Source organism: Carassius auratus, chromosome 8, assembly GCF_003368295.1.
Source record: "Carassius auratus strain Wakin chromosome 8, ASM336829v1, whole genome shotgun sequence".
Classification (NCBI taxonomy): Eukaryota; Metazoa; Chordata; class Actinopteri; order Cypriniformes; family Cyprinidae; genus Carassius; species Carassius auratus.
The window spans coordinates 7,786,196-8,074,553 of NC_039250.1; the positions used below are offsets into that span (position 1 = coordinate 7,786,196).

At 35.8% G+C, this 288,358-nt stretch overlaps 8 protein-coding genes, 2 long non-coding RNA genes and 1 pseudogene across 22 annotated transcripts in view; 5 read left to right on the forward strand and 6 right to left on the reverse strand.

Annotated features, from left to right (window-relative positions):
• LOC113107158 (tight junction protein ZO-2-like) overlaps positions 1-22,207 on the forward strand; it is a 296,039-nt gene extending 273,832 nt beyond the window's left edge. For all 8 annotated transcript variants that reach the window (XM_026269460.1, XM_026269459.1, XM_026269462.1 and 5 more), the window contains exons 8-23: positions 3,053-3,164; positions 3,441-3,559; positions 5,359-5,422; positions 6,789-6,939; positions 7,321-7,429; positions 10,078-10,297; positions 10,512-10,693; positions 12,506-12,601; positions 13,311-13,390; positions 13,506-13,716; positions 14,142-14,242; positions 15,665-15,886; positions 17,322-17,438; positions 19,049-19,396; positions 19,930-20,015; positions 21,076-22,207. In XM_026269460.1, the coding sequence (XP_026125245.1) occupies positions 3,053-3,164; positions 3,441-3,559; positions 5,359-5,422; positions 6,789-6,939; positions 7,321-7,429; positions 10,078-10,297; positions 10,512-10,693; positions 12,506-12,601; positions 13,311-13,390; positions 13,506-13,716; positions 14,142-14,242; positions 15,665-15,886; positions 17,322-17,438; positions 19,049-19,396; positions 19,930-20,015; positions 21,076-21,247 (2,390 nt within the window). In that variant the 3' untranslated portion in view covers positions 21,248-22,207. The remainder of the gene's footprint in view (positions 1-3,052; positions 3,165-3,440; positions 3,560-5,358; positions 5,423-6,788; positions 6,940-7,320; positions 7,430-10,077; positions 10,298-10,511; positions 10,694-12,505; positions 12,602-13,310; positions 13,391-13,505; positions 13,717-14,141; positions 14,243-15,664; positions 15,887-17,321; positions 17,439-19,048; positions 19,397-19,929; positions 20,016-21,075) is intronic.
• A 4,582-nt stretch (positions 22,208-26,789) lies between these two features.
• On the reverse strand, positions 26,790-28,233 carry LOC113107166 (uncharacterized). The gene is made up of 3 exons (XR_003292620.1): positions 28,089-28,233; positions 27,428-27,516; positions 26,790-27,070 (listed from the first exon to the last, which is right to left on the reverse strand). It is a non-coding gene; the product is annotated as an uncharacterized LOC113107166 (long non-coding RNA).
• An 11,733-nt stretch (positions 28,234-39,966) lies between these two features.
• On the reverse strand, positions 39,967-66,777 carry LOC113107168 (formin-binding protein 1-like; annotated as a pseudogene).
• Positions 66,778-67,488: 711 nt separating this feature from the next.
• LOC113107167 (intraflagellar transport protein 81 homolog) lies at positions 67,489-83,880 on the forward strand. 2 transcript variants are annotated; one of them, XM_026269475.1, is made up of 18 exons: positions 67,493-68,042; positions 68,329-68,432; positions 68,652-68,832; positions 69,722-69,811; positions 69,894-69,959; positions 70,387-70,497; positions 70,633-70,717; positions 71,151-71,314; positions 71,740-71,835; positions 72,925-73,071; positions 76,772-76,921; positions 78,722-78,850; positions 79,959-80,048; positions 80,189-80,275; positions 80,789-80,860; positions 80,947-81,032; positions 82,004-82,049; positions 82,526-83,880. In XM_026269475.1, the coding sequence occupies exons 1-18, from the start codon at positions 67,899-67,901 to the stop codon at positions 82,706-82,708; spliced, it is 2,031 nt and encodes a 676-aa protein (XP_026125260.1). In that variant the 5' UTR covers positions 67,493-67,898; the 3' UTR covers positions 82,709-83,880. The 2 variants fall into 2 exon arrangements, with proteins under 2 accessions (XP_026125261.1, XP_026125260.1); XM_026269476.1 differs by lacking the exons at positions 82,004-82,049; positions 82,526-83,880 and adding an exon at positions 81,231-81,985 and having other exon boundaries at positions 67,489-68,042.
• A 3,103-nt stretch (positions 83,881-86,983) lies between these two features.
• LOC113107928 (sarcoplasmic/endoplasmic reticulum calcium ATPase 2-like) lies at positions 86,984-108,823 on the forward strand. Its single transcript, XM_026270763.1, has 19 exons — positions 86,984-87,223; positions 87,329-87,483; positions 90,467-90,484; positions 90,569-90,651; positions 92,270-92,374; positions 92,574-92,712; positions 100,465-100,545; positions 100,633-100,718; positions 100,803-101,267; positions 103,131-103,219; positions 103,348-103,450; positions 104,731-104,862; positions 105,095-105,214; positions 105,300-105,518; positions 106,481-106,816; positions 107,505-107,725; positions 107,799-108,001; positions 108,165-108,250; positions 108,803-108,823. The coding sequence occupies exons 2-19, from the start codon at positions 87,366-87,368 to the stop codon at positions 108,821-108,823; spliced, it is 2,625 nt and encodes an 874-aa protein (XP_026126548.1). The 5' UTR covers positions 86,984-87,223; positions 87,329-87,365.
• Positions 108,824-113,226: 4,403 nt separating this feature from the next.
• On the reverse strand, positions 113,227-119,729 carry LOC113107169 (anaphase-promoting complex subunit 7-like). 2 transcript variants are annotated; one of them, XM_026269478.1, is made up of 11 exons: positions 119,497-119,729; positions 118,963-119,104; positions 117,902-118,021; positions 117,692-117,803; positions 117,454-117,607; positions 116,341-116,483; positions 116,133-116,250; positions 115,858-116,054; positions 115,034-115,258; positions 114,171-114,321; positions 113,227-113,485 (listed from the first exon to the last, which is right to left on the reverse strand). In XM_026269478.1, exons 1-11 carry the CDS (start codon positions 119,595-119,597, stop codon positions 113,296-113,298), a joined length of 1,653 nt encoding a protein of 550 aa, XP_026125263.1. In that variant the 5' UTR covers positions 119,598-119,729; the 3' UTR covers positions 113,227-113,295. The 2 variants fall into 2 exon arrangements, with proteins under 2 accessions (XP_026125263.1, XP_026125262.1); XM_026269477.1 differs by having other exon boundaries at positions 118,915-119,104; positions 119,497-119,728.
• Positions 119,730-121,001: 1,272 nt separating this feature from the next.
• On the reverse strand, positions 121,002-147,518 carry LOC113107170 (rap guanine nucleotide exchange factor 1-like). Of its 4 annotated transcripts, XM_026269479.1 has the most exons (26): positions 147,326-147,518; positions 143,568-143,713; positions 143,253-143,431; positions 142,983-143,139; positions 142,746-142,834; positions 142,409-142,561; positions 139,174-139,294; positions 135,978-136,158; positions 135,467-135,850; positions 133,913-134,109; positions 132,094-132,258; positions 129,086-129,178; positions 127,407-127,483; positions 127,285-127,301; positions 127,015-127,103; positions 126,393-126,468; positions 125,994-126,078; positions 125,801-125,893; positions 125,459-125,644; positions 125,295-125,379; positions 125,124-125,218; positions 124,143-124,221; positions 123,953-124,054; positions 123,319-123,416; positions 123,088-123,216; positions 121,002-122,859 (listed from the first exon to the last, which is right to left on the reverse strand). In XM_026269479.1, exons 1-26 carry the CDS (start codon positions 147,351-147,353, stop codon positions 122,709-122,711), a joined length of 3,255 nt encoding a protein of 1,084 aa, XP_026125264.1. In that variant the 5' UTR covers positions 147,354-147,518; the 3' UTR covers positions 121,002-122,708. The 4 variants fall into 4 exon arrangements, with proteins under 4 accessions (XP_026125264.1, XP_026125265.1, XP_026125266.1 ...); XM_026269480.1 differs by lacking the exon at positions 129,086-129,178; XM_026269481.1 differs by lacking the exon at positions 132,094-132,258 and having other exon boundaries at positions 147,326-147,517.
• A 21,251-nt stretch (positions 147,519-168,769) lies between these two features.
• LOC113107172 (mediator of RNA polymerase II transcription subunit 27-like) lies at positions 168,770-222,126 on the reverse strand. The gene is made up of 8 exons (XM_026269483.1): positions 221,901-222,126; positions 221,394-221,538; positions 206,078-206,208; positions 195,401-195,494; positions 177,805-177,912; positions 172,882-172,923; positions 170,505-170,582; positions 168,770-169,258 (listed from the first exon to the last, which is right to left on the reverse strand). Exons 1-8 carry the CDS (start codon positions 222,101-222,103, stop codon positions 169,124-169,126), a joined length of 936 nt encoding a protein of 311 aa, XP_026125268.1. The 5' UTR covers positions 222,104-222,126; the 3' UTR covers positions 168,770-169,123.
• Positions 222,127-223,084: 958 nt separating this feature from the next.
• On the forward strand, positions 223,085-284,918 carry ntng2a (netrin g2a). Its single transcript, XM_026269484.1, has 8 exons — positions 223,085-223,726; positions 224,835-225,441; positions 240,417-241,060; positions 262,229-262,401; positions 262,753-262,776; positions 280,359-280,526; positions 282,587-282,721; positions 284,242-284,918. The coding sequence occupies exons 2-8, from the start codon at positions 225,205-225,207 to the stop codon at positions 284,457-284,459; spliced, it is 1,599 nt and encodes a 532-aa protein (XP_026125269.1). The 5' UTR covers positions 223,085-223,726; positions 224,835-225,204; the 3' UTR covers positions 284,460-284,918.
• A 2,123-nt stretch (positions 284,919-287,041) lies between these two features.
• endog (endonuclease G) overlaps positions 287,042-288,358 on the forward strand; it is a 2,859-nt gene continuing 1,542 nt past the window's right edge. Inside the window, exon 1 of the mRNA XM_026269485.1 lies at positions 287,042-287,747. Coding sequence (XP_026125270.1) covers positions 287,202-287,747 — 546 coding nt within the window. The 5' untranslated portion in view covers positions 287,042-287,201. The remainder of the gene's footprint in view (positions 287,748-288,358) is intronic.
• Positions 287,696-288,358, reverse strand: part of LOC113107175 (uncharacterized) — a 1,747-nt gene continuing 1,084 nt past the window's right edge. Inside the window, exon 3 of the long non-coding RNA XR_003292621.1 lies at positions 287,696-287,782. This is a non-coding gene — a long non-coding RNA (uncharacterized LOC113107175). The remainder of the gene's footprint in view (positions 287,783-288,358) is intronic.

Consider the following 288,358-nt stretch of genomic DNA (forward strand, 5'->3'; position numbering starts at 1 on the left):
TTGTTCATTGTATTCAAGAAGCTGTGACTTTGCTAGTGTACGTGCTTGGATAGGTTGAAGGCTTACTGTTGGAAATCAGCGCTGTCCCTTGTGTCTTTATCCTCATTTATTTGGCATTCACTCCAGTTAGTTTATGTCTTTCACAGTTCTATGGAAATTCAGGTGATTGTGTCTAAAGACCGCATGCGCTCACAACACATTTAACTTCCGTAATGCACCACATTTTTATGTAAAACCGTATATTCAATGAGAAATGAATGTAGGGTGGTTGTGTGTTGTTTGATTTGATTCGACTGCTATGAAGTATGCTATGCTATATAAGTAATAAAAATGTGATTTCTTTTAAGGATATTAAATAAGACCAGGGAAATGTGTTATAGAAATTAATTCAACACACTGTGTGTGGTAAAGTTAAATAATACCGAAATAATATCAAAGCAAAATAAGAATTATTCACAATATATATCAATATTATTATAAAAGTAAATTTTTTTTAAATAATGCTTTTAATAACTAATAATATTTGACTTGATGAAATTTTTTTTTAGATTTTCTATATATTTTATATATTAAATATAATATAATAAAGTATTTCGTAAGTATAACATTATCTTAGTATTTATGTATGTGGTGAATTTAATTTTATATTTATGTAATGTTAAAATATTATGTAACTGTTTTATTGTGTGTGTACATTTTCTACAAAAATATTTTTCATAAAACATTCATTTTATGTATTTTTTTTTCTTTTAATGTTATTTCTCTGGGGAGAAAGGTTAAAATTAAACCAAATACACAAATATTGAGATAGCAGATGATCTTTATATATATATATATATATATATATAATAAATTTCATCTGTGTTTGTGTGTGTGTTGCACTCTCTGTCAATCTCTTCGTTATGCTGCTTGTGTGTGTGTTGTCACAGTAGCTCTGTGAACTACATCAGTGATGGTGGTTGTATAGCTGAAGCAGAGGTGCTGGCCATGCTGTTTTGGGTTGTATTCAGGGAATGTACACACAGCTGTCTCTTCTCTGTGGTTTGTCTCTCCCCCTCTTAAGAGACAGACTGTAATTTCATCCCCACCCAACAGATGGAAACACACCTCTCTCCCCCACAGCCTGAAAAACACCAGCTCCCTGCTCCTCCCTGATACTCCTCAGACACTACATGTACATGCACCCTAATAATCCATAAATAATCTGAATGATAGCCTAATTCAAATGAAATGCCGTTAAGTAAACCGTTAGAGAAAAAGATCAAATTTCGTCATCTGAATAAATCATTAATATACTGTATATTGGGATGCTGCTTTTGATTTTTCTTTTAAATGAATTTAGCAACGAGAAAAATCTTTCTTTGGATCATTTTAGAAAAGCAAACATTCCAGTTACACACTGAAGTGATGATGAATCTTCTTTACAGGACTTACGAGCTTCTTGCTATTAGGATATCAAGACACTTAATGCCACTGTTTCATGACATGCTCAGAAATATATGTGTGACAAAACCAGCCTTAAGTAGCATTGATATATTTGTAGCAATAGCCAAAAACACATGGTATGGGTTAAAATTATACATTTTTCTATTATGCCAAAAATCATGAAGATATTTTTTTATAAATGTCCTACTTTACAATATATAATAACTTAGTTTTTGATTAGTAATATGCATTGCTAAGAACTAAATTTGGACATCTTTAAACCAATTTTGTGAACTAAATTTAGTTTATCTGCAGACAGTGCTGTGAGCATAGTTGTCTGTGTACTCTGTTAGCTCTGAGCATTAAGCCCCCCAAGCTCTGAAGCAGGTGGGCGGCAGTGTTCTTTTGCTCTGTTATGGTTGGAGTGTGTTGTAGATTTGGAGGACAGTCGTGGGGTTCCGCCCACCAGCAGCCATGCACTGGACATGCACTTAGGTCACCAGCAGACCACACAGTAACTCTTTTTTTTTTTCCTTCCCGGCCGTCACTACTTCTGTCCTGCTTACTCTTTCAGGGAGATACTTCATTTTCCTTGCTCTGCTTCTTGTTGGTTTTACTTGTAATCAAATAATTCCCAACTATCCTGGATAAAGTAGAGCTCTAGAATGGGAAATTAAAGGAATAGTTTGCCCTCATGTTATTACAAAACCTGTGATACTCTCTTTTGTGTAGCAAAAATTGTATGCAGACATAGGATATGATACAAAAGCATAATAAAAGTAGTAAACGTAGATGAGCTGCTAACTCAAGAAATGCTGAAATTGAGTCATTGATTCACTGAATTGAACTTGAGAATGTCTGTTTCAAGAGTAAGTCATTCTTTTGAACCAATTCGTTTAAAATGAAGAGTTTAAAAATCCGACTGCATGATTTGTTCACAAATCAGACCGATTAGGTTCTCAGCTGTTTGACTGACTCTAATGATTTTTGGTTTAAGAATTAATCGGTAAAGTCTTCAGATCCATCCAGTTTTATGTTTCACTGAAGAAAAAAGTCAGGTTTGGAATGACATGAGGCTAATGGTGAACTATTCCTTTAAGTATCAGTATAGTGTCGATGTAATCAAGCATTAGCTGCTTTTGCACACATCTCTGCTTTCCAAGACAGTTTCTATAGATGTTACTTCTGTCTGTCCTTTTTCTCTGCCTCTCTCAGGGTGTTCTGTTCCTAAAGATTAATCACAGCTGTCCGACACACCTTCTGCCTCTGTATAACGCTGCTATTAGTCTCTCCACGACAGCTTTATGAAATTCTGGGCATTTGAGTCACATAGGCATTGCAAATCTCCATGATTTGTGTTGTGTGTTTGGTAAAAAAAAAAAAAAAAAAAAGGCATGGATATGCTGTGGACAAATAAACCCATAGTATATACAGTATAAGAAGAAGTGAGTAAGTTATAACGGGGCAGATCTTGGCCAATTAACACCAAGTCGACAGTAACACGGTGGTCTGTTTTCTGTGGTTGTGGGTCCATTTAATTCTGTCTCTCCTGGGCCTCGTCTCTTTCTTGTCCTAGGAGTTGAAGGAAAGTCCATTGCTTCTCATCGTAGACTTTTGTTTCTTTCAGATATTTCTGAGCTGGAGTCGTACCATTCCTACTCGCCTCAAGATGACCAAAGGTCACGCCAGTCTGACCTCTCCTCACACTCTTCCAATGATGTAGCACGAGAGAACGCCAGGTGAGGACCGCATGAAGATCAGCTCCTGATATGTTTGACACATAATAATAGTAATACAATGTATCCAAAAAGTCTTTGGACATTTAAATGGTTAGTTCACCAAAAATAATAATTCAGTTGTCTACCCAAAAGTGTGTTTTGTCCGTGTAATGAAAGTTAGTTTGGTCCAGTGTCTGGAAACCAATGATTTGTATAGATATCAAGCATTTTCTGGTTTTCAAATGTATATTCTCAGTTAGAAACTGTGTTAGAAGTACAATGTTGTTGTATTTTCAGGGAGGATCCTCAAAGTAGATCGGCAAAGACCGCGGTTTCATCCTCTCCTTACAAAACTCCAGAGGAGCCACTTCCAGCCCAGGAGGAGAGAGTAGAACCACAGGAAGAAGAACCACCACGTAAGAACAAAATTCTGTATACCATTTAGTTTGATATTAGATAAAGACCCAAACCTCTGGTTTATTGATAAAGCAGCAGAGGATTGGCAATGGCAATGCAATGTCAAGCACAAAATGAGAGTAAAAAGCTTTGCTGACTAATTCAAACAGAAAGAAGTTGATTTCATTTATTTGATGTCACATTCAGTGTCACATGATCCTTCAGAACTCATTTTCTGCCCAGAAAACATTTATTTTTATCAATGTTAAAAACAGTTGTGCTGCTAATCTTTTTATTTTATTTTATTTTTGTTGAAACTGATACATTTTCTTTTGTCACATAAATGTTATTTACTGTTGCTTTTGATCAATTTAATGCATCCTTGCTGAATAAAACAATGTATATATAATTATTTTTTTATTTTATTTTTTGGCATATTTGCCTTTTATTATTATAGGACAGTGTAGAGATGACAGGAAGGGATTTGAACTCAGGTCGCCCGTGGCACAACAGCACTATATGTCAGCAGTAGGGCTGTGCGTTATGGGGAAAATATGTAATTGTCATTTTTTTTTTTTTTTTTTTTTTTTACAGATATTGCGATTGCAATTTTATTTATGGTTTTAAATGGTTTGCAAAGTCATGCTTCAGCTCAATATTGTCAATAATGTGCAGTACAGTATGAGTATTATTACCCTGCTTGGAAAAATAAATAAATTACAGTTTTCATTAAACCATTACAAAATTCCTTCTTTTTTTTGGCATTTGTCCAATAGTAATTACTGTTGTTCTTTGGTTGCCATCTGCCATATTACATCCCACCAATAGAATCCATCAAATAGACACCATTATAGTTTACATTAAAACCAGTACAATTCCCATTATAACCCTGAAATTATTTTTTCAGCAGAAAAGATTATAATGGTATAACTACTTTTACAGAATTAACTTAATTTCTGAATTTCACTGGAAATATTTATTTTTTATATAAATAAAAATGTATTTATTTCTTTAGTCAGTTATTAAAGTATTACATATGTTCCATTGTATTTGGGATTTTAAGAACAAGTGGAAAATGTGCTGAATGTTTCATTTCATCCAAGTGAAATTAACAAGCAGTTAGACTGAATTTACATTTGTTTTAAACCAGGAGCCAGGTGCGTGCGTCAAGCCTCGTCCATACTGTCAGATGTGCTCGTGGAGATTTGCGGTGCAGGGTCAAGCGAGAATATAACCGAGTGCTATGAAACAGGCTGCGTGAGTGCGGCAAGTGTGAACTGCTCGTCCGTGATGCGGGTTTCGTGCCGCTTGGGGAAGAGAGGAGCGAGTATGAGAAGCATTCAGACACAGGCTGTGTGTGCGGTCTTCTGAATTGGGAATAGCGAACATGCAATAAGGGATGCTCTTGATATGCATTGTGACACAGCACCTGCAGTTACATAACGTTCTTCTTTAGTTTTAATTTGCCTAACTATTGATAGACCCTTTAGACGCCATAATCCCACTCTGTCTTTCACTCGTTTTTTAATGGTGGGCGTTTATACAGTTGGCTAGACCAGAGCTGATTGGAGAGAACGGAGGTGCCCTCACTCTATTGGTTAGTAATAGAACAGAGTAATATCACGTCCACATCGCAGTCTTTTGCGATTAACAAATTGCAACGTCTCAAATCGTGATTTTGATTTCGATTGATTGCACAGCCCTAGTCAGCAAGCTGTCCACAAGGCAGAATTTCTTTAAAAAATTACTAAATGTAATTATACTTTCAGTTGTTTCAGAATGAAACTAATGTCAGATAATGTTTTTATTCAATATGCAGCAGCAGTAAAGACAACGCCTAAAATCCTGCTCCGACCGAGCCCAGAGGACGAGGCCATTTATGGGTGAGTGGATGCTGTTAATATCCTGCAGGTTCAGCCCTCCTCACACATGATCTTATTCACTAACTAAACCTGAGGACTCACTGAGGGCTGAATTACAATCTGGAGACAGAGCTCATTACACACAGTTTTTTTTAAACAAATAGTTTACCTAAAAAATAATTATTTGCTGACCCTCATGTTTCAGTGGTTGATCTGTTCCGAACAAAACTTGGTGGTGAACTGTCTGTTTAAACTCTCTCACTAAAGGATGAGTGCACAGGAAATGAAATAGACATAGAGGAAGAGAGGCGGAGGGTCATCTGCATCACAGCCTCACAGACGGGCTGGATACCTCTGCAATCCCACTCTTTCTCTCTCTCTCTTAATCATCCTCTCCGTCAGCTCCTCCATATTCATGAGGTAGAAGCAGTCTGCTGCTGCTCGTATCCACTGGGAGAGGTTATTTTTGTGTCCTGCTCTTGCTTACAGAGCCGCTTTGCTTAAAGACCAGAGCTCCAGTGTGTTTTTACCTGAGCACAGGAGGAGAGAGCTGCTTTCAGCAGGAGAGCAGGGAAACCCTGCTGAAAAATCACAAGCCATGACCATGCATTTGGCTTTTGGAGCATCTGGAAAGGATAAATAGAAATGGGATGGAAAAAAAATCTGTTTTTTAAGTCTGTTTTTCTCCAAATATATTATATGGGAATCATTTTTTAAGTGGGTTTGTTGCATTTTGGAAAATAATATTTTCTGAAATTAACCTTTTTATTAGACAAAATTATCAGCAATTGAAGTATGACTTAATTGTTAATAATTAGCACTGTATCATCCAGGATTATTATAGTAAAAATAAACTGAAACTATATATTACTATATATAAACTGAAATATTAAAATAAATAAGTTAAAACTAATAAATCAAAGATATACTTAAGAAATAATCATTTAAAAAGCACAAAAACACATGGCAAAAAAAAAAAAAAAAAAAAAAATTTAAAACTTGAAACTGTGAAAATATATTCTAATTCAAAATACCATTTCAAGCTAAGCTAATAAAAAATAATATTTTGAGTCTGATAAATTCACTTATCAAAATTCACAGATAAATTATCCTATTTAAATGAATTTATTTGAATTCAATATTTAATTTCAAATGTATTCTATATTTATATGCACACAATAAGCAATGGTATATATATATATATATATATATATATATATATATATATATATATATATATATATATATATATATATATACATATATATATATATTTTTTTTTAAGACCTATAATGTCATTTTCATGATTGGTGTTGTCATGAAGTGATGTCACAGTTTTACAGATAAGATGTTAGCAAATACCTAACTCTCTGCCTCTCTTTTTAAGGCCCAGCACCGTGATGGTGAGCTTTCAGAAAGGAGAGAGTGTTGGCTTGAGGTTGGCTGGAGGGAATGATGTGGGAATATTCATAGCAGGAGTTCAGGATGGCAGTCCGGCTGAAGAAGAAGGTCTCCGTGTCGGGGATCAGATTGTGAAGGTACAAAAATATCAGCTCTGTTGACTTTAGCTGAATGATTTCATAATGTTCTTGTTCTGATCATGTTGGGTCACTTGTTTTTGACTTTATAATAATAAACAAGCTGTTTTTGTTACTGTATCTTTAAATCTTCTGTATGTAAATGACCACTCTTACCATTATGTAACCTTATTATGCTTATTATGTAGTCTTCATAGTTTTCAGAAATAGCATGGGTGGACTGGAGAGGGAGGGAGCTTTAAGTCAACATTACGTCAACATATAAGTACAGTTTTCCATGTAATGGCCCCTTTATGAGGAGAGAAAATGCTTTGAATTTGATTTGCATTTGCCACATTTCCTTTTCAACTGTATTTGTTTGTTATCTTTCTTTCCCTAAAGGTGAATAATGTTGACTTTCGGGGAATTGTGCGAGAGGAGGCCGTACTGTTCCTGCTGGAGATCCCTCGGGGTGAGGTCGTGACCATTTTGGCACAGAATAAAACTGAGGGTGAGGGCAAGAGAACACGAGCCAAACTCCCCACACATTAAACACACAAAACTGCCCCTCGCTTCACTTCAGGACACACAAAAACACTGAATTATTTATTTATTTGTTTGTTTGTTTATACTATGTTATTTACAACATCTTTTGTTTTCATTATAATTAATTTTTTTATTATTATCCTTGTATTACTTATCTATTTATTTATTTTTTACAACACCTTTTGTTTTATTATATTGCATAATCATTTATTTATAATTTTTTTTAATCCGTGTATTTTTACAATACCTGTTGTTTTTATTATAATGACCTTTTTATTTATTTATTTTCTATCAATTGATTTTTATCGATTTATTTGTTTACAACATCTTTTTTTATTATAAATACATATTAATTTATTATGTGTCTGTTCATTTTTAGCTATTTAATTTGTATTTGTTTACAATATATTGTTTTGTATTTTGTTATTTATTTAATATATTTATTTACAACACCTTTTGTTTTCATTATAATTGCATATTTTATTTATTGTATTATATATCCATTTATTACTTTTTATCTATTTATTGTTTATTTGTATACAACAAATAACAAATACATTTGTTTTTATTATATTACATAATAATGTTTTTATATAATTATTTATTTATATACTTGCTAAATTTGTGTATCTTTTTATTATAATTACATATTACTTTTATTGATTTTATCTATTTATTTACTGTTCATTTGTTTACAACACATTTTAATTATAATAACAGATTAATTTATTTACTATTTATGTATTTGTTCTTTTTTTTCTATAAAATTTTTTATTTGTTTACAATATATTGCTTTGTATTATTTATACTTTATTTATTTGTTTTTGTTTATAATTACATAATGTTTTAAACTATTTATTTCTTAATTTTTCATTTAGGAACCTTTTTTATTATTATTAATAATAATAATAATAATAATACGACTAATAATAATAATAATGATTTTAGTACAATCTACATTGACAATTTTAAACAAGTGGTCATATCCCACTATGATTTCTCACACAGTATAAATGAGTCTCAAAATATATATCTGGTTCCTATTTGTAAAGGCCTACATTATAGCATCCAGTGGGAGAGCTAGCGACCAATACTACATCCGTGTATGTGTGAATGGGCCCGGAAGCGCTGTGTCTTCGCTCTTCCCTTCCCCCTGTACACACAGAGCCTGTCGAGAGGCCTAGGCTTCTTCTCATCACTACAAAACCAGTCGTAGCCAGTCTTGGCTGTTCCAGGAACTGCCGTGTCAAGCGTGGTCATGTGCTCACATGCGCAAACATGCTAAAATCCAGTTTTCATGTTCGTGAGCTTTGCTTTCTCTTGCCTGTTATGTGCAGAACTAAATGCCTCACATGAAAACCCCATGCTGATGTTAACTGGTTAAATCCTGATAAGTCGAAGTCTATTGGATTTGGAGTCCAGAAACCAAAAACAAGTTCCTAACCCCAGCACAAGACGGCGGGACGTCAGCACTGACACGACTCTCTCTGTTCTATCCCTCTTTTCTGCTGTAAATGCCATCCCTCTATCACTCTCTCTCTCCCTGTCTTTATCTCTATTTCTCGGTGTGGGTGTCTCGTGGGAAAGAGAGGTCTGGCGCTGTCAGGGGTTGAAGCTCATTTGGTCTGAGCCGAGACAGATGTGGTGTCAGAGCTTTAATCACGAGGGTGACGGCACCGCTGCAGGAAATCTGACCGCTGAAACTTTTATCCTTGACACTGTGAATCCTAAGTCAAATAGGACGGAAGTTGTCTATTCATTGAAAGTTTTAGCACTTCGCAAATGATCAAATAAAAGCAACCATGGAAAACGTGCATCATATTATTGAATTCGAGTAATGAATTACATTTTTATGTCTCCTATTTAAAATTGACATCTAAAATACATAATAAAGTAATACAACTATTTAAAAGTTTAATAGATGGAAAATCACTTGCAGCAATTAATCAATATTATATATAAATATTTGTACAAATATATTTATTATGTTTCTTTTTATTTGGTTTTTATAATCTTTTGAAGATTTGACATATTTTTTTATTATAATGTATTTTTAATTGTAATTATGTATTTTATTTATTGGTATATTTATGTTATTTTAACTATTTATTTGATTATGTTTATTTTGATCTATTTTTGCATTTACAAAAACCTTTTGAGTTTTATTATATTTAATATATTTATTTTTATATATGTTTTATTCTTGTCTACCTATTTTTTATTTCATCTGTTTATTTGTATTATATTACTTCTTTTTTTAATTATTATTACTTTACAGTCCCTTTAGATTATTTCATTGTAATTATGCATTTTATTTATTTGTATTTTATATTTATTTTATGATTTTATTTATTTACCTGTTATTTTATTATTGTTTTTTTTATTCTTATTTAAAGCATTATTTAATTTTTAATTTTTTTTATTATAATAGCACTATTAATTTTTGTCTTGTTTCACATCTCAGTCTCAGCCTTCTGAGATGCATATTGCACACAAAAGTGAAATGCATTTTGAGTTGACCACATTGACAAAACACTGGCATTGCTTGCATCGTGCTCTCCCATTTAAGCCCGAGACATGTTTGGGAGCTTATGTTTCTGTTATGTGTCCTAGTTTATGAAGACATCTTGGTGTCCGGTCGAGGGGACTCATTTTTCATCCGAACTCATTTCGAGTATGAGAAGGAGCTGCCTCACTGTCTCGCCTTCTCCCGGGGAGAGATCTTCAAGGTGGTGGACACCTTATACGACGGCAAGCTGGGAAACTGGCTGGCCATCCGCATGGGCAAAGACAACAAGCTGCTGGAGAAGGGCATCATTCCCAGTAAGAGCAGGTGAGAACAGAGAGGGGGCGGACAATTTTTGCATGAGATCAAAAGATAAACAGTATTTAAGCCTTTAATTCAGAAACAGCGCAAACATCAAATAGAATATGAATTAGTGTTTATATTGGAGAGCAAGCGGACTCTGCGTCTATGCTCTATAATGATCTATCGCTTTCTTTGCTTAACCCTGCTGCTGCATGACCCCTGCTCCTGTGCTGATCAGAGCTGAGCAGATGGCAAACGTCCAGAACACACATAAGGGCTCAGGGAGTGACAGGGCCGACTTCTGGAGGCTACGTGGTCAGAGGGCGGCCAAGAAGAAAGATGTGCGGAAGAGCCGAGAGGAAAGTTCTGCGGCCGTCTCCACCCGCTTCCCTGCCTATGAGAGGGTGGTGCTGAGAGAAGGTGGGTGCTACAAAACTAATCGAAAGTATGATACACATTACAGACTACTTTAAAGGTTATTCAGCAGTTACGTGTGGTTTTCTCATTATAGGCAGCATCAATCAAGATTATGAACAGTTACGAAGCGCAAAAAAAGATACTGTGAATTAACCGAATGGTGTTAAACATTAGTCATTTATTATTACATTTTAGGGGAGTTGAGTTTAACATATCACACATTTGTTCTTTTAAATACACAAAAATTATGTATTTTTCTATATTAAATCAGATCAGATGTTTGTAAAAATGAAGATGATTTTGAAAGTCTTTTATGCTAACAATAGCATTTATTTGATAAAAAAATGAATACTGTGAAACATTACGGTTTAAAGTAATTTTTTTATTTGAATATATTTTATAATGTATAGTTTATAATTATGGCAAAGCTGAATTTTCAGCATCATTACTCCAGTCTTCAGTGTCACATGATGCTGCAGAAATCATTTTAATATGATGATTTAGAGCTTATTATTGGCACACAGTTATTAGTCATGGCTCTAATTATTATCAATGTTGAAAATGTTTTTGCTGCTTAATAATATTTTTTTGTGGAAATCGTGTTTTTCAGGATTCTTTGATGAACGAAAAATTATAAAGAACATTTTATTTAAAAAATAAATGCCTTCACTGTCTCCTATGATCCATCTAAATTAAGTGTCCTTGCTCAAATACAGTTTGTAAAGCTTACTGCAAACTTTTGAAAGGTTATGGACCACAATTTAAATATTATAGCTAAAACAGCTTTCAATTATAATAATAAGAAAATAATTTGATAATAAAATAACAAGATAATAAATTTGACAACATTAAAAAGTCTTTATTATTCCAAACCTTTGACTGGTAGTGTGTGTGTGTGTGTGTGTGTGTGTGTCTCTGTGTGTGTGTGTGTGTGTGTGTGTGTGTGTCTGTGTGTCTGTCTGTGTGTGTCTGTGTGTGTGTCTGTGTGTGTGTGTGTGTGTGTTTGCGCGCACTGGTTTGGGTGGTTCATGGAGACATATATTTGTATAATGACATGGGTATGACAGAGGTATTACAATATGAAGGTGTTTATAAGGACATTGCATGTGTCCCCGTAATTCAAAAGGCTTTAAAAAACCATAGTAAATTATGTGTTGTGTGGGGGTTATCTAAAAGTGCACAGAGTGTTCTGTAAAGGGTAGGTTTATGTGTAGGATTGGTGTAGCGCGGTATAAAATGCACCACCAATAAACCACCAATACCAACATGTGTGTGTGTGTGTGTGTAATCAGAAAGCAACCAGAAAAATAATCTATAAGGTTTATACATCCCAAACTGATGCAATAGATGGCAAACTTTGTAATTTACTTATCATGGTATCTGTATCATTTACACAATAAACAGTTTTAATAATGCGATGGCTGCTTGCACACAACATTAGTCACATCTCTGAGCAGACAGGCCTAATACTGCTAGCAAGAGTCTCTGCATACCCAAACAAAGAGCTGAAAAATTTTTCATACGTTTGAAAAATGGGCTCATCATCACAGAGAGAGATTGCTCCCTTCACACTGTTCAAGAAAAAAATTGCTAATAAAATCATCATGATTTATGTGACACAAACCACAGTCAGGAATTTGAAAAAGGCTGTTTTGAATCATTATTCAGGACTCCTCTGACTCTTCTTTAAACCCTTTTTACATAGCTAAAAGAGCATTTATTACCGTTAATATAAACCATTTTGTAATTTAGTCAGGCTTAAACAGATTACCTCTGCTGTGAAATCCTGATTGTAAGCCTTGTCTTCTCTCATAGCGGGATTCCGAAGGCCGGTTGTGCTGTTTGGACCAATCGCTGATGCTGCCAGTGAAAAACTGGCCATGGAGCTTCCAGACGAGTTTGTAATTGCCAGTGAGTTGATGCTGCTGTCTCTGCCATATCACCAATAAAGGCTGAAGGGATGCTCACACTCTGTAATTAATCTAAGACAATATAATGTCATGCTATTCATTTTATAAAAATATTAAAAAACAAATTTTACATGAATAATTTAGAAGTATATAATGTAACCATATATTAATTATAGTTTGCATATTTTAAACTCGTAGTCATGTGAATGAGAGTTTCAGACAGCCAAGTTAATGTTTTTGCCGTACAAAAAAGGTCTGCTAAATAAATACATTTAAATATAAAACATCAAGTAGAGATGGGGCACATTTTTTACATTTTCAAAATTATTCTAATAATAATAATAATTAATCCTAAAAATGCATTTATATTAAAAAAATTATATAAAAGGTATTTTATAAAATTCTATTTATACATTTATATGGAGGATTTTTGTTTTTGAGGGGGGTCAATCGTTATGAATAATTCTATAATTTATAATGTAAAAAATAGCTGATATTATATATAAAAATATATTTTCGAAATACAAAAAAATAATAATAATTTAATTTAATGCATATTCTTGCATACCTGCTTTTCCATGTTCAAAAATGAATGCATATCAATAGAGGCATAAAAAACATTTGTGTTTTGTATTGCATTGTACATGTTTAGTAAGTATTCTTATTATTGGTTTGATTATACTTACTGTTTCTGTTCAATGGCACATCAGAAACAGAACCCAAAGATGCGGGATCAGAGAAATCCTCCGGGGTGGTTCGTCTCAACACTATTAGACAGATCATTGAACAGGTAATTGTGTGTGCACACAAATTAATAATCAAAATGCATTGCATTCTTTTGTTTGACATAAATGTTTGTACATTTTACCAGTATTAAACAGTGACCAATTCTGTAATTGATACAGGACAAGCATGCTCTCCTGGACGTCACCCCTAAAGCAGTGGACACCCTAAACTACACGCAGTGGTACCCCATAGTCATCCTCTTCAGCCCGGACAGCAAACATGGGGTGAAGGCGATGAGACAGAGGATCATCCCCAGCTCTAACCGCAGTGCCCGCAAACTCTATGACCAGGCTCTGAAGCTCAGGAAAACCTGCTCACACCTGTTTACCGGTCAGTCCTGGGGGTCCAGACACCTCTTGAACAAATCAGTCACTATCTTCTCAACCCTATATTGTTCTGGATCATTAAAGTCTAAATTCACATTATTTGATCGTTCGCTCATTCTAATTAAAGATCCTAGCATTACAGAAGCATGTTTTGCTTGGGAAGATTAAAAAAATATTATAAAATGATTCTGTTCATTGAAATGCTTATAAACTGAATTGTTTAAATGGGGAAGTGCAGTAAAGGGAAGCTATCGTATATCGTAATTGACACGTATCAATATAAACTGACTTTGACACAGATTCCAATTCGAAAATCTCTGAGTGATTACAGCAGCTGATGGAAACCCTGTGAGATAAATAGGTCAAATTGAACCTAGAGAACAGTTGACCCAAATCTCTCTCTCTGTCCCTCCCCCATCGATCTGATAGCTGTTATTGATCTGAACTCGGCTAATGATGCCTGGTACGGCAGTTTGAAGGAGACCATTCGAGACCAGCAGACCCAAGCTGTGTGGGTCTCAGAGGGGAAGGTAAAAACAACGGACGATATAGTTCTCCACCACCTTCTATTCACTCTGTTAAAGTCAACATGAAACACTGTTTACAAACCGTTTTACTTCTGGCATCTAATGTTTTTCTGAACCAAACCGAATCTAAAATGAGGAAAAATGAAAGCTGGTCGCTGTATACCCCAATTCAATTAAATTCAAGTTTATTTGTATAGCGCATTTTACAATACAAATCGTTACAAAGCAACTCTACAGAAAATTATGTTTCTACAATATTTAGTAGTAGCTTATGGTGGTGACTGTCGGTTTGTGCACGTTTGACAGGATTTTTAGAAAGAATTAATACAAGACGTAATTGTATGTCACACTGGATAAAAGATTGAGATGCAGCATTGTTTTACATTTTCAAGATTTTGAAAACGGATATATTAAAATATATATTAAAATACAGCTTATAGTCATAATAATAAATACATGAATAATACACAAATATTATAATATTATGTATTTACATATTAACATTACATAATAGTGTCAATATATGATAAAATAGAGGAAGTTTTTTGGAAATGGAAAAATGGAATGGAAAAATCTAGAAATTATAGCTTAGAGTAGTAGTACCGTATTTTCTGGACGATAAATCACACTTTTTTTCATAGTTTGGCTGGTCCTGCGACTTATAGTCAGGTGCGACTTATTTATCAAAATCAATTTGACATGAACCAAGAGAAATGAACTAATAGAAAACATTACCGTCTCCAGCCGTGAGAGGGCGCTCTATGCTGCTCAGTGCTCCTGAAGCCTACATTGAGAACATAGAGCGCCCTCTTGCGGCTGTAAACGGTAATGTTTTCTCTTGGTTCTTGGTTCTAAATAAATGCGACTTATAGTCCAGTGTGACTTATATGTTTTTTGCCTCATCATGATGTATTTTTGGACTGATGCAGCTTATACTCAGGTGTGACTTATAGTCTGAGAAATACGGTAGTAGTAGTAGTAGTAAAAAAAAAAAACAACCTTTGTTTTCATCTTATATGAATAAGAAATATTAAATGACAGTATAAACAAATTTATCTACAACATCAACGTGATGAATCATGTACAGTACGTTAGTATCGGGCATGTGCATTAAAAAAAATCAATTTTGAGTTCATGTTGACTTTAATGCAACATTTTACAACATCTCTTTACTTTAAGACTCCTTCATTCACATTTTCCCACTTTATCTTTCCCAGTATTCCTGAATTTTTTTCTTTACAGTTAAACCTACTAATGCATGCTTTCCTTTTCTACAAGTCATGATAGTCATTCCTCCTGGTTTTCTGTGCTTTTACTGTTCATCATTCTTCGGTGGTGCTCTACAGCTTTCGTTCTGTTTTGTTTTTGTGTTTTGTTTGTTTTCACTCCTCTCTGTACACAAGATCCATCATGTGTCTCTTTTAGCTGGAGGGGACGGAGGGGGACCTTGACGTTCATGACGATCGCATGTCATATCTCTCAGCCATGAGCGCTGACTATCTCAGCATGGACAGCCGGCTGACCAGCGACTACGACGACACGGCGGACGAGGCCGGGACTTACACAGATAATGAAGCGGACGAGCCGCTCGATCGCCAGCCGGTGTCGGCCATTAGCCGCTCCTCTGAGCCAGTCATGCCAGAGGAGGTTAGAGCACACATGCATTCGTTTATCATTTCTACAGGGTTATCAGATTCACACACATGCATGCATGCTCAGTCCAAAACATTTGTTATGCCTGAAGACGGGCATGGATAATACATCTTTGACAGTGATGGGTGAACTGCTTGCACATGCATTGACATCTACACACTTAAACATGCTTGCAGCGATGGCATCGCTCACAGTTGCCTAGATCAGCACAACGTCAGCTCAAGGAAAGACAGCAGAGGTCGAGCCAGCAGGGAAATACATTTTCACACTGAGAACAAGACATTAGCACACGCTTGTCATGCACGCATTACATGCTGTAAATCCAGGAAGTGCATGGTAATGAGTTTAGATAGCAATGCTTTTCAAAAACAGATAAACGTTAAGTGCATCTGTAAATGCAAAAAGCAGTCACTTCTGCCCCCTTCTGTTAGATGTTGGATCTACAACATTCTTGATCATAAAAAATGTATCGAATAGAGTAACATAAATGATGGTTATTCTTGCAAATAACAGGGTTTCAATGGTTATGGTAAACTTGGAAATAACAGCGAATCAGTGTTGTGATCGTTAAAACTAAAATGTTTTTTGTTAAATGAAATGTTATAAATGTAATAAAAAGCTGTGTATATCAATATATAACATTATATATAAGATAAAGACTTGAAAAACCTAATAAAACATTTGAATTGTTGCCTTGGCAACTATTTGAAAAAAAAGTTTTTAAAATTACTAAAACAAAAAAATAAAGCTAAATAGAAATATTTTTTTCAAAAATGATAAAAAAAAATTTTTTCATTGTAATAAACATTTAATAAAAATGACAAATGCACATAACAAAATTACTAAAATTACTATGAACTATGAAGATGAAGAGATAAATAATTTAAATTAAAACAAATTAAACTAAATAGAAATATTAAAAATAATACAAATTACAAAAGCACATAATGACTAACTAAAATGAAAATGTGAAAATATAAAAAAATAAAGGTTAATTCAAAATGAGCTTTAAGAGTAATAAATATTATAATCAATGCTAGAACAAAACATAGATACTAAAACAGTATATAAATAATCCTAAAAGTTAGTATACTATTAGGAAAATTGTGATTTTGAAAGGCCTGATAGGTATAATTAATCAATTGTTAAAAATTGTAAGAAATAATAATTAATAATAAAAAAAAAAACAGTTAAAAAAAAAAAACTAGTAATCATAAAGAGCTGAAAAAGTAAAGAAAATGAATTGGTCAAAACAAAAGTGGATGGATAAATGGATGGATGTTAAAGTTAAATCGCATACTAGGCATGGCCCAAGACGAACACATTCCTGACTGCATGTTTTCTGTAGTGTGTGTATGCTTAAAGGCATTCCCCTGCCTAGACATCTTTCCGTGTTATCTATCTCTTTCTTGCTTTCTTTCTGCCCCAGATCCTCAGGAAGTCCAGCCCAGAGATTCGAGGTCGCATCCGGCGGATGGGCAGCAGAGAGATGCTGACAGAGGCTAGTCCCCCCTTAATGTCCACCTTCCTGCCTGACCCCGCAAAGGTGAGCTTGTCACGCTCCCCAAAAGCATTGGTATTGGAATTGTATTATGTGACATGAATCCATTTTTACGTTTACAAATACTCTTTGTACTAAAGACTGTTAAACTGACTAACACGACTCTTCTCCTGACCGCACCCGCATTCATGCAGAAGAACGGCCTGATTTGGCGCAACCATTTTTCCAGCAGCTCAGAATCCTCTCGCAGCAGCATCAGTGACACATTTTGGTACGCTGTAGAGCCGTGTTCACAGTTGTGCCAAACTGGCTAAATAACTAGTATAGTGTACTTCAAGGCCACTGACAGTATCTACATGATTTTGAATTATTGTACCAGTCACATACACTGTGACCATGTTAAAAAAAATATTATTATTATTATTTATTTTTTTAAATGTCGTTAAATGGAGGTGGTTAAGCTTTTACAAAGTAAATAGTTAATTGAACATTTATTTTTGAGGTTTTATATATTTATTTTTTAATCTAGTGTAAATTTATTCTATAGGCCTATTGTATATTTATTATATTATTATCAATTCATATATTTTCAAAATACATTAAAGCCCTGTACACACCAAGAAGGATAACTTTAAACATAACTATAAAGGTAACCATATTAGGGTTCACATCTGTTGTTTGTTTATTCTAAGCGCATGCTCGTCTGCCGCTTTAAATCCTCGAGCTCGTTATAGCAGGATGGAATCTTGGTTGGGTGTCAAAAATCATTCTGAAAGCGATTCCAACTAAATAGTTTCATTGTTCCTTTATCGTTATAGTTTTGAGTGTTGAGTGGACTCTGCTATACTTAAATATTGAGAACGATTTTTATAACCAAATAGTTATCGTCCTTGGTGTGAACGGGCTGTATCTCCTGATTTAACTTCAGATATGTTAAAAATCTATTAATATATGTAGAAATTAATAGCATAGATAACCTAGATAAATACTATTAATATAGTTTCATGTTAAATATAAGGATATTCAGTATTATTTACATATTAATGTGATATTTATAAAATTTGTAATTAGCTTTTATTTTTAATTAAACTTAATTTTGATTTTACTTTAAATTCTACTTGTATGCTTTTGTTATTTTAGTTCTTTTTTGTTTGTTGTTTTTTTTTAAGTTTAAGTCATTTTAGTTAATTCAGTTTATTTATCCTTTTATTTTACTTAGTGGCCAAGGCAACATTTTAAAATTATAAAAAAAAAAAAAACATTTTGTTTTTTCAAGTAATATTTATCTTTTATTTTATTTCTGCTTTTTTGCAATATTAAGTTTGGCAATTATTGGTTTTAGTTAACTATAACTGTTTCCTTATTCCTATTTCATTAATTAATGTCAAAATATTTGCACCTTAATAATTAAGTGTTTTGTAGTAGTTTTTAGTATTTTGGCAGTGTTCATAGAAAACTGGAGCGATTAGTTAGTGTATGAGATTTAACTAGTAGGTTGTGTTGTGTGTGGAATCATGGAGCTCAGTGTAAAAATGCAGTGGTGACGATATTATCCAGTTCTGGCCTTAAACTGTGGTTTAGGAAAGAATTGTAGCAGGAAAGCCTGCAATTCAATTTGTTAATGCTGTTCTCCTTCATATTAATTTGTCTTTCAGGTAAAAATGCTGTCTCAAGTGGAGACGTCGCGGGGGCAGTACGACCCCTCTCGAAACTACGACTCTCGTTCAAGCAGTCCCGCGAGCAGCGAGCACCCACGCAGCCAGGACTCTCCTGCAAAAACCAAACCCCTGCCTCCCCCCAAAGCTCTCAAACCTACCTGCGTGTCCCGCAGCTCCAGAGGCCTCGCAAACAGCCCCCCGGTACGGGACAGCAAACCTCTGGAGGACAGCCCTGACGATCCCTCTCAGAGGACTTTCCTGGGCAAAGTGAAGGCCTTTGAGCAGATGGATCACTTGGCCCGAACACAGAGAGTCCTGGAGATCCAAGAGGCCCAGAACGCCCGGGTGAGTGTTCACCAACTTTAGACTTTGCATGAACAATGACACAACAAAATGACAACCAGTATCTTGGTACATATCTGAAATGCTAGTTCCACAAACTTGACCTACATGTTTTCTAATTGGTCAGAAATAAATTTTACCTACATTTACTGCAAATGTTTGAGTATTTTTTTTTCTTTTATCTTCAATATTTTCCTGTTGTCTGTAGATGCTTTGGAACAATATATTTATGTACTGCACAGTATACATACTGAAATAAATGGAATGGAATTTCAATTTTAAATATGAAAATTTATTTAAATTTAATAAGTCGTTTTATTTGCTATTGGAATTTTGATTTACATGCTTCAATATGTACAGTAGGTTGACAACAAAACAGGTTTAGTGAATATTTATACTATTTCTCTTCTTGAAAAATTCAAACAAAAATATTTTCTAATAAAAATGCCTCCTTTCAAATCTCATTTTCTAGTCCTAATCCTAACCCTAAATAGTTATGTTAGTAATTCTACTATGTTTGATTTGTCTGTTTACAGTTTGAGATTGCACAGAAACATCCAGACATTTATGCCGTCCCCATTAAATCTCAGAAACTGGACCACAGCAGGCCACAACCTATCGGGTAAGAGTCTGGATTTGATCTGAAGGTGTGCTCACATAAACAACATTTCGCAAGCAAAAAGGTATTTTTTCAAAAATGTAGTGATTTATTAAGAACAGCTCACACAGAAGTTACTTCAAACAAAGCATCTTTTCCCAACTCAGACTTGTGAAATCTTTCAGCATGTCCTAATTATGTGCCACAACAAGATTCCAGCGACAAGCAATTTGGGTGTCAACACCAGACACGACGGGACACTGCAACGGAATCAATCAAATATCACAGCCAATCAGAAGCATGTGTGGGCGTGCTCTCTGTAGAAGGACACTGCTCTTGCAATGAAATGGATATGTTTATAATCTAATTCATAAATATGAAACCTTTTTAACATCATTAAATGTACATGTTGAGTGACCAATAACATATTTGTCATTGAATACACTCATTGATTCGCAGTTGAATCCACAGGTTTAACAGTCATCTTTGCTTTATTTTCAAGATCTGAGGTGAACTATCTCTTGTTGCTTTCAGTATGGCTATAAGGTTTTACAAAATAAAGGAAAAAGTCCCAAGAAGTCATCATTTACAGTTAATTTATAACAGCTAAGGGGCGTTGTTTGTCTAGACACGAAGCCCCTTAGCCCCTAAAGTCCCCTTAGCTGTTATAAATTCACTGCAGATCACGGCTTCACATGGCTTATTGCTTTTATAAAACGGTTATTCCATATACGTACTGAGGTTTCACAGAATAAAAGAGAGCAAATAAAGAGTAATGGTCTAAATATAAACCGTATTCTTCCACCAAACAATGTAGTTCTTTCAGAAACATTTGTTGTTCCAACAAACTGGTTGCCGAGCAACACACAGAAGTAAACAAAGGTGTATGTTTGTCGAGGAATTTAAAGCGGTTTAGAACACGGCTCAACCAATCAAAATCAAGAACCGGAACTTGTTTAACTTTGAATAAAGCACATAATCACCTGAGGTTATCTACTGTCATATAGTTGTATGTTGCAAAAATTAGCAGGATAAATGTTCACACAATCTTTCCCTGATCTTGCTACGTTTGCTTTGAGTCCAGCTCCAGTGCGCGACCAGAGCCTCAGACGCCTCCTTGCAAGCTGCCATACTCAGAGAGCCGCCCGGTCGGCCTCGGCGAGGAGCACGGAGAGGAGTTTCGACATCAGCTGGCAGAGCAGACCAAGCGCGGCTATTACAACACCACACAAAAGTATCAGGACACTGAGCTGTAGAGTTCCTCTGCTTCGGCTCGCCGCACAGCTTCACCATTCCACCGGGGCGCCGCCCTGCACCAAAACTGCTGCTGACTTGGAAGTCCCGTTTGCTTTTAAGTTTCCCATGCATATATTTGTCTTTTTCACTTCAGAGAAGTTGAACTTTCTGTCCATGAGGATAGAATCTTATATTTGCATTAGTTGTTTCCCTTCTTGTGATCCGAGAATCATGTTTCCTTGCCTATGCAATTTTTTTAAGTTTCTGCAACGCAACAGAAACGTCTCGTCACGAGTCTCTATCTTCGCTCCATGAAAAGCTTATACCTGTCATGTGCTATACAGACCTTTTTGTTACTTTCTTTTTATAAGCCTGATGAAGCAAAACTGTTTTGAAATGTCACTCTCTTCAAGGTTTATACTATCTTTGCATTCCTTCATTTCTGATCATGTGTGTCTATGATGTGAGATAATACACTGGATTTTGTTACAATGTTTTAAAGTGCCTTTTACTTTCCGAATAACGTTGGAGGTTTGTGGACTTGACAATCCAGCCCTCTGGACAATATTTTTGCTGCTTACAGCTCCAAGGAAAAACAGGGAAAAGTCAACACCAAAACCCTTAATACTGTCCGCCCGTATCCTCAGTGTAGCGACGGCAACGACTGACGAGTTTCCAAAGGGACGCTTCACCAGTCAGGTTGATGCTGATTGGTTCGAGTGACTGAAATTGCTGTGGTCACGGTTTGTCTTATTTCAACCCCACCGCATTACGTTTTTAACACGCTTGATTGTACGTTGGTCCGCTTTACCTCCACATAATTGGTTCAAAGTGCTTCTAAAACTTGTGGATTATATTTTGATGGCTTCCACTGTGTGTGAGGGTCACAAACCCAGAGAATATTCCCTGGACATTTACGTCCAGGTCTACTGTGGAATTTCACTCTACTACACCAAATAAAATAAACTATATTGACATTACTGACTTAGTCGTGTGCTTTTATTAATCCAACATTAAACTATCAATGTCATTATAAAGACAGCTGGGAACCAAACAACATTGGAGCACAATGGCTTTGTATGGACAATGGTCAAAAGGCATAGACATTTGGGTTAAACAACATGAGGGTTAAGTAACTATCCTTGTAAACAACCCAATAACAAGGCCCTGACAATCAAAACTTTATTAGCATTAGCTTGACTGGTACCGTATATTTCGAACTATAAGTCGCACCGGAGTATAAGTCGCATCAGTCCAAAATTACGTCGGGATGAGGAAAAAAACATATATATGTCGCATCGGACTATAAGTCACATTTATTTAGAACCAAGAACCAAGAGAAACCATTATCGTCTACAGCCGCGAGAGGGCACTCTATGTTTTCAGTGTAGACTACAAGAGCACTGAGTAGCATTAGAGCGCCCTCTGGTGGCTGGAGACGGTAATGTTTTCTCTTGGTTCATTTGTTCATTTTCAAGTTTATAAGAGACATGTCACTTCCTCAATCCTCAATACAACTATATAAGGAAAACCCGTAACGGCAAAGATGGCGTTGCGTGCACATGTCCCGCCCATCCCGCTGGAAATATAATCTGGTTCCACTGATGTATGCGCACAGTTGAGGAACCCTTGCGCATACGTAGTAAAGGTATAACCTGTGGGGAAAAAGGCGTTTTAAACCTTATTTTGGGGCAAAGTCATCAAAATATTTCAGCGATTTTTATCATATTTCACTGCTGTTTCTAAACATGCTGTTTTTATGTTCCGGTGACCAGTGAAAGTGCAGTTCTGACTCTCTGCCCATTCATTTAGATAGGAGCTGGTCTTGTTATTCTGAAATAGCTGCCCGGAGGCATTGCCAAGATGGCGGCCGAGTGGCACGACTTGCCTGAAAGGATTTTGTGTTAGTTCATTTCTCTTGGTTAATGTCAAATTAATTTTGATAAGTCGCACCTGACTATAAGTCGCAGGACCACCCAAACTATGAAGACTTATAGTCCGGAAAATACGGTACATGCACTGATCTATATATATGTAACTGGATCGCTCATCGCGTTCTAAACTGCCAACAGGCAGTGAAGCCACCGGAAGTGTTCGATTCACCATCTTACTAATCCCTACCAGCAGAGAGCACCATTGAGTTACATTCAAACCACTGTCCTAAAATAACTAGATTTGAAGCTGATCAGTCAAACGGGACTCGTTTTTATGTTATGTGTAATAAAGTAATGTTTACTTCAGATGTTATCTGCAGTGTTTACGGTCTTTTGGGACAGGATAAGCGATATATTTAAATCGTGCAGGTGGGTGTGTCTGCTGCGCACTGACGACACAGGTAACTGATCAAACACAAAAATAGCTTATTTCTTTATGAACAAAGTTATTAAGGAATTATTAAACGAACGTATTAGTATCAGAAATGTATTTTAATATATTACAATGAATTATACAATTATGTTGTTAGTATTTCTCTATAATGAAATAAAAAATAATAATTTACAATAAAGAAATAAAGCTTTGTATTTATTTCTTAAATCCGTACTGTATATAGTCAGTTATTTCTCTGAATAAATTCAGATTTCAGAACGAACACTTTGTAGTTTGTTATATGTGTTGAAGTCGTGTCTGTCTGATGTTTATCATGTTCATGATGCTCACTGCTGTAATGAACATAGCTTTTTAATAAGTAGGGTAAATTCCCGACATTTAAAAAAATAACCGTTTACATGCCTAGGGTGTTCGCATTGTAATAATGTACTGTGATACTTCATATTTATAAACACTGACTTGTTAGGTGATGTTTTCTCATTAAAGTTGATCAATTTTGGCTGGAAAGCATAATTAGGCTTCTTATGTCTAATATAGGAAGATGGATTAACAACGTATAATTTATAAAAATTGTATAGTTTCAGCCAGGGGCGGATCTACAAAAATATTGATGGGAGAAGGTGGTGAGAAGGGGGCAGGAATTTTTGAGGGGTGGCAATATGGCAGACGTATATGTACTGAATTTAGTCACAGTTATCACAGATTGATGATAAATATATGTGCACACTACAAAAGGACACAGGCTATCAGGGGCGGATCTACCAGGGTGGCATAGGGTGGCAAATGCCACCCTAAAAGAAAGCTTTGCCCCCCGCTGCCACCCCAGTTGGCAACGAATTAAAGGTTATGGCCAATTTGAAAATTTATGAGCGCGAATCTTTCGTGATTCGTGATCCCGCTCCGAACTCCCGAACTGATTCAAATGATTTGCGATTCCCAAACTGACTCAAATGATTCGCGAACCCGCTTTGAACTCCCAAACTGACTCAAATGATTCGCACCCGCTACGAACTCCCGAACTGATTCAAATGATTTGCGATCCCCAAACTGACTCAAATGATTCGCGAACCCGCTCCGAACTCTCGAATGGATTCAAATGATCCGCGAAGCCGCTCCGAACTCTCGAACTGATTCAAATGCTCCGCGAAGCCGCTCCGAACTCTCGAACTGACTTAAATGATCCGCGAAGCCGCTCCGAACTCTCGAACTGATTCAAATGATCCGCGAAGCCGCTCCGAACTCTCGAACTGACTTAAATGATTCGCGATCCTGCTCCGAACTCCCAATCTGACTCAAATGATTCGCGATCCCCATAACTGACCCAAATACTTCGAGATTCCGCTACGAACTCCCGAACTGATTCAAATGATTCGCGATCCCCAAACTGACTCAAATGATTCGCGAACCCGCTTTGAACTCACGAACTGACTCAAATGATTCGCGAACCCGCTCCGAACTCCCGAACTGATTCAAATGTTTTGCGATCCCCAAACTGACTCAAATGATTCGCGAACCCACTTTGAACTTCCAAACTGACTCAAATGATTCGCGATCCCGCTCCGAACTCCCGAACTGACTCAAATGATTCGCGATCCCGCTCCGAACTCCCAAACTGACTCAAATGATTCGCGATCCCCATAACTGACAGAAATGATTCGCGAATCCGCTTTGAACTCCCGAACTGACTCAAATAGGCATAATACAACATAACATCTACATAATAGGCAAATACAAAATAAACTATTTATACATGTTATTACAAATGCCATGTGATTGCTGATGTTACACTTACAGGACAATCAAATCCTTGTTTAGGCTTCTGACCAAACATTTCATTCAAATATTCACTTAATCTTTCATTTTTGGCCACCTTTTTGCTATAGATGACACAGGCTTTATAATTTCTTCAACAAAAAACGTGCATATCACAACCCTTACAAAAATAAACCATGGTTTTATCATAGTAAAACTGCTTAATTTCCTTTTGCATGATTTCTGAATCCTTGAGACTATAAAATAAATTTTTATGGTGCTTATGGGGTATGGTCACTTATTCCTTAACTGTTTCAAATGCAAGACATTTATTGCATGAGATTAAGTTTGTAAATGATAGCCTTGAGATGCTGCGGCTGAGTGACTCATCTCACCAGCATCCTCTGAAAAACTATGGATTATTAAAGCAAGCTGGTACATTTTTATCCACTTTGTACGCATCTATACATATCTATGCATACATGCACATACATATAGCCTATCTATGATGCACACGGTCAAGTCAACGGCTCGGACCGTTCCAAAAATGGCGGACGGCTTACCTATCGTGGCCCATAAAAACAGTCGCGAATCCACTATCCCTTAAAGCAGTACTGTCATTAGTTTAATCAAAACACATGGCATCTTACCGTTTCATAAAAAAATATAACAAATCCAATACCTGAACTACATTATTTTCTAGTAAATGACAACAAAAACACACATTTAAACATGATTTACGCTTTAAAAGGTGATAATTTAAAGTATTGTGTAACTCCATAAAAAGTAAGTAGTCAGTGTTAGCTATTTAGTCTACTTTATATGGAAAGTAATATGTAAAGTTATTTTTCTTTTCTGGGCTGGGCTTGTTTTTTAATGCACAAATTAAATTTTTATGGCAAATTCATGTCTGTACAGTACTGTAGATAAAAAAATAAATGCATTTTAAAAAAAATTAAACGCATTGTTTATCTAGTCATCTCTGCTTAGAATAGTTGAATTGGATCATCAAAGGTCCATTGCAAAAACACTGGTTTATAAAATGAGCCTCTACATATTTGTGTTATTTAACACCTATTGCAAGTTTGTGTCATAGTCTGAGTTTGCATTTCACTGTTTTTATTAATTTTGAGGAATAGTGAATCTGTTTTTGTGCAAGTGAGATAAGTTAATGTTCACATTCAGTTTAGAATATAGAAACATCATGTTTACATGGGAACAGTGGACTTACTCCTGAATTCTCTCAACCTGGCAACACGAGAGTGGTCAGTCAAAAGCATAAACGGGAAAAACTGGCATACTTATTCGAAAAAGTAACTGATATTTTATTGTAAATTAAAATGTATTGCACTGATGAAATTTGTTTTATTACAAAAGCAAATAGATTTCAATGCACACTGAAGTTTGAGCATGTTTGTCAGACGTCCACCATAGACACCAAAAGAACAACCGATTCAACCATTTTTGCTTCTTCACAAAATAAATTATTCTTAGATGTATTTATTTATTAGTAGGCATATACACCATGCAACCACTTCTATAAGAACTTTAACACATTTTGTACATTTGCATTACACCAAGCAGTTGTCTTATACATAGAAAATAATAGTAAACCCCAGATTTACATCCAGGCAAACTCTTAATTTCAGCTGGAATTGATTTTCCAACCACTTGACTGATTTAAATGCTGCATACAGAAATGTAATGAACAGTAATCATCCAGAATTTCCACTCCTTGGAATGCAGTTTACATCATTTCAAACCTAAAATGAAAACAATACAGATGTCAGATCAGAGGATCAAAGTTTTTATGCAAGTGTAAAGTGTGCATTTATGCAAGTGAATCATAATGAAATGTTTCCTATTCAATAATTTGCTTCCAAACCAGTTTTGAGTTTCTCCACGCTGATAAACACACTGCCACAGTGCATTATTACTCACGGTACGAGTTTGAGTCTGGCCTAGCGCGTACCAAAAGTAATAATGGACTGTGAAGCAGTTAAAAAGGGCTCCTTTCTTCTCATCAAGGCAGTTTGTGAAAATTATGGTGAGTATATGGTTTTAAGAAACCTGCAGAATGTAAACATATTTATGATTTGCTAAAATTTTGCTTACTTTACCTTCTGCAGACTTAAGAAGTCTTCACTTTTCTTCATTAGTGGCCCTCAGAGGTGCCTGATTAATCATGAAAGGTTAAATCCGTCCATTGCTGCAGTGATGGAGTAGAAAAACATGATGTAATATTTCTCAGAAATGACATTAAAAAGTTCCAGTCTAACAAGTTCACAAAACGATTATAAACATGCAGTACACAAACCATTCTATACGAAGATAAATACATGCAGAAAACAAATCATTTAACAGTTCAACGCCCTGCTTAATATTACAATTTGCCAACAGAGGGCGCAGTTTTATATTGCGTGCTCAGATGAGGTAGTGTGATTAAAACAACATGTTTCTAAAATGAAAAAAAAATCAGTTGATCGAAAGAATAAGAGAAAAGTCTCTCACATAATGATAGCATTATAATGCCGACGATGGAGTAAAGCCAATGGCCAACTGAAACAATACCACAATATTTATCATTGCAGTGTCTGTATGCCTATATTGCATATTAAATATTACTATAATGAACTAAAATATTGCCAATAACTTGGTGTAAATAAAGCAGCTCCAAAACGCAGTAACATATTGTTCATTAGATTTCCAAAGTAGCATGTAATGTAAAGTGTGACCCAAAATCCTTGAAAAAAAAAAGTTCTGTAGTTCTATAAACTTTACCTGAATTTTATGGATCTGTTTCTGAATATGTGCTGGTCCAGCTGGAGAGCCTGAGACATGAGGAGGTCCATAGACGAAGGTTTGAGCTCCAAGAACTGGACTTCAGTGATGTGGTTATTGTAGCCTATACAGCTCTGTCCCTAGGAGTGAGGAATGAAATGCTTTTGTCATGTTAGAGGTTCTTTTTATTGAACCTTCCTGTGGAAGTGAGGAATCAGGATGGCCATTCCCCAAACCGGAATTCCTGTGTGTGTTTGGAGCTGATAAAACTGCTGTAAAGAATAAACTTCATCCTTCTAGAACTGCTGGAGTCTGTCAGTGAACTCTGAGAAGAATTTAGCATGCTTTTGAAGTGGACAATTAGACACACTTAAAGGGATAGTTCATCCAAAAATTTAAAATGTGAGGTTTATTTTCTTATCCCTAGGGCATCCAAGATGTAGGTGACTTTGTTTCTTCAGTAGAACACATACTGAGATTTTTAACTCAAACTGTTTGTGCAGTCTATCAGTTTTATAATGTAAGTGGATGGGAATTACAGCTAAAACATACAAAGAAAAAATTTAACCGTACAGCTCGTGACGATACATTGATGTGTAAAGACCATAGACTGTAAAAAAATATGGACATAGTGTCTGTGAGGTCACCCATAGACTCCTCAATAGCGGTTTTGAAAGCCTAAAGTGTGCAGAGCGAGCCGTCGCCATCTTGGCAGCGCGTCACCGTGCGACTCCAGTGTTGCCAACTTCTTTCAATGGAAAGTAGCTAAACCCTGCCTGAAAAGTCGCTAAATGTCGCTAGATGACGTAATATGCTAATTAGCATATTCATGACGTAAGTGCGTCATATTATCTTGCCCTTTCTGTGCTCATGTACTGCATTTTAAGGCAGCCAAAATTCTCAATAAAGTTTTATTATTATTATTTATTATTTGAATGTTTATTATTTGAATGTTTCTGTTGTCCAACAACTGAATTAATATTATAATGACTGAAACGCGCCTATTAAGAATACATAACCAGCTCTCAAAGATGTTAATCTCTGCACTAAAATCCTATTTACGACATTTTCTAATGAAATCACATACACATAAGATTAAGATAATGATTGTACTGTGATTTCAGCTATACTTGTATGTAAAATAGAGTTAGAAGCAACAGAATATATTTTTTTAACTGAAAGTGCTGCTCCTCTCTGCTCGTTGAACATAGCAGATGCAGAGAGAGTGAGGCGTGTGCGTACGCTGGGAGAAATAGAGAGAGAGAGAGCTCGTGCGGCAGTACCGGAGAGTCTCAGAGACTAAATAAGGTCTGTCAAAAAAAGTCGCTAGATTTGTCGCTAGTCGCTTTTTTGGAAAAAAGTCGCTATGGGGGTCTGAAAAGTCGCTAAATCTAGCGACAAAGTCGCTAAGTTGGCAACACTGTGCGACTCTCCCGGATAAACGAAAATGGGCAAAAAGGCGGGAGCTGATTGCTGAAGCCACGGCCACCTAGCGCGACGGCATTGTCAGCAGCGGCCAATCCACCTTTCACTCACGTGGCCACACCCTTAATTATGCAGAACTTTAAGGCTTAATATAATTTAAACGGATGAGTTACAAAAAAAAATTCACCACCCTCACAGTTGTCATGAAGGACAAAATTAGCAATATAGACCAAAATCATTTTTTGAACCAGGCTGTAAACATGTTTTTTTCTGCTGTAAAGTTGGACATTTTAACATGGGGAGTCTATGGGACTGACTCTCTTCTGCAGCCAACCTCAAGCGGCCAGTCGACGAATTGCAGTTTTAGTCACTTCCTTATTGGCTTCACGAGAGAGAGCGTGAGGTTGCCGCTCGGTAAAGACACAAAATGTTTGGTCTTGGTCTGTGCAAGAAACTGAACAGTATCTTTTTTTTTTTTTTTTTTTTTACCTTTGAGTCACGTAATGTTCAAACCGTTAGAACACTTCTGAGCTGGCCAGTTGTGTGTGTTCTCAGCAGCAGGCGAGTGAGGCATTGCCTTCTTCTTGCTTTATGGTGGATTGCAGACTTATAAATGCATTACTGCAACCTATCTCTCAAGAGGACCATTGACACTCTATCTACAATCTCAATTAGGAGTGTCAATTGTCTACTTGAGAGATAGATAGCACTTATAAGTCTGCGATCTGCCATAAAGCAAGAAGAAGAAGCGTCTTCACTCACCTGCTGCTGAAAACTTGCTCAGGAGAGTTCTAACAGTTCAGACATTGCATTTCTTGCACAGAACGATCGTTTTGTGTCATTACACATCGATGTATCGTCACAAGCCACAGGGTTTAATTTAGTCTTGTTTGTGTATTATTATATACAGTATTGTTCAAAATAATAGCAGTACAATGTGACTAACCAGAATAATCAAGGTTTTTAGTATATTTTTTATTGCTACGTGGCAAACAAGTTACCAGTAGGTTCAGTAGATTGTCAGAAAACAAACAAGACCCAGCATTCATGATATGCACGCTCTTAAGGCTGTGCAATTGGGCAATTAGTTGAAAGGGGTGTGTTCAAAAAAATAGCAGTGTCTACCTTTGACTGTACAAACATTTTTTTTTTCTGGGATTTAGCAATCCTGTGAATCACTAAACTAATATTTAGTTGTATGACCACAGTTTTTTAAAACTGCTTGACATCTGTGTGGCATGGAGTCAACCAACTTGTGGCACCTCTCAGCTGTTATTCCACTCCATGATTCTTTAACAACATTCCACAATTCATTCACATTTCTTGGTTTTGCTTCAGAAACAGCATTTTTGATATCACCCCACAAGTTCTCAATTGGATTAAGGTCTGGAGATTGGGCTGGCCACTCCATAACATTAATTTTGTTGGTTTGGAACCAAGACTTTGCCCGTTTACTAGTGTGTTTTGGGTCATTGTCTTGTTGAAACAACCATTTCAAGGGCATGTCCTCTTCAGCATAGGGCAACATGACCTCTTCAAGTATTTTAACATATGCAAACTGATCCATGATCCCTGGTATGCGATAAATAGGCCCAACACCATAGTAGGAGAAACATGCCCATATCATGATGCTTGCACCTCCATGCTTCACTGTCTTCACTGTGTACTGTGGCTTGAATTCAGAGTTTGGGGGTCGTCTCACAAACTGCCTGTGGCCCTTGGACCCAAAAAGAACAATTTTACTCTCATCAGTCCACAAAATGTTCCTCCATTTCTCTTTAGGCCAGTTGATGTGTTCTTTGGCAAATTGTAACCTCTTCTGCACATGCCTTTTTTTTAACAGAGGGACTTTGCGGGGGATTCTTGAAAATAGATTAGCTTCACACAGACGTCTTCTAACTGTCACAGTACTTACAGGTAACTCCAGACTGTCTTTGATCATCCTGGAGGTGATCATTGGCTGAGCCTTTGCCATTCTGGTTATTCTTCTATCCATTTTGATGGTTGTCTTCCGTTTTCTTCCACGTCTCTCTGGTTTTGCTCTCCATTTTAAGGCATTGGAGATCATTTTAGCTGAACAGCCTATCATTTTTTGCACCTCTTTATAGGTTTTCCCCTCTCTAATCAACTTTTTAATCAAAGTACGCTGTTCTTCTGAACAATGTCTTGAACGACCCATTTTCCTCAGCTTTCAAATGCATGTTCAACAAGTGTTGGCTTCATCCTTAAATAGGGGCCACCTGATTCACACCTGTTTCTTCACAAAATTGATGACCTCAGTGATTGAATGCCACACTGCTATTTTTTTGAACACACCCCTTTCAACTAATTCAACTAATTGCCCAATTGCACAGCCTTAAGAGCGTGCATATCATGAATGCTGGGTCTCATTTGTTTTCTGAGAATCTACTGAACCTACTGGTAACTTGTTTGCCACGTAGCAATAAAAAAATATACGAAAAACCTTGATTATTCTGGTTAGTCACATTGTACTGCTATTATTTTGAACAATACTGTATTTATTTTTTCGTTTTATGTTTTAGCCGTGATTCTCATCTAGTTACATTACAAGACTGATAGACTGCAACAGTTTGAGTTAAAAATCTCAGTTTGTGTTCTACTGAAGAAACAAAGTCACCTACGTCTTGCATGCCCTGAGGGTAAGCAGATAAACATAACATTTTAATTTTTGGGTGAACTGTCCCTTTAAGAAAAAAAAATCTATGAATTTTACAAAGTACATTTTATGTATTTCTGCTTGGGTCTGTTCAAATATGGAAAACAAAAAACTGTCCTCCAAAAACAATGCACATTACAGTATTTATACAAAACTTTAAATGCCTTTTATTTTTATATTTTCAATGTTCATTTTAAATTTGGTTGAATTATTTCAATTTCTTTTAATTTCTAATTTCTATTTAGCTTTATTTTTATATGCAGTTTTAAATCAGAAGTCAGGATGGTATATATCCATTTAATAAAATATCATAAAATATGAACACAAAGAAACCCATTGTAAATAAAGTAAAAACAAGAGGCCAAAGGGTTCTAATTTATGCCTGAAGGTTAACATGAGGAGGGGGAGAGATGCAGCATTTCCAGTGTCGGAGGAAACAGGAAGCTGCTGGTGGATGAAGATAGCAGGGTCTGCTTCATCCGAACAATAAAAATCTCACCCGCTCAGGAAAAGGATCTGCGTCAGCAGTGAGTGACAGATTTTAGAAAGACCAAATGGTGCCAAATCCAAAGTGGCGGGAGAAAAATCAGTGTTTCACTTAAAGATCTCAAAAGCACAATGGCGTGTTCCTCACATTTCATCGAAAGTAGATTTCCACGTTGCTCTGGAATGGCTGTTCTGAAACACTTCCGTGGGCAGTGTCCTATATTATTTCACAAATACAAACCATTTCCTTAAAACTTTTACCACACTAAATAGGCGCCCAAAGTATGTGGACTCTTAAATTAGGCTTAAAATAGACTTCGCTGCAATAGATAACAGAATATCAAACTATTTTTATAGTGATTTGTTTGTTTTTATCAACAATACTGTTCACAATGAGGACAATTTGACAATATTTGAACACTTTATAGTTGTCGGTCAGCACATGTGAACCTGCTGATTAAACATTATAAAAGGACACGAAAAAAAAGAAAAGTTAGTTCTGAGAAAAGATTGTTTAATCTAATACATTAATTTATAAAGCACTTAAAACTAGACCCAAAGTACTCAAATAAAAAGGACACAAACAGCAGCTAAAACAACAAGCAGCAACACTAAAGAGCACAGACACTGAAAAGGAAGAAAACAAATAATAATAAAAAAAACTATTCTGACTTGTCATTTCGGTTGGAACATCCATCAGTTATTATTTTATCTATGGAATAGCATACTGCCATACTTATCACAGAAGCCTATAGAATTGGTATAATGTGTATACTCTGCAAATGTTTTGTGTGCAGATTACCTATAACAAAAAAAAAGAGCACACTGTGATGGGGACCATATCCCACAATGCATTGATCTCAGTATTTCATTTCTATTCTGATAAATGAATCATAAGTAGTATAATTCATGATTTTCAACATCCTTTACCATTTTTTGAATTATTCAGTCAGACTGACAAGAGGTAAGATGAAATTGGATTCAAAATGTAAAATAACCTTTTTTATATCAAATATGACATTCATGAAATTAAATATGCATGTAATGGAAAGAATAAAGCACATTACTGTTTGGAATGTTCATTGTTCCGTCCACATCAGTTTTTTATTTTATTTATTTAAACAGTTCTTGACACAAAACACACTGTTTTAAATTAGCTTTACAGAAAATCATATTAATGTTTATAATATCTTCATGCCTTATAGTCATTCAGCCGGTTTGAGCTGATACTCAATGATGATACATCAAGCAGCTGAAATATGCTATATACTGTACTATATAAAGCTGGATACACTTACATTAGTTAATTTATTGTTAGTTAATAATTCTTTAATTTATGAGTTATTTGTTACCTGGTGATACTGAGAATAATGAAATCATTGTTATTTTTATTTATTTACTATTGTATTAATATTTTTAATCCACTTTTATTTTTATGTTTTCATTTTAGTTTAAATATTTCTATTTAGGTTATTTATTTCAGTTTCAATGTTAGTAATTAAATTTAAACGTTTTCAGTTATAGAATAAAATAGAATTATTACATTCAGTTATTCAGGAATCGTTTTTCATATACAGTTTTAATCAACAAAACACTTTTTTAGAAGTTTTAATTGATAATCTTTAACTAACAACACTCTTTCACATAGTATTTTTTCGATTAAATTTTTTAAAAAAATGATAGTATTTCATTACAAAATAGTATTCTTTCCTCCCTAACAGCAGGGGGCGCTAAGTATCTAAATATTTATCCTGAATATGGCTATTATAAGTTTGGATTTGGCCACTTGGAAGTGCCATTTCCTGTTACCCACCCCACCTCTTTACAGCAGATGTGAAACAATCCCACAACAGGCACTTTAGCAAAAACAAACATTTAGTTCGTACCATCGGTATGGTTCCAGCACTTCACTGACAAACAATCTGCTACAGATTTGTTCAAATGAAGAGGGCTTTCAGGGAAGGAAGTCAGATCTTGGACACTGAAGGATGTGTTTTGTGGAAAGGCCTTTGTGATATTTGGGTGGGGTGGTCAAAGTCGCTTTAAAAAGAAGACTCTATTCAAACTTAATGAACTTGTTTTGAATTCCTTGCCTCCTGAATGGCAAAGCATTCCATCGCCTAGAAATAGAGAGAAGAACAAACAGCGGAAGTGATGTAAGAAAATCTGTTCTTTATCTGGCATTCCCAGCCCTCACCTGCTGAACCAATCACACCCCCTCTTCCCCCTGAAGCCCCTCAACTTTGCGCTTTGACCACCGGCCGAGTACGTTTTTAGGAGCGAGAGGAAGCCATTAATTTGAAGCTCTGTGTTTCTGTCAGAGCACGCAGGCAAAACACTGCTTAGCAAGCTTTGTTCCCGCGCCGGAGGATTGAGGATATGACCTGTTTGTTACACAATGTACAAGAGGCTGACATCTCCTGAGATTTTATGTTATGTGTTTTGCAACCAATCAAATGTATGCTTGTTATATCACACAAACCGAGTCAATAAGAGACTTCTTGCACTCACTTTAAGTTGTTCTTCCATCTTCAAGAAATACTGGATAAAATGCATACTTTTTTTTAAACCTTACATTGGACCATCAGAACAGACCCTTAAAAAACCCTAAAAAATGGGCAAACCCAGTGTGATGACGCGAACAGTCAGAATAAAGCAAAATAAGCAAATAAATAGGTATAAAAGCTTAAAATAAAAATAAAAACTGTCTAAAACTAGAACTGCAAGTACTAAAAACAGTACCAGCTTCCCTCTACAACGTTGAGGCTGGAGTTTCCCTTGCTAGACAGCACAACAATCTTGTCCAAGCTCTCTATCTGTTCACCCAACTTCTAGTGGCGGCCATCTTAAATCCACATTTTTTTCTGCTATTTCCAAATTGGAACGTACCATTTTTTTAAAAATAAAAACTCTTTGATTTTTACTCTTATGATATACACAAGATCTAAAAACGAGTTTAAGTAAATAAATACAATTAATAAGACATTTATAAAGAAAACAAACAAGATTTACAGTGAAACCCGTGATAGTAGACATTTTCAAAGTCTCTCCATCACACCCAGCGATTGGGTTGTTTCCAACCAACAGCTGGGTTAAATGTTTAACCCATAAATACCTAGACGCCTCATTGGCCGCTTTGAGCCGTTGCCGCGATACGTCAATGCGTCCGCCATGTTAGTGAGGGCAAGACTGCCTTAAAACCATAGACAGTAAAAGAAATGGACACAGCGACCCCATTGGAACTCAATTGAGACAAATGAAGCCCAGTTTTAGCGTTTTTTAGCACTTCCGTTTCTGACGCGCAGACTCAAACGAAGCTTGACGACGTCAGCAACCTGTCTGCCAGATGTAAATCTTCTAGTAGCTGTGCGTGCAAACTGTCATCGTTAATCTTGCAGAGACGGCAAGCTTGAGCGAGGAGTTCTTTGTCGTGAGTGAGCAGGAGTAAGTATTCTGATTAATTATTTTGTATAGTATTTTAAAATGTAACGCCACTACGCCATGTTAAGTTAATTGCCTGCGAGCTTCTCCACCTGTCTGTACGGTAATGCGACAGAGAGCCGAGTGGTTATGACGCAATCGTTAGCTTATTTTTTACAAAAACTGTTTATACGGGGCCATATGGTAACATAGAAGGTAATGGAGCCCTTTATACATTGTCGTGTATCTTTAGAAATAAATAATGGACAAACAGAGTCTTTTAACGCCTCAGATGTAAAGTTATTCGCTGTCAAAGTGACGCCAAAATGAATGGGAGTCAATGGGAATGCTAACGCAAGTGAAGTTCTGCTAAAAGATGGCAGCCCCCACCCGACTTCAACTTCCGGTCGAGTTCCTTGCCCCTTGCTTAAAACAAATGAAAGTAGGGAGCTGCGGTTTGTACTGAATAAAAACACCATAACGTTCTCACTTACCAATCAATTTCAGAGGTTAAAAAACAGTAAAAAAAAAAAAAACTTTGCCTCCAGTTGTTTAGTAAGGTTTGGAAAATTATTAATTGAAAGCTCACATTTGTCTCACTTGATGATTTCGTTGATATTTTCGGTTTACAAATCTGTTAATTTAGTATAACTGTGACATATTCTTGTAATGTAATTTGAATGTACATTACATGATATGTAGTTGTTTTATTTCTTTCTCTGTGTTCAATCGCAACATTTTTGTTTCTTTTTTTCTCTCTCTTTCTTGTGTCTCAGGTCAGAGTACAGCCCATTCCCTTTGAAGTACTGGGATAAAACCTAAATAATACATCTTTTAACACTAATAATTTACTATCGTTGAGAAAATTTAATAAAACAAGTAAATACAAATCACACACTTGAAGTCTGCTTTTCATTTTGATGGCACTTTAGCCTACAGCAGAATACAACAAATAATAACACATGTAACTGATGAGGCTATGGATCCAGTGAAAATGAAAATATGCACTGATACAGTGCACAGTAGAAACATAGTAAAAGTGATATGTTATATTAAAAAGTATATGTAGTACAACTTAAATTAAAGTGAATAATATGAAAAGCGAGTACAATGGTACAATAACATGAGATATAATAGATTTATTAAATTCTATGTAGAATAATACCATAATAAATAACTGAACAACAATAGGTTAATAATAGCAAGAAGAATATGTAATATAAAGGGTGGAATAATACAGAATAGATAAAAATGAAGAATAAATTAATAGTAAAATAAAAAGTAAAATAAAAAAAATCAAAATGTAATTTTAAAATACTAATTATTAATCAAATTAAGACACAACTAATGACACAACACAAAAATATTGTGGACATGAGTTCCAAATTGTGTTTAATTAATGAGCTCCTTAAGTATAATATATACATGTACTCACACACACACACACACACATATATAAAATAGAAAATCCTCTGAATCAATCTCAGCTCAAGAAACACATTTTATTTAAGTTTTCAGTTCTGTCTTTCCCTGGGAATAGAGTGGTTTATTTGTGAAGAAAAAACCTGACTTAAAGCACTATTCGGACGGGACTAGTTTTCTAAACTACGTTTGAGTTTCGATTCTTACCACCTGACGTCTGTGATTTTCATGTACCAATTCGGACTGGACTAGTATCTCCGTGTTTACAGAGGTGGGAGGGTCTGATTTGTGCATCTGGGCGTCACAGAGATCACACGCTCTGTATGCGTGCATTGCATTCATTCAAAATGATTGCCATTAGTATTATTACACAATAAATACTAAATGGCTAGTATAGCAAACCTTGTTAATGTGTGGTTCCTTTTAGTTTAACTTGTTTTCCTTTTTTTTTTTTTTTTAAATGTAACTGAGTACATAAATGAACGTGAGTAATCTTACCTGATGCTGATATTACAATAGCCGCTATTAACAGTTTACGCGATCTTGCTCTTGATTTTATTATTTGATTTTTTATTATTATTAGGCTATTTATTTGCCGCTAAGCAAATATATCAAACATCCCTGTGGTAAGAGCATCTACGGTAATTCACGTTGGCCAAAACACACATGGAAACGCGTTGTGAAATAAAATATCACCGGCAATCACAGACATTCGCATTCGGACGGGATTAGTTTTCTCAGAGGATCACTGAGTTTGCTGAAAAACGGTAGGTAATTTGCTCTGGAATTATCACAGAGGTTGTGTGAGAAAAACACAGACGTGGCAGATTCGGACGGGATTAAAATCACTAAGTAATTACGTCTGTGAAACGCAGATTTCTCTAACGACCCCCTGTAAAACTAGTCCCGTCCGAATAGGGCTTAATAAACATTAATTCCCCGCCGCTTCCCTCAAGATTTTCTATTTTATTCAATTAATGAGTCAAATAATGTAAAATACTTGACGATGCTTGACATTTTGTTCTATAATGCACATTAAACACACTCATGCAGAAAACACATTTTGAAACAGTGTTTTGGTTTCCCATGTATGTTGGGCGGCACTTCGGAGCCTGTTCGCGACTCGGTTGATTCAGATCGGGACTTCGGAGCCTGTTCGCGACTCGGTTGATTCAGATCGGCACTTCGGAGCCTGTTCGCGACTCTGTTGATTCAGATCGGCACTTCGGAGCCTGTTCGCGACTCTGTTGATTCAGATCGGGACTTCGGAGCCTGTTCGCGACTCTGTTGATTCAGATTGGGACCTAGGAGCCTGTTCGCGACTCGGTTGATTCAGATCGGCACTTCGGAGCCTGTTCGCGACTCTGTTGATTCAGATCGGCACTTCGGAGCCTGTTCGCGACTCTGTTGATTCAGATCGGCACTTCGGAGCCTGTTCGCGACTCTGTTGATTCAGATCGGCACTTCGTAGTCTGTTCGCGACTCGGTTGATTCAGATCGGCACTTCGGAGCCTGTTCGCGACTCTATTGATTCAGATCGGCACTTCGGAGCCTGTTCGCGTCTCGGTTGATTCAGATCGGCACTTCGGAGCCTGTTCGCGACTCGGTTGATTCAGATCGGCACTTCGGAGCCTGTTCGCTACTCGGTTGATTCAGATCGGCACTTCGGAGTCTTTTCGCGACTCGGTTGATTCAGATCGGCACTTCGGAGCCTGTTCGCGACTCTGTTGATTCAGATCGGCACTTCGGACTCGGTTGATTCAGATCGGCACTTCGGAGCCTGTTCGCGACTCCAATCTGTCGATGAGGCAGGTATGTTTTCTTCTGTCCTGATGTGAGAGTTATGAGAGTTTCCCGCTCCAATATGGCGGCGACGTTGACGTGCGGTCGAGCATCTAGTTATATGTCTATGGTTTAACCCACCCTTCAGGGCAGTAACCCAACCGCTGGGTCAAAACAACCCAATCGCTGGTTTGTCTGTATTTTTTAATTTAATTTTATTTATATAGAATCATCTACTCTACATATCATCTACTCGTCTATTATCTCTGTTCTTGCTTATATGGAACGTATTGTGACATTTGTCATGTTATAGCATTCATTATTTGTACGTTTAGGGAATGATCAAACTTGATTTGGAATCTGACGCCCTCTTGTGGTCACATTTGTCTTAAGCAGTTCTAAACTGGTGGGTCATGACCTGAAAATGAGTGTATATATATATACAATGTTTAATGGCTTTTATATATAGTTTTAATATTCAAATATTTTGTGATAGTTTTAGTTAACAATAACACCACTGGCTAATAAAATTATAAAATGCATAAAACATCTAAGATGGCAAAATAAATAAAAGGAAAAAACTCTGTTCGCAGAGTGAATCAAACTGTGATTTACAGAAGCAGAAGTACATAAACAGGTTAAGGAACATAAACAAGGACAAATAGAACCATTTTAAAATGACCTTTAATTTGTTAAACTTCTACATAAAAATTGCCCAGTTTGACAGACATACAATTTTGACTTTTACAATATGAATGATTGGAATTGAACTGAAATAAAACTCATCTCAATGTCTATTATACTGGTTAGCATTTGCAAGAAAGTCACAAGCCTTTCACACTTGATTTGGCAGTTTTATGTTAATGAGGTCTTCGAAGGAAGGGATCCAGCAAGTTCAAATATATCACAATATACAGAAAAACAAAGACATTTCAGCTCTGCGGTAGTGTTTCTTCATGAACCCATATGACGAGATTCGTCACATTCAGAACCTATTATTGAAGAGCAGCCCAAATTTATCCTGAATGAGGTAAATACTTGTGTTTAACATCAAAAATGAAATCAGAATGATATTGACAGGGTCCAAAATTAACAACTCAAAGATTTTACTTGTCTTATTTGCTAACATACTCTATTTTACAATATTTTTATTCACAATACATTTTCGTTCTTATGACAATGCAGTTATTAAGCTGTTTTCTTCCCCATTTTATATTGACAGAAAGGGCAGATCATTGTAAAAACTACAACAATGAACACTTGTGATTTGGTTTCTTATATTTTGGTGCAAGATATATAAAACAGTACTAGAAGAAAAGAGAAATCTTAGTAATATGGGTTACAAAATCAAGCATTTATCAGTCTTTGAATCACAAATAAATAACTTAAAACCAGCACATTTTAGAAACTTAACCCATTAAACACCAGCCAACAGGCGAATAACATTTTATTTAATCCCCAAAGCCATGGATGTGGGCTTTGTGATTGTTAATCTTGGACCCTGGATAGCAATCATTCAGAGAATCAACAAAAGAATCTAAAACTGTGTGAACGATTTAAAAGAATAGCTTAGGGGGGATGTGTAGACACAAGACCATGCATATATTTTCCAAAAGAAATAAAACACTTAAGAAGATAAAAGTGGAGAGAGAGAAAAAATAAAAACAGGCACAAACACAATTTAAAAAGCTTAAGTTCAACCATCAGAAACCGAAGGCTTGAACTTTATGGAGAGTTGGACCCCCTAAGACTGGCACACACACAGAGACAGGGCAAGCATGCATGCGTCCAAACACAGCACCAGCTGAGGACCACCATCAACATCTACTGGACCACTACAGCTACACCACACACAGCCACAGAGAGAGAGAGAGAGACAGAACGAAAGGAAAAGAGAGAGTTTGTTGTTAGGATGAAGAAAAAAATCAGCAGTCTAATATCAAATCAAAGCAGGCAGGCTTTACTTTCACAGATGCTGAATGAGAATTACAGTGTGACGCTTCAGTTTTATGGGTGAAAGAGTGCGAGTTAACTAAGCAGCTAAAGATGTAAGTAGCTAAATATTTCATATCTTGACAGTTTTAATGTTTTATGATAGAAATGTAAAACAAACAGCAGTAATATCCTGTGATGCAAATGACTGGACTTTCAAATTTGACTGTGTTTTGGAAGAAACCTTTAAATGATTCATGAAACTTATAGCTGAATGTGGCGAGACAAGAAACATTTTGCCATTCTGTGTTCAACATATTATGCACACATTCACTACTATTTTCAGAGTACACCATAAAAAAATCAATTATTTCAGTCGTTCTTCTTTAAAAAAAAAAATCCCATACAATTCAATTGCCATTTCTTAGTATTTTCTAAGTGCAAATAAATCCCACATAATTTTAGTTTGCAGTGAAAGTGTGTGGCCTTTTATTTTCTTTTATGGTTTTTCATGCATGCATCAACTATTAAACATTTGAATCAGCTTTCACACTGTTTAGCTGTTTAGATTAGATTTACCAAATTAGATTAAAAAAAATTGTTTTTTTTTTATTGGATTTTGTTTTTTATTCAGATGTGATTAAATTAATCTGTGAAACGCTCATTTCAGCCCGTCAAAACAGGGCAGATCCAGAAAAACAGGAGAAAGAGAAAATATGCCTGAGAGAGAAGAGGCAAAAAGAGAGAGTTTGAGACCGCGATGGTAAGAGAAACAGAAGAGGAGGTGAGAAAGAGAGCAGCTGTGGCGTGTGTGTACATCGCAGGAAGAAAGTGTGAATGAGTGAGTGAGGTAAGAGAACCAGAAAAGATGCTTACCGTTTCACCTGCCATAGAGAACTATTCATCTACAACAGCACCTCACACAAAATGTAGGGGATGATTATGCATTCATCGTCATGTTAATAATAATGATGGAAATACCAGCGCTTGCAAGGCAGCAAAAGTGTTAAGGTAAAATTATAGCTTGATAAGAAATAATTCAGTATGCAAATAATATAAATCACATTCGCTGTCTATTTATAATTTTTTTTAAACATTCTATTGTCAGTTAGGGTTTGTATGATTTTTTTTTTTTAGTGATTTGAAAAAAGTCTATACGCTTTCAAAGCCTGGATTATTTGATTAAAAAAAAACAGTAATATTGTGAAATATTATTACAATTTTTAAGACTTTTTTTGTGTTTGTGTGTGTGTGTGTGTATGTGTATTTTAAAATGTAATTTATTCCTACGATGCAAAACTGATTTTTCAGCATCCTTACAGTTTTCAGTCCCCCATGATCTTTCGGGAATCATTCTAATATGCTGATCTTCTGCTTGAGAAACATTTAATATTATATTAAATTATTATTAATAATTTTTTTGTGTAAACCATGGTATATTTTTACACTCAGGATTCTTTAAATTACAAAAGCACAACATTTATTTGAGATTTTTTAAAAACATTTCAATTTCATCTTTACTGTCACCTATCATCAATTCAAAGCATTGCTTTTAATGCTTGCTGAATAAATTATTACTTTTTTTTTTTTTTCAATCTTACCGACCCAAATCTTTTGAACAATAGCATACCTAATTGCAAAAAGACAAGCCTTTTGGTATGTCCATCCCTGACTTAAACATAATCATAATCATAGCAAAAAAAAATGCTTATTTTACATTTCAATAAACTAATCTATGTGAAAAAAAGAAGAATAAAAGCAGGATTTAAATACACTGCCGCCTCGCAAACACTGTAATAATAACTGAAAAAAAAAGAAAAAAAAACTGAATAGCCTATGATGTATAAAATGAGTCCCATTTTTCACATAACTGAACAGTCTGCACTGACAAATATTCATTAAGTCTAATGTCTTCATGAGAAACTCCTCTTGGCTCTGAAGCAAGCCAGGCAATAACAAGACATGTACATGGCACTTACTCTGTGCCTCAGCAAACAAACCTAAGGGCTCGGCTCTGACGGCAAGCAGCTACGGCACAAGGCTAAATACTCTAGGTCCATACGAGAAGCAAGCTTTTGCAAATAATCAACACGCTAGTCATGAAAAAGATCAGTTTGCATTCTTATGGCAGACGAGAGGGTTCAGTGTAAGTGGTTGCATTAAAAATGGAATATCCTTTCAGTTAGTCCCCCATTTAGAGTTACAAGAGGAGGACGTTTCACGCAAGGACGCTTGCCCTGCCACTCCTGTGCCAGCCAAACACTTTTAGGGATCTGCAAAGAAAGGAACAGAAACAAAAAACAAAAAAGAATAAAAAAATAAAAAAAATCACACAAGACATGTTAGAGATGTTGCACAAGAACTCCTGTACAATCGTTGATTCACAGACAGTAATGGGTTAAAAACGTTCAGTAAACCAGGGAAGCTCAATGTCAGAGCGCAGCCCCACTATGAAGTGAGAATTAAAGACAGGGACAGTATAAAACCATACAAAATTCTTCATATATCTAGCTCGCGACACTATCAAGCATATTTAACAGCTGCTGGTAAAGCTATGGACAAATGATGAATCTGATAAGCAGCAAATAAATAGCCTGTCTGGTTTTATAGCATGCATATAGAGCGGTATTCCTGCTGTAAGCTTTTCTAATACACACTGCGATGACCACCTGGACATTTTTTTTATTTAACTTCACGTTAACTGTTAGTTTTCCATGCTGGTCAGTGTGTGAATAACATGCATCTTTTGAATTATTGCTTCAGTGCTCACTACACTGAAAGGCATCGCGTTAACTATGGGTTTTTTACTTCTAAAGTTGTTCTTTTTTTTCCTTTTTTTTTTTTACAGCAGTTAATGCAAAGCTAGCAGAAGTCTCAAAGATGCATGCATTAATTACTTAATCTCTTCACATTTAATGATATGCATTGCAATTAAATGTGGGGAAAGAAAACAAATCCTGTTTATTAAGGATTTGTTGAGGTTCAAGGATGTAGACCAAAGTAAACATACCTGAGAAAATATTCTATTCCATCTCTCAAAAGCAAAAGATTTTTAAAGTCTTAAAAAATTATTATAATTTAAAAACACATTTGACTATATTTAAAATGCAGGATTGCTACTTATTCTGTAGCTTTAAGGTCAAAAATGTTAGTAAGAGATAAATTTTTATTGCCAGAAGGTTTTAGAATATTTGCTTTTGACATTTTCTAATCATTTCATTCTTAATCTAAAAGTATCTGATTGTTTGTAGATCATTAAAAACATGAACATGAGTATCTACATATCTTGGTTATTGCAGAAAACCTCCATAAAGCTAACCAAGCTATAATGATAAATATGAACATGATATGTTGGTAAAACATCCATTTCCATCATATATATCAAAATGACACAGCACCTTGTCTTTATTGCCTAATTCACTTGTATCATTAAGGAAGCGGAACTTGTTTAACCCTGATAAGGTCTTAGGGAGCAATAATGAAAAAACGTAAATAAGGACCAAAAGAGAGAAATGACACATGGCATCTTGATCTTGTAAAAACAGGAAGAGCGCTACTGTCTGCTTCCTCTGTTAACGTTTTCATGATGCTCTACTGTATGTACAGTTAAACAGCGTTCTGGGTGTTTAGTGTTGTGGGATTATATGTATGTCTTAGCACCTTTGGCATTCATGTCCAAAAAGAGTTTGATGTAGGATGTGGGCACGTATCCTTCCTCGTCCTCGTTTCTGCGGACTCGGGTCCAACCGTCACCCTTATCCTCCTCAATTACGTATAACATCTCACTCTCAGCCATGGATATGGTACCTTCGTTCTGACCTACAGACACAAAAACTGGCAATGTGGGTTTTAAAAAATTATTATTATTTTTATTATAACTTTTATTATTATATCAAGGCTGTCAAAATGGCTGAAAATCTAAATTGGGGGGGGGGGGGGGGGGGCTTTTAGCTTCTCTCTTGAGGCCACAAGAGGGCCTTCTTGCATGTTCCTTTCGTGCATGTTTAATAATGTTTATAAATCATATATAATTAAGTTGCTTCAACAATTAGAAACATAACAGCATCATGTATGTATGTATAGTATAACACAAAGGACCGAAAACCAATCACAAATAGTACTTCATTTCAAAACACGAGATGCAGTGGGATAGAGAAAAACTGCCATAAAGTCTCGAGACATGTTTTTTCTCTAAGTTGAACTTGCTTTAATTTTACATGTTTTTTCTAAACATGCGTGTCTCTTGTGCGAGATGCGAGTGCAACGGTGATAGATGTCCCTCTAGAAAATGTGATAAATATGCGTTCCGTGTGAATGGCTTGGTTTCGGTTTTTATTGCTTACATCATTTTCTATGTATTGAAGTTCTCTTTATCCGCAATATTTTGAATGATCAACGTAGCAGCTTCACATCTAGTGGGTTAAACTGGATAGGTTAACAAATAAAAACATTAAATTGCAATGGCAACTTCATCATCATCGTGTGTGCCGCTGATAATGAAGCTGTCTGATGCACACCTAAAATTTAAATGCAACATTTTTGCATTCGAAGGTGGATTTATATTTGAAATTCAACGAATATTCTAAATTAAATTTTTTTGACAGCCCTACAGCCTTGTCTAAAACCAAATCTGACTTTGTTTTTTAGGTAATGTTGAGTACATTTATTAATTTAGTACTTACTTTTATCCTAAACGACTTACAAAAAGTAAATAATAATACACAATTTGTTTTTTACTCATTTGTAGGTATTTCTGTTTAAAAAAAAAAATTATTTAATTTTTAGTTGAATTGTTTACAATTTTAATTTGTTTATATTTTTTTTCATTCATTTATTTTCAGCTTTTCATTTTTCATTTAATTTTATTTTTGCCATTTATCCATAATACATTTTCTTCATAAATTTAGCACCAGTCAAAAGCCTAAAGACACTTAATACGTCAAATTAGATTTGTAATTTTAAAAAGTAAAAAAAAAAAAAATCTGTTTTAGTAGATCGAAAACGTATCATTTAAACGAATTATCCCAAGAATTGCAAATATGCTACAGAGCCATTTAACTTTCATAAATTCCTGACATATTTTTTTTTAACAAATTTTCTTTCTGGAACAAGATCCAATTCATGTTTTCTGTTACCTTCAAATGGATAAAGTGCTTTGCATGTTCCAATGGTGGGTAAAGGCTCCTCGTCGTCAAATTCGTCATCGAACTCAGTACTGCGAGATTTGAACTGCATGGTGGTCTCTGTGCTGGGGTCTTCCGTGTAGCTGCCATCCGGACTATGTGCAGAAGACATGCAATACGTAAAACAGACTAAATTAACTTTGACGTTATAGTCAGATTATACAGTTAATGTTAGACCCTCTCATATGAGGTTATCAAAATAAGATTATGTATTAATAGCATTAAACACGAGTTTGTTTTTTTGACAAAGTCCACTGCTAATGTTAGTAATGTAAGTTTTGCTAATGTTAAAAAGTTCAGAGATGCATCCACAGTCGTTTTGAACATGAGCCCTTTAAAGACCTGTAACAGTGTCAGTCATATTAAGCACATCATGTTTGGTAGCCCTGCTATCTAGGGACTGAAGTACCTCTCTCGGTTTTGACCGTAGTTGTTTGTAAGAGGCGTGTTGCCCTGCGAGTCAAAATGACCGCTCTGTCTTCTCTGAGACTCGGATCCCTTTTCAAGTAACTTCCTCTCCACCTCCGTCAACCAGCCCTGAAAAGAGATATCCAACAGATCCTTCTGTTAACTTGTAATCATTAATGATCAAATAGCATACTTCACTTTCATTACTAATCCATATTTTAAACCAACTTTTGAAGGTATCTGAAGACTGAATTTGTGGGGGCCTCACCTCAAATTTATGTGCCTCAAGCTGCATTTTTTCCAAGCTTTGTGTGATTTCTTCTAACCGTGGATCTATACTGTCTGGATCCCCCAAGTGAGGATTCTTAATGTAAACATCTTTCATTTTAGTCAGGGCATCCCTGCAACCAATTTACAAGAAGAAGAGTTAGTGAAAACAAGAGGCATATGCATATGAACTGCATTAACTGTCACTTTGGATCAATTTAAGTTATCCTTGCTAAATAAAGGTATTAATTTCTTTAAAAAAAATGATTACTCCAAACTAGGGCTGGGACAACGCGTCGAGGTCATCGAAAATACGTAGACGCAAAATATGCGCATCGATTCGTCGACCTGTTTTTATTTCTCTAAAAATTGTTTGCAAAATGTTTACCTTATGTGCGCTGAATGATTGCTCTCACTCTTATGTTGCTCTCGCTCTCTCTCTCTCTCTCTCTCTCTCTCTCTCTCTCTCCCTCGTGCATTTTAACCAAAATCATTAGACACGATAGAAAAAGGGTGGAACGCTTCCAATGAGCGCTCTCTGTATTAGCTTAAAGCCCTCAAGTTTACATTGGTTACTGTATTCTTTCAATTACTCTAAACAAGTATTTTGGGTGCCTTTTTTATTGAATGCCAGCCATCAAATTGTTGTTATTTTCATCTTTTTTCAGTAAGCTAGGCCCTATGTGTTCAGTAAGCTTGTTTCAGTAAGCTATGTGTTTTAAAGGCTTCAAGGTTTTATTGAATGCTATCTCTATACAAGTGCAAAGTAATGCATTCTTAGTCAGTCTTTTATTTTGTAATTTTAAGAGCAATAAACATATATTGCAATGTTAATTGTTTTTCATTCAGATATGTAAATCAACATGTATAAATTGTTAGCAGTCAATTAATGGGGAGATTATCGAAATCGAATCGGCCTGAAAAAATTAATTGTTAGATTAATCGATGCATCGAAAAAATAAACGCTAGATTAATCGTTTAAAAAATAATCGTTTATCCCAGCCCTACTCCAAACCTTTGAGCTGTAGTATGTGGTATTAACAGTTTGGTGCAAGTATTTGGCAGAAACAAAGGTTGATACTATTAGCAGCATGGCAGCTGCTGGATGATTTACCTCTGATCCATCTCTTTCTGGATGTCCTTGTTTATGTCATTGAGCTTGGCTTGTAGTTTCTTCCTCCTCTGCTCAGGGGGCAGATGACTGTAGTCCTCCTGGCCTGTTCCCTGCAGACAGACAGAAATATGAGAGTCAAAAAGAACAAATCAAACACAGACAGAATCTAATATTGCATTAAAAACATTCAATAAATAAAATATAACCTATTAGATAGACATATTAGATTCAAAAATGGTAAATTGGCTTCATTGCCAATTAATTCCCTTATTTACTTATATTTAAAATGTATTTTTCTACAAGCATTGAAACTGGAAAAATTGTCAAATTAAAATAAAATAAAATGTCTTTAATATTTATTATGGAAATAGTTAAAGGCAAAGTCGTGTGGATTTTATAGCAAGTCAGACTTACCAGCTTTAGAGAAAGCTGTGAATGTTAAGAGAAGAAAGACGTGTTAGGGGAAACTGTTAATACACACAGTTATATAGCTGTTAAGACAGATCTGTTTAGGATGGTGTGGATAAAAAGCATGAAAACAAGAAATGTTACACATCCACACATCACTTTAGAACCAAACTGAGCTGATAGCGCTTTATCCTTTCGAGTCGTCCAGTCAGATCCACATGAAAGACAGCAAGGTGACGCGGTGGCTCGTGAACTCACCCCACGTTTCAGGCTTCGCAGGCAGTGCATTTTTGTGTTTGGTGCCCATGAAGTCGTTGAGGCGCTGGCTGAGCGGCTCCTTGTGTTGTTGTGGGGACTGGGGGCCGTTGAGGAGGCCGTCCGGGGACGGGGATGTGGGGGGAGGGGGAGGGGGCTGGCGGGGCGATGCTAACAAAGACATAAGCTACAGATGAAGGTGTGATGGAGCACATTGAGAAATGGAATGGAGGAAGACAGAAAGAGAGAAGATGAGGAGAGACAAAACTTCAAGGGCAATGAAAATGTTCAGAAATCCTTGCATTACAACAAACTCATTGCAAACTTTATTAAAGGGAATGCATGTTAGTTTTTTTGAAAAATTACTTCCAATCTTAGTATTTCCAAGTTTAAAAACTGGTGCTATCACAACAATCACTAACATATAAAACAGATTATTAATCTTCATAATCATCAGAATAACACGACTCCATTACAAGCTGCATGAAACTGCCATTGTAAACACTCCTTAATAGCAATAAAAGTACTTGAATATAAATAACATGATTTATATTTGGACATTAAATCTACATGACTGCATCGCAATGAGCTATGAATGAGCAACATCGTTTTCTCTTCTTTTATGTGCTTATTTGTGATGGTGTTCACAATCCACAGACCCGTCCTATACATGCAATTTCCTATCCCGTCTTAATATTTAAAAGCGTAAATACAGTTGACTATTAAAACAACTGCTTTCCTAATGCAGATAATAAATTATATCATCAAAACTACAAGATTCCATAACAAGCTGCATGAAACTTGTTGCATAAAACAGCCACTGCAAACACTCTGTAAAAGTAATAAAACTACTTGACTATAAATAGCATGGATAAAAATAAAGTGTCGATTTTTTCTTTTATTTGCTTATTTGTGACCTAAGCAGGTGATCCGTCTGATCCCGTACCTTATTTCTCTTGAGTAAAGGCCACAGTTTGCTCCTGCTCCGGCGTCTGCTCTCTCCGCGTGCGTTCAGGAAGCTGGATTCTGACACCGCCCTCTTCATCGACACGCTGTAGTCCTCAAACTCCACATCACCCGGCGGCTCAAAGCCCGACTTGTATGATTCTACAACTTGCTTACTGTCCTGAGATTAAAAACAGTAATAAAAAAGGTCAATCTTTTTAGGATGAAACCTCAACCCAAATTAGTTAACTCTATTTACTGACACAAACCGTTGTATGTAAGATAGATGTCACTTAGCACATTCTGTTCATTGTAATGTACATCTTTTACAAGATACATTTGAATAAGATATAATTATTTTTTATTTTATATTATATTTATATATATTAAATTTTTTCTATAATTATAATTAAGTGCAGCGCAAAATGCCTCCTCCCCATGTTTCCATCAAATAAAACAGAAGACATAACAACTTGCTAATGTAAACAAAAGCTTGCCCTGCCTCCGGGTATTCTGATTGGTCCACTCTTTCTGAACTGACATTGATAAGCGGTGCTGCGTGTAGAAGTTGAAATTTTTTTTTAAACTTGACATGGCGAACCCCTGTAATATATATAATATCCCCCTATATATTTTGTGTTGAACAGGTTTTTTTGTAAGTCGGTGTTTGAAATATTATACTGATTCATTGATTTTTATTGATGACTGCAGTGTTAATATTTTAATTGTAGGCCTATAATCATTGTAAAATAGACCTGTATTAAAATTTAATTTAGGAGTAAATATATAGCCTAATCATTTGTTATCCTCGCAGCACTTCAGTAATTTGGTAATTACTGCTGGGCAAATTAATTGTCATTTTAATTTAACAGGCCTAATAAAAGTAACTTCACTGTAATAATAATAATAGGCCTAATAAAAATAAGAATGTAACAGGCCTACATTAACTGGAAATGCCAAATAACGTAATATCGCCAACAGTTTATGTTTTTGACCATATCTCTGGCTATCGTCAATATAAGACCATTTTTTTTCGACACACCCCAGCAAGGGAAAGTTATGGCGGAACAGACATCATGTATTTGGGCTGCCTTGTTGAGCGCAGTGGCACTGAGAACATCATATTTCACAAACTTTAAGCTCTTTTATTTTCCAAATGTAATAGGATTAGTCCAACGAATCGTTCGTAATTTGTAATGCACAAAAAAACGAAAGCCTCGTACCGAACAGTTCAAAAATGATTTAATTAATAATATTACTATATTCTAAATATTTATAAAAAATACAAATTTTATTTGACTAGTTAAAAGCACTTAATTTAGTGAGGAAATTCAGACCGCACCAACAAACTGACATCATAATCGCAGCAATCATGAACTACAGACAATAAAATGCACATCCACTATAGAAATAAGATTGCTGCAAATCCCCTCCATCTAATCCCACTGCTGCTGTTCAGGTCAGAACAAGAAACTATTTTTAGAATATATATATATATATATACACACACACACACACACACACACATATATATATATATATATATATATGTGTGTGTGTGTATATGGCATCCATAACCCTACTATGAAAACAAATGCTTTTCTACAGTTGAATGTTTTTCACCTCACCTCACCTCATATGGCCAGCACACTATCTCTGAAAGCACACACACACACAAACAAGCACACACACACAGTCCAGAAGCCACAGAGAGGCTTAAGTCTTTGTTGCTAAGCCACTTCAAATCTGCTGCAAAACCCAGCTCGTATGAGTCAATTAGTGCTGCGGTGGAAATTAGACTCCCCATCTGCCATATTTGGACAGGATGGCGATGGCCACATGAGCGCTGGATCAGGATTTAGCAGATGAGATAAACAACACGCACATCCGCCCCGTTGGCTGCCAGAGATCCCCTGCAGCTGTAAATCATTGATGGTAACCTGGACGACATCGCTCCATGACGGTCACCACTCAGTCAGCATTTTGAACTGGTATATTATTCATCTGCTGGTTTCATTTGGAAAAGTTAATTGAGCTGGAAAACTCTAAAAATCATAGCCCTATCTGTGACGCAGTACATCAGCAAAACATTACATTGAATTTGTATTATTTTCCCACTTATTTCCTCTTCCTTTTTTAATTTTCACTTTTTCAAAAATTAAGTATACTACAGTTCAAAAGATTTTTATTTATTTTATTTTTTATCACAGAAAGGATGCATTAAAATGATCATAAATGATCGTAAAGACATTTATAACGTTACAAAAGATTTGTTTAAAATAAACTTCCTACACATCAAAGAATCCTGAATAAAATATATCATGGTTTCCAGAAAAATATTAAGCAGCACAACAGATGATAATAAGAATTCTTCTTGAGCACCAAATCATCATATTAGAATGATTTCTGAAGCATCATGTGACACTGAAGACTGGAGTATTGATGCTGAAAATTCAACTTTGCATCACTGGAATAAATTACATTTTAATATATATTAAAAACAGAAAAGTTATTTTAAATTGTAGTAATATTTTGCATTATTACTGTACTTTTGATCAAGCAAATGCAGTTTGGTGAGTATAAAATTATTTAAAAAAAACAAAAATATTTACTAACCCAACATTTTGAACGGAAGTGTGTAAAAAGGACTTGGACAAACCAAATAAATTATTACAGCTTTTAAAGAACTGCTGATTTTTATGGAGAGGAGGGATTAATAGCACAGATATTACACTTCAGATTTAAGTAGTAATCTGAGTCTAAGACTGATTTACATGCCTTTTTGACGGATTCCTTAAAGTCCAACTGAAATCACAATTGACCTTATTTACTTTGTTTGCCTAAATTGATCATTTTGTGGTGAACAATTCATCCATGCAAGTCAATCCACAAACAAATTTTTTTTTAATCAAAATCTGAAAATGCCCCTCCCCTCTGCATTGGAGGACCTTCCCCGATGACATAGGTTTGACGGTTTGGGTGTCTTCTTAGCATCCGTAACCACGCCCCCTTCAACTGACAGTAGACAGGCTGCCTGTGTGTTTGTGAGCATTGACAGCGCGTGTAAGGAGATGGCGAGGAGGTGCATTTTTGGTTGTGGCACTCATGAAACACTTTTCCCATTTCCTAAAATTCCCTCGATCGTTACGGTCCAGATGGCTCGAATTCTTACATTTTGAGGAAGGAGGGATAACAGAGAGGTCACGGATGTGCTAGAAGCACTTCACCCGCGAATGCTTCAAAAATTGGACAGAACACGAAATTGGGTTTGTGAGATATCTGTCATTAACTACTTTTCAGGTGCTAGTTGGAAAATAAAGTCACGCCCACTATTTTTTCTCATTTAGTATTAAGTTTCTCTCTGAAATACATCACAACACTGGAGAAAAGTCATTTGCAACTTCCGGTTCACGCGGACTTTAACTCAAAAGTGTCATTAGTTGATGAGCTCAGATGATCACTGACTGTGGACTGAATATGTGTGTGTGTTTTTTTTTACATTATTTTTAACAAGAACCTTGATTCTCATCCACGCTGAAAAAAAAACAAAAAACGTATTTTATGGCTTTATAAAATATTTTCACAGAATAGGATTTCCAGCAGTAGGCTGATCAACAGATGGCTATGTAATCCAGAACCATAGTGCATTTTCAGCACAAAGGAGTCAGCACTTAACGTACCATTTTAGGCTCGATGGATTCAGCTGCCTTGGTCATGCCGTCCAGACACTTGCTGACGATGGGCAATACTTTACGCTCGACCTCGGTGTACACCCGCATGCTCTCCCTCACCCTGCCCACCCGCCTCTCCTCCATCTCCTGTATCCTCTGCAAAGACACATTTTGACCACATTATGAACACTCAGTATGGTCCATCTGGTATAGAAAGGAACATATTTGTCATTTATCAAGATTAGAATATTTTACTATGATCGAGAGAGACTCTCACCTGAAAGATATGTGGTATAAGTGTGTAGTAGTGCTCATGTTGGTCCTTGTTGAACTTCTGCAGGTAGGTCAGGTACTCGTTTTTACTGTCCTCTGCTATCTGATGCCTCATGTGAGCTTGCTGTTTCGCCTAGATAAACAGAATTCACAAGACACAGACAAGGCAAAAGACATCAAGATCATTTCAGAACGTAAAGGGGAAGGACTGACAAATAAAACGATCACCTTTTTGACACGACACAAGTGAACAAACACTGAGAGTCAATTAGCAGATTACAGAAAGATATAAGCGTAGCCTGGTGTCAACTTCAGATCGATACGGTCAGTGATCTACACACTCTGTGCAAGAGTCAGAGAGAACAAACAACGCAAACATCACAAACCAAACACTGAAATATAATCAAATGATGTACTCAGGGAAAAGAACACAACTGAACCAATGTTTTTCAGTAATTTATTAAGCAGATTTGTGAGTCATAGTATCTTATATAATTTATCTGATATGTGAATGGTTTTCAGCAGACAATTTCATTCAGATATGAGTATAAGATATAAATAATAGACTTTATACAATGTTTAGTAAGTGTCCACTCAACAATACATGGAAACAGAAAATGTGCCTTATCCAGCAGGTCGTCGGTTATTTTACTGCTGAACTGATATATGGTGGTATTAGTACATTTATTTATATACTGTAAGCAGAAGAAATTGTCAAATGAGGCTTTAATCACAAAATTGTGATGTACTGTATTGTCTATGACTAACCTGACTAGATACGACTATTACTGTCTAGCTATGAGGCAGTTACATAAATATTTACGCTTATAAATATGCATTTATAATGTAAAAAAAAAAAAACAAGCAGAAAAATAACATCAACTTTTGATGTTGGAAAAATTAAGTAGTAGTAATTTAGTAATTGTATATTTTTCATATATATACACACATGGGGTGTAACGTTCTCGGTAGGGCTGCACTATTTGAATTTCTAATCGCGATTACAATTATGGATGCCAAAATTACGAAATCGTTCAAAGAGGCAATTAACTTGTGTTAACTCGTGAGTCTACTTATGTTATTCTGTGTGCTTAAGATGCATTTTGTTATCTTAAAGGTTTTCCCCATTATTTTAGTTTTAGTATAACGTTATAATACCATTCATATTTTTATTTTTTTTTTATTTAAAGAAGAAACCAATCGGATGTATAGTTGACATTTGAAGCTTCAGCTTGTTTTCAGAGTGTTTTCAGCTTGTTCATTTTCATAAAATACGGCATGCAGTTGCATCAAACAAAGGTATAAATCATTGAATGTAAATTGTGATGATCGTTATTAATAATCGCGATTAAAATTTCAAGGGAATAATCGACAATTATGACAATTTTGTTCACAATCGTGCAGCCCTAGTTCTCTGTAAAAAATCGAACCGTACCATGCATGCACTTGCACCGCGGTTCAACTAATATCTGACAAGGCATCTGTAATATGGTTTGTTAAAAAAAAAAGTGACTATCTTAAATTCGTTCCCATGTTTTAGTAAACCGTAGACATGTTGTGCTATTTACGTTTAATTAAATCAAAGCGAGAAAACAAAGAGCAATGATTTACTAAAATGACATCACAATAAATATTTTTTTGTCCATTCATGTGCAGGCTCTGTAGAAATGGAAGGTAAAGTTGAATGCATTGCATTGTGGGATAGCTCACTTATTGTGCTCTGATTGTATATGGCACACTATATATGGTAATGTAGGTTGGGTACTCTATTACATAAAAACAAATATTATGAGTAGTATGGTAGTGTGTATCGATGAAGAAGACTTTGACAAGAGAAACATGGTAGTGTACCAACAGTGTGTGAGAAAACAAACACCCATACACACACACAAAAATGACAATGAATGTTCAACATTGTTCCAAAACAAAAGACAAAATGATCCAAATTAATTGCACCAGACATCCATTCATCATGCATACTAACTAAACACAAACAACAGACCAAAAAATCATTTGGACACTTAAGTGAACCGCATATATTTGTGAACATCATTGCATTAAACACAAAATAAAAATTCAATTTGCATAGGCAAAATAATTAAGACCTTTTCTCAGGACTAACATTACTTACTAAACCATTTTTGGTGCTTTTTTAAACAAATTTAAAGTTCTCCTGAAGTAGCCATAGACATGGTTCAACACATTAATTATGAACATGCTCCAGTAAAATTATACATTTATATATTATTAATTGTGAACAACCTATCTATAATTAATTATTTAAAACTCAATTAACTGAAATCTTTGCTTGAAAAGTGTGCTTTTGCCACTTAATTTAATCCAATGAAATTCATTGATTTTTAAGTGTCAAAATGCTTTTTGGGGCCACCTTACAGAAACAACTGCATGTACATGAACCAGACAGTGTGCACAGACTCTCAGACTCAGGACTTTTTGTGGTTGACAGTAAATTGTGCGGTAATAGCTATTGATTTTGTGAAATCAGTCTCCGCTGTAACCCTTACAACGTAGCCCATTTTCGCAATCGTAATGCATTTTAACGTTTTCCATGACAAGTCTTATTCTGTACATTTGTACATGGTGAATACAGGAAAGATTCGCTGCAAGCAAAGACGTGAACGTAACAGAAGCTAACAACGAAAAACAACCAAAATTACGACAAACACTCTTTGCTGATATGGGTAATACACCGAACAAGTTAACAAACTCCCCACCGACAAAGACGACTCTTGGATCAAACCTACCTTGAGAGAACACCGCTTTAAGACATGTTAAAAAACAAAGACAGAGTCGATTAGTGTCACAGACACACTAATAACAGAAGGTACTTAAGAAAACATCTACACATGGGCAAAACCAAATCCAAATCTGTTCATTTGGCCTTAGATTCAAAACAAATGGCTGCTGCCATATTAGTTGTCTTTGTTTCCTATTGTCAAAGCTACCTTTGTTTTTGCCGTGTATGAGCTTATTACTTTCATTAATGAACATTTAAATATTAATTACCATTAATTATGATTCAGAAATTGTATTTTTAGATTTTTTAAGTATTGAATTTTTAGATGGCTTAATAAATTGTAAGTAATAATAATAATTCATTAGATTTATATAGCGCTTATCTAGGCACTCAAAGTGCTTTACATTAATCTCAATATTCTCAAATGTTGCGTATTTTATTAATTAAACTCAGCCCTGATGTTCCTACTAAAGCTCCAGTTTATAATTTTGTTTACATATTTCAATAGAAACGATGGTATACTGTTTACATTTTAAAAATCTGGAATTGAACTGGAAATCATTTGGTTTGTTTGAATAAAAAATCTATGATATATGATCTGTTTTAAATATCTGCCTAATCACCCCAATGGCAAAAATAAAATAAAAAAATCAACATTAGCGGGTACCAATGTAATCACAGATATTAGGGGGGCTTACTGTCCCACTTCCATTTGAATAATTAAAAAAAAGCTACTTTTCTGCAATACTGGGAAGGTACTGCACAGTAGGAGCAGGTGAGGTATAAGGTATGAGGAAAGTTGAACTCGACATTGGTTATCAGCATCAGTCACCTCCGCCCCTTTCCAAAGAGGTATCATCCACACAGACTCACAGAAAAGGATGAAAGCAGTCATGGAGAGTGAAGGGTTTGTGAAAGGATCTGTCTCTTTCATGCACACGCGTGATCCATACCTTTTCCACATCTGCTTTAGTCACGTTAATGTCAGCATCCATCTTATCAAAGTAATGCTGAGCACGATCTGCTTCCTTACAGTCTCGCTCAAATCTTCTCTTACTCTGAAAGAGACAAAAACAAAAATGTATGTATTAAAACCTATAACAGTCACTTGTCTTTTACAGGCACCTGTAACTCATTACACACAAGTGTTTATTGTACAAGGCTGCCCAGTTCTAGCTCATATATCTTTTCATATATCATATCTTTTGACAGGTGACCAAAGAGAGGCCAGTATCATACTGTATGTTCTGTTCAGTTGAACTGACTCACCGATTCCAGCTGCTTCCAGGAATTCTCAATGTATTGTTGCGCTCTGCGGCCATCATGGAAATGCTTGAGGAAAGTAAAGACAAAAAATAGATCTAAAATTTAGAACACTACTGTTGGAAAAGTTCGGTATTTCTCTTAAATCTCTTTTGCTCACCAAGCACGCATTTATATGATGCAAATATAATGATACTGTAAAATTTTTATATATTTTACAATTTATTTTATTCCTGTGATGCAAATCAGAATTTTTAACATCATTCCTCGAGTCTTCAATGTCACATGATCCTTTAGAAATCATTCTTATAATACGGATTTGCTGCTTTTTTCTTACTATTATTGATGTTCAAAATAGCTGTACTGCTTAATATTTTTGTGGAACTAGTTTATATATTTTAGAAAGTAAAAAAAAAAGTTTGGAATATTTAAACCATTAAAAAACTGCATTTCTTGGTGGTAAAAGAGATTCATGTATTTATTATTAATATTTAAAAATACTTTTCAACATTGCTGTTAAATATTTGCCTGTTTATACTGGAAACAAACCAAGAGAGACTATTTTTAACCATTAAGGCACTCCATTTCGGATGAAGAAACTCTATTTTGGTTCTTGCAGAGTCATGTCAATAATCACAGTTTGACTTCTTATTGTGTTACTGACATGTCCTTTTAAAATATTACTCTGAAAAGACATTTAATTGAAATCTTAGCTGATTAAATGAAATGTGAGACAATCAAGCCAGACAGCAGCTGCTAGAAAAATTCTATTCCAGAGCTATTGCTGAATCCAAATCCCTCGTTATTCCATAAAGAATTCAATTTACGGAAGCAAAGACGTACTCATGTACAATAAATGTTAATTAGCTGCAGAGTTCCTCACTGGAACACAAATCATTTATTTAGGGGTTCTCATTAGCTTACACGTCACTGACATCCCAGCACAGGAGGCGTTCGCTTGTGTCTACCCACTCACGGCTAGGGTGACCACCTGGCTATTGCTCTGTTGCAGGTCAGCAGACCTGATTTTGCGGGACAATGCGGGACACGAGGCAGAGAAATTACTATTATTATACTAGGTGAATAAATATTGATTTTTTTTATTAGATATCTCTTTTTGCAGTGATGTTAACATGTTTTAAATTGCTAAAAGGGTTTATAAAAATGTTAATGACGGTGCTGACCGGCGCTGTGAACGTCACTAATAATATTTAATAGTAATATCAGTAAAATAAATATCAACATAAATAGCACGTTAACAGCACGTTAACAGAACGTGTGTATTCAATGCAAATAATTAAGTGAAAATAATAATCCAATCGCTACAAAGCACATTTCCAAATAAGCATATAAATTCCATTAGGAAAGACTAGAAAGATTAAATGCGTTCTTACCAGATTCAGTGCATCTTGAATTTATATTTTTTGTCTGATCTGGCAGCTTAGAGTAGGGCCTTCTCATTCATTATGTGTCATTAGAACTCCTGGCAGGTGTAGCTGTAGTTCACTTTCACCAGGAGTGGTTTTTTTTTTCTCGGTGTTTATTTTCCTGCTCTGGCTAGCCGCTAGAACCAATAATAACGGCTGCGCTGCGCATGTTCAGTACGTGTTTTCTTATTAACATTTTTTTATTGTAGAAATGTAATTTAAAGGACGATTAAATAAAATGACGAAGACGAAATTAAAATGCGGGACACTGCTTATGACTTGCGGGACGCGGGACAAAGCTTCAAATTTCGGGACTGTCCCGCAAAATGCGGGACAGGTGGTCACCCTACTCACGGCATACCACAACTCTCTTTATGAAAAATACATAAAGAGCACTTTCTCTCGGCATGACATTTGAACACAAAAGACAGACGAAATGCATCAACGGAGGTCGGAGGCGAAAGAAGCCTCCCTCAGCTCGAGCGTGGTGGTGTTTTACTCCACTGTCATATTACTTCCAGCCAGCAGCTTCAGACAGAGGCCTCCTGAACCCGCCGGCCGAGAACCTTTAGACAATAGAGGCCGAGAGCGGGGGAGGGCGACCTTCTCAAACTCCTATGACCTGAATATACATGACCCACATTGGTTCTGGCTTCATTCCATGGAGCTGGGAGAACTCATAAACAAAATAATACCATATTCCTATAAGATTAACCCTGGATTTGTAACAGGTGAGCATTGTGCTGGAGAGCAGAGTAGGTATTCTTTTTGTGGTTTCACACGCGTCTTTAACGTGCGATTTTACGTTATCAAGGGATTTGATCCTTTTTTGGGAAGATAATGTCTTTTAAAGGATCTCTAGAAAGCTGAGAGCTGGAGTTTTTGGTTATCGTCATGATAGTGAATGTGTGGAAAAGACATGTTCGTACCGATTTCCGTTCAGCCTTCAGTTCTTGAGTGTAGCGGCTCAATTCTGCAATTATCTGAGTGGACAGGTTTTCGGCGATGACCTCGTGTTGACCCGCGTAGTCGTTCAGCTCATTTAAAGTCATAAGAAACGCTCTACATGTGGAGTACCTGATGGCAAATGTGAAAATGTTAATACATGACAAAAAAGCAAGATGAGACATTATAGATGTGGAAAAAAGGAGTTTAGAAAAATGTTTGCTTAGAAATAAATGCTTGCTTAGAAAAATAAAAATAAATTCAAAAGCAAAATCAACACAATAGTGGTCAGGTTTTTCAATGGCTGATACTGGTGTTGATATCAGTACTGGCCGATATAATGACAAATTACATAAATATGAACATTTTGGTACTTTAAAGGGACAGTTCACCCAAAAATATTTTTTATGAAATCCGAGAGCTCTTTGACCCTCCCATAGACAGCACAGGTACTACCACGATCAAGGTCCAGAAAAGTGGCAAAGACATCAGTAAAATAATCCATGTGACATCCGTGTTCAACCATAATTTTTAGAAGCAACAAGAATACTTTCTGTGTGCAAAGAAAACAAAAATAAATAACTTTATTCAACAATTCTTCTCCTCCTCATCCAGTCCGAGGTCATGATACGTGGAGAGTATCATGACGTATTTACACTTCTGCTTCGTGTAACTAATGCATACACTGACGCATGTCCTCGTTGATGTAAACAGCAGCGCAATGCACATGCGTTGTTTACATGAAGTGGAAGTTTGCACACAATACAAAAAGTATTCTCCTAGCTTCATAAAATTAAAGTTGAACTACTGATGTCACATGGACTATTTTACTGATGTCCTTACTACGTTTATGGACCTTGATCGTGGTAGTACCCTTGCTGTCTATTGAAGGGTCAAAGAGCTCTCGGATTTCATTAAAATATCTTAATTTGTGTTCCAAAGATGAAGGTAGGTCTTATGGGTTTGGAACAACTTGAGGGTGAGTAATTAATGACAGTATTTTAATTTTTTGGCGAACTATCCCTTTAAGTTACGTTCAAAATTAGGGGTGCTCCGATCACGATCGACCGATCGTTATGCGCATCTCGTCAGTAAAGCCGGTTTTCTAATCAGCGGTTAATTCCATCAGGTGCGTGATTTCTCATAGAGCAGCTGTTACTACACAGAGCCGTTGTTAATAGAGAAGAAGCGCAAATCACGTTAATTTTCAGCGTTTATTGGCCCATCTTCTCAGTTAACAACGGCTTTGTGTAGTAACAGCTGCTCTATGTGAAATCACGCACCTGATGGAATTAACAGCTGATTAGAGAACCGGCTTCACTGACGAGATGCGCATAACGATCGGCCGATCGTGATCGGAGCACCCCTATTCAAAATGTCTGAATGACACTTTAACCCAACTAGTGCCAACTCATAACATCAACAGTTTCAATTTGGGAAATATTTATCTGAAAAGTGTTATTTTTAAGTTTGATATTTTTCATTCAAGTAAGCCTGGCTTAAGTGTCTAAATACTTTTTGGGCAACTGAATAATGAAGTTTTATGACAGCAAAAAAAGTTTCTTACAATAGATCCTTAAAATTAACTTAATTAAATCAAATATATATAATATATAATATAAATGACATGCATATAAATATATACATGTAAAAAAATAAAAATAATAATAATAATAATATAAATATATATATATATATATATATATATATATATATACTGTATGTGTGTGTATTTATATATACATAAACAGTACACACATATAATATGTTAACCAAAACTTTTGGATGTGATTAATCATTTGCTAGCACTAGTATATACACTACCAGTCAAAAGATTGGGTTAGAAATTAATATTAATATACTGTTAATATCAACAACACGGATGATGATAATAATGAGAAATGTTTCTCGTGCAGTACATCAGCATATTAGAATAATTTCTGAAGAATTGTGTGACACTAGAGACTGAAGTAATGCTCCTGAAAATTTGGTTTTGCATCACAAAAAGAAATTATTTTATATGTTAATATATTTTAAAATGTACTTTAAATTGTAGCAATATTTCATGTTCTACTGCATTTTCGATCAAATAAATGTAACCTTGTTGAACAGTAGTAAGACAAACTGTTTTGTGTAGGTAAATTTGAAACATCATTAGTAAACGGCTACATTAAGAAATCAAAATATATGCCAAATTGTTCTCACTCACTTGAATTCCTCCTCCTCTTTAGAGTTCTTCTTGAGCTGGTACTTCTTGGACAGATTCCTAAAGGAAGAAAGATAAGACACTTTGTTAAAATGTTAAAACACTTTATTCTATAAAGCAACTATAAACAAGTAATATGTCAATTTTATGTTCGACTGAACCAGCACAACATTGGTTAAACCAATGGTGTGAGTTTTATTGTTTGTTCAAACAACGGCAGATAAAGAGAGTATTTTTGCAATTACGTTTGCTAAGTAGTGGTGCATAAATTGCACATTTAAATAGGAATTATTAAATAGTTACTCTAACATAAAAAAACAGCAATTTAGCAAGCATTTCTCCCAACAAAAAAAAACCAAACCAAACCAAAGGTGTATATGTTTCCCAATAATTCAAATGAGACAAATAAGATCCAATGGTGCAGTGCAAACAAAAGCTAATATTGTCACCATTAGAATAATCGTATCGTCCCACTGAACAAGGCGTCCGGTTCATGAGGCTGATCTTTGTCAATCAGAATAGAAAACTGAGTACAGGAAGACGATAACTGATACAGCGAAACTGAGAAAACCATTGCTTTATACATGAATATCATGTGATTAATTTCAAGAGGGCCTATAAATGGCTTAAAATCAATTACGATGGTGAGAGCGCATGCTGATGGTGCCGCCCCCTCGATGCTTTTTCCTGCAGCTTTCCTTCACTCTATCTCTCCCTCTCTCCGCACACACCCAACGGTACCTCCCAGGAGTCTGACGTGTTGCTAGGCAGATCACCATCTTGCAGTTTCTTGACAAGACCACACCAATGCAGTTGCTTTATTGTTTGCTAGTTTCCCTGCGATCAGCCTAAATGGGCCGCCCTATGCGTCAATACGCAACGGCAAATAGGAAAAAGGTTGATAAAGTCATAAATAAATCCTCATTAGAATAACCCAACCCAGGGGTTTTTAAAGGACTATTATTCTCTGGTCAGACAGATCCATGTCGATGCCGTTTATCTGCTAACATGTGCTTAGCACTTAATAAATCTTTCACCCACGGCTGCGATCGGAACAACAACAACAACAAAAAGCCTCTGGGAGATGTTGTGAATTAAAGACTCTTTCTTGAGAGCAAAATACAGTCTGACACAGTTCTTAAAAATAACAACAATGCACGGATTGAGCAAACGGCTCGGAAAAGAGGATTTTCTCTTATGTGATCAGAAAATACAAACAGAAAGGGCCTGTTTGTTGAGCTCCAGCTGTGGGGTTTATTATAAACGCTGAGGTTTCTTTTGAGCGGGATGATGCTGGTAAGCCATCCAGTGTCCTCAGGGTCAACATCTCCAGAGGAAACCGCTGCTTAATAAACTTCCAAAATGCAGCAAGCAAGAAATATTACAGAATCAGTGGTAGATAACAGAATGTGGGTCAGAGCCATGGAAACCCAGTATCCATGGTAATACACGCCGGACATGTGACCCGTTTTATGTTTGTTCTCAATGACATAATACCTTGCCCTCATAAAACAGTCATTTTGAATATTTGGATGCTTTTTATACATTAAACTGATACATTACTGACAGTTAAGTACTCGGCGATACAGTGATACACAAATCTGTGAGGATGAAAAATAGTACAGCATTTAATTCACTGGATTATCCAAAAATAGCAATTACCACAAGGTTCATTCATTTTTTTTTTTTCACCCAAAAATTATTATAATATATACAATTACTGTGGTTACACCTCTACGAAATTCTATTATTTATTAAGATTTTATTACATTCAGAAAATATTATTGATTATATTACAACAAAAAACTTGAACTGAATCGAGCTGGATAAAAACACTATTGTTTTCTGAAGCTGTTTCATAATTAATTCAACATTCACAGTCAATGAACTGAAGTGAATCAACACTGAATCTGAATTGAGGTAAATAATGACACTTTTGTCAAATTGAAGCTGTTTCAGAACTGATGCCTTTTGAAACATTAACATTACCTTTCTGTTTATTACTGTGAAGCTGCTTTTAAAACAGTCTGTGCCGCATAAAGCACTAGTATTTATGTAGTTTATGTAGTATTATAATAGACAACTTCAACTGACATCAAAAACTGGCATCTAATTCATGATAACATTACCTTATCATTTTAAAAACCATGAATCTGTCTTTATCTTACCTGATCTGTTTAGCATAGCTCAGTTCAATTTCTGACCGTTCCTTCACAAACTTGGTGTAGCGTTCCAAAAACTCAATGCCCCACTGAGTGTGTTTCTCTAAATTATCAAACTGATCCTGCAAAAGACAGAAAAAAATCAGACCGAAAGTTAACGTATGAACGAATAACCATTTAGAGCTTCTCACGTTCATATAACATTGACAAAATATGAAATTGCAATGAAGGTAGAGTGCCAACAGAACACTTTAGGAGATAAAAATTATAGATTTTGCCTTGATGGATTTGATATAACTGTGAAAGAGGGCCCAAAGGAGAGATATCAAAATACCCTCAGAATCAAAGCCATCCCATATAATTTCACGAGTCTGCAGTATTGTCGGAGATTGGCAACGTGTCAGATCCATTATTCAGCACCGCTGGCCCTCCAGCCGAAACATGCCTAATGCTTATCGCTATATACACAGTACAAACTTCATCCATCACAGAGCATTTAACTTGTTTTGAAACCTATTAACCACTAGGTTACTGTTAGAAAACATATTGATCTGAATCTCCTGTTGCATCCATAATATAGCTTTTAGAGCATTTGACCATTTAAATAGTCTTTTTCAATAATGATCAGTCTATTACTTATTATTGGTCATTTAACATTGTATCCGCAGTCAGCAACATTTTCAATGTCTGTAACTTTGTCTTAAACTTTAATACAGTTAAGATGTCAAATAAAAGTATTTTAAAAATCAACTTTTCATTAAACTTAAATTATTGTCAACTACAAGAAGCATTGTTAGCATAACCGCTAATGAATGAATGCTGTAATTTAGTGTGGTTGTTCAAATAGCGTTTATACCATACCATACCAATCATGATATATATATATATATGATGACGGAAGGCTTTTAATTTAATTAAACGAAGACTTGCTGATTCAGATGATACAAGTTCTGTCACTAAACATCCATTAACATGACCACAAATCATATTATAAACTTGGTTTTATACCTATAAATCCTTGTAAAATATTACCCTAATAATATTTTACAAAGGCTCACAAGCTTCTACTGTCACCTGACGAGGGAGGTGGCCATGTAAGATGATTTCCCCCATAACTTATTTCTTATTGGTTAAACTGCTGATCTTACATTTTACCCCATGTTATCACTTCCCTGGTCACTTCTACACATATTACAGCAAATTAAGATTAAGAAGAAGCTTGCAAGGTCTAAACTTTTTGTATACCAGCCCATATGTTTAACCATAGGCTACATAACCTTAAATATTTTATCCTACATTATGTTGCTGTTACTAGGTTAAGGTTGCATGATGTTACAGCCAACAATGGACAGTCTTGAAACTATTAAATATTTAAAATCTTATTAGAAGTGCAGTGCAACAGTATTACACTATTACATGACTACATACACATTGCAACCTCAAAGCTGAAAAAAGGACATGCATGGGAAAACCTGTGCACCTGCTCCAGCCCCATTCACTCGCATGTGGTTAAGGACAGCATTAGCCCAGGATTATTGCCATCCAGGGTATTTAGTCAATGCTGACGGCTAATAATTGCTTAAACGAGCTTTAGAGACCATGCATTTGCTTGCATTCACATATTTGGACGTGCATGCAAAAGATTTGGTGCTAAATTAAAGATTTCCGTAACAGTAGTCGGAATTTGCGGTCTGCATCACTGTAAAATGGGTGGTGATGTGGGCTATGCATCTGTCATAATGGGCATATGCATGTTACTAATCGAGATCCTAAATATTTCGTGCACTATATTGCTTGATATCTTGCAGATGCATTCGCCTCAGTGTCTCGCGGCTGTACTCACCCACAGCTCCGTCCCCCAACTGCAGCTCATGGTTTCGAGGCAGTTCCTCCGCGATAATCCTCTGTTTGAATGCATGAGTGATTCTCGCCCAGGAACAGCTTTCAGATGAGAAAAATAATACTAACTGGTGTAATACCAGCATATAAGCGTCAAGGATCTGTGCCTCGATCGGCGAGACCGTCCGTTTTCACCTCCGCATTCTGTATATTGCCGATGAAACTGAACTGAAGATAATGCCTATGTACTCGTGCATTCACGCGCCTCAGACTGAGGAGCTCGGCCACGCGCAGAGCAGCACGCAGCACCAAATCCACCTCACAATACCAGTTACCCACAGATAAACTGCTAAAACGTTTATTAGTGGATTCATGCGACACATTCGAACACATTAACGGGAAAATATATATTTTTAACAGTTTTTTTTAATTTATTTAATTTCTTCCTTTGTCCCATTCCAGCTGTAAAATACCTAAATTATATATTGCTATCTGTTTTCTAGTTCTAGTTTATCTAGTGCGTCTAAAGTGTAAAAATTTGTTCTTGTAAAATAAAGAAAATCAAAGGTTCAAGAAAAAATTCCAGAAAAGATACTTATAAAGATTAGCACTTATAGGTTCTGGACTGAAAACTATTTTAACATAGTTTTATAATAATGTGTAACTTATAAAAAGTTAATAGTAGTTATAATAATAATAATAATAGTAGTACTTAGTATTATTATCATTATTACATAAATACATTAATAATGATGATGCTTATGATTATGATGACAATACAAATTGGGACAACGAATAAAAATAGCTTTCCACTATAATATAATAGACCCAGCTTTTTATTAAAAACACTAAACATTTTAACATTATATTATGCTTATCAGATCGGTATGTAGTGTTCACTTGAATTATACATATATATCTTCTCCTTGGACCGCCTGTAGTTGAACCCCCTGGTTCTAAATTTTTTTTTTTAATAAATAATACTTATAAGTTAAGTCTTATTAAGTCCAAGTTAAGTAAGTATATATAAGTTCAGTCTGTTTATTTAGCAATCAGTGAATATTTGGAACTAATTAAAAATAACTAAAAATTCCTGTCATTCACAGAGATTGATATTACATATCACCTTGCCCTATAATTGTTTTGCTTATATATTATGATCTTTCATGATGCTTTCTTTCAAACAAGTACTAAACCTTTTTTGTCTTTAGTGCAGAAACCATTAAAAGGCTTTTAAAAGACTTTTATTTTAAAAAACAAGAACGCTCAGATGACCAACTTCCTGTTAGCAACCAGGCCTTGTGTGACAACGGTTCCTAAGCAGGATTTGTTGACGTGCTAGCGGTACACAGATACACAGCATATACCAATATTGATCATTTTCATTTTCCTTAAGTCATATAAAAAACGACGTTCTGTCACAGCGCTCGGAGAAAAAAAAATCGATAATTAGCTCGACAATTAGCTACCGTTAGTTCAATAGAAGTCTAAACATCGCATTCAAGTGTTGTTTTTAAGTTTAAAAGCCTCAAACTCTCCAAGATGAGCGAACAGCTCAAACTGATCGTCGAACAGCTGAACAGGGAACCTTTTAAGAAAAACTTCAATCTCATTACATTCGATTCTCTGGAGCCGATGCAGTTACTGCAGACTTTAAATGATGTTCTGGCTGAAATTGATCCAAAGGTGAGTGAAGAAATGATCTTTTAATACAAATTACATCTTTATTAAGCAAAGCAAAGTAAAATGCGTAACCTTATATAAATATAATAAAGTACAGTACAGAACAGTGTTATTTCTGTCCCTGTCATTTTATTTATTATTATATTATATCATATTATATTAGATATGTATTTCATAAACTGGTGTATTATACAGACTCTATCTGTCAGGTTTATTTTTATGTTGTGTGTTCCCTCTAATCGTCTGTTTACAATTTATCTTGTCTCGATCCATTTATTTTTTCTTTCAGCAAGCCATTGATATACGTGAGGAAATGCCTGAGCAGACAGCTAAGAGGATGTTTACTCTTCTTGGGATGCTGAAATACAAACCTCCCGGAGGAATGTCTGAAGTGTAAGTTATGAATAGTGAAAAACTGTACAGAATGTGTCAAATAGTGGTCCTAGGACACATAGGTATCATACAGTAGCTTAGATGGGTGCTAGCTAGCTTTGTTGTTTGGAGAAAGAAACAGAAACATTAGGATGAAATGGATTTCAAATTTTTATTTTTGCTCTGGTGCTTCTTAAGTTATGAATAATAATCATCTTTGAAATCTGTATACCTTGACAGAAGCAGTTTTCGTCAGGGTTTGGTGATAGGCAGTAAGCCTGTGGTGCACCCCATCTTGCACTGGCTGTTACAAAGGATTCCCGAGCTGAAGAAGAGAGCGTACCTGGCCAGGTTCCTCGTCAAACTAGAGATCCCTGCTGAGTTTCTCCAAGATGATATCATTGCTGAGACCTTCCACCAGGTATTACTATACTGAACATATATGGCTTAAAGGAATAGCTCACCCAAAAATGTATCTGTTCACCCTCAGGCATTCCAAGATTCAGATGCATTTGTTTCTTCATCAGAACAGATTTGGAGAAATTTAGAATTGCATCACTTGCTCACCAATGGATCCTCTGCAGTGAATGGGTGCCGTCATAATCCAAACAGTGGATAAAAACATCACAATAATCCACAACACCACTACAGACTATCAGTAAATTGCTAGTGAATTGAAAAGTTGTTCAAACTATCATTCTGACGGCACCCATTTAAAGTGATGTACCTTAAATGCTTAATTTCTCCAACTTTGCTCTCATGAAGAAACAAACTCATCCTACATTTCACATGGCCTGAGGATAAGTAAAATATTTAGCAAATTAAATTTTTTGAGTGAACTATTCTTTTAAGCCTTAAAAAACCATTGTTTTTTTTAGATTCTGTTCTATTTTCTTTCGTTTTGTTTTCTATAACATGCATTCTGGTACTTTACACAAGTAGAGTGCCGACTGGTGTCCTTTATAAGTTTACATATATATCCTTATATTTTGTTTTAAATGTTTATTGCTATTTAATTTGAATGTTTATTGCTGTTAAATAATACAATTATTAGTTAAAAGAGCTCATATAATATTTAGAGGGAAATGAATAAAGTTGTATTTTTAAATGATACATTGTGTGCACATAATCAGGGTTGCTCACTTTTTTCTTTAAAAAAACCTTTCATCACTTGTTGTGAACTTTAACGCCTTTTTTTTTTAGCCCCGTTTGTGTACCTACTATAGATTCTGTTTGTGCATCATTTTAGATTAATTGATGTTTATTTTTTTGCGCTTTATTGTAATGTTTTCTTTCTATTGTTTTCATAGTATGAGGAGCTGGTGGGGGGATTCAAGACCATCCACAAAGAGTGTGAGCAGATGAAGAGCTCAGGTTTCTCCACCTCTGAGATTCGACGGGTAAGAAAGCCAGAGTTGCTGAAGTCCCATCTGGTCATGTAAAGTTTGGCATTATATACAAAATAACAATGTGTTGCTGCAGGACATTGTTGCAATGGAGGAGGAGAAGGATCAACTCATAAAAAGGGTGGAGCGGCTTAAAAAGAGGGTAAGAAAGACAGAATCCTATAGAATCTGCTAACTAAATAAAATGATGGAATCGCACCTGCAAATACACACATTTGCAGAGAACTATCAAAGTGAACTGCTGAGGTCACATTTTAAAAGGCATAAATGGAATAATTAATGCATTTAAATCCACACAAAATAAAGGACTACCAAGGCATGTGAAATAAAAACAAAATAGGTTTAGGTTAATGAATTATTTAACGATTATAAAATAATTACAAATGTTCTGAAGCTTAAATTGGATCTGAATATTCCATATACGCACATGATTGTAACTCCTTGCAATTCACAGTTTTTTACCATATTCAAATCCACTCCACAAAATTAACTTATTTAGCATATTAAATGTGAAACAACTATACTTATTTTGGTTTCGTGGTTTTTGTGATACAATTTTTCTCCACTAGGTGGAGGCAGTGTCAAACCATCAACGCATGCTGGAACTGGCCAGACAGCTACGAGTGGAAAAAGAAAGAGAAGAATCTCTCGCTCATCAGAAACAAGAGCAGAAGAACCAGGTAGAGACCCTCTGTATACCTGCACAATGACATCATGTCTCAAGAACCTCACTGGAGCTCCATGACCAGTTATTGAATCAGTTATTGTCTCCTGGACATTCTGATGGCTTAGGCTGTGTTTCGTCTCTGGTGTAGCTCTTCCAGGCAGAGCAGAGACTGCAGAGATGTCAGATCCAGCTTAGAGACTTGCAGCAGGCAGCCGCAGATGAAAAGCCAGAGAGTAAGTTGCTATACTTAAAGACAGCTGTCCCAGAATCACTCAGAATTTAAGCATGGGTCATGAGTTCGAATCCCAGTGCACACCAATACTAAAAATAAATGTATGTAAGTGATTCATTTAGTAAAATTATTTTTAACAACAAAATGTATATTTCAACTATATATTATGTATACATAATGGCTTTTTTTAAAAACCTTTATTCACTCAAACCTTGTTTTGTGACCTCTTTGCACCTTTTACTCATCTTTCAAGGGATTATTCATATTGCATTTATTTCTTGCAAGTTTCAGAACTCCACAACAGTTTCTTTATGATGTCCACTGAATGTCTTTATGCTCTTACTGCAGTAGACAGATGTTGTGGCACAGAGCAAGATCACTTTAGTACTTTTATTTGTAAAGATAACATGCGTTACATCTGATCCTAATCACAGGCCTTATGAAGAGACTCGAGGAGGACATTAAGTTCAACTCCTACATGGTGTCTGAGAAGCTGCCCAGAGAGCTGGAGAATACAAGAAAGGTGGTGCAGTACTTGCAGAAGGTGGCGTCTGAGCCTGCTTTGGGCCAAGCAGAACTGAGGGAGCTGGAGGACAAGGTCAGTCAGTGTACATGGATGGGACTCTTAGTGTAAAAACTAAGAACAGTAGAAAAACATGTAAACGTGACCCTTCAGAAATGATTTTAATATGCTGATCCTTTGCTTAAGAAACATTTCTTATTATTATCAGTGTTGAAAACAGTTGTGCTGTTTAAAGAAAATGTAAATACAGCTATACAGCTTTTTTTCCGGATTCTTTGATGAAATGAACAGCATTTATTTAGAATAGAAAATTTTTGGATCTGGATTATTACACTTAACGGCAAAATGAAGGTTTGGATATGTAAACTGATATTTCTTACTGACACACTACAGCAAAAGATAGAAATAACTAACGTCAAACTATATTTAGCTGGTGAAAATACTAGAGTTATAATAATTTTAGCCACCGCTGTAGTGATGAACTGTCTTTTGTTCATTAGATCAGAGAAATCAACACCGAGATCAATCATCTGATTGAGAAGAGGATGATGCGTAACGACCCAATGGATGATAAACTCTCTTTGTTCAGACAACAGGTAAAGTGTCATGACTTCATCACTTACTGTACTTGACTTTGCTTTAACAGGTGTTGTTCTTTTCACCTGAGAGGTCAGGTTTATTTTGGGCAGGGAGATTTCTGCCCAAACTTTGTTTTGCAGGCAATCTTTATTCATGCAGGGTTGAGTACTGTGTGATTTAGCCCTTTGAACCCCAGTATAGAGTATAGGTGTCCGTCTGGCCTTGGTACTCGTGTGGAGATGTTGTTCTTGTCCTGCATATCTTTTGAACTTGAAAGAATGTTTGATGTTCTCTGATTTGCTAATATAATAGTGTGTATTTTTTTATATGTAGTTGCCAGATTTCCATTATCATAGCCTATTAAACTGCTCTCTTGATTCTGATTGGTCAGCGGCAGCATTCTGATGTCAAATATTTTTGTATAACAAGAAGACTGTATAATTGACATTTGTCCCAGGCAGCTGATCTTCCTAATTCAGACAGTGGTTTCCAAAAGTCTATGGGGCCATTGACAGTTTTTGCATTTAATAATGTGAAATGTTGGGGAGTGGAATGAAAAAAAAAAAAGAGTTTTTAACATTTTTAACATGAGTCCTCTGTCTTCAAATGCCTAGACAAACAAGCTGTCTAGCACGTTTGCATAGAAAAACATTGATAAAGCAGGTCAGTAGAACACAAAAATTCTTCTGTTTTGCATCATTTTCTTATTCAACACATTTTTTTTCATGGCAAATTGCATTTGTTTATCAGCATGGCAATTTGGGTGAAACGTTTTATTTAAATAAAAAATATATGTGAATTTCAGAATGTCTTGATGAGTTTGTCCCACTTTTGCTTGAATGTGCTCCAGCATGATATTTTATTTTCCACATAGCATCTTGTGTGCATCTTCAATAAAAGAAAGTGAAGAATCTCTCTTTAAAAAAAAAAAGAAAAGTATAGTTTCATATTTTTGAATATATACATACATACATACATAAATACATATGAACGTTCAATTTATATCCTAGATAAAATTTGAATTAAGAAAATTTGGTTGTCGATAAAGCAGAAAAAAGTTATAAAAAAATAAATACATTGGTTAAAATGTACATTTGTGTGTTTAGGCTGCTATTATAGTCCGTAAGAAGGAAACCAAGCTGGAGGAGTTACAGGAGGCCCGTGAGGAGTTGGCGGCTGTGGAGAGAGAACTGAACATGAAGAGCAGTCAGGCACGAGAGCGGGGTGGAGCAGAGCTGATCCGTGGAGATGAGGTCCTGAAAACACTCTGTCACGATCCACAACACATAGAAACACAGCTGCAAGTGCTTCAGGGTTCGCTCACAAATTCATCCTGTTCTATTCAGAAATAGTACAACATTTGTTGTGTTAAAAATACTATAATAACAAGTTTGATCACTTTACTTTATGTAATGTATTCCTAAATTATCAGAATTTACTTGATGTTTTTTTGTGTATCCTAGAAAACCAACTATGAAGGCATAAAAACATCCAGTATGTAAACTTAAATGCTGATTTTCAACCAGCTTTGTATTGTTTGAATGTATATGTAAATGAACAGTGTGTACTCCTTTATTTGTTATTTGTAGCATTTATTCGTCAGGAAAGGTCTGCCAGATGCATGTTTTGCACCATCAGGTGGACAGCTCCAGGTCTTTTATTGTAAAAATATTGCTCAAACTTCTGCAATTTGTATATTCCTATATGGATGGGCAGAAAAATGGCACCAAAATCAAAAGTTTTTGTCAAAAGTTTTTTCTGGTTATGTTTGATATTGTATTCTTTTTTAAACCATCGTTCAGGTTTCTATTGCTTAGACAGTTACGTTTTTATTAAAAGCCCATCTTGCCAGCGGTGAATTAGCCCTTTAAGCAGCACTGCTCCAGAAGGGCAGGTGACAGTTATGTCATCTGGCACAAACTTTCTCACACTGGCCCCGGAGCCAGAGCTGTAATGTTTTTTTCCCCAGGAGATTTCCGGAAGTAACTGTCAGTGATTAACGGGCCTATGTCTGCTTCTGAGACCTGTGAACTTTCCTGTCCTCACTTTTTGCTGTCTGTCTGCATTTTTTTTTTAACAAGCAGACATTGCATTCCCTGGCTGGCCTTGGGCAGAGATATTGGCAGGCCGAGCAGATAGAGTGGCACCCTGGCTAAAATAGCCACCATTCCTCTCCCAAATCTGGACTTCCTGCGATTTTATCAGCCTCTCCATGATAACATTCACTTCTGTCCATGGCTCATCCAACTGTGAACAGCAGCAGCCAAGTGATGGATAGCTGAAACTATAGAGAGAGTGTATGTCTATAGATGTAATAGGGATGTGCAATTCTGAAATAGACAATAACCAAGTATGGTCAACTTGTGGCACAATGTAGAAGGAAACAGAAGGGCTTTTGGTGCAGTCAGAGACACGGATATGACATAAAATTTACTTAAACAAAGATAATGGGAATCAGGGAACAGAGTTCCGTGTTCCTAGGGTTAGGATTTCTAAATGTGTTTTCTAACTTTTTCTGCTGATTTATAAAATTAATAAAAAATAAAATAAAAGGAATTAGGAGTTAATAAACATTTTTAAAGTTATTCAGAATATGCTTTTTTTAGTACAATATTTGAAAGCAACAGAGTTCGATAAGTTGGAGGCAGTTCAGTACAAATTCAGCTCAGTTGACAGCACTTATTCGTGATTAATCGCCTCCAAATTAAACGTTTTTGTTTGCAAAATATATGTGTGTGTTTTGTGTATATTTATTATGCATATACTGTATAAACACACACACATACATCATAAGATGTTGCAATGTCAAAATAGTCTAATGTGACTGCTGCTTAAAAACTCTAAAATGACTCAGTCTAAGCTGATTAAAGGGGGGGTGAAATGCTCGTTTTCACTCAATATCCTGTAAGTACCTATAGAGTAGTACTGCATTTTCATGGATTTATGAAGGATGCAGTTTTCTTTAGTTTTATTATATTCATAAGAGAAAGATAGTCTGTACCGATTTTTCCCGGAAAAACACGACCGGCTGGAGGCGTGACGTGTGGGCGGAGCTAAAGAATCACGAGCGTAAGTAGGCTTTTGCGTTGAGAGTGTTTGGAAGCTGTGACTTTACCGTGAGGAAAAACAAACCATGGCTAACAGTCAGATTCAGCGTATATTTATGATCCAGAATCAGATCCAGAGGCTGAAATTTAACAAGAGCAGCATCAGCAACAACGTCTCTATGTGGTATGTACTGAAACTGTATATATTTGCTTAGTGGTTTTGGAAAATGACTAAGTTCCACTTTGTCGTCTTTTTTTTTTTTTTTTAAGCTGTACATGTGGAAAGTGCAGTTTGATGACAACATCGCATGTTGTTTACTTGTTGTGCTTACGCGCCGATAGCTAAGTTAACAACACAGAGATATTTGAAGCAGTTTTACTCACCGCATGCGGTTCCAACACACGATCGTGACCCTTTTTCGTTGGGACTGCATTATCTTTAAGAAATAAACAATGTGCAAATCCGGCGTCAAACTGGGCCTTGTTTGTAAAACTCCGCTCCATCTAACGTCACACAGAGCCATACTCGAAAAAAACTTTCCGATACTTGTGACAAACCGGAAGAGGTATTTTTGGAACAGAAATACTCCTTCAAACGTACAACTTAATTTTTGAAACTTTGTCCATGTTTGGCATGGGAATCCAACTCTTTAACAGTGTAAAAAACTCAGTATGCATGAAATAGCATTTCACCCCCCCTTTAATAAATATAAGAGAAAAAGTTACATTATTAGTAGGTTAATCAGCATTATGCAACAAATGCTGTCTGTTGAGCTTCACATAGATTGAACCTATAAGAATGCATTTAAATGCTCATGTGTTTCAATCGTTTGCAGTGAAAGAACTCGAGAACACAGCGAGGCATTATTGCTGCTCCCCTCCCAAGCCGCACCAACCTTGTCTGCCCTTTGCTGTCCCAAAATACACAAAGCATAAACTCTCGCACAATCTCTGCGTGCCCCAAGTGACATACGCCACATTGTGTGATTTCTAGGTTTGCTCTTCGGTGCTGCTCAACGTTTATAGCCATTGGCATTAACTGACAGAAGAATAGCCTGAGCAAATGAGCTGCCAGATGAAGATGTTTTTGTCCATGGCTACATGCCTGCGGTCTCAGGTCTCTTTTGTTGAGATCCACTGAGATGTCCCAGCGGCACACTGGTTTGCCCCTTCTTCCTACCATTCATTCCTTAGAGCTGTATTCTCCTAGAGACTCTCACCTTACCAGAGATGAAGCCAAGGCCACAATGTTCCCCTGACTTTGTCTCATTGCATCCCTTATCCCTATACATGTACGTGCAGTGCAGGTGGTGTTTGTATGTCAGTACCATTTTCCTATTTGAGACAGTGGTTTGGCTTTTTTTGTAGTCATTAGTGAGACACAGTCACTCAGCCAGGGCTCATTGTGTGTTGTGATCTGTTTATCCCTTCTGAAATATCCTATGTCACATTTTCTCATTGCACGGCAGATTTGTATAGAATTGAGGTTCCTTTTTCACTTATTGTGTGTCCATGTTATTGTCTACGTATTCACTGTCCATAATTTCTAAGTACTTATTGTTAATTAAGTGTTTATGTTTTTGTTTTTTTTATATTTAATGAGTAGTTGATTTTTTGGTAATGTCCTGCTGTGTGACATGCTGTACTTCCAACATACTTCAAGATGAGTCCTCCGCACAACCTAGAATTAAACAGCTGGTCTCGTCTGGCCAGAGGAGAACGACACACTATTTCACTACACTATAATGTAGAAACTTCAATTTTATGTATTTTATGCTTTTTTCTTTCTCTTTTTTTGTTTTTACTTTATTGTAATTTTCAGTGTATTATTGTTGGGTTTTCTTTTCAGTTTTTATTGTACTTTTTCATGTCTTTAAGATTTTTTGTTTTTTATCCTGCTTTTTAGTTTAAGCGTTATGTGGCCAAGATGCGTGGCAAGAGCAGCACTTATAAGAAAAAACGGCAGGAGATCGCTGAGCTGAAGGTGGAGTATGGTGTCCTGCAGAGGACTCAAGAGATCCTGAGAGAGCGACACACAGCTGGACAACAGCAGCTGGTAAACACACATTTATCCATCATTCTGTAGTTCTCTCTGTCCGCAAGGTCTATTAAAGTTAATATGTTGTTCAAATGGTTTTTGAAACTTTCAAATGTGTTTTTCCAAGCCAAACTTTACAACTTGCTTCATTCTCAAATGTTTTTGTTTATTTACATTTATTTGAATTCCACCTCCTTGCATTCAAATCCAATTCTGTTTATTTCACCAATTCAAATTTCATTCAAATTCAAGAATTGAAATTGAAATACTGCCCTGCTTAACGCCCACCTTTGTTCTTCAAACATCACTGGTGTTTTAGCTTGTGTCTATCAGCGTATCATTTCACCATGTTATACACACTGGGAAATAATCTACCTTCCCTGCATTAACGCTGAAGTAACAGCACCTTCCTGGAAATGACTTCACACCTCTGAACCCTCCCTGTCTCTGACTTGCTGATAGCCCATCTGACGCAGAAAGGCTGAGCTTGGGCTATTTATGATCCTGGCATTTGCTCCCTGTCTGGGTCCTATGCTGTTATTTTTTGAGTAGGGGAATTTTCCTCCTCTATTTTGTGGTTGGTTGCACGAGCCTGGGCCACCCCTCATTTTGGCACCCAATCTTCTCAAACGGCCTGGGCATCAGTCAAACCCCTGCCAGCGCACTCATGTTGTCTCATGTGCAAAGTGCATCAGTATCAAGAGCATTACAAATGCATCAGCTTATAAAATATGTCCTCACGTCTTGTACCCAATAGAAATGAAGGATTAACATGATATAGGTAGAATTACATTCTTCAATTACAGTGATAAAAAAAATTATCAGTATTAGTAATTTACTGTGCACCTTCAATAGTGACATACCTAGTATTTACCAAACTAAACTGAAACTGACCACAGAGTCGAAGCAAATTAAATTGTGAAAGGGTTGTACCACTACAACCTTACCCAAAATATTTGCAACGTTCTTCTTTTTCCCTGACTAGTCCAAAATGTCTAGATGAAGCTAAGTTGAGTTGAGCCGTACTCAAAGTGTGATTAGTCATGTAATATCCCCAGAAATAATGCTCAGCACATTTTTGTCCTATTATATAACCCATAGCCATGAGTTTCAGCCTGACCTGTGAAGTTCCTTCTGTACAAAGAAAATAAAGTGCTTTGCACTGCGATTTACGGCTTTGAATTCTGTTTGAACATTACACTGTCACTGCAGACACATCCCATGGAAGTTTGTTTACACCATTGGATAAAGAATTCTAGGTTTATATCTCATAATTTGGACGAAATGCAGAAAAAAACAATTATTTAATATTTTAGAAAATCTAAATACAATCATTACTTTCCAATGCAATAATATGAATATTTATTGGCATATAATGTAAAACAGTACTTGTTTTATCGTATTGATCGTATTGGCCGGTTACAGTATATCATTGCTTAATTTAATTTGAGTCAAAAAAGCAGACAAGAAAAGTCATTCAAGAGGAAGACACCATTATGACATGTTGATGAAATATAATGAAAATAATCTATTTTGGAACATCATGTTCTGATAAATCATGCATATTGACCAGGGACATTTATTATGGAAGTAAATGGGGTCAGTTTTGATTTCATTATAAGATTGTCGCTACAAACATTGGCTAATATGGTTCAGATCTTGTTTGATTTGTGAGCTAAAATCATGCATCTAACAATTTTTCAGTAACATTGTTTACTGTATGCAAATAACCAAACATTTCAGTAAGCAATCTAATCAAATTGACAAGGCGAATAAACAGTTGTTCTATTTAAGCTTTGCTTGTGTTCTGGCGTTCAGGAGTCTCTGGAGGCTCAGCGGGGGATCTCGGGCTACAGCGATACTCAGGAAGAGCTGGAGAGAGTCTCCGCTATCAAGAGCGAGCTGGACGAGATGAAGGGACGAACGCTGGACGATATGTCTGAAATGGTGAGCTGGGCCAGGCTGAATGATGCACTTTCTCTGATCTCGAAATGTGTTGCTTTCTCAAAATGTTCTGTGCTGTGTTTTTGGGAGACTGTCAATATGCAAAAGACTAGGGAACGTTAATGAGGTAATAAACTTTCTAGAGGAGTTTGTTCTGCCACAGGAGTGCACAGTTTGTCTGATACAACTCTGTATTGACACTCAAGATAATCAGAGATAAACGGAATGTCAGTAGAAGTTATTTGGGGAAAAGCTAATTAGAGGTACAGCAGTTGTAATCATTACTTTACTATGAGATACACTGTCATTCACAACCGTTTTTAACATTCATAATAACAATAATAAGAAATGTTTCTTAATCACCAGATCAATGTATTAGAATGATTTCTGAAGGATCATGTGACACTGAAGACTGGAGAAAAACAGCTTTGCTTCACAGGAATAAATCTAAATAAATCTACAAAAACATTTATTTTAATGTGTAATAATATTTCACTATATTACTGTTTTTACTGTTCTTTTTGATCAAATTATTATAACCTTGGTTAGCACGAGAAACTGTTTTCAAAATCGTACTGACTCCAAACTTTTGAATGACAGTGTTTGAGGTTAAAATGTGTTTATGTATTGTTCAGTAGTTTACGAAGCGCCATTCTTGTAAAGAAAAAAAGTGCTAATTAAGTGTTCAGCTGTTTTTGATAGATAATAATGGTCATTTTACCATTAAGACTTATAGGGAGTAGGGGCCTATTCCCACTATTAACATATTGGCTGTTTAATATTATTATGCATGTCCATATTGTACATCCCTAATCCTACCCAGTAGCTAAACTTAACATCTACAATTCTAACTATTAATAAGCAGCAAATTAGGTGTTTATTGATCCAAATGTCATAGTTAACGGTTTGTTAATGGAACAAATTTGACCTTAATAAAAATAAACAGTGACCTTTTTTCCTAAACATGCCTTTTTATTAAAATACGGTAACATATATCAACAAAATACTAAAACTCTGTTGTGGATACGTTTCTTTAACTCACTTATTTGTATGCATTTGGTTGATTCTCTCTCGGGTCATCATCTGTCATGAAGATTTGTGTTTATTTCAGGTTAAGAAGCTGAATTCGGTGATAGCAGAGAAGAAGTCTGCTTTGTCTCCGCTGATAAAGGACCTGAGAGCTCTGAGACAGGAACACGCGGTGAGTCAAGCGACATATTGAAGATACAAAGCCATTTGTTTCTCTCCACCACACTGAGAATCACTATCAACCACAAAGAGCCAATCAGCATATCAGATCTGTCAGAAGTGCATTCTCTTTTGTTTTGCTTGTTAAAACAGGAACTCGCTCCAGAGTTTGAGCAAAAGAAGGCTCAGTATGACACCTGTGCTGCAGGACTGGAGAGCAATAGGTCCAAGCTGGAACAGGTATTATGGGGCTCTACCAGGGTCTTATAACATTGATACTGAATTGACAGTTTCTTTAAATTAATATAGTCATATATTATATTATAAATAAATGTAAAATATAAACGTATGTAAAAAAAATTATTATTATTAAAAATGAAAAAAATTGAGCCAACTACATTAAAGCATAAAATTATATTTAATTAATAAATAAAATTACATTATGAATGAATAAATAAATAACAAAACCAGACATAAATATATTGAAAATTTTAATGTATAGTCCTTTGTGATTTTTGTATATGGATATCCAAACAACATTAAGCAGACTTATGACTCAGAAGTCTAATTTGTTGAATTTATGTGAACCTCAGTTATTGTTCAGATTCAATTTGAGCTTTCTGTGGATGTTCAAATTCTAGCTCAAATTCAAAGACAATCAACCTTGGTCTCAACTTGAATGTTTTAGCATCTTATGAAATACTATTTAATATACAAGAGCGGGCAATGATTTAATGTCCTGATGTTATACAGGAAGTGAGGGTACTTAGGGAAGAGACGGCACAGGAAGAAAGCCGATATCATCACATTAACTGCATGAGAGAGGTAAAAACCTTCCTTCTCTTAGACATCAGAGATCTCTAGTACTGTGGTTTTCTTTCACTCTCTCCTCCCTGGCCTCTCTTTCACAGATTACTGAGAGTCAAATAGAGAGGGCGGCAGATCAGAGTAAGATTTATCAGTCAATGGATTTACAGGTGCGGAGGACGGCTCTCAGGTAAGAAACTGAAGATCTATCTGCTATAGATAAACCTAAAAACTCAAGTGAAAAGACAGACGTGTACACAGCACATGAATTCATGCTCCATCACTAACAAACAAATGATTCCCGAGAGACTCTTTTGAGCTGGCAGCTCTCAGCACGTCTGCCTGCCTACTGCTCAGACTGGTTGTTTTGTCATGTCTTTTGTTTCAGTTATTCTTCAAGTATCTATTCACCCATTCCTGATCCATGCAGCCTACGCATTCGAAAAGTTTAGCAGAATTTCTGCTAAATGTGGAGGCGGGGGATAGCCTTGTGGTTAAGGATTTAAGCTGTTAACACAAAGGTTGCAGGTTCAGTTCTAAGTAGGAGTGACTCAGGAATCGCAGAACTGCTATGATCATAAGTCAAAAGTTCTTTTACTAAAAATATTTTTTTAAAAACTAATTAAAAATATTTATAATTACTAAGGACATAATTATATTTATGCTGCTGTTCAGAAGTCATATTCAGAATGTGTATGCTGCTATTTTGCATGCAATGAAAGCATAGAATGAACAGGGCCCCTACTCTTCAAAAAGTACAACAAAACATATTAAAGTTGTCAGTATGACTTATGCACTATATTAACTCTTTAGAAATCAAACAATAGTTTTGTGTGAGGAACAGACTAAAAATAAGTTGTTATTCACTGATTGATTTAATTTGCTGCTATAAATATTTATTTCATATGCACATTCAATAAGGCTTTGAAAGACTTGAGAAATAATGCACAAGGCATGTGGACTTTTTATGGTATTTTTTGTTTTATTATAAATTTTGTTTAGAGCTTGACTATATGGCTTTACTGTATGACAAGTAGCCACTGTATGGTTTTAGTGAATAGAAAAGAGCAGCTTGGAAATAAAAACTGAAACAGGTTTGAAAAAAACACGAGAAAGAAAACATATTTTCTTTTAAGGAATCATTGTATCCTTCTCTTACAGAGAGAAGTACATCGCCAACACGGCAGAGCAGGAGTCCTTGGGCAAGGTGAGGAGACCGTATCTGACCATCTGTCAAACCTCTCTGACTCATGACTTCATTTCATCAGGTCGTTTACTTGTCTGTCGGGGTCAACTTAGTGTTAGTTAAGAGCGGGGGTCTGGCCTCCGATATTTTTGCCAAACCGTGCAGAGCATGCGAACAGTGTCACGTCACATCGTGCAAGTGTTAGAACAAAGCTTGTGTAATCATTGGCATGCCAAACTCTCCCAAAACTGCATTTACAAGCTTTCTGAATTCAAGAATTATGGCAAAATGGACTGCCGGCATATGGGTACAATACATTTAATGGCTCAGCAAGAATTTGAAAAATCAGATCAGATATCATGTGTCAGTTTTTTTTCCACCAGCCATGCTTTGAATATATGTAAATAATTGCTTTTATCTCCAATTAGCATGGGAACATTGGAGCACTAGGCGTGTTTTTCAAAGGCAATGAACATTGTGTCTCTGTGGGCTTGCAGGTTCTACGTCAGCAGGTGAAGCAGGTGCGAGAGAACCAGGAGCCCAATATGAGACAGATGAAGATGTGGAAGGACCTGGAGACTCTGTTGGAGTGCAAGAAGCAGTGCTACCTCAAGGCTCAGAGCCAGGCCCCTATTGGGCATGTCATCCAGGATGTTGGCAAGGATATGCTGGTTCTGTAATGCCATTTCCCTTCTAAAAGTTGTTTTTCTGGTCATTACTATATGAATTATATAAATACATGTATACACTGTTTAATATGTAAAGTAGTGTTTACGTTAATTTGTATATTAAGGAATAGTTCACCCAAAAATAAAAATTTGAAGAAAAATAACTTACCCTCAGGCCATCTAAGATGAAGATGAGTTCTTCACCTGAACAGATTTGGAGAAAATTAGCATTACATCTCCTGCTCACCAATGGATACTGCAGTGAATGGGTACCATCAGAATGAGAATCGAATCAGCTGATAAAAAGATCATGATGATCCAAAACTGTGCAAAATACAAGTCCATAATAACATTTCCTGTGCGAAAATAAAAAGCCTATTGTCCTCTCACATCAAAATCCATCAACCTATTTGTTTAAGGCATGTAAACAGTTCTTTATTTGTGTATATGTCTCTCCTGATTCAGACAAGATGACTCTTTCACTTTAAAAAGCAATATTATTGGTAAAGCACTAGTATTTTAATCAGAAACAATGGTTTAAGGTAAAAACAATTCTTAATGTTGATTTTGTTTCTAACAAGCATATTTTTGCTTCAACAAGAATTAATGGAATTGAGTTGTGTCAATAATCCAGTTATGTTTTTATCAGCTTTTTGGACTCTCATTCTGTCGGCACCTATTCATTGCACATCCAAATTTTCAATTCTGGGTGCACAGGCCTTTTAAAACCGTATATTAGTGCATGTAAATGCACTCTGAAGTGAAAAAACTTCAGTGAAAGAATCCTAAGGGTTGTCTACTAACGTTCAACAAGCCCCTAGTCTCGGGTTTGACGCATCTTTAAGAACAGGGCTCCAGTCTATGTGTCCAAAGATAATGCCCTACAAAGTGCTACACTTAAGAAGTGTCTGCACTCCAGGTTATTTTGGGAAACAACAGCCATGACCTTGGGCAGAATAGTTGTCCAATTTAGGAATTCAGTTGGATCTCCTTTTGTTGCTCTGTTGGGGTAGTGCCACAGTAGTAAACAGACTGACTTGTCCAATTATCATGCGTGAGTAGCTTATTTACCAAATGTTTATTTTCTTCTTCTTTTACACTGTATGGACAAGTGAAGACTGCTAGGAAACTTTTCAAAATGTTTCATATTCATATACCTTGTAAATTAAAGATTTAAACCGTTACATAGTTATTGTATTGCTTTTAAACATTGTGGAATATTTAGCATTTCAGATCCTGTATTGATCCTGCAGCTACAGGTGCTATATTTTATATATCCAGTAGAACTTTTTTTCTCTTTCTTTCTCTGCCTGGCGCATCCACTCATCCAGAATGTTTGGATGAGAATCATTATCACCACAGCATACACATAAGGACATATAAATGGATCCTTTCTATAAAAATGGAAATGCTAGAGCTCCAGGGTGGTAATTCATTCTTTTATTCATATATTAATAATATGATAATATGCATAGGTCAGCCTGAGTAGGTGTACGCACTGCATCCTGGCGTACTGTTGCGTAGCAGTGTGTCTGCAGTATAAAGGACATCTGGCAGCCTAAATGATTTAATACTGAGTCAGTCTCATTCAACATGGTCTCATCATATTCACAATTAGATTTTCTTTTATTGACAATTAGAACAGAATTGCTAAAGTTTTATTAGTTTTATAATCCAATAGTATTTATCATGTGATTAAAAACAATATCTTTAAAATCTAGTTTTTTTTTATTTTAAAGGAGGAAGTTCTTTGTAACACATTTCATACACAATGGAGTGCAAAGTGCTTTTCATAAAAATAATAAAAATAATCATTATATATATATATATATATATATATATATATATATATATATATATATATATATATATATATATAATCACGACAACATAAACAAAGAATTTAAAAACGTTACATTATTGAACATTTTATTTAAAATAAATTAAAACAGTTAAGAACCAAAAAATGATTATACATAAAATACAGTACAGTCAGTTTGGATGTCGCACAATGCTCATTTAGTAAATGCACAGCTAAACAGATTAGTTATGGGTCTAAATGTGGCGAATGTTTTCGCACATCTGATCTCTTTTGGAAGCTGATTCCAACTGCGGGCAGCATAATAACTAAAGTGGATTCCCCTTGTTTTGTGTGAATCCTTGGTATTCCTAACTCACACGATCCTAATTATGTGAGTGGTTGGGTTAATATTCAATGAACATACAGTATCTGCAATGATTTTAGGTTCTAAGCCATTAAATGATTTATAAACATAATAGTGCTTTAAAATCAATCCTAAATGTACCTGGAAGCCAGTGTAATGACCTGAGGACTGGTGTGATATGCTCAGATTTTCTGGTTCTAGTCGGATTCCTGGCAGCAGTGTTCTGGATGAGCTGCAGCTGTCTAATGGTGCGTTCACACCAGACACGAATAAAGCATCTGGCGCGAGTGATTTCAATGTTAAGTCAATGCAAAGACACGACAACCTGCGGCGCGAATGACATTTCATTGTTACGCTGATGATACGCAGGTATATTTGCCCATGAGTGAGCTAAACACAAATTCACTTGACACTTTATTAGCATGCTTACACAATGTTAAGGATTGGATGGTTACAAATTTTTCAAAGCTTAATGAAAATAAAACAGATGTCATTGTGTTTGGCCATAGCATGTGCTTCGGTGCTTGAATGCAACTTCTTGACTGGTTTTGTTAAATCCAATGTAAAAAAAAAAAAAAGGGATTTGTTCTGGATAGTGATTTAAAGTTGGACAGACAAATGAACACTGGTGAGATCTTGTTTTTTAATCTACGTCTGTTAGCTAAAATTAAACAATTTCTGTCTTGTTCAGATTTTGAGAGAGCAATTACGTCCATTGTCTTTTCTTGAATGGATTATTGTAATTCCCTTTATTATGGAGTTGATGTTAGAGTACTCCAAAAATCCAAAGTGAATCAAGTCGGCAAAGAAATATGAATCTATGACTCCATTATTAATTTAATTAAAGTGGCTGCCAGTATGACTTAGAATTAAGTAGCCTACTTGTCTTTAAGGCCTTGCACAATCTCCTGTGTTTGTCCGGTTTGGTGGCAATCTAAACCCCCTCTAGATCCTTGAGATCAGAAAATCAGAATCTGCTTTGCTCTACCAGGACAAAAATATAATAGAGCTTTTTCTCGAGCAGGCCCTTAATTGTGGAATGACTTCCCTCAATCTATTCGATCTGCCAAATCCTTACCCATGTTCAAAGCTGTGTTAAAACATCATCTTTTAAATTCAAATAGAGAGCCTCTTTAAATGGGTTAATGTTTATGTGTGTTTTATGTGAGGTGTATATGTCTATCTGTCATTTGCTTGTTTTTTTTTTTTTTTTTTCTAGCTGTGACTATGAAGCACTTTGGGCAAGGAGTTGTATTCAATTGTGCTATATAAATAAATAAACAGACAAACAAACAATAGTCCACCCTGCTGGTGATAAATACATGAACAAGTTTCTCCAAGTCTTGACTGAAACAAAACATCTAATTCTTGCAATGTTTTTGAGATGATAGTATGCTTATTTAGTTAGTGATTTGACATGACTACTGAAACTAAGGTCTGTCTCCAGAATCACACCAAGATTTTTTGATCTTTAGTTGTTTGACTTCTAGAGTCAAGGTATGCATTTATCTTGAGAATTTTATATTTGTTTCCAAATGAAATGACCAGTTTTTTCCTTGTTTAACTGAAGAAAGTTTTGACACATCCTGTTAACTTCATCATTGCACTAGCAGAATGAATCAACATGGCTATAGTAATTTTATTAAAGTACTTATGATTAAAAAGTACTAAAGTTTAATACGTGATTGAACATTAATCATTATTTTAAAGGTTTATAAAAATGTATTAATATTTAAATGCAAAAATAAATTTATATTTCTGAATGATGCATTTTAAAAAATATTTGATATTTTTAATGACAGTGCTGAAAGACTAAGGGAATATTTTTAAAGCTTTAAAACCTATCCTAAAACGTATATATATGTATATGTACAGTCATTTCGCTTAAATACACGTGCTTACCAAGGACACCGTTTACCTGTGGGTTCAAGCGTCTACCTGCTTTGAGGATTGAAGAGGCGGGGCAAAAGTTATCGCAGCTGCATTGAATGACAGTCTATTATACCAACTAGCAAACCGCTGTTCAATCTTCGTCAGCGCTGTTCCGAGGCCAAGACGATTGATTGGATGTCGATGTCCTCCCTGGACACGCTCTGCCCAATCAGCGTCATCCACATGAGGTAGAGAGGCAGTAGTAAGTCTCCAGCGATAAAACAGGAGTAAACGCCGCTTCCATCACCATTAAACGGGAGAGAAGGACGGCGAAAAGGGTCGACCGTCACATTTCCAGGCAGCAGAGGCTTGGACGGGGGGTGAATGTGATGTACTAAGCAAAGATCTTTTCTTTTGGCTTCCACTGACTCCCAGTTCTTTGGGGAACAAGAAGATACAAGAACTTCTGTTTGGATAAGACTCCTGGAAGGTGCATCTGTCCGTTTCAACTTTCTACTTATGTTCCTCATTGGATGTCAATGCATGTGTCGCTCATAAGCATATTCGTATCTATTTTTTATTTTTTTTGACCAAGGCAGATTTCTTGAGAGGGATTCTTTTCCCATCTAACCATGGAGAACGCTCACACCAAGAGTGTGGAAGAAGTTTATAGTTATTTGAGCGTCAACGAGAGCACGGGACTGACTTTAGACCAGGTGAAACGGCAGAGAGAGAAATGGGGTCTCAACGGTACGTCTGATACTTTGTGTTCTTCACTGCCAGCGACGCGCGACAGACGCTTTGAAGTTGATATGAGATTGTTACATTTGTTGCAGTCAGCCGGCTGGAACGTTCGAAATAGCTGACGTCATCAAACATGTTTTTATGGCAAGCTGCTGTAACATTCATTTTTGTAAATCAAACTAGTGTCGGTTTTACGCTACTAGTATTTATTTAAATCGCTTGTAAACAATCCATTAGTGACTAGTATATTTTTCACTTCTGTACAGGTACTAGTACTTATTTTTGGTTACTTTTATTTTCCTTACAGTTTTCCTAAATTAATAGACACTAGTTGTGAATTCCAGCAGTTACTTTTAGTGTTTGTAAGTATATTGATAAAGATAGTTAATTGTTGTCATTCTGACTAGTCATTGACAAGTAGCAATTGCAGTTAGTGAGATAAACTTTAGAAATGATGCCAGTGACAACTGGGACTTATTATATATTACAGTCTAATAAATATGTACTAGTAAAATCTTGAATATGCCTAGAAGCAACTACTGGGATAGAAAAAAGTATTAGTAGCTAATAGAATAGTAGTGGTTCAGTGGATCACAAATTGGATAGTTTTTTGGATCAGCAGGAAAAGAGAAATATTTCAATTTAGCTTGCTTTCCATTTATTACTTAAAGCGAAGTACTTCTTTGATACCACAGAAAATACTACTAGATTAAATAAGAAAGTTTAAACATGATTAAAGAGACAAGAGAACAGATATGTTACAAATAAAATAATCTTGGTAGTATTCAAAAACAGAAATGTAATAATTAGGGAAAATAACAATGCTGAATGTTCACTGTATAATTTAAATATAGATTTTTATCCCAGTTGTTTTTTTTGTTGTTCTTTGATGACCATCAATGACAGCAACAGTATTTATTGGCTGCTGTCCCTTTAAAGGTTGATTTATACTTCTGCCTCAGACCTACACACATAGACGTACACCTTTACACCATAGGCTGAAGTGCACCTCTCCAAAAATCTAAATCGCGTCAATTCTACTTGGACTGCAAGCACTGTGATTGGTCTGCTAGAACCCCTCCCTCCGTGTGTACTTGAGTTTTGTTGTGTGTTTATGTGCACTTTATGAATGAATGAATGAATGAATGAATGATGCATTTATATAGCGCTTCATTGTGTATTGTTGTACACCCAAAATGCTTTACAGTCATGTGTGGGGGGTCTCTCCTCAACCAACACTATTTTAATATATTTTAACGTTACACCTTCTTATATAAAATAAAGCAAAGAAAAAGTGTCTTATCATTTATTATACTACATTGCATTATACATAATACTTGTCTGCGACAAACAATGTTGATCTGCTGTGGTACAAGTCCTTGTGGAGATTGAAGGAATGCCATCTTCTCCTGTTCCGTTCTTTTCATCTTTTGAAGTTTTAAATAATGATTTGATATTTATTTGCCGCTGTCATGGCTATAATGCTTCTCCGATGAGCCGCTTCATCTTTTCGGCTTTTGCTGTGGTACTGTGTGTTTCACAAGAGACATGCCCATGGACACTGCAGACTAGTGGTTTGTGTTCTCCACATCGATGCAGACAATTACGCAGAAATATAAATGGAAACTGACGCATAGCTTATAGCATAAAGGCTACAGTCAGTGTAGGTCCGACGCAGAAGTATAAATCAGCCTTAAGACCTGATGCACGGATCCCATATAATAATACTCATCACATCTGATTTCTTTCTCCGCTGTTTTCATTCACTTGAGACATAACTGACTGCGTTTACCTGAATGATTGTCAAGATGGGTATTTTGTTATCATTTTATGTGAATGTGTCTGTTCAGAGGATTCAGAAAAGAATTTAGTTCTTCCTGTCCGCTTAAATAACAGTGCATGAGTAACGAATTGAGTTCACCTTTTCTCTCTGGAATTGTTTTGCTTGTGTAAATGCAAACAAATGAGATATAATAAATTGAGAAATAATAAAACTGAGTTTCAGCAATAACTCAATCTGCGCACCTCTGATTGGTCATTGAATTCCTTAGCTCAACAAAAATTTTGTGTGACTGCTTACAAATGTCCAACACTGTAAAAACGCTTAAAAAAAATGGTGCAACATAAGCAGATCTTAATTTAATGTTGCAATTGACACTTTCCATTCATTTACATTTTTTCGCAAACGACATAAACTATTTTATTTTTGCATGGGCATTTTTGTTCAATTTAGTGACCTTTTTTCTCCAAGTCCCCGTGGCCAGGGGGAGGCTAAGCCTTCACAAACTTTACACATGCTCCGCCTATGATGCTACTCACAGATGGAGTAGTACGTTTCAAAACCATAAAAATGGATGCTTCTTAGTTTTAAGCGTAAAATGTTAATACAGCTTGCCATACTCATTTTCATAAGACTTTGACAAGGTGGAAGACAGGCACACACAGGCCAGAAATAAGCTGAAAGGGATGCTTCCATCCCTTCCGCTTTATTATGTTGTTGGAGAATCAAAGCGAGCATAGCTAAGTGTTATCTCCAGTTTTCCTCTTTCTTCAGCTATCCAGAATCATGTTTTCATAAAGACAAGAGGAAAACATTCCTGTCAGCACTCTGCTCAGAAACAGCTTGTAAATGTTTCACAGCATGTACTCAAAGCAGGGGCCAAATATTCAGTAGTTTTAATTAAAACCAAATATTCATTCACATTTTTAGTTTTCCGCTCAGAGTGGGTGGTGCTTGGACATGAAAATAGTTTTTAGCTTAAAATCTGCTGAAATTTTATATGGCATCTGAAGAGTAACATTATGCATTGTTTTGTTTTAAGACAAATCTAGTATTTGTGTTTCTTACGAAGTCACAGCTCTTAATGTTATGAATTGGGTTTTAATCCATGTCAATTTATCAAATACATTTCCGCTTGGGAATGTATTCACAAAGCATTTTTGTAACTTTATACTTTTTCTTTTTCATATACTTCAATAAACAACACAGAGTTGCCTGCTGAGGAAGGTAATATAACATTTTAAACTATAACATGATTTTATCATTGTACTCCTCGTATGATTTTGATAATTACATTTTGATGATTGACAGGAAAATCTATATGGGAACTTGTCTTCGAGCAGTTTGAAGATTTACTTGTGCGAATTCTTCTTCTGGCAGCTTGTATATCTTTTGTAAGTACATTCTGGTAACATGTTCTAGCAGGTTTCTACTGATATTGTTATTGTGCAATTATTCCTTGAGTGCAAATAGGGTAAGTATAGGCATTTCTTAGACCTGATTCAGCACAGATTTATGTCGGGTGTTAATTGCTTTACGCTACAAACAAATCATCGCGATATATGCACTGAAATAAACACTGACTGCTATCCGGAAGGGCTGTGAAAGTGAAGATGTCTTGTTAGCGCCTCTAGTCTTGCATGCTTCATCTTGGGTTACTCGTGGATCAGAAGGGCTGAACAGCTGAGGAAGCGGGAACTCTTTAGGAATGGTGACAACAGCATTCAGTGAGATTGAGTGTCTGTCACTAGCTGCCAAACAAGATGTCTTAGTAGTGCACTGCTGTTTTACAGTTGTGATTTAAGGACCTCTAGATTAATTAGCCTAGTTAGTTTACCACTGAATAAAAAGACACATGACTGTGTGCTTGGAGACTTGGAGGGTTGTGTAGTTAGGCTGTCAATCACATTTATGTATAGGATCAGTGCTTATTATAGTGGTGGTTTAGCTTAGCAAGTACAGGTTGTTGGTACAGATGGCACATGGGTTAATTTATGAAATATACTTTTGTCTGTATAGTAATTAATATCCTATATGAAAGATAGAAGATATTAAATATTGATTCAATTATGTATTCATTTAATATATAATTAAATTACCATTAATTTGTCAAACATATTTAAATGAAACATCATTTTTTCATGATTTGGATTTGTTTTTAAAAAGTAAGGATCTTTTATGCTTTGGCTGTCCAAAATCATTAGTTACAATACATCTACATGGCTGATGAGATTGAACTGGCTGGTCGGGTGGAAGGAAGAGAGGCATGTCAGCATTGCCCAGCGGAGTGATACTGAGGTGTTGGAGTCTGTGGTTTGACAGCTGTCTAGTAGTTGGCGGTGTTTCGAGAGCATCTCTGCAGGCCAAATTGGGCCTCTGACCTTTATTTGCAGGCTTCTCATTACCACAGACAGACCAGTAACTCCACTGTCTCGTGAGAACTCCACCAAGATGTTGATTGGAGGGCTTCAGTCTCTGCATTTGACCTTCAAGCAGTGCATCTAAGGACTTTGTGTCTGAGAATGATCATGCAACTCAATTTTTAAAGGTGCAAACCAAAACTGTTCACTAAGTTGATAAGAAAATGTATGCTTAGTGATGTGTTGCTGGTGCTTATATTAGGAGGAGTTCATATGTAATAATGCGTCTAAATGAGGGAAATAACAGCTGTCGTGCGGCGGCTGCAGTGAACTGTTGGAGTTTTATTTCCTGTCATTAAAACTTACTGCTGCGTTTGGCTTTTGTCATGCAGTTTGTTCAGTTTTCCTGGGTTTAAACTTCTAGTTTAAAATCACGCAGATTATGCAATCCAAACAGAATCTCATTTGTAAACAGGCTGTGTTGAATCCGTTATGAGAATGCAAATGTCACTGGCGTGTCTCATCTAGAATCTTGATCTACTGGTCTTGAAATATCCACAGGGTGTTTTGAATGTGAAATGCTTGATTAGATCTTACGGGATGTGTTGTGACTTGACTTGTTTTTTTATGTGTTTTTTTTGTATTATTGCAGGTATTAGCATGGTTTGAGGAGGGAGAAGAAACAATCACTGCCTTCGTGGAGCCTTTTGTAATCTTACTGATTCTTATAGCTAACGCCATCGTAGGTGTTTGGCAGGTCAGTAGAGCTTGAAGAGTTATGAATTTTTAATAATTACTGGAGAAGTGTGTAATTTCTGCACAATTTGAGAAAATGATTACTGTTATCAAACAGGTTTCTCACATCTGTCTAACAGATAGTCCCTTCCCAATCTCAAATGCTGAATTTGCAAGTGAATAAAATCTACTTTATTCACATTTGATTCTCTCCATCTTAGGAACGTAATGCAGAAAATGCCATTGAAGCCCTTAAGGAGTACGAGCCAGAGATGGGCAAGGTGTACCGTCAGGACAGGAAGTCCGTACAGAGGATCAAAGCCAAAGACATTGTGCCTGGAGACATTGTGGAGGTCGCTGGTAAGTGCAGCCTTTATATAATTTAAGACTCACTTTTTTTCTCTGAATGCAGTTATTTGTGTGGTAACTGTACTTATGTTGTTATGAGGTAATTACAGCCTCTGATCTCTCCGGTCCCTGTATGGACCCCGTACAGCTCCGCTATAGGAGCGTAGGTATTTTTGGTTGCACCTGTTGATTCTCAATGGACTGTGTGCGTCAGTCCTTATCACATTGGTCAGTTCTCATGCTCTACCTAGAAGCATAGCTATATCCATTCCATTTTTGGCTCTTTTTGTTTGATAATCAGAAAAAATGTAACTTGCATGTAAAAAAAAAAAAAAACCCTGCAGGTTCATTGTGCTTGTAGGGCTGCATAATTTGTGATAATATATCACAATATAAATGTTGTAATTATATATCAATATATAACTATAAAAAAAAAATAATAACAGCAACAATATTAATAATTATAATAGTACTAGTGGTAGTAGTTGTGGTGGTAAATAAAAAAAATATTAAACATAAGAAATATTACTATAATAATATTTCACTGTAAAATAAAGGAGCATTTAAGAAAGCGAATCAATTTAACAGAACTGTAAAATGACAGTACTGATGAATATGGCTTAATTTCCAAACAATGAACCATCAAGCTTAACGTCACAATGAAATCAGACACTTGACAATTCTTGTTTTAATGGGATATTGCAATGTTTATTGTAAATGATTTATCTGTGCACATCTTTTTTTATTTAATGAAAATACAGCCTTCACGATTTATCATAGCACTAAGTCTCATCGCACTTTTAGTTTCGTTTAAAAAAAAAAAAAAAAAGAGTCATGCAGTCCTGCCTTTGACAAAAAATTGTCATGTTTAGGATCAAATCTAATCATATGCTTGTTTTATAGATGAGGCCCCTGGTTTCTAGTATTAATAAGTGTTTTTGAAGACTGAGTCTGTGATGTTAAAGCGTGAAAGCATCTCCATGTAGATATCATCAACTTTTGGGATGGATGTGGTCATTTGATGCATGAAAGAACTGACAGAATGTTTGAACCTTTAACTCTTTGCAGTAGAACCACTGCTGTATGTTTTGTGCATAGTGGTAGATGTTATATTTAGCACTGAAAGGCTGTTCAAATTATGGAATGGTTTAATTATAGCTCACATTGACAATGGTGCAGATGACAGGTGTCGGCACCAGACCCACCGCCCACCCCTTCCGCAGCGACCCACAGAATTGCAGCCCGTGACGTCAGAAATGATCCAGACAGACTTCAATGTCACCTTGACAAGGTCATTTGTGGAATAGTGCTGTTTTGGGGTTGGTGCTTGGGACTGAACGTGGGTAAACTGTCCATTAATGAATTTGTTTTGTAGTGCTTTAATTTTGCACAATGTCTCAGTGCATTCTTGCACATAGGGATGTGATATCATTTGCCCGACCGACACTGTATGCAATAAATTTAGGAAGAGCGGGTCACTTGGAGCTTTTTGGCTGAATCTGGAAAGCATTTCATTGTGTGACATCTGCGGCGATCGTTTAAAGTGCTTTCCTGTGGTCTTTCTCTCTGCCTCTGAATCTCTGTCTCTGCTCCTGCTGTGGGTTGTGAGCATGACGCAGTCCGAGCCTCGGCTCAGCACACTCGCTGCAGTGGACTCTGGGACTGTTACCGGTTTAGTCATGAACAGAATTACAAATGCTGCCAGCGGCACCCTGACAGACTATCAGTTCTGAGCAGGGCCGAGCTCAGCATGTGGGCCACCTCACAGTCCTCTCAGTGCACATCTGATGCTTTAATTTGCATAATTTACAATGCTCTTTGATATTCCAAATCAAGGTGCTTTGGTGTAGAAGACAACCTCAGGTGTAATCTTTGAGGAATGCCTGTTGTAAGGATTTGGTATTCTGGCATTTTAAATACAATGTTATCCAATGATAAATGCAGCAATTTCATCAGCCTTGCAAGAATCTCCTGTAAGACGCTAAGAAATCTTAAAGTTTTTAATTAATCCATGTCTTTTATAGCTTTAAGGCCATCCACATGCTATTGTGTACTTCTAAAGTTGGATGTGGCTGTGCTCTTTCCATTCAAAATTAGAGGCAACCACTGCATTTTAATCATTATCCAAACAAAGATGAGGCATACATGCAACACGAGAAGATTTTCATATAAATTAGATTGTATAATTTCGAAATTTTAAGCAAAAACAATGTTTTGACTTCAGTTTTGTGAAACTATACATAAAAATATCCGCATGAAACAGTGGATGAGCTATGAGATTCACTCTCTGCGTTTCCTTGGTTTCTGCTGTAAACAAAAGAGAGTTGCACTTATGAACGTTAATATGTATTATACAGAGGCAAGATGAAAAGGAAAAAATACCATCTAAACTTTTCTAAATATAGCAAGTTCCCCTCAGACATGCATTCATATAAACTCCTACCCCTAAACGAATCGCGATCTGTTAAGCATCTCAACCGATTTGAATCGGCACTTACTTGAATCGATTTTCAACTGGCTTGCAGTTAACCGTTACATCCCTATTGTTTTGAGGTTTTATTGATTATTGTATCCTGCCCAATCACCCATCAAGCCACTTGATTACATTGTCTTTAACAACATCAAACAGAAAGTCCTTGTCTAGCCAAACATGTTTTTTTCTTTTACATTGTTCCACTCATCAAAAATCAGTCATTTTTATGTATTGCTGATTGTCTGAGGAAACCAGTGCAATTAGTTTGAAGTGTGGATGGTGCAGCCGTATTGTCAAGTGGAAGGGGCCAGCTGTTCCTATTGTTCACTCAGAGAGATGACCTTATAGGGAAGTGCCCATGGTGTCCCACCCCTCTTCCTCCTCATGCAGCCACTTTCACATTGGACTTACCCATCAGCACAATGCATGCTTTGGGAATTCAAGTACCCAGGGTGGCACGAAACATTCTGCTGGACCTGGTAACCATCGCCTATCACCGAGGAGCCTTGCAGCAAGTGGCAGGGCCCTGGAAGGTGTTTGATGCCCCTAGCCTGTCAGCAAGGATACACGAATACTGGGTTTTTGACCGCCGATGCCGATCTCTTAGAGACCAGGGTGCCTGATGGCAGATACAAAGATGATATATTTTCTTTTCTTCTTTTCTTTATTTATAAAGCATTGTATAAATACAACTAAGCCTTTGCATTTCCTTTTTTGATCAGCATTTATATTTGAGTGATGTCGGCATAGGAATAGAAGGATATACCATGTTTCTCAAGGATAACTCATAATGGGAGCATTTATAAAGAGAATAAGTTTGGAGCTTAAATGGATCCCTGCGAAACTCCACAAGCGAGGTGCACTGTAGAAGAAATGAAATTAGCAATATTAACGGAGAAAGATTGGTTAGTCAAATAAGATATAAACCATTTTAGAACATTTCCCTGTAGACTGAAATGTTCCAAGCAGGAAATAAGAATAGTGTGATTAATAATATCAAACACTGCTGTTAAATCAAGAAGTACTAGAGCCAGGTAAAGATAGATGTCATTTAGTACTTTAAGAAGAGCTGTTTCGGTACTGTGCTGGACTTTATTCTCAATACATTTCAGTAAGGCTTTAAAGTTCATACTCAAAATCATGTAATTGTATAGCAACCACTTTAAAAAAAAAATTGTAATGAAAGGCAGATTTGAGGTGGGTGTAAAGTTAGACAATATAGATGCATCTAGGTTCACTTTTTTCATTCGAGGTCTGACTTATTGTATGTATTAACTGATCTGGTACAGTTCCAGTGCAGAGACATTTATTTATAACTAGGTCCCAGCATATTTAAAATCTGTTTTAAAAAAAGAGGATTGGAGGGATTGTGTCATGCGAGATAGCAGAAGACTTTTAGTGATGGTCACTGCAGTCATCCGGATCCTGTACATATCCAGCCCAGATGGTGGATCAGCACCTAGAAAGGACCTCTACATCCCTGAATGTCAGCGAAGACCAGGACACCTAGATGAGCTCCAGAGACAGATACCCAGTGAAGACCTTGTCTCCTTGATGGCCACTGGGACAAGACCACAGGAAACAGATGAGTCCTCTGCACAATGTTACTTTGCTGCGGCCTGGAATTGAACTGCTAGTTTTGTCTGACCCGAGGAGAACCGGCCCCCCGTCTGAGCCTGGTTTCTCCCAAGGTTTTTTCTCCATTCGGTCACCGATTGAGTATCAGTTCTTTGCCACTATCACTTCTGGATGCTTAGTTGGAAACACTTAATATCCAGTGATATAACTGACAGATATATAGCACCGATACTATTCAAACTGAACTGAGCTGGATGATGACATCACTGAATTCAATGAGGAACTGCCTTTAACTGAAAATTTAGTTTGTACTATTGTTATTTTGCATTATTGATACACTATTTTCCTATTTAATACTGTAAAGTGCTTTGACACAATCTGTATTGTTAAAAGCGCTGTATAAATAAAGATGATTTGACTTGATCTATAATTTTGTTGAGTGAAACAAGGGCAGTAGGCTCAAACTCACTCCGGGTAGTTCAACAAACATGTAGTTTAATAAAAATGTAAGCCGGAGGTGAAATGTCTTTGATAAGTCTGCTATTTTTGTAACAAAATAACGAAGTAATTTTTCACATAGGTCAGGACATCTCTGTAGAGATTTGATTTGGAGGGTTGATAGTAGCAAAAAGAACAGCAGGTTTATGCTGGATTTTGGCAGCGACATTAGAAAAATATTTATTCCTAGCTACTCTTACAGTTTTCTGATAGTTGGCCAGTGAATCTTTAAGAGCTTGTAAGAGATCTAAAGCTCGTCCTTTTTCTATTTTCTTTCTGCCCTCCTGCAGATCTAATGAAGAGCTTGAATGTTCTATTATTAATCCATGGATGAGGGTTTGATGAGTTAGATATCAATGAAGCAACTGAGTCCATAACATCTGAACAAATATTACTAAATATTATATATATTAAATCGGCCTTTTCAATATATCGGTCGTCCACTAGTCATTTTTAAGTTTGATCCAATAAGCTTGAGACCCTTTTTCATGCCAATCTGATGGCTATACTATGATGACATGGCAAGTAAAGAGCAGGCATGTCTGTTTGACCCCTGCGTCCTGCGTCGCAGGAATGAGGAATGAAAGCTGGGACTGATGTAAGCATAAACTTTTAAAGGAAGCTATCTTACCCTGCTGATTGATGCATGCTAAAGTTATTTTAAGATACTAGTGCTTTTTGATATGACTGCTGAAATACATGTATATGCTGTATATGTGTTCTTTCTTGGACTTGGAATGTTCTGTTAGTAGTTCAGTACTGATCTGAACATGTGGTGAGATCTTGTGTGGGTGTTGTGTAGGGCTTTTTTGCTGGGTTTGTTCTGGGCTCTCCATGCTCTTCGATGGCCGATGAGGAGGTGGAGCGCATACAGTGGGTGGAAAGAGAACTCCAACAACTCAGAGGTTTGGAGGTCACTCTTCTACCTGGAGGCCAGATACGCCTGAAATAGCTCATCGCTGGGGCTTTTTGTATATGCCCACTGATAAATGCTGCTATGTTCTGGAAAGCGTTGACGCACTTGTGAATTGTGCCATCGGGCCTCTCTTAAGTCATGAATCAGCTCTCAGCTAGAGCGAAATTGAATAGACCCGTCATTCTCACCTTTTGGTGCGCAGTCAGCAGCACAATTAAGCATCTCAATGAAACGTTTTGATGTAATTTGAAGTATGGACCTTTTAATAAAAATAAAAAAAGCTTAAGCTCCTACCCATCTAATCCACAGTTTCATTCAGGGGTGTCCATTGTGAAGTGTTCAAAACTGCATCAAAAAGCCTTTTATATTATATGTTTTAATTCCTGAATTTGTATTGAATTTGAGTTGAGGTAATAAACGAGATCAAGATGGCTCCAATTTGAGAAGCAAGTAAAATTAACTGAGAATCATTTAACTGTCTTTTTTTTTTATTAGAAAAGCCAAGTTTGTCAAGGAAAACTTGCTTTTATAAGTGCTTATTTGAAAGTTTTGAAAAAGATTAAAAAATATTTATATAAAAAAAAAGGTTTATAAGTTGTGGATGGAGGCTTGTAATGCAAGTTTGTTTATTTATTTAAATGTATATTAAAATAATTACATATGCACAGATTACATAAATGCATATATTTATGTCCATTGTATATTTATTTCATTATAAAAATATAAAAATAAATAAAAATATATTACAAAAAAACAGTGCTGGGTGACCTTCTGGGGGCTGGACTTAATTGTTTACATTTGTTCCTGATTTAGGTGGCTAAAAGTTGCAACTGAGCCCCATTAAGTCTTTCTGAGAAAAGCCGTCACTGTCTTGTGTGTGTGTGTGTGTGTGTGTGTGTGTGTGACTTTGTCGCTGTAGCTCATCACAGATCGTGGTGAAAGCATAGCTTGTTAATCCACAGTGCAGAGATTCTGTTGCACACACATGTGATGATCTGTGCCAAAGCCAACAGCATCCATTGTTATCAAGCTGCCACACTCCACATGCTGGCCAAGCAGATTCCCAGGACATTCACTGATGGATATGTTAATGTTTAACATGGACAGATGAGCTAATAGACACTTTATGCTGCTAAGTGCTGCCTAAGAAAGATTCTCAAACGTGCTCCTTAGAGCTGCTCTTGAATGCCATCGTTATGAGTGTAACACCTCCCAGGTGATCACCCTCTCTCTTTCTCTTGCTGGTTCTCTTGAAGTCCTTTAATTCATTTTTATCACTGTACAAAAGGGACTAGTAGATTTGATTAAAGATCCTAATTTGATTTGAGTATGCCATGGTTCATCTTGCATAGCATATTCATCAGTCAGGAAAAGATTTCAGAAGACATTTAGGAATATTCTTTCTGAATGTTGTGTTCTCTGCAATATGTGTGGATATATAACACATTATAATATTCAAGCCAAAAAAAGCAACAAAATAAACTACTATACACAGTTTTGAGGTTAAAGTATGATCATAGAAGATAAACTTTATTTTTTAAACAAAATATTATTTCTGCACTGACATTGCAAGTTTAATGCTGCATCGTGGAACTCGAGTATCTTCATAACTCATAAGCCAGACTGTCTTGCAAAGAGGGTTGTTTTTAACCTATGTGTTTATGTAAAGGGATAGATCACCCAACATTGAAAATGTATCATTCACTCACCCTTGTGTCAGTCAAAACATTTTTGACACTTTTTGTTTTTTGCAAAATGTAAATGATAATAATTTGAAGAATATTTCAATTGTTTAAATATTTTTTAAATGGTGATTGTGGTTCAAAACAACATTGGACCTCTGAAAACTGATTTGCATAGTTTTTTGTAGAGTTATTATTATTTTATTTTGTTATGAAGCTGAGGCTTTGAGGATATTTTGGCTACAGGTTTAAAATGCTGATTTTTTTCAAATTGTTAATTATGAAAACACAGGATCATGTGTAAATAAACAGCTTTGCTCTGAAACGTGCTGCAAATATAACAAAAGCTGATTTAATCTGGTAAAAGCGATATCATAATATCAATTTCATTTATTTTATTAAAGCTCATTTAAAAATTGCATGTCACTAGAAACTTTTTTATTGTTTTTGGTAGTCATTATTGGCAGTCATTATTGTTTGAAACAGCATTGGACCCTACTGATTTGCATATATTTTGTGTTGCAGTACATTTTTTGTTTTTATGCATTAATTTTAACTGTGTTATGAAACTGAGGATTTGACTTATTTGTACCTACTTTTTTTTGTTCTCCTTCTAGTGGGTGACAAGGTACCAGCCGATATCCGTATCTGTGCCATTAGGTCCACCACGCTCAGAGTGGACCAGTCTATTCTGACAGGTAACGAAGCATTAGGTTCAGTTGTATGTGTTTTTTAAGTGTCAAGTATCTTAGCTGTGTTTTATTATAAATTCTGTTGTGTTGCAGGCGAGTCTGTCTCTGTCATTAAGCACACCGACCCCGTGCCAGATCCCCGTGCTGTCAATCAGGACAAGAAGAACATGTTATTCTCAGTAAGAAAATTTGACTTCAGCTGAACTTTAATTCACAAATCTTATTGGTGCAAACGACTGTACATTTAAATGTGTGCATTTCAGGGAACCAACATAGCTGCGGGAAAAGCTATAGGTGTGGTGGTGGCCACAGGTGTGAACACAGAGATCGGTAAAATCCGTGACGAGATGGCGTCCACCGAGCAGGAGAGGACGCCCCTGCAGCAGAAGCTGGATGAGTTCGGTGAGCAGCTCTCCAAAGTCATCTCTCTCATCTGCATCGCCGTGTGGATCATCAACATCGGCCACTTCAACGACCCCGTCCACGGAGGCTCCTGGATCCGTGGAGCCATTTACTATTTCAAGATTGCCGTCGCTCTGGCCGTGGCCGCCATCCCTGAAGGTCTTCCTGCTGTCATCACCACCTGCTTGGCTCTCGGGACCCGCCGTATGGCCAAGAAAAACGCCATCGTCCGCTCTCTGCCCTCTGTGGAGACACTGGGTTGCACTTCCGTCATCTGCTCTGACAAAACCGGCACCCTCACCACCAACCAGATGTCTGTCTGCAGGGTGAGCCCTTTCTTTAGCAGTTTAGGCTTCCTAGGCTTTCTACAGACGGTTAAGTGCATTTAATAACTCCATGAAACATGCAAAGATTTGCACACAACCCTGTTGTACGTAAACCCTACAAAGTGTGTTAGCCTGAAAGAAAAAATACTGAATCAATTTAATAGCATATATGAGGTATGTAATCAACCTTTATCAACTTTTAGGAGTACCTAGCACAAGGATGACCTCAAAATGAATAAACATGAACTAAATGCCACATAAAATCAAATTTACATTTCATTGGGGAATTTAAGTAGGTGAGGGTATTTGTATATAGTACTGTATATGTGACCCTGGAAAACAAAACCATATGGGTCATTTTTTGAAATTGAGATTTATACGTCTGCTGAAAGCTGAATAAATAAGCTTTCTATTGGTGTTTGGTTTTTTAGGATAGGACAGTATTTGGTTTAGATGCAACTATTTGAAAATCTGTAATCTGAGGGTGCAAAAAAATCTAAATATTGAGAAAATCACATTTAAAGTTGTCCAAATAAAGTTCTTATCCATGCATATTATTCATCAACAATTAATTTTGAATATATTTACAGTAGGAAATTTACAAACTATCTTAATGGAACATGATCTTTACTTAATATCCTAATGACTTTTGGCATAAAAGAAAAATCAATAATTTTTTATTTTTGGCTATTGCTACAAATATACCCGTGCTACATAAGACTGGTTTTGTGGTACATGGTCACATATAATCTGTTGTGTAAATGTAATCATGTAATCCATAAAGTTACTGTAGTCTGATTACAATTATTTTAGAATGCAATTTAATCTAATTACAAGTACTTAATTTTCGGAATCTGATTACCTAAACCAGATAACATGTAATCAACTATTACCCAGCTCTGGATTTTATTACAATAAATATAATAATACTGTTATATTGTTATAGTAAGGCTATGGAAACCTGTAGGAAGCCCTTAAGCTTCTCATCTGTTGGCAACAGGTTTAAAAACGCTTCATTTTTTTAAATTGTTGACCCTGAAAACACTGGAAAAATTTGCTCTGAAATGTGTTGCACATATACTTATTTAATTAAATTGCAGCCCGATATGATTTAATAAAAGCAATATCACAATATCAATTTCAACTAAACATTGAACCCTTTATTAAAGCTCAGTGTGGACGGAAAAGGTGCTTGTCACTGGAAACTTCGAATACATTGGTAAACACATGCTGATTGCACTCAGTCTTTGTCCTCCTGCATATTTCCCACAGTACTCAGTCAGGAGATCTGTTTATTCTGAGGGTTTTTTTTGGTCAGTTAAAAATCCTCTGTCATTCTGTGGAAATGAAGTGTTTTGGTGCAGCTTCCTGAACTTCACTGATAAAGATCTCTGTCATCGGACTGGGCTGCTCGCTCTGCAGAAATGCAGGAATGAGTTCAGTGATGGATGGCTGTATTTTCAGAATTATGATTTTTTTTTTCTCTCCATCGGATGTTAGAGTATTTTGAACTTTAAAAGTCTGCGACACAAAGGCAGAACAAGCAGTGTTTCATCTCTCCATCTCTGTGTGCTTTCAGCCCCCTCCCACTTGCTGTTCTGCCAGTTTCTGTATTTACTTAAACACAATAACACACAGGACAGAATTACAGCACCCTGAGTCATTGCACACATATAATCTTCTTAGGCTAATACATGCTTATGCTGCCATCTTCTGTCAGTTAACTTTCCAACAAACTCCTTCAAGACGGACAGAATGCTGATGCATATAGTTAATGACTGGTTTCTTAAAGGAACAGTTCACCCAAAATTCTGTTACTATTTCTGCCAAAACTATTTCTTTAACATTGTGTCTGTGTTTCAGATGTTCATCATAGACAAGGCTGAGGGAGATAAGTGCTCACTGACTGAATTCACCATCTCTGGATCTACATACGCTCCTGAAGGAGATGTGTGAGTGTTCTGTCTCTACTCTCATATGTACTGGTAGTACAGCAGTCAAACGGATGCCTATGATTTCACATGTTTGTCAGCTTCTGTTTTAGTAGGTGGTTTATTGATCATTGTTTTTGTTTGCTCAGTTTTCTTGATAACAGAGTAGTGAAAAGCTCGCAGTATGACGGGTTGGTGGAGCTGGCGACTATCTGTGCCTTGTGTAACGATTCCTCCCTGGATTTTAATGAGGTATGTTTACTAATTGTCCTTTCTTAGTCTGGATGATATAAGAAATAATGTCCATTACTTTAAATTGAGAAAATGTTAAATATTTAAGAAACTTCTATCTATCTATCTATCTATCTATCTATCTATCTATCTATCTATCTATCTATCTATCTATCTATCTATCTATCTATCTATCTATCTATCTATCTATCTATCTATCTATCTATCTATCTATCTATCTATCTATCTATCTATCTATCTATCTATCTATCTATCATTGTGCTGCTTAATATCTTAATGGAAAACTTAAACAGCATTAATTTAAAATATAGTTTTGTTGTGACTATTCTGACTTTTGCTCAATTTAATGTATCTGTGCTACATAAAAGATATTTAGTTCCTTTAAAAAAATAATAAAATAATATATGAAAGTTTTTAGTTTTTTTTTTTTGGACACTAGCGTGAGATGTTGTCATCGTGAATGTCTCTGGCCAGTGTCATGTTTTAATGTAGTTTAATATGAATATGATAATCATTCTTTAATATGATAATCATTCTTGGAATAATAATCTTAATTTGTTTACTATATATACTGTGTGTGACGCTTGCAGTAATTTCAGCAGCTGCCGTCTCAATGAGGACATAAATACAAAAACTACATCACCAGTACTGTTCTGAGTCACTTCACAAGCTTTTTACCGTTTCAACTGAGTAAAACCAGTATCAATTTAAGGGTATTTTATGGTAACCTGTCAAAATAAAGGTTCATTTGTACATAAAGGCATTGTGCTAGAAATATTACTATTATTTAGTAGAATGTATGTGATACTGCTACTACTATAAAAAAAATATATTTCCATGTTTTAATTTTAATAGCAAATCCCCTTTATTTACCAAAAAATTAAATTGTGCTTAAATTTCATTAATTAAGACAAATTAAATTTGGGTGAAACTTGTTTACTGTTTTTCGTAATTATATTACTTGTATAAAACTTGTATAAAAACTTTAAACAATTGTAAACACGTTTAAAGAATGGCATTGGTTTTATTTTTAGTGATACGTTTTTTTTTTTTTTTTTTTATTTGCATATTTTTGTATTTTGCTTTGGTACCGAAATTGGTACAGAGAACTGTGGATTTTCACTGGTATCGGTACCGTATACTGAAATTTTGGTACCATGACAATAGTATCTCTAACCATGTTGCCTGGCAGTAGAACCATCATGATGAAAAGCTTTAATAGAAGTTCAGTTCCACGCATGAAGCATGAACCTAAATGATAACTTCCAACTCTCTTTCAGTCTAAAGGCGTTTATGAGAAGGTTGGAGAGGCCACGGAGACAGCTCTGACCTGCCTGGTGGAAAAGATGAACGTTTTTGACACTGACGTCAGGAGCTTGTCAAAGATCGAGAGAGCCAACGCCTGCAACTCCGTAAATAATTATACAATTAACCGGTTAACTGTCACTCACATTTTTGAACATAGACTTAAAAGTGTATGATCCAAACCTACATTTTTATAATGCATGACTGAAAAATTTTTGTAACAATAATTTCATGGTAATGCAATGTTTGAATTTAATGATGACAGTTAACAGGTTTTTAATAAAGAATTATGCAAGCGCTTATTTAAACATGATTTAATAACTCAATATGTATGTGTAGGTGATCAAGCATCTGATGAAAAAGGAGTTCACCCTGGAGTTTTCCAGAGACAGGAAGTCCATGTCTGTGTACTGTTCCCCCAACAAAGCCAGATCTTCTTCTGCTAAGATGTTTGTCAAGGTGCTAACCGGAAACTGGTTTGTTGTTTACGGAGTTGTTATATTGGCAAATGTTTCAGATTGATAAGTTGGGCTGTCTTCTACAGGGAGCTCCAGAGGGAGTGATTGAGAGGTGCACATATGTGCGTGTGGGTGGATCCAGGGTTCCCCTGACTCAGGGCATCAAGGATAAGATCATGTCTGTGATCAAAGAGTACGGCACTGGCCGTGATACCCTGCGCTGCCTGGCACTAGCCACCCGTGATAGCCCACTGAAGAAAGAGGAGATGATCCTGTCAGACACGGCCAGCTTCGCACAGTATGAGGTGACTGTCTAATATTTAACAATCTAAAAGGTTTATTTCCATCTTGGTGGATTACTGTCCATTAAACTGTTCATCTAGCTGTTTAACATCTAGCTGTATAGTAATGTATCTAGCCATCTCCAAAAACATATACAAATAGTTTTTGTCTCACTAGCTGCCCATTTAATAGACTATCAAACTAGTTAGCTGTCTAATGAAGTGTTTATTCATCTAGCTAGTTGGCAGTCTAATTACTAGCTAGCTTGTAAGCTATCTAATAACACATCAAGCTATATAATATCTTTGTCCCACTAGCTTTTTGCTGTCTTGTAACCGATTTATTCATATAGCTAGTTAGCGCTCGAATAAAGTATTTTTATTTTTTTATGTAGCTTGCCATCTAATAAACTATTAGATTATATAAGTTGATTAGATAAGTTGTTGGTAGATTGATGGTTTTAATCCATTTAGTTAGCTGATTGTTTATTAAACAATTCACCCTTACAAAAATGAACCATGGTTTTACTACAAATAAAACCATATTGATTGATACATTTTCAGACTGATGGTAAACACAAACTAACCGTAGTTTAACCACGGTATTGGTAGTAAAACTGTGTTTATAAAAATGGATATCAGTACGCCAAAAAAGTAACGTTACACTTGTCTAATAAAATAGTTTTTTATCCTGCAAACGTTAGTTAGCTGTCTGATAAAGTATTTAATTAGGTAATTTCATCCAGCATCTAATATAATTTTTGTGTGTCTGACTAGCTTTCTAACTAGTTAGCTATCTAGTGAAGTATTTAACTATCTAGAAATGTATTTATCCACTTTATCTAATAAACCATCTTTGTGTCTAGCTAGCTGTCTCCATCTAGCCAGTTAGCATCTAGCTAACGGTTATCCATTGTGGAATTGAACGCACTAAAGTTTTTAATTAATTTTTTTCCCTTCACTTCCCTCTCCTCCCCATCTGTCAGTCGGATCTGACCTTTGTGGGTTGTGTGGGCATGCTGGATCCTCCTCGTACGGAAGTAGCCGCTTCCATCAAGCTCTGCCGCCACGCCGGCATCCGGGTCATCATGATCACCGGCGACAACAAAGGCACGGCTGTGGCCATCTGCAGACGCATCGGCATCTTCTCAGAGGACGATGACGTCAACCAAATGGCCTTCACTGGCCGTGAATTCGACGACCTTTCACCTCACGACCAGCGCAAAGCTGTCATGGCTGCCCGCTGCTTTGCACGCGTCGAGCCTTCGCACAAGTCCAAGATTGTGGAGTTCCTGCAGGGCTTTGATGAGATCACTGCCATGGTATGCAGCCATATGGTGTTAAAGGGATAGTTGCCCCAAAACTAAAAATAGTCAGTACAGTATCCATGTCTTTTCAAACCCGTAAGACCTTCGTTCATCTTCAGAAGACAAATGAAGATATTTTTGATGAAATCCGAGAGTTTTCTGACCCTGCATAGACAGCAACAAAACTACAACGTTCAAGGCCCAGAAAGGTAGTAAAGACATCGTTAAAATAGTCCACGTGACATCAGTGGTTCAACCTTCATTTTTATGAAGCTATGAGAAAGAATAAAAAATAATGACTTTATTCAACAATATGTGTCTAAGACTGACATAGAAGAGAAGAAATTGTTAAATGAAGTCGTTATTTTTGTTTTCTTTGCCCACAAATTTTTTTTGTAGCTTCATTAATTTAACTGTTGAACCACTGATGTCACATGGACCTTTTTACAGATGTCCTTACTACCTTTCTGGCCCTGAACGTGGCAGTTCTGTTGCTGTCTATGCAGGGTCAGAAAACTCTTGGATTTTATCGAAAATATCTTAATTTGTGTTCTGAAGAATAAACCAAGGTCTTATGGCTTTGGATCTATATGAGAGTGAGTAATCAATGACAGAATTTTCATTTTTGGATGAATTATCCCTAACGGACGCAGCACAACTGTGTTTGATTGTTCTGATTGGCTGAGCGGTTGTGTCTCTGTAGACAGGAGATGGCGTGAACGATGCCCCTGCCCTGAAGAAGGCAGAGATTGGCATCGCCATGGGCTCTGGCACTGCTGTGGCCAAGACAGCCTCGGAAATGGTCCTCGCTGATGACAACTTTTCCACCATTGTGGCTGCCGTTGAGGAAGGCAGAGCTATCTACAACAACATGAAGCAGTTCATCCGCTACCTCATCTCCTCCAACGTGGGCGAGGTCGTCTGGTCAGTGCAGTCATGGTTTTCAGATCCGTTCATTTGTTTTTGTCTGTTACTGATATATTGATCTCCTCTGCAGTATCTTCCTCACCGCTGCGTTGGGTTTCCCTGAGGCCCTGATCCCCGTCCAGCTGCTGTGGGTGAACCTGGTGACTGATGGTCTTCCTGCCACCGCTCTGGGCTTCAACCCTCCTGACCTGGACATCATGAACAAGCCCCCTCGCAACGCCAAAGAGCCCCTCATCTCTGGATGGCTCTTTTTCAGATACTTGGCCATCGGCTGTGAGTCACAAACATGATTAATGTAGCCTAATGGCTGTGATTTATAAAAAATGTAAAAAAAAACTTACTTATGTAAATTTTTCTAGCTTGTCGTCTATTAATGTATCCAGTCTTGCTGGTCTGATAAGTGTTGTGTTTCTCTCACGTGTGTTGTGTTTCTCAGGTTATGTGGGTGCTGCGACTGTAGGAGCTGCAGCCTGGTGGTTTATTTCTGCTGATGACGGTCCAATGATCACATTTTACCAGCTGGTATGTATCTCTGTTTTTAAATAAATGTCATGTGTGTGACTACATCTTATAGACCTAGTCTGATGCAATAGCATATAAATGCTCAATTCTCTCATCAAAACAATTTAACTACTGACCTATCTTTGAAATATTGCAGCTTCTGCTTTTCTGGAATAGAAAAAAGAGAGTTCTAAAAGAACAACATTTATTTCTAATATATTTCTTTGATTGTAACAATGTAAAAGTCTTAAAAGTCAATGTAACTGGCATTTAAGACTTTAGCGCGTGTGTATTATTTTCTTGTCGCTCTCTTGCAATCCATTAAAACCATTTCTTATCGTTTTCTCGCAAAAGATAAAAAGAGGTGCGAGTCAAATGAGTGTGGAAAAGGGTACAGCGCACAGCGTACATCTTTTCATATCAAAGCACAAATGAAACTACATGCTTGCAATGGCGCGGTCGGTTAAGTCATGAAGTTACCAGAAAGGCAATTAAAGCTGCCTTAAAACTGTGCATGCATTTAATATATTATATATGAGTTACATAAGAACATGTCTCTGAAATGGTTTTCAGAATTGTCCTGGAGCATCCTAGCACTGTGTTCCTCATCTAAAACACCCGATTAGACTCGGCAGTTCATTAGTAGAGACTTTAAGACTTGAAGTGGGGTCAGAAAAGGCAACCTAAAAACAACCTAATAATCAGCTGTTGTGGATAGTTGTTGTTAATCAAAGAAAAATAAAAAAGAGGAAATACATTTATAGCTTTAAGGATTCTCTATATTTAATTTAGAATTTATTGTTTGATGACTTAAACTATAGTTTCTGTATTTCTGATGAAGGGCACAGGTAAATATGGCATTCATTATAATGTCTAATAAGTCTTATAATTGTTAAAATTGATAGCTCTCAGTACTGTAATGTTGAATGGCTACAGTTAATGGTTAAATGTTAGGTGGGAAATTATTGTAATCAGTGATACTGGCCTTTCAGTCAAAAAAAGATGCCATTTAACAAATATTCAAAATACTGTCTTTGTTGTTTCTACATTAATTTTTAAAAAATTATTGCAATATAAAAGTATATTTAATTTTTTTTAATGTTAGGTGGGATTAATCACAATTATTTTCAGAAAATGTGCGATTAATTAGTTAATAAAATAATTAAATCGATTTGACAGCACTAATAATTTTAATGTATTTTATAATAATTTTTATTTATTGTTTTGTATATGGTATAATTTAATGTATATGGGCACATAAGTGTGTGTGTGTATATATAGTTGTTGTTAAGTGTAATGTATTCACATAATTATGCAAGTCATATTTATTTTAAATAGTATTATTTTGTTGTTGTAGCAGAGTTAGTAGTAGTAACTAAGCGTGTATTCTCTCTTTGTCCTCTCAGAGTCATTCCTGCAGTGTTCTCCTGATAATCTGACTTCCCAGGATCTGGAGTGCCATGTGTTCGAGTCTCCCGTACCCCATGACCATGGCCCTGTCTGTGCTGTCACCATCGAGATGTGTAACGCCCTCAACAGGTCAGCCATCGTCCACCTCACATCCAGACTCACGCATGGCACTGATTAAAAACTGAACCCAAGTAAACCTGATTTGATTTTTTCTATCCTGCAGTCTGTCAGAGAACCAGTCTCTGCTGCGCATGCCTCCCTGGGAGAACGTCTGGCTGCTGGGAGCCATCTGCCTCTCCATGTCTCTGCATTTCCTCATCCTCTATGTAAGACCCGCTGCCGGTACAGCACCCTAAACACTACAGATCATTAAGTGCTCAATGGAGATGAGGATCTCAAAAATACATTTTGGGGCCCAGAAAAGAATTCTAGCTGTAATGGAACATTTATTTCTCCACTACTGCTCCACACAAACTCTGCACTCTGCATCTACGAGTTCTAATTCAATTCTAAATGGTTCAATTACCAGTTTTCTGGACAGTTGACAAACTTTCTATTGATTTGAAAACTATTGTCAAGTACACATTACGTATTTTAATATGTGTGTGTGTGTTTATACTGTATAACAATGATACAGTTATAAGAATAAATATTAAGTAACTGACAGACATTAATTTCTGATACTACTACTATAACTACTTTGGGTATTTTTGAGTATTATATATTTTTCAATTATAGTTTTGTTTTTTGTTTTTCTAAGTGGAAAAGTATTGTAGGCATACACTTATTTTATTATACACACACACACATATATATATAGATATAGATAGATATAGATAGATATATAGATAGATAGATATAGATAGATATATAGATAGATAGATATAGATATAGATATATAGATATATATAAATACTTTTTAACTAAGGATTTTTTTTTTTTTTTTTTTATTATAGTTCTTTCAAAGTAGTAATGGTATAAAAAAAAAAAATGATAATACTCTTAGTAGTAGTATCATAGAAAGTAATGTTGTTTTTAAAATGAGTGATTAATCATGTCTGTTACTCATTTAATATATATTTTTTATAATGAATAAAAAATGATTTCTTAATGTAAGTATTTAGGATTTTCACCTTAAAAAAAAATATAATAATAATAATTATTATACATATTTATTACTTATTATTATTATTGTCGTGAGAAAATAGTATGTTCCTTGTTTTTAATCATTCCATTTAAAGTACTTTTTTTATTATTATTAAAGTTGTATATTTTTCTCAGTCCCCTTATGGCCTTTTTTAGAAGCTTAAAGTAGGAGATGCAATATTTATCAGATTGCTTTGGATTTTTTTGGCTCAAAGCTCTGAGATGTCTTTATAGCCTTTTGAATCCACTGGGCCAAAAAGAGCGAACATGCTTTGGGTTATATTTAGATGTTTTCCACTCTAACGTCAGCTTGTCGTTTCGGTTTCTTTCCTCCCTTGAAGCAAAATGATTTCCTCTCTGCGTTAAGTAGATTGCAGCTACCTCAGTTCCGTCGGTTGCTTTTTAGTATCTGTTTCCTGACTTAAATTTGTTCTTCTTTGCTCCATAGATGATAGCCAAATGCACTAGTTCCCTCGTACAAAAACCTTAGTGGTTCGCAGTTTTATTTTATTAATGCTTAAGTAAAAAAACATGAAACTGACAGTGTGTTTAGGATTTGCTTTGTGCAAATTCTCTGAAGATGTTTCCTTTTTCATGTCATAGATGTATTTATCGGGGCAGCGTAGTGATTCTACTATTATAGATGAATTATTTTTTACTGTAATGTGTATATGTACATACTAGATTATGAGTAAATGAACTGAGCACAAATGATCCCTTTTTTGTATTATAATATCTTTTGGGATTAAAACTCTGACATTAATACACATGACTGCTTTGAATCTATAAATGGCACATTTTATTCTTTTGGGGGTTTTTTTCTCTCTTCTCTCTTTTTTTTTTTTTTTTTTTTTTTTAGTCTTATTTCAGGTGACCAACAGACATGCATGATTCGATGTGCTGTATTGAAACTAATTTTGTCCTGTGCATCAGCGAGTGAGTACCACTCACATAATACAGCATCACAACCTCGTGTTTGTTTGACTGATGTAATGCACACAATTATGTGCATTTGCTTTTACAGGAACTATATTTAACTCTCTAAAGACGCTTTTAATCATGTCTAACCACCGTTGCATGATGTCACACATCTCTGTATGTATACAGTATCTTTTCTGTTTCTTTATTTGTTTGATCAAACGTGTCTTTATTTTCTCTTTCTCTCTCCAGCTCGGGATGATTAAGCCGATCCGCTCTCTGTTCTCCTTGCAGAAGCTGTGAGGGTTTTGTGACTTTAGTGCATGTGTTGTTTTCAGCAGCTCCACATCTTTCTAGGCCTGCATGTCAACTGTGCTAAAACCGAAGCATTTGCGTCATTAGTTTAGAAGTAGAAAAAAAAAAAAAAAAATTAAGACCTGATAGCTCAGGTCAAACCCAGTGAAATTTGAAAATACTCTTAAAATGTAACATTACAGCAGTTTTCATGGTGCATGACCCCTTAAGTTAGAAACTTCTGTATAGCACGGCAATAGTAAAAAAAAAAACGAACAAATGTCATTAGTGGGAAAAAAAATCAAAATTTTCTCAAGATCTTTTTTTGAGATCTGTAAATGAACCAAAACTGATTGTTCTTGTTGCTTTGCACAGGGATGTGTGATATGTTTCAAAGCAGAGGCTCATTTCAGGTGTTCGGTGTGTACTGTATGTGTGACATTGACAGACAGGCGGTCTTCTAAAGCAGTTCCCATGACAACGGAGGGCAGTGCTGCTGAATCAGTGTTGTAATTATCACAATGACTTGTGGTTAATAAAATGATATTACATGGTTGCGCTGCTCTTTCTTTACAGTCAACGCTCTATTTTGTATAAGTAAAAGCGATATTGATTTTAGTAAATGTGAATACATCAACATTTTATCATGCCATGATTTTAATTCCAAAACATATACAAATAGTCTTATGTACAACAATATAGAAACATTAAAAGACACACAGAAAAAATCATTTACATGCTCTGTTAAACTTAACCCATACATGTTCTTGAATAAGTTTTGTTATATTTACACCAAAAAAAAAAGAAAACAGGCATACAACTGATCACGTTTGCACAATAATACAAAAAATATGTATGTATATTATGTATTTATATTAGTTTTTTATTTTAAAAATAGCACTGCAAATATCTTAATGGAAATCACCGCTTTGAGTGAGTATTAAACAAATGTAAAAATATGCAGTGAAGAACATGGCTGAAACGTGCTGTTAAAAATTCCTAACAGCAACACAATACTTTCTTTTCAATTTTGGTGTGAAAATATGACTTTTGACATGTTTATTACACACAAGATCAGATTTTGTGGGATTGTGGTTCATTAAAAGATCATTACAAAGTATCATGCAAAATAAATGACATTTAGACACCTTTATGAAAAAAAATGAGTAGCACAGTTGTCTAGTCCTGTATTTGGCCAAGCAGAAAATAACCTGCACCCACATATGTTTAGCTACGGTTGGAGAACACATGAAGAGTGAATGATGGTGTAATTAGTGCTGAAGCTGAAGTGTTGAGGGTCACTGCATGCCGAACCACTGCTCCTGATCGGCCCACTGCGCCGCCTCACTGTCACTGCCCTCCAGATCTCCCTCCTCCCCGCTGCCCTCCATATCGTCTCCGTCCAGCTCCACCGTGGCGTCCGTGGGACTCTCCTCCTTCTCCATCTTCTGCATGCCCTCCAGAGACTTCTGGTCATTCGGATCGAGGCTACAGAAGAGGAACAGAACAGTCAAGTCTGCTCGACTCTAATGTTGAAGATTTTACCGTACAGTGTGGATGACGATACCTTAGCGCTATACTGTACTGGTCCATGGCCTCCTGATAGTCATTAACAGCTACGAGAAAATCCCCCAGCATCCTGTGCAGCACGCAGTCGCTCTGATTGGTTAATGTGTTCCTTAGAAGAGCTATTCCTTCCTCATACTTCTGTTCTCGATCTGTAATTAAAATGATTTAAGCATAACATAGATTACACCAAAATATATGCTTTTGAAGCCTAAGTCAAGAAAATAATTTGATTTCATAACTATTTTTCATAACAGTTAATGAACAATAACAAAAATAATAAACGATATAATGAAAAATAAATAAATAAATTACTACTAATAATAAATAAATAGATTTTATAATATATATATATATATCTTTTTTTAATTAATTTATAACAATAATGATTAATGGAAAAACAAAAATGTGCTTTTACTACCGCTAGTAGTTCATAAATAGGAAAAAATTATAATAATTATATAATTTAAAAATAAAATAATTATAATAACAAATAATAAAGATAATACAATCGGAATCGAGGCTACAGAAGAGGAACAGAACAGTCAAGTTCTGCTCGACTCTGTTGAAGATTGAAGATTTTACCGTACAGTGTGGATGACGATACCTTAGCGCTATACTGTACTGGTCCATGGCCTCCTGATAGTCATTAACAGCTACGAGAAAATCCCCCAGCATCCTGTGCAGCACGCAGTCGCTCTGATTGGTTAATGTGTTCCTTAGAAGAGCTATTCCTTCCTCATACTTCTGTTCTCGATCTGTAATTAAAATGATTTAAGCATAACATAGATTACACCAAAATATATGCTTTTGAAGCCTAAGTCAAGAAAATAATTTGATTTCATAACTATTTTTCATAACAGTTAATGAACAATAACAAAAATAATAAACGATATAATGAAAAATAAATAAATAAATTACTACTAATAATAAATAAATAGATTTATAATATATATATATATATCTTTTTTTAATTAATTTATAACAATAATGATTAATGGAAAAACAAAATGTGCTTTACTACCGCTAGTAGTTCATAAATAGGAAAAAATTATAATAATTATATAATTTAAAATAAATAATTAATAATAACAAATAATAAAGATAATACAATATAGGAATAAATAATAACTAGAAAAGTATAAAAAATATATATAATTAATATTGGGGAATAATATAAATAATACAAAAATATAACAATTTAATAATAATAATAAATATTAATAAAAAAAAATAAAAAAATTAATATATGATAACCAGTGATAAAGAAAATATAATAGTTTAATAAAAAAAATGATAATGATAATTTTATAATAATTATAATAAATTAAATTTCAAACAATCTATAATAAATATTACTATTTATAATACATTTATTATAATAAATTACCAAATCATAATAAATTAACAACAACAATTATAATAATACAGAAAAATATTATGAAAGGCGTGTGTTAATTGTTGTCATACTGAGGAGCTCTGCTTTCTTCACGACAGCTTTGATATAGTCGGGCCTCTGAGCGAGGGCTTTGTCCAGCAGAGTCTTGGCCTTCTCCTGGGTCATGGGATCTTCCAGACACACTGTGGCCAGGATGGTGAGAGTTTGGGCGTTCGCTCCCAGGGTCTTGTAAATATTGTTGGCCATTCCCATAGCCTCCCGGACACCATTAGAGGCAAGATAGCAGTCAATCAGACCTGAAAACAAGGGACGAATCACTCTGAGAAGACAGAAAATGATTATGGGCTTTGTCTAACCTTTAGAAAACAGGACAGACTGAATACAAGAACTCAAGAGAGTAACTAAAGCTGTTCAGCAAAGAAACAGACTAAACATCTATAATCTTTTATTTCACAAAAATATCATAACCTTTCTAAAAAACCTACAAAACATGCAAAATAGCTGGAAATGATTATTTCTATTACCATATTTTTGGACTATAAGTCGCACCTGAGTACAAGTCGCATCAGTCCAAAAATATGTCATGACAAAGAAAAAAACATATATAAGTCGCATTTATTTAGAACCAAGAACCAAGATATAACATTACCGTCTCCAGCCGCGAGAGGGCACTCTATGTCTTCAGTGTAGACTACAGGAGCACTGAGTAGCATTAGAGCGCCATCTGGCGGCTGTAGACGGTAATGTTTTCTATTGGTTCATTTCTCTCGGTTCATGTCAAATTCATTTTGATAAATAAGTCGCACCTGACTATAAGTTGCAGGACCAGCCAAACTATGACAAAAAAGTGTGACGTATAGTCTGGAAAATACGGTATCATGAAAGTCTTTCTTACCTTCATAGCAGTCCAGACGACAGGGCGCCAGTCTCATGGCTTCTCTGAAGTGTATGATGGCCTCCTGCACTCGGCCCATGTTCCTCAGCGCCACCCCCTTCAGGAGCAGCGCCTGCACACTGTTACTGTTCAGCTGGATGGCTTTAGCTCCCAGATACAGGGCACGAGAGTAACGCTTACTGTAGAAACTGTGACATCTGTGGACAACACAAGAGCTTTCAGTCGCTTTTGATTCTGAAAATGTTTCCGACACATTAACTGAAGGTCAAACTCACCCAGATATGACCCAGGGCTCAGCATGCTGGTCAGATATGTTGAACAGCCGTCCTCCGAGAACCTCCACATCTTCCAGGTGACCCTCCCTGGCCATCAGATAGCCGTATACATCCATACCTGCAAAACAGCATGATCATTTCATTCAAAGCAACACAAATCATAAAGCAATGTATCTAGATGGCCGAGGGATTGGTTGATGCCATGCACCTTTGATCAGGTAGGGATCAAGCATCTGTGCCTGCTCAAACTTCAGGATGGAGTTCTTTGTGTCTCCAGCCCTGAAGTACACATCCGCCAGAGTGATTAAAAGATCAACGTTATCCCTCAAGAGTGACTTCTTCTCCAAAGAGCTGAGACGACATAAACAAGGACTACAGACATCAGTGATTCCTCACATTGTGCACAGGTGGACAACTAGCTTTTGTTGCCATTTTATCAATACAATACAATACAATAGTTAATGGGAATAAAGCTAAAATAAAATAATAATAATAATAATAATAATATATATATATATATATATATATATATAAAAATTACTTAAATTAAAACTGATATGAAAATGAAATGTTGCCTTGGCAAGTAACTGAAATATAAGAAGTTTAAATTTGTGTACTAAAATGACTAAAACTGAAAAATAAATAAATGAATAAATAATAGAAAATAAAAAAAATGAGAAATGCATAAAATTACTATAAACTACTATTTCCAAGAAAACAAATAAAATGATTTTTTTTTTAAAATATATTAATATTAAATAATGTAAATAATACAAGAACACTGAATCTAATCTATTCTAATTAATCGAAATTTCTAATCATTGGTACTATTAAATAATTATGGAAACAAAGCTGATATAAAATTTTTTTTAAAATAAAACAAACAAATAAATAAATATATATTAGATGAAAACATAACATGTAAAAATTAAGAATACAGCAATGGTAACTAACTGAAAATACACTTAGGTACTGAAAAGACTGAAAATGAAATAAAAAAAGCTAGACAGAGACAGAAATAGAAATATTAAAATTAATAATAATAAAATGACATTAGTAATACAATTTACAAAAACCTAAAATTTGAAAGAAAAACATATATAAATAAAAGCTAATTAAAAATACTAATAAATATTACAAATGCACAAAAATAATCCAGTAACACTGGATCTAATCTTTAATAATGACAGTGGTGGCTAATAATGACATTATAGAAAACAGTTTATTACAAAATAAAAACAAATATATAAAACCTGTATTAATATAAAGATGTCCATAAAAATGGTTAAAAACATTTTTCTTGATAGTGTCCCATCCTCACCAGATAGTGTTGATGGCTCTCTGATTGTCTCCTCCATGTATGAAAGCATGTGCTTTAATCCAGACAGACAGCCAATCAAGATTGGGGATGCTCTGAATCACGTCCATCGTCATGGAAGCGACCTCTGCCCCCTTCACCGACAGAGACAGAAGCCCTGCAGTGGACCAGACAGGACTGAGCTTTAATGTTGGGTTCACAAGATGCAGCATCACAGGAACACGGCTGTATTCTTACTGACAAATAATAGCATCCAGAGCCAGAGGACACTGTCTCAACACTTCCTTATAGCTGGTTACAGCTGACCGCTCCTGACCAGACTTCCTGTAAAGATTCGCCAGCATCATGTTGATCTGGAATTCAAGACGATTCAACAAAGTGCTCTTTTACATCCGTTTTAGATGTTGAGAATTCACACACTTGTGAAACAAAAGACAGCGTGTGAACACACCTTGGGCGTTCTCTGGCGTGACGGGATCCCCTCCAGCACTGATATGGCATCTTTATCCAGCTTCAGAAAAGTGTAACACTCCGCGATTTTATATTTCACTTCAATCTCTGACGGCAAGTTCTGCAGGGGATGAACAAAAGAGTGGTTAACTACAATAAAAATTAATTCAAACCGGAACATGAGAAATATGGGAGACTGTTATGATGTCTAGTGTTTGCATAGACAAGTATCACTATTACTTTTTCTGAAAAAAAAGAAAAAAAAAAAAAGAAAATAGAAACTATATTATATAAGATACACTACAGTAGGTTTTATAAGTTGGGGTCAGTACTTTTTTTTTTTTTTGAAAGAATTTTTAATACATCTACTCAAGGATGCATTAAATTGATCAAATGTGACATTTTATGTTACCTGAGATTTTTATTTTAAATAAACCGTGTTCTTTGCATATTTTCTCCGGGATGAATCAAGAAAAGTACCATGATGTTTACAAAAAATGTAACGCAGCACAACTGTTTTCAACATTGATAATAATTTGAAATGTTTATTGAGCAGTAAATCATCAAATTAGAATGATTTCTGAACATCATGTGACATTGAAGACTGGAGTAATGATGCTGAAATTGCACTACATTATACATGAATTACATTTTAAAGTAAATTAAATAGTTATTCTATATAGTAATATTTTTTCATAAGACTACAGAGCCTGGAAAAGCATGAGACATCTTCAAAATAAAAATAAAATAGAAATTCTGTATTGTAATAAAGTATACTTTTTAATGACTGGTGGCTCATACAAAGTCATCACAATTAAATATATATATATATATATATATATATATATATATATATATATATATATATATATATATATATATATATATATATATATATATATATATATTTAGCATGCCATACCTAAGACTTACCTAAGAAAACAAACTGGAGTAACTAAACCAAGGCAAAAACTATTCAAGCAGTGTTAATGTAGCTAACTCACTGTGGCTCACCTGAGCCTGAAGCGCAGATGTTGTGCTGCCTGTGCTGGATGGACGCACCTTAGATGTTTTGCTGATCACTTTCTTCTGCTGTAAAGCCATGTTGTACTTACAGGCTGCGTTCCTGTACTCTTTATCATGGAAAATAGCATCAGCGTGATACACCAGCAGCTGGTACTTCTGAGACGGTGAGAAAAGCTCCCTGAAAAAAAAGAACAGTGGTCAGTGTTGACAACTGCTTCTGACTGAAAGTAGTTAAAACTGATAGCTAAATGTCACTAGATTACATCATAATGGCAAATTCACCGATCTATTTAAAAATAAATGTAGATCAGTGGGCAAGATGAGAACTTAGATGAGGTTTGTCCAAGAAGTTGTTATATTTTTCCCTAAACTTTTGAAAAGAAAGTCTCAAAAGAGGATGGGAAGTCCCTAAATTGGCAACACTGGTTCCTTTATGCGAGCTAACAGAACAAAACATTTCTGCATGATTTGTTGTGTGCCTATAATATGTTAATATCATCACTGAACTGACACACGCTTGAGCTTCCAGGTCTTGTTTAGCTTCTATGGTGAAGCACTGGAGACACTCACGGGTTGTTGGTGCTCATGGTCAGGAGTAAACTACTGATGATCCGGACATTAGAGTGCAGTCCGGCCGCGGCCATATCCCGCACATGATCGATCACATTCATCTTCAGTCGATTAGCTTTCGACTTCAAAGCACACTTCAAGTAAATAAACGCGCTGCGACACAGTGGAAGATACAGCAGTGCTACAGAGAACAGTTTTTTAAACGGCAGGAAATGATGCGAATTCAAAATAAAAGTCCATTTGTGGACAGTCGCCAAACGAAAAGTCTCCGCCCTTGACAAGTGATGTTTATAAAGATTCCACCCTGTTGATGTTGTTTAGTTTTAAACATTATTATTATTATTATTATCATTTCTTATGATCATCCGTGTGTTATGCTACGTAGACTTTAAAAAATAGTTTTAGTTGTACAATAGTTTTAACGGTGAAAAGATTATGTATATAATCGACTGATAATAGTTTTTTGACAGCTGATGCCGATAACGTTATCTTGGAAAGCAGGGGGGCCGATAGCCGATATAATAATAATAATTATTATTTTTAATTAATATTTAAGAAATGTAAAATCATTTGAAAAATGTATTAAAAATAAACGTGTAAAATAAACATACTTATACTTTAGATGACAAAGTATATATTTTTAAATAAATAAATATTGAATAAAAAATATAATTAAAAAAGAAGTAAACACTGTAACCAACACAGTATACTGGAAAATTTGTGTGCATTGGAAATCATATATTTTTTAAATTAAGCCAAGGTAACACTCATTTTACAAACAGCACACATAACATGACATGAGATTGGGCAAATGCATAAAGCGAAGCATCATTTGAAATTACGAGTTTAAAGTTATTAAAGCGTTCAATTCACATGGACCGACTGTCACACTGAGAACACGTGATCATACTGTGGATAAAAATGCACACTCACAAGATCTCACAGCTGGATTCGACTAAGTTTGCAAGGTTTGTGAAATGAAATGTTCATTAGTCATTGAAAGATTTGTTTAAATGATATACATGCGTATTGCTTAATGTTGACGACAAATGAGAAAGTATTATAATGTTTGCCTTTCTATTACTAATAATATAAAACAGTCTTATAATACTCTTTGCATACATTAATTCCTCTGTTTAAATGTTCTGTGTGTGTTCTGTCGCTCTCAGTGCTGTCAAAATAAAAGTCCCGCCTCGAACACATCGGCCAAGCAGAAAAACTTAGCAGCTGATGCCGATATTTGAAAAAATGTCAAGTATCTGCAGATATATTGACTTTGGCGATATATCGGTTGACAACTAGATAACAGTCTGAGCTTGTTTTTTGAATGACAGCTTTCGGAACCATAGTAAAATCACTGAGAATTTTTATTTACTCACTGAAATAAGAGAGATAATGTAGACTTTCGCTTTGGACACTTACACTTACTCTACTACCTCATCATGTTTTAAATTCTATGTGTCCCCTAACCAAAATGAAAGGATCTCACACACACACAAAACAAAGACATTGATGATATGTATATTATTTTACCAGGTTTCACAGGGTTATGTGTACAGAGGTACATGTCAGTTGTATGTTATATTCAACTGAATCATCATCATGTTGAAACAGTGATGATATATGGTCTGGGGTCTTTGGAATTTTGAAACCAACCTCAGTCCAATTCGCAGGTAAGAAAAGGTTCCCGTGAAAGCGTTGTTGCAGGGGTTCAGGCTCATACACATGCCCACTTCAAACTGTTACCTAACAGTTTTTAATCTTTGCTTCCCACAATCAACTTCAAAGTGCACATTTGATCACATCTCACAACAACAGAGTAATCTCTCTGCAAACATCCAAGTAAAATCCTTTTAAAAAACAAAAGGAAAACTGCATTGTATAAAATAAAATCAAACTGACACCACTTTATGAACAGCTTCAAGCACTTGATAGTAGGTCTGTGATCACTGCGATGGCTCTGGGAGATCTACAGAAAGGTGGTGCAATGTGAAAAGTATTGAAGTGTACCTTACAAACAGTGATAAATAATAACTCCTAAAATCTTCCTTGCAAAGACCACACACCTTCCTTTATCTATGCACATCAATACACAAATAAATTACACGCACGATTAACAAAATAATGAGTTCCCTGATTACTAACAATTATTTGTAATCGGAAGACAACTGATTTTAAATAGGTCTCAAATTGCTAAAATGATAAGGATGAGTTTAAAATAAACAGAAACATTAAAATGTAGTTATTTATGGGTGATTATATCTCACAATTCTGACTATTTTTATTTTATTTTATTCAGAACTGTGAGATAAAAGTCACAATTTGCCTTTTTTTTTAAATGTTATTGCATGGGAAAAACAGAGAAAAAACAAACTCAGAATTCTAAGAGAAAAATAGATATAAACTTGGAATTGCAAGAAATTCAGAATTCTGAATATTTTTTTTTTTTATCTTTTTAATTCTGACTTCTTTTCCCCTTTCAGAACTTGGAGAAAGTCCAAATTGTGGAACAAAGAGTCTGAATTATCCAATGTGGCAAACATGAACTTGATACACATTAAAATCGGCACACTCAGAATTTTAGTAACAAACTTTAGTATCTCAAATCCAGAAAAACTCATTTTTGAGTTCAGCTGGATACGGTTAATCTTGCAGAAAAGAAGCAACACAATCCTGATAGTGCTATTAATAACTGAGACTGTGTCTCCCTCATAATGACCTAATATCATACATGCTTCAAGCTGTTCAATACAGCAGCTGAATTTACAGCAATCCACCTAAACCTAAAGAACCTTTATGTGCATTTGTAACATACAAAATAAATAAATAAAAATATCAGTCTTCAAGGAGCTTCCACATCCAAAGTGCCCACTGAGGCATCATGGTATTAATTTGCAGTTGGAGTTGCAATAGTTTTTCCAGATTCATCCAGATGGTGAGACGGTCCTGGAATATTACCGTGAATCCCAGGTTACGATCTCAAACCACTTAATCAGAATCATGTTTTCTGTCTTCTCACCTGCCACTGTTCCACTTCAAATTTACACACACAGGTTCAGACGCAGTGCAATTACAAAATGAAATCGAATCAGTTTCAGTAAACTGTAACAGAAATACAGTATTGTTTCCAGTCTCGTAGCTGCCATTACAGTAACTTGTGATTGCTGTGCCTTGCAACTTCAGAGGAGAGTTTGTGGTTCTAGCCGAGAGAGCTACGTTCTTTCCTCTCGCTCTGTTTTCCGGCGAGTGATGTTGCGAGGCTTGATCTTCAAAGAGAGCTCCCACAACGCCTCTTCAGCTAGATGGTCACTGAAGTCGTTGAAGAAGGACACAATGTCGTCGTTGTGTTTGAGGTCATAGTGCCTGGAAGATAGAGAAGGAGAAGTCATGCAAAAAGCTTAATATGATGCTGACAAAATATAAAATGTGAAGAGATATCTATTAAAAAGACATTAGGTAACCACCAACAATGTCCCAGCCACATTTTTACAAATTAATACAATTTGAATAGATAAAATCAAGTCCTGCATATTTAGTTTTCTCTTGATGATGAATGTCAAAGGGGCTGTCCAATGTCGTCCAGGCACTCACACTTGCTGGAAGCGCCTCATAGTGTCCAGGATATTGAACTGCTGCCACCGTTTGGAAAAGTTGATCTTTCCATCAATGAGGTCAGGATTCCCAAGATGAACAAAGGTTAAGTCCTGGAGGATGAGACCTCTGTATTTTGCGGCAAAATAGGGGAAAGAGTTGTTAAAGATGAATATGACATTTTACAAGCAGTACAAAATGTGCTTTTTAATGCTTAACATCTGTTCTTACAGATACGGTATACATGGGGGCTCCACATCTGCCAAAGCTGCTCTGTACGCCCGGAAGGAGGAGGAACTGTCAATTAAAGTGCAATATTCCTCCAAACCCTGTGAAGATAACAGATATCAGTTCCTGTCATGATCGCATGAGACAGGAAGTGCTGGGTAGTAACTAATTACATGTGATCTGAATTACATAATCAGAGTCCAAAAATTAAGTACTTGTGATTGGAGTACATTACATTTTAAAATGCTCATAATCCGATTATTTTTTTTTTTAATGGATTACATGATTACATATCATTCCCACGATGGCAGTAATTTATTCAGAATTTATTGATTCTCCCTTATTCTTATTTTTTCCTTTCTAAAAATCCCATTCAGCTTTGACTATATTCACAAAGACAGACAGAAAGAAAGAAATATTTCAAGGAATATATTTTCTCTCGCTTAGCTTTTTTAAAATATCAATATTGTACATTTAATGTTCAATTAAAACAAGTTTAATAGAAAACGTGATCTAAAAAGTATTCTGAAAAACAATACCTAGACAGACGTTATTACAGTTTTCATCATGTAATCTGTAATCATTAAAGGACTACAATTAGTAAGTAATATAGCCAGCTCTGGAGTGCGTGATTTACCTCCGATGTCTGCTTCTGCCATTCCAGTCTTCTGATGGGCGCTGAATCCAGCGCTGATAATATTGCCAAGTAGGAGTTGAAGTTATTGAGTTTTCTTAAGTGCTAAATTACAAAGAGACACAGCTTCATTTAGATTTGATTCAGATTTGATTCATTGGATTAAGTCTGGAAGAATGAAATTAGTTTGGACCTTCATTATTTTGATAAACTTGAGAAGTAGTTTTTCCCGATCCTGGGCTTTCTCTTGCAGGATTATTAAGGACCGAACCCTTAAAAAGAGAGATTAGAAATATATAATGTACTGTACACTTAATGATGTACACTACCAGTCAACAGTTCGGAATCAGAAATGTTTTTTTTTTTTTACAGGAGCTTCTTATGCTCATCAAGGCTGCATTTATTTGATCAAAAACATAGTAATATCGTCAAATATTATTATGATGTAAAATAAATAAAAATCTATTTTGATATACATTCAAATCTAATTTATTCCTGTGATCCAAAGCTGAATATTAAATATAATGTTTTCGAAAGAAATTAAAAGTTTTATTCAGCAAGTATGTTAAATTGTTAAAAAGTGATAGAAGATTATATTGTTAGAAAAGATTTATAGTTTGACTAAATGCTGTTCTTTTTAACTTTGTATTCATCAAAGAATTCTGAAAAAAGTATTGCAGTTTCCAAAAAAATATTTGCCAGTGCAACTGTTGCCAACATTGATAATTCTAGTAATACATTTTACATAGCATATTACAATGATTTCTTAATGTGACACTTTACCTTGGAGTAATGGCTGATGCAAATTCAGCTTTGCATCAAATAAATAAATTATAATTTAAAAGATATTAAATAGAAACCAATATTTTATATTGTAATAACATTTAGCAAATTTTTTTTAGTTTTTCTGTATTTTTGATCAAATAAATGCAGCCATGATAAGCATAAGAGACGTCTTTAAAAAAAACATTACTCTTAAATCTTATTGATCTGGCAGTTTATGTCCATGAACATATTTTTCTCAGTCAATTTTATATTTTAGTAAAAAAAAAAAATGTGTATCATATAGGGAAGCTGTTTTATATAGGGATTTGTTTCACCACTTTTAACTGACTGGAGCAATTAATTTTTAGAAACACAAATGTATAAAATAGACCGTGTCAGAGCATCATACCAGTATGACATGTTGTTGAAATGCTCTGTGAACTGGGTCAGATTGGGGCTCTTTTCCTCATTCTGTTCCTTTGCCCAAAGTAACACCTCTGGGATCTGCAGAGGCAAGGGAAAAACGTGTTGGAAAATCTTGAATCTTTCAAGATAGAAAGCATGATGAATGAACTCGTACCTCAATCTTATAAAAGAGCTCTGCATCGAGGAGAGTCAGCTGGTCTGCGATCTCATGGCTACGGAAGTCGTGCAGAGTGCCGGGCCTGTTAACAAAGTCTAAATCAGCTCACCTCACTCTAAATGATCCATTTTTAAAAGTAAAATGATTTAGGCGAGCATTACCTGGCGGCCACACCTCGTGCAGCCAGCGTTTTGAGGGAATTAGTGTACTGCAGCAACTTCTTCTGCTGGACTTTATCTAGGATGTTCTTGCGCAGAACCCGGGCCAGGGTGAGCTCACCGTTACACAACAGATTGAACACAAGCTCCATGAGCTGCTTCAGGATGTCTTCTGTCAGCTCCACCAAACTGAAAAGTTCATATTCAAATATGCTTCACAAGCAACAACAACTGCACATATGAGACGGTGAACAACTACTAGCTTAAAAAATCGTGAGGCACAATTATTTGTAGAACAATATTTGAAATATCTACTACATTTTTGCGGCAAATGTTCCAGCTCACCAAAGCTCATCCACGACGCGCACCAGCACGAAGAAGGTGTTTTTACTAGCTCGCTGTTTGATAATGTCAGAGCTGAGAGAAAATCTGGTAAATGTGTTCAGAGTTAAGGGCAAAAGGAAGCTTGGGGTGTAAAAAGGTTAGAAATGCACAGATTTAGATAGATAAAGTGTCCCTCCCCCCTCAGAAAGGATATCTATAGCGGAGCTTTGTAATGAGGTCCTCCGGGGCTAGAAACGTTCGGTATGTGGTCAAAAAAGCTTCACAGTATAAAACCCGATCTACAAAAGAGAACAAAAAAGAAGATGCATTGATTTAATCATAATTATTGGATAAGATTTTAAAAAGTATTAATTTCTTTAAACATTTCTGACTGACCTCAAACTTTTGAACGGTAGTTGAAATGCTAAATTTTTTGTTTCATGCATGTATTATTAAATAAATGAGTGAGTGATTTATATAGCCCTTTATTGTGTATTGCTGTACACCAGAAGCGCTTTACAATCATATGATGGCGGTCTCTCCTCAACCAGCACCAGTGTGCAGCATCCACCTGGATGATGGGTTTTATTATTATTCTACATTTTATTCCTACCTTTTCGATCTGTTTCGGTGGCATGAACTACTAAAATATCGCCTGCTCCAGCTCTGACATCAGGGCCGTCATCGTTCTGAGAAACACAGATTAGGATTATGCAGTTTTTTCACAGGATGGTCAAAATTAAAGCTTTTCATGTGATCAGCTACTAAATCTAACTTCATAGAGGCATGTGATTTTTTAAAATATATTAGTTGAACAACCAGTTGGTCCTCAGGAAGCCCTATATACTTAGGGTCAGCTGAACCCTAACACATGTTGAGATGTCAGGATGTTTCATTTCAAACACGTTCTTGTTTTCAAAAGCAGAATGGAACAGGAAGCAGCATGTCTGCACACTAGAATCATATTTCCTGTCTTACTGCACAGTACAAGTGATCCACTTACTAACTCTCTCATAGAATAATTCAGCGGAGATGCTCTCTGCAGTAGGTCTGACCTTGCAGTGTGAACAGCAGTACAGTACTTCACATGCACTTCAACACTGGGCTTCACTGCAGTGGCTTTAATTCACAGGCAGAGGGCAGCAGAGAGCACACAAGCACTCTGATCATCATCCAAATCATGATACAAGCTTCTAAAATTAAAGATGGTCATTTCTGTTTCTCATAAGTTTTACCTCTTGCTTTAGTGTTAAACGAGACATTATCTCATCGTGGTCTATCAGGCAGAGCTCATCCACTTCTTCTGAGGTCAACTCTGAGTCCAACACCTTCTGCTTCCAGCTGTGAATGAGAGGATAGTTTATCAAAAGTACAAAACATGGAAGAAAATAAACGCCATATGATAAAAAGGTATCGGAGGTATTTCTTTTAAGCACTGAATGTTACCCCTCTCTGTCAGCCGGATCTTTGCTGTGCTCACCTTCTTCTGAGGTCAACTCTGGTCCCACACTTCTGCTTCCAGCTGTGAATGAGAGGATAGTTTATCAAAAGTACAAAACATGGAAGAAAATAAACGCCATATGATAAAAAGGTATCGGAGGTATTTCTTTTAAGCACTGAATGTTACCCCTCTCTGTCAGCCGGATCTTTGCTGTGCTCTGAAGCCAAGTCCTGGAGCGAGTCCTCAGCATCACAAGAAGGGTCCTGGTAATGACAGAAAAAATATGTAAGGACTATTAGGACTATCCGGAGAAGAATGGGACAAAAAAGAGACGTCTCTGTCAAATGCTTCACAGTAACAGCATATCAGGATTTTACATTTTAATAAAATGCAAAATACAGGGAAGAGCACAAGGTGATAGTTCTGCATTTCACAAAACATTCACCACAGGACTGGGGCATATTGATAACACATTACAATTTAGTGAAGCCACTGAATAACTATATACACTACTGTGAAAAGGTTTGAGGTCAGAAGATTTTTTATTATTATTTTTTTTATAATGAAATCTCTGTGCTCACCAAGGCTACATTTATTTTGATAAAAAAAAAAAAAAAAAAAAAAATGCATATTGTGAAATAATAACACAATAATATTGTAAAATATTCTATTTAAATACATTTAAAAATGTAATTTAATCCTGGTATGGTAAAGCTGCCAGCAGCCATTACTCCAGTCTTCAGTGGCACATGATCCTTCAGAAATTATTCTAATATTATTTGGTGCTCAATAAACATTTCTATTATTATTCATATTATTATTATATGTTGCTTTATATTTCATTGGAAATCGTGATGAAGTTTTTAATGTCACTTTTGATCATCCTTGCTAAATAAAAGTATACATGTATTGTTTAAAAAAATGACTGACCCCATACATTTCAATTGTAGTATAAATTGTATATCAGCTTCACAGAAAGTGTCTTAATAGCCATGACATGCATCAATAAGTGATTATCAAACATGAGATTAGATAAATCATTTGTGAAAAGCTGTTCATTTATAATCAGAAATATGTTTATGTGACTTCACATCACAGTTTTTGTCTATACATGTTAAATATGTATATACACTCACTGTAGTAGATAATTACAAATACATACATGCATACACCAGAATATTAGCCTGCACATTTACTGTTTCACCAAATAATGTTTTTTAGTCATGCCATATTTTTAAGCTAATGTCAAATGAAATTTTGCAGAAATGTAATGTTGATTTGACTGTGTAACTTTATACCACTTCGGGACAAATCTGATGATCTGTTCAAGAGTCTTAATAATTACTGCTGCAGCTGCAGGTTTTATTGTTTGGAAAGCACACAATCATCAAATCAACAATTCCTCTTTTCAGTTCTCGAATTCTATTAGAGCAACTCGATTTCACAACAATGTCTGCAAACAAAGTCATTGAAAAACTACAGGCCTCGTTTTTGCCAAGGTAGTTTTTCTGGCCACACTGCATGCAAAATCTCATACTAAACATATGTCCAACAATAGATGGAAGGATTTTGAACCAATTTAATTTTACTGTGGGCATGGTAACCCAGCATGGCATGGCAAAATTTCTTATGTAACAATACCGAGGCACGGCTGGTTACGACCAAAGCTCAGATTAGCATGCAAGAGATTTCTTGTTTGTTACTTTGGGACACTTCGTGAAATGTCCTGATGGTGGGTGTTAAGCAAAATGTGCAATTAACCAGTGGCATGATGCAAAGCCAAGCATTACAGTGACAAAAAGCACAAGCGCAGCATGTGAGGGCACCGACATGTCGGCTGCAAACGCTGACATGCTTTTACTTACTCCATTGGAGAGAGTCACATCTCCATTGGCTTGGTTGGATGAATATAGATTGACATATTCACCCTCCCCACCTTCATCATTACCACTTTCGCTCTACAGGAAAACAAGAGGGAGGACAGCACAAGCATTGAAAGGTGTCGGAGTAAAGGAGTGATTTGGAGCTGATGCCCACAAAGATGAAGAATAAAACTTGGCAGAAGGAATCTATTGCTCTGGTGGCCCTGAAATCCAAGGACATTTGTTTGCAAAGCAAGATATGGCAAGACCAGCCTCTGGAAACTTGGCACGACGTTGTGCATTAGAGTGACTTTACTACATGAAGCTGAATTGCGTTAAATTTTACTGCCTAAAACACTCTTAACTGTGGTAGAATCAATGTAATGCAAGGCTTCAGGTGACTGCCTGCTCCACTGCAGCAGAACAATTACAATAAAGGCCATCAAATGTTCAATACATGATTGTATTTATTCATAACGATCACAATAAACAATTCCTTCACCAAATAGGATCAATAACAGTCTCTAAACTGTAAGCAAGCATAATTTATCATCTAATAAAACTGTATTGCTCCCATTCTAATCAACATAGCTGTCTACATTACAAGTGTATTGACGTCAGACTCTTGCAGACAGCTTCATTAATTACAATGTGAACAGTCGCAATAAGCCGTTTATATCCAGCGCAGACTAATGTGATAGGAAGTAACTATTTTCTCTTCCTATATATTGATTAATGCATTTAGCAGACTGTTTATCCAAAGCGACTTACAATGCAATCAGGCTAACATTTTTTTATCTAACAAGTTTCCCTGGGAATCGAACCCACAACCTTGCGCTGCTAATGCAATGCTCTAGGGGGGAAGTCGTGGCCTAATGGTTAGAGAGTCGGACTCTCAAATGAAAGGTCTCGGGCCGGCAGGAAATGTAGGTGGGGGAGTGCATGTACAGTGCTCTGTATGTTCTCTGTATGTGTGCACTTTGGATGGGTTAAATGCAGAGCACAAATTCTGAGTATAGGTCACCATACTTGGCTGTATGTCACGTCACTTTTTTTTCGCTTTACCACTTGAGCCACAAGAACACTATTTAAAGTAGTTTGCAATAGGTTTTTATCACATTTAATTCAGTCCGAGTCCATTTAATTCTATTTGATTATTGTGGTATGACTGAATGATAAAAAAAAAAAAAAAAACTTTTGATACGGTGAATTTTTATGAAGGAAATATTTTTTTTTTACCAAAGCTAAAACATATCTTTTTACTTGAGCTTTTAATTAGCATAGTTGCATAATGCTTTCTTTTAGTATTACTTATTTTGAATTTACATATCTTGTTATGCATTTTATGCAGGCTAATTTCATCGTTTATTATTATGGGTTTAATCTCTGCTTGTATTGTGGGTTTCATCTTCAATCTTACTGTATGTCATGATGAGATTTTATCTTTTTATTTTTTGTAAGGAACTTTGAGCTGCACTATTCGTATGAAATGAACTTTTTTTTGTTTATTGTTTTATTATGAATAATTGCATTTTGTGTACTGAATGAATATCTATAGGGTATGGTTATTCCAACTGTGATATTATTTATTATATTATCAGATTATAATAAAAAAAATATAACAAAAATAAATTAAAAGGTTAATAATACATTAATAATAATAATCCATGATTATGGTTAAAAGAATAACCCAAAAACAAAAACAAAAAAGTCTATAATAAAAATCTATTATCACTATAATTAAATAAATATAGACATTAAATCCCATAGCTTATCCATTTAATTATTGCCACTCCTATATATATATATATATATATATATATATATATATATATATATATATATATATATATATATATATATATATATATATATATATATATAAAGACAGAGACAGATCACCTATATGTAGTAGTCACTTTCGGTATCGAAAAGAGTTCCCTGTGATTCAGAATACTTAGTCAGAAGATACAGCTCAGCAGATATAACATCATAATAGGCAGCTCAGTCACCTAACAGCAGGGAGCCTGACGAGTCCCTGCGGGGTGATGAATGTTTAACCTGCGCTTTTCAGCAGGTCACAGTTGCAGGACTCCTGTGTGGTACATGCTTTTGACTTTTTAAATCTTTAGATCTCCGAGGCGTGTGCGGGAGAAAAAAACCCCCACTGAACCATAACGAGGCAGTGCCGCCGTTAATTGAGGTTGTGAACTATTTGTTGCCTACAGGCTATAGCACCTGTGATTGATGTGAGCTATTATGAACATGTTTCCTCTTGTAGCCGCTGGCACACACACCTACACAGAGTCAATAATTAGACAATCAGCAGTGTTAGCATGTTTGTGCTACTTCTCAGCATGTGAAGACGAAGTGAAAAACTACAGAATCATAACTGCAATGTTTGAATTGCTGCACCATAGTGTTCATCGGAACAGATTTGGAGAAATACAGCATTCCATGACTTGCTCTGCAGTAAATGGGTGCCGTCAGAATGAGAGCCCAAACATCACAACAATAAACACGACTCCCGTCCACGATAAAAGCATTTTGATGTGAGAGGGCAAGAGGGTATGTTTTTTTATGAGCTGTTTGGACTCTCATTCTGATGGCACCCATTCACACCAACTTATTTGTTTGAGCTGTTTCAGATTTTAAACAGTGCTTTATCAGTGGACTGGAGTTGTGTGTAGTGCTGTGATTTCTATAAGCTGTGTGGGCTCTCATTCTGACAGCACCCATTCACTGCAGAAGAGCAAGTGATGTAATGCTAAATTTCTTTAAATCTGTTCAGATGAAGAAAAAACCCACCTAAATTATGGATGGCTCGAAGGTTAAAAAAAACAAAAACATTTCCGAATATTTTCATTTTTGGGTGAACTATTCCTCTAAACCTCTACAACAGGCAAGCAGTGCTGTTAAATTAGGCTTTAAAGAAGATATTAAGATATTCATTTATTAGTCCAAAACAAGAAAAATGCGTTGGAGGCCTGCGAAAGCCAAGTGGGACTCACCGTAGGGACAGGCAGGGAGCCCTGGCGGTTCAGAGAGGAGTAAGATGCAGAAAGGCTGAGAGCGGTTTCTGTCTCACCAGGGCCAGGCCCAGACGCACACTGCTGCAGCTGACATGACAGAGAGGAGGAAGAGGAAGAGGAAGGAGACGCAGAGTGTGAGGAAGCCTAGGACGGAGGAGAGGAGCAGAGGAAGGAAGAGAAGAAAGGCCAGAGATTCATGCACAGTGTAGATTATCGAGCAGATGTGAGCTGAATGGAGAAAAAGACCTTAGTCAGAGTAGACGGCATAGTAAATGTGACGCAAATGAAACATTTTTAATCATGGTTTGTGAAAATTAGACGTGACCTAAGACCTTAAAAGCCCTATTGGGATGCTATTTTTAATCAGATCCAGTTAAATATGACGTCTATTCAGACTGAAGTTTACTGTGCAGCAGGAAAGAACAAAGTTAAGTGAATGAATTGCGTAAAATACTGTGAGACAAAGGGTTCTGTTTTTTGCCTGTTAACTGCTTGTGCTTGCTAATCAGAGCGTGGGAACAAAAACAGGAAATCAGTAAAACTAAAAGCACAAACAAATGGTTAAACATGTAGGTATTCTAGCTACTAGCACATAAGCTTACTTTATACCTGAGCTTAAAACTAAGCAACACACCTCAGTGAATCCTTCTGTTCAGTCACGTGGAATGGGAGAGAAAACAGTGGAAACCAAGACAAATGAAATGAGGCAGATGGGTTAGCAAGACAAGAACGAGGACAAAAGCAAGAACAGTGCAAAGCATTGAAACCATAGATATGTATAGAGGCCTTATTCGATCTTGGAACGGTTAACTTGACGTCATTCACCATAATAATCAATGTATATTCAAAGATATGCAAGCATACAACTTGCTGTTGTAGATGTACACCGTCAACATGCTCAAAGGTTCGCAGAATGTTCCAAAACTTGCGGATGGCTTACGTATCGCGGCCCATAGAACCATTCCATAAAGAAGAATCTATATGACTGATATATAGCATTATATTCCTATTTCCTATATTTTTATCCCTTGGTGCCCACTTATAAACTTATAAGTATAATATAACAAACTATATTTCTAACACTTCAATTGTGCCTTCAAGATTTCTATGTAAATTTCCTTTATACATGTCAAATAAGATACAGAGTCTTACAATTGTTTGGTTGTCAGACTTCCCTCTGCGTCCTATAGGCATTTAATAATTTATTTCACACAATCTCTTTGTAAATCTTCATTAGAAAATCATAAAAAAAAAGTCTCTGTTCTAAAATGTCACAAAAATAACCAAGAACCTTGTTAAAATAAACATCAGTCGCTAGTTTCTAACATTTGGATGCCACAAAAAATGTGCAGAGCAGCAGGTGCTACACACATCCACGAATAGCTTCTTCTTCGAAGATTTAAAGGATGTAACCACATTTTATTTTTATTTGAGCTGTTTCTCATAGGCAACCATTAGCTGAATAAACATCAGACATGTTCACACAACATGCAATGAGAAAATGGATGGTGTAAGATAAAGACGTACTTTTAATGGTATAATATGACACTGAATGCCCAAGGCAACACTTGAACTTTAGTAAGACCAACAGAGAATGAATGTTTTGCTTCAAGCAACTTAATATAAGCAATAATCTGACACTACGGGAAATATAATACCGCTACCATTATGATTAATGGTGACTCAGAGTAGGATGAAAAACATTGCATCAACATTTAAGGAGGGTGAGATTGAGACAGACAGAAAGTGTGTACAGTGTGTGTGGGCGCAGCACTGACGGCTGTGATCTAGCTCTCACCAGTTGTCTCTGTTTGGGTGGCAGCGCTGGTGGAGGGACGGTCTCATCGCTGCTGCTGAAGGAGTCGTTGAGACCGTACACTTCCTGAAATCGCTTCCTATTGCGCTGCTCGTAAATGCTTTCGCTCTGAGGCGTTTGGTAGAAAACGGAAGGCAGTGGCTCAGAATAGTCCTCCATAAACTGCATGTACTGCAGAACTGTGGTTTAAACAGGGCAAAACGTAGATGGGTTAAATCAAGACAAAGGCAAACAGGTGGTGAACACTAGCACATGCAATAGAGAGGGTAAAGGTTATAATGTCAACAGGCTCTGAGACTGTGAGAAGTTGTAAATTTAGCATTTTAATTGGTTTATGAAATTATGCTAATTATGGTCATATTCCCATTTTGTGTGCAAATGAATACTTATTTTCAATATTCTGCTAGCTAGAATGAGTCTGTATTAAACAGCTGTCATACTTTTTTTTATCTGCATGCAGAGAAACAAAAGTATCTTTGCCTATATTTTTTAATTCATCCCATCCCACAAACTGAACATGTCCGCAATGCTCTGTAATTCTGAGTAAATCAAATTTAAAAGAGAAAAACAGCATCCTCTGTGTGGCCTCTCATAAACTCTTCTATAAAGCCACAGCGCTCATGTGCAAATTACGACATGATTCAATCGTCCCTCCCACCAAACAAGAGTCTTTCAGCAAGAGCTCATTTCCTGCTGGCTTGGGTGAGGCCTTGAACTGTATTCAGTCAGAGATTTCTCCAACAAAGGCATTATTCCATCTGACCTCGCACTGAAGCTGACATCACTGTTTCCCCACCCCTACCCCAACAGTGAGGGGCTTTGCAGAGAAAAACTGGTGAAAAACTGGCTTTGCCAAACTGCGTCACACATTACACAAGGAATTAACAGCTTAGTCTGAAGACAAAAGCCAGGGCTTGAACTACTTGTTTGGTCATAGCACTCAAAGATTAAATTCTGCCTATAAAGTTGGCCTATTTTCTAAACACGTTATTGATTTTATTGTGAACGATTAATCGGTGCATAGTTAATTATTTATCTAATAATTTTTCAATCTAAACGTCATAACTTGATCTTAACATTAAATTAATTCTCTCTGGTGGTGAGTGCCAGACTTCAACAATAAATCTGTTAAACTCCTTTAACTGCAAGTTTGCATTAAGAGGTGGAACCTCCATTCAATCAACTACCGATGGATAGAATCAAGTCCACGCTCTACATTTCTTCAGGAATTCAAATAATCAATTTTCCAGATGATGAACAATAAACCATGATTTATCCTATTTAAAAGAGTTTGAAGATTTAAAACGACAGACAACAAAACTGAAGCACGGCAGCTTTTAGTAAAATGCATATAATTAACAGCAACATTATCATCCATTGATGTGAACACTAATATAGTTCTAGTTCTTGTTGTGCATGGATCTTTACTCTATTTTCCCAAAGTGCAACAGCACTACATTGACAGATCAAACTAGACAAGTGTTTCTTAATCTGACTTGCTATCCTACAAACAACATTTGAGTTCCTCATACTCACTATGGCGACTCTTCTTCTCCGGCAGGGGTGGAGGGCTCTGGGGGACCTGTGCATCCTCAGCAGAGCCAAAGTGTCCCATTAGTTCTCCAGGGTTCGAGGGTGGCATTGAAGGAAATAGGGGGAATGACTGGGTCTGCATGTCCTCATCAGAAACATTGTCATATTGAGAGTACAGTCGTTCCACCTGAGGTGGAGGGGGTCGCCGTTCCTTCTTTGGGAGAGCGGGCGGGATTGATTGAAGCTGAACAGGGGAGGAGGATGATTCATTGTGAGACTCGGGGAGCGGGCTCAGACAACCCCCTGTGTGCGCGGGAGGGTTCTGGTCAATGCTAGACAGGTCCTGATGCAGGAAGTCATAGTCGGGGTCATAGCTCTCCGCTGTGTCTGAGTAAAGCAGTGGACAGAATAGAAAAGATAAAACTCATCTATATATTTAAACCACTTTTGGGCCGTGTAGTCTGACAAGTTATCGTTACAAAGTAGTTTTCTCAACAATGATTTAAACACTCACCTAGAGTCTCGCAGCTGGTGTTACGAGAGCACTGTCCGCTGTCCTGCTCCAAAGATGATAGTTGTTCATCTGACTTGCTCAATATGCTGATGCTGCCACATGGGGACAGTCGTGGCGATTCCCCTCCATAGGAGTTACTGCCTCCTGAAAAACGCCTCTGTAAGGCATCTGCCTCATATTCCTTTAGATGAAATTAAGAACAGTTAACCTCAAGAAACAATCAAACATTAAATATTTATTCAACTTAATGTTTCATTCCGGTATGGCTTTTTCTCTTCTGTATCAAAACATTTTTTAAATAATGTCTGTGGACACCATGACTTTCATTTCTTGGACAAAAACAGTTGAACTGTCCTTCCAAATTAAATTTTGTGATTCACAACTTATTTAAGGATCAGTAAATAATGGAACAATTAAAAACAAAACAATTGTGAACTATCTTTTCAAAAGCCACCCTATCTACTGCATATACACCTAATATGTAAGGGATAATCAACGGCTAGCCATGTATTAAAGGATTTTAAATGCACGATGTGGAGGCAAAGAACCGCCTGATGCAAACTGCATTTTAAATTTTAATTTTACATTTTAATGCATGGCTAGCAGTTGATTATCCTGCTTATTCCATGGTCATTTGCCAAGTTACAGACCAGTTAACACTAGTATAGCACTTTGCAGCACTATATTTGACAGAATGGGTAAAATGCTAAAAAAAAAAAATTTGTCAGTTAGCTCTACAATTCTGCCCACTTCAGATCAGAGAGAGATGAAATAGTCCCGTAGATTTACTTTTATTTGAATTAATTATACTATGTTTCTCTATTAATTACCGATCGAGAGAGAGAGAGATGACAGTTGTGTGTACCTGCATGTTGTGTCTGTGCGTCTCTCTCTACAAACAAATACATCAAAAACTGCCATTTTACCATCGTTGCTGAGGAATATAATGTAGCGATCTAGTATCTAGGCAACTTTATTAATAAAAATCATGGGGAAGCCTTAACAACAAGTTTATGTGTGTGTGCAGTGCAATCTGCAATCTCTCTCTCTCTATGTGTGTGTGTGTGTGTGTGTGCATCAATTGAAGCAGCACATTAATATGGATTGGTGATTAAACTGACTCGAAACTACCTGTGCATTAAACAGATTTACTGCATACCTGCCAGCCAATCAGAATCCAGTATTCAGACAGACCATGGAATATATATATATATTAGTGCTGTCAATCGATTAAAAAAAATTAACTAATTAATCGCACAATTTTTTAAAATTAATCGCGATTAATCGCGATTAATCGCAATTAAAAGACTGAAACTTTTTGGATATGTAAATGAAAAATGTAAATAATTAATGTAAACTCAAGACAAAGAAACTATTTAAATTCAAAATATGATTGTTTATTGGAATTTTTGTTTAACTTGTAACACAGATTTTCTCATGTAAACAACATACCTGCAATAAACCATCAATATCCTCCAAATTAACTGTTGGCTTGAAAGCCATATTTATTACAGAAATAAAAACACAGGCATGTAAGTACCATTTGAATTTCAAAACAATCAATGCCAATAAAAAACAAAAATGATTTCCATGTTGAATTCTAAGTGGACTGCAAAAAAATTCCAAAGTATAGTCATTGCCAGTGCTTTAAGTGGGCCAGTACACACAGGTACTCAGTACCGCCACTTCCAAATATAGCTCTTGAGCGTACCGCCACCTCTCCGTGCGCCCAGAACGTGCTTTTAGCGTACCAGTACGTTCATTTGGACATCTGTTTTAATAGAGGTTTTAATCTTTTACCTGCACTGCCGATTTTCAGAGCGCCCTTCACAATGCAAGCTTCCTAATTCATCCCACCCAGAGCAGAAACTACATTACCCATTCACCCTTAAGTTATACAAGTGAATAGCGCATGTGTCGCTTTTCCCACTGTTAAGTGTCAACAACTCAACGTGGCCGGAGAAGGTGTGTGAAACTCGTTGTGAGTTATACTAAAGCAAAATCTTGAGTATTTATTGTCTGATAAACATTAAAAACTGTCTGCGGAGGTTGAGTCGTCCTGCAGCCCCCGCTGGCTGCTCATTGGCTGCAGCATCTTTTTTCTAAGTTCTAAAAAAATACCGTAGACGGCAAGGCACAAATTTAGATATTCATTTATCTAATTAATCCATAGCCTATGCACAAAGACAATATGATCTTTTTGTCCCCTTTTTGTTTTAAAGCTTGATGAAGAGAGAGAGAGCGCAAGTTGCTGCAGCTGAGGAGGACAGTGATGCACGCGCACAGGAGTGATTGACAGTTCGCGGCACTGTGTACAAAAAATACTCCGCTACACAATTATTTCGTTATTTTCATTTAAGCTTATTAACGTTTGCGTTACAGAAAGGTCTGATTTACGCACTGTTACAGTCATTGTTTTTTTTTTTTTTTTTTAAACAATGACATTTGAGTTCATGATTTTAATGTTGCTGTTTCTTGTGGCAGACTGAAGAGTAATCCGGCAGAGTTTTATACTGAAACTTTCCGTCTAAAAGTCCTTCCTTGGTCTTATCCATATTTCTTTGCACGTTGAACACACATAGGCCACAACTGGAAATAAAAAAAAAACTGCAACCGCGTTAATTGCGTTATTTTTTTTTAACGCGTTAAATATTTCAAATTAATCGAATGCGTTAACGCGCTAATTTTGACAGCACTAATATATATATATATATATATATATATATATATACACATACACACACACACATATATATATATATATATATATATATATATATATATATATATATATATATATATATATATGTGTGTGTGTGTGTGTGTGTGTGTGTGTGTGTGTGTCTATGTTGGTTGTTAATTACCAACAAACCATTGACTGATTTTATTGTTTTTTTTATCTATATAATGAATGTCAGTAAAGTGCAATGTTGTTTTGGACCAAAATGAATTTAATTTTATTGACAACAACAGACATTAGGATGAGTAAATTATTTATTTTTGGATGAACTATCTGTGTCTATCTTTAAACGTCAACTCAGCAACCTTTCATTGCACTAAACCAGACTAATTCCGAGAGGTCACTAACGATCAGTTTTTGGGGAAGAAGTCTTGTGAGCCACAACACTGTCATTTAAGGCCCACATCAGGCTCTTATGTCGCAGATTGGAGCATCAAGGGAACATCAAAATCTTACCTGTCGACAGATACCTATAGGAAGACTTGATCCACTAGTGGTACGACTCATTGGTGCAACCACAGCAATTCTTGTGGGAGACGGTGCCGACTGACGCTTCTTTGGGGGAAGAGCTGGTGGACTGCAAAGGGAGAGTTTGTTTAGCCAATACTAGCATCCAAACAGATGTCATATTGACAGGTAAATTGGTCTCATACAAGATGTCACTCAAGAAACCTACAGACAAATTCTGTGTTAAGAAAATCTGCAACCAATCCTAAGCCACCAGGAACATTTTTGCAAATCAAAAATGGGATCCAGCTCTGGAACCACAAACCACAACTTCATAAATCAATCATTCAGTCAGTCTGGTTAGTTGCTCTGTTGTCCCAAAACAGCTGCTAACAGTGAAGTCATACAGCAGAGCGACTAGCAGAAGAACTGACTCATAGTGAATGTAGAGTATGTCTGGCTGACATTTACAAATACCGATTCATTTTTGAATAACCAGTCTCAGCATACCAAGTCAGATTTTAAATGGTTTCAACAGACGAGAGGCTGGAATGGAGATTAAATAAGGTTCTTGCTATGAAGGGAAAATATAAAACACCTGGAGGATCTGTCGTAATTCTAACACAGTCATTTATTTTAACAGTCTGACTGATGTAAGCTCATTTTCGGCTGTGAGCCGAGAGACTATTGGCCATGAAAGCATCTACATGCCATTTCAGTGAGCTAATTGTGCTTCACAGCACATTTGGGATTTTAAGTCTGCAACAACAACTGAAAACAGACAGCGACACATTTCATTATTAATCAGGGCATTGCACTAGGCATGCAGAACTTTCATCAGAGGTGTAATGTGCCGTTTAAAAAAAAAACTTGTTTTAATTAAAAACAGTGAGCTGCACGGAAAAAAAGGTATTTGATGCAAGTTGTCTGAAGCACGTGAGCATGCTGAATTTATAGTTTCATATTGTCAGGTTGCCACATCGAGCCCTTTCACAGAGTGAGCAATGTGAACAATGTGGTTGAGAAGTTTTTCACCACAACACAACTTAGACTTTATGGTTATATTCTTATAATGTGAATATTTTAAAGCAGCTCGTCCTTACGACAATGTGCAGTTAAATGTTGCAGCCTTTTTCGATGTCAAATACTTGATAAACTGTGCAAATACTTGTTTGTTATCGAAAGCGATTGCAATCATTTTAATAACGCTGGACATCAAAATTTACGTTTTAAATAATTGAAATATGCAATGCTGCATCTAAATCTGAATAACATAAACCTAATTTATAATTAGCATTTCTGCACATTTGCATTTTGTGTGAATTAACCCTATTAAAGGCACAATATGTAAATTTTTCGCTGTTAGAGGGTGCATTTTCAAAACAAACAAAAAAACACAGGTGTAGTTTGATGATGCCGTCACAGAGTGTGGAATCATGGGATTTTCAGTGCTGGAAATCCATTTATCCTTTGCTGAAACTTCCCCGTCATCATAGAGAATGCCGGTCATGGCTGCTTAGCAACAGCAGACGCAACTGGAGCACAAGCTACCGAGCACTTTGGAAAAAAAAAAAAAGCAGCGCGGCTATCATGTGAACGGCCCCTTATAATGCTACTCTGTGTTGTCGTTACCTGTCTAATAAAACAAATAGCATTAGCATACTAAAGCATATTTGGTGTTTCCATGTTTCCAACAAAACAAAACCAGAAATCAAGGGTGTAAGACATCATGACCAGGGATGAGGCACTTTTTAAAATTTCTCTGGATTAAAATATGCTTCGAAACATTTTTGATAATGCAAGTCAGCAAAGTAAAATAATACAAGTCAGCAAAATATATAACACTGCTCTAGCGATTTTTGGATATTTTAATAATAAAAAAAAATGTGCCTTTAAGAATCAAGCTTGCTTTAAATTATAGACCAAAAAAATCTTGCTGCTGAGTGAACAAACCAGGTGGTAGGCTAAAGCTGGCATCAAAAATAATCTCAAACAATCATCTTATATTTCGGAGACAATCTTGTCGGAAGGCTGGAAACACGCCAAAAACATGGAAATGCCAGCAAATAATTCAGAGTCTTTAATGCCAGCGGCACAACCTAATCCTCTCCTGTCTAGACTTGGTATCAGAGTATCCCTTCTTGCTGTTTCTGTCTCTCTTTCTTGTCTCTTTCAGTCTTTAGTGGAGAGCTGACACTGTTAAGTTCATTTCTCAGAAAACAGCCCATATGTCAATGACTGTCTGCTGGAGGAAGCAGAGCCTTCGCTTGCTGAGCCCTACAAAGACCTGAATTCTCAAGAACAGCACTATTTATAGCTCTCTTTCACACCTTTTCTTTAGGCATCCCACAACACGAGATGGGTTCGTGCAATCATCTGTAGCCAAGACCAGCACTTAAAACATACACAACATGCTGCTGCCAACCACAACACAACTGTGATCTCTAAATGTTTACTGCATGTAATCCAGATAAGATAGCATGATAAGATAACACAGCACACTTCATATTTCCTCTTGTAAACTGCTCACCTTGTGAGGTACCACCTTACACTCACTTGTTTCACTGCATGAAGCTTGTAAGACTAAATACACAGTCATTTCTGATCAAAACTATGCCAACATTTGTAACAGTATGAAGCAGCTAATTTGAGACTTTTTTCATATATATATATATATATATATATATATTTATAGTGCTGAACGATGATTAATATTTTTTTATCGAGATAAATCGTGATGATTTTTTGCCATTAATCGTATTGTTATACACAAAATTCAATAATGAATTCAAAAGTAATGTATTGTGCACTTCTTTGAAAGTATTGCTATATGAACAAAAGTGCAATAATATTTGATTTGCAAACCCTTTACACACACACACACACACAAACACACATATGTGTGTGTGTGTGTGTGTGTATGAAAATATTTAATAACATTTTACATAAAAAAACATTTTACAGTATTTCACATTTATTTATTTTATACAAAATATAGAATTTGAAAATATAATTATTGAATTTTGAAAATATATTGAACTTTTAATAATATTAAAACACTGTGTGTACAATATATATATATATATATATATATATATATATATAGATAGATAGAGAGAGAGAGAGAGAGAGAGAGAGAGAGAATATTTAAAAACATTAAAACACTGTGAATCTATATATTTTTATTTAACAACGTTTATTGTATATATAAACACCATGAAGAATTACTTAGACATTTTCATACCAATGTTCAGGCACTTTGAGTCCAGGTAGGGGAGGTTTAGGAGGGGCCACTTCCTCATCAGGGACATTATTTGGGGTCTCTGTGACCTCAGCTGGGGTAGGAGTCTCATTCAAGACGGTTTCTTTCAACTCAACAACAGGGGGCTCTGGAACACTGCCATAATAAAGTTGTAGAAATTAATGAAATAGCAATTCAGCGCTGACACACAACATTGTATTGTAGGTCGACAGCCCAGCTGGTGACTTGTACTGAATTTAAAGGTGGTTTACAACATCACCCACCCCAATTTTAAAGAATTTTTCAAGGAATCAAGTTTTTCAAAAAGGTTTCCATTTACCGTTGTGGACTGGCGACAGGGGGCACGGTTTTGACAGGTGTGGTAGGGGAGGGGTGCTCCTGTTTCTCAATGGCGACTTTAACCAGCTCCTACAGGAAACCACAAGCAAAGTCAGATTTACACAGAACTATCCACTAAAAACAAACCCATGGCTAAATACAGCTGGAATATTGGCAGAAAACAGCTGTCAGACAGAAGACAAGTCATGACAGACAGAGTTCTATAGACTATTAATACCTTAACACCATCCAGCACTGCTTTGATCACAGTGGTGACAGTTGTAACTGTTTCTTTATCTTCCAAATTCACCCCCTCCAGCATCACTTGGTCCGACCAGCGAATGAGGTTTGCAAGACTTTGATAGAGCCGACTGAGACAGGAGGACACTTTTGAACTGGTGACAGATGGATGGGGGAATTAAATATTTATACAGTTCAGGGAGAAATCATGTTGTTTGAAAGCAGAACAATAAACGTATTCTCTCAGGAAGTTCAAAAACATTTTCACCTGCTTAGTATCTTGCCATCAAGTTGTACCAATCCCATGATGGCCTCCAGAACTTTGCTAGCAGAACCAGGAAGCATTTCCAAGACCTTCTTGTCCACCGCCATCTTGTCGATAATCGTCTTGAAGTACCGCAAAGCGCTGACCACGTCTTTCTCATGCTCCTCTAATCGACTCGGATTCTAAATGTGGCAAAAAGAGAGTCAGCAAAACCAATGTCTTCAATACGTCCAAAGATAATAACATGCTTATTTGCCTTCAGATCGTCCATGTTTTCAGACCAAAAGATTTGTTTCTAAAGCTAATATCATCTACTACCTTGGTCTCGGTCTTCTCTGGGGACTTCACGGGCTGTTCTGGTGGTGGTTTGGACTTTTTGTTTGATGGTGTCCGCTTGATTTTGGGAGAGTGGAATTTGTCCTTTAGTTTCATTGTAAATGATGTCAAGTGAGAACGCTGGGATTCTGAAAGAAGACGAAAACACTCATTATTATGAGGTGAATTAGATCAAAAAAGATAATTTGCTCATTTATAGATATAAATATAATATTTATTTATTATACACTGTTACCAGAATATAAAGTAATTTTGTGATATAGAGCTCTGTGATGGACATTTAATAATTATATTTTATTGACAGTTTGAGTTAGCTTTTATTTATTTATTAATTATCAAGTAATTATTTTCTTATGTCGTTTGTCTTTTTTTTTTTTGTTGGTTTTATTAATTGGATTCAACTTATTTTATTTCAGCTAAGCAACATTTGTAAATTTTGTTATCTAATGATAACTCTGTTAATTGAAATAAAACAGAAATACAAAAACAGTTAAACTTTAGTATAGGGTCCAATTCACACTAATAACTACTTGCTTATTAGCATGTCTATTATTAACATATTGGCTGTTTATTAGTGCTTATAAGGTACATATAATGCATGACATCCATAATCCTACCCAATACCCTAAACTTAACAACTACCTTATAAACTATTAATAAGCAGCAAATAAGGGGTTAATTGAGGCAAAAGTCATAGTTAATGGTTAGTTAATAGTGATAACTGGACCCTAAAATAAAGTGTGACCACAAAAACTTTAAATGATTTCATTTTTTAAACCATTTTATTGTTAGCTGAACATGACTACATTAACTCAAAGTATTCATGTCATCTTTCGCAGTAATTTAAGCAGCAGCTCTATGAGACATCAACCTTATTCTGTATCTTGGGAATACATGCGAGATACAGTGAAATCCTCTTTGACTACAAACTGAATTGGTTACAGTGGGACTTACTGCTCTCTTGGAGCGTGCCGCTCTGGAACGAATTCTGGTGATTACACTATTTTGCAGGCCACAAAACCATTTAGGGGCAATTTATCCTCACACACATTACAGGAATGAAGTGCTCGGTGTTTTCTAGGGTGCTCGGTGAACTTTCAAATCATACGATACAGAAAAAGCAAGAAAGAATCCGACAAGTGAGTTTTGTCAGGATTAACCCGTGTGGATATTAGCTCTGAAAGTTGGGTGTGCATTATTTAGGCTGACGAAACAACTTTCTGAAAGAAAAAAAAAACTAAGCCTACAGTTTTGAAAGTTGTGAAAATCATGTGACCTATTTTAGAAGTCAGTGGGTTTTAGTTTACATCTTCTGCGCGACATGATTTACTCATTACTAGCTAGTAAGACCCAGCTGGTTTAAGCAGGAAAGATCATCTGATTTAAATAATCAAAAATCTGGAACTGAGTGAGTCATTGTTAATATTTTAGAACCAGTTTCCTGGAACAAAAAGATTGTGAATGTACATTTAAATTTGTTATTGGTAATCTGACCTCTAATAAAAAAAATAAAAAAAAAGAGAACAGCAGATTCATTTAAAATTGCGCAGGACTGGAATTACCCAGGACGATGGAAGTTTACTCTGATTTATCTCACAGTAACTGATGTGACTGCTAATCTAAACAGGTTAAATTGCCCATGAGAGCCAACTTCCTGAAACACTGTCTAAGAAAACGCACCGCTCTGCTAATAAAAACACGGCAAACTAATAAGGTGTGCATGTGCTTTCAGAGGATGTGATCTTTCCATCCGCTTCTTGAACCTCACGCAGTGGGAAGTGCAGTCTACTAATTCATATCCTCTTTTTTACATATCCTCATCTGAAACAAAGTAGTCGACCACAACCTCTGAACTGAATTTTTTTCCCCCCTCTTTCACGCTTTCAAGAACCGTCCTCAACCTCTGGCCACATCTTAACCTAAAGTTTCCACCAACTAGATGAGAAGCTACTAAACACAGAGTCTGGGTTTAAAACATCAATCCATGAAAGCTTCATTAAAGCGTTTATTTTGACTGATCCTTTGTGTTTCATCACTCTCAGTCAGATTTGTGCAACACTGCATCTCCCAACAGCTCTAGGCTATATTTAAATCATAAAAATGGCAAAGTAACAAAGACAACTGAAGATAAAAATATTGTCGGCATGATCTGATAAACTTGAAAAGTGCAAAGAAACTTCTCTTTTCCGTTTCTGACGACTTGGTTACTAAAGTAATGCAAACACCTCTATCAGCTTAAACAAGAACAGTTCGAGAGAGATGTCTGAAAGCAGAAGACAATGGCCAAAATCCTCCTACGCAAACCAGCTTCGACATCACAGGGCCACAGAGATGAACAACTGAACTTCTGACAAGAAAAATACCCACAAGTGATTCAAATTTCTCTGAACCCCCACAGAAAGGAAGTGACAATGGTAGCAACCTCAAAGAGTAGTTAACAGACATTTGGCTTTATTCATAAAAAAAAAAAAAAAAAAGTCACATGCACACTGACTGAGTGCAGAAGAGTAAAACATAAAACTTGCACTGAACAGTTTCTGCACCTCTCTCTCTCTCTCTCTAATCTAGCCTGACGTCAAATCAAATGATTCAAAACTTATTAAAGGAGCAGTGAAAATTTGCTGTAAATGACTCATCCAAAGGCCATCCAAGATACAGATGAGATAGAACAGATCTGGAGAAATGTAGCATTACATCACTTGCTCACCAATGGATCCACTGCAATGAATGGGTGCTGTCAGAATGAGAGCTTTTCATATTTAAATTACAGCTTTAAAAATTTATTACAAGTATCTTATATATCTATTTATTTATGATAAGATGATGCAGTAGCATAATGCATATCAAAGGTATACTGCGCATGACATATACCGTAGTGTAACATACCAATTTTTTTGTTTATCTACAGTATCTGAAGCTGAGTGAACTGTCAGCCTATAGTAAATGACTCAAACTTCTCTAAAAACCTCCGAGAAAGGAAGTGACAGTAGTAGTCGTTACTTGTCAGTGTAACTTCTTTCATCAAAGTAACTAAAACATGAGAAGAAATCTTCAAGTTAACAGTTAAAGAGTATATCTTTATATAGCTGTACATATTTACATTTGTATATAGATTCGACTGTACGTAAATATCTATATATCAATCTATCTATCTGTCACAAGCTCGTTTAAACATTTAAGCATTTATACAACACATATGATTATTCAGATTATTAATTTTAACGTATGGGTAAGTTACGTTTAAATGCACAGAATAGTAAATTTTGTGGACAGCAGACCATTACAACACACCAAAACACGGTCAGAAAGGGCCAGACAGCAGCACAAAAACCGTTACACAAACTCTGTATAGATTACTAGAAGCACATAAACGCAAACTACATATTAAAATAAACAGCATATAGGAGAAAATTTATGAAAACGAGAAGTCTGACAGCTAACGTTAGCTAAAGTCAACAACAGCACTATGAGAAGCGCCGTCCACACCCAAATACAGCTGTCTGAGACAGACTCGTGTAGACATTAATACCAAATATTCGTATAAATGTATTTAAAGACCCGAATATATAATCTAAGGCATTTATATGACGCGTTTCGTTATTAAAACTAAGATAAAAGATAAGATGCTTGTACACTGTCAGTGGCCTTGAACCCGCGTCTGAAGCTAATGCTAACACGGCTAACTGAAGTTCATCTACACATTATTAATACGTTAGATGTAAACAAATGCAAACACTTACCTTGCTTGCTGTCTATTTTTCCAGACATTTTGGTGACTGTTAGTGTGCTGGTCACGATTAGCAATCGAAAGATGTTCGTTTCTCGCCGTTATTCCAGCATCTTAAGGAGACAGACCGGTCGATGTGGTCCTGGTCTGTGTGTCTGTGTGTGTGGATGGAGGAGGCAGAGCCAAACACACACACACACACAGACAGGCCAGCAGTAGATGATGATGATGATGATGATGGTGAGTGGAAGTGTGTGATTTCTGCAGTACTGTCGCCTCCATACGGTGAAAACAACACATTGACAATGTAAGCAAAAGTGGAAAGAAAACCATTATATTATATTATATTATATTATATTATATTATATTATATTATATTATATTATATTATATTATATTATATTATAAATCCCCACAAATATAATATATGTATTAACATAAAACAATTTTGTGAAATAAGTGACTGAAACAAAGGTTTAGATTTAGTTTTCAGACATTTATATTTTTGACATTATCTTATCTTGATCCCCACAAATATAATATAATATAATATAATATAATATAATATAATATAATATAATATAATATAATATAATATAATATAATATAATTCTGTATTAATAAAACACAATTGTGTGGAAAATGACTGAAACAAATGTATCGATTTTTTGTCAGACATTTATATTTTTTTCATATATTTGGGACATTATCTTATTTCATCTCATCTTATTTTATCTAATCTTATCTACCATTTCATACAGTCGATTGATGATTAATATGAGGAAGGGCAACAACTATTACTACGTGATGGAGCCTAGAGAATATCCCTAAAATTCAAAATATGTGGCAAAATGCCCATTTGAAATTTTGTCTCATATTTACATCACATAATTAAGACATATCACACGAGCTATAGGCTAAGTTTAATACAAGTGCAAATGCGATACTCATACAACAGTTAATTAAGAAGTTAATATTGTGTTTGTCTGTTATGCTCAATTTTGCCAACCAGAAGATAAAGACAAAGCAGAACTGTTCATCTCCGAGCAACCCACACCAGCATTTAATTTCTTAATCTACGTTTTGAACGAATTTGGTGAACAATTTGGCGAGTTGAACAATTAGCCACGCGTTGGTTTTGAAGTGGCGCTGCACAGATCGATCGGTGTATGACATCAAAGTACCGCAAAGCGATTCAAAAGCACTAGGAGTCATCTGCTCTCTAAGCTCTTGCGGTTCTTTGATGTCACACACCGATCGGTCTGATGGTGATGACCCGCTTTAAGTCGAACAAGCCTAATGATTCATTGAACCATTCATAAAGAACCATTTACTTCACTCCTGAATGAAGCAGCCATTTGAACGAATCAAACGAATTCAATGACTCGATGACTTAATCATTAAGACATTTACCACCACCTACTGGCAGTTTTAGTTTATTATTTAGAGTATCATTTGATTAAATAAATAATTTAATTTTTTCCTAGTAATAATAATAGAATTAAGAAAATAAATTATTAAAGTTAGGATAGTTCACTCAACCAAAAATGACAATTCTGTCATCATTTAATCACATGGTCAAAAAGAGTATATAATACATTTTACAATGACTTTAAATTATATTTTAGAGTAATTTCGACAAATTTGATGTGCGATTAATTAGATTAATTAATCACCACATCATGTAATTAATTAGATAAAAACTTTTAATCACTTACCTGCCCTAAATATAATATAATATAATATAATATAATATAATATAATATAATATAATATAATATAATATAATATAATATAATATAATATAATATAATATAATATACTTATGTATTTATATAACAACATTTTGTGAAATAAGTGACTGAAACAAAGGTTTAGATTTTTTATACTTTTGACATTATATTCTATTATCTATATAATATAATGTCATATATATACATATACATATATCTTATCTTATCTTATCTTATCTTATCTTATATTACATTATATTATATAAACCCCCACAAAAAATAAGATGATAAAAAACTGTGATATTTACAAATAAACTCATACATCTTTAGATATGCATTATCATTGTGAGCATAGTAAGGCCTATTAATGCTTTTCACAGTAAACCAATTAAGACGAAACGCCAGAAGACAATCTCATTATTAGAGGTTGCTCTTTTTTTCTTTTGATGTTATTTTGTTATTTATTCCTCAACATAGACTCAATTGTTGATATTAAACTGAATTTGGTATCTTGACAAATCTGAACTGTTTTTAACTTCTTTTCTAAAACTATATAGTTAACTGATGTGACTGTATATATATAACTATAACTATATAGTTATTTATTTACTAAAGAAAAAAGTTTGAAAAGCACTAAGACTTAAGCAAAAGTCTACATTTGATCTCCCTCTAATTGCGGTCTAAGAAACCATCTGAGATATTAGAATATATAATTCCTGATAGATGTTTTAAAACTGTTGTAAGAATCTTTTGATGTGAATCAATAAAAAAAATAAAAAAAATAAATAATAATAATAAAAATAATCAACAGAAACATAATTAAGTTGTAGCTTCAGTCTGTGGCCAGCAGAGGACGGGACTTCCCCACATCTGAGCTCTCTTAAATAATCGTCCTCTTGTGTGCACACAGAACATGAAGTATTATTGAAGGCAAAATTATGGAAGAGTTTGAGATGTCAGTTTCTGTATTCTGGTGCCTTTAATCTGATATATATACACAAAACAAAAGAACAAAATAATGTATTGATGTCACACCTGTAATCAAATGAGGCACTAAACCAGTTGTTTTAATTTGTCTCTGTATATTGTGTGTAGTTATCTTTCTTGTTGTTTAGGGATGTTGGTATGATCTGAAAAATGTTAAATCTAATTAAAAGTTTTGTGGTTTTTATTCCAAGTCTGTTATCTCTCAGGTCAAAGCAATGTTTTATCCCGTTATCCTTTATGTTCTCTAGTACACGACTTACTAACAAAAACCCCAATAATAATAATACATACAATTTTTTGGAAGAAGTTAATACTTTTATTTAGAAAGGATGAATTAAACTGATCAAAAGTGACAGTAAAGGCTTTTACATTGTTTCAAAAAATAATTCTATTGAAATTAATCTCAAATAAATGCAACGAATGCAACTTTAACACGGCTATTAATAAGAAAGGTTTCTTAAGCACCAAATCAGCATATAGATTTCTGAAGGATCATGTGACACTGAAGACTGGAGTAATGATGCCGATAATTCAGCTTTGCCATCACAAGAAAAAAATAAAATAAAATAGATTGTAATATAAATTAGTCATTTTAAATTGTAATAACATTTCAAAATAATATTGTTTTACTGTGTTTTTAAACAAATAAATGCAGCCTTGGTGAGCATAAGAGACCTCTTTAAAAAATGTTAACAAAATTCATACCAACCCCAAACTTTTTGAATGTTTCATTATTCTATCTTTGAATCTGACACTCCTCAGTTCTTGGCCTCGTGGGACAGAAAAGTGTTCATACGTAGGTTGCACACTGAAAAATCTCAGTGAGCCTTTGTTTTTGCATACTATATAGAAAGTATGCATGCTATTTTCAGTTAAAAATACATCAAGAAAATGATATTCTTTAGTCTAAACCATAATGCACACTCAGTCATTTCTTCTCATGATATCATCTCATTTGTGGGTAGATGGATACAGAATACAGCTGTCTGTACAGATAAATTAATACAGATATTCCCCTTTTAGATTAGAGTTCAATAACTTTGCATCTGCCATGGGAAAGAGCTTTAAATTGCTATTATAACTTGTAAGTTGTTTTTGAAAAGCACTGCTTGTGGTATAATGAGCCACTGTCCTCTGCTCCACTTTGAAAGACAGATAAGACGTTGATACTCAAAGGTTGCCTGTGCTTCCATTGCAGTGGGAATATGTCTGTCAAAGCAAATAGACAGCTGGCCTGTACCTCTCATCCGTTAAGCGCTGCCACGTCTAGTTTGCACATCTTGATAACGGGGGAATTAACAGCAAGCCCAGAGATCAATGCATTATTTAAGAGGAGGTGTGCTGATTGGTGATGAAAATGAATGAAGAGCCTGTTCTCTTTGACCTTGTTTTCTATACGGCATCCCTCAGGTATCTTCTCGCAAATCCTGTAGAGAATGTACTGTAGAAACACCCTTTAAGATGGAGAAATTCCAGTGCATTTTTAATTAATGCAGGTTTTGATGCATGATCAGTGAGCTACCCATGAGAAGGGGATCTTAAATGTCTTAAAGCACGGTTTATGCAAGTATTATGAAGGTAAATTTAAGACTTTTAGGTCCTTTTTTTAACCAAAATACAAAAGAAATAAATTAAAGGGAACAAAATGAAACAGAAGCTAATTTAACTTCCAATAAATTTCCATTTCCGCTTAATTTAAATATGGAAAGAACTTTTACTGTACCTTCTGATCACATAGCACAACAGTAATTTTCTTCCTCTGTATTTTATCTTGTTTTCCAGTGCAAATGGATTCTAAAATTCTTAAATTAAGATAAATGCAAAATTACATGATTTATAAAAAGTGTATTTGTGAATGATTTTATTGTTTAAGTGAATTTATGATAATAAAAAAAATTCTCCCAATAGGTTCAGAAAAATCTTCTTAATTTAAAGGGAAAATATTTATATTTATACTTATAATATATATATATATAATATTAATATTTATACGGATATTTGTTAGTGTTTTAAGCATGAATTCACTTGAATAAAAAAAAAAACAAAACAAAAAAAACACGACTTCAGATGTTAATTTTGCATCTTGATTCAAGGGTGTTTGTTTGATAAGACAAAATACTGATTAAGATATTCCTTATTTTTGTAAGTTTCGTCTGCTGAACACAAAATAAGATATTTTTAATATGTTTTTTCTGATCCCCATTGACATCCATAATAATTTTTTTTTCATACTAAGAACGTCAATGGGAACTGTTTGGTTGCCCACATTCTTCTAAATCTCGTATTTCCATGTTCAACAGAAGAAAATAAATTCATTAAGCCTTGTAACAACTTGAAGTGGAATAAATGATGACAAAATGTTGATTTTTGGGTGAACTATCCCTTCAAGGCCTTCATTTGTGGAAGTGCAAATGAAGACTTTTTAAGACCAGCGGAAAACCTTTAAAATCAGTTTGCTTGTCAGATTGTGTTTGTCAACCACATCTAAATATATACATCTACAACAGCTTTCAGATGTACATTGCTGAAATGCACCGTGTTTGTCAAATATATACATCTACAACAGCTTTCAGATGCACATTGCTGAACTGAACCGAAAAGACCTTTACCTCGCATCAGAACACAGACCGATGACACTTCAGGTGTCCTTTGTCCTGGGTTAAAACCAGGACACACGCCGTCCTTACTGTCACTTTGTTGAGAGCAGTGTGCATCGAACAGCATGTCTTCTTTGACCTTAAGAAACGACCTTACGGTGATGGTCCTAAATGGGCTTTTCCCATGATGAAAGACTGTGTTCTTAAAGAGAGATTAAACAGGATTTGATAGACAGAGCAGAACTGTTCTCCTTTAGAAACTCTGGGAAAGACAGAGAGCAGGGGAACAGATCCACGGGGCAGCTCATTTACAGAGAAGCACGCAGGGCAAGAATGCAGGTCTAGGATGGTCCTACTTTAGATTTTGGGGTACTGAAAATAATGACGAGCCCCCCCAAAAGTACATCTAGATATAGTCCTATGTCTTTTGTGTCTCACCACTGCAAACATGTTAACCTGGTTGAGTTGTATAAAACTTACCTGTGGTTATTGTTATATAAAATTATGGAAGCACTTTCTAAAACTGATTTCTATGTGCTGTATTTCTTTTTCTGAATTACTGCATGTCTAAAAGTGAATATTTGTTGTCATTTCAAGTACATAGTTAGAAACCATTAGAATCAGAATCAGAATGAGCTTTATACTTGAGCTATGTATGCTTTTATTATTGTTGTTGCCTTTTTATTGTTGCTTTATTATTTGTAACCTAAAAATGGTGCACATATTTTTATTTTAGTCTCAGATTTTATATAATTATTTATATATATTTTTATATTTCTACATTTCACATCATAAATATTTGTATTATTTCAATATTTGTTTTATATTTATGTCAAGAAGTGACAGTGACCTAAAATAGTGCAGATATTTATTCTTTAGTTTCATAATTTATTGTTTCATTTTATGTCAAGTAAAGGTAGTGACAAAAAATAGTGCAGATATTTTATTTTAGTTTCGTATTTTATTTTTGTATTCATTTCAAGTAGAATTAGTGACATAAAAATAGTGCAGATATTTATATTTTATATTAGTTTCATATATATATATATATATATATATATATATATATATATATATATATATATATATATATATATATATATTAGGGGTGTAACGATACGCGTATTCGTATTGAAACGTTCGGTACGAGGCTTTCGGTTCGGTACGCGGTACGCATTATGTACCGAACGGTTCGTTGGACTAATTAATTATATTTGCAAAATAAATAAAAAATTGTGAAATATAATGATATGCGTTCAACAAGGTAGCTCAATAACCCAAACGACGTAACAGGCAACGCCCCTGACACTCCCGAAGAAGAAAAAACACCATATGTTATATAGGCTACTCAGTCAGGCGCTCGCTCACTCAGTACGCGCTGAAGGCTCGTTGCAAAATGGCCAATGCGTTTAACAGACCAGAAATATAAGATCCTCCAATAACCAACAGGTCTGGTGTTTGGGTGCACTTTACCAATCGATCGGGGCATCCGAGCAAGCACGGAAATCAAAATGGACTAGTACTGTACTGTATCGGAATTTCCTGAGCAGTACGATACAATTAACAGGCCTGCACGTTATTAGATAGAACAACTGTTATAAATAGAACGTATGCACGGGCAGTTTTGAAAACTCCACCTACTTTGCTCTTGGCATAGTGCAGCCCAAATCGCGTTGTATCTGAAGGGCAACGCTGAGCCCAGGGTCCAGCGCCGCGCGTACTGAGTGAGCGAGCGCGCTCTGTAGTGGAAAACGCAGGTTTTAAGAATATGCTTAATGTAATTGAGCCCCGTTACAATATTCCTTCACGAGCTAATTTCAGCCAGACCGTAATTCCTAATTTGTGCCAAAAAACAAAAGCCCTATAGAGAACCAATTGAGTAAAAACACACTCAATATAAAGAGTTATAGAGTTCCATATAAAAAGTTACATCTTTGTATTTGTTCATAACTACTACAACAATAATATAAAATTTTAATTTTTTTTTTATAAGGAGCTGTTTTTGTTTTATACAGTATGTTACTAAGAAAACACCATAGAAGATGGGTAAAGAATAGCTCCATCATTGTTCAATGTAAAAAAAACATACTTTGTTAGTTTTAATAAATATATATTTTTTAAATCAAGGAAATGTATCTGCCAATTTTTTCTTTTTGCTGTATCTAAAACGTACCGAACCGTACCGAACCGAACCGAGACACCAGTGAATCGTATCGAACCGAACCGTGAAATTTGTGAACCGTTACACCCCTAATATATATATATATATATATATATTCTTCTTTCTTTTTCTTTTTTCTTTTTTTTAATAATAAACTACCATTTTAGATCTTTTTATATTTTAATATTAATATTACATTTTTTGATTTCTTTATTACACATCATAAATCTTTGTTTTAAATATTTTTATTTATTTCAAGTAGAGGCAGACCATTAGAAGTATAGTAGTTTGACATTAACCTTAGTGGGCCTTCAAAGAAAAACACAATGCTTTTTAGAGGTAACAATACTTTTTAAATTACATCAGCACAAATAAAAATAATAAAAATATTATATCTGTTAAAATATTGTGTTTTTGTGTGCCAAAAAAGTAATACAACCATAATTAAAATATGATACTAAATATCAGTTATTACATAAAAAAAATAATCTGTATTTTTCATGTAAAGGCAATACATGTAACTTTGAGGTGTATAAAAAGGTTACTTTTGCACCCCACTGTAGGCCTAAATAACTCGCTTTTTAATTTAGTTAATTCTTTAATCAGTTTCATCAATCTATACAGCTAGTTTAGGTTAGAATAACGCAAAAACTTCAGCTCGGCTGATGTCATGTGATGTAAATATCACACAAACTTATGCACCAGTCTTGCTAATACTGAATTACTTTCATGTATTTACTCTTAGTGTTAAATGCTACCTAATGTTTCTTCAATGGCATCATTTAGTTGATTGTGTTTCACAAAAAACAAAACCGAGCTAAAAATGACAAGAATAGACACATGGACAGGGATTCAATCCAAACACCCACAATCCCACATTTCATCTCCTGAAGTTTAAAATCACAGTCGGAGACAGTGTGGGCGGCCGCTTTCAGATCATAACCACATTCCAATGTATATGAGGCCAAGAGGTAATTTGTCTTTTTGGAAAATGCTTGTTTAGCGTGAATTCTTTGTACACTGCAAAATCGAACCCCGCAACGACAAACTTATGATTAAATAATATAGGAAAAAAATAAAAGGTGTGGGGTGCGAGTGGGACAGCTTGAAAGATATTCAAATATATTTCCTATCAAAAAGAATTTGTAATGACTCGATCTTATCAGAATGCGGTCTCTGCAGGGCTGGTTTCACTCCCTGCTCACTGTTCAGTACGGATGTAATGGAGAACATGTTGTAATCGTAGTGCAGAGGAACACTGAAACATTTTCACCTTTAAAAAGGAAGATTATGAGGCAGCGCTTTTGGTCGAGTGCACAGTTTGAACACTAACACAAAAAAACAAAAACTCTTTATAGGGCTCATTTCCATCATACACAGTGAAAATGACTTTACAAAAAAGTGGTAAATAAAACAAAGATGATCAGAATACATTTTAAAACAAAATATGTTGTCAATCTTTCTATTGTAAAATGTTATGTTATGATGTTCCTTTGTTATTAATTGTGAAATTTACTTCCACAACTTTTTTTTTTTGGTGTTTATGTGATCTATCTTTTATTTTTTCAATGTCATAATATTTTCCAAATCATAAAATATATGATATTATGTGCTTCAAAGGGATAATTCACACAAAAATGAAAATTCTGTCACCCTAATGTCCTTCCAAACCTGTATACAACAGAAGTCTATGGGTTTAGGTACCAACGTTCTTCAAAATATCTTCTTTTGTGTCCCACTGAAGAAAGAAAGCTTTTGAAATGACATGAGGGTGAGTAAATGATGACAGGTTTGTCATTTTTGGGTGAATCCTTTAAATACAATGCAGCAAGTTATTCGCACTGCATAAGGCAGACCTGTCAGTAGATATGGATGGATACAAATATATATATTTCTTTTTTTGATAACTACATTAAAACTACATGAAAAATGACTACATTCAATGACTATGAGTACATTAATAGTCATCACTAACTATTCCGAATGAATACATTATTTCTTATAAAACAACTTTAGAAAACTTTCTGTAATACTTGATTTAAAAAACTATTTTTTATTTGATGGCTTTGTGTGAAGAACAGAACTTTTTGAATTTACTCTGGTAAACTAGCTAGTGAAAGGAAAAGGTCCAAGATGATACTTTATGTGCTGGTGAACAACAAGAGATCCACGGATGATTTTTTTTCACATTGTGCTTTCAATCAGTGCATGAATCATTTCCGAACAGCTGCAAACTAAGAAAAATTCTGTTGTCATAACAGGTGACAGGTGGAGGTCATCGCTGTCAGCTCGTCAGCGTGGCTCTTGAATGGAGGAAATCACTTGACTCAGCACAACTTCCTAAACGGCCCCATTTCCTCTTTTTCTTGACAGCCGGCCAGCGTTTAAGGGATATAGATGAGTCTGTTATGGGATGTGACTGCCTCTCTCACACTCTTTAACAAATGTATGATTACATTCGATAGCGCTCTGCAATTTCATTCCGTTTCTTCAAAGGAAGAGAGACATATGGGAAACAGTTGCCTGCCAGTGAACGGTCACCATAGGCTGATTTTATTTGCGATCTTTCTCTTAGATTAATTCATAGCTTTTCCTCTCGCGCCTGTCAGGTCAGGGATTAGTTCTTGTTTTGTGTGTGTGTGGGCTCTTGCATTTGTCTTCTTTTCCTTTTCAAGGAAATGTGCTTCCAGCCACAAGAGCTCGGTGGAAAATGGAGTGGGTTACATCATTTTTCGGAGAGTTTTTAAAGCAAGGATTAATGTTTCAACTAGAATCGATCAACATGTGGTTGAATGGAAGTACAGATTGATGTTTTATAAAAAACTAAAATGAAAAAAAAAAAAGAATGATGAAGAATTCAAAGGACGGAAAACTGGAAAATTGAATTGTAAACTACACCCTGGAGGTTGAAAGAAAATTACAAATTACAAACAGAGGTTAAACGCTTGTCAATGACTTAGTAAAAGTGGATGGACGAATAGCAGTGGGATTACATTTATGAATAGTTTTCTGAATTAGGGGTGAGTAAATAAAGAATTGTTGTGAAAGAAAAGTGATATTGATATTTAAAAGACTTTAAATGTGAATATACATTTTGATGAAGAATAGCAACAAAGAATGTCTAAGAACAGAACTCACTTAGCCATCTGTTGCGACAACACTACATATCCCACAATTCATTGCCGGCACAAAAGATTGAAAAATAGTTAGATAAACCCTCAGTTACACACAATGTGCACTCTTTGCCCTTTATTTTATTGCACTAGTGATTTGAAACCTAAAACCCTTTTATCTAGACTAAATCACTTGATCACAGCATCCACCAATAAAAATATGTTTTAAGAATAATTTGCTAATGTTCACATTAAGTTATGAAATGTCATTTCTAAATGTTTTTTGAATCTTTGAAAGAGTTTTTGTTGGTTATACAAATATTAAGGGAACATTCCATGTTATAAATTAAACTTTAAAATGTTAAACATTGAAAAATGTTTAAAAAATGTTGGACGAAAGTCCAACTGAAACATTTCCAAACAATGTTCCATGAACAATATATTAAAAACATGTTTGTGCGAGAGATTTGAGATCATTATTAGCTCAATGTTAAATGAACTAAAAAGTTAATGTAAAATGTTTTTGTGCTAACCTTTTGAAGAACTTTAGATAACTTTATAATTTTGTTATATTAATTTTACTGAAAGACTGTTTTTTTCTATGAGTGAATCTTGTCAGAACATTAGCCAGAATGTTCCCTGTTTGCCGGGATATACAGGTAGCTATTATGAATTATATTTAAGCAAACAACAATATATTGACAATATTTAGCAACTGGAATAGCATAAAATCACAAAATGTATGATGCTATATGTGCTTTAAAGAGATAGTCCACCTGAAAATGAAAATTCTCTCACCATTTACTCTCATGTTGTTCCAAACATAAAATAAGATATTTTGAAGAATCTCTATATCCAAACAGTTTTGGTTCCCATTGACTTCCATTGTATTTTTGTCCATACACTGGAAGTCAATGGGATCCAAAACTGTTATACCGCATTCTTCAAAATATCTTCTTTTGTGTTCCACAGAAGAAAGAATGTTACTTGAAATGATGACAGAATTGTCATTTTTGGATGGGTCATCCCTTTAAAAGTAATTATCGAATTATTCAAAACTGCATGAAGAAGACCTCTATTACTAATATAGTTTCCATTTATGTTTCTTTGTCTTTGTAAAATTAGATAGACACCACTTGAAATCCGTCCTTCAGGCAATGGATCAGTGAGAAGGAAAGTAACAAACTGAGTTAAAACCCGGGGCAAGAAGTCTTGCAGTTTCTCACGGCACTGCGGCGTCCGCTGCTCTGTGTGCTTGCCAGCTACAGCAAAGATTGATTGGCTGATTAAGCACAAATTGATTAGCAGGTTCTCATTAGCATGCCATTAGCAATGACCTATACCTAGCGAGACACACCGCACTCTGACTCAAATGGATTAACAAGCACAACAATCCCGCCACGGACAGAAAATCTGTGAACATTTCTCTAAAAGCCAGAAATCGATGGAATTCACATTATTAACCCCCGACGGACATAAAACAGCACTCTAATGGTGTATCATAGGCGCAAAGCTCCATTTTAATATTTGCATTTATTTACATTAACAATAAGCTGGCCAACCTCTATGTCCTTGGGTCAGTCCAAACACACCGCATGACTGCTATTTCAATATTGCAATCCTTCCCATCAACAAACAACAAGACATTTATTCTTAGCAGAAGGACAAGAGCAGGGTACCGAGAGCATGTATTGCTTTTGAATAGATAGGCCTCAGGACTTTAATTTGAATATATCTAATAAAACAAATATTCAGAAGAACAACAAGACAAGGCTGATATTTTCATTCGCTGGGAAATGATATGCTCTAATATGCAGACGGATGACGGGTCACGCAGTCGCCAGTTGTTGTTAATGTTATTATCTGTGAACATCTTAAAGAGCTCCATCTCCCAACAGAAACATATACTCTTCAAAAACCTATCGAATAACTTGTTTTCTGTTCTGTGTTGATGTATTTCCTGTGTTCTACATTCTTAAATGGGGACGCAACGTTTTTATTTTTATTATTCATTTGTGCTTATGGAAAAATTAGTAGCTCCGACTCTCTCCATAAATAAAGTGTTGTCATATTATATGACATTTAGCTTTATTGATCCAATAAGCCAAGCATTTCAGTTAACCTTGCTGTGGTTGGTTAATTTTTCAAACTTTTTTTGCATCATGTAACTGTAAAAACATTTTCCTTGAAAATGTTTATAATTATATATATATAAAAAAGATACAGTATTGTTCAAAATAATAGCAGTACAATGTGACTAACCAGAATAATCAAGGTTTTTCGTATATTTTTTTATTGCTACGTGGCAAACAAGTTACCAGTAGGTTCAGTAGATTCTCAGAAAACAAATGAGACCCAGCATTCATGATATGCACGCTCTTAAGGCTGTGCAATTGGGCAATTAGTTGAATTAGTTGAAAGGGGTGTGTTCAAAAAAATAGCAGTGTGGCATTCAATCACTGAGGTCATCAATTTTGTGAAGAAACAGGTGTGAATCAGGTGGCCCCTATTTAAGGATGAAGCCAACACTTGTTGAACATGCATTTGAAAGCTGAGGAAAATGGGTCGTTCAAGACATTGTTCAGAAGAACAGCGTACTTTGATTAAAAAGTTGATTAGAGAGGGGAAAACCTATAAAGAGGTGCAAAAAATGATAGGCTGTTCAGCTAAAATGATCTCCAATGCCTTAAAATGGAGAGCAAAACCAGAGAGACGTGGAAGAAAACGGAAGACAACCATCAAAATGGATAGAAGAATAACCAGAATGGCAAAGGCTCAGCCAATGATCACCTCCAGGATGATCAAAGACAGTCTGGAGTTACCTGTAAGTACTGTGACAGTTAGAAGACGTCTGTGTGAAGCTAATCTATTTTCAAGAATCCCCCGCAAAGTCCCTCTGTTAAAAAAAGGCATGTGCAGAAGAGGTTACAATTTGCCAAAGAACACATCAACTGGCCTAAAGAGAAATGGAGGAACATTTTGTGGACTGATGAGAGTAAAATTGTTCTTTTTGGGTCCAAGGGCCACAGGCAGTTTGTGAGACGACCCCCAAACTCTGAATTCAAGCCACAGTACACAGTGAAGACAGTGAAGCATGGAGGTGCAAGCATCATGATATGGGCATGTTTCTCCTACTATGGTGTTGGGCCTATTTATCGCATACCAGGGATCATGGATCAGTTTGCATATGTTAAAATACTTGAAGAGGTCATGTTGCCCTATGCTGAAGAGGACATGCCCTTGAAATGGTTGTTTCAACAAGACAATGACCCAAAACACACTAGTAAACGGGCAAAGTCTTGGTTCCAAACCAACAAAATTAATGTTATGGAGTGGCCAGCCCAATCTCCAGACCTTAATCCAATTGAGAACTTGTGGGGTGATATCAAAAATGCTGTTTCTGAAGCAAAACCAAGAAATGTGAATGAATTGTGGAATGTTGTTAAAGAATCATGGAGTGGAATAACAGCTGAGAGGTGCCACAAGTTGGTTGACTCCATGCCACACAGATGTCAAGCAGTTTTAAAAAACTGTGGTCATACAACTAAATATTAGTTTAGTGATTCACAGGATTGCTAAATCCCAGAAAAAAAAAATGTTTGTACAAAATAGTTTTGAGTTTGTACAGTCAAAGGTAGACACTGCTATTTTTTTGAACACACCCCTTTCAACTAATTGCCCAATTGCACAGCCTTAAGAGCGTGCATATCATGAATGCTGGGTCTTGTTTGTTTTCTGACAATCTACTGAACCTACTGGTAACTTGTTTGCCACGTAGCAATAAAAAATATACGAAAAACCTTGATTATTCTGGTTAGTCACATTGTACTGCTATTATTTTGAACAATACTGTATACATAATGAATAGCCTTTAGTTTAGTTTTAGTTTAGTTTAGTTTGTATTTTACATTTCACTATATTATGCATACAAAACCTAAAACCGTCTTAAAGGTCCCCTTCTTCGTGATTCCATGTTTTAAACTTTAGTTAGTGTGTAAAGTTGTTGTTAGAGTATAAATAATATCTGTAAAATTCTAAAGCTCAAAGTTCAATGCCAAGCGAGATATTTGATTTAACAGAATTAACCTACAAAAAACGACCCGTTTGGACTACATCCCTCTAGTTCCTGCAGTTATGATGTCACTAAAACAGTTTTTTAACTAACCTCCACCCACATGAATACACAAAAAGGGGGCGTGGCCTTGTTGCGCTCCGACGGAGAAGAAGGAAGAGCTGAGTTTGTGTTTGTCGCCATGTGGTCGAAACGCTGTTATTTTCATCTCAGAGTCCAATCACCTTTGTCTGGCCTTCCCAGGGATGCTGTACTTGGAGATTAATGATTACAATTTACATTTAACTCGGTTCCCGAAAATTATAATCCACATGTAAAACTATGTGCAGCAAATTTTGCTGAGGACAGCTTGCTGAGGACAACTTTCTCAATCAGTTTAATGTCGGATTCGCACAAATATTATTCTTGAAAGATGGAGCAGTTCCCTCTTTGTCTGGACAAGGTGTTGTTTATGGACCACAACCGGTAAGTGTATTTTATTATTTAAGTTGGTGCGTTTAACAGTTTGTGTAACTTATTACACAAAGGGTAACGCTGTTTAGCTTTGTTAACTAGATGTTAGGACTGTGCAAAAAAACGAATGCAATTTTCATGCGGATCTCATCAGTAAAAACGCTCCTGTGACTATAAATACATCTCCAGCACACGCTCCTGCCCACTTGCTTCTCAAAACTACTCCAAAACTAGCGTTTGCAGGAGGGCAGCGTGCTGTAAGCTGCTGTCGAATCACAACACAGGAACCGCTGGCCCAATCAGAACTCGTTACGTTTTTCTGAAGGAAGGACTTTATAGAACAAGGAAGTCATCAGCCCGTTTTTATGACAGTGAAAACAGTGGTATACAGATTTGAATTGTGAATTGTGTGAAAAATACTGTTTTTTTTACACACGAAACATGAACACGTTATATTGCACACTGTAAACACATTCAAAGCTTCAAAAAAGCGCGTAAAACTGGACCTTTAAAAAAAAAAAAATCAGTTAGTCCCATATTCTGACGAGTAGTATCCTGTACCAATTTGTCATGACATTTTTCTCACACAACATCTGTAAAAATGTACTAACAAATTACTTAGTTTCTCATCAGAGTAAATGAAAAAAAGCTAATCCTGTCTAAATTTGAATGTCTATGATTTCTGTTCCCAATGGTTTTCCAAGTTTTTTCACATTGCACTTTCCAATATGTACAGCATTTGACAAAAAACGTCATATAAAATAAATGTAACAATAGAGAAAACCAAATCCAGCTATACACTTTCAAGACTAAGATTTTTAATCCAAGTTTTCTAAATTGTTTTCTTGGTTTTACAAAGGTTAAAAGAACATTCTAATTTGTTATTTTGCAAACATTATGGGAGCATTACTTTTGAACGTCTTTGAATGTTCTGAAACAAGCAGTATGATTTATAAAACATGAGATGACCACAGTAAAACATATCATAAAACAGCTTCATGAATGCTGTATAAATGCAGTTGTTGTGCAAATGTTTCGAGAATATTAATATTAACTTTGAGAGAACCTTAGAATGGTAGCAAACGATAGCTGGAATACCAGCATCAGACACAATCTAGATTTTGCTCAGTTATGTCAAGTCAAAAATGAAGCATGCCCTTCATGACCTTCTGTAACACCCACTTGCATAAAACACACACTTGCACCTCTGTAATTACCATGCAGATGTTAGTCCTTTTTGATACATAAAATCAGAATTTTAAGAATTATAAAGGTTGTTCAGAAAACTAGTTCCATCCAGTAGGCTTTTAAGGGGTCAGTTCTATCCTCATTAGTCTACGTGACAGTTGCTGCATGTCTTTACGCAAAGCAGTGTCAAGTCAAACATCCATTCCTTTTTTCCCCCACACATAACATTTAACTAAAACCATGAGTAATGCTGGCACTACTTTGCGCCTGGTCTCTGTGACTTGCGTGTACAACTTTAGTGCATGAGAAAGTTCTCGCCATCTGCGATAAGCTGTTAAAAATTCTGTCCGTATAAGTGCTAGAGTTTTTGAGCATCTGATGCATAGTAGGTCTTGTTACCAGTTTAAGTGGGTGGCGATTCAACATGCCAGGAGGGTGAGCTCCATAATTTCAGAGCAAAGCGTGAATCTTAGTTCCCGGCACAGATCAATGACACATCAGCGCAAAGCAACAATTCGGTGCCAGAGAATAGTGCAAATAGATGCTTGTGTGTGTCTGTTCCTGTTAATACTGTTTAAGCTGTCTTTTATGATGCTTTTAATGAGATATATGCATTAGGAGCAGTGGATTTACTCTGAGATTTGCCCATTGCTACTTTGTAGCATGTAAGTGATTATGTCTGTGATTTTGGATACACCACTGAAGCAAAGGCTAAAGCTTCATTTAGTGAAAACAAGCATTCACACACTGGTAAACAGTTACAGTTTTCAGGTATGTAGCACAAACCCAGAGGCATTCGACACAATGCAGATAAGATGAGCAGGGAACAGATGGAACGTGGATGTGGCCTGTGCCTGAACATGGTGCCGATGTACGCACCTCCTACATAAGCCTGGGACTGTTAGCATGGAGATCTTCCAGACCATTCTTGGCATCAAGAGGATCTAGTCACCATCTGTCTCCCAGGACAACCTCCCAACATAGACCTTCCCCGCCTCCCGCCACCCCTGTGCTCATCAGCTCCGAGATACGCAGACGCCTGTCAGTGAAATTCACGGCCCGTTTGTCTTGGGTGAGCAAATACGACCATAAGACAATTCTATTCGGATCATCCGCACCACCTGTTAAGTCTACGAAAACAGATGACGGCACAGTATTGTTAACTGGAGACATCCACTTCGCCAGACTTGTGTGAATAAACAGGAAGAATTACTAAATGCACACACAAAGCAAAGCCAGGAATGAGGCCATCGATGAAGAACACAAAAAGGAGTGAATTCGGTTTCAGTGTGAATGCTTAAAACGGTTCAATTCAGAATCGATAAGAATCTATGATTGGTATCTATCTATCATTTTCAGTGAAATAGGTCTACTATATAATTCTGAAAGAAATATTACTTTATACGTCTAAAATTTGTAATCTAGAGATAATTATTTTTTGCTATTCATTATTAATATCGAATCTAATCCATCCAAATTTTGAACTTTGTGTCAAAACCCAGGCCTATTCATTATTCTTTTGTGATGCATGCAACATATGAGAAACAAGGCAGCATCTGTATTAAAGGTAAGTTTGTTAGAATGTAGAATTCGTTTTTTTTTTTTTTTTTGCATGAACAATATACCATAGAATTATCACTTTGTAACTCTGACTTCCCAACTTGTAAATATGAACCTCCAATGACGACTTGATGTACCATAAGTACTATGATGCAAATATGTATAGGTAGATGCCACACTTGACAGCTTCAGTCATGCTGACGCCTCCGCCATCTTGGAAGGGTCAAACAGTCCTTATCCTCTGTAAAATGCGCTGCACACATCTAAATATTTGGGTTGAACTGTTCTGGAACAGTGTTGTAAATACAGTTTAACCACTGAATTTTAGTTGTGTTCCCTTTTGGAAGGCCAAACAAAGTAGTTTCGCTTTCACAACTAAACACACAGCGTCTCCACAACATAGTGCAACAGTGAGAATAAAAAGTTCAGTTCTTTGCGTGAACATTTGTGCGGCATTATGAAAATCTTTCCACATCGTGACGTAGACATGTGGGAGTGTGGTAAAATGAGCCGTTTTAGGTTTTACTTTTATAAATAATATCTCTTTAGATTTGAGACTTTAGTCTTTGCAACTTTACAGATCTTCTTTATGCATCAAGAGCTTGTAACACTCCAAAAAGAAAGGAAAAATTGAAATCGTATCATATGACCCATTTAACTGGCTGAATGTGCTAGCTGACCAACTCCCATTGAGATTAATTCCAACCAATATTTTTTTCAAGCTATATTGAACCACTTTTAGTGTTGGACCTGTGGAAATCCTGTGGCACTTAAATAAATGCACTAATCATACCTTAAGTCTACATCGTACAGATGAATATGAGTGTAACCCCCTTTTGCAGTCTTGGCAAATTTACACTGGGGCAAGGACAGGGAGTATGCAAGGCACCTGGTCTCGAAATCAATCATTAGCATGGGTCGAGGGCGGTAATTAGGCGTTCAGGAGGGAGCGTGTGGGATGAGGTGACGAGGAGCAGTTAATGAGGCCACGGGCTGGGGAGGGGTGAACGGCCAGCACCGCAGGAAACTTCACACACGCCGCAAGAAGACAGAACACACGCCGCAATTATAAGGCACAGTACATAAACATACGATTCAACACCCAAGGAGGTCAGGCTGAAAAATGTGCTGTAAAATAGATGACAGTCTAAACAAGCTTTGAGAACTGAGGTGCTATTTTTGTTTTGTAGTAAGGCATATAATGGTCTGTTCTTCTGGAAGACCATTGAAAAGGCTCGTCTTTATTACTTTATGAGATCTGATTTCTGAGAAAATAACTAGTTAGGCCTATTATTTTATTGTAATGTCTCATTTAGTTTCTTCCTTTTGCATAAAAATAAATAAATAAATAAAATAACCAGGAACCCGAGATGCAAATTAGCGTTGTGTTGTAGTGGCTATGTAGGCCTACTATTTGTAACTCTAAAAATGTAAAATAAAAAATAAAAAGGCTTCTTATATTTTTCTTAAATTGGCCCATAAATTCATAAACAAGTAGGTCCAGCACTAAAACTGTTTATCATGCACAGGTGAACAGAACTTTATCTAATACTCAACCTTTACATTTATTAATATTAATAAATATTAATATAAATACCTTGAAATATATTTTGACAATTTCTTGTGACGTGTTCAGATCCACAGGCTTATATATGTATGCATGCATGTATGTGTTGTATGTACTGTCTTAAATGTTTGTAGTTATATAATAACAATAATGAATATATAATTATTTATAAATGGATTCAAATAGAATTAAATAATTATAATCACATTTATAAGTTTAATACATATTTATTTAATACTATTAATATTACAGTGAAATAATATAATTGTTGTTATTTCTTGCAGTTCTAAAACTTTTTCATATTTTCAGTAAAACTGAACGGTTTCCTGTTAAATAGATTGTAGCATGGACAGCAATAATATTCTTAACCCTGGTAGCCTCTCTCACCTTTTAAAGACAAAACACTCAAAAGAATGAAGCTTGAAGGCTTATTAAATCTACAACTGCAACAAAGACTGAAGCTCACCTACTGTTTTCAGGAACAGATGCTATGTTAACTGTGGAGTGACGAGTAGGTATATGAATTAGCCTTTGAGTCTCAGTTCCAGTCGAAGAGAAAAAGAGGGAAATGGTGTGACTCCAGCGTGGCTGTGGAGGCATTCGAGACTTCACCGACTAACTCGACTCAAAGCCTCTAACGCGGCAGCATGTGTGGGATCTGAAGGCAATGATGATTTTCACTTGATCAAAGCAGATCATGCAAAAGAACTGCAGTTCTTTGAGTTTTTTTCAGAAAAGCTCAGAATATAAAGTGAAAGTGAGAATATAAGCCTGCTCATTAGGATTTTCAGCAGGCTGGAAAATTCAGACAATTATATAGGCTATAGGGTTTAGATTATTGTAAACTGCTCTCTAGCAGTGATGTACTGATACTCTTTGTGCTTTAAAATTTTGCAATTAATTTAGAGCAAACTGCTAACTGGTTTAATTTAAACCTTTTTTAGAAATAATTTCAGCTTTTGGTTCAGAAAATGCTTTACTTCTTAAGAAATAATATAGCTATATTTTCATCAACATGCATTTTAGGATATTGCATAAAAACATTGGATGGAAATGCCAAGATGAGCTTAAAATCTTAAAAAATGCATTAACTTGTACATAAGCAGAAAATGCAGCATTGCGTATCTCTCAGTTTGTATCTCTGCACTATATAATATTTAATTTCTCCTTCCTAATTTTGTATGATTAATAATTAAGTTAATATATAGTATGTTCATATATTATTATTTAAAAATGATCTTGCTTTTAAGTATCTTTCATATGTTTATCGATCGCCAGACAGTTTTGTTTAGATTCTACTAAGTTTTCAGGCTGAAAGGCATATCAAGCTCTCAGAGTACATTAGTACATTAAGATCACAGTCAGCCCTGTAGCTCCATCTGATGTTATTAAATTATGGTTGATGTTCAAATGAGAATCTATATGGTTCCATAAAGATCAAATTCAACCCCACAAGCTTAAATGAACGTGTATACAGCAGCATGTTACAAACATGAAATGAGTCAAATGGAAACATACATCGTAGAAACCACACTGACTTGGGGTTTCTGTATAAACATGCAAAATTGTCCTTTTCTCTAGCGTGAATTTGTCATGCTTCAAACATAATGTTTAAGAATTTAAATTTGCATGTACAATGTGTCATTGCAAAAGTGAAGTCACGTCAGACGGGGTTAGAAAACAAAATCTGACTTCCCATGCAAACACTCAGCGAGAGCCTTTATCACTCCGTCTAAATCTTGCATGATAAGAAATGAAAAAGCAACTGCGATTTTCAGGGTCATACACTTATAAGATTGTACTCTAGTTTGCAATTTTTCATGCATTTTTCATGAACTATGTACATTTTGTGTTTTTTTTTTTGCATTGGTTTCTAAACTTTACAGAAGCATATTTAAAAGCAGGAAAAGTTTCTGCTGACATTTGCCATTTTTTTGCAGACCAGCAAATACAGCACAGGGCTAACCTATTTGAACCTAAGAAACATATAATAAAAACTCAGATCTAACAAAAAAAAGACAATATGTGGAAAAAGAAAAGCAAAGGCAGTTTATTTAAATGTCAGAAATGGACAATTTTCATCCAACCTGAGGTCCCAACTACAACGTTAATTATTACGACCTATTTGTGGAATAAACTTCTAGCTATTTACATTCTAAAATCCATCAGCATTTTACATTTTCTCTTTTAAATGTAATAAATCATTATATGGTATCTATCTGGAGAATAATATTCTTCCAGAAGTGGATGGAGCAAAGCTGTGGAAATCAATAGGCTGGAAATTGTCTTCATGACGAACTGTCCACAACACAGAGCTAGAAACCGAATCTTGGAGTTCTCCAAGCCAAGCCATTGAAATACTGTGTGACCCGGGACAGCGTCACTGCCTGCAGGTGTCATGGAAAGCCTCCAGAGTTCGGAAGTCCCTCCATGTTGGAGGAAGGCCCTCCTGCAGGTACTTGCCACAGCGTTGACACGGGGTCTGGAAGAGCTTGATGTAGCTCCTCAACCAGGTCTGCTCAAAAGAAGAACACCACACAGACATTAGCGGACAACTGTACTTTTTATAAAGGGCTTATTGGATAAAACCTTTAAAAACAAACAGCACTCCTCGTGTGACACACAGAAGACTGAATTGACACTTAAAAGCCCAACTGAGTCTGAAGTGTCTTGAATAACACATAGTATTTTCCTTGGCAAAATGCTGTAAAACTGCTGCGGTGGATGACCTCGGTGGCATGGGCATGTGAGACCAGCAGGACGGTCTGTGGTCTCTCACAGCAGTCACAACTCGACGTTGATTAACAGCAGGAGGAATATGTCTGCTCTCCTCTCTAACCTGTCTTCACTGGGCTGCTCAGCACAGTCGGGGTTTACCTGCACCTGTCAGGACGCACTGTCTTTCCTAATTCATCTGCCGGCCCAAACTACCCTCCACTGACTCCCTGTTATTCATACTCCAATTAGCACACACAAGAGTCCAGCACCACACTATATCCATCTATCCATCTATCTATCTATCTTTTCTCATGTGCCTATCTATCTTTTTATCTGTCAGTCTGTTTATTCAACCAATACCTGAACCACAATGAATTTTTTTTTTTTTACGAAGAAGCTGAGAGGACCTTGAAGTGAGTGTTTTTTTTTTCTTCTAAATAAGTTGTCCCAGGGATGGCCTTGGAGTGAAGCCCATCAAGTGTATGGTTTAAATCTGTGTACAGGAGAAAGCCCATGATTCCAGCCATGATCAGAATAGCGCCGCATTGATCTTACGGAGAAGCAATCAATCTCTCCTCTCTTTTTAAAGTGTAGAACAGAGGTCGGCAGAGTGTTTAAAGACAGACCGGACTCAATGCTTAACATTACACACAAATATACAAGCCACTATAAGGTTAACTTAAGTTATAAAAGATTTCAAACAAAATCAACACTTGTTTATTCCAGCGGTGAGGTTTTTATACATTTTATGCCATTATACACTATTATTCAAAGCTACAGTATTAACGGTGCACTCAAGCGATCGACTTTCAGTATGTGTTCTCTGGGAATCGAAGCAATGACCTTAATGTTGTTATAGCCTTCCTCTTACCAGTTGAACTACAGGGATATATTTTGTAAGAATGGTTTTGCATGCATTCTTACAATTTGGAAAACCTCTTGTTAAACAGCACCACAAAACCAAAGGCAATAATACTAATAATTGCATGAGATAATTCTAGCACAATGCCATGGGAAGTTTAAAAGCAATGTACTATACCCACCATGAATGAGCGAACTACAACATCAGGCATCTGGGGGAGCTGGTAATGCAGGAGCGCTGTGGTTGCATGATCAGTGACCTGAGAGAGGAAAGATCACTGAGAAACAGAACGCAATATGTACAGCAAGTGCATTAACATATGACCAACCACATTTACAAAACCAGTTAACAAAATTACATTTGTGGTCTATAATTGGTGGTCATGTACCAATCATGGTCATGTGTACCAATCAACGACCTTGTCCTTGACTGACATTCAATTGGACTTCAAGGAAAAAATGTAACTAAAATTACAGGGACAGAATAAAATGGTACAAAAGTATAATCTTTAAGTGTAAATCTTAAAAAGTGTAAATACCTTTCCTCTTTATGAATCTGAGTAGATCTTAAAGTTCAATGTCACTCTCATTCTCAATGGTGATTCATTAGATTATTAATACGGTAATACAAGCATGTAAAATAAGTAAAAACGACTTGAAGTAATAATAATAAAAATACAAAAAAAAAAAAAAACTACAATAAAATGCAGCACAACAAATACTACCATATAGTAGAGTTTAAATATTACAGATAAATAAACATTTAGTTATCTGTATTTCACATTTCATGTGTTTTGGAAAACGTCCATTAACTTGGCATAAAATTACCATTACCATTTAATTTTTTTTCTGATTTTTTTCTTATAGTATAAATTAATATAATTAAAGTGAATTGCAATGAATAATAAAATACTTATATTACAATTATTAATAGAATTGATGTGAATAATTGTAGAATGCAACAGCAACAAAAAAATTTGTTCTAAAAATATTCTTTAAGCAAAATATATATAATACATAAATATATTTGTGACCCTGGACCGAAATTGAGATTTCTAGATCATCTGAAAGCTGAATAAATAAGCTTTCCATTGATGGTTTGTTAGATATGAAAATTTTTGGCCCGACACACAACTATTTGAAAATCTGGAATCTGAAAAAAATCTAAATACTGAGAAAACTACCTTTAAAGTTGTCCAATTTAATTTCTTAGCAATGCACATTACTAATAAAAAATTTAGTTTTGATTTATTTATTGTAGGAAGTGTATAAAATAACTTGATGGAACATGATCTTTACTTAATATCCTAAAGATTTTGGCATAAAAGAAAAATAGATAATTTTATCCAATACAGTGTTTTTTTTTTTTTTTGTGTGGCTATTGCTAAAAATATACCCCAGGGACTTAAGACTGGTTTTCTGCTCCAGGGTCACATTTTGTATTTCTTTTTTTGCATGCATGGGCACACATTTGAAGAAATTCTAATTAAAATCTATTTTCAGACCAAATCTACCTACACTCAGATTAACTCCTAAATCCAATTTTGCAGAAGAACACCATAACCTTATTACTTTCCCTAAAATCCCATCTTCCATCACTAATTTAATTATAGAATGGGTCTAAAAAGTGAACCACTTCAATCTCCTGTCATCGTTTCATCAGACTGCCAATGCTGACCAAAGTCCTTATGGGAAACCGTCCACTCTCAATAGTAATGCATCATGGGAAAAGTAACTCAAGTGGTTACTACTAAAGTGTAAAAAAGCGAAGAGATGCTTTTTTTTTATAAACACAAAAACATCTGTGTGAAAACTATTGGACAGCGGGGACATGTGAAGAGTAAAGAACGATTAATTAAGCGAGCTCGGAAAATGGGAACACAGAAGTGACAGCTGGGAGGGGAAGATGAGAGGCGGCCCGTCCCTCCAGTTTGAGGCAGCCTGGGTTTGAGTTAGCGTTCGCAGCCAGAGAAATAAAGAAATAAACAGGTTTGTGCTTTGATCAGCCTGTGCAAATGCGAGAAGCTCAGTTACAATGCGTTCCAGGCAGCTCGTCATACACATTTCTCTGTCCTTTGAAAGGAAAGCAAGGAGCATCAGCATTAGCAAGACTACGTAGTTTCATCTGGCCCAGAGGCTGACTGCTCTCTAATTCCAGCCTAATGAGAATTGTGGAGGGTGGAGAGAAGACGACCGGAGCCCAGATGTTTAGGGGGCTGTCAAATGAGGGCGAAGTGGCTCTGAGTGAAATGAAATAAAAAAAACACGAGGACAAATGATGTCTGAGGGATGAAAGGCAAGGATTGGCAGTGGAGAGGTGACAAGAAATGAGACCGTCATTGAGAAGAGGGGTCTCATTAGAATTTCACAGACCTGCGATTTAAATTTATTTATTTATTACAGGGCTTAAATTCAATCTGAAAGACAACCATAGGATCATTTAATCACTGTTCCGATATTTCCCAGCGTACACTATGGGTAATGAGAAAGACACGCTCTGTTGATTAAACTCATTTTTTCTTTTTACGTTTGTTGTGATGCGTTTGCTGCTTAACTCACCTTTTGAAATGCCTGATAGTTGGACTTTGACCAGATGTCAAGCTAAAAAAAAAAAAAAAAAAAGACAGAAAAGTAAACATCAAGCATTTTGATAACTGCATAGCACACAACTTTTACCCTTAATCACAACCCTTCTTAAACTCTTATGACTACATTCCAAGAATCCATTAAGCCTCTAGTTAACATCTTTCACCTGGATGCTCCTACACTGAACTTTTTAAATTGAAGAGTTGTTTAGCTCCATAAAAGCCAATAAATAAATAAACCCCACGATAAAAAGTACCATGACAGAGGTACACGTGTGCATATTTAAAATAAGAAAATGAAAAAGATTATCATAGTGATTGGTTTTTAAAATAACAAAATAAAATGCATATATACAACTAAAATCCAAGAGGAAAAAAATTCACTTGAATGAACCAGAGTTCTTCAGGATGATTTCTGGCTGTTTGTGTAAAATTCTTCTGATTGGTTCATGCTCAACCCAAGGTTTAATTTTAAATAAGTAGTTTTCATTTTTAACATCCAGAAAGAGCTCATTTATTTATTTTTTTACTTTGCCATCTTAAATCTATAATGAATTGGAATGAATTAATTATTTGTTAACTTGTTTTTGAGGAGCTGCATTCTGTCAACATATTGTATCAACTGTCATTTTGCTGGCAATTTGAAAAAAACGGACCCAAACAATCAGTACTGCTTTAATACTCTGTAAAATCCTGTGTTTATGATGTATTCATCTACTGTGTTCATCTATTCCTGTGTGGATGAGTATGTTTCACCTGCCTCTAACAAGGATTGTGTGATCAGTCAGAGAGTGCTTTTGAAAGTTGTTTTGTTTTTGCCTTTTGTTATGTTTTTATTCGCCTCTATAGGTGGGCAAAAATATAATATCATGATTTTTATTTAGAAATATAATGATTCTCGATTTTAAATTCTTTGTCATGTTGGTTTGACTATTTTGCAAATTGTCTAAGTATTAGAGCCAAACTACCTTCCCTATTATAAAGACAAAGTCTTTCAAGGCAACAAAAATATAAAAAAGGATGGCGGATATTTAGTGGGCAAAAATACAAAACTTTGTCATTATTTTATCTTTGTTATTTAAATATGAGAACAAAGATACACTTTACAAATACACATAATATAGGGATGCACTGAATGTTCGGCAACCTAAATTATCCGGCTGAAAATAGCACAAAAAAACTCTGTGTTCATTTTGTTTGGCTTTGGCGAAGAATTTTCATTTCTGTGCATCCCTAATAATATATGAATAAAACAATCAATGTTTTATTTTCAGGTACAATAGGTGTATTTAGCAGGAGCATTCAAGAAATTGAATGAACATATATAAAAATAAATCACTATATAGACTGTTTACAATTAAAGCAACTGTATTAATGTTTTTCAGTCAAGTTTTGGTGTTTTATTAACATTAAAAGGTATAATATACCATAATATACCATACTCACTCAAAAGTTGCTTTAAACCTGAATGAGTTTCTTTCTTCTGCTGAACATAAATGCTATTTTGAAGAAGGTGGAAAACCAAACCAAACAGTTGCTAGTCCACAGCGACTTCCGTAGTATTTTTTTTTTCTTCTTCCTACTATCAAATTCAATGCGGACCAGCAACTGTTTGGTTAACCACATTCTTCAAAATATCTTCTTTTGTGTTCCGCACAAGAAAGAAATTAATACAGGTTTGGGACAACATATGAGTGAATAAATAATGACAGAAATGAAATTTGAAGGTGAACTATCCCTTTAATGACAGTCGACAGCATGTTTAATACTGTCTCTTTAAGAGCTGCACACATCCGTTTTTCTCTCAACTGTTTACTTTCATTTTAGACTTAACCGAGTCTATAAATAAACCTTGTGTGTTTTGACAGTATTAGTGCAAAAGATAACAATTTAGTAACCAGGTGCTGTTTGTTTGCTGTTTGTTTTAGTGCGCGCGCTTAGGGTATGCATGCTCAAAAAACAAACAAACGTCACAACAGCACGCTGAGTTAACAGTGATGTGAATGTTTGTGGGATTGTACAGTATATTGAGACGGAGGCACCAGAACCTCAGCTGTTAGAATGTGCGCTGTAGCACCATACTACAATATTTCTTCAAAAGCAGATCGTGGAGACATTTTTATAGTCCACAATCAAAAACGGCCTTATCGCACAAACCTATTTGCCTCTCTAATTTTATTTAAATTTTCTGTAACCCAAGGTCTTTACTCTATTTTTTTACCCAGTCTAAATTATATTATTACCCCAATACACCCTAGATAGGGCACTGTAAAAGAGTGCAAAAGTTCAAATAATTTATTCTGTTTAGAATTGAAATATTACATTTAGAATAATAAACCCAATGTACAATCAAAGGGATAGTTCGCCCGAAAATGAAAATTCTGTCATTAATTACTCACCCTAATGTTGAGAAGACATGAAGGAAGAATTGTTGAATAAAGTCAATATTTTTATTTATCTTGACACAAAAAGTAATAGTGTAGCTTCATAAAAATATGGATGTCACATGGACAATTTTAACAATGTCCTGTCTACCTTTCTAGGCCTTTAATGTGTCAGTTGCGTTGCCGTCTATGCAGGGTCAGAATGATCTCAGATTTCATCATAGATATCTTAATTTGTGTTCCGAAGATGAACGAAGATCTCTCTTCATTTGACAGTTTAAAGGTCAGTTATGACTAGCCCTGCGTCTGATGTCCGGACTGTTGTTTGGGGCTGAAAAAAAGCCATCACTAATCAACCCGTTGAGCGAAGGTCATCAGAAGAGTTTTCAAAGACGACAACAAATCAAAATGTTCTCTGATTCTATTATCAAACAGGCCCGGTGTCAGCATTTATCAGAGAAATCAGACTCCATCTCCCCTCTGTCCTCAAACCCACCTCCATACACTGCTGCCCTTTGAAGTAAAAAGAATGCCGGATCGCAAATTACCCAAGAGATGTCTGAGATAGTCTTTGAAGCCCTACTTTGATAGCATAGTTTCCCTTCTCCAACCCCTTCCTCTCCTTTTTTTCGTGTGCTTGGAGGTTCAGGCAGGCTCTGTTGGGCCTCTTGCATGTGGTTTTGGTAAGCTATGTGGCATCATTTAAATTGTAAGGACCAGAGAGAGGATTTAAAGAAAAAAGCCTGTCGATATTCTGCCCTGAATTAACACCTCGCAGAGTCCCAAGAAGACCTCTGAGGTTGATTCAAGGGCAGGAGTTTTCTGCAGTGCTTCTACTGAAAATCGTAAATGAAATAAAATAAAATCATTAAAAAAACACACACACACAAAAAAAAAACACACTGTATACAGTTTAATATTGAGATGGAACTAAAAAGGAATGAAAAGTTTGGGCTGAATTCTTCGAGATTGTTTGCTGTGTGGATCCTGTGATTGATTTCAAGGTTTAATTTTGAATAAGCAGTATGTATTTTAAACATCCAGAAAGAGCTCATCTCATTTTAAAGCTCCATAATATTAAATCTGTAATGAATAGGAATTAATTACTGTTTGTTAACTTGTTTTTGAGAGGCTGAGTTTCCTTTCTGAAGATGAGCAGATATTTAAACTAGTTTTTATTAATCAATCAATCTCGTTTCTGTTCTCTGCTGTTTATTCATAGCTAAAAAAACACAATGGTTGAATATAAATCTCTTGCCATAAATAACACAATATTTTTCCTATTAATCCTAGTATATCAGAATAACATGAATTAATATCTGCTAGTCTCTTTGACTCATTACTTAGACTGTCACAATTTGGGTAAAAAAAATACATATAATATACATATTAAATATATATACACGTATACACACACATAGACACAAACTCACACAGACACACAGACACACAAACACACACACACACATACATTTACAATGAATATTTAAAATGGTTTATTATTGCATACTTTTAGATTATCAAAAAACGCTAAAAATGGAATAATTTTTTAATGATGGGTTTACATATTTAAAGACTGAATCTTTTTTGATCATAGAATTTTCAATTGCAATGCTACAATCTTTTTTGACTCATTACTAAATCATACCATTAAAACAATCACAGAGTAATTTTTTATTTTAGTTTAAGTTATGTTTCCAATTATAATAATTCTCCATTTTTTTTTATAACCAAAATATGCCAAATAATGTTTAAAACAACATACTGGCATACTACTCTTCTGTTTGAAATATTACAGCAAAATGTACAATTTTTACCAAAGTAACCAGTATATAGTGTAAAGTGCACAGTATACAGTAAACAATACGTAAGCACCTCATTCCAAACTCTACATGCAGAAATCAACTAATGTGTTTTTACCAGCATAATGAGAGCGGTTTAGGCCGAACTACTGATATCCTAGTGTGAGCGTTGCTGGGACTGTCAGTTTGAGCTTTCTCATAAAGCAGCGGAGGTTAATATGCAATTGCTCACCACACACGTTTGGACGCAGAGGCCCAGCGGCACACAGCACAAAGCACCGTCCTGGCAAGCGGTTCAGAAGATTCACATTCCCTGCCATAATTAACTGTGATCAAGCCTCTCCGCAGCTTTGATGGCCACCTCATATTAGTGTCACCAAAGAGTGTTCAAACGTTGCAGCTTTCGCAGAGACATACAGATCGCTTCAGAATGAATGAGAGGACGTGGCTCAACCTGACACGGGGGACGTGAGGATAGAGGGTATCGCATACGAACATGCTTTTCATGTTCAAGAGGGAGCTGAACACATCATGTGAATAATTCAACAGCTGTGCAGAGACTTTTATCAATAGCTACAAATCCAGGGATTTCACATCCTTACCTAAGCCAGAAGTACTCAAGCTACATTTTAAGGTTTAACTGGGGAAAAAAAATGGATGAAGAGGAGTTTTAAACAAGACTTGAACATGTAACGTAATGATATGTTTTACCTTTCCGTCCTCAGAGTATATATTCTCATGATAACCTCTGACAATCGTGCGGTCAATAAAAAGGCTCCTCATTACCACGATGGCTTTCAAAACCTTCCCCAGGGTGACCTGGAAAGAAATAAGACAACAGGAGATAGGATGAGTGGATGATATTTGAGCGTTTCAATAATGGCCACTTTTTGCATTCACAAAAAAAAAAAAAAAAAAAAACAACTTAAGAAGTTGAATGAAAGTGAAGAAGACTGAAGACCTCCTCAAATTCAAATGATGCACTTTATTGTGCCATGTCTCTTAATATTCTGTGGTGGAAATGACATTTAAAATAAAATGGCCATCTCCTTTCTCACTAAGGAATACAAACAACCCTAAATACAAATATTTAAATCATATTTTCACATTTTTGGCTTATTTGACAAAATCTCACCTTTTTTTTTTAAAACAATTCTTGAACTTATTACAAATATTTATTCACATAATATATACACTTTGAAATCAATCTCAAGAATGCTCTTTAGTGACTGTTCTCTTCATGGAAACCAAGTACACTCATTTTTGATAAAACTTAGTGTCAAAATTATCCATGGTAATAGAAATGAAATTCATTCGTGAATTGGATTAATAAATATTAAAATGGTTTGATTATTTAATTATTTTTTAATGATTAAAAAATGCAGTAATATTTTCATGATGATTTAAATATTTTAAAACTGAAAATGTGCATAAATATGCATTAATCTATGCATAAAAAATACACAGTTTGCAAAAATAAATGATAATCATGGTAAAGAGTTTTAGGTAACACTTAAAGCCTTTGTCTCTAATGCATTAAAAAGGGTTATAAAGGATATAATGTATTATAATTATTCATAGTATGCATTGCGATACATTATATCTTAAATTATTAAAATCGAATTATAAACTATAAATTTTTAACTAAATTAAAATGAGAAAAAATTGGTAATCATGGAAGTTTTTTTATATGACTGCCATAAAATAAAATTAAATAGTTTATTTGTTTACTTAAATTACAATTAACTTTTGGGACATATAAAATTAATATTTATTCAACCAAAATATCTATATTTTAGAGTTGAATTGCAAATCAGAAACAGCTGGTTTGGCCAATTTTTTCTCAATTACTAAAACAGAGCATAAAACCCCTCTCTTCCGAGAATAATTTTTTTCTTTCATGCCAAAAAAAGTTCACACTTCAGCCTGAAACCATCTGCTGTCAGAAGGGCTTTCGCTTGAGTCTTTTGGCTTAAAATGGGTTTAATCGAAGGCAAAGGAGGAAATCCCAGTACAATATTCTTAAATCCTCACATTCACTTAGGTTCACGCTACGCACACCTCAGAGAGGAAGACAGATACAGTACAACATGGACAGGAAGAGGGCTGAGGATCTCTAAACCAACCCCTCGATATTTGCCAAAGCTGTTTAAACATCAACAAAACAGCAATGGGTTTCAGCTGAGCCCCACTTGCTGAATAATTTATGTATCAGGCACAGTGAAGGATGCTGGGTTGGCCTGGGCCAGGTCTGAATGCTGGCAGGGTGGTGACAGTTCTTTTTGTGGTCCCTCTGAGGTTTTCAGAAGCCGCTAGATTTGACCCCACCACTGACTGTGAAGGGGGACACGCTCAGGTGGTCCGAAAAAAGACGGGCAATGGCGACCAGCATGATAAAGTTCAACTAAAACAACACCCAGATGACAAAGTTTGACATAAAAAGAAACTATGAATCAGAAGAAATGAAATATCAGGTCATTTGAGATTCAGGAGAGTTTTCAGTTCCTCAGAGCGCTGTTTTTATAAATGCCAAACCAATAATGCAATATGGAGGGGACCGCTATTATATAAAGGGATTTTAGTATGGCAGAGATGAATGTACTAGTGTGGAAAAGAAAGAAATGAATTCAAATGAGATTTCACAAGCATTACAATGGATTGATTGTCTGGGAGTCAATGAAGAAAAGCAAACATGTCACTGAAGTCCAGCCAAAGAGTCTAGTGAGGTTCTATGCATACATGAATAAATATATGAATAGGAAATTATTTGTTGCTTGGCTGAAAGAGCTGATTGTAAACACGAACCATATACGTTGAAGGAGATGTAACTGCCATAGATTCCCACACCTGGTAATTGGAAAACTTTTACAGAGATAAAGATTGGGTTTCACTATGAGAAATGGAGATACACTTTCTCAGACTTCATTACAGTATGTAAATCAGCTCTCCAAATAGATAGATAAAAAGCACTCCAAGTAAATATGTTTCAACCTAATTACTTACTTTAGAATTATGTATTTTATTTTCATATTACCAGTTTAAGTTTTACTGATTTTCTCATGTGCCTTTGTCATTTGTATTACTTTGTTGTTGCTTTTTTTTAACATTTCTATTTCTATCTTTTAGTAATTAAGTCATATTTTATTCAGCTGTATTCAGTTAATTTCCATTTTTTTAAAAAAAAATAGTTTTAGTTAACAATATAACAACATTACTTAAGACAGTACAGTGGTGACAACATATGGTGGTATGGTAATAATATGGTACTTTGAAGTATGATATTGCATTTAGTGATTTTATTATTCTATCACATACAGTAATCATCAATTTATTATTTCTAACCAAGATACTTTAGAGTGAAGACAAAGATAAATACATTTACATAAATGTAAATTTAGCCTGGTACAAGCTATTTTTGAGCATGTAACTGCAATAAAACTACAGTATATGGTACTTATTTGGTCTATTCTGTTTATTCACTATTTTCCCGATAAGTGCAAAAAGTTTGATTCTAACGTCCATTTGGATGCAGTCATGCTCTGTTCTCCATAGCTAAAATGGGGTAAAACAAACTGACTGAATTATTAAACTGAAGTTTTTCAGTGTAGTTAACTATAAGAATGTGTGCATGGTTATGCTTTGCTGTTATTGGCTGCCACAGTAACAGCAATAAACTTTCTGTAAAAAAGCAATTCCTGTAAAGTACTTGTTTTGTGCAACGGCAAATCTGTCTGTGTCCAGCACTACACGCATTGCATTTTATGTCAAATGCTGACATAAGAAAATAATAATAATAATTTGCCTGTTAATATGCTGTGTGTGAAATAATAGAATAATGTGATCAAATCACTTTGTGAACAAAATCCCTTGAACTTCGCCCCGATCGGAAAATGCATGTAGGAAATGTGTTTTTACAATGCTGTTAAAATTAGGATCGCTTCTTTTCATCTACCCATTCATTAACCTATAACAGATGAGTTACTGCAGAAAGGTCATTGCGAAACTGTCAAGTGTTAAAACGAATCGCTTGGAAAATAAACTCAATTGACTAGAAATACCAGAGACCGTTCCAGTAGGAGTCTGGCAAGGATTCCACATTCAGGAAAAAAGCGGATAGGTAAAAATAAAAACATGAAAAAACTCAAAACAAGCGCTTACATTTTTAGACAAAGAAATATACTTGGAATACAGAAAAATGTGTCCAACAGAAGAAAAGAAGTCTTAAATGTTTGGAACAGAATTTTTTTAAATAAAATATCCCTTACACAAGGCTCCTTCAATCACCTGGCATCAAGCAAACAAGAGTGTACAGATATGTAGAGTACAGTACACTGGAAAGTTCTCCCTCTCACTCACACACACACAAAACCTTCAGAACTCAACAGTATGTGACAAAAGAAACACTGTAGACATGATCAATCATGTCAAGATCCAGTAGAAATACCCATTCAGCCCCATTCGTACTGTGTGAGCCTCACAACACATGTTTTTCCCGCTTTGAGGTTTGCTTATTAAATTCATGTCTGTCAGAGTAGCTGAACGCCTGGCCTCTGCCCGGAGCCGCTTGGCACTGGCAGTCAACACCAGCGCGCACAGCCTGAATCCATTACCCCTGACAGCCTTTAAAGTCATAGTTCTCCCAAATGTAAATTGAAATATTATTTTTCTTGCCAGAAAGGCAACTTAGAGGGTGGATGCCCAAAAACGGAAAGCAGTTATTTTCGTTCACTTATAACGGCTGCCTTATACAGTGGGGAAAATATTTATTTGTTCCAATGCTGATTTTGTAAGTTTGCTCACTTACAAAGAAACGAAGAGTCTGTAACTTTTATGGTAGGTGTGTTTTAACGGATAGAGACAGAATGCCAACCAAAAAATCCTGAGAAAAAAACATTTGATAAAAGTTTAGAAACTGATTTGATCTATTTGATCAATATTTGAAAGTATTTGATCCCCAAGCAAAACATGATTTAGTACGTGCTGTAGAAGCCTTGTTGGCAAGCACAGAGAGATGATGTTTTTTGTAGTTGGTCACCAGGATTGCATATATCTCAGGAGGGATTTTGGTCCACTCCTCTTTACAGATTCTCTCTAAATCATTAAGGTTTATTGGCTGTTGTTTGGCAACTCAAAGTTTCAGATCTCTCCACAGATTTTCTATAGGATTGAGGTCTGGGACTGGATAGGCCACTCCATGAGGTGCTTCTTCTTGAGCTACTCTTTATTGCCTTGGCAGTATGTTTTGGGTCATTGTCATGTTGGAAGACCCATCCATGACCCATCTTCAGTCTTCTGGCTGAGGGAAGGATCCTCGTCCAAGATTTTACAGTACATGGCCTGTCCATGTGCCTCTCAATGTCCTGTACCCTTAGCAGAAAAACAACCCCAAAGTCAATGTTTCCACCTCCGTTCTTGACAGTAGGGATGGTGTTCTTAGGGTCATAGTCAGCATTTCTCTACCTCCAAACTAGGTCTGTCACGATATAAGATTTTTCATATCGTGGTTATTGTGGACATAAGAATTCACGATATCAATATATCATGATATCTATAGAAACCTTGGGGGGCAAAAGATATCATTCAAATTATTTTTTACTTCGTTTATTGAGTTTTTCTATTTCACCCAACGAACATATGGATACTGATAAACACACATCCACATCAATCTACACTCTATACACCAACTATTTGAATATCAGAAAAAATAAAATAAAATCTAAATATAGAGAAAATCTCTTTTAAAGTTGTCCAAATGAAGGCCTAAGCAATGCATATTACTAATCCTATTTAGTTTTCATATATTTACAGAAGGAAATTTACAAAATATCTTCATGGAACATGATCTTTACTTAATATCCTAATGATTTTCATATAATAAAATATATATAAGTTCCAGAATAAGTTTTAGCTAATTACAAATAAAATAAAATAAAATAAAATCTGAGGCCATGATGGTCCAACAGGAGTGATATATAAATTAAAATTAAAATGAAAGTTAAAAGAAAGTGAAGAAAACACCCCCCCAAAATATAAATAATAATTATAAATAAAACAAAACAAAATTAAAATAATATAAATTGAATAAATAAATAAATAAAAAAAATCTAAAAACAAGAGTAAAGCAGAGTAAATATAAAAAGTAATATAAAAATAATTAAAAAATATAATCAAATAAAACAAGTGCTAGAATAAGTTAAGAATAAAGGTTAATAAAACAGAAAAAACTAGAATAAAATGAAAAAAAATAAAATGGTGAGATTCTCGTAGCGTGAGTTTGCCTTCTGGTCCTCCTTCTCCTTTCATGAGAGTCCTGCTGAGTGCTGCAGTAATAAAACCACCACTGATCACCAGCCGGTGGAGGCACAGAACTTCACAGAAACTTCTAACTATTTTTCCCTCATGCTGAGTGTCTTTTTCTTTTTGTCTTGTTTCTCCACAAAATGATTTCTAAAAGAAACAGATTTATAGAGACTATGGACACAGGACACCACACATTCACACAAAAACAACATGCAACTATTGTGTTATTATCTGTCAAACAATAACATTCACTGATAGCTGATTCACGGATTCATCAGATACTACAAAGAAACATTCACACAAAAGTACGTCTTTACTTAAAGGTGCTGTAGGGAACTTTTGTAAAAATATATTTTTTACATATTTATTAAACCTATCATTATGTCGTGACAGTAGAATATGAGACAGATAATTTGTGAAAAAAATCAAGCTCCTCTGGCTCCTCCCAGTGCTCCTATTGCCATTTGCAGAAACTCCATCGATCCCGGTAAAAAACAACCAATCAGAGCTGCGGTCTGTAACTTTGTTTGTGTTCAAAATGTAGAAAAATTTATATAATAAGCGAGTACACCATGAATCCATTTTCCAAACCGTGTTTTTGGCTTGTCCTGAATCACTAGGGTGCACCTATAATAAGTGTTTATATTCGGACTATTTTAGATTGCTTCGGGGATACCGCGGCGGAGTAACCCAGTACCTTTGTGATTCTTCATAGACATAAACAGAGAGAAGTAGTTCCGGCTACGATGTTCTTCCGCAAGACACAAGCAGTTCTGTTTATTAACTGCTAGAGCGTCAAAAGTTACCGACTGCAGCTTTAATGGATTTTTTTATCTGATTTTTTTTCATGGATTTATCAAAACTGTTTATGATAAATTTATGATAAAAATATTTTGTTTTGCACAAAACAAATCCCCCTCCCCAAAAACCATGATCCTTTAAAGCAGGATTTCAGGAGTGGATCAAGGCTTCTGAATGAAACCACACTTCTACAGAGGGGTTAATAGATCCCAGCTTCCTAAAACACACCACTGATGTGTGAATCACTGACGCAAGACATACTAAAAGAAAAACAACCTCAAGAAGCTGTAACTTCAAATCTGAACTTTCAGCACAAGAGAATTTGCAAATATTAGCTCGCCAGTGTGACTCATGATTTCACAATTTCTCATAATATACAGAAACTAAAAAAGCCAAATCCCTTGCCGTAATTCTAGGTGTGAAGCCAGTTAACAGCGTCAATAGCTATTTCTAGGCATGCTTTTCAGCCATAAGCTATTGGGAAAGAACATTTCTGGCCTAGGGCCAGAGGAACATACATACTAGAAAGAAAAGAAGTTGACTTTGAATGTGGTAAACATCAGGGCGTCCTGGAAGGGTTCATTAGCTGATCTTAAAGTGCATCCCCGACCGACTGGATCGCAATGGCGGCAGATGGTATTTTTTATTTGGAGTGACAGTGGGCCGCGGAGAGGGAGGGGAAAGTGGCAAAAACTGTGAGATTGGACGAAAAAGAAACAGTTTCTAAGCAACAAGTGCGATCTCAAATCAGCTGCGAACAAGGAAGGAAAGAAGCCAGGCGAGAACGTGGCCAAGTGTCCTGCTCCCCAAGACCTTTCCTTTGAGAAAAATGGATCCTCATTCAAGTTGCTTGAGACCAAAATAATGTTCAGCCGAACCACTCTACTGTATGCTTTTCAGCTCGTTTCTAAAACACGACTGCATTCACTTTGACAGAACTGGGGGAAATTAGAACACTTTTACAGCTGTTTTGTATCAGGCCATGTGTCTGGATATTCTTTAGCTTTGCATCCAATCGCACATTATTGTGCATAATTAGAAAAAAATCCAATCAACCCCCCACCCAAAACAAAACAAACAAACAATAAATTAATTAATAAAATTAAATAAATAAATGAGAAAATGATGATCTCCAGCAGAGGTAATAGAAATTAATAAAAATAATTGAATTAAAAAAATGTAACTAATAAAACAACACAGAAACCAAAGTAAAATTTTTTTTTAATAAAATAGCTAATAATACATATTTCCAAAAGAAAATACGACAACATGATGGTCCAACAAGGGTAAAATAAAATATAAATATATATATATAAAAAAAAAAAAAAAAGTAAAATAAAATTTATATTGGGGGAAAATTGTATTTGGAAATAAAATGAACTGAAATGTGTTTTAAAGAATTATTTTTTTTAATCAATTTATAAAACTCATGTATATTAAAATGTGTATGTATTTTTAAATATATATTAAAGTGCATTTGCAAAAAACAGAGTAAGAGAAAGATGTGAGGGAGGATTTGGGGAGGTAAATGAGAGAATCCAAGTGTAGTCCAGTGGAATAACTCACGGGATATTGTTCATTAAAATGGATGACCAGATCCCAAGCGAGAATCACATGTTTTTTTCACATTACGAGGGCTGAATAAAAATAAAAAGAGAAGAAGGTGGAACACAATAACAAATCCGATAATGATTATTTGCAGACCAATGTGGTCAGAATCAATCCCTGAACACTTTTAACATTGTCAGATGCGATACAACTGTGATTCGATCACTGAAACTGCATAATGGTAGATGTTAAGATGGCATCTCATCTTATACCTAACTGGGCTGTCGCTGCACTCTAAATAGCACGGGGAATAGTTGTTTTTAGGGAAAAATGTCAGTTTGACAGATTTTGAGGTACACAAATTGCTCTATTTTGACAATCTTGGAAACCTGAACACCACAGCTGAGGTCTCTGAGAGTGCCCACCTCATTAGCTTTCAGCACAGCTTACTGTACCATCAAAAAACACGAGGAACAAGCTGACACAACATAACGCGCCTGAGTGCAAAGAGGGGTGTTTTCCAATAGCCTCTTCCACCCCTACGAGTACGACCCGCTCTGACCTTTCCACCTCACGCCGCTTCTGTCCTCATCAGCACAATGCCACACTCAGAGGTCGTTCTGGAATACCGTCAATATTCCGCAACCTGCCTCACTGGTGTGACTGCAGTGGCAGCGACCTTGAGGTGGGAGAAATATTTTTAATGTAGATCAATAGCAGAACAAGGTCACTTTAGAATTCAATTAACAAAAAATAGCTTGACTCTACTCCAGTGTGAACCTTTGAGCTGACCAACCAGTCCACAATGATTCAGTCAAGGAGGAAAGAGAAAGAAGGGAAGTAGCCAGAGAGCGTCACGTGGACTAGCAGCTAGCGCATGCAATGTAACACACTGAGCTGTAGAGCTCATATAGACAACTCAGGTTTGGATCTGACTACCACAAACATTTACATGCTTCTGTCCTTTCTCAAATACTGATTCAATGTTAAAATATTTCTATTACAATATTAGGGCGATAAAACGGTATTGATATTTATCGACGGTACACATTCTTCAAGAAAGATGAAAACAATGTTTGTCATAACGCTTGATATAGAGACGTGCATTGAGTGACGCAGACAGCACACACAAACCCGAACACATGCTGAAATGAGTGCTGTGTCTGCCTGTGATGAACAGATTGTGAATAAAGAATGAATATTAGTCGAATTTCAAATAAACATTTGCATTTGAATGTTAGGAGTGCGTCAGCGGGCATCATCAATGGCGTGCGAGATGCGGTGATAATGACGTAAGTGACGTTGTTGCATTTTAATGTTTTGTCAGTCTAGCCCACGATATGCACCACTGCTGTGCTATTCATTCAAAATTTTTGAGAAATATAGAAGCTCAATGTGGAGAAGAAACCAAGCCATTCACACAGATGCATATTCCACGCATTTTTTAGATGGACAAATATGACTACTGCACTCGCATCTCATGCAAGAGATGCAAAGAAAACCATACAAAGTTAAAACAATTTAAACTTTTAGAAAACACGTCACAAATTTATAATATAATAATTAAAAAATAAACACAAAACAGCGCACCAGCCCCTCACAGATGACTGGTGCGCACAAAATAAAAACCAAAACATAAATATGGCCCAGGCCTGGTCCTCTCTCGTCCTTCACTATAGTCGCTCCAGTTTTATATCCTTCCATCTCCTACGTGGGACTCGATACTGGCGTTGGGGCGCAGGTGTAGCTCATCTCCAATCACTACACCTGGCCTCACTCCTCGTTCCCACGCCTCTCGGCCCCGCCCCACTCGCCACATACTGCATCTCATTTTTTTTTTTTAATGCAATATGCGTGGTCCGTGCTTCAGCTATTTTGATTAACCAATGCATAAACATGACACTATATAATTGTTTATGCAATTTACGAAATTATATTTGATCTTTAGTTAATTTAGACAATACAAGTTTTTTTATAGACCGTTATTTTCTTAGGTTGACAATTGAAATGAACTGCATTATTTTGCTCATTGTGCCCTCCTAATGGCCTCGGGAGACGAGACAAGACAAAAGGTTCCTTAAAACACATTTAATCTGCATACAAAACATTAGAAATTAGATACTTGTTTAATTTTAATTTTGTGCTTGATTGATAAAACAAAGAATTTTTTCTATTCCTCGGTTTTGAAAAAAGGTTATAAAAAATTTCAATTATCAATACCGTACGATATGAAACATTATATCGTTGATACATTTTTAGCTATAACGCCCAGCCCTATTATTACAATACCATTCTAAAGTCTGGGATTGGTAAGATTTTTAAATCAATGTTGAAAATAGTTGAGAAACTTTTTTTTTTTTCAGGATTCTATGAGGAATACAGTTTAAAAACAGAATCTATTAAAATTTTGAATAATATACATGTGTGTGTGTGTATATATATATACATGTGTGTGTGTGTATATATATATATATATATATATATATATATATATATATATATATATATATATATATATATATATATATTACACATACACACACACATACATACATATATATATATATATATATATATATATATATATATATATATACTAGGGATGCACGATAATATCGGCACAATATCGGTATCGGCCGATAAAAGCTTAAAATGACCATTATCGGTATCGGCCGATATGAATATTTCTGCCGATGAGCCAAACCGATATTCTCCAAGTGAAATAATTGACCTGTTTTTCAGATGTGAATGTCTGTCTACATTTGTAAAATAATAAATTTATGGTAGAATCAGTACAGAAGAGATACATGGATTTCTCTTCAGTAAAATTAAAGTTTAAATATATCAGTATATATTTGTATATATATCGATATCGGTATCGGCATCGGCCAAAATTATTTTGAAAATATCGGCATATCGAATATCGGCCAAAATCCAATATCGTGCATCCCTAATATATACACACATTTATATATACATATACAGTATATAGATAGATCGATAGATTATTCCAAATTTTATCAATAAATTCAGAACAAAGATTCCAGAGAGATAAGTTATAATATGAGCAGAGGAGCTGTAAACAGACGTACTGATACAGAAGGGGGAATGTGTGTGCCATGAAAGACCTCTCTGGAATCTTTAGCTCAAAATCACTATCAGCCGTTCACAGGCTTCAAAAAACTGTATATTCTACTGAAGCCAGTTAAAAGCATCTCTGTGCAACTGCCTTTACACATGTTCATTTCCATACACACTGTGCCATCTGTAACTCAGGCAGAACCCTGTGGGACGCTTCACGTTCAGAACTGGCTTTGATCCGGACCGCTGCAGGAGTGACAAGCTCCAGTTTGTGGCAGCACTTTTAAAAGTGGGTTCCAAGATCTAAAATGCATTTCCCCACTGCTCTGAAAAAAGAATAATGTACATCACGCTTCAGCATATAGTTAATAACTGTCATGGAAGAGGGAATGAGGTTAAGCTAATGGAAATACAGGTTGAAGAAAAGCAGGTAGAGGGCCTGAGAACGATGCATTTTCCATGCTAATTAACATCCCCTAATTATGGTCGGACAAGGCTGTTAGGCGGAATCTGCCCGTAGAGAGCCGTCCCGTGCCCCAATTAATGCCATCGCACTCTGCACAGCCGGGCCTGTTTACAAACTGATTTTAAAGAGATGCAGCACTGCTGTGGAGAAAGCTTGATTGCTTCTTGTTATAAATGGCAGATGTGTACCACACTGTGATGTTTTCTAATCCTCCCTTCCATTCACTGCTATCTGTACATCTACAGGGAAGGGACCGGAACACAAACTAACAATAAGATAACCTCTAATACAGTGGTTCTCAACTGGTGTTTAAAATAAAATAAAATATAATATAATAACATAAAAAAAAAAAAAAAAAAAAAAAAAAAAAAGTTAAATCTGATGTTCAATCCAAATTCAATAATCAAAAATAAAATTAAACCAATAACTGAAAAAAAAAAACTTTTGGATCTGATGGCAAAAAGTAAAAATAAATAAAATAATAACAATAAAACAAAATATAATAATAATAATAATAATAATAATAAATACAAATACTTTTGGATCTGATGTCCAATGCAAAGGAAGGTAAAATAAAATAAACAAAAATAAAATATATATTTTTTTATCTGAAGTTCAATGCAAAGGAATGTACAGTAAAATTAAAATATATTTGAACAAAAAAAAAAAAAAAAAAAAAAAAAAAAACACTTTTGGATGTGATGTCCACTATAAAATCATATGAGATCAAATTAAATCACATGAGAAGCATATATATATATATAAAAATTTAATATTTTTATCTGATGCTTAATGGAAAGTAAAGTAAAATTACATGCAATAAATAAATAAACAAACAAACAAATAAAAATAAAAGACCTTTGGATTTGATGCTCAAATAAATAAAATCAGATGAGACCCACTGTTCTAAAGAGACAGAAAGCAATTAAATGACAAAAAGTCCACTTCCTGTTAGAAAAATTAGATAAACCCTCTCAAACTCAAAAAGGATCATCTTTATTCACACATGCACAAACCGTCCTTTTTTTTTCTGAACGCTTTGTTGACCACCGTACAAAAGCATGTCCGACGAAGGGCCTGGCATTGATTTAGCCCCCACGGTGACAGATCACTCCAGCCTGCCAACTGGGCCATCTGGAAGTGCATGCCCTGTGGGTGTGAACCACTGAACTCCCACTGCTGTGGAAGGGGCATTTGTAGTCTTTCTGGCACCACTGCCAAGATCCCTCAGTCTCTCTTTCCTCTCACTCAGCGTTGCCAAAAGACATGACGGCAGCAGAGAAGTGTCAGAGGAAGTCTCAAAGGTAAGGGGGATGGAGTGTGGTGTGAATGACCCAACTGACAACTGACATCATCTCAGAATGTGATAATTCAGCCCAAAAAGTCTGCAAAACCTCATCTAGGTAAATGGGAAAATATTACCAGGAGATAAGGAAAAATACCAGTGACACACTGAACCACTGACAAAAATATCCAAATGACCCATTGTGACAACTTAATGTTGCAATCAGGGGTGTCATACAACTATATATATGTGTGTGTGTGTGTGTGTGTTTTGTGCCCTAGTTGAGATGAGACATGACTAAAGAGGAAGAAAAAAAAAAAGTGTAAACAACATACAAATGATGACAGAAGCAAATGTAAATTATCTGTGTGGCCCAGTGAGATTAGATAAATATGTGATTACTGCCACGCCATAAAAGACAAATATTTTTGTACCTACTAAAAACAACTATAATGTTTTTTTGTAATACTTTAATATTTATTAACAATATTAATAGCCAATATATTCTGGTTTCTAAAATTACATCTCCATTGAAAAATTTTATCAAATAAAGAGGAAGTGTAACCAAAACTCATACCATTAAAATATATATATATATATATATATATTAGGGCCGGGACTTTAACGCGTTAATTGAGATTAATTAATTACACAAAAAATAACGCGTTAACTAAGATTAATTAATTACAGAAACAAAATTCCCGCATTTTTAATAACTTATTTCTGCACCGCGGAACGTTTCTCACTGGATGAGTTTCGGAGGACCGATTATACTGAAGCACCAACTAGCGTTCGTATATCACCGGCAGCACATCGAGCCTCAAGTATCACCTCAACGCTAAACATATAGCAGCTAGCGTGGACTTTACACTTTATGTTGAACTATGTATTATTTTGTTGGTGCAACAGTTTATGTTGAACTCTTTATTGTTTTGGCCAAGGTTATTGAGAGTTGGACTTAGTATGTTATGGCCTCTGAAGCAACAGAGAGATGTTTTCTAATAGTCAGTGTTTCCAATGTTCTTAATGTAATTGACAGTATTGTGTTTTACTTAAAAAAAAAAAAAAAAAAAAAAAAAAAAAAACACTTTACAGAAGGTTCCTGCACCTATAAGCTTCCTGAATTTCTGAAATCTACTATTTCTAAATTGTTTCTAAATATGCTATTGCTACACTTCATGGCAAAAATTGCACTGGTCTGCTAGACTTGGTTGAACAAAAATAAACAATATTGTGTTGCTTAAGCTTATGTATTTAGTCATTATTCAATGGTATACTATAAATCCATGTGAAAAAAAAAATACTTCTCACTGTTCTCAGGTCAAATATTTATATGCGATTAAAATGTGATTAATTTTGATTAATTAATTACAAAGCCTCTAATTAATTAGATAAATTTTTTTAATCGAGTCCCGGCCCTAATATATATATATATATATATATATATATATATATATATAATAAAAATAAAAAAACTATTTCCTTGCACTAACATAAACATGATATTTATTTAACTTACTGATAATTTATTATTAATTTATTTTGATATATATATATATATAGACACAATGGGCCCTATCTTGCACCCAGCGCAATTGACTTTGTACACCGACGCATGTGTCATTCCTATTTTGCACCCGCGCAAAGCGCGCTTTTCCCTCCACAGAAGCACGTCGCTAAACTAGTGAATGAACTTGCGCTCCCTGGGCGGTTCAGCGCAAAAAAGGAGGCGTGTTCCGGCACAAACAATCCCTGGTGCTATTTTGCTGTTCCATTAAACAATTGCGCCACTGACCAGAAAAAACCTAGTCTAAAGTCAGTGGCGCGTTGCGCGTTGTTCATTATGCTATTTTAAGGGCACATGCTTGACCATAATGTATAGCGTGCACAACGCTCATACACTTTGCTCATGTAATCTACACAGATGCAACAGTTATTTTTGCAAATCATAAATTGTTACACTAAAAAATATTAACACGTGAGAAGACGGAAATCAATGTGGTGTGCCACGAAGATGTGAAAAAATAGGCATAAATCTAGCTTACAAATTATTCAGGCTAATTGTAGTAATTAAGGATCAGACCTGTTGGCCAAATAGTGGCAAGACATACGTGTATATAAGGACATCTGACGAATTGTGGCTATTTCCTCCCACGCCTGTTTAACCGACACTATTTTGGGTGGGTTTCTCCCATCCCCATACAACACAACTTCTCTGTCTTTCACTGCTCTTACAAGAACATCAGTCTCCTCGGTTGTGAACCACTCCTGGCGTGCGCCTGGTAAATACGCCATAATAATAGCAATCCATAATGGAACTTGCGCACCTGCTTTTAAAGGGAATGTTGGATGACGCTCTGATTGGTTTATTTCACGTTACGCCCAAACCACACCTATGAATAATGAAGCTACTTCAGACCAACCCATTACATTTAAATTTCAAGGATTCTAATGATATATTTTTAACACAAACAGCCATAGGGTCTCTGGGACCTGAAATGGGAATCTAACAAACAATCTCCCATATTTCACACACCACCACATGTAAATGAATGGGGAAGACTATTTGTTAATTCCCAATTTTAGCACCGTCACATAGCCTCACAAAAGTCATTATTGCCTTAACACCACATGGAATAAATAATTAGCATACACAAACAATAAACTCATCCAATTGCTGTTGGTGTGAAAATGCACCGATCACAAAAATGTTTCCTAATGCAGCTAAAAGGATTGCTGTAATTCAATCTGGTAGAGTTCACCTGGACTAGACGGTCACTCTCTTTTGTCTGTTTTTACTTTATTATCATGCACGCACCCTCCAAAACTTTTAAAGTATGGGGCAAACTCCTCAAAGAGTCAACAATCCCAGCCCCTCTGGGATGTTCTCAGGGACATCTCACAAGGAGACTGACAGAGCAGTCAACAGAGAGATTGCTCCCAGAGTACAAGGGCATCCAGCTCTCCTTCACCATTAACTCTTAGACACCATTAGTCAGAAAAAACTTCTACATGGCTGCACTTTCTTGCTGTCCTGCTTCATTCATGCCACTGGAAATAGAAACATGTAGCATTTTATGCAGCTTACCAACAAACATGAGAAAAGTATTCATTACTACATGCTATTGTTTTGCTAAATCGAGATTTCTCTCTTCAACTAGACAATTACATTTACATTTATGCATTTAGCATAATGCATTCATGCTAAAAATTTTTTACCTAACATAATATGAATAAGATCAATTTCATTTACAATTACAAAAGTGCTTATTTCACAGGTTATCATGTCTTACTCTTCTACAAAAATGTGCCTATTTATTTTATTCTGTCTTACTGAGCTAATAAGCTAATCAAATTGTGCACCCATAAATGTGTCTAAAACAAACATTAAAATCCATTTTAAGTAGGGATGCACCGAAATGAAAATTCTTGGCCGAAACCGAAAACCGAAAAAGAGAAAACCAAGGCCGAAAACCGAAACCGAAACACCGAAATAAATTATGCCAATTATTAGTACCATTGCATTTATTGCTATGACCGTGTACTAACTTTACTAAAATTAAGACATTGCAATTGCATAAATTAAAGTTTCAAAGATAATTACAATTACATAACTTATTAAAAAAAACCCATAAAAATACATAATTACAAATGATGTAAATATTTATTAAGCACATTGCAACAATGCACAGTATAAAATAAAATTCTAACTAAAAATTTATCCCACTCATGTGTATATTTAATAATAATGTACAGGCCTACTGGCCTGCAGAAAGGTTTTAAAATGAACAGTTCTCTCATAAAAACAAAGTGCATTTAGGTGAAGTGCATTTGAAATGTTTCTATGTAGGACTAGAAAGTGCATTACTTCTCCAGTAGGCAAGACTCTTATCACTTCTGGGGATGGGGACTTCAGACAGATAACCATCTAGCTGTTGAGCAGTTGAGCTTGTCATCTGCCTGACATTTGAGAAATATTTGAGAGAGTGTATTTAAATAAGGCCAGGGCATAAATAAACATTTTTATCAAATTAAAGCAGAAATCTAGCAGAAAATCTAGCATAAATATGGCTACAATCTGATATTATGTATGTATATATGTTTGTGTGTGTGTATAAGAACAAAATAGCCAACTATTATTATTATTTGAGGCACTTTCTTGCAGAATTCCACTGAACATATCAGACAACGATGGTGCATGCCACTCATCTGGTGCAGAGACCAGTCTTTTTTTCTGCGCTCTGATCTGTCTCCTGCGCTTGGCGCTTCTCCGTCTCCACGCGGGTTCTCCGCATCCAGCGCGGCCTGGATCATTTCTCGTGCGCGCTGCCTTATTTCCGCATCCAAGTAATGGTCTTTATAACGCGGATCAAGCACATTCGCGATGAAGTGCAGAGGATCCGAAAAGATCTCAGTGAGACGTGTGCTAACAGACTCTATAAGACTGTACTTTTCTTTGTTTTTACTTTGTGGTCCGTCTTAATCTCTTTGTTAGGAGACGCTTTAGTGCTGTGAATAAAGGAATACGAAGAGAGAGAATGTTCTCACTGGTGTTAAGTGAATGTAGCATGGAGCTCGTGGTCTGCGCTATGCAGGTGCACGTGCAGGTCGCGGTTTCTGTTTGCGTCATCACAACATTTCGGCCGTGTTGTTTCGGTGATAAAAGTCTATCGGCCGAAAACCGAAAAGGCCATTTTCGGCCGAAAATTTTCGGTGGCCGAAATTTCGGTGCATCCCTAATTTTAAGCATAAAACGCAAATCATAAGACACAAATTATAGAATATAAAGAAAAATCTCTTGATTTGTGTAGCACAAAGCATCTCACCAAGAGAACTGCGGATGTCCCGTTTGGCCGGAAAAGCTCGATTGACATATCTGGAAACATTCGTCCAATTCTGGATATGACATCATCAACATACCTGGAACAAGAAAAAAGATATATATTTTAAGTATTTTTGTTCTGCACTTCAAGTACACGTCAAAAGATTCCCAGGTCACAGTCAGTCTACACCAAATCAATGGCTTTTAACATTAAGGGCTTGGTATTGAACAAACTAATTGTTTCTTCTGATAGAACACAAATCAATGGAGTCTAAACAAATTGAGGTGGTTCGTATTAGCATGTGAAGGCCGTTCTTGAATAACCACAAACTAACATCTTTGTTTTGAATTCACTTTTAACATTTGAATGTTTTAACGGTTTTATTTTGGTGAGATTTATGCAGTATTATAGTATTTATGAATGTTTTGAATTAGCTTGTATTTTTATATTTTCAGTTTTCATATCTATTCTAGTTGAAGTTTTAGTCATTTATAAAGATGAATATACATTATATCCAACTTTATCCACATACATACATACATACATACATACATACATACATACATACATACAGGGGTTAAAGTGGGCCGTAATGATAAATAAAAAAATGAATAGATTCATTAACATCAATGATAGAGTGATGGTAGACTATAGTTAAAAAATGTTGCGTATGCACTTTCAAATTGCAGCCAGCCTAGTGCTTCACACACACACACACGATATCATCTTTAATATTAATTAGTTTGTCTGAATATTCCATAGTTTTTTTGTATACTTCTAAGTTGCATTTATTTGTAATTTTTTTGTTTAATCTCAAACCATTATTTTATTTTTATTTAAGTCCGCACAAGAATGAATTAATCTGTGCAAAAAATTAAACTTTGATGAAATGAAATGTCTTGCTTCGGTCTTCACTAAAATTTTTTGCTCTGCTTAAGTATAATTACTAATAAAATAATATAATTACTAAAACTGAAACTAAATAAAATAAAAACTGTATATGTATAATGTATATGTTTGCAAAATAAAAAATAAACTAAAACTAACAAAACCATTGATGAAAATAACTGAAATTTAAAACAAAATTGAAAACGATATTAAAATAAAAACTATCAAGTAAATTAGTATTGTGATACTCAGTGCCACAGTGACACACTTGAAAAAAAAAAAAGAAAAGATAAATATTGTCAGAAACATCAGCGTCAACAACAAATACTGTATAAGCTCTACACTGAATGCATTGAGGCATCGATTTACATCCACAATCAACAAGAGGCTCCGCTGCTCCACATCTGACATAACCTTCAGTGCTTCAGAAGAAGAGAATACTTAAAACCCTGCCAGGGTTGATCAACAGCCTCGTTAGACATCAATAAATTGGACTGAAAGTGCCAAAAGCCTTCAGCCATCCCTGGAGTCAGCAGAACAGTCCCAAAGAAGAGTCGCCCAACATGTATTGTGGGGTCAATGCTAATAAGGGTTTAATGAAAATCTCCGTTGCCATCAGCTATCAATAGACTTGAGGGACTGGCCTTGCACACAGACGAGGAAAATAATTCATTAAAGAACCATTTGTGGGCGGCTGGTGGAGGGATTTGCTTAAAAGTCATTTGAAAGTTATTGGACCAACTATGAAGATAATATTCCTTAACGCTGGTTGTGGAGAACCCAGGTAACCCATAGACAGGTGCAAATGGGGACACGCATGTGCTTGCGTACACATGTCTGAAAGTGCAATGCAGTTCTTCCTGATTTTCCTGCAACAGCATTTTCTTTCCCAGAAGGGGAGATCAAAAGCAAAGAGAAATTGTTCAACATGCCTCTGTTTGTTCACAATTTCCCTCGTGCCTGCACTAAGGTTGCTCATTTACTAGCTTCAATTAAATAACAGCATATTAAATATGTGAGAACATCGCTAGAGTTTACCACTGACTTGATATATGCTTAGTAAAATCTTTATATAAGGGGTTTGGGAATGATTAGACCAAGAATAAACTAGAACTTTTCGGGAGAAAACGTGAGTAGTGCCTGTGCATGCAAAACTTGTCAGTACAATGCTACAGTATTTCTATGCAGATGCTAGGGTGTTCTGGATGGTTGCTAGGTGGTTTCCCACTAGCCCAATCTCGTCTGTAAGATATTCTGGTTTCTAGATATGGCTGGGGTCTTTCAATGTAACAATAGGACTTTTTTGGATCGTTTTATAGTCCACCAGGTGAAAATAAGGTGTGATTGCTTTTAAACCCATTAACACACCTCACCACAACAATTCCAATGACTGAGGTATCATTCATGTCTTACATACATGGTTATATTAAAAACATCTTAAAATGTGCATCGAAGATTAACTAAAGTCTTATTGGTTTGGAACAAAATGTGGAATAATTTGCATATTGGTCCAACAGCTCAACCAATGTTGCCATTGGAACTGCCATCCACTCAGCACCTACACATCTAGACAAAAAGGACTCATACGTCAGAATGCTGTTCATAGACTTCAGTTCAGCATTCAACACCATCATCCCTCAACAGCTCATTCACAAACTGGTCCAGCTGGGGCTCAACACTTCACTGTGCAACTGGCTGCTGGACTTTCTGACTGGAAGATCTCAGGCAGGTCAGCAGCTCAGACGGGTCGGCAGTAACACATTCAGCACCATCACACTGAACACTGGGGCCCACCAAGGATGTGTGCTTAGCCCCCTCCTCTTCACTCTGCTGACCCACGACTGCACACAGTCACACAACTCTGGGTGGTGCAGTGACAACAATCTCTCTCCGAACATGGAGAAGATGAAGGAGATTGTTGTTGACTTCAGGAGAGCGCACACTCAGCATGCTCCTCTAACCATCAATGGTGCGACTGTGGAGAGAGTGAGCAGCACCAAGTTCCTGAGTGTACATCACAGAGGACCTCTCCTAGACTGACAAGATCATTGAAGATCATTGGTTTCTCTCTCCCCTCCCTCCAGGGCAGTTATGGAACCCGTCTCACCTGCAAAGCCCTCTGCATCACAGGTGATCCCACTCACCCATCACACAGCTTCTTCATTCTGCTGCCATCAGGGAGGAGACTGCGGAGTCTCCAGGCCAGGACCAGCAGACTGAAGGACAGCTTCATTCATCAGGCTGTCAGGAAGCTGAACTCACTCCCAAATCTTTTCACATACAGACAATAATGTTGTCAAAACTACCCAGGCCAGGGTAGTAGATAGTGATGCCACTTTTGTAAAGAAACACTATACAAACACTTAAAACTAATGCAAATAACGTCATAATTTTCCCAAATTTTCTAATTTACATGGTGACGGTAATGGTGACGGTTAAAAAGTCATTTTCAAAAATGTGCACTTTTAAACCCGTCTTCAAAAGTTTGCATTCAGAACCCCAAAATGCTGTTGTGGTGTAAATGAACATCCGATACATAAAAAATATAAAACTGCATAATAAGTATTCAGTTTTTAGTTGAAAACGATGTTGGGTAAATGCACTCCTATTACGAACAATAGCAGAAGCGACTAAAAAGTAATTGCACAATTATTACTTGAGCAGCAAACTGAAGACAACTGACATGCAAACATCACAAAACTCAATAAAAATAAGCTTTAAATGAAATTATTTAAATTCACTTGTCAAACAGGATGTCATAAGGAAAGTATGCGATGCATGCTAATTTCACATGAACCAAAACTTGCTCCTCCAGCCAATCACAGATACTGCAGCCAAGCAATTATTTTATTCCTGGCATAGGTGGTTTATTGGCAATAGAATGTCTGGGATGTAACCAAATAGGGTTAGCAATTACATCTCCATTGGCGCCACAGAGGGGTGTCGGCATGTTACAAGACAAGACATGTTTTAATATCTCCATTCTTCATAACTCATAATCTCTGTAAGTGAAACCCACCTAATCTCCATGCAAACGAACTCATCATTGCTGGACTCACAGAAAAGGGTTTCTTCTTCTGTGGCTCTGATTGTTTTCTCAAGCCAAGCAGAGCATGAGTCTCATAATGGATTTTAGGCACACCGAGGCTTATATTAACATATTGAACATTACTTGCACATCAACAACTGTAAACTCATTGAATCACTGTCTTCAAGGCATTCACTGTCCTGTATAGATTTTGTGGTCCAAGATATGGTCAAGAATGTGTAAAATCAGCCAAAGCACTGTCTGTGGCATCCAAAATGACATCACCCTAAGGTTAAAATTGACTAAATATTAAGGATGTGACAAGATCTCGGGGCTGGTCTCGCGAGGATGATGATATCCTTGCCCAGACCTTTCAAATATATTTGCATTACACTTGCCTTTTCAGCAATGGTGGTATGTAAAATATTTTATGCCAACATCAGGCAAGTGGACGGATGATAAGCAGGAAAATTATGCAGTCTTTATCAAGTCATAATTTTATTATGTTATTACAGAATTTAGTTTAACATGGGATGTCACAGAATTTGTCAAACTTTAAATTGATTAATCAATCAAAAGCAGGTCCTTACACTTAAATTAAATCATGATATGTATCTTTAATTATAAGGCCACAAAAGTTGATGTAAATATGAATCCTGAATGTTCTGCGTGTCTCTGTTAATGAATGGCGAAGATGCACAGCTTCATTTTCTACACATAGAAGTGTGCCTGACGCTCGCAGTGATTTCAGCTTCTGCTGTCTCACTAAATGAGGACACAAATACATGAGCATATTCTCCAAACTTTATGAGCATTTTACCGTTTGATTTGAGTAAACTAGCGTTATGACACATACACCGAACTGTAAAGGTATTAGTGGCAAGCTGTCAAAATAAAAGTCCAGTACTATTTTTCAGTGCAATGTACAACTAGGCTACTACTTCTAATACTACTAAAATGAAACAAAGATTATTTTGTAAGGATTAATCACACAATATTTCTTCCATATATTCATTTTAATAGTAAATCCCACTTGTTAAGTAAAAATAAAAAGTTTGCTTAATTTTCAATAATTAAATGATAAATAAAATTAATGTTTTATGCCTTCATTTGACAATCAAAAAATTGAAATACACAACACAATTTCTGAGGGGGAAAAAAATCATAAGACTCCTTTAAGAAAAAATAATATTAATCAATTAAGTTGTTTATACATTCAAATAATTAGACATGATAAAACCGAATTTGGTAAAAATAAAAAATAAAATAATATAGTAAGAAAAAAACATTTCATAGGTCACTAATGTAATTTCATAAAACTTTTAATAAATTTATGTGAAAATGTATGTTTCATGATTTTAATTAGACACGTTTTTCTATTAACTATTAAAAAGGAGTTGAGAAAAATTTTAACTTGAAAAAAAAGCATTAAACCGAAAAAAAAAAAAAGAATTTTGAAAAAATAAAATAAAACGATAAATCTCGTTCTCATGACTAGGAGTCGGATATATTTATTACCAGGCAGAAATTTGTTTAATTTTAATATTAGTATGATAACATGAATAATAAAGCAATTTTCTTCTGTCTGAAACTGTACCTTTAAAGAATAATTTCATTTTGGTGGCTTAATATCACAAATATTACACACAAGAGACCACATAGAAAACAAGTCAATTGGTATTGTTGCAGTGTTGCAGTTCCTCATAGTTCCTGCCAAACTGGCAATTTATTTACTCACCAAAGCCAATATTTACTCCCATTTGGTGCTTGGCTGCCTTGAAACCACTGTGTTTAAAGGTCCTTGTTAAAGTCCCTCCCTCTGGCCCTGCCCCAGGCCGCCTCTCTGAACAGGTTTTTAATTGTCTACTACCCATCTGCCCTGTTTTACCACTGCACTGTACAGGCAAGACCAAGAAAGGTCAAGAAATCCAATGGAAGAGGATGTGGCTGCATCCTCTGACCTTGAGTGTGCTGTAACACTGTCAATCAGCAAGGCACCATGGGCCATTTTTCCAATGATGGCTTAATTTCAGATTAAAATATTCAGTAGAAACTCAACATTCAGAGGATAATTTACTAACTTGCCCAGGTGTAATGTCTCAGGCGCTGTTGAGGAAGCTACTAGCAACTCAATTAAAAGTATTTAAATGACAGTCAAGCCAACCTTCAGGAAATATTGTGATCTGCTTTTTTTGCTCACCTTGGACCACAGAACTTTTTTAACCATTCGGGCTGAACTGTAAATGTCATGCATCTAAAATCTCTTTTTTGATCTGAAAATACTAGCGAGAGCTGTTTGAGGGTATGAATGATTACACCATGAGATTCTGTAGGAAGACGCAAATGTTGGTTTTCTTATTTCTACCAACCTTGTAATCTAAATGCAATGTTAATGAATGCTCCATGGACATGTAGGTTCTGCTGCACAGTTAAAGGATCTAGTGTAGTGTGATTTGAATGTTAATGCATCAGATTATCATCCAGATGATGAAATATTTTCAGTGGATTACATGGCAACTGCTAAAAAAACTGATGCGGCCACAAGAAAGGGCATCTATAGACACCCCTGAGGATGGCAGGAAGTCAGTGTCAGGGGAGCACAAAAAAGGAGATGCGTGTACTTTGTTCATCTTGATGTAACGGGGTAACATTGCTCTCTCAGTGTGATGGATGATACAAAGTGATCAAAAAGCCCTTTCTTGTGACTGCATGTGAGGGTGAGATGAATACTGATAAACGAGTGCTGTCTTCCTCTCTTTCCTTTAATCAGGGATCAGCTATGACTAAAATTTTCATAACACTCTGCTCTCTAAGCTTTGCTGCAATGCAGCACAGGAAAGAGACACTTCTTGACCAGCGCTCCCTTCAGTCTGGAGATTGAACATGAAACAGTCTGGATGCACTTCATGATGTAAATAACGGCTTAAAATACATGCTAAAATACAGAAAAAAACTATGTAATACAAACTATAATATAGTTTAAAACTGTCACCCCCCATTTTTTTAAATAGGCATGAAAGTGCAATATCCAAACTTAAATTGCTGTAATTTATGAACACTTTGGAATATAAACATTAGGTTGGTCTCTTTTTAAAGAAGAAAATTAGCAGATTTTGGCAAAAGTGGAATTAAAGTGTCAAAAAGTTATAGAAGTTTAAATGTACTGTAAATAATATGCGCTATATAAATTGTATTGTATTTTATTCATTATAAATATTTTACATAACAGGTTTTACTCTAAAATTGGTATAAAAATAAAGCCTTATTAAATAAGTTATGTTACAAATTTGAAGTTGATATGAAAAAAAATTAGGTTCCAGTGAGATTTTATTTAGGGCGTCATACCACACACAGCCACTGGGAGTCATCAAAAATATTTTGAATTTTGCTTAATGAATTGTTCTCTAGATTTCTCTGTGAATTTTACTTCTCAAAATTGAAAAAAATTAAATAGAAAATTCTGAGACTCAGACCTTTCCAATGATATGTTTGTTGCCAAGATTATAAGAAGTTTTGGTTCTTTTAATGCATTTAAATCTGCAGTAGGGAACTTTTGTAAAAAAAATATTTTTTACATATTTATTAAACCTGTCATTATGTCCTGACAGTAGAATATGAGACAGATAATCTGTGAAAAAAATCAAGCTCCTCTGGCTCCTCCCAGTGCTCCTATTGCCATTTGCAGTTACAGACCGCTCCCGGTAAGAAATCAACCAATCAGAGCTGTGGTCCGTAACTTTGTTTGTGTTCAAAATGTAGAAAAATGTATATAATAAGCGAGTACACCATTAATCCATTTTCCAAACCGTGTTTTTGGCTTGTCCTGAATCACTAGGGTGCACCTATAATAAGTGTTTATATTCGGACTTTTTAGATTGCTTCGGGGGTACAAACTACAAACTAGCGAGTTAAAAAAAATGCACTAATTTATTTTGAATGTCCAGAATGTTTCTTTATGTTTACATAAGTGTAAGACTAAAATGAATAAAATGAGTTAAAATAATAATGTCACCTCTTCGTTACAATCTTAATTCGAATTCAAAAGCATCTTTGCAAAGAATGGCACCTTACAAACAACCCAATGAACAAGCCAAAGGAAAAACTCCCCGAGATGAAGATGAGGAAGAAACCTTAGGAAAAGCCTTTGGGAGGCTCACCTGGGGAAGCCCATCTCCTCAGACTGCCACAGTTTGAAACAATTTTCATAATAATATTGCATTCACACATGCACATTTTAAATGGATGTAATCCAGACTTAGCTGTTCTTTAATTAACTGATTTATAATAAACTAGAAATCTATCTTATGTGCAAACCGAAGAGGATGGAGACAAGAGTAGGACAGACACAGGATGGAGCTGCTGTTAATTATAGTAACATGTAAAGTAAATCTGCAGGTCTCATGAGGGTGGATTGGTGAATTAGTCTCGGTTCAGTAATTGTGGCTTTGCCTGTCTGGCCAATGGGAGCAGGAGGCACTAAAATGACAACAGCTCTCTGCATTGATCCTAGGAGGAAGGCAGTCTCATACCCTGAGGATTCAAAAGCAACACAAAGCCTTGACTGGTGAAAACAAAGGTCACCTTGAGCTGAGCGGGGCGATGCAGGGAAACTCTCACTGATTAGCCGTTTCACTATCTTATTCAACCAGAAACTCAACCAGTTCTCAAAATGAAAGGATTACATAAAGTACTACAAGGTATTCATCAAATCATATAACTGCTGCATGCTTAGCTGGTGGGAAAGTGCTCAAATGCAGACACGATCCCTTCGAGCCAGATTATATGAGTAAATGCTGTGTAATTCAGTTTACAATAGTAATATTGCGATGAATGCACAGAATGGGTCCTGCTATCAATCTGACTCTCCTTTGGGCCTCAATTATCAGGCTAGTTTAACATGCCGTGATTTTAAAACAGATCTTTTTGTAGCAACTCCTGCTGGTTCATTAATGGCAGTATGAAAGATTATAACAGACTTATAGAATAAATGAATCAATAAAGCTCGGATTTGTTGATTTGATTATTTTGAAGGTTCTTCAGGCCTCTACTCATTTTCTTTTTATCAACATTTATAAATGTTTAATCACTACAGCTGGCCATCACTTTGCTTGCAAATTAGTTAGCGCACCCAATCTAGGCCAGTTACAACTGCAATAATTTATCATATTATAATTTATTTACACAGTAAACATCTATTAAAATGCATTTAGAAACTTTTGGTTTTGGGACAGCCTTACTTTCTACTGTCGGTCCACTCACTTAAGCAAGCAGCAATGTTGGACGGGAATGCGATCAGAACGCTGGCACATAAAAAAGTAACATAAAAGCAAAAGCGCATGAAGGTTGTGCTGCATAATTCATGCGCCGCTCCTTTTAGAAACGGCAAATTCATCAGGACATTGACGTTTGTTCACCTTGCTCCGTTCAACATCCTCTCCCATCCGAAAAGCAGCACGGTGGTATTAAAGATACACAGTGCATTGTAAACTGATGGGCCAGTCAGCTTCAGGCCACTTTTAGTCACCTAAAAGCAGATTTGTCACGAGCAACTCACTTAAGGGTTACTGCTAATGTTTTTTGTGTGGATGGATGAAAAAGAATCCATCTAATTCAGGTCAAAAATCAAACTGAATTCAAACTTCTGAACAGTAGTGTAAAGTTTCGGAAAAATGAAGTGACATTTAGCCAAGTATGTTGACCCATACTCAGAATTCGTGCTTTGCATTTAACCCATCCAATGTGCACACACATAGAGCAGTGAACACACACACACGGAGCAGTAGGCAGCCATTTTTTTATGCTGTGGCGCCCGATGAGCAGTTGGGGGTTGTGTTATTGCCGGCCCGAGATTCGAACCCACAACCCTAGGGTTAGGAGTCAAACTCTTTAACCACTACGCCACGACTTCCCCTTAATTTTTGATGGCTTCAGGTGCTTGGAAAACTTGGGAGTTAGTGCATGTAAACGAGTTGCATCTGGGTTGAAAAACCTAAATATAAAGTGAATATAATTTTGATGTTATGTAGTGTTTAGACAACACTATATAGGGAAAAGAGGGCAATTTCGTACACAGTAGATGTTACACACTGCAAAGGAGTGTTCCTTCTCCTTGTCCTTCAGCATTGGACGGCACATTGCGCTACGAGCACCCAGACAGGCATCAGAGCAAAGGAGAGACCACTACAACTTGAAATAAATGAACAATCACTTTGAAGGACCTTGGAAAGAAAATAAACAGAATCAGATTAAAAAGAGCACATTTGCAAGGAGAAACAGGAGTGGTAACCCATCAGTGGGCTTTTCAGAGGGACACAGACCACCTGGGCTCCGCTCTCGTCTCTTCTATCAGTCCTTCATACTTATTTTCTGTTCATTCTCCATCCGTCTTTCATCTTCCCTCCAGAGTCCATGCTCTCTTCTCCTCTCCTTTCACCGAATCTCACTTGCTGTGCTTTATTATAAAAGCCTATGGTCTAAGACCCCAGTGACACTGGTAATCAGATGAACCAATAGAGAGAAAGAGAATCAATGGTCACCTCTGACCTCCTGAAATGACTCTATGGACAAGCAGATGCTGGTGACTTCAGTTTTCATCAATGTAGGCCTTGTTTTGTGCTTTTTTGTAATCCTACATCTATGTTGTGCATGAAAATCAAGTCCATATGTGGTACACTTACTAGACAAAGTTAACAACTAAACTGGTTTCACAGGTAAAAATCCAATCTGGTTATGAGACATGGTTAAAAATCTGAGCCCGGACTCACTGTGTTGGAAGGGCGAGGGTGCTGGGCTGGACCTTGGGTCTTCTTTTGGCAGATGTTCCCATCTGATTGGCTGAGCGTTTGAGTGACTGTTGGTTTAGTAGACTGGAGGCCAGACCTGCATGGTACTGTAACTACAGAAAGAAACACACGTTCATGTACTACGTCTGTAAAATCAACACATTCTCCTGATCAGGACTATTCAATTCCATTTAATTGGGCTTTATTTGGAATACACACTAACATTTCATATACATGTACGCACACAAAAAGTGAAATATTTATTACAAATTAATGTTATTTGAAAATTACATTTTGTTCATTTTTAATACTTTGGTGGCCAAAATTATTAGAGTACAAAACCAAAATGTTTTGAAGACAGTTATTTCTATATCTTGCTGTAGTGTGTCAGTAGGAAATATCAGTTTACATTTCCAAACATTCATTTTGCCATTAATTGTAATAATCCAGTGAGATTTTGGTCTGACAGCAGCCAGTGCTTCACACAAGAGATCTGATCTCATCATCGTGCAGTCTGTTTGGAATGACATGAAGAAACAGACTCAATCCAGAAGAACTGTGGTAACATCTCCAAGATGTTTTTCCACAGTCTGAAGGTAAGGTCTTACAACTTTAGAAAATGAACCACTCGTTTGAAATTCTTCCCGTTCGACTGACAATTGTTATGACATCTGCTTCTATAAGAACTGAGAAGAAAGCAAATTCACTTCACTAGCCATTTACTCTTCAACAATGATGATAACTGTAACGCAAAAATGGAAGTTCAAAGACAAAGTTCTAAATACAGCTGTGCACCTGTTTCTCTGATGCATAAGGTCTATTGTAAATGCGAAATAGTAAAATAGTAAAAGCATCTATTCAGAGTTTTATGGCCAATGGGTCAAATTTGAGTCCCACAGTGACTGCATTCAAGCCATGAATTCATAAACCCGAAACATGAGTGTCCAGAGAATATTCTGCAGTTTACAAAAGAACACGAAATCGAAACGAAATCATCACAGCCTAATTGGGCTTTTATGAATTGTTTACCCAAAGCACAGTTGCAATCTTGTCAACAATCTGCTCTTCTGGGAGAAAGCACAGTTGCTTGCATATAGTACTCCATCACGTTTTCCTTGTGTTCCTCCTCGTCTCCTGCCCACCTCCTCCCCCTCGCCTCCTGTCTTACTATGTTGAGCGTGTAATATCTTTGGCTTTGAAGCCGCAGTATCGCAGAAGCCTGTCAATAGCTCTTCTGCTCATGTGATGAAACCATGTGAAAGGTGTCCGCTACCCAGAATGCTCAGGTGTAGCACTCTGTCAATCACGTCAGGACAGATGTTAATGGATGCGACAGAACTCTGGACCTGACATCATCCTGCATGCTTAACCAACATCTGGGCAGTTAAACATTGGGAAATTGCTTTCCAGTGGTTCCAATGGGCTACTTAGGGTTACAATACTTTAAGAAACTCAGCCTAAGAGAACTTCAATGCTAGCTAACTCGATTGTTAACCAACTACTTTTATATACGAGTGACTTATTGCTTGACAAAGTGCACCTTCAAAGTATCTTCTTCCAACACCGCAGTGAGCTTACTGGGTGATCTCCAGAAAATCAATAGTCTACGAGCAACATGCTGGTAGTGAGCGAGGCCAATCGGAACACAAGCGGTGACAAAAGTGATCTCATCAGGCTGCAGAATTCATCGGCATGCACCCCCATACAAACCAGGCTCTTAAATTAGAGCTCGCATAGGCCCCTGCCTCATTAATTGCTATTAAAATATTCCTCCTATTGAGCTAATTAGCCATGTTCCGAGGAAGTGGAGCGACATTTGCTGAGTGAGAAGCAGACGGCGCAGCCACTCCCCCTGTTTAATTTGGCTGACCAAAGCAGCTGTGTTAACGGGGAATTATTTTAATTAACTGAATCTCCTTTTCGTAGCTAATGAGCCGCCTTGGTAAGGGCCAGAGCTTGTACGAGCGTAGCACGTACGGTGGGAAGCTGGGCTCCAGCTGTATAAAAAGCCCTTGCTAATAAATAAAAAGCCTGTATAACAAGGTAAGAAAAAAACAACAACAACACACAAATAGAAGATGCTGTCAAGTTGGCTCAGGCGTCTTTGAATGTCAAGTGGCTTGAGAGATTTGGTGCATTAAAAACATCCACATCAATCACCACTGGCTTAAATACTGGCCCCTGGCAATTGTGTAGTTTGGTGATTCATGGATAATTCAAAATATTCTTCATTATGACATGACTGGGCAACATACTGAATGTTTGATATATTTTGATAAGACTGCTGGAACTGAGTTAGTAAGTTCAATTCATTTTTGCGCAAATCAAACTGTCAGTTCTAATCAATTAATATAATATGAATTACTCGGTCATGAATTTAATAAAAGAAAAAAAAAAAAGACTCAATTCAATTAATTATTAATAGTAGTATAAAATGTGAGCCCTAATTAAATTTGGTTAAAAATGTAGCCTTATGTATAATAATGCACATTATGAATAATTATAATGCATTAAAGGCCTCCACTTTAACCCTTTACAATGAATTATACATAACGGCTTACAAAAATATAATAATAATAATTTTTCCAATATATACGCATTATGATTTTCTATTAAAATATTACCTGCATTAATTCTGAAACACTCAATTAAAAAGTCTCATCCTAAATTTTTTCTTGATGAATATCCTGTCTTACTCAGAAATATTTCAGAAGTAACATGGATTGCAAATGTTGCTTCATGTTAATTGTGAGTAAATGTTAAAATATACACTGAATATTGAAACAAATTACGATTTTTTTTAAAGCATGCTACCCGTTATTTCCTATGTATTTCTGTCAATTAGAGGAACCTAAAGCAACATCTACAAGATGAAGCCTTGTTCACAAAGAATAAGGGACATTGAAAAAACACTGAAGCAAAAGACAAAAGACATGGAGGACAGTGGAGAATGAGTACGAGAGAGAGAGAGAGACTCAGAGGACAAGATGGGCATTACCCAGAATGCTGTAAGGCAGCTGAGTGTGTCCTCTCATTGAGGCAGTTGAAGATTAAAGCACGGGGTTCAGAATCTGACTTGTGAGAGGATGCATGGGACAAGCACACACAATCAATGTCACCGTCAATGGAACAAAACAAGACAGCTTCTTTCACTGGAAGCAGACACAATCACAGGAACACAGAAAAACCATTGCATTGTGCTCTACCACATTATCATGCTATAATCCAATCCAAGATGTTACACATTCTGTTTTAATAAGACAGTTCAAAAACACACAAATGCATTCCAAGGAAACACTTTACCCGCGTGTGTGTGGGTGGGGGTGGATAAGCTTAGTGCGAGTCAATATACTGAGATCATGTGCTTCAATATATTATTCTATTAAAAGGTGAAGCCATAAATGGGTACATATTAATGCATACAGTTATTCACGATGGGGCTAGGTCATGCGCATCTAGTATGTAAATCTCGTTCCGTGATTAGAGCTAAATCGCCATCAGCCTTTAGATCACTGATAAGCAACCGTATTTTTAGGACTATAAGTCGCAACTAAGTATAAGTCGCATCAGTCCAAAAATACGTCATGATGAAGAAAAAACATATATAGGTCGCACTGGACTATAGGTCGCATTTATTTAGAACCAAGAGAAAACATTACCGTCTACAGCCGCGAGAGGGCGCTCTATGTTTTCAGTGTAGACTACAGGAGCACTGAGCACCATAGAGCGTCCTCTCACGGCTGGAGACGGTAATGTTTTCTATTGGTTAATTTCTCTTGGTTCATGTCAAATTAATTTTGATAAGTCGCTGCTGACTATAAGTCGCAGGACCAGCCAAACTATGAAAAAAAGCGCGACTTATAGTCCGGAAAATACGGTACTCATTATCGCGTTCATTATCAAAGGTGATTCATCTGCGATAATGAACGTGATATTTAACTTTTAGCTTGTCAGTGATCTATGGCTCTGTCTATTAAGTGCCGCTCCATTTGAAAGCAGGTGATGGCGATTTAGCGCTAATCACGACAACATATACTATACTGTGAATTAATTATGATGCATAGGGATGCACTGGTTGACCGGCCATAAATCGGAACCGGACGGTTTTTGGTCTTCTTTAGGCCGATTTTTCCGGAAGTGCGGCCGCGTGCACAGACTACAATTTAATCGTTCGCTATGTCATTTGTGTGGAAGTATTTCGAAATCTGTGCGCAGGACATGGGCAGCCGTTCAGCACTGGAAATGCAGAGCTACATGTCTGAGGCAGAGGCACAGATAGCAGGAAGCGATCAGCCATTGGTGTACTGGCGCACAAATAAGAGTCCCTTTTCTGCGCGGCGCGCACTAAAGCTGCGAGGGCTTACTGCTACCGGTCCGAGCCCTGAACACGAGTAGACCGTGAAGAAATGTTCAGATCAACTTCTCACATGTTGGATGAGAAACTAAACGGACTAAACTGTGACAAAACTTTTTTTTTTTTTAAGTGGAACTTGCATACACGTTTGAAAAGCCAGAAGTAAACGACAGTTGATTATTTTTATTTTACCTTAAAATTACATCGTCTTAATTTGATTTAAATATCACCTGCTGTAGCACACTGAGAAAAAGTGTTTCATTCATCCAATAAAAAAAAAAAAAAAATTGGGGTAATGATTCAAATCTATATTTTTTTACTTGAGAGAATAGTTATTTTTCATTGGCTCAAGTGAAAAAAATATAGATGTGAATCATTACCCTAAATTTGTTTTTTTTATTGGATGAATGAAAACACTTTGCATCTTTGTTTTATTCACACCAACATTATTTGATTTTAACATTTTGGAATAATCTATTTATATAGCATACTTTTATTTAGTCTGTAAATAAAGACACTGGTAAAGACCTTTTTTTTATTTAAAACCAAATTTAAAAACTAAAATACTGAATGCTGATCAAGAAACATCTTATTGAATGTGTGTTGTTTGGATTGTAGAACTATGCAGTTATTGCCTTTAATTTCACATGGTTACAGTTAATCTTTAAATTTAAGGCCAGTTCTCTGTAGTTTCAACCCAATTCAAAAACAAAAGCTAAATGCTGATGTCTGTAATGTAGCTGTTAATTTCAGATGGTTGCAGTTATTGTTTTCAATAGCTAAAAGCCAGTTTGGCCCATTAAATACCAAATAAACAACTTGTTTATGCACACTTTCCTTCTTTCTTGTTTGTTGCTTAAAGATAAAAAAATCAACAAAAAAAAAAAAAACCGGAAATCGGTATCGGAATCGGCCAGTTTGTTTGTAAAAAATCGGTATCGGAATCGGCCATGAAAACTCATGATCGGTGCATCCCTAATGATGCATACTATATGTATATGCTTCAAGTAAAGTGTTGTCTCACACAGAGTGCCCAGGAACATTTAAAATACTTTTTAAAGGTTCTTATTTTATTTCTTGAGGACATCCAGCACCATCTTCCAAATCTCTGCAATAACTCTGACTGCAGGGCATCTCATTCCTGATGCTTTTGCATTTAATACTATAAGCAGACCTAGAGGACGAGTACATATGCAAGCAAATGTCTCTGCATCATTCCATGCAACTAACTGCACATGCCCATCAAATCCAATATCTATTCAAAGAAGCTTCGCCGAAGAGGGAACAGCAAAACCATGTAACGAATATTAAGTACAAGTTGAAACGGCTCTCTTTGATCATTCGCCGCTTGTAACTCTGCACTGAAAAATGATGAAATGACTGTTTGTATGAGTGCATCTTTATCTAAAATCCCACCATAACTTTACACAGCCTTGAGGGAAAAATCGACTAAATTTGTTCAACTCCATTCTACAAGCATTTGAGGGGTAGACTACTGGGAGAATGTAGAGGGTGTAGATATTATCACCATATTTGACTTCTACCAAAAATATTTAATTTATAATCAGGTTTCTAAATGCTATGTCCAGTTGTAAAGGCAAAATCTGTGTCATTTCGAAACATTTAAAGGCATGTCAGCTAATATTGCTCATGGGCAACGGTCCCTTCACAAATTATAGTTTCATGGGACAAATTTTTTTTTTGCTAAATGCCAAATTAGATCCTTAGAGAGTGCAAATAAATATGCAATTTAATGTATATGCAACTTATAGCGCTGCATCTAATAAGAACAGCTCCCTGGTATCTTGAATAAACTGATAGAATGAATAATCAAGACACAGCAGCAGCTGAAAATATTACAAAGAGGCTGTTACATCCATATGCATAATCTACAGTCTCATTGAAAATATTTAGTCAAGCGATAATTAAGATATTAATCCCCATGCAATGAGAGATAGAAAACAGACACCTCAAGACTGGGAAGGTGGAAGAGGGAAAGAGGAAGAGACAGCTATGCTGCAGTCAAGGGGGTTAATTAATTTTTAAATATCAGCCAGGGATCACAAGGTCTAGGGTATTTTCTATGCCTGGTTCTCATAAATCAGGGTTATGAGTAACGCAAATGAGATCAGACATATTCCATGCAGGAAACCAATTTGGATTTAAACAAGTTTCTACAGGCAGTGATTGAATAAGGAAAGAAAGACATGTGATATCAAAAAAGTTTTAAAGGAACCGTTCACCCAAACATAAAAATATGCCTACTGTTTTTTTTATTTTTATGGAACTACCATAAATGTAGTTCAGAGGACTTCTGAAGTCAAATGACATCTCAATGTGAAGAAAAGAGTAAACTTCTGTTAATTTGTCATTCATTAATAATCCTGAAATCTCATTCATGTCCATGCTCAGGTTCAAAAGACACCAAACACACACTTGTCAAGTCTGAGGTCATTGACAACAAAACTTTATTTGTAAAATAAGAACAGAATTGTCAGTTCGATTGAGATGTGAATCTATTACAATAAGCAATCATATGACTTTAGATGCACACATTTTCAAATGTTTGGAAGGTTTAGAAAATGGAGCAAATATTCCTAAATTACCAATTACAATCTAAGAATCAAGCTGTGATGGCAATTAGGTTAAACCCTACAAAGTACCACCAAGTTCATCCAATTTTAACATCAACCAAAAACTTTACAAACAGACATCAACCCCACGGCCTTCTAAACAATTTAAATGAACATTCACTCATATGAATAGCAAGCACTGAAAAAAATATATCAAAGGTTCTCGCCTGTCCCTTGCTCTTTTAATGAGGAATTAGCAGGCCGAGACGACCAGAGACCACTGTTCATTCAACGTTACACTCCCTTGTCTTGGAACTAATAAGGAATCCAAGCTGGCTAAAGTTACCACATCAAACATTTTTCTCAGAGCAGTGCATTTTCAAAAGGTCGCTGTTTTTTCCCCCCGCACCTCTTAGTTTTTTCTCGTTCTTTTCCACCCTTTTTCGTCCCTTCGCGCCACGCTGATCTTTAAGACTGACCAGGCTATTAGTCCTCCCTGGCACGGCAATTGGCAGACACATGCTCCATCATTAACTGCAGGGCTGAAACATGTTGTGATGGCAAGTCCGCTGCTCTCTGATCTTATTGTAGGCTCTGGGTTTGAGGCCTGCCATTTGTTTCTTCTGACAGCTTCGTTCAAGACATGATTAAAGCGCCTAACCAGCTGCACGGTTCAGTACGATGTGAAAAGCCACGAGCCTCTGCGAAATTCACAGCATTCTTTTGATTAGTTTGAGGGCAAAAAAATGTAGGCTTACATATAAATATCCATAATATGAACTCTGACACAAGGGACTGACTTATGATATAGCGGTTAAACACCGAGCCTATATCGGCAACTCTTCTGTTCTCAACGGTTGTACAGCGGAGAGGTTAGAATTTACTGGAAGTGAACAAAATTGTACATCTTTCTGCAAAAACAGGTGAAGACCCAGCAGCTAGTGCAGACATCTCTATGAAATCCTGAAGTATAGATGCACGTGATTGATAAAATAAACGACTTTTTCTTTTTATCTTTTACATTTTTTCCTCCACTGTAGCTCTTAAAAAATATTCCAAGTGTGACTTCACTGATGCCGAACAACAATCGTATGTCACATGATTAGTTGTGACACAAAGCATTTAATTCTGCATGAAGTGTTAAAGGGATAAAAACTAACAAAAGAAAAATATAAAACTGCTACATTTACTAACCCTGATGTGGTGACTTTTTTCTACTGGGGAATACAAAAATTACTTTGAAGACTGTTGTGGTCCAACATTAAAAAGAAAATCGCGCAGGTTTGGAACAACATAAAGGTGAATAAATGATGACAATTTTTATTTGTGGCTGAACCATCCTATTAAATTGTTAAAGGTTTGTTTGTTTGTTTGTTCATTCATTCATTCGCTTTGTAAAAGCATGGTAATGAAAAAAATATAAGATTCTATTGATATTAACAGTGACACTGTTTACTGGAAAAAGAAAATCATGCAGGTCTGGAACAAAACAAAGGTGAACTAATCCTTAGAATTTTTAAATTAATGTGTGATTAATTATTTTATATATTTATTTTTGGTTAGCTGTGCATTGTAACTAACTAAAAAAATCCGTTAATAAGTAGGTAATGCAAAACATTTAATTTTACTGGAACTGGCATGAATTACTGAAAAGTTTGTATCATGACTGCTCTAGTGGATAATAATATTGCAGGAATGATATAAATATAAAATACATCTCCACTGTTCCCGTAGCTCATCAGAAGTCTTAGCGCTGTCTGAGCTGGCTCAACTGTATGAATATGATTTGAATTCACTCCATGTTTTAGAACAAAGTCAAATGTAGAATTTCTCTGAGATTAGATCCAATCTGTCTGAATGAAGAGACTGCTTATGTAAAGGTTCATTGTAAAGTCCATGACCAAAGAATAGAGATTTTTCTTTAATACATAAGCAAATTACAACCTTAGCAATTTCACACAAGTGGGGCTAACTTCTGCTTCTTAATCTTTTGATCTCATTAGTTGTCCAGTTGTGCAAGCCAGTCACTCAACAAGAAGAATATCAGAGCGCCGTTGGGAAAGTGACCTTGGGAAAGTCATTTTACTCACAGAGTTTCTTTCAATCACAGTCATGCACACTTACGATGCATGCTTACATGTTATACAAAGTCAATTAAAGGGAAACATGTTTGGCCCTTGGTTACTAGCTGTCACTCACCATCGCTCCAGAAATCTCAAGGTCTCCTCCTTCCTGAGGCTTTGGCTTCATTAAATGGGAAGTGCATTTGCATAATGTTACTTGTAATGCAGTAAATAGTGTAAAAATATGGCGGGCAGAGACCAAAAATAACCAATGCAACAACTAGATTTCCCTCCTCACTTGAACTTGATTACAGTGAATTACTATATAAAAATTATGCATTTTACAGTATAAAGATACATTTCCATGCCAGACCACTCATTTGATTGAATCAAGTGACATTGAATGGAATATGTTTATGCTCCTTTTTATGTCTTTAACATAATAAATGTTAGTGAAACATCATGCAGGCAGGTAAATAAATGTAATTTAATTGTGTCTAACATTTCTTTAATTTTCTATTCTATGCAAAACATTTTTTTATATTTTTTTTACAGAACTAAGCCAACAAATGTACTTTCCCTCTACCCAAGTTTTAACCCCTGAGACACAAAAACAAACTCTCTGAGCAAACAAAAATAAAAATTATGAAATATTTCCGCTAAAAAGTCTGGAATGTCACATAATTCATGTGCTCCTGGCAGCCCCGAGGCACGAGGGGAGCTCTAGTATTTATGACAGAATAACAGTTTGATGTCTTAACTGCGTCTCTCTGTGCACCCCGACATCTCTGTTTTACTGACAGAGCACAACCACATCTCAAATACAATTAAACAGTCATAAACCATCTTAAAAGAGGCTTTAAAGTCTACAACAAAGTCAAGAAGATCTTATGATACATGTAAACTTAAGACATTTGTGGCAATACCAGTGCTGTCCGATAGTGTGTGACAAAAGCTGGTCAAGTGGTCTTGGAAAAAATAGGTTCGTTGTTTTTAGTTTCAAAATATACCCGCATTATTTTCTCCTTAACATTTTCTAATGTAGAATGCTTCTCACTTAAAAAGACAAAAGCAAAAAATCCTTAGACCTCAGGAAGAAGTGGACCTTGAGATTCCTGAGACAAACACATCAGGACATAATGAGGGTGAGTGACAACTACTAGCCCAAAGGCAAGACATGTTTCCCTTTAATTAACTCTTGATATAATCACTCTCAAATCCAACTGGACCAACTTTAACAGACTGCAGCATGTGAACAGATTATATACTCACTAAAACTCCAATTAGCAAAATTTTAAAATGGTCGTTGGCAAAGATGCAACTGTGAAACGTATCTGATCTTAAATACCAACTGATATCTGATGCCCACACCGCAGGTTGACGGGCCACCAGAAACCGCCTCGAAAGGAGACAATGGCCAAAAACAGCCATACTAAAAGCAGCGAGTGCATTAATCCTGGGGTAATTTGAATGACGGAAACATCCGCATCGATCACGTTTACAGTGGGGCGGGGGTTGTGCTGTCTAGGCAGACAGTGCGGAAGCATCAATACTTCTGCAGAGAGGCTTGGTTTGGCCTCACGCCCGTGTTTGCCTGCACACCGTCCAGCCCAGACACACGCTCCGACCCTCAGAGTGGTGGGAAAATAGCTGGCCTCCCACCCAGAGGGCAGAAGAAGCTCACAGACCGTCCTGATGCCAGTACCGCCTCACACTAATGAGACCAGTAGAATGCAGACATTTAGTAAGGTTTTCAAACAAAAAATATGAAAGTATCAAAAAGTCAACATGAAACCCAATTTAAGCAATTTACTTTAGTAAGTCCTCTCATAACTGATTAAGTATGCATCATTGATTCGGTTATTTTTCCTGTTTATTCTTGTGAAGCTGCTTTAAAAGCAAGCTATATGAATACACGTGCTTGACTCTTAGTTGTATTATGCAACTTATTTTATTTATTTTATATATATATATATATATATATATATAATATATATATACATATATATATATATAATATAATATATATATATAATATACTATATATATGTATAACACACACACACATATATATTTTTGTCCACTATGCACAATAGAATAAATATTCTTTTTTAACTCTGATAACTGTCACTCACGTTTTTGAAGAATAGAATTGAATGTACATGATACAAACCTAAATTTTATATTTCATGACTGAAAACATTTTGTACATGATTTTGATGTGCCATTTACATGGTAAATTGCATGTATGTTTTAAAATGGGTTTTAAGGATGAATTTGAGATTTTATGTTTTTCAAGTGATTATAACTTCTGATGATTTCTAAAATGTGATAGGGAAAAAGGCAACGAGGAATCCTTATTTTTAAAGCAAAGTCAAAGCTCCTTTTGTAATGTAGATTTTCTGAGGGTGCACTCTTGTCATAATTGATCATTACTTTTCCTAAATAATTTTTAATCAAAAAATATTGATATAATATAATTTGGGAGTCTTAGATCTTTCCAACGATATATAGTTTCAAAGATTAGTTAAATTTGATTGTAATATAGTATAGTCAAAACGTAGGCGTCCCGTAACGCGGTGGTGACATTTAACAGGTTAAATTGTACTTTAGTAACATCAAAATTTAGATAAAAAATATGAAACGTTGAATAAATTTACTATTCCTTTTGTTTAAAGTTAAAACAGGGTATACATAATATTTATAGGCAATAAATAATATATTATATATAGGCTATTATTCGAATATAAATTCATAATAAATAAATAAACCAATAACCAATATGGTGCTAATAATAAATTCATAACCAACTGTGCCATTGCAATTGTGCATTTCTTTAAAAATACAGACACTGTTACATAGAAACGGGATGCACAACCACTTAACCGGAAAAAAGGAATTAAAAAGTGTCAATAAAAGCACCTCTGGGCAAGAAGAGGCATGAAACATTTCAAAACAATTCAATGACACACAAAAAAAGAAGTTTTTTTTATTTGAATGACTAAAAAAAAAAAAGACACCTACCACTGATGTCTCAAGAGCTTTTCTGTGAAATAGCACTGCTGAAAAGATCTGACTTTGCTCGAAGAAGCTGACCTGTGTACACCTACGAGCAGTGTGAAGAGAGCAACTGATGAGTAGCTTCTATTGATTGAGCTCTTTAACCCCAGTTATTCTGCACCAAAAACCTGCCACACATTCACCAATCCATGCAGGAAATCCAAACAGGTTATCAACTGCAAAACACACTTCAACCTTTTAATAACCTATTATTAAACCTCAAATTAAGAATTAAACCACTGCTTTGTGCGGCGTTTATGGCCTTGTCTCCCGGTCTATGATAATGCTACCTGCATCACCTGCAAGAGTGAAGCATCAAAGAACTCAAGAACAGAGCAGACATCCTGTGAAATTGCATTTACAGTAAGAATAGCAAATCTTGTTCAATAACACTTAGGACAGAAGACCTACTCAAGATCAAAAGAAGTCAAAGCACTCAGCCGTAATGGATATTGAGCAAATGTTGGTTCTGCTGTGAGAACACCCACATCTATTGAATCTCAAGTGCGTGCTCTTCTGCCAAGACATGGTGAGCGTTCTATTGAGAGGATTCGCTCGAGGACCTTGATCCAAAGAGAACATCATTTCACAGCTGTTTCAGGAACAAAAGAAGATTTACTAGGCAAGAAGTAACACAACTCTATTTTCTGTTGAATTAGGCAGATGGACTTGGCGAGCTTTTTTACATTTCAAACTTCTCACATTGCTTTAAGCAAATCACCGATACAAGCTATAATGTGTCTCATTGATGCGCTGCGAATTAGATCATCAAACTGTAGACCTGCTTCCTCTTGATTATAGTATTAAAGTATTATTAGATGCAAGATGATATTCAATTCCATGTCTCAACTGAGTCTGACGCCCATGATGATGTGAGACTTGTATTCATGGATGTAGGTGTAGCAACTTTTAATATTAAATGCAGACATTGTCCATACTGTCCAATAAGGCAAAAAACTCTTTAACCAACACCTCCAATTTACACAGAACGCAAAATATTCTTTTTTAAATATATGATGCTACAAATCTGTTCACGTAGCTATTATATCATTGTGTAGAACACAAATTAACTACAATATGCATCTTTGTTTACATACTGAAGACTAGGACTTTAATCATGATCATGAAGTCTGTGATATTTTATGGTTATTGATCCTGAAAACATTGAATTTTTACATTTGCGTTGTCTTTCGTCGATAACAAGCCTCTAGTTTTGATGCTTGAAGTTGCCATGTGTTTAGGACCAAATTCCCCCATTAACATTTTTCTTCTAAATGTTTACATTTTCTGCCCAGTGTTTTACATTTTCCCAAACTGGTAACCATGCACTGATACTGTCGAAAACCACTAAAACTCAAGTTTTATTTAGGGGAAAAAAATATATATCTTTTTGTCCTTCATGTTTTAATATCTGAGACACTGCATTTACTACTTTTGCATTTTTTGCAGTGACCAATGTAAATGAAACACTGAAGAGAAATCCCACTTACAACTGACATGCACTAAATGTAACCACTATAAATAAAATGCTTTTGTCTTCCGAAAGTTTCACCAATGAGAATTTCAAACACTTAAATGACTTTTCCAATACCTTTCTAATGACTAATCAAATACCATTGAAAAGTTTAGTCAGAAAGTATTATTTATATATATATACATATACAGTACAGACCAAAAGTTTGGACACACCTTCTCATTCAAAGAGTTTTCTTTATTTTCATGACTATGAAAATTGTAGATTCACACTGAAGGCATCAAAACTATGAATGAACACATGTGGAATTATATATGGAATTATATACAAAACAAAAAAGTGTGAAACAACTGAAAATATGTCATATTCTAGGTTCTTCAAAGTAGCCACCTTTTGCTTTGATTACTGCTTTGCACACTCTTGGCATTCTCTTGATGAACTTCAAGAGGTAGTTTTATACAATTATATTTCAAATAAATGTTATTTCTGTGACCTTCCTATTGATCAAAGAACTCTTGAAAAAAAAAAAATAATAATAATCACGGTTTCCACAAAAATATAATACTAAAAATAAATGTTTTAGGGATGCACCGAAATGAAAATTCTTGGCCGAAACCGAAAACCGAAAAAGAGAAAACCAAGGCCGAAAACCAAAACCGAAACACCGATAGAAATTATGCCAATTATTAGTATTATTTATTGTATTATTATTATTTGAGGCACTTTCTTGCAGAATTCCACTGAACATATCAGACAACGATGGTGCATGCCACTAATCTGGTGCAGAGACCAGTCTTTTTTTCTGCGCTCTGATCTGTCTCCTGCGCTTGGCGCTTCTCCGTCTCCACGCGGGTTCTCCGCATCCAGCGCGGCCTGGATTATTTCTCGTGCGCGCTGCCTTATTTCCGCATCCAAGTAATGGTCTTTATAACGCGGATCAAGCACATTCGCGATGAAGTGCAGAGGATCCGAAAAGATCTCAGTGAGACGTGTGCTAACAGAGTGTATAAAACTGTACTTTTCTTTGTTTTTACTTCGTGGTCCGTCTTAATCTCTTTGTTAGGAGACGCTTTAGTGCTGCGAATAAAGGAATACGAAGAGAGAGAATGTTCTCACTGGTGTTAAGTGAATGTAGCATGGAGCTCGTGGTCTTTGCTATGCAGGTGCACGTGCAGGTCTCGGTTTCTGTTTGCATCATCACAGCATTTCGGCCGTGTTGTTTCGGTGATAAAAGTCTATCGGCCGAAAACCGAAAAGGCCATTTTCGGCCGAAAATTTTCGGTGGCCGAAATTTCGGTGCATCCCTAAAATGTTTCTTGAGCATTAAATGAACATATTAGAATAATTTCTTAAGGATCACGTCACAGATTATTGGAGTAATGAAAATCCAGCTTTGACATCAGAAAAATACATTTTTCGGTATTAATTCACATTATTATTATTTATTTATTTTTATGCATTTTGATCAAATAAATGCAGCCCTAATGAGCCTCAGATACATCTTTCTTAAACATTAAAAATAAAATCTTGCTGACCCTACATTTTTTTTTTTTTTTTACATTGTCCAAGACTGTGGTAACCCTGGACCACATCAAGGTGACCCTCTATTCCGTGATTCAGTATTGAACATATTTCTGGAGTGATATATTGCTGAAGTCTGAATAGACCATTTACAACATTTGTCATTTAATCTTCATTCCATTACCTTTAACCCTCCTGTGTGTTGCATATAAAGCCTATAATGCAAGGAATCAGCAAAATGCTGACAACTTACTTTATTGGACCATTTGTAAGCCTGGAGCAGCTGGCTGTAGAGAGGTGTTTTGTCCTGAACGGGGTCTAAACTGAGCAGTCCACTGTTGTGTAAGGGGTGACTCTCTGACGGCCTGCCAACCAAATTACTGAGACGCTCCAATTCACTGCAGAAACAAGAAACAAAAGTGTTTTTTACCATACATAATGAAACCAGTGTAACATATGATTGCATATTTTTAATTATGGTTCCCAAAGCCAGGATTAAAATCAAGATATTTTAATTTACTGAGCCATAATTAAAAAGATGTCAGTCATTATTTAGAAAAAAAAAAAAAACATACCATAATACATTAAAATCAAAATAAATTAATGTGGGAATTCATAATCTCTCATAATGCCGAAAGCAGTGTGTAATAGCATGGTACCATGGTTTACTACAATAGGCAAACACTTGCATTTTGGCAGTGACTATGTTTACCTTTATAACATTTCACAGGGTTACTGAATTCTTAGACAATTAACTCACTTTAAGTCGCGATTGACTGACTGTAAATTATCTTGGAATTCAGTTATAAAGACTTTCTCCCGCCCTTCAAGGGTCTCCTTATTTTTCATCCCATCCTTAAGAGAATCGAACACCCTGGTGACACTCGATCGAAGAGCCTGGATGGCATTAATCGCTTGAGAAAACGCTTCTAAATTCACTCCAACATTCATAGCGTCCGCCATAGCTGCTGCGTCCACGAACACTGGCGCACGAATGACGTCACTGATAGTGAAGGGATCATGGGATTTGTAGTTTCTAACAGGGGCTCGATCGTTCACTTTTGTATTAGTCGTTTATTGGTATACCAATAGTCTAACACAAGCAAAATGATTGATAGAATCATGTTTTATTCTTTAATAAAATCGTGATTATAAGAAAATGACTCAAATGAAGAAAGCTAAAAGGTTTGCAAATAAAGTTGCAGTTTTGGAAAGTGGCAGAAGGCTATATCTAATTTCTGTTTTAATCTAATATCTTGTTTGTAATCAAAAACTCACTATTTTGTCATTGTTTAAATTTACACGTCACAGAAAGTATAGGCGATGGCTGTTCATGGCATCGTGTTTTGGGCAGCTACCATGATGAACAGCGGCATTAGACGACACAAACAGCATTCTTTAAAATATTTTAGAGTAGGCAAAAAGTTTAATTTATGTTAAATATGCAACCATGTTACATGCAATGCGATTTTCGTGGTTTCAGACTATTTATGCTATTTATTTGTATGTTTGTTATTTAGGTTGGCTGTTAGCTCATCGAAATTGCTCACCTCATAAATCGAATATAAATAAAATAGGATAAAAATATATAAATACCTCCTGACATGCTGATGACCAGCATTTTCTGAGAATTAAACATATTTTTTTTACTGATAATTTATTAAAACAATAAAATAAGAAAGCATGTTTGATTTGCTAATTTATTCGGAATACATTCAATTCAGATTATCCGTCAAAAAAAAAAAAAACGCTTTTATTGTATCCTAGATTATGAAGCACTTTCTACGTTTTACTGTCATTCTATTATGTGTTTTAATATAATTTATATAAGTTCCCATTATTCATTTATATAAGTTACCACAGTTTTACTGCAGTAGGTTAGGCTAATACTTCTAACGTGTTATTCTGTAAGGGTTGGACTTGTTAGTACGCTGTGAGAGGAGACTGGAAAACCTCGGATCTGTCTCTTTAAGCGGGGCGGACTGCCTCATCTTCTGCTGGGACGGTTGAGCTCTTCAAACCCGTAGTTAAACTTCTGCTCCACACTAGTTAGACTAGACAAGACAGCCAGTGGCAAAAAGTATTTTCATCGAGGTCTGTAAAAGACAAATGAAAGTCAGATATTGCGATGCGCGAATAGATAGGAACAGTAGAGTGAGTGGAGCAGGAGCGCGGATGGAGTAAGAAAGGATGGGGATGGGAGGTGTGTGAAGTCTGTCCTTGAACGCACAGGACAGAGGCATCAATGAAGGTAGGGAAAGAAACTTTAGATGCACGTTTTTTCAGGCAAACATGATTCGCTTCGGAGCAGTCTGGATGTAGGGCATCTATCTAGAATGCTTTCCAACAAACTACGTGTCAGCCGAAGAAAGCACGAAGGAGAACGCGTTTGCTGTGATCTACGGAGAGGAGTAACGTGTGCATGTGTTTCTCATCCATCTCTAGTGATATGGCAGGGAACTGACTGAGAGAGAGAGAGAGAGAGAGAGAGAGAGAGAGAGAGAGAGAGAGAGAGAGAGAGAGAGAGAGTTTATACAGAAGAAATTCATCTGGGAACAGTAAAAGGTGCTGATCTCTGGAACCAAGGTAAGGTTACTCAAGTGTGTTACTTATTTAGTCTACGTATTTTGGTCATTGAATATTCTCAGTCGCTAATAAACGATCAGAACTCGGGCAGCATTTCAGAAGATGCTCTTTGATGAATTCACAACTTTAGCTTATGAGAAATAGGTTAGGCTATAGTCTATTAAAATCCCCGGATGCTTTGGGAAAAGTGCTTTTAACTAAACTTGTTTGCTTCGTTTTCTAACAATTATTTGCTCATCTCTTTAGCTATTGATTTTCATTTCTGATCGCCGTTTTATTTGTAAATAAACACAATGAAATTGTGTAATATTTGCGCGCATTTCATGTTACGTCATAATATAATTTATTTATTCGCATTCTTTTGGAGCGTGTCCTTTTCGGATGACCTAGGCTATGTGAATGCATTTTTTCTAGGCTATACATTTTTTTTTTTTTTTTTTTGCAAAGTGGAAAACTGCACTGCATAAGGAATATGTGCACTTGGAGAAAGTGACAGGTTCTCAGAGCTCTGCATTAAAAGTTATCTACATTATAACAGAAATATTACACTTTGGGTGGAAAATTGTCGTAAAATACAAAGACGGTGTTTTAATCATACTGTTGTCTGTTACTTTACAGTTCCAAACTGTCTACAAAATAAAATGTTAATTGTTCATATGATTAATAATGTTAATGTAAAACTTGCTGATGAAAACACAGCTGTACAATATAATACCACATGGTGACTTTAAAAGTAATCATAAGCTAGGCTATATCTCAAGCATCCGTGACAAATGAAAACTTGTGAAAACACGGCACATTTTTACTCAAACAACAAACATCATCAGAGCTGCACATGATGCACAAAAAATGCAATAAACCTTAAATAGCATAAAATTTCATTTAAAACATAAGGCATTCCTACTTTTTTATGATAAAAGCCATTCTTTTGACAAAATAATATCTTAAAAGTATAGATAATGCCTGGCTAAATGTACTTTTTTTCATGAACTATAATGCAACTGCATGCATTGTGTTTTCATATATATATTACTGTATATTAGGTAACTGTATGGAATACAGTATATGTTGCTTATTTCCATTTGTTTCCCCCCTCCTATTTCTATAGGCAACCCATCAGAAATGAAACAGCTATTCTCATCACACGTGAATCTTAGACTGGACTCTGACACCAGGCATCATCTGACTGTGCAAGAACCACTGAATGCACCTCATATCTCTGAACTGAACTGACATTCATCCCTGGAGTTGAAGTCAGCTTCCACGTATAGAAATTGAACATTGAATTTTGAAGATGTCACAACAGATCTAAAAATTACACCGCAGTGGGAACACATTTTACATTAACTTGCACACAGGTTTTCACTGAGGACCAGACTTTACTCTTTTGGCACCATGATGGATATTCAAAATTTCACAATCTAAATAATTTCCATGCTGATACACCTAATAGCTGTGGCGCCCCTTGCCTTTCTCTCATGCCCATGGACCCATCTGGTGCCATGCTCTCACAGGCGCTCCTGCTCTTACAGTGCTTTATTCTGACGCTCGGCCAGTATGATATCTGTAAGTCGCTGGTCAGCACAGACGATGGACCAACATGGGAATATTACGCTTGCCAGCCAAAACCCAGGTCCATGAAGGAGTACATGCAGATTAGAGTGGATCCTCCCGATATCACATGTGGGAATCCACCGGAGAGGTTCTGCACTCTGGTGAGTTTGGACTGGATCGCTTTTGGCTTTGCTGCTTTGTCAGTTACATCTGTTCCACTGGAACAGCTTGTGTTTCCATGCAAAAATAGTTTGTAATTATGTTCATTTATGATATTGCAAGTTTGATGGATTTTCGGTGGCTCTTCAGAAGCTTCATAGCAAATTTCATCGCATATATGTACTTTTAACACAATGTGATTATTAGTATTATTATAATTGTGAATTTCAGGATGTGAGTCAGTGTATTATAATATTTTAAAGGATCAGAAACAAAGTCAAAAATGAAAATGGTATTTTATTTACCCTCATGTCAATTCCAAACATGTATGACTTTCTTTCTTCTGTGGAGCACAAAATAGGATATTTGGAAGAATGTTGGTAACCAAACAGTTTTGGTTCCCATTCACTTCCTTTTCATGGTTAAAAAGCATATCGCTATGAATTCTTTTTTCTGTTGAACACCATTTTTAAAAATATTGTTAATCAAACCATTTCGGTTCCAATTCACTTCATTATACTTTTTCACTGTATAAAGGAGGTGAATGGGAACCGAAACTATTTGGTTACCAACATTCTTCAAACTATCTTCTTTTGTTTTCCACAGAAGAAAAATTTGTACAGGTACTTTGAATGACATTAAGATAATTATGATGACATAATCATAATCATATCTGGGCGTACTGTCACTTTAAAAAATAAATAATCCGGTTAAAAATAGTTAGACTGTGTTTATTTTTGGAATGAGAGGATAAAAGAAAGCAAAGAGATCTAATATTACAGTAAGATCTGACACAAGAATGCTAAAAAGTGTCCAAGTAACCCTGATATGTCTCAACACAGATTATACAGTATTCTGGAACATGTAACTATTAACAATGTGTTTGCTCAGAGAGTCAACAAAGCCCAAGTCGATGTGTAAATTTTCCCACACAGCTGTTATTCAGTGTAGTTTCCCTCCGCGCATGAGACATCAGCCATGGCAGGATTATCTGTGTAAATCAACTCAGGTTTAGCACCGAGCGTGAGAGCGCAAACAATCTGCGTCTTTCCAGGGCACAACTGGTGACCGATCGACCCCATATTCGGGATGCTCTGCGACATACTTGGGAAGAGCGATTAGGGCAATCACAAGCATGAAAATATTATCCATTCTATACCATCAGTGTTAAAGTGCCTCTATTAAGCCATTTTTAGGGTTCCTAATATTGTTTTGGGAGTCTCCTATAATAGGATTACATGCATGCAAGGTCAAAACTCACTTTTGTTTTCTCAAAATATGCATCTAATATCACCTCATTTTCCAGCTATTCTCAAACAATTCGTTCAAAGCAGTTCAAAGATTCAGTCTCTCTAAACCCCTCCTTTCCGTGAGCCTGCTCTTCTCTGATTGGCAGACGGCCCAGTCTGTTGTGATTGGTCTACCGTGCACAGCACGTCGGATAAAATACGCCTATTTCAATAGTTCTGTATTTTGAGCGCTCATTAGAAAATATAAACTTATATTATTTATCATACTTACAGGTTGTGATCTAGTGGAGCAGCTGGTCCAAATAAACAGGATACTGATACATCTTTTTTGAACTCCCTGAGATTAGACAAGCAGTCATCAGTAGAATGATGTGTTTGTTAACGTAGAACATTGGCGTGCATTATGCAAATGTGTTACCCTGTGATGCGTAGCCTTCACGGAATATGGGATTCAAATTAATTAACTAATTACTAAAGACTTGTTTAGGCTGTAGAGAATCGATTCTTTATTTTGGGAGACAATAACTTTATTTATTGTGCACTTTCAGCTTTACAACATTGCAGATAATTACACTATTGGAAATGGTATAATAGGGGCACTTTAAGAGGGGTGAATTTTATGCCCTCTGTTAGGCTGGAGAGGTATGAGTCTAGCCAAAGTTAATCTCCATCAGAGATGCTTTGGGAATTTAGCCAGAAGCTTGATTGCACAATAATCGGATAGAAGATTTGTCCAGCTGGACTGACACTACGCATGAGGCCCAGAGACGGAGCGTTGCCTCTGACGGGGTGCTAATTCACACATTTAGACTGTGTGGATAAAAGACAGGATGCCGTGGAGGGGGCGGACCAGACATTGCTCATTCAATGACATCATTCTCTTAGCATATACCGAGCGGCTCACACAGTGACAACGGGTGGGTAGGTAGCTGGACTGTGAAGAGAGTCTGAATTCAGTCACCAAAATCGTTTTTCAAGAGGCAAATGTACTGCTAAGGCATAGTGATTCAAGAGTGATGGATTTAGTTGTCAAGAGTAAAAAGTAGGAGTTCATAGTTTTCAAATTCAGTGTGAAAGAAAGGAAAGGTTCTTTTGCTGTAACCTATAGAAAGGCTGTAAAAATGTCACAGAGACCACAAATAGTGCTTAAGTGATATGGGTCGCCCTGTTACCAGCTTCTTTTCAGCTTGTGATATACCTGTCCCTCGATCTCTCAGATTAGATGTAAGGCCATTGCATGGGTTTTCTATGCAATTTAGGGCTGAAATCTGAACACATTTTAAACACTAGGCCTCATATACACCCACTTTGAAAATAGTTACAGAGGAAAAACTGGGTATCATACACTAAACGAATAACAATCACACACTAAAAGACTTTCAAAGTCCTTGAGATGAAAAAACAGTACAGGCATCATTACTCAGCTAAGCTAAGGCTGCTCTATGCCAGCTCAAAATTCAGTGGAAAGATACAATGCCACATTAAAGGGTTAGTTCGCCCAAAAATGAAAATTAGGCTGCGTTTTACTCACTCAGAGTTATCCTAGGTCTACATGGCTTTCTTATAAAAAAAGTGTGGGAGCTGTGTGAGACACATTTTGTTCATGGAAGGGTCCTTTTTATTTCACTTATTTTGGTCTGAAGGATAGCAAAACCTGCTGACTATATTGATAGAGCTTAAAAGATCAAAGACCATTTTTGATATAACTCTGACTGGATTCGTCTGTAAGAAGAAAGTCATATAGACCTAGGATTCCTAAAACGCAGCCTTATTTTCAATTTTTTGAGTGAACTCACCCTTTAAAGCCAGACTAAGGGTGTATTCACACCTGTCTTGTATGGTTTGATTGAATCGAACTCAAGTTAATTTCCCTCTTGGTGTGGATCTTTTGGGCAGGTGTGAATACAGCAATCGCACTCGGGTGCGGATCAAACAACCGTACCGAGACCAGGCTGAAGAGGTGGTCCAATGGATGACCTTAGCACACGTGTGGTTTTGTTTACAATTTCTGGTTCACTTGAAAAAGGTCCCTAGTATCAATGCATACAGTTGTAATTCCTGAATAAATATATTTATGTCACCTTTGAGCAGCATTAAACAGATACTGTACTTCAATGCCACTTCAGAATCATTTCTGTGCCACATTTGCAGTGTAAATTTGGCATTTGTGTTCTAAAGTCTTCTCAGCTAGTCTGACCATCATACATTAGTGATTTTCTATGAAATCTGTCAACTCAAATCTGCAGTCCAGCTCTGATTTTTGGCAACTATAATGTAAACTTTTCCAGATTATAAATCAGGGCAAAACTTTTGTATTTTTGTGCATTTCTACCTTTAACCAAAGCAAAAATATTTACTCAGAATTTGTTACAATTCAAATCAAATTTTAATTACCAGAAAATGTATAGAAATCTGCCAGGATAATCTCAAAACATTGATAATGCAGCTGACACACAAATGATTCTTTGCAATGTAATATAACACAATAGTTTAAATATGAAAGCACATTGTATTATATACAGTAATAGCATAATAATAGAATATAATATAATAGCATGATCTAAAGTAGACGACATATATAATATTATATATGTCACTTTTTTTGAGTTTTTCACTTTTTCACTTTTCACGTTCACTTTCATTAAATTAAAATTCAATTAAAAATAATAAGAATTTGGACACCAAATCATTAGAATAATTTCTGAAGGATCTTGGCATTGAAGACTGGAGTAATGATGCTGAAAACTCAGCTTTGTACCACAGGAATAAATTACATTTCTAAATATATTAAAACAGAAAACTGAAGTTTTTTGGATAAAATAAATGCAGCCTTAATGAAAATAAGATACTTATTTCAAAAACAACTTACCAACCCTAAACATTTAAATGTTAATCTAATCAATTCTAATATAATTTAAAAAACAAAATTTTATGAATAGAAAATGTGCTATATTCTTTGACACGATTTCTTGGTGAAAAACTCTTTTGAAATAAACATCCAGAGAACACAGCTACACCAGCTATTCACTGTCAGTTATTTATCAAAAATCACAATTGGCCATAATTCCTGCAAGTTTGAATTTTTTCTATATTGCACCATATGAAACTTTCTGTCCTCATCTGCTATTCATACAATCACCCGACACAAGGGCGTGTATTTCGTGCATACTGATTACAGAATATTTTTTCCATGCCGACCTGAGACGGCTAACTGAGCAGAAGAAACTAGAGATGAGTTTTAGGAGAAGGGTGTAGTCATGTCCTTCCCTGTCAGCACTTTCTTCTCAGATCGATAAAAGCTGACTGTTCATCCACTGATCAGCCTGCTCTGCATTCAGATGTTGAGCGAGAGGGAAGGAGGGAAGAGGGGCCAGGCACTTTAAACTGAGGAGACCTTCTGGCATTCACAAGATCAAACTTACTCCATGTGAGAATAACTCTCTGTGCCTGCAGTCACAGTGTTTTAAAGTCATAGTGTTAAAGAAAAGTGATCCACGCCTGTTTACGTTCACAACTACGGGGATTGAATGTAGCATGAGACGTCCTTCACAGGATGCAACTCGCCTGTTACTCTTTATTGCTACTGTAATGTTTTCAAAGCAATGAAGGCTAAGTCGAAAAATTATAGCACAGAATATTATATAATAGCATGAAATAAAAAAATACAAGACCTCATGCAGGACTACATAAAAAAGAAAAACAATTGATGTAGATCATTTATTTATTTTATTCCAAATTTTTTGGAATGGGAGCTTCATGCCTTGGATGTGCATCCCACAAATCTCCATCAACTGCAAGATGCTATTCTATCATTATGGGCCAACATTTCTAAAGAATGCTTTCAGCACCTTGTTGAATCTATGCCAGGTAGAATTAAGGAAGTTTTGAAGGCGAAAGGGGGTCAAACACAGTATGAGTATGGTGTTCCTAATAATCCTTTAGGTGAGTGTAAATATATATATTTTGTCTGAAAGCATTCTTTAGAAATGTTGGCCTATAATGATAGGATAGCATCTTGCAGTTGATGGAGATTTGTGGGATGCACATCCAAGGCTACATTGAACAGGCTTCATTCAATCTCCGGAGTTGTGAACGTAAACAGGCGTGGATCACTTTTCTATTGGGTTGAGATCTGGTGACTGTGCGGGCCATTCTAGTACAGTGAACTCATTGTCTTGTTCAAGAAACCAATTTGAAATGATTCGAGCTTTGTGACATGGTGCATTATCCTGCTGGAAGTAGCCATCAGAGGATGGGTACATGGTGGTCATAAAGGGATGGACATGGTCAGAAACAGTGCTCAGGTAGGGCATTTAAACGATGCCCAATTGGCACTAAGGGGCCTAAAGTGTGCCAAAAACACATCCCCCACACCATTACACCAAGACCACCAGACTGCACAGTGGTAACAAGGCATGATGGATCCATGTTCTCATTCTGTTTACGCCAAATTCTGAATCTACCATCTGAATGTCTCAACAGAAATCGAGACTCATCAGAACAGGCAACATTTTTCCAGTCTTCAACTGCCCAATTTTGGTGAGCTCGTGCAAATTGTAGCCTCTTCTTCCTATTTGTAGTGGAGATGAGTGGTACCCGGTGGGGTCTTCTGCTGTTGTAGCCCATCCGCCTCAAGGTTGTGCGTGTTGTGGCTTCACAAATGCTTTGCTGCATACCTCGGTTGTAACGAGTGGTTATTTCAGTCAAAGTTGCTCTTCTATCAGCTTGAATCAGAAATTAATTTGTTTTAGAGTACATTTAGGTACAAGGACGACAGGTTTGTTCTAATTTAACAAGGCATACAAAGCATATATTTGATATAGTGAGTCTGGCACTCTGTTAAGCCTGTTGAACTGTGTTTACAATCAGAGATCTTTTTTTTCTTCACATTGAAAGCGAGTTAATTGATCCACATAAGCCCTCTAGATTTGGCAACTTCTCTTTCTTTGGAGAAGCTTTCCGGCTCATTAAAGATTTAGAGGAAATTTCAGTCACTCAGCGCCCACAGGAGATGCCGTTGCATTTTTACTCAGCGCCTTGCTTTTTTTCTTTCCTTCTCTTGCATGATGTTAGCTACCGCTGGAAGCTCTGGTTGTATGTAGCGCTAGCTAATGAGGGAGAGAGAGAGAGAAAGAGAGAGTATAAAGGATGGGGATGGATGGGGAGCTAAGCAGAAAGATGACCCGTTGCTGCATACAGCACACATCTGAACATAGACTGAGATTCAAAGCCTCCATTGTGTATCATCCTCCAGTTCTCACACACACTCTTTGAATGAAATCACTCTCTTTAGTTGTACAGACATATGTGGAATAATCCTATTGGCCCGTTTTAGCAACACATTTAAAGCCAGGACTAAATATAGCAGGTAGAGTAACTGCACACTCTCGCAATGCACCATGGGAAAACCGAAACATTTGGTCTAGAGTTTTTCTTTAACCGCGTTTGGAAAACATCACTCCTACAGTTAGACAATTAAATGTCTGTTTGTCACAGAAAAATCCTTGTAGCTGCTTAGTTTTTGCCATTTCTCATGAATTTTGCATGAATCCAAAGCGCATCCTCCCCCATCTTGTACTCCCAAAGGGGGTCAAGTTTGTCCCCATGTGTCCACAATACAATAATCCTCCATCTGCCTGTTTTCATGCCGCCTCAGGTCTTGGGGATTCTTCTAATCTTCATGTAGTCATTTGCATTCCTCATATTGCATTCTTTAGTTGTTTCAAAAACAGCATGCTCATTCTTGTATTGTTTACACAATAAATCCCTGTCCTTTTTGACTGCATCAGAAAAAATATTATTACTTCGGATTAAATATATCTCTCTTATATAGAGCAGTAATCACAATGAAAAGACTCTTTTTGGCATGGACTTAAGTATGGTTAACTTGGTTGGTGTGAATGCATTTTTCCTGAAAGCAGTTTTAAAGGTGGTTCACGTAAGTACTGGCAGTACTGTGTGTTATAAAAGCATTCTGACTTGCATAAGCAAAGCGTTATTGATCAGGTATAATTCGTATCTCTGCACATGCTCAGTCACACTTATCGACTGTAATGCATTTCTCAAAGCTGGCTGTCTCTGAATAAATTGCCTTCTGCAAGCAGCTCGTTTCCACTTTCAATGTGTTCTGCCGAAGACAGATGACAGAAGTGCCATTGCGAGCGTGTATTTTTGATGGTTAATCCGTAGGGACAAATTCTTCAAACACAGTCAAACTGGCATATGACATTTTTAATGTTGTGGATAATAATAAATAATGGGTACTAAACAGAAAAAGTCCTTAAGTTTTAATTTCACAAATCTGGTCATTTTGTTCACATCTTGCTAGGGCTGTACAATTAATAGAATTTCTAATCGCGATTACAATTATGGATGCCACTATTACGTAGTCGTTCAAAGCGTCAATTAATCGTTCAAAGTCTACTTATGTTATTCTGCATGCTTATGATATGTTTTTTTTTCTTTCTACATGTTATCTTAAGGGTTTTCCCATTATTTTAACTTGAGTTTTAGCATAACATTATATTCATATTTTTACTCTTTTATAATTTAAAGAAGAAAGATGCTTAATACTATAGAAAAGCACAAAGTTTCAGTTTGTTTATTTTCTTATTAAAATACGGCATGCAGTTGCATCAAACAGTGGTATAAACATCATTTACATGTAATTCAATTAAATTAAATTTCAAGAGAATAATCGATACAATTTTCAGAATTGCTCACAACTGCAAGTTATAAAATTGCAATTGTGAGTTTTCATCTCATATTTCTGACCTTTTTCAAAATTGCAAGTTTATTTCTCACAATTTTGAGTTATAAAATAGTAATTTAAATAGAATAGTCATCCTCAGAATTGAGATTAATATACTCACAATTTTGACTTTTTTTTCAGAATTGATCATTCTCAAGAAATTTGATTGACAGGCGTTCTGACCTATCATAACGCAGAATTTGCCATTTTTGTCTGACAAACAAACCAGACAAGAGAGTAGATTAACCGCGGTGGACTTGCAAAACATTGTTTATTGATGCCCTTCCACAGTTGAAACGAAATACCTCTGAATCTGATGTTCATTCACGTTTATTTAATTCTATTAGCTATTAACTGGTAAAGAGGAAGAGATGATTGCTTCACATGCCGGTTAAACCAGTCCCTCCAGAAAAACGTGATTATGCGATCGCGTGATTTAATGCATAATCAGCCAAGGGCCGCATATTTATGCGGGGGTACCAAAACCTTACAGTTGTAAGTATATTAGTAGTATGTAAAATAATTTACGTTGGAGTAAGAGATTGCACTTTGCAATTCCTGTAAAACAGCATTTGTATATTTGTGTGTATATTTATTTGTATTCATTTTTACAGAAGTTGTTGAATATTCCTTTTGTAAAGCTAGAGAACTTGTTTGACTCAATGTTTTGTAAGTTTGAGCCATGTGTTAATTGAGGTCTGAAATAAAACAGAATGAGAACTTAAATATTATGTGATTTAGTATGCTTGCTTATCATAGCAAGTCATAAGAAATGACTCATTACAGTAAGGTAGTAGCCTAGTGAGAACAGGGTGTTGGGGGGGGGGGTGTCACCTTTTTTCTCTTTTTCATTAAACCGCAGTTTTTGCAAGTTCCCGCAATTTCATCGCATAAGATTGCAAAAATATCCTGCATATTCCATCGCATTTTTTAAGAAAACCTGCCGCAAAATCAAGGATTTTTGCCCGCAACAATCACAAAAAATAATCCGCGTTTTTCTGGAGGGACTGTTAAACTGAGGCGCTACAGTGGTCTGTCGCAACACATTAAAGAGCCACAAAACAGTATCAATCTGGATTTCTTAAAAAATGACGAAAAGTAAAAGCTGAAGTAAAAATTAACCTTCTCTGTCTTTTCTGTCGGTGCGTTGTTAGTTTTGTCTTTGCTCCGCGGTATATTTTTGTGGCGTGAGAGTGTCATGGCTTAACGGACATTGCAACAGTAAAAAAGGGGAGCGGGTCTTTGCAAGGGTCACTTGCAAGCTTATATTTCTAAATTGCAATTACAAATTTACATCTTGAAATGCTGATTTTTTCCGCCCTCAGAATTGTGAGTTATAAACTCACAGTGAGTTAACATTTCATAATTTAGACTTTTGTCTCCGTTTAAAACTGGCGAAATTAAAATTCTGAAAAAGTCTGAATTCTGATAACTTGAAATGGTGAGAAAAAAGTTGCAATTATCTTTTCGATTTTTGTGGCAGAAATAAACTTCCATAATGTTAAATAATAAATGGCTCTCAGCTCATTCTGCCTGTTGTGCCCCTGTCCTCGCCCTCTATTTTACTCTTTCTATATGCAGATGTTTAGGGGTCTTTGTGCTGTCCAGGATAAGCATGGAGTTGGGTACTGGAAAGGGGGTTCACTGAGTTTCGGTCTGGTCTTTTCGATATGTGACGGAGACACATCTCTATGCTCAGAAACTGAGAATATTCTGGCAGCACTGAAATCATTTCTAACACATAGAAATCAAACTCTCATTCAGCGATCAAACCAAGCATAAAAACAGTCTGAAATTCATTTGAAAAACCCTCCAAATCCTTTAAACTTCAGAAACATTACTAAGTTTACTAAATAGGCTAAAAATGGTTTGATAATATATTTGCATATTAAAGCCCTGTTCTGGCACTCTCTGGGACAGTTGAAACTCTTGTGCAAGTCACTTTCTGGCTGGTATAATTAGGCGACTGTATCCCTCTGAAGCTGTTCAGCACCAGCTGTTATATGACTGGATGTCCAGAGGGATCTGCTTTCATTGTAATTAACTCAAGCTGCAGAAAGAAAGAGGGCCACCTCTCCAGGTACAAGGCTTGCGGTCGGTCCAGTGTCCATGAGTATAGTACCTGCTCTTCACAGCTTGTTAACTGTGGTCAGAACATTTCATAATACCAGAGTGACTGGACTTATGAAACATTTTCTATTCGAGACCCTTTTTTTTTTTTTTTTTACTAAATCTCCTGATTCATCTAGTTTATTTTAAGAACACACATCCATCTTTCTTTCTCGGTCAGCCCCTATAAACAGATCCTCAGTGCAATGTGGATTCTCCTAGGCAAGGTTGAACAAAATATTAAACATGCAATACAAACAGACTTAAAGTATATACAGACAGGGCAGGAATTCCCATTGAAAGGTGAGTGATGCTAATGACGAAGGTCACACTCAGTGGAAGTCAAAGGCTAATGTTGTCAGATTCTATGACAGTTGTAGCATATGCATTAGCAGCAGTCAGGCTACTCTAAATAGTTTGCTGTAGTTCCTACAGGGGTCGGTTTAGTCAGTTATCCACCGGGAAAGATCCTAGTAGTGACACAGGAATCACAGCGTCCTGAAAAACTTCACTGCCGTTCCAGGATGTTGGTTCTTGTGATTCATGGGCTGCGTTTACACTTGGCATTAACATGCAACCTGTATCCAGATATTGCCCACAAACACATTGAAAAGACAAATGTAAACTTGCTTCTGATCAGAATGTTATCCGATCAGCGTGTCCTGGTCCAGAGGTAGTCGAGGATGCATTGTGATTGGATCTCAGTGTAATGTAAATGCAATTCAGCCATCGTGTCTGCATTCGCGAACTGTCAGAAAGAAAGACAGAGAACACCCGTGTGGAGCGCTAATGAGACTCCTACACTTATCTTTGATTTGTAAAATGTCCCGCAAAGGAAAATGCTTTTCTAAAGAAAACCCACCACTTCATGATGACTTTGCACCGGGCCATTTTCTGCAGACTTATTTAAATATTGCATGGGAAAGACAGATCCGATCGGTTTTCCACTTAGAAAAGTCAGTTGATGTTGTCAAGTGTAAACGCACTGTGTTCTGATTGACTGATAATCCGATCTGCTTGATCAGATCACGGTGATCACGGTAATGCTAAGTGTAAATGCAACCGTAGCCTGTCCTTATTATTAACACTGTTATTTACAATGTTATTAAAGTTTATAGCAATCGATTTAGTAATATATTAATAGTATTTTACATTTAAATTTAGTCTTTTAGCAGACACTTTTATCCAAAGCTACTTACAAATGAGGACAATAGAAGCAATCAAAATCAACAGAAGAGCAATGATACAAAAGTGCTATAACAAGTCTCAGTTAGCTTAACGCAGAACACATAGCAAGGGCTTTTAAATTGTATAATAAATAAAAAGAAAGAAAACAGATAGAATAGAAAAAGAAAATACAGCAAGCTAGTGTTAGAGGTCTTTTTTGCTTTTGTTAATTGTATAATAAATAAAAAGAAAACAAATAGAATACAATGTATTATATGTATAGTATAGAATGTATTTTAATGTCAAAATTAATTCAGTCATCACCAACACCACTAATATCAGAAGTTAAATAAATATTATTTAATTGAATAAACAATAATAAAATATGAGTAAATTTCATAGAAATCCATTTACATGGATGTTTACGAAAAATATTTTTAATCAAAAGTAATTTGGATACCACAAACAGCTTTGAAATCAAAAGTTATTTAAATATTTAAATTGAATATTTATAATAAATGTATTATATATTATTATTTTATAACATATTTATAATAAATATATCTAATATATATCAAACACTTTGATATCAGTATAATTGATATCAAATTATTTTATTAAATATTATTCAAATAAATAAATATTATCTAACTGAATATGTAATGTTGAATGTTGAAATAGGTCATAGCAAACAATTTTGATATATGATATTTATGAATAAAAATACAAACAAAAATATAAATGGGTTATTATTCGTGAACTGAGCATACATTGAATCAGCCCACAAAAGTTACTTAATCTGCATTAACTTCTTTTTAACTTTTGTAAACCCTTGTATCCAGGGGTATTCTTGTCCTCTAAATCCATTCATATTTATTCACAATGTGTTCTTTTTCTTAATAAATGGTGTAATTGTTCTGATTTGATCACAGCAATGATTAGTCATCGTCTCAAGCTGTGAATTCTCCAGTGGCATTAGCCAAAATGACCACACATGTCTACCGGAGGAGGCCAAAGCATTGTATTGTCTGTTTACTGACACTGGTTCCTGCTGCTAAGCAGTGGGCGATCGTTTCTCTTAGAGCCGCACTGTTCTTTAGACGTGACGCCATTCCTGCGATGGTAGCTGAGGTGTAGCCTAAGAACCACCTGCCGCAGCAGTTACACTGGATTTGTAAGAAACGGAAAAAGACAGCAGGATTTAGTCAGAGGGCTGAGTTAGGCTAAGGTGCTCCCTGGTTACGGATCAAAGTGCTAAGGTACTCCAGATGGTTGGGACAGGTAGCTCAAATTATTTCTTAATGGAAGCTAATGGCTCATGAAGACACTTGACCTGGGAAACGTTCAAGTGTGCCGGTTATAACACAATAACTATCCCTGGACATTGATCTGTCAATTTTAGAGGCTGCAGTGTGTGCTGAGACTTTTAACTCCTCAAATGTTTTGCAAAGGCTCAAACCCTGAAATTACAGTAGCGGCAGGAACTTTGGACAAGGTTCATCTATCTAGACACTAGACGGATAGATATAAAACATTAAAAATATATATTTTTCATTTTGAAATGTTTAATTTATATATTAAATATCTATATTATATTATGTATTATATATATATATACTGTATTTTTTTTCAAAATTTTTATATGCTACTATTCCGTCAATAAAATATTTTTGTCTCTTATGCTCACCCAGACTTATTTATTTGATCAAACAATTTAGTATGAATAGCTATAAAAACCTATTTTTAAATATTGATGAGATAAACACTTTAATATATATATATATATATATATAGAAAAGAAACATTTTTAAAGTTCTTTTTTAATGCTATATATATATATATATATATATATATATATATATATATATATATATAGCATTAAAAAATAACTTTAAAATGTTTCTTTTTTTGTATATATTTTCTATAATTAAAATATGCTGCTGTTTAGTCAATAAGATTTTTATTATGTTTTTGAAATAGGTCTGTTATGCTCACAAAGGCTGCATTTATTTTTATAAAAATATTAGGACAACTTAAAATAACTATTTTCAGTTATCTTTTAAAATAAAATGCAGGCAAAGCTGATGTCACATTATACTTTATGAATCATTATAATATACTGATTTGCTGCTCAATATATATATATATATATATAAAATATATATATATATATATATATATATATATATATACATATTTTGCAGGATTACTGAATAGAAAGTTTAAAAGAAGATAGAATTGAAATAGATTGAATAGATTGAAATATAAATGGTTTGTAACACTACAAACATCTTAACTGTCACTTCTGATTAATTGAATGCGTCCTTGTCAAATAAAAATATTCATTTCTTTGCTGAAAAAAATATTATTGATCTCAAACTTTTCTAAAGTAACGTTTTGGTATAAAATCATACAACAAACCCTATATGGTTTAATATTACATAAACAGTGTCATGTGAAATTTTTTGAACACCTTGCAGAATCTGTGAAAATCTGAATCATTTTAACAAAATAAGAGAGAAATTCTTGAAATAATTAAAATAACCCCCTTCAAAAAATTTGACTTAATAGCAGCTTAAAGGTACAGTTTGCAGGACCTGACACTAGAGGGCGTACTACCAAAACAATAACAATCGTGTGGTTTGAGGACGCTAAGAAGGAGCGTGAAATGATGGGATTTGTTGTCTTCTACCCAACCTCTGAATGCCATCAATCAGATAGAAAGATAAATCATTGATTTAACGCGAGTTCAACGATTTGCACGTGTAGATTACATACAAAGTCAATGCAAAGACGAGACCAGGCTATGCATCAGACACGTCCTCATGCGGGTCTAGAGACGTGATGCCCCGCGTTTGGCGTGTATGCCCCATAATACTAATCTTGTTCATTGTTATAATAGCATATGTTTTCTGTAAAGATACGAATCAAAACAGCTCACCTGTCGAGTAAAACACAAGCAAGATTGGCATCTCTTTCTAGTTGAAGTTTGTCGCGAAGCTACTTCCGCTTTTTTCCACGACACTGTAACTAACATCATTGACAGACGACTGCACTGCCCCGTGTCACGGTTTAGAACGGGAATTTTCTCATGATTTACAAGTAGTTGAAAACATTAGAGATATTGTTAGTAATCAGTTGGACAACTAGCCTATTGTTTTTTGGATATTTTACTGCAAATATCTTACAAATTGTACCTTTAATACTGTGTGTGTTTACCTGGATTAATACCTGTGTTTGTGGGTTTTTTTGGGGGGGGGGGGGGGGATGTTAGTGATGGTTGTTCATGAGTCCCTTGTTTGTTCTGAATCTGCAGGACCTGGAGGATTTTTCTGAGGAACAGTGCCCAGTTTAACACAGTCCTTCAGAAAAATCCTCCAGGTCCTGAAGATTTTTCAGTTTTCCAGCAGAACCAAGGGTTCCCAAACTTTTGAAGGGGGTTATTTTAATAATTTCAGCTATTTTTTGTCTTGGGGACTGTATGTAAACATCTTTTATATAAAATATCTTACTCAGGATAATATTATATAAAAAATAGCATGCCTTTTGTATGATCTCTTATTTTGTTAAAATGATTCACATTTTCAGAGATTCTGAATGGGGTTCCCAAAGTTTCTTTTTTTCTATTATTTTATTATCCTTCCTTAATTTTTGTACAACTCTTTAATTGATCTGTTATCTTTCTTTCTTTTGTCTGTAGGAAAACCCATACCTGTGTAGTGACGAATGCGATGCCTCCACCAAAGAACTCGCCCATCCTCCAAAGCTGATGCAAGATCAAGAGCGAACCGGACTCATCACGTACTGGCAGACTGTAACATGGGGTCGTTATCCTGAGCCTCTTCTGGCTAACATATCTTTATCATGGAACAAAAGCCTGGAGTTAGCAGATGACATCCAGATAACCTTTGAGTATGGGCGGCCCACAAAAATGGTGCTGGATAAGTCCCTGAATTATGGACGAACCTGGCAGCCTTATCAGTACTATGCCGATGACTGCATGGACGCCTTTGGGTTGTTGCCAAAGACAATGCAGGATCTGTCAGCCACGAACGTGACTAGAGTCATATGTACCGAGCAATACTCTCGCTGGGTCGGTTCCAAGAATGAGAAGAATGTACGGTTCGAGGTCCGGGAACGTTTCGCCATATTTGCTGGGACAAAATTACAAAACATGGACAACTTGTACACACGCATGGAAAGCATGAAAGGTCTCCGAGACTTCTTCACCTTCACAAACCTGCGACTTCGGCTGCTGAGACCGGCACTCGGAGGAACATACGTACAAAGAGACAACCTGTTGAAGTACTTTTACGCCATCTCCAATATCGAAATACCAGCAAGGTAATGATGCACAACACTGTGTTTGTGTTACTCATGGATAGCTTTTTCATGTTTAATCACTAATTTTTCAGGCTTTTCTGTCATTTTGAGATAAATGCAGAAAAATTATATGGGAGAAAAGATGGATAAACGTATCAGAACACAGGAGAAAATCATATTTTAGGTGTTCAAGTTAGTTTAATTATAGATCAAAGCTGATCAGTTTTATTATTTCTGACACTTTGCATGTGCGCCAACTTGTAGACCAGACCTAAAGCATTCAGCTCTTCTAAACCGAAATCACTGAAAGAGAGTCTTGAGAATGAGACCAACCTTCCAGGGTGGTCGTTTCACATAACCTTATGAAATATGAATGCATCAAACCTTCATCTTGGTAGGACTGATAAATTTGGATCTCATGAAGATACTCTGGAGTTGTAAGGCCTTGAAGATCTTCCATGCTGACTTGGCACTGAGACTTGGCAGTGCTTTAGGTTCCATCAGATATCATTTTTTAACTGTTCTGATAAATATTGCATGCATGCTTGCATATGTTAATGCACATCAAAAAGGCATTGACTTTCGCCAATTTTAGTCCTGCTGGTCCTGGAAATTGTAGGTCAACTAATGCACGAATTAGAACTATGTAAAAAAGTTTAACCTGTTAAAGTTACAGCAATTAATACCAGATAGAGGATACATTTAATCACCTTGGCTCATGTATGTTAATAGGTAACAATGTTCTACAAGTAGCCACAAAATTTAAGATTACTTCAAAAATAAAGGTGCTTCATGATGCCATAGAATAATTTTTTTTGTCTAAACGGTTCTATAAAGATCCTTTAACATCTCAAGGACCTTTCTGTTTCACAAAAGGTTCTTTGTGGCAAAAGAAGGTTCTTCAGATTAGAAAAAGGTAAAAAAGAGATGGTTCTTTAAAGAACCTTTGGCTGAATGGTTCTTTGTGCATCCAGAAATGGTTTGTCTGTGGCATCGCTGTGAAGAACCTTTTAAGCACCTTTATGTTTAAGAGTGAATGCTAGATGCTTCTGTCAAGTTATGTGTCTGCAGTACTCTTTTTCTAAAACATAACAATTATTGCCCAAATAGTGGTAGGGCTATATAATGTTTTCTGTGTGCACCATACTGCATTTCGTTGCCTTGTACCTTACATGTGCAGTGACAATAAAGTTGAATCTAATCTAATCTTCAGTATAAATCTACACAAGTGCATATTTGAATATCAGAAAACTTCCAAGTTCCGCGTAAAAAAGTGAGTCCTGCTGATCCTTCTTCATAAATGTCTATATAGAGGATAGAGTCATTTTTCAAACTAGTTGCTCTATACGTTAAAGTGATCAGTTGGCACGCACAGCTATGATAAAAATGTCCAGCAGGGAAGGGGGATCAATGCGCAGCCCAAACCTCCGGTAATGCAAACCCTCAATCAATACTTATTCTGGTATGTCAGAGAGGAAATTGTTTTAACGGCGACAGGGAATGGGATGGGTTAAGTAGACAAATGGACAAGCAGAAAGCGGCCTATCAGAGCGCAGACTGATGTTCCAGTGTTTCACAATGAGAGGAGCGCTGGAGTGGAAATGTTAAGCTAATACCCAGCGGAAAATCATCCTGGGATATTTTATTCATTCCACAATATTGGGATGCGTTTCAGCAGCATTTGAATAATAAAAATGGCACGGCCTCCCTGATGGCCTGCCCTGTGAATACTCGTCTAAATAGAGTCTGTGGGGTTGGTGGGTGTTGGGCACGATAATCAGATCAGACTCCACGACTGGTGATGCTTCCTGCATCACGGCCCATTTCCTCCATCATTAAGCATGCGCTAATACTCAGTGCTAATAGCCTATAATATGATGGGCCAAGAATCCTTAATTGAGGAAGATGAAGTGTTACTTGTTTAAAGCAATTAAAGTACACTCTTAATTTCCCTATTTACCTCTTTATTTTGTAGCTTGTTTGCCAGGAGATGTTACGTGCGCTCTGATAATGATGTTTGCCTTTTCATTCGAAGCGCCAGCGATACTACTAACTCATATTCCTGCAGAACGCATCTAAAAATAGCCTGACTGAACAATGAAAACATATTCCTCGGTTGTTTTTTTCCTGCTGCTTTGATGACATTTGTGAAAAATCTTCTCGATCAGCCACTGTGCTGCTAAAAAGTAATGTTTAGGAGGCATCGTGCTGTACGGCACGCCACGTGCCGGTGAACATAATGAGACACAGCCATCCTCCCTGTGAAGATTCAGGTTTTTTGGTGCAATGCTAATATGTGTAAAGATGAGGCTTGCGTTTTATCCTCAGATTCTTCTCCCTGCTCCGGTTCGCTGCAATGTGACATGAGATGCAAGACAGTAGAAAGAGTTCACAAATAGGCGTCCCAGTAGATGGACCGGATTTGGAAACGGTAGGAGAGCGGGAGGGTGGGCTCTTGTTCCATCAGACAAATATCCCAAAGACATTGCGTGAACCTTAATTAAACCTGGTAAGGGAGGAAATAAATAAATAAAGACGATTCCCAGGGTTCATGTTAATTTATGCAAAGACTTGAGTTGATCGGATGCAATCTCCTGTTCCCGTTCCCCCTTCCCTTTCCTACTGAATCCTCACATGAAACCCTTCCAATGTACTGAGACACTGCATATCAAAGAAGCCAGGGATGGCTGCTGAATTTAGCAAAAGGGATTTTGGAGAAATAACGCCGTTTTATTAATATACACAGAACCTGATAGGCCATTACTAAAGATCAAGGTCGAATGGAAATAAAACGGGTTGGTGTAAGCCAATCAGAAATCACATCTCAGAGATGTCCTTGGGCCTGTGTTGGCAAAGACACAGAGGCTATGGAGGGACGGTGAGATGCAGGAAGCTCCAGAGGTGCCACGAGGACAACGTCAGGATCATTCTGTCTTTATCACTCGTGTGTGGGCAGAAAGTCTATCATGAAAGGACCACCGTGAAGAGGTGTTTTATAGAGAATCAACAATCACTCAGAGATTGATTCCCACCCACACTTCGATTGTGCCGTTGTGCTCTTGTATTAAATGTACCCGCTTGTGATTTCAATCATGTAATCAAGAGGCCTGAAAACACCAAGACATAGTATTATATATGTATAGAAAATAGTTGAAAAGTACATATCAGTCAAAAGTTTGAAGACACCTAATCATTCGTTCTGTTATTATTACCAGTGCCGGGAAAGCTACTTTAAAAACCTTAAGCTTTCCAACCTACTAACAAAAAATAGCATTTATGGTAGCAATACATACACAATATGCACACATATACATATATGGCAAATATAAACTAATGCACATTGTATTGTCAATGATGTATACAGCAAGCAGTGACTCAAAAGCAGTGAGTCTGTTATCTCTATCTTTTGCTGTAGTGTGTCAGTAGGAAATACCAGTTTACAATTCCAAACATTAATTGTTCCTTCAACTGTAATAATCCAGTGAGATTTTTGTTTGCATAAGGAGTCTGACAACAGAGACAGACTCAATCCAAAGGAACTGTGGCAACATCTCCAAAAGACCTATCTGCGAAGATACCTGAAAAACTATACACAAGAGCACCTAGGACAAAAGCAAATGATAGACACAAACCAATAGGAGTTAATTGATGAAGAACATCTGTGCATGACATTAATTTTGACAGCATCCTCATTTTACAGTATTTTTACACACATACCTAAAACATTTAACAGACTGCTTTGTAGGTATGTCTCTTGAAGCATCTTGGAGACGTTGCCACAGTTCTTCTGGATTGAGTCTGTCTCAGTTTGTTCTGTTTCTTCATGTCATTACAAAAAGACTGCTTGATGATTATTACAATCAATGGCAAAATGTATGTTTGCAAATGTAAATTACAATACTCCACTACTGTTTTGCTGTACTTTTAATCAAATAAATGCTGCTTTGGTGAGATAAGAGACATTAAAAATAATTTTAAATGGTAGTGTATATCACTAAAAAACAGTATATGAATAGTATATGAAACTGTACACAAATTTGCATACTAGTATTTAGTATGCTAATCCAAACACAGTCATACAAGTGGCAACTTGCACTGACACTTTAGTGCTCATCGGTGTTGATATTTAGTAGTCAGGGTCCTGTGGCAGGGGTCTGATGAGTAAAGTAAAGCAGCAGTCAGCTTTGGCCTCATGATCATGGACAGACAAGATTCGCTAGATGTGTCTGAGATCTGTGCAGGGCCATTTATTCAGCCTGACCCTCATTGACCTCCTTCATCGGTCCCATTAGGAAAATGTCAGTCTGTCAGAAAGGTGTCCTCCAGAGGAAGGGGAAATCTCTGGACATCAGATCTCGTCTCTTGATTCTCTATGCAATTTCTGTGCTCTCTGAGAGGCACCTGAATCTGGCCCTGAATCTAAGGCGTAAGACTGGCAGAGATGGTGTGACGGACATTGTCAGGATTGTCAAAAGTGAACTTCGGCAATTTGGAACAGGACAGTTTGGGACAAATCAGACAACACCAGTCAGGTGCTGTCAGACTCATCTGTTTTTTCACTGAAACATTGGTTTCATTGAGGTTCGGAGGCCAAAATGTGCTGTGAAATACAGTAAAATAAAAAAAACGTGACCAAAAGTGGATTGCCATTCTATTCCTGTCCAGCTAGTTAGAGCTGGTTTGGAATTGATACTTGTACGGTATGATTTTTGTATGATGTACAGTAATTACTATGGTATAGAAATATACTATGATATTGAAATGTGTGTCACTACAAAAATGCCATGGTATTACTACGGTATTACTACTTCGAAAATGTTAATGTGCTGGTAGTTTGGTACAGTAATATAATTGGGTGGTAATATGTATGTTAGTGAAATTCATGTACCATGGTATTTGTAAGTTGTTTCCATGAATACCATGGAACTCCTATGGTAAATGTTCAAACAAAGCTATTAAATCCAGGATGCATGTCCAAAAACATAGTACCTTGGTAACTTTTTGTCAGTGTCACTTACAAAATGTTACTGTGTTGTTAGTATGGTACAGTAATGTCATCAAGTGACAATACCATGGTCCTTTATATTTTAATAACCACTATAGTATATTTGAAGAAATTATGTATGGATACATATAACAGAGTGACACAATTTAATTATAAAATAAATGTTAATGTAGTCAGTTACAGTTACTGAGAGAAAAAAAAAGTTTTATTAAATCACACCAACATCCAATGCTGGAAACTAGATTTCAAAACAACATATGCTGACGTCCAGCTATGTCGGTATTTTCTGCAGGGAAATTTGCTTTGTTTTTATTTTTTTCAGATTTTAATATTTGTTTTAGGATACTTTTTCATCATAAACCCTTAGATAATAACCTGTGGAGGAATTTCCCTCTGCTCCTTCATACAAAGCAATCCCATTATGTAAGAATTTAGGAATATCTCTGAACACATTACGTGATGTGATTCTATGAATGATTCTCTGCAGGCTGCTCTAACTGAGGCTCAAATGCAGTGTGGTCGCTTTGGAAAAACAAACAGCTTTGAAAAACCCAACAGTTGATGCAAGGCACACAACACTAGCAGAAGTGAATTAGCTGAGCAATTTGCATGGTCACAATCTGAATGTTTGGAAACATCCCTACACCCCTTCATGGTGGTCAGAACCCATAAATCACAGAGAGCAGCATGTCCATGTTATCGGCATAGCTTTATTTGATACATTACTTTGTTCAGCTGGGATCTGTCAATATTTAGAAGTGCTGACACTTGCTTAGTGTCCACATACAGTGCTCTGTGCAGTGAATGACCTGACAGGCCATTGTATGCTGCCATCCCTGCCGAAAACAACAGCACGTGTTTTGGATGCTGATATTTATTCCCATCTAGCTGCTTAATATCAACTTCAAATGTCATGTTATTACATTTTGATAAAAGTTTATTGTTCTTTTCTTTTCCTTTTTTTTGTCACACAATGTAATATTCAGAACAGCCTGTAAAATATATATATTATGAGATTAATAACATGTCACAGTTATCTCTTATGTGCTCAGAAGGCTACATTTATTTGATCAAAACTACTGTAAAATGTGACAAATATAAAATATTTGTGTTCTATTTAAATGCATTTAAAAAAAATCTATGTATTCCTTCGATGGCAACGCTGAATTTTCAGCAGCCATTACATCAGTTTTCTGAGTCATGAACCTTGAAAAATCATTCTAATATGTTGACTTGAGGGGAAAAAACTATTTCTTATCTTTTCATTCTTCTTGTTGTTTATTAATTTTATTTTATTTGTGGAAACTATAATACTTTCCCCCCAGCGCTCTTTGATAAATAGAAAGTTCAAAGAACAGCATATATTTAAATTTAATGTTTTAAGTGTCTTAATTTAGTGCATCCTTGAATAAAAGTATTACTTCAGTTTTAATATGTAAAATGAACGTTTTTGCGTTACATTCACGTTGACTAAAATCATATGCCATTTCATTCAGAGTAAACTGGACTAAACTGAATGAATGTGACATTACAAAATATGAACTTAATTATGCCAAAAAGACAAAAACTATGACTGAAACAACAATAAAACAAGCTGTAAAAATGAACACTGCTTGAGGGTCTCAGAGGGCAGTCATGTAAGTAGGTTTGGGGGGAACAGATCCGTGTCAACAGATCAATGAAGGCTCTTTCAAAGCCGCTCGGACACATCTGAAGAGTTTAGCACTGAGTTTCCTTTGGACAGGGCCTTGAGCGAGCTCTATACTTCAGCGTGTGCTGCGTTTCAACTCAACCTGTAGTGCGGGATTTTAGTGGTTTAATCTCACATTCTCTTTTTTCATCTTGTTTAGTGTGCATCTCTTGCCATACTGAGCCAGTCCGCCCCACAGCTGAAAAAAAAAGTTTTTCAAGTTTTCTGTAAGTTTTGAGGCATAGAGGGTATTAATATATTTTAAAATGCAGTCTGTGGGTTCCTTCTCTACAATTACATGTAATGAATTTAAATATATATATATATTTTTTTACAGCTAGAGTGTTTTGGGTGGATTGCTAGAATATTGGTATGCAGTTACTAATATGTTCTGATATGTAGCTAGGAGGTTACCAGGGTGAATGCTAGGGTGTTTTTCAGCTTATTTTATCATCTGCCAGGCAAAAAAAAAGGAAATGCATACAGTACTCCTCAAGCTGTGTGGAGTCCGCTGTAAGAGTGTAAAAATGTACACTGTAGCAATAGCATATATATATATATATATATATATATACACACACACACACACACACACACACACATACATGTAAGTATTTACTTTAGTTTGTGGAAAATCTACATGTGGAACATTTTACACATGGATTTCTTTCTCTACTTTCTTTATTTGCATTTTTTTGTGTTTGTCAATTTATTATAAAACAATGTTATACCTTTAGCATGTCAGTAAGTTAGTATATTAACATTATACATTGTGATTTTTTTTTATTTCAACAGTAAATTTAACAGCTGCCATATTTGACTTTAAATTTTACAGATTTTTTTATACTGTACAGTTATATACAAGTTTAATACTTAACGTTAGGGGTTTGCTGAAGCCCTTAAACTCTAAAATCTTTTTAAAATCTTTCGTTAGGGTTGCTAAAATATTGTGTAACGTTTCATAGACAAATTTCAGAAGCCGGCTATTTATGTCTTCACTTCCATTTAGACATCATTGGTGTATTTGACCATGATTTCCACCACACTGCGTTGCGTGGGCACATGTGTGATCTGCAATTTTTGCTTTTGTCTGCAGTTGCTTTCATGTGATGTAATACTTGCCCTAGTTTTAGGTGAAGATAATGCTGGCGATACGTCGGTACAGTTAGAAGCAGTGAGGAGAATGTATTATAAATGCTTGCGTCTAGCAGAGCTGCTCTTACAGTAGTCCCACAGGAGCTCCTTGAGTTTGCTTCTAAAAACCCGAACACCATCAATGCTGACCATCAAAGATGAGTCCTTGGCCTGAGTTATTCTTCTGCTAAGGTTACATTAGCGAATGGGCCAGGGGCGCAAACTCAGGCTTGCTTCCTCACTGCTAAAACATATGCGAAGATATATTATTAAACACACCGAGTAAGAGCGAAAGAAGAAATACTGTGGGTTATTGGCAGTGAAGAAATTCAGATGGCATGGTCTCCAAAGCCCCTGAGGTCTTTCAGTCTTTGTTAGTGGAACTCATGATCAGTCAAGTATCAAAACCCAATTAATCTTTGAAACATAAAAATATTGATGACACCCAATTACTCTTAAAACTAAAGTTTATAATTCTTTCTCCTGTGCCAGTGACTTTACAGAACGTTGAGCTCTCTATTGTCATCTGTGATTAGAAAATAAAATTGCAAGTTGCTTACAGCGTTTATGTTTAAAGCTGCGGTAGGGAACTTTTGACGCTCTAGCGGTTAATAAACAGAACTGCTTGCGTCTTGTGGAAGAACATCGTAGCCGGAACTACTTCTCTCTGTTTATGTCTATGAAGAATCACAAAGGTACTGGGTTACTCCGCCGCGGTACCCCCGAAGCAATCTAAAATAGTCAGAATATAAACACTTATTATAGGTGCACCCTAGTGATTCAGGACAAGCCAAAAACACGGTTTGGAAAATGGATTCATGGTGTACTCGCTTATTATATAAATTTTTCTACATTTTGAACACAAACAAAGTTACGGACCGCAGCTCTGATTGGTTTATTTTTACCGGGAGCGCATGACTTTCTGCAAATGGCAATAGGAGCACTGGGAGGAGCCAGAGGAGCTTGATTTTTTTCACAGATTATCTGTCTCATATTCTACTGTCAGGGCATAATGACAGGTTTAACAAATATGTAAAAAATATATATTTACAAAAGTTACCAACTGCAGCTTTAAGTGCATTCTGCTGTTTGAACATCCAAAACAAAAGTCATTGTGACTAACTGTATATTGAAATTACCGCAAGGTGAAGTGCATCAACCCGCAATCTGTAATGAGCCTAAATTAAAAGGTTGCACTGAACATAATTGCAATAATTTTGATAACTTTCTGTTCATTGATGCTACACTAAACATTTTTTTTTCTTTCATGGTATTTTTATTTATTTATTTTTTTTTTCAATACAAATACCTCAACATTCTTGAATCAAATACTTGAGAAGCAAAATGGTGTAAGACATTAAAACATCATGCTTTCTGGAAAAAAGTAACAAAATCAAGTGAGTTGAACCACAAAATAAGGAACAAAATAAAAAGTTGCCAATGCGGGGAAATGAAAATAAACTAGGTACTCCTATTTTTCTAATCCCACCGGCAGATTGTTTGCTTGTAAGCTTGAACTTTTTTCAGAAAATGAAACATAATATCTTGTGTCATTTTGCTTGTCAAACAAGTGTATCTTCATTTAATTATTAAATTGCAAAACAAGACAAAAGACTAAAAAAGTAAATCATTTTTGTAGTGCAGTACTGCAGAAATTACTCACTTTGTCTTTAATCAAATACGTTATAGAGATTTCTACAATCCCAGGTGGGAAGAAGTTTGAAATTTAATAGTGCAAAGTGCAATTTCATAGCCAAGACAATACTCGTGAAAGGAAAATACAATATGGTGATGCATTTTGCATCAAAGCTAGAAGAAAGCTTTGAGATAAATGTGAGATTGAAGTTTTTTCACCCAAACCTATTGACATTTTCTCCATCTGACAATCAAAAGGAACCTACAAAGCCAGAGCCAAACCCAACCGGAGGAATCAACCAACATACTTTTTCAACCTAGTTTGTGGCCGAATACTTGTCTGTTTACATATGCATTGATCTAGCCAACCCATCCACCAGAGTCTGTTTTCATCTATCTCAGCGCACAGAAGTGGGTATTATATGACTAATGATGCACTCTCGTGGCTGTGTATGATTGAATTAACCCATGCCTTTTACCCTGAGCCCAGCCATCATTTTTTTATGATGGATGAAAATCAAAAAACTCCTCAAAAACCCCCCACCCCACATGACAAGAATCAGAATACATCTAATACAATTAACTAATATCAGAGCAAGAAGAAAAGTAGACTCTTCGGTTTTTATCTGCTGTAATTTGCCCATAAAACCCCTTAACATTTACTGCACAAGAAAAAAAACTCCAATTAGCAATGTCAGTCCATTAAAATAACGATTAACATTATTAGCATGAAATTAGCATTAGCACGATATTAGCATTCAGATTGCAAAAAGAAAAAATGAATAAGAATGCAATTGTTTTACAATAACATTTTTGTAAATTATCTCATCTTAAATCGCACAAAACACACTCTATATTTCTAAAACTACATCTTTAATACACGATTTACTTAACTTGTGTAAAGTTGTTTTTGTCAGTGACCTGCAGTCCTTCACTGGCGGTTCACTCATAGTTGATGCTCCAAACATGTTTTGACCACTTCAGAAGGCTCAGACAGTTTTTAGTAACCACAAAGAACTGAAAACATAGCTATAAAGATGAAACATTAATGGCATATGAAAAACCAGCATTAAACATATTGAAATAATTGTTTGCATTAACATTAACTTTGACAGCCATAAATGTAATGAATTCATGTTTGTTTTGATGAAATACTTCACACAGCACATTCAGAAATAATGTCACAATCAGCTTTTCTAATTATGTTGTATATCTTGTTAGGCTCCGAGCACAAACATGACATGAAAGTGCACTGCGTCTTTGACGAAGAGTTCATAGTGTAAGGCTCAGGTATTTACCTCGTTAAGACAAGAGATGAAAGAGCATCTTCAAACGACAGACTGTTGTGTCTGTAAAGGGGGAAAATATAAAACATAAAGAATGACTCATGCTCTGTGACCTCACATTCAAAGCTGTTTTTTTTTTTTAAACGTTTTAATTTACTTTCAAGTGCTGCACTTCAGTGACTGATTACATCAGGGAGAGCAGGTGGAAATAAAGTTATATTTCACGGAGCAAACAGTAAAAATTTGCACATGCATATTTTTGGGAAAACGGACTAAAGCAAAAATAATTTTACTAGAAAAGGAAACTTTACAAAAAAGGGAAAATGCTACAAAAATTAAATTATATTTATTAGCTTTGAAAATATTACAATATAATTTATTGAGAAAATACGTATATTCAACAAGAGATAGACTTTTACAGTAATAATACAAAAAAATATGATGAAAAAATCATTTATGTTATCAATTCATTATATTTCATTGGATGCTCAACTTTTCATTAATAGATTATTTTACCACCTGTGTTATTACGGTTTTTGGAGTAAGTTGGTATATTAACATTATGTAAGGTAATGATATGTAAAAAGTAAAATATGCATGTATTAAAATGTAAAATCCTAATCAAATATTTTATACATTGAATTTCTTGCCTATATTAATTCTACAGTTATTATCTACAGTATAAGATGCTACATTCACAAAAGCATTCTAAAAGGAAATCAGGGAGGCAGATAGCACAAGCAAAAGGAAAGAGGGAACAACAGAAAACTGTCCTCCTCCGGATTTTCATTCGCAAGGGGACCTTTGAAATTCTATTAAGGTCGTTCGGCCTCCCTGAAAGCGAGCACCGCAGGCGTAAATATCTCCTCTGCCCAGATCCCTACCCTAGGGGCGCGGAATAAAAGGGGGTGTCCCAGGAAGGCAAACAGAATTTTTCATTAGAACGCCATCGCTCATCAAAATTTCATCCGGCCATTCTGTATGGGGACTGTGTCTAGTGCAACGCCATCACAGCAGGACGTTCCTGTTCAGTCGACTGGGCCAATCCCTCCTGCACTAAAACATATTGTTCATTAAATTCTCCTTTTTGTCCACACATAACATCATAAACACCATGACACAGTAGTGCCTGCGGAAGAGCGATTTCTGATGACTTTACACATCTATACTCAAAAGATGATTCTAAAAGTTCTGAAATCCAGAGCCGAAATGCAGACTTTGCAGTGCATCCACCTTGTGAAAACCCAACTTATGTGTTTTTACTGTAAGTACAACAACATATGAAACAGGGCTGTAGTTATTAACGTCTTTGCTAATCTGTCTATTTTGTTCTTTAGATATTTTCATGATCTGATGCTCTCCCCGATTTCCTAGATACAATGTGTGAACTAAAGTTTATCACTTTGTAGCAAAAAGTTACAAATATGATAAAATACATACAATATCATATTTTTAAATGGTTATTAGTAATAATAATACGTTTTACTAACATGATACATATATTTCTAAATAAATATAGTAAAATATATCATATTAAAAAAGTATTACTTAAAAAAGTATCTACTAAGTACTACTACTATTATTCAAATAAAAATATCATGACTTGCATGTAGGATTTCAAGTTTCAACTATTTTTTAAAACATATATTTTTTTTTTTAAATATCTTAATAGTTTATTTAATAATGACAGAGGGTTGCTATTGCTTGCTGTCAGGATGCAAAATGGAAGTGGTCATATATATATATGTATTGTTTTTTCTTTACAAAAAATATTTTAATACATCATTTTACAAATATAAAGTGTCACTTCTAATGGATTATTTCCATGCAAACACTCCAGACTAAGCGATAATGAAACATTCATCATTTTGTCATGTCATGTAAATCATATTATTTAAAATTATACACTCATTTGCTGTTCATATACACGCATATACAACATAATGAAAGGAATGATCACAGAGAACTAGTTTGAAATCCAACACCAACCAGTTTGATTTCCGTTGTAAAGATAAGTGTGTGCCCATCTCACTGTATTCAGCATCATGCCAATGCCTAGAGGATACAGCTCTGTGGACAGTTACACAGCAGGCGATGGAGTCACATTCTGGCAATAATTGGCCCCATCGCGATGTTTCCGTGGGGGGAGAAATTAATTATGAAGGGACCTCCCTTATTCTTTCTCTCCTTCAACTTTTTTGATGTGCACAGGCAATGGCAAGACCACTGTCGTTTGTGTGCACGTCTCCTTTCCTCAACGTTATTCCATGTCTTCCACGTGAGAGGCGGCTACGGCAGCAGCATTGCTTTTGGCTTCCGCCCTTTTGTCTGGGAGTGCAGAAAAAGCCCTTTTCTGCATCCTGTGTGAATAATTTACAGGATCTGCCGGTGCCAAAGCTTTCAAGGTCATCTGCGATTCAGTAGCTGTGGTACAGGAAGGGCCTTTCGTCTCATGGGGAGCGCTCTCTCTCCCATGTATCTCCAACCTTTTAACTGCAAATCCTCCTTGAGGAGCATGGGGAACGGGGCTGTAGAGGCAAGGTCTCTGGTCTGCCACCACCCTTCAGCACTGCTTTTGTATGGATAGTTCTCTCAGGAATTGGGGAGGAAACAGCGGGGCATTTTTCATTAGCCGCTCCCCTGGCACAGGCTAGTAAAGAAAAGAGCGCATTCAGAAACTAACTCCCCACGACTGCCTTTTAACACACAGATCCGCTATTGTGCAGCTGACCTTTTTTTTAGCTGCTATACTTCAAAAGTGCGGGAAGGGGCTGGAGCGCTGATAATAAGGAATATGAAAACAGGTTTCTAGCGAGGCGAGGGAGTTCTGTGAGAGCCGCGGCACCGGAGGAGTCTGCATCAGGCATCGTTTGCCGAGGTCAAAGCTTTCAGGGTCCTGTGGAGGGATTAGGACAAGGAAAAGAAAAGAGCATTTGAAGCCAATTACCCACATCGGTCTTCCTGAGCGGTTCTTATAAATCAATATCTGCTGCCTGAACACCGTGTAAACTGAATTGAATCTTATTTTCGGAGAGCTGTCATGTTCAATTTGTACCTCTCATCCTTAATGGACGAAGCTAAAACATTGATAATACAAGGTGTATGAGACGCCCAAGACATCAAGCTTGTTAACAAAGCGGGTCATTTTCTCAACCAGGCCAAGTTCCTGGGCCACACAGCCCATTTGGAAACGTTCACACATTACCGTTCGCTAATGGCCACTCTTTCTCTACATTCTGTTCCTCAATCCTCCTCAAAATGGAGGTAATAAGTCAGTCGGGTACTGGTGATAATGACCAATGTAAGGCGGCCCGAGGTGACTCTCCGGGCACCGATTGTCCTCGTCTTTCCTCCATCCTTTTTTGTTTGCGTAAGTGCCTCATGATGAGCTTGGCAATGCTTCTGTGCAAATGAGAATAAATAGTCAGGGTGTCTCGTGAGAGAAGACTGTGGGAAAAATAAATCAAGTTCCCATTAACAGCAGCTTCCAGCTGCTTCAGAGCAACGGACTCCAGCGGCAGCCTTTTATCTGTCTATCTGTGTTTGTTTAGTGCCACTGCTATTTATTCATCTGAGCGCCGCGCTCCTGTTATTTGCACCAGACTTTGGCACTTTTAAACAAATCTTGAAAGAAATCTAGCTGCCGCATCCCATAAAGGCATAAATGCTCATAATGATATTCTATAAACGTTCATCAACGATGCTCTGGGGAGAATTACGTCACATTCGTCTTTGGTTGTGCAGATTTATCCAAAAGCTCATTACCTAAGCAATGGCAGGTTTAAAAACAGTTTTCGTTACTTGCGTCAAAAGGAGGGAGATGCTTAAGGCAGAGAATTACACTTGGTAGAAAATTCAGACCAAGTGCCATTAAATTTTTTTTACAGATTTTGCCGCTTATTATTTAAACTACAACACCCAATTTAATGCGTTAAATAATGAGATCAATCAAAAAACCACTTTTGATTTGACAGTTTCTTAAAATCACAGTGCTTAATGTGTGAGCCAAAATAGTGACAGTGGCAGAGAATGTGTACATAATCATACATTGACATAAATAAAAGCCAGAATTGATTTAGATTATAATTTTGTAATTACATTAATCAGTAGACATTTAGGAAACCTCTTCAGAAACAGTCACTAAGTGGCTCAATCAACGTACAGCAGTTTCATGGGGTGAGGATAAACCAGCTGCAGGGTAAAGCTATAAAGTGTAGGTGGATGTGTCCCCTTCTGTAAAAACACAATCGACAAAGATTGTCATCCGAAGCCAAATTCCATTCAAATGCTCTTCAAATTGCTAGAGCTCATGTTATCTATACACTGTTCATAGCTCAATCAAAACACCCCATGCAGGCAAATGATTTGTTATTACTGTTATTTATAAAGATGATCACAAGCCAGCATTCACTTCAGACTGATAATTAAGCCCCTCAAGAGCAGACATATATGCATGATTTGTTTTTTTTGTCAGCATGACAGCCAACCTGAATAATAAATAATAAACACAGTTATCTAATGCACCAAGATGCTGTTGCAATGCCAACCGGAAAAGCTTTAAGTTGTTAAGAGACAGATAAAGGAGGAAGAGCCTTCCTCACCAGTACAAGGGATTTGTTTGGTGAATTTATTTTCACCAGATTCATCCAGGAGCAGGACATTTTGAGTTTGACTACATGATTTAAATGTGGATATGGGCATAATTTGAAAAGTAAATATGTTACTTTTAATATTTAAATGCTTAAGTAAATTTTAAATAAGAACGTAAATAAAAACTAAAATAAATAAATAAATTATAAATAGCATTGTGGGTGTAATTAAAAAAATAAATATAAAAAAAATAAACAAATTTCTTTTTAGAGATTTATTTCCTAATAATAATAATAATAATACATTATACAATATATATAATATTTTATCCCCCCCAAATGAACGTTATATACATTTTTTAATTTTAAAGAAAATTTTAAACAGAATTTTAATTAACACAAATTCATTCATTAATTCATTCATGATTTTTTAAGCTAATTAAAAAAAAAAAAATGTTGAAATTGTCTTGTTTACACACACATTTGTGCCTGTGGCCAGAGGATGGCTACATTGTCCCCAGCCTAATGCACGCAACTTGTAGCTCACATTTTTGAGCTCAAGCTTTGAGAAGAATCCACAACAGTTCGATCTCTACTTTTAGCGCCTCTGTTTTGCGGGAGCATTAAGAGCCATATGTTTCTCACACACTCCTGATTCTCCAGTCACAGATGGCCAGATAGGGGTTTGATCCTATCCCAACAGCAGAGCCTGGCAGCAAGCGTGCCCATGAGATCTGTTCCTGTCCCAAGCAGTGGGGTCCCAGCCCTGCGCTGTCTGGATATAGCTGCCCTGGATCCACACAGATTCTGTGAGTACAGGGCAGAGAAACCTCACCTCACACCCTAGAAAAAGATGCTGCTACTCCGCCCCCCTGCCGAGGTCCAGGATGCCTCCTGCTGTTCCCCTGCAACCTGCAGCGAGACTGACTGATTGTGCTAGAAACACACCGAGGCTGTTTTACCAGCCCATCTAACCACATAATGCCAGCGTTTTAATAAGAGCAAAACAGCCTTGTCCTCTCTGTCCTGAACAGTGGCACAAATGACTTCTTCTGTCCTTAGTTTTTAATCCCAAGACTTTTACTGTCTACATAGCACTTTTTTTGGTGAGTTGTCAATAATTTAGAATATTCATGATGATGAGGAACGCATACCAATCTGCAAGCTAGCGCCTGTATCGTTTGCAGTTTTCACACTCACTATCCATGCACATTTACAAAACGCCAGCAGGCATTTATTCAGCTGTCAAACCAGACAGATTTCTTTTTTGCGTTGTTTTTGCCAAGGGCTTGCATCACTTCGAGTGCTGTTTTTTCGCGGGACGTTAGATTCCCACAGCTGCCCTGCATTAGTTGGCGATGTGACTTTGCCACTTTTATCTGGCAACTTTTGTTTAAGATGCAATTCCTGATTTAACACTACATTTAACTGTGCTGAATACACCTTCATTAGGTGTTGCTTTGACACTTTCATTCTTGTGTTAACTCTCAAAACACACTTTTTATACACTCACAAGCTTAATTACCACACTAAAAATTTATGAAAGTGTGTATGTATATTGCTAACTTATGTAGCTTTTATTTTCTGAAACATTATGAACATTTTCATGTGTGTCTTTTCCTTCATTTCAAAAGATTTATTGTACAGAATTCTGTGGTGGAAATGGCCTTTTTGGACTTGCTAATTCTAAATGTACAGATTTTTTTGTACACAGGAATACATACACACAAAAACAGATACACACAATTATACATTATTTGCATTCTTTTTTGCTGCATTACAGGAAAAAATGATGTTACAATAATAATTAGTAATATTTACTGTACCTTGATTTTTCTTCATGCATCAGATTTCTCCAGTTTCATCTCAAGAATACTCTTCTCTGAGGTGGCAAGTACACAAAAACATTATTATAAAATGATAATTATTGTAAAGCACTTGATTTAAATAGTTTCAGTAGTGAAATGTTATATGATTTTGATTACTTTGTTTAGCATCATTTTTAATAATTTAATAATTCTTTTACTTTCATATTTTAAGATCTGGGATGAGTAAAACAAAATCCATACATAAAAGGAAATTGAAAAGTAGAATAAATTACCGTACAAAGTTTGGGAACGTTAAGATTTATTAATGTTTTTGAAAGAAGTGTCTAAGGCTGCATTTATCTGATCAGTAGAAAAAAAAGTAAAATTGTGAAATATTACTACAATTAAAAAAGCTGTTTTTTGTTTTAATACAACTTGTATAAATGTAATTTATCCCTGTGATACAAAGCTGAATTTTCAGGATCATTACTCCAGTCTTTAATGACACATGATCCATCAGAAATCAGTCTAATATGCTGATTTAGTGCTCAACAAACATTTATTATTGCTAAAGTTTTTTTTTTTTTGAACATAACAGTGGCCATAGATAAAGCAACGCCCAAATATGCAACCCAAGCAAAATGAACACTGTATCTGTATCTGCTCACGGTGCACTACATTACACAGAGACTCATTCTCCTCCGTTTTTCATCGCTCCTCACAGGGTGGGTCCTAATTCCTACCTGGACATAAGAGGATTGTAAAGCACACACCCTGGATTTGGTCAGAAATTGATATGGGACCTTGCTGTGCTTTAATTGATTAACACTCGCTTCAGATCCTGCGCTGCCTCTCAAAAGTGGAGAGGTCCTCCCTTAAGGCGAGAATCCCTGCAATGAAGTGGTCCACCGCTGATTAATTTGTCATGAAAGGAGCTTGATGGGCACTTGGTCTTGGAGAAACAGCCGAATGAAAGAGTGTGTGATTGACGTTGGGTTTTAATTACGACTTAAAGGCCTCCAGAGGGTGGTAGAAGTCAAGTTTCCTCAGGCTTTTGAAAAACAGACCTAATTAAAGTAAATGAAATTGAGTAAATTACACTCTGTCAAAGAAGCTGAAAACAGATGAGGGGCAGTGACAGTTTCTTGTCCGTCCTATTAAAAATGAAATAAATAAAAAACCCTACATAAAAAAAACATAAAACAAATATATTATATTTATTTGATATATTTTTACTTAATTTTATATAAATAGATTGTATTTTTATAATGTTTATTCTCAATCCAAAGTTAGTAAAGTGTTTTGCCCTAATGCCGTAATTTATTGCAATATATATATATATATATATATATATATATATAATATATATATATATATATATATATATATATATATATATATATATATATAATTTATTGCAATATATACAGTATATATATATATATATATATATATATATATATATATATATATATATCTATCTATATATATATATATATATATATCTATATATATATATATATATATATATATATATATATATATATATATATATAGATAGATATAGATATGTATGTATATATATGTATATATATATATATATATATATATATATATATATATATATATATATATATATATGTATATATATATATATATATATATATATATATGTATGTATATATATATATATATATATATATATATATATATATATATGTATATATATATATATATATATATATATATATATATGTATATATGTATATATATATATATATATATATATATATATATATATATATATGTATGTATGTATGTATGTATGTATGTATGTATGTATATATATATATATGTGTATATATATATATATATATATATATATATATATATATATATATATATATATATATATATATATATATATATATATATATATATATATATATAATGTAGCTTTAATCTTGCAAAGCATAAGACAGCATTTTATTCCAGAGTTTCGTACCATATGTTGGCAAGGCATGCCTTTTTTTTAAGGGAATCTTCAGAGGGCGAGGTACGACCTCATTATACAGCAATACAAGATTCGGTTATGGGGTGTCCGCATGGAAATATATAGGTCAGCTTCATAAATATTTCATGCAAATGGATAGCTGTTCGCTTTAGTGAGGATGAAAAAAATCTGATGCATTGGGATTTACACACTCATTTGATTACAGCGATTGTAATTGCAAAAGTCGTCATTTCCATACTAACCTGCTTTCCACCCCAGACCTTTAATCTCAGCTATCCTTAAACTCGGCAGTCAGATAGCCGGAGCATTCCTCATAAACTCAAAGGAGGGAAGCGACATTTTGTGGAGCACTGCAGATTTTTCTTATAAAGCCAACGATAAGGAGAGACAAGGCGAGGCCATCTCAATATCCCCCATTTATTCTCATTACTAGCGATTATCATTACTCACTCTCTCTCTCTCTCTCTCTCTCGTTGGTTCCATCTTTCTTGAGGTATTCCCTTCCCCCCAGTAGACGACTGCTATATTTGGAGTAGAGCAGACGGATGCTGTTTACTGTCCCCAAAGATCCCAGAGTTTTATCTCCAACATCAGAGACAACCAGAATCAAACTCTCCCGCATCTACAACAAACACAGACAGTGCTTAAAAACATGGGGCATGGGAAGAGTCTTGATAATGATGAAAGATTAGAAACATTGAGGAAAGTCAAAAAGATCACACTAATCTCTAGAAAACTGCAGACAGGAAAAAAAAATCTTTAAGCGAATATGACTCATGTCATATTTATTCATTTTTACTATTTCTACTTAGCTTTAATTTATTTTTATTTGAGTTATGATAATTTAATCTTTCAATTTAAACAAATTAGAAATGTTTACCTTTTTAAGTTTAAGTTTTTCATTCAATATTTATATTCATTTCAGTTTGGAGTTATTAAAAACTTTAACTAAATTACAAAATTTACTAGTATATTTTCTTACTTCATTTCTAGACTTAAAACAAGTTTAAAAAAATAGATGACAATGCATTGACAAAATAAACTTATATTAATGATATATACTCGACATCAGTGTTATTTTACTAATAAAATCATGTCATGTCATGTACTATTTAAAAATTATGAATATTCGATTTTTTTTTATATTTTACAATTTAAAATACGTTTTTCGGTAATTTTGTAATTACAATTTTTATTTAGCTTTGTAATTTTCTACATCAACTTGACTAAAAAAAAGTTTACTTTTACAAAGTTTTTCGTATATTTTATTTCATTTCAGCTTGAATTGTGAATTAGCAAAAGCATTTATTTGAAATTTTTAATAGCTTCAAGATTGAAGATTTTTATTCGTCACATACACAATTATATAGAGAATATATAACCAGCAGTGAAATGTGAGTTTTACAGTAACACTGCACTGGCAGATTTTGTCACATCAATTTGTTTAGACTTAAGTTAATAATAATATAAATACATAATAATAGTAATAATAATAATACTACGTAAATGCCAGTGCATGGAGACGATGTACACTCATTTTAATACTCTATTAATGGGAACCCATAGTCCTATATATAACACAGAGTTGATTTTAAAGTAGATTTTTCTTGTATGAACTTTAAAAACAATTTAACTTCATGCAAGTTAGTAGTGCCTTTGGGAAATGAGATTTTCTCCACAACAGCCATGAGAAGCAACATAACCAGCATTGTACTGGTTACCCCCCCCCCAAGCGAAATCTCACTGGCCCAAAATCCCCTTCTATATAACTGTATACACAACAACCTAAATGTAAAGATCTGTAGCATCCTCAGTATTCCCTGCAGGTACTGTTTCAGCTATGCGCTACGATGTCTGGCTCCACTAATTAGCCTAGCTGATTTCTTGAGCCGAGCAGCTGAGCTAATGAGTTACCTCGGGTGACCCCAACAAATAAAGGGTGGGAATTGTCCTCGATGGTGCAGCTTTCGCCCTTGCCTGTGGCTGCGGTGTAACAAGTGTGCTAATTGGTGTTCCCTGTTTTCACAGGTGTAAGTGTAACCTCCACGCCGGTCAGTGCTCCCTTCGTGACGGGACCCTTCAGTGCGACTGCGAGCACAACACCACTGGACAAGACTGCTCGGCCTGTGAGAGAGGATTCAAAGCCAAGTCCTGGAAGCCCGGCTCCTACCTGCCCACCCCGAACGGCTCCCCGAACATTTGTACGAATTATGCACCTGCTGTATTCAGACACGCGCACACACCTGAGGGGAAGCTATGATTTACGTACAGTGTGGAAAACTGGGGCATCTTCACTCGCTAAGGAAAGCAGCGTAGCACGAAGCTTTCAAGTAAACTTCACAATAAAAAGAAGACTAGGAGAAATATACAGTTCATCGCTACTGTACGTTCACTTTGTGCAAAAGCGAGGCAGGTTGCTGTATTTTTTAACTCTTAGATGTGCCTCAGAGAGGTAGGGGAATAAATAAAATAAACCCACAGGAGTGTTTTGGAAAAGAAATAAAGAGTAAAACTCTCTCATTTGTTTCATCTTCCTCTCTTTCTGTTTGCAGGTGAGGCGTCGGGAACGTCTGACAGTAAGTGGCATGCTAATGGAATGCGCTGACTGTCGTTTTCATGTTTTCGCTCCTGCTGCCATCACTCTTTTTGGCCTCTTTATTTCATGTCGTTAGCAAGACGTCGGTTCTGATCCATCCCTTCACTGTCACTGTGAACTCTGATGGTCTGATGCATTTTTCCACAGTTTTCTACTTCATAAATGTTTCATGTGATGTGAGACGCAAACATTCTAACGCTGGCTAGTGATCTATGAGGGTGCGCTCAAGGTTATAAGACATTTCAGCGAGGTTCTGCCCATTTGTGGTGGTCTAATGCTGTTCTGTTGGAAATCTGAGGTGATGACTGATCTCAAGAGAAATATAGAGGAATCCTTTTCCTCAAGAATATTCTTCAGGGTGCACTTTTATACTTTTTTCCAGCTTAAAGGTGAAACATTTACATTTTTAGTGACACTAGTGGCTCATACTAAGTTTTGCATCTGGAGAAATCTGTGGTAGTTTTGAAAAATGTTTCAAATAGATTAGATGGACAATCTAGTCATATCAGCTGCATAAAAGCTGTTTAATTAGATAAGAAAGTTCTCTTCTCTTGGTGGTGACCATAGTGAGATCATGTGACCATTTAAATACTGCAAACATCATCTCAGTAAACGATTTTTACGACACGTTCATTTGTGGAAAACGTGACAAAACCAGTCTTAAGTCGCACAAGTAACATTTGTACAATACAGGTATAGGTCATATTAGGATATTAGGTACAGATTATGTTCCATGAAGATATTTTGTAAAAACTTGATTCCTGATTAGTAATAATCATTGCTAAGAACTTCATTTGGACAACATTAAAGTGCAATTTTCTCAATAATTAGATTTTTTTTGCATCCTCAGATTCAAATGGTTAGGCAAAATATTGTGATATCCTAACAAACCTTACATCAATAAAACGTATTTATTCAGCTTTCAGCTTTGATGTACAATATGGTTTGTTAGGATAAGACAATATTTGGCAGAGATGCAACTATTTGACAATCTGGAATTTGAGGTTGCAAAAAAAAAATCTAAATACTTAGAAAAATCACCTTTAAAGTTGTCTAAATTAAGTTCTTAGCAATGCATATTACTAATCAAAATCTAGGTTTTGATATATTGAAGGTAGGAAATTTACAAAATATTTTCATGGAACATGATCTTTACTTAATGTTCCAATGATTTTTGGCATAAAAGAAAAATCTATCATTTTGACCCATACAATGTTTTTTTGGCTATTGCTAAAAATATACCTCAGTGACTTAAGAACGTTTTTGTTGTCCAGGATCACAAATGTGCTCGTGAACAGGGTATATGCCAATGTTGTCTGTAACCAAAAACATTTGCTTTTGCATGATACTGCAACAAAACCAGTACTGTAAGTTTCAGTATCAGTATCAAATCAAAGACTAGAAAAAAACTACATAGTGCACCTTCAATCGTTTGCCAAATGAAAAAAACAGGCTATAATGTTGTTCTTCATTTCCAGTGCCAACACTAGCAGTTACACTTGACCCTGACACTGTACCAATGTCCATAACACCACCCACAGTCCAACTGACCTCAGACTCAACACCAGCCGCCACAGCTTCAGTCCAGCTGATCACAGGAACCCAGACTCGGGGTACAGCACCATCTGTAAACATGAGCTAGTTTAAAGTCCATAGAGTATGCAGTTTGTCACATAAAGGTATGTAGATTCAAATAGTTTAGTTTTGTAGTAATCGAGCTGTGTTCAGTAGATAAGCTCTTTAGATAAAATAAAAGAACATAACAGAAGTGCATAAAAGAACCAAAAAGTATCTTGGTATTACAGTGCATTTTTGGTCATGTATTATGTTAAAACCATGGTACTCTGAGGAAATACCATAGATAACCATGTAAATTACATAGTACATGGATGTATGGGTAGCTGACAAATGGAAATGGAAATGAACATAAAGCTTTTCACTATCCTTCAAAAAGTTTGAGGTCATTAAAGCAACAAGTTAGGTGTATATAAGTTATACACCTTATATATATTGAAGTATGTAATATGTAATATGTAAATTCATGACCAGTTCTTTTTGGTAACAAACACACTTAGATAAGTCCAATATTTTATACTGTATATATTGACAATTTACAATATTTATGGCATACTGCAAAACAACAACTATGTTATTGAAACCGCTAAAATTGCTTTCTTTTTATGGCCAAAATCTCTTTCCTGTCCAACAAATTAATGAATATATAAGAAATGGCCTTTAGAGAAATTACAAGTTATGTCAACTGCCAATACACCACAAATACAGGCAGGCGGTATTATTACCATTTGAAACTGTAACTGTACTGTAGTGCTTTTGTGTCCTGAGAAGCTTTTCTTCCCAACCTCTGACCAATGAATAACACTCACTGGAGAGAGAGAGAGAGAGAGAGAGAGCAATTTATCACAGTGTGTGTCAGGCCATGGACTCTCACTCTCCCTCAGGGTCCCGCTGCCTGCCACCAAACACACATTTATACATTATTTCACTCAAAATAATATGTTGAAATATCTCCATAATTCAATATTATTAGGGCCTGTCAGGATGGCCTGATTTTGGAGTTTGTGATGTCATTTTTTTCAATCAGTGCCAAGCTGAAAATATTTAATAACCCTCCCTGGAAAGAACTGGGATTGTTTGGGGTCGGGGAAAATAATCATCCATAGCATGCAATGCAGATTTTGCAAGTTCTGTCAGCATTTGTCCACAAAAAGTGGTTTTATGTATACTTAAGGATGTGTGAGAGAGGTTCTCCCCTGAGTCTAAGCTGCGATGCCCCTTCTAAAATAGACATTGATTGTGCTGTTACAGGAAGAAACTGTCCTGTACTAAAAGTTTCATGATCACTTCTAATATATTAAGATCATGGGAAGAATTTGTGGTTCAATAATGTATTGAACAGAGATGTGTCACTGCGTTCATTCATCCCACTGAATAATGGAGCACTCTGACACTCGTCAAGGACATAGCTGAAATCTGAATATTCCGATTATGAAACTCGAGTTATAGCTTTTATTTGCATGAAAAACATCTGGATTCCAGTTAGTCTCAGCCTTAAACACATCCAATTCACAGACTGTCTAAAGTATACTACAGACAAAACTAGCAACAGCCAGAGAAATGCCAACTTCTGATTGGCTGGATGATATGTAACTTCTGTGAGGGTGCACAGGTTTTTCTCAGTTAGCTTGGAACCAGCTGGAAAAAGTTCAGGAAATACATTTCTTACTGAAATACACATATATACGAACATAATATATTTTTGTTGATGCTATGTATATATATTTATGTATATGCCTTATGATATATTATTACAATTTAAAACAAATGTTTTCTCTTTTAATGTTTTAAAATGTAATTTTACTCCTGTGATGCAAAGCTGAATTTTAGCATCATTACTCTAGTCTTCAGTGTCACATGATCCGTCTTATTATTTTTCATCGTCAAAAACAGTTTAACATTTTTTGATACCTTTTTCCCACCAGGATTCTTTGATGAACAGAAAGAATGCACTTATTTGAAATATAAACCTTCTGCAACATTGATAATGTTTTTAGTGTGACTTTTAATCAATTTTATGCATACTTGAATCAAAGTATAAAAAATAAAAAAATGAATTGTAAATGGTAAATCACAAATAATCGGAAAAGCCATTTAATTCAGTCATTGTGTGAGAATGCATTAGTCACATATAAAAAGACATCAAAAATCTAACTGTATAAATCCACTTTGTTTACTTTTTATGTCTCTGAAACAATCAGTGTGTATTACTTTACACTTCATTGAATGCCGATCTATTAGTTGTGGAATGTATTACTGATTTCAGATAAACATCAATATAAAAAAATATGAAATTGTATATTTTTTGTTCATTTTACAATATCTCTAATCTAGTCAGCAGTTAGTGACCAGAATAAATGAGGATGTGGATGCAACTCTTGTTGAAATCTAGTTGCTCCAGTAGCTGTGACCTCTGCACTCAGAAAGGTTATCAGCATATGCCCTTCAGGGGCAAATCAAGACATCATTACCAACATGATCTCCAAACAGTCCTGGGATTGAACCCTACTGCTATCCAGTATCATTTGTTATTTTATTTTTATTACATTTTACTCTGGAGTAAAATATGGAAGCACCGTTTATTCTATTCCTCTTTCCTGTATAGTGTTTGAAAGCTCTCACTGTCCTAAAGGAGAAGACAGAGAGGAAAACAGAGTGAATGAAATAGAGAAAGACTGAGCAGGAATTTAGAGGAAATTGATGATGAATGTTTATTAATCTTTTGGGTCTCCCATCACACTAAAAATAACCCTCATCCATTTATCAAGCAAGGGCAATGTTTTTGCACATCTTCATGCCCAAGTGTCTAAAGCAGTGCATGGGGAGAAGCATTTTGAAGATTTAGTGAGCAACTGTACGTAATAAAGGTGACATTTTTTATAATTACTGCAAAGAACTGGCTCTGTTCCAAACCAAAGTGAACTTCCTCGCTGTCTACAGCCTACATAGGGGCCTGCCTTCTGAGACAGCATGCTAACTGAAATGGAAGCTCATCTGTGACTGAATGAAACAGACAGTAAATTCATGGGCCATACAAACAGCACTCCTTAAAGCAACTGAATATAGTTTTGTCAACAGTTAAGTGAGTGGAGCTCATAGTCATAATTAATGTGGATAGCTGTACATATGTATTTGATTTTGCCGTAAAAATGTGTCCTTTTCACAGAACTTTGTACCCACTCAACAAACTCACATACTCCCAGAACATATACATTTCTCGAAGCAGTTATTCTTAATTAGAAGTCTCATTAGAAGTCAGTTTACCATCAGAATGATTTTGAAACAGGTATTACAAGGTTAAAAACTAAATAAATACTGTTGCTTTAAGTCAAACACTCATATATGGAATGAAAAGACATAACATTCATAAAAAATGCATGGGAGAAATTATAACTCATTATGGTGTGCTGGAATGGAAGCCCCGCCTTTAATTTGAATGACCCAATCACTTTGTCAGTTTGCATATTCTAGAATATACATGCACAACACTGGACCAAACTGAAAAAAATAATTTTTATTTTATTTTAATTTATTTTTGAGCTAGTTTTAATAATATTTTTAAAAGGAGAGGAAAAAAGGAAAAAGTAAAAATATCAAATAAATCTAAATGTGTTGTACATTTCAATAGCATCAACAATAAATTAACTATAAAATATGACAGTGTAACTGGCTACTCTGAAATGATAATACACTATTGAAATTCAACCTTGGAAAACGGTTTTGGAGGATCTGGTTTTACCTGGTTCAGGTACATAAAAGACTTTTACGTACATTTTCTTGTTCGTTTCATTCTTGTGATAGAGTTTGTGAAACTCTAACAAGCACAAATATAGCACTCCAATATTATTTAAAATAGACTACTTTTTAGATTTACTATTTTTAGCCATACTTTTTGGATTAAATAAATAAGTATATTTATAAATCAACATTTTTCACACTAAGTCCACCATCTTGGATAGATTGTCACAGTGCATTTTGTCATTGCTTCCCTTGTGAAGCATACATTCTGCTTTAGAATCTGACCAAAACACATTTTCTTAGAAGGCAGCACACTCATCCTGCCTGCCTTCTGGAACAGCAGGAGGGCATTTATGATGCCTTAAACAATCAGCTTACTAGACTCTGGAACAGAGCCATTAATTCACAAGATTGCAAAGCCTGCCTTTTTTAAAAAACATTCTTTCTTTGTTTCTCTCTGTCATTCTAATGTGACCAGAGACTGAGAGCGGTCTGAAGTAGATCGGGCCACTCTGTCCCTGCTCTTTTGGTTCGGGTCTGGTTCTGTGGCAGATGGTGGTTGGGGGGGGGGGGGGGTGACGTGAGAAATCTGCCTGTGCTCCAGCTCTCACGTTAACCCCCCGTGGCCATATGCCTGCCCTCCTGTTTCCCGCTCCCTGCTCATCGGCCCTGTAGCGAGCACCGAGCTCTCTCTCACACAGGCACAGAAACAGTCTTTGTCTAGAAAGCATGAGTGCACTGTGAGAGACGTATTCAATTAGTAACCTGCTAAAAGGCACTGGATGATAATTCCACTCTGGATGCATCAACTGATCATTTTGTGTGAATGGACATGCATGTTAAAAAAACCTGTTGTAAAAGATGTGAATAAACAGTCCAACACCATCAAGACCAATATTAAAATAAAATGCACAGTTGTTACCACAGAACAGATATACTGACTCCTGAACCCTTAAAAAAATAAATAATAATAATTAACACAATAATTAATTCCTCATGTCTTCATATCTTCATTTTTGAGCTTTTTATATCATACTGTTAACTTGACTTACTGACCCATTACATAGCTTTTTAAGCACCCAGTAATTTAGTTTTTTTTTTTTTTTGTGAATATTTTTGACCCACTTTGTGACAGTTTAGACCCCTATACCATATGGATCAATGATTTGGGATTAGTATTTTTTTATTTAAGAAAGTAATGATTTTATTCAGCAAGAATGTATTAAATTGTTATGTTTGTTTTGGATTAAATTAATGCAGCCTGGGTGAGAATTTAAAATATTTGTAAGAATCTTACTGACCTCACTGAACCTGTGACTGGTAGTGTATTGTGCTGTAAACAGCCTCTGTTATGATTTTCTTTCTTCTTCGGGAAGTCTGTTAAATAATGAATAAACAATGATATGTAAATGTGGTCAGTCATTCAGTTCTGTTTACCCAAAAATCTAAAATTTCGCAACATTTACTCACCCTCATGCTGTTTGAAACCTTTAAAACTTTTTCAACTGTTCATTGGATCAGATATTATAACCATGGCTTTCCATAAAGATCCTGATGGAAGGAAATGTTGCATTGCATTAGGGTATAAAAGAGTAAATACTACAAAGTCTTTTATTTTCCATGATATGCCCCCCTTTATATAAACCAGTTTGTATAATTACGAAAATGCAACTGATCTCAAAGAACACGAAGCCCTGTGTGAATCTCTCACTGAATTATTAGAGACAGACTGAGACATAAATGATTTTCAGCCAGACAACACTAAATAAAACATCTATCGGTAATACTGGCCATTTTTCATTAGCAAACCATATAAATACAACCCACTGAATTAGAAAACAGTGTCTTCAGCCATGCTTTAATTATGAAACACTGGGGAGGGACACGGCTTTAATAAAACATCAGCATGCCTGAGAGCAGGAAGTATCGGCCTGCTGTGGTGCACACTGTGGGCTGCCTACGCTGAATCCCAAAGCTCCCATCAGCACTGACTCAGTGTAAGCTGACATGGTCATTCCTCTTCCAGAGGGAAGACACCTGCTCCTACTGAGACAGCCAGACAACAGCAAACAAGCTAACATGCATGAGACGCCAAATGCCACGTTCCATATTTGACATACAGTACTCAGTACACTGGCATAGACAGAGATGATTAGCATTGTGCTGGCACTGAGGAGCGCGTGTGACTTTAAGTAGGCTAGGGTGTTTTTAGTTGAGTTCATAAACAAGTTCATATGTAAAAACATTCAACAAAAGTACCATGGTAAAACAGTAGTGTTTGAATGCTACCAGGACAACATGATCTCGGTATACAAACCTCACGTCTGATTTTAGCATGTGTACATTTTTGTGTGTCTGGATAGACACAAAATATCATATTAACATTTGAAATGTAAATCATTTTACAAATGAACAGCTTCAGAGATGTTATGAATACTCAGAATGCATTACATAATTTTTTTTAATAATTACTAATCAAGGTTAATGCTCCTTTACTTATGGCCAATAATAAATAAAACAATAATAATATTAAAATAAAAATAGAATACATTTATCATATATAATATAAATTGTTTATATATAATATAATATATAGTCCTAAAAATCATCTGATATTGTTTCAACTTTTCTGATATTATCAAAACTAAATTAGATAAAAAATGAATATACAAATTATACAAATAAATATTAACATAATAACAAGTTACCTGTTATATTAATATTGTGGCTGACATAAAAAAACTATACTGAGTATGTACACTATATGCATACTTTCACAATCCGTTCCCTGCTCACCACCAAAGGTTGCCACACATTCACCCTGGACTCTATTTCCTAAGATCCCCTCTGATTACACTCTCACCTGTTTCCAATAACCCGGACACTATGCCTGCATCCAAAAACTTTGCAAGCAGCATTTTTGCACGAAGGCACCTCATTAAACTGATTTCGGACAGGCTTCTGAAGCAGAGTAACGGTTTAATAATCTACGGCAAAATATAGAGAGCTCTGGTGATAACTAAGTGAATATTCCACTACTGCAATATTAATTTCTTGCTAGAAATTACATCAAAAGTGGAAAAGATACCTTTACACACAAACTGACCACCGACTGCAACTTTTAGACTCCATATTTATTTTTTAGCTTAACTGTCACAGAATGGAATGGATTGTGGGATATCAAAGGCAGCGAAGGATACATCTATGGTGCCTTCAGAATTTGTCCAGATGAATGCATCTCAGGAGACAGGAACTGAAGCTAACATTGAATTCGGATGTGCCTTGATGCCCCCCTATCTTGGAATGCGTCCTCTGAAGGCAGCATTTTTCAGTTTTCGGATGCAGCCTATAAAGGTTGCACTCATTCACACACAGGTGCTCAGTATTGTTTAGCCTAGCTACCTTACCAAGTGCTTCCTAGTTTCCTGTTTCCCAATCTTGTTCCTTACCTGTTTATCTCTCCTCTGATAGTTTGCTGCCTGCCTTGATCTTTTGCCTGTTTTTGGATTTTTCTCTTGCCTTGCCCTCTGGACTCTGTTTGCTGGTTTATGACCTGTGCCTGTCTGACTTTGCTCAGTTTTTGATTAAAAGCTGCATCCGACGTTGCTTACTAGACCCTTATTGTTACACACAAACACACACACACACACACACACATATATAATACACACACACATATACATACACACAAACTACACATACACGTGCGTGTGTATTTAACTAAATTAATAACAAATACATAAAACACTAAACAACAATAGATTTAAGTGTTAAATAAAATGAATATTAAATTGTTATTAAAATGAATATCAAAATTGTTTTCTTAAAGATGGACCTCTACGTTGGCAAAAGTAATATCCAAATGTATGCACAATTAAATATTCCGTTTTGATTTAAACCGATAAATGTGTGTATATAAAGGTGCGCAAACTGTATGTATAAAAAATCTCCGAATACAAATGAGATCACCTTGACCATGATGGACATACCACATTTTTGTTAATGTTTGCAGTATAAGCACATAAATTGATGAGTTCTTATGACCGACTGATGTCATGTGTAAACCCATACCTCATCAAAATCGTGCTCATTCGAGTTCTTCTTTAGTGCTTGTCCCCTTTAGTGCTGTGGACTGCAGTAAAGTGTCTTTAGCGGTGCCCTTTATTTGTGGTCAGTGAATAGCTGAGATCAGGCTGATTGAGGCTCTGATGGGCAATACTGTCGTGGTATTTGATCCCTGCACTGGCGAGCTCATTCTTCTGTCTGCTGACTAGACACGGCCACCTCCAGTGACACATGGACTTCTCCTCCTGCCGCTACAGGCAGCTCAGCGATCCCTGAATTCCTCACCAATACACCAGGTGACATTATATTAGCATCTTAAAGCAGTTCAGCTGGTGGATACAGACTTGATTTATGAAAACCTGTTAAATGGACGTGTTTTTAGCTCACTGTTTTGCATGAAAGTCAACATGAAATGCCATTCGCAAGGCATTTTGCTTCCATGATATGATGTAATTCTCAAGGAAACAGGATATTCATTGGAATGAGAATGTAGGATTAAACTTGGTCAGGAATTAATTGGATTGTGAAATGAATTTGAATTATTCACAATAACATCAGTATCTTGTACCGGGAAAGTAAATTTCATGTTGACTTTAAAGTTCCTTTTCATGGCTGTTTAGTAGTAGATTCACTGTAGAGTGTCTTTATAGTTGGCTTGGCTGATGGTTTCAGTTTTTTGTGGTTGAATTTATACTAGTCATGAAAAAAAAACATCATAATGTATGATAAAATCCGTCATTTTCATCACATATTTACTGCAATACATACAAACTAGAAACAGCTCTGAGTGATTAAACTTTTATATTACACAACTAGATGTACTCACTTGTAATTTTTACAGACTTTGTATTCTTTTGCATAAGCAGGAGTATGTTTTCCAAAGCTGAATTTAAAAATAGAAGTGTTAACAGTAGGAGGTAGCTGGCCCTCTTTACTTACTCTCTCGGCTCTCGACTCAGCGCTGTAATTTTACTGTCCCAAGTGCTACTTGTGACGAGCTTTCTGCCCACAATGCCAGCTGCTACCATCTCAAGCCAGACAGACACCTCGTCTTTAACTACGGTGCCATCTCCATCTAGTCCAACACTCACAGTCGTACCCACTGCAGCTGACCAGCCAGGTAAGAGACCTTCCTGTAAATGTCACAGTCACAATTTGTTGACACATTTGCACAAGAGAATAACATATAAAGCAAACTTTTTTCTCTCAATGTCTCCCAGTATTAAAGTTTTGATATTTAAGTAAAGCAAATCCATCAGAACTCTGTTCGCAAAGACATTTCAACCTTGAAATAAGCCGTAATATATGCAAGCATGTGTCCATCTATTTAATTTAGACATTCTTCATTTATTCGGTCTCACTTGTGTTAATAATTGAGAGGTGAAATATTCAAAAGGGAGCATGTTTAAAGTCATACATTGAGTTTTGTTCTTTTGCCCTCCTGGTTGTGAGAATGCATACATTACAGTTATTCTATTAGAAGCAGCTTTGAACCTTTACTAGCTTTAAATAGAGCCTAGAACATTTTAATTAGAATTTCTTTATTTTACACTATACCGTAGGCCCAGGGTTTACTTCATGGCTAGGATGATTCAAATCTTGCACCAGGTTTGTAAATTGTTAATTGAAATTTAAAAAAAAAATAAAATCATCAAAATTTTACTTCAAGTAATATATAACATTTAAAAAGTACTAATGTAACTAAAATGTAGAAGTAAAATCAAGAAATAATATCTTTTGAAATATTGAAAATGAAATACACTATTGTTGTATTGTATTGCCGTACCATTATAGTGAATCAGGTACAAAAACAACACCGACAGCACGGGCAAGTATACAAGGCTAATAGCAAGTGAAATACTTACTTCTTAGTAAAATCCTTCCAGTTTCTTCTCTCTCTCATACCGCACAGGGGTCCTTGAGCAAAGTAGTGCATACGGGGAATCACGCTCCACTGTAATTCCACTCATGACTGATGGTGTAATGGTGATCTATATTCTGATCTGAGGTATAGCAGGGTGTGGAGATTAAATATGATTACTGCTGTGCTAAATCACTCATTAATATATATGGGCCAAGGTGCCAAGTAACATACCATGTGGCGGCTCCTTAAACTATCTTCTTGAATCAAGCAGTGAAGTCAGCAGGGCAGGTGGAGGCTTGCTGACTTCTAGTGTTTTGATGATGATGCTTGACAAGCTGTTACCCATTTAAAAAGGCTTTTAGCTGTAGAAAATAAATAAATACATGCCAGTGAAATCTTTCAGACTTTCAGGATTCAATTAATATAAAGCAAAAGTTTATTATCTGTAATAAGTAATTCTTACAAAGACTTTTTCCATTCAGAGGTTTCCATTCCTTGACACAATTTAATACCACCTAGAACACAATTACACAAGGCCAAGAAAATACATAAAAATACGCACGATTTTAAAAGCCAGAACATTCAGTAACTTAAAAAAATATATAATTTAGATAACTTTACAGCTCAAATAAGCATTTAATTAACAACCAATAGGAGTTTCATATTTAAAATTTTTTTTTTACATATTTTAAATATACATAACATTTAAATATAAATAACATTTTATTTAATTTAACTTAGTTTAAGTTCAAGATTTTTTTATAAATTATTTTTTGTGAAAATGTCAGTATCATTAATATATGTATTGCAATGAGTATTTGCTCATTTTCTGCATTTACAAACAGCGTGTTCCTCTTACAAAGCAGGTTGATTTTCCAATCGGATGTGCTAGATAGCAGGTGTTCAGTTTTGTCGACTGTGAAGAAGTTTTTTCGCTTTGTTTGTGTAATCAAAACAATATGCCACCACTTCACCTATCCCACCATTTCTGCCTCACCGGAGGTGTGTTTAGCGTTCTCTTTTCAAACCTAATGGCGCTGAAGCTGTAACTATGAAAATGGCAAGCCCAGCCTCAGGAGATAAATCATTAAATACTCTGTTATTGTGAAACACAATCACTTTTGAGAGCACATGGCGTGGCAGTAGAAGCTCAGCTGAAGGCCGGAGCTCAATTCTTTCAGATCTATTTTTGAATAGCGATTGAATGAACAGCTGCTAAATATTTCATAAGAGAAAAGAGACCAGGTCATGGTAAAGAAGACCAAAAAGGGGCAAATTTATTGAACTTACAGAGTGAGATAGATACATGAAACCATAACAGGAAAACACAGCTGTCCTTGAAAGGTTGGACAGGGGCACAAACGGGGGAAGTGATTCTATCAGATCTTGTGTATCTCGTTTCTGCTGAACTGGAAATGGCCAAAGGTTGAATCACTGCAATAACATCCATTATGTACAGTATGTAAGCCCAAAGGGCACCAATGGCATCCGTAGGCATCTATACTGCTTCTGACAGAACGGTTTAGATATCTGACTCTTTATGCTCTATACACAATTACAGTTTCCACAGCACCAGATGTGAAACCTGATGCGGCCACCGCAGCAACCGACACCATGACTGCAACAACTGGGTTTGTTACAAGCAATCCACTTTCTGTTCTTCCTGAGGTTACTGATTCATCCTCTGATCGCACTGCAACAACGCTTAATATGGACATCCAAGCAATATCTTCTGCAACCATGGCAACAACACCTTCTGCAGCCACGGCAACTTCTGAAACAACATCTTTAGCATCAGCTAGCACCATTCAACTGATGCAGTTTCACTGGTTTCTGTTGGATCCCTAGTGGAAGCGGCTGGAATGGTTACCTTAATTACAAGCACAGTCACGTCCTCAACTGATGCAGTGATGAAGACAGTTGATTCACTCTCTCCAGACTTTGATTTGATTGTCCCAGCATCTGATGTTCCTCTAACTCCCACATCTGATGGTGATGCACCTGCAATTGATGCTGTAACAGATGCTCCAGCAATAGTTACAGTTTCTCCTGAGATTGCTTCCAGTGCCCCGGCAACTTCAGACTCTTGAAGGTCCAGGTGATGCAGAGGCAACCAATGTGTGTGATGAAATTAAACCTGCTCCTGGTGATCCAGATGATGGTGCGGAAACAGTCACTGATGCTGCTCCTCAACCTAATACTGAGACTGACAGTAAACCTCCATCCGAAGTAGGAGAGAAGAGTGAAGTTCCTCTTGTTGAACCAATGGGGGAAAAACAGCAACAAACTTGGAGAAGAAAGATAAAAACGTCGAGGCCCCAAGTACCCTCAGCAAATCTGACACCTGAATTTTCTGACAAGTATAATCCCTGCTAAAGTGCAACTTACACAATGATACACTTTTAAAGGAGCTTCAGAGGTTCATTGTAGAGGTGCAATCTGTTGAAGTTTGTGTCTCACCACCCAAATTGCCTTCAGAATAGAGTCCTGCCTCTCTTAAAGGAATAGTAAATGAAAAATCTGTCATCATTTACTCACCCTTATGTCATTCCAAACCTGTATGACTTGCTTTCTTCTGTGGAACACAAAAGGTGTTGTTTGGCAAAATGACAGCCTCAGTCCCCATTCACTTTAATTATATGGGGAAAAAAATATATAAAACATTTTTATGGAATATTCTATACAAATAAAAGATTCCTTTTGATAAATTTTGCATTTTGAGGAAAGCAAGTCATATGGGATTAGAATGACAAAAGGATGAGTAAATGATGATATATTTGTCACTTTGAGTGAGCTATCCCTTTAAAGCAAAACTAATACTACTCTATTATTTGAATAAACAACACTGATTCTGACAGAAAAACTGATTAAACAAATTAAATACCCAACCTTGTTAGGACCTTTGGTGAGGTGGGGGGTCAAGTTTTAATTTGATTGCCTCGCAAGTACACCATGTTAATGAACAGACCTTTGTACATTCCATGAACAAATGTTTAAAACGATATTCTTAAATGATGAACCACTATGTTGGCATAAAACAAATCATGTATCAGATCTGAACAATCATTAAAATGAACTAAATAAGAATAAAACACTTTCAAACACTCGTGATCTCTCTGGTGTAAACAGTATCAGGTGACATTAAGAAGAAGAACGAGGCTGGGAAAACTGGAAAGAGCAGGGAAGCCAAAGAGGACAAGAAAGAGAAGGAAAAAAAGACAGAAAAAGATAATGAAAAGAATGACTATGAGAAGAAATGTATACAGCATTTGTCGTTGAGTGTGTTCACCGTGTGTAGCTACACTATAGAAATGACACAAACAAATACTGCACTCATCTGACACAACATTTAACTTTTTAAATGACTGCGGTCTGAAAATGCATTTCTGCTTGACTGCATTGAATCTTACAGTAATGCTGTGGATGAGATGGAGTATCTGTTAGTGAAGAACCAGCGTATTGAATTGATAAGATCCACAAGAAAGAAACTCAAAACCCTATAGTTTCCTCTAGTTTTAGGCTGTTTTGTTTACAACATCAGCTTTCCTAAAAATAACAGTGGCATCATTCCAGTGTATCTCGTTTCACATTTTAGGCCCTTACAGTGAATTTTTCCACATTGTTGAGTGATTTGTGCCACCAGTGCAGCTGTGTTAGCCAACCAAGAGAATAACGTTGCTTTTATTCTAAAGTTGTTGCGAGGATTTTGATCCCTGGGGGGCCAAAAACAGAGATGTCAAGAATAGCGTACATCAGATTTCAAGGTAAGGCAATGCTTTAAATCAAGATAGCAAAAAAAAAAAAAACGTTATTTTCAGAGTTTTAATGACATTTTATGTGAATGATGTATTTATATGCATTAGTGCTCCTGTAGGCAATGCTTATCACAGGACAATTGGGTTTTGATTTCTGTTTTTCTGAATATGGACAGACACTAATATGGAAACTGTGGAAAAATTGCTTCCTAAATGTTATTCATTTCCTCTCTTCCGTGTCGCCCTTTCTTGTTTCTCTTTTCTTTGTGCTCGCATGTTTTGGTTTTTGCTTTATCTTATAAGGTAAGCCGCTCATGATGTATTGTGTTTGCTAGAAAACAGAAGGATCTCCCCCAGGCTGTATAATCAAAAGCGTCCTCTTCTAGAAAGTAGCTACTTTGCATTTTCACTCGTCGAGTGTTAGACAGCTGTCTGCTGAAGATGCAAGATCGTTTGTGAAACATCGCTCCATCCCTTCACCGATCTGGGGAGTAATTGAGCATTTATATTTAATTAGCTGCTCTTGCCCCCCATCCCACTGCTTAGCTGACTGTGACACAGCAGGACCCCACGTCGCCAGCAGCTTTAAAACATCATATCAATTATTCAAAGCCCCAAGTGTCCAAACAGCAAAGAATCGAAAAGATCAGCTTCTCAAACACAGCTCATTACCACTGTTTATCAGTGTTATATTAATGTCCATTTAAACTATGTTAATTAAGGCCTACAGGTGTGTTTATTCACTCATACTTATGACTTCTACTGTTTAGTCAGTCTGTTTGGAGATGTCTAAGATATTCTGTTGTGTAAAAGTATCCCAAAAATCTTACAAATGTAATCTTCTGAGAAAAATTGAAGCGCTACAAAAACTCACTTCATTTCTGAAAATTCAGCCATATATACCAACAAGCCAACTGGAATAATTGTCTGGTGTGTGCAGGCCAGATTAGAAGACTTTGTCCGCAAAATTCTATCTACAGATGAAACATACAATATAAAATCTGTTTAATGCATAAATAAAACAATGTATAACAGTAATAGGAAACAAAGTACAGTTAGGTTCTAGTTAAACTATAAGTAATAGACCTATTAGAACTATTACTGCTTAATTTACTTATGTGTCTTTAATTAAAAATGAATTACAATAAAATGATTTAGAATAAACAAATAATGGTAGGACTTTGTTCTACAGCCCTGTTCCGCATGCACATATTATGTACTCATTAAAGCAGTTACAATAACGGGAGATAGTAACTCAGAACCTACCCCTAAATCTAACCTCGATTAAGTGGATTCTTGGGTAAGCACACTGTAAGAACATGTAAAATAAAGTGTAATCCAAATAATTCTAGTTTTATAGCAAATAGCAGTGCATAAATAAAAATGTAAAATAGGATAGCATAGGGAAAGCAATCATAAGCTTGGTGGTTTACTGTTGCTAACTTGGACAAGCTTTACATACATCCTATAGGAATGAACTGGAGATTTCCATGATCAGTGTCATTTTCATTAAAGAGTGCTCATAAAGTGGTAAAATAATTGGATATTATTTCTATGTGGGCTGGAATGAATCATGACACTGCAAAACATTTTTTTTTCTCCCCAAGAAATTGTTACAGTGCTAAAGCGATACAGTAAAACAATGAAAAACTGCAAAGAGTATAAATCAAAATAGAGCAAAATGCCTGTTAAAGTCAAATAAAAATACATAGAGAAAAGCCTTTTTTTTGTGTGATTACAAGTGATAACATTGGTGTTTCTAGAGTTTGTACGATATACTATAAAACTGTCAACATTTTGACAACTTACTTTTTTATCAAGACTGCAGAACGATTAGTTAATCGATTAGACTAGATTAATCGATTCAAAATAAAAGTTTGTTTACATTCTGTGTGTGTGTACTGTGTATATTTATTATGTATATATAAATGCACATATACATATATATTTAAAAATATAAATGTGTATGTATTGAATGTATTTGTATATAATTTATATTACATATAAATCTAACATATTTTTATTAATATATACATGTATGCATGTGTATTTACATAATAAATATACACAGTACACACAAACTTAATCGTAATAATAAACTTTTACTTTATGTAAACATCAACTTTTATTTTGAATTGATTATGATGCGACTAATCGTTTTGCAGCCCTAATTTGAAGAAAATGTGTCACAGCATGTTTATTTTTGAATAAAAGGCGACAGCCTGTTCTTCTGTTTAAAATAGTGAAAAAATAATTCCAATACCAAAAATTCTCAATAAATTTACATTGTATTAAAGCAATGAGTGGACAGCCACAGTTCGGGCTGGACTGGAAATCAACTGGCTAATATGGTCTGTAATCTAATTCACATAATTTTTTTAGGTAATGTTAATTGCTTGCGAGCTTTTCAGGCTGGCTCAATAGTCTTAGCCTAGTTTATAGTCTTCTTAGCGTCTACATGTCATGCCCATGTCCTCTCATCCATGGGTTTCCTGTGTCTTTACCCCTTCCTGTCGCTCATTCCCTGTTCCACAGACTAACACCTATCTACTCTTTCTCCATCAGACTGCGAGTGCAACGGTCACTCAAATCGCTGCAGTTACATTGATTTCATCAACATTGTGACTTGTGTGAGCTGCAAACACAACACTAGAGGGCAGAACTGTCAGCACTGCCGCCTCGGATACTTCCGGAATGCTTCCGCAGAGCTGGACGATGAGAATGTTTGCATAGGTCAGTCAGATATCACTCCACGCCAATCCGTTCCACTGTTCCCCTGACCATGCCGCTCAGAAATTGTCCTTTCTGGCCAAATGATATGTATGAAATTGGAAAGGTCGAGAAATCTTTCCTCATTTGCATACGGTCCAACATTTGGTCTGCCACCACCTTGCCATACATGTGACAATTTCTGACATACTGAAGTCCAACAGAAGTATGGATTTAAATATACTAATATCAAGCATCATTCATTTTAGAGACTCGCCTTCTTTTACTTTAGATCTGGGAAACTGAACAACTTGCGTTTTTAACTGTCCATCTTAAAACTACCAGTATCTGTATTAATATGAGAGTAGCACAAAAGAAAAAAAAAAGTGTGATTTTGTACTCTTTTGTGCATGATCTTAAACTCAACATGAAATGCCACATACAACCCATTTTACTTCCTTAATGTAATACTTTATAGTAATACCGGGTATTTCACAAGAAAAAAAACAAACAAACATAAAAGCACAATAGGATGGCAATTGATTTTATCTGTAAGAATTGACTGAATTTTAAAAAGTGGACAGTACATGGTAAAAATTAATAGAGAGATGTGAGGCGTTTTGACATTTTGATAAAAGATTATAAAGACAAAATATTTTTTTGGGGAAAACAATGAATCATAAGACAAGGAATGTGTATTAAAAAGTAAATAAAATTGACTTTAAAAGGAAAAATACAATCAGAAGGCATAAGATTAATATAATTTTTTTTTTTTTTTTTTGATGAAACTGCTACAAGAGCTGTTCAAGCAATCTGTCACAACACTTTGTTAATGATACAGTGACCTCTGCTGGAAAAATACACACACATAAATCACTACGCTTTGACTGACAGCTGCCCAGATGGACAAATTATGCCCTTGTGAATGCATAGAGCAAACCCTGCTTACATGACTAATGAACAACACTGATCACATAAAACTCACAAACACAGAAGTTAATTTTCTTGCTAACACGTGAATATATGCCTGTTGCCTTCAGGCTATGCTATATTGCCTTTAGGCAAAATGCTGTAACATTAGAAAAATTGTACATAATTTCTTAATGTATTTTTCTATAAACATTCATTTTCCTGGAGGTCCATTAATACTGCTATTTATGACTATTTACCAAACATTTTTGTGACTTCTGTATACAGTTTTTCTTAAGCAAAATGCTATGTGCACTGTTCTGCTCAATTACTTAAAGGAATAGTCACCCAAAAATGAACATTTGCAAAAAAAAAAGTACTTACCCTCAGGCCAAACAGGATGTAGATGAATTTGTTTATTCACTGGAACAAATTTGATAAACATAGCATGACACCTCTTGATAACTAATAGGCCATCTGCCGTGAATGGGTGCCGTCAAATGAGAGTCCAAACAGCTGATAAAAACAACACAATAATCCACAAGTGATTGATACAACAAATCCATCAATCATTAAGGCATTTTAACTTCAAAATGTTGCTTCCAGCTCAAATAAAAACCCTCTTTTAATTTAATATTATTGCTGTCTCCAGTCATCTTGTCTGGATCAGGTGAGAAATATGCACAGATCAACCATAGTTTACAAGAAAAAACTGTCCAAAAGATGTCTCAAGAATGTGCTGGATGATGTTGATGTGAGAGGACAACAGGGAATTAACTTTTTTGTACTGGTGGAGCATTGGTAACTGGTAAGCAAGTGATGTAATGCTGAATTTCTCCAAATCTGTTCACACAAAAAAGTACACTTCAAGCTAATTTTCATTTTTGAGTGCACAATTTCTTTAAGAGCTGCAGGTTTGCTGTCGAGTCCAGCACAGTTTTACTGCCCAATTAGGAACATAGTTAAAAATTGTTTCTAACTTTATCCTTCAATATGCTAAGCAGTATTTGGTATTGGTAAGATTAGCTATTTTCGAGTTTTACGCTCTGAAAGTTATATTGTTTTCATAGTTCAATGAAATCTATCATAAAATAAAGAGAAGATAGCCACCTTCTCAAGGTTTATGCACAAATAACCTACAATTGCTTTATAATGTATACATTTTCTATACACAGAGTGTAACTGTAATCAGCTGGGCTCCTTTCACGCCCGGTGCAATGACACAGGCTTCTGTCAGTGTCGAGAGGGCACCACGGGCCAGAAGTGTGAGGACTGCCTGCCTGGATATACCTGGAAGCAAGGCTGCGTGCGTAAGTCACACTTCCTCCACAAAGGCATTAAACACAGGCTTAGTCATTAAAGACACATTCTGTGATGGATGATACCACTTCGTACAACAAATAAAGTGCTGTGAATGAACAACATATGGCTGTCATTTTACTCAAACATATGAGCAACATTGTTGTTACTCACAGAGGTCTTTGCTGTTGTAGAACCAATAACAACCTGCTGTTTGCAGCAGTTGTGCATTATAGATAGATACTGTACTTGTGGGTGGGGTGATACAGTGGCTAAAGCAGTGAGGCTGCTGGTTCAAACCTTGCAAAGAATTGGGTGTATAATGAAACACTGTCAGCCAAGGACTAGGAAACAGCCCAAAACCTACACAAGTTATCACAACTCACCACAAGTGAAATTCCTGTTTACAAATATATACTTGATTGTGACAGCTCCCAGTTCACCAGGCACTCAGGAAAACTGTTTTTTTGATTAACACTAATGCCAAGTCTCCAAAAGACTGATGGAGGTCTGTAGATTTCCATCATTATTGCTGGATCACAAGTTATAATCATTCACAGATCCTGGGTCATCATTATCGTCTCTGCTCTAATAAGGTCTGGTTTTCATGCAGGCATTGCATAAACCTTAAAATAATAAATGACCAGGTTTTTTGACTGCTTTTTAAACTCCAACTCAATTTACTGTGAGGTGCAGTTTCATTAATTAATTTCTAATTATAAAAAATTATAATTAAATATTTAATGTGATTCTATAGACTGATTATTATGATCTGTTATTTATTTCTAATATAAAATGTATATTTTTTATTGATACTTTTATTAAGCAATGGGTAACGCTTTATTTTAAGGTGTCCTTGTTACACGTTACATGTACTTTCTATTATAATAACAATAAATTATGCATAATTACATGCAAGTAACCCTTGGCCAAACCCTAATCCTAACCATACAGTAAGTACATGTAGTTAATATTAATATTAATATTATTCAGTACTTGAACTTATAATTACACTGTAACAAGGAAACTTAAAATAAAGTATAACTCAGCAATGCATTAAACTGATGTAAAAGATTTTCACATTACTACTACTACTACAAAAAATAAAATAAAAAATCTAAAGGATCATGTGACACCGAACAAATTATACTTAAAAGTTTTTTAAATTGTAATAATTTTTCTTTACTGTATTTTTGAACAGATAAATGCTTGATGAGCATAAAATACTTTTTTTTACAAATATTTTTTACATCTTTAAAACCTTTTTAAAAGTGGTGTAGACATATATTACTTTACAGACTGAAAAAAACATACGATACCCCTTGGTAACTTTCACTGAAAATGAATCCCTTCCAGTAAACTGTCGATGTGAACACCTTAAATCACTCGGAGTAAAAGATAACTGCTAAATGAACACCAACGTATAGGATGGAAAAAATAAACCTAACTTTAAGACAATCTTTTAAAACATGATCTATCTGCAGATCTGTAACATCATTAATGAGAATCTCCCCTCTGTTCTTCTTCCCAGCAAACGTGTGTGATGACGAGCTCCTCCTGTGTCAGAATGGAGGCTCCTGCATCCAGAACCAGAAGTGCGTGTGTCTGCCCAGCTTTAGGGGCGTTTTGTGTGAGCAGCCACGCTGCCAGGGCGAGAAAGGGTGCGACGGCGCATCGGCCTGCTACCTCAGCACACTGACGCTGCTGCTATGCCTTCTAGCCAACAGCCTGCTTAAAGTCAGCACCTAGAAACCCATCTTAGTTCTGATATCAATCCTAGTCTACGCAGGCCAAAGGGCTGAACCCTGTGGATGGAGAGAGAGTGGCCTGAACCTGTATGGACCCAGCCTCACGGTGCGGAAATCTTTTTTAGGAAATGCCGGCGGCTCCACTGAGGTCAAAACGCCTTCATGAGATGAGCAGTTAATTGCTCGTCTACTAGCATCACTGATCGCCTGAACTATAAACCAAAAACAGAACAAAAACAACTTAAGTTCAGTTTCAGCTCACTCGACACAAAACTCTACAGAAAGTGGAGAAATATATAGATGTGGTTTCATTTCCTTTGCATTTCTACTTTCTCTGTAGTTTCAGCGCTCACAGAGGTACAAGCACTGCACTTAGCCAGCTTGTTTTAACGAACAACAAACGGTCGATATCACGGAAGCCTACTTATGCCAAGTTATTCTTCTTCTCTTGAAGACTTGTTTTTACAATTCTTTCCATTGCTGCATTTTTTTTCTCGCATTTTATTGCCACTGAGGTTAGATGAATCTGATGGATAAGATGTTTAATCGCCATCCTGCTAGTATGAAGAATGAACGTCTCTAGCTTGTGTTTGAGATTGCGTTTATGGAATGTAGAAAGAGGTTTTAAAATGTCACACTGAACAAATATACATATATCGGTCTATCTGAAAGGAAATATGAAGTATTGTATATTATGATTATTATTATTTCAATATTTTTTGTAGAAATTGTTATTTTTGTTGAGTAAATGTTACCACTGTAAAGACATTGCAGCCTTTATTGCAGTGCATATGGTATTTACACCATGGTTAAACTATATTTGATGAGACATCATGAGCGCATCTCTAATATATTTGGAATATTTCTTCATTCATATAATTATATTTAAATAAAGCATAAACGGTTCATTACATGCACAGCTTTAGCTCAATGTAACCTGCACATCATCTTGTTACTGGCATGTATTCATCAGTGCAGATATGACCATTCAGGACTGCTTATTAATTAACACATGATAATAAGTACATTCCTAAAGCATAAAGTCCCACAAACCCCAAATAAATACTAGATAATTATGAAGCATAGAAAAGAATAAAATGCATTGTCAATCAACACAATTAGATTGGCCATTCAGATTAACAATTCAAAATTCAGCACACTGTATATCATGCAATCAGGAAATTTTTCAAATAATTTTATTTTCCTTGCGCGAGACTCAAAGAAATGCCAAAATCTTGAGTGGCTCATGGGCTTTTTGATGCATTTCATATTTACAGATGCTTTACATTCATGATGAGCCAGGGTAAACAAAATACTATCAATAAATATTATAAATGAATAAAACCTGACAATCAGAAAGCACAAAGAGACGTGAGTGAATTGTCTTTCTTTAGACTCTGTCCTTCTATATTCATATGAAAGCTTTACAAATAGTACCTTCTGCAGCATTACACCAACACAACAGTCACAGCAGCTAATAAGAGTAATTAATATCAGGGCATTTTTATTCTTTAGAAAGTTTCACAAGGTGAATCAGCTGTATATATGTCTACAGACCCAGAATCAAATGTGCTGAGCCGTTTGCATCGCTCCAACCACCTGCACTGAAATAAATAAATATACCTTTAATAACACAACTTGAGTCAGCAGCTAATGCCAGGTGGAGACTTTTGCTTTCTGGAAACAAATAAATTAGCTCTATCCAAGCATGAGTTAAATACAAACTATTCACAGAAATAGATTGCATGGTATATAACAAACAATGTATTATGTAATTAGCATTTTTTTTTTTCACATGTAGTGTGCTCATTTATGTTTAAGCTCCATAACTTTGTAATTTATGAAAGCATTTTAATACCTACTTTCAGAAAACCAACATGATGGAAATAATTAGCTAAAGTTAACCATTGCCTGGTGAGGGATTGAAAGTTTGCTTACACAAAGCATAAAGCATAATTTGTAGTGTTAATATTTCTAGATTACTATCAATCGGCATGGAATGTTTTTAAGTCATAATAGCTAAAAGGGGATTGGTTTTCAATTAAAACCCAGAACAGAATTAGCATTTGAGTCATAGGTTCCCAATTTTTTTCTTATGCGAAATAATATGTCATATAATAAAACAGAAGATAAAAGGTAACAGCTCAAAACATTAAAAGCTCAAACTTCTACATTTGAATAAACTACAACAGTACATCAAAAATACTAGAATAACACATAACAATAACAGGATTGAAAGTGATTTTGAGGACACAGGAAAACACATTTAAAAATGTAACAGTGAATTAATGTAAACTATTTCTGAAACAAACATATGCAATAGAGGAAAATCAAAAAAAGATATATATTTTCATTTTAATTTTCGTGTTAATTGGTAGGGTCTACACCAGTTCAAACCAAAGTTTAAAATTACTAAACATTATAAAATTTTATTGTGACAGTGATAAAAAAAAAGAACTAATAATTAAACAAAATATTATCCACTATTTCGAAGTGTTTGCGACATGAAAACGTACTGCATAGTAGGAATGACCCTGTAACTTTAATTCTGAAACGGTGCTCTGCCTTTTTAAGAAAAAAAAGCATGATGTCATAAACATGCGACTAAATGACCTGCGCGCTTCTTTTACTGTCTATGGTTTTAGCCGGTGGGACTGACTCACATGGGTTATGTAAATCTAGTGGGCAAATAATTGCACTAGATTTATTTTATTTAATTGACTGTATTTATTAAGAGTGAATTATGCATCGTGTTTTCTGTTCGCGGTGGGTTTTATCCGGGCTGTCAGTGACAGCTGGCATAGGCATCGGTGCCACCTTGACAGCAACCGGCGATCGCCTTAACAAAAACCGGGATACGAGTCACAGAGGCGGACTGCTGGACCGAATCCCGGTCATCCCGGTCCCGAGCGTCGACGCAGCGTCAGAGATTAGTCCGTACCAGCCGGGACAGGTGGCTGGAAGCAGATCCACAGCTGTGATGAAGTACGGCTTCCCTTCGCTGTCCAACATCAAGAGCAGAGAGTCTTACGTGACCTCATACGACCCCAGAAACAGGACTGCAGCCTGGGTCATCGAGCAGCTCAACGCCGAGACAGTAACCGGGACTTCGGACAGGAAGTTCTGCGATTTCAAAGAGGACGACTCGGTTCATGTTTACCACAGATCGAGCAATGCGGATTACAAGGGCAGTGGGTTTGACAGGGGTCACCTGGCCGCAGCAGCCAACCACAAATGGAGTCAGAAAGCCATGGATGACACCTTCTACCTGAGCAATGTGTCACCACAGGTGAGTCACGCACTGTATAACAGCTGCTCAAGCCTCTGCAAACAGCACTTACAAAAGTACATTTCAAATGAAATTTTATCCTTGGATAATATTAATAATCTATTTTTAAAATGCCACATATAAACGGTATATATCTATTTAATTAAGAGAAAAGTTGTGTGTGTGTATATATATATATATATATATATATATATATATATATATATATATATATATATATTCTTTTTTTTTTTTTTTTTAGTTTGCCAAGAATTCTAAAAATCCTTTCTTTGTATTGGTCTTAAGTAATAGTCTAATTTTCTGAGATACGGAATTTGGGATTTTCCTTAGTTGTCAGTTATAATCATCAGAATTAAAAAAATAAACATTTGAAATATATCAGTCTGTGTGTAATGAATGAATATAATATACAAGTTTCACTTTTTGAATGGAACTAGTGAAATAAATCAACTTTTTGATTATATTTTAATTATATGACCAGAACCTATATATAGATTAATAATCAGTGTTCTTAAAGTTCTTAAAGACCTATTATAATGTATTTAAATTATTTTTTATTACAAATCATTTGTTTAGTATTAATAGTAAAACCATTATTGAATTAATATCAG

What these genes read in the sequence shown, in the direction of transcription:
- LOC113107167 (XM_026269475.1), top strand. Translation starts at nt 67,899, where the DNA reads ATGAGCGAACAGCTCAAACTGATCGTCGAACAGCTGAACAGGGAACCT. An exon ending in TTGCTGAGACCTTCCACCAG is followed by an intron (nt 68,833 to 69,721) that starts GTATTACTATAC and finishes TTGTTTTCATAG; the next exon opens with TATGAGGAGCTGGTGGGGGG. An exon ending in TCTCTTTGTTCAGACAACAG is followed by an intron (nt 71,836 to 72,924) that starts GTAAAGTGTCAT and finishes TTGTGTGTTTAG; the next exon opens with GCTGCTATTATAGTCCGTAA.
- LOC113107928 (XM_026270763.1), top strand. Translation starts at nt 87,366, where the DNA reads ATGGAGAACGCTCACACCAAGAGTGTGGAAGAAGTTTATAGTTATTTG. An exon ending in CCTCCCTGGATTTTAATGAG is followed by an intron (nt 103,451 to 104,730) that starts GTATGTTTACTA and finishes ACTCTCTTTCAG; the next exon opens with TCTAAAGGCGTTTATGAGAA. An exon ending in GAGCCAACGCCTGCAACTCC is followed by an intron (nt 104,863 to 105,094) that starts GTAAATAATTAT and finishes ATGTATGTGTAG; the next exon opens with GTGATCAAGCATCTGATGAA.
- LOC113107169 (XM_026269477.1), bottom strand. Translation starts at nt 119,597, where the DNA reads ATGAATGTGATCGATCATGTGCGGGATATGGCCGCGGCCGGACTGCAC. An exon ending in TCGTCTGGACTGCTATGAAG is followed by an intron (nt 115,259 to 115,857) that starts GTAAGAAAGACT and finishes CCTTGTTTTCAG; the next exon opens with GTCTGATTGACTGCTATCTT. An exon ending in CAGTACAGTATAGCGCTAAG is followed by an intron (nt 113,486 to 114,170) that starts GTATCGTCATCC and finishes CCTCTTCTGTAG; the next exon opens with CCTCGATCCGAATGACCAGA.
- LOC113107170 (XM_026269479.1), bottom strand. Translation starts at nt 147,353, where the DNA reads ATGTCTGGAAAAATAGACAGCAAGCAAG. An exon ending in AAAAATAGACAGCAAGCAAG is followed by an intron (nt 143,714 to 147,325) that starts GTAAGTGTTTGC and finishes GTCTTCTTTCAG; the next exon opens with AATCCCAGCGTTCTCACTTG. An exon ending in GCACGAGGTGTGGCCGCCAG is followed by an intron (nt 125,380 to 125,458) that starts GTAATGCTCGCC and finishes CTTTGTTAACAG; the next exon opens with GCCCGGCACTCTGCACGACT.
- LOC113107172 (XM_026269483.1), bottom strand. Translation starts at nt 222,103, where the DNA reads ATGGCGGACGCTATGAATGTTGGAGTGAATTTAGAAGCGTTTTCTCAA. An exon ending in ACCCTCGCCCTTCCAACACA is followed by an intron (nt 195,495 to 206,077) that starts GTGAGTCCGGGC and finishes TTCTTGTTCCAG; the next exon opens with GTATGTTGATGATGTCATAT. An exon ending in GGACATCCGCAGTTCTCTTG is followed by an intron (nt 177,913 to 195,400) that starts GTGAGATGCTTT and finishes ATTTCTTTCCAG; the next exon opens with GTCACCCTGGGGAAGGTTTT.
- ntng2a (XM_026269484.1), top strand. Translation starts at nt 225,205, where the DNA reads ATGCCCATGGACCCATCTGGTGCCATGCTCTCACAGGCGCTCCTGCTC. An exon ending in GAACGGCTCCCCGAACATTT is followed by an intron (nt 262,402 to 262,752) that starts GTACGAATTATG and finishes TTCTGTTTGCAG; the next exon opens with GTGAGGCGTCGGGAACGTCT. An exon ending in GGCGTCGGGAACGTCTGACA is followed by an intron (nt 262,777 to 280,358) that starts GTAAGTGGCATG and finishes TTTCTCCATCAG; the next exon opens with ACTGCGAGTGCAACGGTCAC.